Below are 288,358 nucleotides of genomic sequence, written 5' to 3'. Positions count from 1 at the left end.
GTTCATTTTGTCATTCAGATTGGCTAGGTATGCTACATCTCTACTTAAAGTTCAATCTTGTTTCCCAAGGTCTTGTTGACTTTAAGCAAAAATTCGACCAGAGGGTCAAAAAGATCAAAGAAACATTTTAAGCAGCAGTTTTTTGACAGCCAATGCACTTCAGTGTGAAGAAGCAAGCATCTTGGCATAACTGGCAAAATATTCTGCTACTTAATGGATGAGCTTTAATTTTGTTGATAGTAGATATTAGAAGAGTCATGCTTGAAAAAGGTTGCTAGCTGAAGATTTTGGCTGCAAGATGTTGACGATGAATTACACAATGGATTGCAAACAGACTTGGAATTTCTTTTTTCATAAATGCCACTAAACCAATATGGTAGCCTGTCATATACGGTTCTCCATCTGTTGCACAAGAAATCATGTTCCTAATCAGAATACATTAATCCTTAATGTACATTTTGAGCATGTCAGAGATTGATTCTCCATTAATATTTGTTTTTAACTTTTTACAAAAGAGAACCTCTTCATAAACCTTTCCATTTTTGATAAACCATATATATGCGATTACCAATGCCTCATTGTCTCACACAATTGACTCAACCAAATGTATCCCAAATTCTGTTTTTATTTGTAGCTATGTTCCTAGTTGATCCTCAATGTCTTCACTCATTTCGTCAATATGTCACTCTACAGAATTATTACTCAGAGGAATTGATTTTGAGAACAGTGGTGAGCTCTTCTGATTTAGCAGGCATTATTAATCTTTCACCATTGTATGAGATTTTTCACACCTTGCTATCATTTTGGAAATGTTATAATAAGAAATGAGACCAATATCAAGGTCATTTTTAGCTTTTTTTTTGGCAAATGACGAGTGTGCAACTCTTTTCAAATGCTTTTTTTTCATCTCCAGGAATAGAGTAATACCATAAGTAACCTTTTCAGGGTGCCTTTGACGGAAGTGTTTCTGCAATCTTGTGATTTCATGGCTTCTTTAGACAGTACAATATTACAAATAAGACACATGGGGCGTCGCTGATCTGATTGGAATGGAATAAAACCATACTGCATGTATGTAACATTGTATTATCACAGATCCTGCAGTTTCTGTTTTTCAGCAGGATTAGAATTCAAGGCTTCACCACCTTCAGACTCAAAGAGATTGCGCCATACGTATTTATCCATCATTAACGGGGCTAAATTAAAACTAAAAATTAAAACAAACTGGGAATGCCTATCAGATGTGGACGACGGCAGCGAATTGACACGGATGGAACGATGGTAGCGGCACGCAAAGTTGAAGGCGACCAGAGCAGTGAAAAAGATTCAGATTGGAATCTGAATGCAGTCGGGATTGAGTTGGTGTTCCGCATGCTACCTTTATACCATTCCATTTAGCAAGATTGACAAATTATGTAAGGTCTCATAACCCCCAAAGATGGTTCTTGACTGTATATATGAAGCCAAGATCACTCAAGTGGAATCCTTCAGATCAGCAGGTTCATTGATTTGCTCTTTTCACCATTTAGTTCCAGCCAGCGTTGTTATCATTCCACAACCCATTTTCTATAGATCTGTAGAGAAAGCAAGCCTGGGAAGTACAATATGGAGAGCAAGCTGTTGCCCATGTAGCAAGCTCCCCCTCTCCATGCATCTGGTGAACACAAAGGAACTGCAGAGACCGATACAGTTTGGGATCAGCAGCGTTGCAGGAGTTGCCAGTCTGCATTGAATTTAATGTAGGACTCCAGCTCCATTTTTTTTTTACTTTCCCTCGGGGTTTACTCCCAAAGCCTTCTCCATGAGTGGGTATAGCCATGAGGCAGCGGGAATTTGAGATAAGAGTTTTCCGTCTCCTAGATGAGCTGCCAACCACGGCTGATGAGCCCCATTTGCCCGAAGCAACTGATTTTAAGGCACCAGTAACCCTCCTTTGCCCCTTCCCCTGTTAGTAGAAACAGATCCACCACGCTTAGTAGCTAAGCCACGCGTGAAGGCCAGGGGCTGAACTTGGTGGTCAGAAGCTATTTGAGGCGCAAGCCATTGGGGACATTCAGTAGGTAGTGGGAGCTCGTCCCCAGTACCACCCTGGCTATAACGACCTTATGGAACTTTACTTAGTCGACTTACCAACTGTTAAATTGCATGAACTCATTCCACGCTGTGAGTCAAGGGGAACTGTTGGGCACCCTTGTTGCTAATTTATGCATCCCCAATAATGTCTGTTTGGTTGTTACTGTTGGATGAGGTTGCCGAGTTTCAGACAACGAGTGCTCACCACCTGCAGAGCTGTGGTTCTTCATGTGATCCAATGCCACATCTTTTTTTTGGAAGTACCTGCTCTATTAATGGTCTGTCAGGTCTCGTGCCTCAAGTTAGGGTGCCGCTTACTGCCCTCCCAAGAATCTTGAATGCCCTCCCCGACGACTTCTGTTCCCCTAACACCCCCTTGGGACAAACAACAGCCCCGCTGGGAATCAGTGAGTTAGAAGTGCATACTATTGAAAGTTGACTTGCTATTGAAAGTCGGCTTCATCTGGAGTAGGGCAGTTTTGTGCATATGTCTGAGCGACTTGGAGAAGCCCTTCTTAATTTTCAGTAGTAGCCTTTAGCAATTTTATTTCTACTATAAACCTCCACCAAAATGATCTAAACATTGATATTACATCCAAAGTTCATCTGCAGTAAGAGAATATGGTAATAGTTTCAATGGTTGGAATAATGATAGTTCTTACTTTTTCATGGACTGTGGACATAAAGGTCCAACTTTGCTGGATGTTCCTGTGCACACTGAAACTAATACTGCAGGTTTAGATTTGAATTTCAGTAATGATATGTTGCAAGTTCTTGCATTTTCATTATGTAACCCAGCAGATGCAATCTCTACACCCAACTCTTAAAGGGATGTACAACAGGACACTTAAGGCTACAGGAGAGTGTTGCGTTTGAATGATGGATGAAGAGGCCGTACCTTAAGTACTGCATCCATTTATGACCTCAGTACTTGAAGAAAGATATACTGACTTTGGAGGCAGTGTAGAAGAGTTTCACCGGATTAACTCCAGAAATTAAGGGACTAAACATGAGGAGTGGTTGACAATACTAAATGAAATATAGAAGAATGAAAAGGGATCTTATAGAAACAATGGTATGATGAATTAGTAATTAGTAATAGAACAAATTATTGCCCTTGAAGATTATGGAATTGAAAAACTTACTGATTAAATCAATGACATTTATGAGACAGGAATAATACCAGAAAAAATGAAAAATCAGTATTTATCACTCTTCCTAAGAAACCTGGAGCAATAGAATATGAATTACATAGGACCATAAGTTTAATGAGTCAATTCACTAAGATACTTCTAAGAATTTTGATGACAAGAGCTAAAAGTAAGATACAAGCTGAAACAGGTAAAGAAGAATGTGGTTTTGTGAAAGACAAAGGTACAAGAAACAGAATATTGATGTTAAGGATACTATCAGAATGAGCTAATCAAGTGTAAAAAGATTTGTTTGTTTTATCGACTACACAAAAGCATTTGATAAAGTGAAGCACAATAAGTTATTTGAAATATTACAGGAAACTCTAGATCTAGATTCGAAAGACCTCCACCTAATCAGAAATCTACTGAGAACAAACTGCCGCTGTAAGAATAGATGGCGAAGTGAGTCAGTTTATGAAAATCAAGAGAGGCGTTAGACAAGGGTGTGTTTTCTCCCCTGATTTGTTTAATGTGTACAGTGAAACAATATTACAAAAAATAAGAGACATCTTGGGAATCAAAGTTGGCAGTGAAAACATCAAAAATTTCAGATATGCAGATGACATTATGTTAATTGCAAGTATGGAGGAAGAACTACAAAACTTAATTGATATAGTTGTTGAAGAAAGTGCAAAAATGGGTCTATCTATCAATCGCAAAAAGACAGAATGTATGGTGATATCCAAAAAGGAGAATCCTATCTGCAGGCTGAAAATAAATGGGGAAGATATAAAACAAGTAAAGAATTTCTGCTACTTAGGAAGCTGGGTGACATCAGATGGCAGGTGCGACATGGACATCAAAAGAAGAACAGGGATAGCAAAAGATACCCTTACAAGAATGAAGAGTATAATGACCAACACTAAACTAGGCATGACAACCCGCCTCAGAGTACTCAAATGTTACGTTTAACCAGTTATGTTATATGGATCAAAATGTTGGACAATATCTTGTAACATGAGGAAATGAATTGAAGCAGCAGAGATGTGGTTTTTTAGGAGGATGCAAAGAATAACATGGACAAAACAAATATTTAATGAGAATGTCATGAACAGAGGAAGCACAAAAGGAGAAATAATGTATGAGATCATAAAAAGGCAACGTAACTTCATTGGACATGTGATTAGGAAAGAGGAGTTAGAATGCACGGTAATTACGGGAAAGATTGAAGGGAAGAAAGCAAGAGGAAGGCAAAGACAAATGATGATGGATACAGCAGCCAGAGAACTGGAAATGAATACCAATGAATTGATCCACTTGACCCGAAACAGGTGTGTGTGGGCCATGGCAGTCAAAGCTCAATCTGGGCATGGCACCTGATGATAATGATAGAAACAAACACGAGAGAGTTTCTAAGTGCTGGAAATCCAACAGGACACAGAGAGCACACTGGAGGAACTCAGCAGGTCAGGCAGCATTTGTGGAAAAGAATAAACAGGTCGACGTTTTGGGCCGAAACCTTCCTTCAGGACCAAGAAGGAAGGGGGAAGATGCCAGAAATAAAAGGTGTGGGGAGGGATGGTTGAGATAAAAGCAGGAAAGTTGCTTCCACTTGTAAGTGAGACTCGAACTAGGGAATATAGCCTCAAGATTTTGGGGAGTGGATTTAGGAAGGAGATGGGGAGAGAGTAGTAGCATGCCCTTTCCCAGAGAACAGCGAGTCTGGAATTCTCTGTCCAGGATACCTCATTTCATATTTTTATGGCACAGTTAGATTTTTGCAGAGAAGGCGTATTAAGGATTATAGGGAAAGGACAGATAGCTGGAGCTGAATCTATGGTTGGATTAGCCAGGGCCTTACTGAATGGCAGAGCGGGATCAATGGGCCAGATGACCTATTTCTGCTTCTATTTCTTATGCACGCTTCACTGATGGTTAGGAATTTAGAAAGTACCTTAAGGCAGGGGTCTCCAACCTTTCTTGCACTACGGACTGGTTTAATATTGACGATATTCTTGTGGACCGGCTGACGGGGAGGGGGGGTGTTCAAGTTCAACAGTGCATGACAGGGAATGAGGAAGGGTGCAGCTGACTCATATTGTTTCACATCGCCAAATCGTATCGTTTCCTCGCGGCCCGGTGGTTGGGGACCGCTGCCTTAAGGGGTCGGGGGATCTGGACAGGCTGTTGAATAAGACGGATTATTTATGCAAGGGGGACATCTGAACCCTCCAGGAAGAGAGCCAAACACTCCTCACAGGCAATCATCAAGGAAGTCTGTGCAAGGTTATTAGATTAGATTAGATTAGATTAGATTATGAGGACATGCAGTCCTCTTTTATTGTCATTTAGTAATGCATGCATTGAGAAATGATACAATGTTCCTCCAGTGTGATATCACAGAAACACAAGACAGACCAAGACCGAAAAACTGACAAAAACCACATAATGATAACATATAGTTACGACAGTGCAAAGCATTACTGTAATTTGATAGAAGAACAGACCATGGGCATGGTAAAAAAAAGCCTCAAAGTCTCTCGAAAGTCCCATCATCTCACACAGACGGTAGAAGGAAGAAAAACTCTCCCTGCCATGAGCTTCCAGCACCGCAAACTTGCCGATGCAGCATCCTAGAAGCATCCGACCACAGTCCGACTCTGAGTCCGTCTGAAAACTTCGAGCCTCCGACCAACCCTCCGACACCGAGCACTGAGCACCATCTCTGCCGAGCGCTTCGACCCCAACCCCGGCCGCCAGCAACAGGCAGAGCCGAGGATTTGGGGCTTTCTCCTCTGGAGATTCTCGGTCGCACAGTAGCAGCGGCAGCGAACCGGGCATTTCAGAAGTTTCTCCAGATGTTCCTCCGTGCTTCTCACGTCTGTCTCCATCAAATCAGAATTGTGCACGGCACCCTACTTACAAGTACTGATATCATTCACCGGAGAGGCCGCGCGTGCTGCGTCGCGTCGCCATCTTCTCCTCCCTCTATGACAGCACTCTATGAATGCCTGGATGATGGTTCAGTCTGTAATGTCAACTGCCTACACCTGCTCTGTTGGACTGAAGGAGGATTGGTGTGGAGTTTAGGTGATCTCCCTACTGCAGATATGAACAGCAAAATGTGTGTTGTGCTAAAACTCAGCAGCAGCAGCCTGGAATGGTCCTGAAGTTTGAAAGCTGAGCATGATATTGAACTTTGTGGACAAAACGATCAGGGACAAATGAGGTGGTACTTGAGAATGAAGGCTGCACGCTGCATCTGACACTCCTTCTCAGAATATCAGTGCCCTTTAGCAGGCCAGTGTAGAGTGGAAGGTTAGATGAGCTCGCATCTGACTGCAAGCTCACCTCAGACTTCTGGGTTTGATGCTTCTTACGTGAAAGTTCGAAATGTCAAATTACAATAGCGGGTAGCCTACGGTTCACTGTGGAACTGTTGAGAGAAGGTAAGTTTAATCCTGGCCATTGGTTCTTCCTGAAGGCATTTACTGTTGATGAAAGAGAATGTCAATCTATTTTCATTATGAATCGATTTGATCAGTGGAGTTGCCTTCCTTATCTCTATTGATCTTTAAAGAGGGATTCTGTTTTTCATATTTATCTGAAAAGGAAGTATTCCTCCTACCCATCACACACTGGAAATCTCCACAGGAGTGTTTTTGTTGCTATTGCCTCTAGGTTGTTTGAATCCTAATCATTTTTTTCCAATTTAAATCAGTCACAATATTAACTTAATAGTATTTATCAAAATCTGGAGGCTTGCCCTTTTAAGATTACAAAGGAATTGCCAGATTTTCTCAGAGTGCCAGCTACACCACCAGAAATTCACATGAAACAAACGTGCTTTATTCAGAAAATGGCTTTTAAAGGATCAAGTGGAGGAGAATAGGAACGCTTTATAAAAGGTGATGTGCCTGGTTCATCTCACCGGATTTCACTCAATGAACATGAGCACTGTTTAAAAAGTGCTAGACATGTTTATTCTTCAGTTGTTCTGGAAAAAACTGGTAAACCATTATAAGCACCATATCGTACTTAACTAGAATACGCAATCAACTAAATACCTAATTGTTGTAGCTCGATTCCCATCAAAGCCTTCATGGATGGTGTCTTGTGGAACATTTCCTGCAACTTTTAGTAAACCTACTATGGCAGGGGTTTTATTTGTCAGCACCGGCTTTTGAAAAAGCCCGTACTAAGGTGTATATTTAATAGTTTCACCACTTGGGTAGTTGTGTATTGCAATGAGAAAACAAGCATCTAACACAAGGCTTTGTAATGGATTGGCTGCCAGCCATGCCTAATGTAAGAAATAATGCCTGAAATAATTTCTTGTCCATACTTGTTTGAATGGACCAAAAGGAGAAAAACAATGTCAGGAAAACAGGGTTTGTTCAGAATAATAACACAAAACACTGATCACCCTGCAAGTCCATGGTTATTAATAGATTGTACATTGAAGTGGCATTTAACATGATATAAAAGCAGTTCTGAAAATGTCAAGAAGAAAATAATTGAAGTATTAAAATTTATTTTATCAATCAAAACTTTGCAGATAATTAAAAGTGAACAACACCTTAGTGGTAAAATAATGTATTCTGGAGTACTTACTTTTATGATGAAGGATGACCCTGTAGATTTTATTTTAATTTTATTGAGAGATGCTGTACGGTAACAGAGCCTTGTGGCCCGATGAGCCTACATAACCCAACTAAACCCATGTAACCAATTAACCTGCTAACCCACACATCTTTGGAATGTGTGGGGAAACACACACAATCACATGGAGATCCTTAGTCCTTACAGAGAGTGGTGGAAAGGCTCATGCAGGATTTGCAAAATTTGCCAGAGGTTGGATAGGAGTCACTTGATGGAGCGGTAGATGGGTTGTTTGGGAGGTTAACATCTCCTTCTCCCACTCTTCATCCTCCTATCATAGAGGCTGAAAGGGCTCAGCCTTCCAAGATGCCCTTCACCATTTTCAGCAATGATGCATCAAGGATTCCCATGAACAAGAGTGAATAACTTCACTCACCCCAACACTGAACAGATTCTACAACCTGTGGACTGAACTTTCAAGGATTCTACAACTCATGTTCTCAATATTTATTACTTATTTATGATTACTAATTTGCTTTTTTTGTATTTGCACAACTTGTCTTGTGCACATTGATTGTTTGTCCATCTTTGTGTGCAGCTTTTCATTGTTTGTACTGAGTTCTTTATACTTACTGTGAATGTTTGTAAGAAAATGAATCGCAGGGTAGAATATGCTGACATATAATGTACTTTGATATTGAATTTACTTTGAACTTGAATCTAAAGAAGATGCTTCTCTATGGAGACGCTAAGGGCATCCTTGAAGTTTCCTTTGTCCTCCAGGATGTCTCTTGCTGTACCTAGTTCAGATGTCTAATGTTAACCATGTGGACAATGTGATCCATTGTTGGGGATGTCTGAGTGTATATAGAGCCTCTCACTGGCCAGAGAGAGAGGACTAAAGTTAGCCTATTGAAGATAATAAAATATTTTACAGAGAGAATGCAGAGACGTGCCTGATTTAGGTTGTTTTTGTTTCCAAAGCAAAAAGGAGCACAGGGACCACAGAGTGTGTTAAAGTTCAAACAAAAATTATATCTGGTAGCTGGGCAAATCTGCCAGTCTGTATTCTCAGGAGTGAAGAATGTTAAGATATTTTGATCTTGGTGTTAGGATTTTAAGAAGGCATAGAGATAGATAGGGCAAAACATTTTCCATTGGTCAGTGATTTGAATATGGAGGATTCCAGATTCAAGGTGGTTAGGGAAGAAATCTTGCCTTACAAGCCGGTGGGTGTGGAACCTTAATGAAAGAAACTGATTCTAGTTCAGTCAATGCGTTTACATTGAGAGATTTTTGACTATTCAAGGTAGGACAAGGCAACTGAATAAAGTCAAGGCCAGGATCAGCCCTGATGTGGCAAACTGCAGCTGAACGGCCCACTCTGGTCCCCAGGAGTGTTCAATAGAACACACGGTGAGATTGGTTTGTTACTGTTTGTCTGAGTTTTGTTAGAGTGGGACTTGGCTGCATCATTTAAGCTCCGACTAAACACATGTTTATGTTGATGGCATTGTGAGGCAGTATTGGGCAAGTCCATGTTCCTAACAGTCCGACTAAAATGGAATCCTGAGCAACATTTCAACCCAAAACATGGACAGTTCTCTTCCTCCATAGATGCTGCTTGATCTGCTGAGTTCAAAGTGCATAGTAAATTTTATTATCAAATGACATATCTGTCGCCATATACAGCCCTGAGATTCATTTAACAGGATCAATGAAAGATCATACAGCGTATAGAAGACAACAAACTGTGCAAATGCTAATATAAATAAATAGCAATAAGATTTGAGAATATAAGATAACAAAATGAAGAGTGCTTAAAGTGAGATCATTGGTGTGGGAACATCTCAATGGATGGGCAAGTGAGTGTGTTGCTCAAGAGCGGATGGTTGTGGTGTAGTAACTGTTCTTGAACCTGGTGGTGCTAGTCCGGAGGCTCTTGTACTTTCTACCTGATGACAGCAGCAAGAAAAGAGTATGACCTGGGTGGTGGGGATCTCCGGTGATGCATGCTGCTTTCCTATCACAGGGTTTCAAGTAGATAATCTCAGTGGTTGGCAAGGCTTTAGCCATGATGTACTGCGCCAAATCCATTACCGTTTGTAGGATTTTCCATTCAGGAGCAGTGGTGCTCCCAAACCAGGTTGTCACACAGCCAGTCAATATACTCCCCACTACACATCTATGGAAGTTTGTCAAACTTTTAGATGTCATGCCCAATCTCTGCAGACTCCTAAGGAATTCCTATATGAGACTTGATTTTTCTTTAACTTCTTGTGACCTGATGAAGGGTCTGGACCCAAAATATCGACTGTTAATCCCCCCTCCATCCATGATGCCTGACTTGCTGAAACCCTCCAGCGTTTTGTGTGTGCTCAGGATTTCCAGTAGCTGCAGAATCTTTTGTCATTGTTGCCAAGATAATGTTCACTGCTGAGGTGTAAAAAAACACTTATTCTGACACTTGGTAAACTAAAAATCCTTACGAAAGGCACGACATTCAGGGCGTTTTGAATATACTCGTAGCACACATCCACCCTCCCCAGAAGGACTTGCCCATCGTCACATCTGGTACAGCGCTAAATGCATAGGGGTGGAAACTGTTGTAGGTGTAGGTGAGAGCTCGGTACATTAGCTATCTGAAGAAAGAGATACCTAATTGCAGTGTCCGGCAAAGGGCGTTGGTCCCGAGACTCCACAATTGCCCTCATTAGCAGAGAACATACGCTCTCAACCCCACCCGTAATGGCATCTCGAATGATTAAAGTGGCCGTGACTGCGGGCGGAGGAGCGGAGCAGTCATTCTAAACTGGCGTGACCACAGAGCACGCAGCAAGTTCAACCCGACTGCGAACAGCGAGAGGTGTTCTGCGCTGTCAGCGACGCCGGCGCGGAGCTCCCCGATCCCCGGGTACGCTATTACTCGTAACTTTCTCCCGAAGACTGGGAACTTGAAAAAGTTGTTGGTCCATCAGCAATAAACCAAAGGGAGTCCGACCCCTGGGTTAAGTCCACGATTAGAACAAACAAGTTTTCCAATTTTAGGTAAGAATCCTTCCGGCAGTCAGTTAAAAGGACCACACATCAAAGTTGCTGGTGAACGCAGCAGGCCAGGCAGCATCTGCAGGAAGAGGTTACAGTCGACGTTTCAGGCCGAGACCCTTCATACATAGTTTCAGGCCGAGACCCTTCGGCCTGAAACGTCCACTGCACCTCTTCCTACAGATGCTGCCTGGCCTGCTGCGTTCACCAGCAACTTTGATGTGTGTTGCTTGAATTTCCAGCATCTGCAGAATTCCTGTTGTTTGCAGTTAAAAGGACTGCAGGTTCATTCGGATTAACTGCTCACCCTGTGTTTTCTCCCCTATAGCCGAGAGAAGCTGGCCCTTTTCCACCAGCAGATCCGCGCAGTTTCCGACCATGATCTGTGTGAGCACTATGAGGAACTGATTTACGGGTTGATTAAAGACAGTAGGATCCAAACCCTGGAGACCGATAATTTGGAACTGGCACTCAAAAGGTAAGGGGCAGGGAATGGGTTAACTCTACTTTTGTGAGTTTGAACGTCAGCACTAAATAATTTTCCAAGAATATGAGCAGGTGGTTTGGTTTAACTTGAGCTGGAATTACAGTTGCAGTGATTACAACGTGATTTTAAAATACTGTATTTATGGGTCAGACAGCATCTGTAGAGGGCAATAGCCCGCTTTTCAGGTGGAGACTCCTAGAGTGATGAAGGGTTCTGTCCCAAAATGTCCACTGTCCATTTGTGCCCGTGGACGCTGGTCACCCCTCTGAACTCCAAAACTTCCCTTTTGCAGTGGCTTGTGTCTTTAGTCAATTCTCCCTCAGCTTGTAAACTATGTGTATGTACATTAGGTTATGTTAGTATGTGTGTGGCTTCCTAACAAACAAAGCCCCTATGACATTGAATGTACCAAGTTACAAAACAGATAAAGAAACAGGCAGGGGGTAGGTAGCCATGTGTTCTCTTCACTCTGGCCTCTGTTCATCAAGGTCATTGTGATTTTTCAGCTTCACTGTCATTCATGCACTCATGGAGAAAATATAATTGCTCTGGCATGGAAGCTTCACGACATGGTGAAGGTCTCCCAGTGGCGAGCTTCTTTGAGTGTTGCTCACCCAAAGTTGTTGAGGATGATGGTGAATACAGGTAGCTTGGGTTGAGGCTTCTGATGTTGCAGTGTTCACTGAGCTTGGTAATTAACTTGTAGATGTTTCATCACCAGCCGAGGTGACATCCTCAGTGCACAGTTGTTCAGTGTCATTTCCGAGCTTTAACCCCAAATCGCTTGGCTTCCTTTTACTAAATTTGGCAACAACCTACTTATATAATATTAATTGTATGACTCTAGGCAGTGTGGAGGATCTGAGAGATCCTGGGTCCGTGTCCATAGGACACTCAAAGCTGCTGCGCAGGTTGACAGTGTTGTTAAGAAGGCATTTGGTGCGTTGACCTTCGTCAACCGTGGGATTGAGTTCAAGAGTCATGAGGTAATGTTACAGCTACAAAAGACCGTAGTCAGACCCCAATCGGAGTACTGTGTTTGGAAAGACTGGGTGACAACCGCGAAAAGAGTGGTGACGACTGGAGAGTCAGTGACAGCCCAGAGAGACGGTAACCAGGGCAGAACGGGCTGGCAACCCAATCTGTGTCCTCTGAGAGGAGGACCCCCCACAAAAGCTACAAAGAATCTAAGGAAAAGATACCCCCAGGGGTGCCCGAGAAGGGGGGAGGATGAGCACCCCAGTCGGATGGACACAACGACATCAGACCCAGGCAATGAACAAATGACGATGAGGAAGCAGTGTGGATGTGGCAAGATCTGCAAGAACGATCGTGGCTTGAAGATCCACCAAGCAAGGATGAAGTGTTTGGCGGGAGCAGGAGCAGCACAACGCGCAGGTGTCCAACCTGGTGAGACGAAGGAGGGGCCAGGCCAGGAGTCACCCCATAGTGTCCGAAACCTCCAAGTGTTGCAAACTAATCCCTTTAACATGAAGTCTAACAGGAGGTGGATCAAATGGCCTGTAGCTAACATGACTTCACTGTGGAAGCAGTTTAATGAAGATGTTAACCAAATTCTGGAGGCAACAGCGAAGGGTGGGGTTGATAGGAAACTGCAAGCCATGACAACGATTATTGTCAGTATCGCAGCTGAACGGTTCGGAGAAGAGGAGAAGGAAGGCTCCAAAACATCTTACTCAAAGAACCAAAGAGCATTGCGGATCCACAACCTCAGGCAGGAGATGAAAGCGCTGAAGTCCCAATACAAGGAGGCAGGAGAAGAGGAGCATATTAGCTTGGCCCAGCTGATGTGCATACTACAAAAGAAGATCAGGGTCCTCCGCCGGGCAGAGTGGCATCGGAGGCGGGGTCGTGAAAGGGCCCGAAAACATGCTGCCTTTATCGCCAACCCCTTCAAGTTCACCAAGGAGTTGCTGGGGGAGAAGTGCAGTGGGAAACTGACCTGCTCGCAGGAAGAAATAGACCAACATCTGAAGAAGATATATAATGATCCTGAAAGAGAGCAGGAGTTGGGAGAGTGCGACGTCCTAATAGACCCACCTAAACTGGATGTGCAGTTGGACATGTCAGAGCTGCAACTAAAGGAAGTCAGAGAGGTCGTCCGCAAAGCAAGGGCAAGCTTGGCTCCAGGACCAAGCAACACCTCGTACAAAGTGTACAAGAATTGCCTCAAACTCCTGCTGCATCTGTGCAAGATCCTGAGAACCTTTTGGAGAAGGGGGAAAATCCCAGAACAGTGGAGAGTGGCTGAAGGGGTGTGGATCCCGAAGGAGGAAAATGCCACCCAGATAGATCAGTCTTGCATCATCTCCCTGCTGTGTGTCGAGGCAAAGATCTTCTTCAGTGCACTTACTAACTGGCTGTGCACCTACCTAGCAAAGAACACCTATATTGACACATCAGTCCAGAAGGGTGGCATTTCAGGGATGCCGGGCTGTCTGGAGCACATCGGTGTGGTGACACAGCTCATCAGGGAGGCTAGAGAGAACAAGGGCAACCTGTCAGTGTTGTGGCTCGACCTGGCAAATGCATATGGCTCCATTCCGCACAAGCTGGTGCAGCTCAGACTGACCAAATATCACGTCCCCAGCAGAATCAGAGACCTTATCGCTGACTATTACAGCAACTTCAGGATGAGGGTCTCTTCAGGAGCAATTATATCAACCTGGCACAAGGTGGAGATCGGCATCATCACAGGGTGCACTATCTCAGTGACACTGTTCTCCCTAGCCATGAACATGCTCACTAAGTCTGCTGAACCAGAGTGCAGAGGGCCCAGAATGAATTCCGCTCAATGGCAACCACCTATCAGGGCATTCAGGGACGACCTCACAGTCACAACAGAATCAGTCCCAGGCTTCCGGGGGATACCATAAGGGCTCGAAAAGCTGGAGGAGTGGGCCCGGATGCGTTTCAAACCCGCCAGATCAAGATCGATGGTGCTGAAGAAAGGGAAGGTGGAGAACAAGTTCTGGTTCAGCACCACAGGCACAGCCATCCCAACCATCACAGAAAAGCCAGTCAAGAGCTTAGGCAAAGTTTTTGACAGCTCTTTAAGGGACACAACATCCATTCAGGCAACCTTCACCGAGTTGGATGGCTGGCTGAAATCTGTGGACAAGTCTGGCCTACCTGGGAAGTTTAAAGCCTGGGCTTATCAGCATGGCATTCTTCCCAGAATCCTGTGGCCCCTCCTCATCTATGCAGTTCCAATCTCGACAGTTGAAAACTTAGAGAGGAGGGTTAGCAACCACCTCAGAAGATGGCTGGGGCTGCCAAAGAGCCTGAGCAGCATCACACTCTATGGACACCACAACAAACTGCAACTGCCCTTCAAATCCTTGGAGGAAGAATTCAAGGTAACAAGAGCCAGAGAAGTGCTACAGTATAGGGACTCAAGTGACCCGAAGGTGGCTAGAGCAGGGATCCAAGTAAGTACTGGCAGGAAGTGGAGGGCAGAGGAAGCTGTTCAGGAGGCAGAGGCGAGGCTGCGTCACAGGAGGCTGGTGGGAGTGGTCACACGAGGCCGAGTTGGGCTAGGATCCTTTCCAACTCCCCAAATGGACACCAGAGGGAAGGAAAGGCGTTGTCTAGTTCAGGAGGAGGGGAGAGCAGTAGTGGAGGAGATGAGAGCCTGCAAGGTGGTGGAAATGAAGCAACAGGGAGCTTGGACAAGATGGGAGAATGCGGTTGAGAGGAAAGTGACCTGGGCTGATCTTTGGAAAGCCGAACCACACCACATCCAATTTCTCATCCAGGCAGTGTACGATGTGCTTCCAAGTCCATCAAACCTGCACACATGGGGCAAGGCAGAGTCATCTGCGTGCCCACTGTGCTCCAAGCGAGGAACCCTGGAGCACATCCTCAGCAGCTGTGCAAGGGCACTTGGTGAGGGACAGTACAGGTGGAGACATGATCAGGTCCTGAAGACCATCGCTGAAGCCGTCAGCGCAGGAGTTGAGTGGGCGAAGCGGTCCCAACCCTCCAAGCAGTCCATTGCCTTTGTCAGAGCTGGGGAGCAGCCAATACCTGCCAAAAGAACATCTGCAGGCATTCTGACCTCTGCAAGGGACTGGCAGCTGTTGGTGGACCTCGAAGGGCAGATGAAGTTCCCCAACCATATCGCAGCCACCACCCTGCAACCAGACATTGTCCTAGTGTCTGAGTCAACTAAGCAAGTGGTGCTGCTGGAGCTGACAGTCCCATGGGAAGATAGCTTGGAAGAGGCCTTTGAAAGGAAGCTCTCCAAGTACGCAGGACTGGTCAGCAACTGTCAGCAGGCTGGATGGAGAGTGAGGTGTCTCCCAGTGGAGGTTGGTTGTAGGGGATTCGTAGCCCGTTCCTTAGTTAGAGCCTTCAACATTTTGGGCATCGAGGGAGAGAGGAAGAGGAGAGCCATCCGCAGTACCACCGATGTGGTAGAGAGGGCCTCAAGATGGCTGTGGCTCAAAAGAGGGGAGCCATGGAGTCATAAGTAGCTAGCCATCTGGACACAAGCTGGGGTCTGATCAGCCCCGGCTGGGTCACCTGGAGGAGGTTTTATGATGTTGAAAGACCCAAAACACCTGATGATTCCAGGAACATCACTGAAGATGTGTCCAGAAGCATCAACAGACGTATGTACACAGCTTCAGTTCTGGTCACCTTACCACAGGAAGGATGTGGATACTATGGAGAGAGTGTAGAGGAGATTTACAAGGATGATGCCTGGATTGGTGAGCATGACTTATGAGAAAAGGTTGAGCGACAGAGAGTGAGAGGTGACCTGATAGAAGTGTGTAAGATGATGAGAGGCATTGATCATGTTTTTTCCCAGGGCTGAAATGTCTAACACTAGGGAACACAGTTTTAAGGTGCTTGGAAATAGGTACAAGGGGGTTGTCAGAGGTAAGTTTTTCACACAGCAGTGGTGGATACGTGGAATGCACTGCCAGCAATGGCAGATACAATAGGGTCTTTTAAGAGGTTCTTAGATGGGTACATGGAGCTTAGAAAAATAGAGGGCTGCACAGTCGGGAAATTCTAGGCAGTTTCTAGAGTAGGTTACATGGTCGGCACAACATTGTTGGCTGAAGGGCCTGTAATGTGCTGTAGATTTCTATGTTCTATGTTCATGTAACACTAGACATTATGTTAACCAGGTGTCTTGTAGGACAGCAGCTCCATCAAAGCTTGATACTTTGTTGAAGAAATGTTTACCAGCTCTTTGATAAAACAAGTAACTGGACTAATGATGGGTGACCAAGTTGGCCAAGGTATTTGGAGCAAAGTATAAGGGGGTATGTCAGAGGCAAGTGTTTTTTACATAGAGAATGGTGGGTGAATGGAATGCCCTGTCAGGGATGGTGCTAGAGGCAGATACGTTAAAAAAACTCTGAGATAGGCATATGGATGGTAGAAAAATGGAAGGATATGTAGGAGGGAAGAATTAGGTTGATCTTAGAGTAGGTTAAGAGGTCAGCACAATTTTGTGGGCTGAATAAGGCCTGTGGTGTTATGTTCTACAGTGGAAATGTTTCAATTTGTCAAGTCAAGTCAAGTTTATTGTCATTTTGACCATAAGCTATTGGTACAGTACTGTTCACTGAGTTGCTACTTTTTCTGTTCTGTTAAAATCTGATTACCTGTCGGATCCTTTGTAGAAAACCAAAGTTGTGAAGATCAGACATGCCCAGTGTGGTATGGGATAGTAAATTAATAACAGGGAATGGTGAATTCTTGGTTCTGTAGCAGAGTGAGAGAGAGGGGGTGGATGAGCATGTCGTAGTGAGATAAAAGGGGCCCCTACAGTGTTGGTATCAGGCAGTGAAGGGTTTACTGTCCTCCAGTACAACCAGTGTGTGTTCATGGGTTGTATTGCGCATCATGTGCAAAACGGAAATGATGTCATTAATTACATGAATTTTAAACTATCACCAAGTCTCATGAGACGGTATTGGGTGAGAGAATGTTTTAAAGAGCTTGTAGATATATTAACCGGACTGATTTTCTATATAACATTTAGATCTCAGTGGGCCAAATTCTGTTGCCAAAGTCAAATGCTGGAGACACTCAGCATCTGGGGTGCAACTGTGGAAAGGGAAACAGAGCCAGCCCTTTAGATCTGCACCACATCTGCACTCTACGCACAGTAGCTGCTGACCTACTGAGTGCTTACACCAGCATCTGCATTGTTTTTAATATTTGCTTCCATAACATACTAGGAAATAATAATAATACAGTACACTAGAAATAATCAGCAGGGCAAGCAGCTTCTTTGGTGGGAGAAACAGAATTAATGTTTTGGGTCAATAACTTTTCTTTTACTGAGTAAGTTCCTTCCTTTGAACCTATGCTACGCAGAGTGGTGCATCAACCCAGTTGTTTCAATGATTATTCTCCACCTGGAGAATATGGAAGAGAAGCTTAAATGTTATTACTTTAATAATTTTATTGATTTATACATTATAATTTTGGGTAAAAATTAATGAAAAAATATTTTAAATGGCTGTAATATTGAAAGAGTTTTAAAAACCATGGTGAGATGATGTTTGGCTGCTTTTTGCTAAGAGATTAAGCTCTTTTTCCAGCTTGGCTTTCTGCCATGAGCTGTTAGGGCCAGTACTCAGTCATATATTATCTGACTTGTTTGTGTCTTGCTGCTTGCCCACCAGGTGTGAGGGAAAGTGGGGAGTCTGGGCAATTTTTGCTCCAAGACCCTGGATCAAACAAAGTAAATGTTTGTGGAAAGTTATCTTTTTTAAAAAAAAATATTTGAGGTTTTCTCTCATAATGCTATTAGAGGGCCAGTGACCCAGCTTCAATTCTGCCGCTGTCTGTTAGAAGATTTTACATCCTCTCCATAATTGTGTGGGATTCCTCGGAGTGCTCTGGCTTCATCCCTGTCTAAAGAGGTTGATAGGTTAATTGGTTACTGTAAATTGTCCCATGATTAGGCTAAGATTAAATTGGTGGATTACTGGGTGGCTCGGCTCAAAAGGCCACCTCTGTGCTGTGTGTCAACAAATAAATAAATAATTTCCCTTCTGATCTTTTTTCTTCTCATTCGCATCAACTCTTCCAGCTTTACCACTCATCTTTACCTCGGCCAATTTGCAGTGTGATTAACTACCCAAAGTGCATATCTCAGGGTATGTGAGAGGACACCAGACCACTCAAGGGGAAACACACACAACTCTGCAGAGATTGTGCAAATTCCACACCGATGGAATTGCAGATTGCTGCCATTGCAAGAAAGCAACTCTAAAAGTTCACTTCTTTATACTAGCTATCTCCCCTGCTGCCATTTCAGTCCAGGTGATGGGTCGCAACTTGGAATATTGGACTGTCCATTTCCCTCCACAGATGCTGCCTGACTTGCTGAGTTCCTCTAGCAGCTCTCCTGTTGCTCCAGATTCCTGCCTCTGCAGTTGCTTGTGTCTTTGAATGCTACTAGCTGCTCGGCTGTAGTCACCCAAATCAATTAGAATAGATCTGTTCTGTAAATTACATTGTCTGTAAGTAGGTGCTTGATGGACAGTGTGGATTTAGCCGGCTGAAGGACTTTCTTGCTCATACTGTATGATTCTATGAAGTATGTCTAGTAGTTCTGACTATATCTATTTCCTGTGATAGAGCAATTTGAAAGGTTTTACAAGGTCCTTGTATGTACTTTTTCATTAATTCTATTGTATTTCTTTGTTCTACAACAAATGCCTGCAAGAAAATGAATCTCAGGATTGTATATGGTGACATATAGGTACTTGGATAATAAACTTTCTTTGAAATGTTAGGATAGGTCTTGGCAATGTTGATTATGGAGGGGATATTTAACTTTGTTGGAGAATATAGAATTATGAATTACAAACAAATTTTAAAGGGCTGTTCAGTTAAGATTGAGGTGATGTAACATCTTTTTTCTGAGGATTGAGAGATTTTGGAACTTGGTTCCTCAAAGGGTGGTGGAAGAATCGTCTTGAAGATTAAGTCAGTGGTAAATAGACTGACAAAAACAGTTGTATGCAAAAGTTCAGTGGTGGGCAGAAAAGTGGGTTTGAGATTACATTCAGTTGAATTTGATCTGACTGAATGGTAAAACTGATTTATTGGGCCAAGAGACCTGTTCGTCTCCTAATTGGTTTATGACTGACTGCAATAACTGTATTAAGCTGGAAGCTTTGTCTTATAGTCCTGATTTTATATAGTCTTCAATTTAAAGATCAATTGTGAAGAACAGTGATAACTACTTTGAGAGTGACACTGCCCATCCCTATTTGTTTATTCACTTTCCTGTGTTGGAGCAGCTTGAAAAGTTTTGCAAGTTCCTTGCGGGGAAAAGAAACTTGAAATCTGGTGAAGTGGTTGACAGCTGCAAATCACCATGTCAAGGTCACCCACAATGATCTCCAGTTAGAAATGGCTTGAAGCCAAAAATAGTCACCAACTCCAAGAGCTGCACGTGGTGACCTGTATGTATCTGATAATTTTTACTTTAAACGTTTCTGATGCCAACATAGCATGCCCACAATTTACAAAACCTGATTCTAATCATGAATGTGTGCATACAAAATCCTTACAGAAAGCAGCAGGAATCGAACCTCGATCAGTGATCACTGGCACTGTAAAGCATGTGTGTTAACCGCTACATCACAGCACTGCCTGCATGAGGAGCACCTGAGATTACAGTTACAATACTGTGTCTAGGCACTCAAGATTTTTAAAATTTATATTTGTTCTAGGCATTAGTATGTCAGTAGAAAAGAGCACATTTTATATTTATAAACGTTAATTTTCCAAAAAATTAAATGCTAGAGAAATGTTTGTACTTCGTTAAAGAAAGTAACATGATAAGTAATAGACCCCTTTTCAAATAAAATCTTCATTACTTTGTAGGGATCAAGCCTAGTGCATGATTAAACAAAGATAACAAACTGGATGCTAATTATCAATGACATATAATGAGTTGAATGAACTAGTCTGATTACCTAAAACAAAAACAGGTGTGAAAGGAATCAAACTGGGTGAAGGACAAACAAACAAAGCGAGAGTGTGGCAGATGTGACAGCTTAACCCTCAAATCATCAATTCCTACTCAATGCCAAGACAGTATAGCAGCAAGATACAAGGTGGTCATCCTGCATCAGCAAGGTTGCTCCCAAGCAGAACTTTTGAGGCAGACAGGAGTTTCAAGCTGTGCTGTCCAAGCTCTTCTAAAGAAACACAAAGAAACAGGCAAGGTTGATGAGGAGAAACACAGTGGTCGGCCGCAGAAACTGAATGCAGAGATGAGAGGTACATCAAACTGATGTTCCTTTTAAATTGGAAGTCGTCTGGCACTGAACTCACAGATAACCATTGTACCCAAGTGCACTCTTCAACAGTCCTGAGAGGTCTTGTCAGGAGTGGTCTTCATGGAAGCGTTCCTCCAAACTGGAAACAGAGACTCACCTATGCACGCAAACACAGGACAGGGGAGCTGAACAATGGCAGCAAGTGCTCTGGACTAACGATGCAAAATTTGAAATTTATGGCTTAAGTAGGAAACAGTTTGTCCATTGAAGAGCTGGAAAATGCTACATCGATGTGTGTCTGCAGTCAACAATGAAGTATGGCAGAGGCTCCCTGCAGGTTTGGGGCTGCCTTTCTGCAAATGGAGTTGGTGATCTGGTCAGAATTAATGGAATCCTCAATGTTGAGAGGTACAAGCAGATTCTCATCCATCACATAATACCATCAGGCAGCCGACTGGTCCCAACTTCAATCTGCAGTAGGACAATGACCCCAAACACACAACCAAGCTCATAAAGAACTATTTTCAGTGAAATGAAGAACAAGGTAGTATGAAACAGATAGTATGCAAAGTATAGTATGGCCTCTACAGAGCCCTGATCTCAACATCAAGGATTTCTGGCATTGCCTACCAAGACTGTCAAAATCTGCAGAAGAACTGTGGCAAGTTGTCAGAGGTGCCTGGATCAACCTACCAGTGGATTTTCTTATAAAACTGCACGACAGTGTGCCTAAGAGAACTGATGCAGTTTTGAAGGTGAAGAGCGGTCACACCAAATATTGATTTGATTTCATTTTTTTAAACTGTTTTGTAGTAAATTTTTTGATATTTAGAAACTTTTCATTATTTTTGAAGGCATCTTCGCTGTACAAAACGTTTTAACACGTGACTAAAGCTTTTGCTGGGTACTGTACAGCAGTGAAATAACCATTTTGGCCATTACATCCATACTGATAACAATGCCTATCTAGGCTAATGCCATTTGCCAGCATTAGGCCTGTATCTTTTTCTCTGCCAGCTCATTCCAGATTTAGTCATTTATCCCCTCTCATTTTAACCCTGTACCCCCTCATTCTAGATTCACTTTTCCTGGGAATAAGATTATTTATCTCTATTTTATACATTTCTAAGGTTATCCCTCAGCCTCCTCCCTCCCAGTGAGAATAAACCTAGCCTATCCAGTATCGCTTTACAATTAAAGCCTTCCATTCCAAGCAAAGTCCTGGTCAACCTCTTCCACATGCTGTCTTGCTTCCTGTAGTATGGCGGCCAGTACCATACACAAAACTCCAAATAGAGGTCTTTCCAATGATTTGTGTCGCTGACGTCCAGCTCCACAGTGCTGTGCAAAAATAGACCTTTTAGTTACTCTTCTAATAACCAGAAGCGAATTTGAGAATGCTTCCCACATAAAGGGAGAGGAGGTGTTTAAATTAATTGCTTTGACCATTCAGGAGATTGACTGGACTCTCTGAGGGGATTAAAGGAAGCACAAACAAGATGGGTAGGGTATGAATTGCTGGAGTGAACAGTTGCCCTCACCTGTTTAAGTGCAGAGATTGGATTTAGCTACGTGCAGGGGATTTGTTAGTTTCCTCTATTATTAAGAGGACAACAATTAAGTTGAGGATGAAGTCTACTGTAAACGATATTTTAGTCGTTTATTGATTAAAATAGCTCAGCGGATTGATTTATTTTCACTGCAGTACTGATGCATCTGCATGAAAGACTGGGAGAGTGTGTATGAGTTTACAATATCAGGTTTGTGTAACTGAGCAGTTTTTTTTTATTTCAAAATATACTTTATTCAAAAATAAATATATGCAATAAACCATTCAATAACTTTTCATCCTTTACATATGTTTCCATTAGACTCAGTACATATCCGTATTTATAGCCACCCACGTGGCACTCCAGTAGTTCAGCTTACCATATCATTGTTGAGGGGTATATTCCCCGCCCACCGACCCCTCCCACTCCCACGGGTGGAGAAACCTATACTGTGGTCCTTCCCCACCGGGCCCTTGCGGTGGCTGCACCGAGTTTCAGTGCATCCCTCGGCACGTACTCCTGCAGCCGAGAATGTGCCAGTCGGCAGCATTCTCCCACGGACATCTCCATGTGCTGGTAGATCATCAAGTTTCGGGCTGCCCAAAGAGCGTCTTTCACCGAGTTGATGATCTGCCAGCAGCACCGGATGTTGGTCTCCGTGTGCGTCCCCGGGAACAGCCCATAGATCAGAGAGTCCTCTGTTACGCAGCTGCTGGGGATAAAACGTGACACTAGCCCGCCCATCCTCCTCCACACCCTCTTTGCGAACTGGCAGTGTGTGAAGAGGTGGGTCACAGACTCCTCCTCACTGCAGTCCTCCCGTGGTTTGTTACAGTCTTTTGGATTAAGCTACTACATAGCCACACTCAACTGTAAAGGTAAACTTCTAATTACATTACCAGGGATCCACTTTCAAGTTGATGTTGAAGCCATAAAGTTGTCTTGAACAAAACTGAGATTTGTAACATGCCGTGGTGATACCCTGCTGCACCTATACCTTTGTCACCAGAACAATGAGACTTTGTAGGGAAAGAAAATTTTTACCGTGGGTTGACACACCTGTCTGTGTGGGCGTAGGCATCCTGAAAATTTTATGAATGCATTTATTCTTGCGAGTGAGCATGTTGAAGTCTCCTGAATCAGCTGTGTTTAAAGGGTGTAAGGGAGTGGAAGGGAGAGGTTCCTGAGCTGCCACTTGAATACTGCCAAGCCATGCAGTAATTTTCTGTTGGAGCTGGAGGGTAATGTTCAAAGTGCATTTATTATCAAAGTATGTATACATTATACAACCTTGAGATTCATCTCCTAACAGGCAGCCACAAAACAAACTCCTACGTAAAAAAGACTGTCAAACACCCAATGTGCAGAGAGAGAGAAAAAGACAAGTCATACAAACAATAGAAGGAAGCAAATAGCATTCAGAACAAAAGTAAGTCTACAGACACGAAACCTGGAGCAGGCTTGGCTTTGTTTCTTTGGACTCACTTTTGTCAGGTTGGTGTTACATTTCACTGCTGTAGCTATAGCCTCAATGATAATGCATTTCATGGTGGTTTGAGGAGCTATCTCACACAATAATTAAGCAATTCTTTAAACATGGCCACCACTTCTATCATCCAAATAACTTCTCAATGAAAGATAGAATTTGCAATACTAAAGAGTGGCACAGATGTTTGAAATTTCCTGTAAGCAATGGCAGATGCCAATCGACTGTCTCATTTTAGGACTGAAGCAATGGCTGAAGTTCGCCTGTCAGAAATGGAGGAAGATCTACAACAACAGACTGCAAAAGTGGAGCAGAAAATCCGGGAGGAGGTGAGATTCATGTGCTGGGAATCGTGCATTTTGTGTTAATTTGTGGCTAGGCAAAGGATTGAGGTAATCATTAATTACTGCCTCACTGCCTGAAAATGGACAAGACTGATGTTGCATTAACACTCTTGGTGCTCCAATTATATTTTGTGGGAGAACAGTTCCAAGGAAGAGTATGATACCTTTTTAGCCAATTCATCTTTTTCCTGAATTTTGGCCTTGTTGACTCTTGATTGTGCTAACATCAGCTTTCTACGGACTGTAAATAAGTAACTAAATATTCCTTTGCACACCTAACCATGTACATTATTGAATTCTAAGGGGAATCGAAGATGAATCTGATGCATAATATCCATGACCTGCACTGGGACAAGATGGATGAATCATTGTAGAACAACACAGCACAGGCCCTTTGTCTCATGATGTTGTGTCGAACCAGTGAATCCCAATTAATCCCTTTTCCCTGAGCACTCTCCCTTCTCTGCATATCTGGTCCTTATTATTGTGCCAACCTCTTAACCTCCTCTTAGATCAATCGAACCCTTTCCTCCTACATAGTCCTTCATTTCTCTTTCATTCATGTGCCTATCAAAGACACTAATACATCGTTAATATGTCTCCACCACCACCCCTGACAATGTGTTTCATGCATCTGCCACTCTGTGTAAAAAGACAACTACCTCTGATGTGCCCCCCCCTTAGACTGTCTTCCAAGCACTCTAACATTATGCCACTCACCTGTATTATGTTAAAACTGAACAAGCGTGAAGTGACTTTGATTTCTAGTTTATTATGGGGTAATTTGAAATATAAAAAAAACGTGTAAATACTTAAAACATACTTCCTGTGTAATTAAACAATTTGAGGTTGGAAAATAGTAGGGTGAGTCATATCACGAGCATTTATTGACCTTTGTGAAACTTGGCCTTGCAACATGCCCATTTTGAAGTCACTCTTGTGTTGATTCCATCGCTTTGTAGTTTTTAAAAGTCTTCGTTTACTGGTGAAATGTGACCTCTGGTTGTGCTCTTCCTGATTGCAGAAGCTCACGGTTTGAGTCTTGTCAATTTTCAGGAGCAACAGAAACTTGAAGCCAAAGCAGCAGAAATGCAGAAGCATCATGAAACTGAAGTTGCTGATCTACAGGCAGTCATTGACCGGATGAAAAAGGTACTTCAACACATTGGGCTTCGAATAATGTCATATATCAATTAGTGTCCATCTGTTCTTTACAATAAACTTTGTTTCGAAGTTTAAAATAAATTTATTATCAATGTACATCTATGCCACCATATACAACCCGGAGATTCAATTTCTTGTGGGCATGCTCAAATCCAATTACCAGAACAGAATCAATGAAAGAGCACACTAGCTGGGCATGCAAAGACAACAAACAGTGCCAATACAAAAAGTAATAATAATAAATAAATAAGCAATAAATATAGAGAACACAAGATGAAGAGACCTTAGAAGTACATTCATAGGTCGTGGGAACATTCCAGTGATGGGGAAGGTGAAATTGAATGAAGTTATCCCCTTCGGTTCAAGAGCCTGATGTTTGAGGGGTAATGATTGTTCCTTAACCTGGTGATGTGAATCCTGAGGCTCCTGTATCACCTTCCTGATGGCAGCAGCGGGAAGAGAGCATGACCTGCGTGCTGGGGGTCTCTGATGATGGATACTGACTGCTTTTGTGTGATAACGCTCTGTGTAGATGTCTGACTCCAGCTTGAAAACAACATTTTCAAATTTCATTAATTTTTAAAACTGCTATTCTTAGTTTTAGCATTTGAATCTAGGAATGCAGGCTTAAGGCAAGAAGGAGGAAAAATTATCTACTTTCTGAGCAGTTTAATGTTAAAGTACTCCACCTTTAAAGGTAGCACAAATAATGCAGTATAAGGATACAGAGAGAGTGGAATGGACATTCATTAAAAGCCAAAAGGTATAAAGCATGAAAGACTAATATGTGGAGACCAAAGAAGCTGAGATTTTAGAGCAGAGATGGTAAGGGGAATCTAACAGGTGACTAAAACTCTTGAGAGTCCTTTTGATAAAGTAATGGAGATTTGTTTGGGCTGATGGGAGGTTTGTTAACTATATGATGGCTTTCAGTGCCAGCAAATTTAAACCTAGTAGTAGTGATGAAAGTCTTGTTTTTCTAACTTTGTAGTTAATCATTTGGAAGGCCCTAACTGAAAAGGCAGTAAAATAAGATTAAGTAATAACCATGGGTGTACACTGTAAAGGGAGAAGAAAATGCTGGGAGGGTTCGGGGAAAGAGCAATAGAGTGTGACTAATTGGATGCCTTTTGGCTGACTGACAGCTTTGTTATTCCAGGGATTTTCCCACCTCCATTGCTTCACCACTAAAAATGCATTTGTTGGAAATAATTTAAACCCAGCAGGGAAGCACAGAATTTAAAGTGTGAAATTTTGTAGCTTGTTCAATTTTATACCTATGAGTAATTGACAGATTGTTAGACAGTAAAGTTCTTTGTTACCATTTTCCTTAGCTCAATGAAGAGCTGTGGAATTCTAATGCTAAAGGGGACGTCTCCGCACTGAAATTACAGTTGGACGAATTAACTCGGGTATGTACGTGTGTCTTGGTTTTGCAATAATTAATCTATTTACCACATTCTATGGAATACAAACAATACTTTTTTGCAGTCTACAGTTGTTGAATCCTCACAGTTGATGGAAATTGAAAATTGTTTTATTGTGGTTGTATTGATATTCGGTTGTCCTGGAAACCCTGTGGATTTCTGAAATTCCTTAATGTTAAGGAAATACGAGTGGTAAGTTGTGCAAGAAAGCAGAGGTGTGCCTTGAACTGTTGCTGTTTGTTATTCCTGAGGAAGGTTTTCACCCAGGTCAAAACAAACCAATATTTGATAAGCTGTACAAATATGAATAGCTTGTATTTGAGTGCGAATCAAGAAAAGAAACTAAATCCAAAATAAGCAACACACCCAAAATGCTGGTGGAACGCAGCAGGCCTGGCAGCATCTATAGGAACAAGTACAGTTGACGTTTCGGGCCGAGACCCATCGTCAGGACTAACTGAAGAAGAGATAGTAAGAGATTTCAAAGTGTTCGCTGAACACCTACACTCTGTCCGCCAGAGAAAGCAGGATCTCCCAGTGGCCACACATTTTAATTCCACGTCCCATTCCCATTCTGATATGTCTATCCATCGCCTCCTCTACTGTCAAGATGAAGCCACACTCAGATTGGAGGAACAACACCTTATATTCCATCTGGGTAGCCTCCAACCTGATGGCATGAATATTGACTTCTCTAATTTCTGTTAATGCCCCTCCTCCCCTTCTTACCCCATCCCTTATTTATTTATTTCCCTTTTTTTTCTCTCTTCTCTCTGTCCCTCTCACAATAACTCCTTGCCTTCTCTCCATCTTCCTCTGGTGCTCCCTTCCCCCTTTCTTTCTCCCTAGGCCTCCTGTCCCATGATCCTCTCCCTTCTCCAGTCTTGTATCCCTTTTGCAAATCAACTTTCCAGCTCTTAGCTCCATCCCTCCCCCTCCTGTCTTCTCCTATCATTTTGGATCTCCCCCTCCCCCTCCCCTTTCAAATCTCTTACTATCTCTTATTTCAGTTAGCCCTGACGAAGGGTCTCGGCCCGAAAAGTCGACTGTACTTTTTCCTATAGATGCTGCCTGGCCTGCTGCGTTCCACCAGCATTTTGTGTGTGTTGCTTGAATTTTCAGCATCTGCAGAATTCCTCGTGTTTGCGTTTTTAAATCCAAAATAAGTTTAGTTTCTCCTGCTTCACAATTTGTGGTGAAGCTGAATGGACAGATTGAATCAGATTTGTGATTGAATCAGATGCTAGCAGATTTTAAGATCACTTTTAAAACTGAATTAGACACGTGCCTGGAAAGGATGTGGTGGAAGATCAGTCAGTGGCTCTAATTGGAATCTTTTCAGAGGGCCAACATGAGAGGGGTGGGCTGAATGTGCTTCTATTTAAATACCAACTTTGCATACTGCTAAAGCCCATCACAAAAATTGAGTGGGTTGAGCAAACTGTTTATCTTGTAGACTAAGGGTTTGCTACTTTTTTTAATGCCATGAACCAATACCATTAAGCAAGGGGTCCATGAACCCTAGGTGGGAACCTCTGTTCTATTGATATAAAGGGATAAATTGATCTTGCTCTCATCTTGTTGGAGTAAAGTCCAGGAATTTAATGGCCTCTCTTTGACATGATGAGGCCTTTGTATTTAGTACTTTGGGGTTAGCAATGAAATCAGTATTTTAGCTAGCCAACTATGATGGAAAATTGCAGTCTGACCGTACTTGTATTGTCTGAAATACGCAATCATGTAGTACAATTTGTGGAACAGTGATACATTAGACCAACCTTATTGGATTCAAATTTTCTTACCAGTCCATCATTGTTTGATTAGTTGTCTCCAAGTTCTATAAATCCAAGAATTCTGCATTGCAGTTAGGTTGTCTACTGTATAACCAATTGGTTAATTATAATTTTGATCAAAATGTTAAATTAGCACAATCTCCTGTTGGAGCATTTTTTTTTAAACTGAGATGGTGCTGAGATGGAATTTCATTCTCTCTCAAATGTAAATGCTTCAACTTCTACAAGAGCTATGGCTTGAATGTCTCTTCGGCCCCGTGGGCAGATTTTCAATATAGGAGAGAGAAGGGTTATCAAGAACAGTGAAGTTGAAGTCAAGAAATGGACTGACATTTCCATTTGATGATAGATGAGGTTTGAAGAGGCCAAGGCCTATTCTGTTTCCATTTGTCCTCTAGATGCCAAAATATTTGTATTCTAAAAGATTTTGATTTATTATTATTTTTCTTTTTTGTTTTTGAAAAAGTCCTTCCAACCACAGAAGGAAGACATTCATACTCTATCTAGGTGATCCAAGCTGCCACCTGTTGGCTACCCAACTCAAGTAACCCAACCCCGTAATTTTTTGCAGACCTTCTTGTTTATTGAGTGACTTATTTGAAGTTAGTAAGACTGCTGGTTTAGAAAAAACTTGCTTCTTTGTAAATCCATGAGCTAAGGAGTATCAGATTTTGTGATTTGGAGTACCAATACAAATTTAATGTGTCAAGCAGAAAGTTTAAAGTGCATACACATACTCTAATAATCCTTGTTCTGCATTAAGTTTTCCGCACAAAGTTATTCTAAAGAAAACCTTGAAATATTCTTACAAATTAGTAATAAAGTAATTGTGAGAAGCAACATTGTGCACTGCAATATAGCATAGCTGGATGATCTGGCATTGTGATGTTGGCCAAGGTATAATTACTAAGGAAGATGCTGCCTCTTCAGATGCTATTAGAAGGGAGTCCATCCTCCTCATCTAGAAAGTGGCACATTCAACAGGGCAACACGTCCTTAGCGTGGTATAGAAATGTTAGTCTTGATTTGGAGCTTGATTTCACCTCCAAATGACTTGAACTGTTACTAGTAGTGGAGTGTTGTTCTATAATTGAATGTTTGCTTGTTGCAGGAAAATGAGCACTTGAGAAGTTCCCTTCTGAAGAGCCAAACTGATATTTCTATTCTGGAAGCTACAGTGGACAAAATGAAAAATGAAGTTTCTGATCATCAGCAAGATCACGTTCGGTAAATAGCCATCAGATACACACTGCAGCTTCAGTTTTTGTTAGGAGTATGTTTTACTTTAATATGTTAATTACATTTGTTGTTCAAGCTGTTGTAATTATAATGTGGCAGATCTGCCACTTGGACAGGTACATGAATAGAAAAGGTTTACGTAGAACGGTACAGCATTGAAACAGGCCCTTCGGCACACAGTGTGGCGCCAAACCAAATAAATTAGCAATCAGATGGCCAACTAACCTAATCTCTTCTGTCTGCACAATGTCCATATCCTTTCATTTCCCACACATTCATGTGCTGGTCTAAACATCTCTTAAAAATCCCTATTTATCTGCCTCCACCACCACTCCAGGCAGCACATTCCAGGCCACCCGGCAACCTTTGTATAGAGAAAAAGAATCAAGGCGCTCACATCTCATTTGAAATTACCCCCTCTTACCTTACATGCTTGCCCTCTGGTATGAGATATTTCAACCTTGGGGGCTGGGGGGGGGGGTTGGGGGAGATACCGTCTCTCTACTCTATCTTTGTTTCTCATAATCTTATAAACCTCCATCAGGTCTCCCCTCAGCTTCCGCCAGACCAGTGGAAACAGAAGTTTGTCTGTTCTCTCGTTACAGGACATGTCCTCTAATTCAGGCAGCCTCCTGGTAAACCTCTTCTGCACCCTCTCCAAAGCCTTGACATCCTTCCTATAATAATGTGACCTGAACTGTATGCCATATTCCAGATGTGGCCCAAATAGAATTTTATAACGCTGAAACACAACTTCCTGACATTTGAACTAAATGCTTTTAATGATAAAGGCAAACATGCCATATGCCTTCTAAGCCACCCTATCAACCTGTGTAGCCATTTTTGGGGAGCTCTGAACATGGACCTCAAGATCACTGTTCATCAACACTGTTAAGGGTCTTGCCCACAACAGTGTATTGCCTCTTCACTTTCGACCTTCCAAGGTGCAACCTTTCATATTTGGCCAGCTTAAATGGCAGATGGCGCCGATCTAGATCCCGCTGTATTCTTTGCCAGTCTTCTACACTATCCACAACTCCACCAATCTTTGCATCATCTGTAAACTAACCTGTCCATCTATATTTTCATCCAGGTCAGATATCTACATCACGAACAATAGAGGTCCTGGTACAGAACACCACTAATCACAGACCTCCAGCTAGAATAAGTCCCTTCAATAACCATCCTCTATCTTCTATGGGAAGCTAGATATGAATCCAAAAGCCCAATTCACCATTGATTCCATGCATCTTAATCTTCTGGATGAGCCTCGCATGGGGAACTTGTCAAATGCCTTACTAAAATCCATGTAGACAACATCCATAGCTCTATCTTCATCAAACACCTTTGTCACCTCTTCAAAAAACTCAAGTTAGTAAGACACGATTTGCCCCACACAAAACCATGCTGGCCATCCCTAATTAGACCATGGTTTACCAAATGCTTATAAATCCTATCCTTAAGAATTCTCTCCAGTAATTTCCCTATCACTGATGCAAGACTTATTAGTCTATGGTTTCTGGGATTATTCCTGGTTCCCTCCTTGAATAATGGAATAACATTAGCTACTTGCTAGTCCTCTGGTACATTGCCTGTGGTTAGAGAGGACACAAAGATATTGGTCAAGACTCCAGAGAGAGACTCCTCTTGCCTCTCTCAATATCCCATCAGGCCCTGGGGACTCAGCTACCTTAATGCTCTTTAAGAGACCCAACACAATCTCCTGCTCTACTTCAAACTGCCCTTGTATATCCTCTCAGCACTGATCTTCCTATCCTTCATCTTTCTCCTTGGTAAATACTGATATAAAGCACTCATTAAAGACCTTGCCCACATCCTCTATATCCTAACAAATGTTCCCCCTTTTATCCTTGAGTGGTCCTACCTTCTCCCTAGTTATCCTCTTGTTCTTGGTGTCTGTAAAGAATGCATTGGGATTCTTCTTAATCCTACTTGCCAAGAATTTTTCATGGCCTCTCCTGCCTTTCCTAATTCCCACCTTGCATTCTTTTTTTTTGGCTTCTTCATAATCCTGAAGGGTTCTGTTTCATTCTAGCTTCCAAAGCATTACATACTTTTCCTTTCTTCTTGATTATATTCATCACCTCTCTCAACGTACAAGCTTCTCTTACCTTGTCCTTCCTTCATATGCCCTGTACTCTGTGTAGTTGGTTTTTAAATGCACTCCACATGTCAGATGTGGATTTACCCAAAAACAGCTGGTCTCAATTAACTCTCCCTCGTTCCTGCCAAATGATTTTATAATTTGCCCTGCTCCAATTTGATACTGCAAGCTCCATGCTTATCCTTATCGAAAGCTGTCTTAAAAGTTAAGGAGTTGTGATTAGTATTCCTTAATTGATCACCCATTGAAAGATTGGTCACCTTGCCAGGTTCAGTACCCAACAGCAGGTCCTCTTGTTGGAATATCTACATATTGATTTAAGAAACCCTCCTGGATGCACCTCACAAATTCTGCCCCATCTAAACCATTTGCACTCAGAAGGTTCCAGTTTATGTTAGGGAAGCTGAAGTCCCCCATAACAACAACCCCATTGTTTTAACAACTTTCCTTAATCTGCCTGCATTTTTGTTCCTCCATGTCCCAGAAGCTACCAGAGGGTCTGTAGTACAATCCTGTAAGAGTGATTGCACCCTTCCTATTGAGTTCTACCCATATAGAATCAGCCTTCCATTATGTCTGCTCTGAGCGCAGCTGTGATATTGTCCCTGATTTGTAGCGTAAATCACCTCCTCCCTCTTTTTAACTCCCTCTCTATCCTTTCTAAAACAATGAAATCCTGGGGGCATTAAGCACCTATTCCTGTGCCTCTTTAAACCAAGCCTTTAATGGCCACAATATCATGGTTTCATGTGCTGATCCATGCTCTAAGTTCATCACCTTTACCATAATATTCCTGGCATTCAAATACGCACACTTCAAACTATCTGTCCCATTATATCTATTGTTCCTGTCTGATTTTTACTGGCTCTGACATGGACTTTCCTGTCCACCCCTCCACTTTCTGACCTGGTTCCCATTCCCCTGCCATACTAGTTTAAACCCTCCTGAGGAGTACTCAGAAACTTCTTCACAAATATATTGGTTCCCCTCCAGTTTAGGTTCCAACCCACCCCTCTTGTACAGATCAGGTCACCCCTGTCTCAGGAGAGGTTCTAAAGATCCAAGAACCTGAACCACTGCCCCCTACATCAATTCCTAATAGTAGTCATCCATTGCTACTATTATGCCATTCCTGCTCTGACTAGAATGTGGCACTAGGAGTAATCCAGAGATTATTACCTTGGAAGCCCTGCTCTTCAGCCTAACTTCCTATACTCACTTTACAGGACCTCTTCCCCATTTCTACCAAAGTCATTGGTGTTAATGTGCACCATGATATCTGGCTGCTCACATTCCCCCTTGAGAACATTTTGTAGCCACTCTGAAATATCCTGCACCTGGGAGGCAACATACAATCCTGGCGTCTCTTTTGCAGATACAGTATCTCTTGCATTCCCCCTAACTATTGAGTGCCCTATTACTATTGCTCTGCTTGACTTTACCCTTCCCTGCTGAGCTTCAGTCCAGGCCACAGTGCCACTAGCTTGGCTCCTGGTGGTCACTATCCGAAACTTGCACTCAGTCAAAGTCTCATCAATGAAGTTTTCAGCCTCCTGGATGGTCCTGAGTATATCCAGCTCCAGTTCCTTGACCTTGTCAGTCAGGAGCTGAAGTTGGGTGTACTTTCTGCAGATGTCGTCATCAGGGAGTCTGTTAGGAATCCTGCAATCCCATATCTTATTCCACTGCCTGAACTGTCATATTGCCTGCACTGAATTAAGGACTAAGGACTTACAGACAGTACAAAAAGTCTTACCTGTTCTTACCTGTGGCTTCTCTCTGAAACATTTGAGCTTCACACTCACCTAGGTCACTTACTCATCTTCTTCTACCAAGCTTTTTATACCTTTGGCTCTAACTTCTTAAACTTAATTTCTGCAATCAAACAAATGATTCCTAACGACTCAGCACCCTTAGCCTGCACCTGTTCCTGCTGAAGCCTGTTGAACCAAAGCTTTCCACTCTAGTCTTGGTCCACTCCGACGATGTCCACTCTGCTTAAACCTCACTTATTTTTATTACTAACCCAAGTAATCTCCCAACTCTGACAGTCCCGGCAGTTTGGGATATGGACCAAACACAGGTAATTGGGACTAACTTGGATGGGGATCTTGGTCAGCATGAACCAGTTGGGGCAAAGGGCTCTTTTAACAATAACTGATGCCAGTGTTTATAATGGAACTTGTGCCATTATCCTTATAGATGTCCATTTACAAGACTGGCCTTGAGCTAATCTGGCATTGGCTTTTCTTTCCCTGTGGTTGCCAGCTGCATGTAGTTCTGCTACACTTCTTTTGGAGTCCAATTTTAATCCAGATTCATTAAGGGCTGTATATCTGGACCAAGAAAGATCCTGCTTTCTTCAGGAAAGATCCAGGATCTTCCTTGTTCCAGAAAACCTGACCCTTAGTGAACCTGGATTAAAATTGAAGGAATTGTGCAACTGGCCTCTTCAGATCAATGGGAGAAGTCTGGTTCTGGGAGGAAGAAAAGTAGTTACTTATGTTACCTCCTATGTTCTTCAAATTTAGTGCTATGAATGTTCAGCCCTCCACTATTCAATAAGATGCATGAATGTGTCCCAAGTATTACTGAATCTTTGAACATCAAAGATATTCACAAATATCTAGTAGTCCAGATCACACCAGCCTCTTGTAATACTGAAAGAAGACCCCTGGTAGCAATTAAAGTCGTTCTGCCTAGCAACTGTTGCAAGGTTCTTGCTAGGACCATATAGAATTGGCATGTCCTAAGAAAAGGTGACAGGTTATTTTGGAGTAATTTAAGATCTGTGATTCATTTGTCTGCCGTCTTTGAGGGAATTCATAATTCTACATGTATGTGAATTCTCCTGAAATTGTCACCAGTGTCCTTAACTCTCCTTGTTCAATTTACCCTTCATCCTGTATTTGGTCCTAGTTCTACAGTGTGTCCACTTTAAAGTTCCTCTGCAATTCTTCTCTGTGATATTTGGCTGCTTTCTGATTCTGCCCTTCTGTGCACTTCCAACTTCCTTTGCCTGCAGTGCAGTGGCAGAGTTGGGGAAACTGCTGCCTCACATCTCCAGCAAAACGGATTCAACCCTGTCCTCCCATGCTGTCAATGTGGAGCTTCCCTGTTCCTTAATTGTGTGAATTTCCTCTGGTATTCCCCCAGTGATGTTGGGGTTGGCAGAATAATTAACCACTGTAAATTTCTCACTGTATAGATAAGCGGTAGACTTGGGTGAGTGAATAGAGTGGGTTTTAGTGTAATTAGTTGCTTAATGAATGTACTTGCTTATTTGAAGGGCTTTTTCCTGTTCTGTGATTGTTGGATGCAAAATCTGCTGTCACCTGAACGCTCATGTCTCACTGCTCCTTGTCAAATCTGTTTCTTGTCCCTTTGTACTTCTTTTAACAAAGCCATTGGTTGCCTTTCCAGATGTTGTCGTCTGTGCCTCAGTGCCAGTACTTTCTGATTGGCTTGTTTGAGGCAGTTTACTATATTAGGGATGATTTAAAATTGTTGTACAGTATTTTGTTTTAGCTGTATTTGCCTTCCACATGTCCTTTTGGAAAAAAGGATGTGTTTTTGATGCCAAGTTAAAAGCAATTTAAACAATGCATTTTGTTTGCATGAGTATTTAGAAAGTCACTGGCAAGATTCCTGGAAAACTCTTTTAGGAATTTAATTGATTTGTCACACAACAGAAGTTGTGACAATAGAGCAGAAGTGAATGTATTTACAGGGTAAAGATGCACAAGCTTTTAATAATCCCATGTTTCCCAACCAGGGCAAAAGAAGTTATAAAGAAACTAACAGAAGAGAATGAAGTCTCCACAAATCAGATACAGATGCTTCAGTATGTTATTTTTGCTTGTATTGAAGGATTAAACTATAATTTTATTATAGAGATGTGCACAGGGTATCAATTCAAGACTCAAGGGTAATTAGAAAAACTCCAATAATCTGCTGTCTGACAATTCAGAGATCCTGATGGTGCCACATCTGGCTTGGTTAATATCGACTGTTTTTCCATCCCACACATGGGATAACAGTTCCTGCCTCTATTCCCACACTCCCTTTAAGCTTGCATGGTTCACTGGAAAATTGGCTGTGATTATTTACAACATCTTAAATGTGAGTTAAAAGTGTGTTTAGGTACATCCTGACTGACTGTCCGTTGTGCCATTGGCAGCACTATCTCTGTCTGTCTATACTGCTACACACAGATACAGAAGGATTTTTCATTGCTGTTTCCAAGACAGTTTTGATTTACCAGTCACGTTTGTTAATGTTGAGGTGAACCACTGAACCTGGAGGACCAGTGGACCACTCTTAGTCAGGCCTCTGCCCTTTGACCTGTCAGCATGGGTGGCCCTGCCAAGCACTAAAGCATAAGGCCTTGACTCCAGCCAACATGGCTCTCCGGGCCATTGAAGCACGCAAGCACTTAACCCTATGACATAGTTGAGGTCCTCTTGGAGGAAAATAGCATCCAGTATTTTGGAAAATCTAGTCATTCGATATTATCAATGTCCCGTCCATCATCATTGGAGCTTTTACTAAATTTAAAATTGAAGAATATTTTTAATTATATAAACAGATTTGTGATCTGTGTTTGTCCAGTCCATTTCTCTCTCCTGCTTATGCTGCCTGACCTACTGAGTTCCTTAAAGTTTTTTTTCTTTTGCTCCGGATTCCATCAGTATCTGTAGGTTTCCTATGTCACAGTTCTCCTGGTGTTCGCTGCCAAGTATTATTTGGTAATAAATGAATTGAAATTGTTGCATGCAGTACTGTGCAAGAGTATTTGACACGTTAAAAAAACCTGCAAAATGAAGATGCTTTCAAAAATAATGGCAAGTTTCTAAATGTAAAAAAAACTATAAAGAGCAGTAAACAGCAAAAAAATTAAATCAATATTTGGTGTGACTACCCTTTGTCTTTAAAACTGCAGCAATTCACTTTGGTACACTGTTGTACTGTTTTATAAGAAAATCAGCTGGTAGGTTGTTCTAAGCATCTTGGAGAGCTTGCCACAGTTCTTCTGCAGACTTCGGCTCTCTCGCTTGCTTCTGTCTCTCCAGGTAATCCCAGGTGGCGTCAGTGATGTCGAGGTCAGAGCTTGATGAAGGCCATGCTATCTGAAACCATATAAGAAATCTAAAGTGCCTAAGACTTTTGCACAGTACTGTACACGCAAAATAAAAATAGAAAATGCTGTAAGAACTTGGTGGGTCAGTTTGGAATTTGGAGCCAATGATATTTAGAATTTGCATAAATGTAAGTTGCAGCTATAGGCTGTTTTACAAAGGGTTTTTGTTTTGAATAAGTTAGTTTGTTTTTGATGTTCCATCACTATTCTTGCATTATCTTCTTCAGAGAAGCGAACAAGGCCCTTTACGATAGCAATAATTCATTAAGAAGTGCTTTGGAAAAGAGTCTCAGCGCAAGTAAAAAGAAAGTAAGTTTAAAAAAAATGTTCCAGAAAATTGGGTGTTTCCAGGTTGTGAAGATCACAAATCACTGCAGCAAGTGACTTGTTTCCTGTTGCCTTAAAGCTTTTCCACTAAAGTGATGGTTGGGAATGTCATGACAACCTATCTACTTGCCTGACAAGTGTCACTGAAGAAACTGAACTATACTAATTTTGCTTCTGTTATAATCAATATAAACTTCACTTCAGGACAGAAATGTTTAGAATTCTCCAAGACGAGGGAGTTAGAAACTAGAGAAACATTGACAGTATGACCTTTAAAGTATCCACTTTTCCCAATGGAATGAAGTCTGTAATGATGGGATCATGTACCCAACGGGCAAATGTGTTTTGTTGCCTAGGAGGAGTTTGGAGGATGTCTTCTAATGCTTGCTACTTCTGTAATGTTATATTACAGTCAGTTACATTAAATATCCTGTAATTAAGTAGAAACTTTGGTTAAATGTACCAGAATCCGTATAGTATTTTAAAAAAATATTTTCTTGTAATATGACCATTGCTAGCAAAGATAGCATTATTTACTCATGTACTTGCCTTGGTGCTGCTGCACCAGGATTTGGGGCTTTTTGTGCCCTGCAGCTGACCAAAACAATAGATGGCCATTGCAAAAACAAAAAAGGAATCAGTAGTTACGAAGGTTCAATTTCTTGTAAATTGTTGGAAGTGATTAAAACCGAGCCAGATGGTTACCAAACATTCATCTGTTTATTGGTTAGAACTATAGAGCTAAATCTGGGTAAAGATGTGCACCAGATCAGGCAGGAGTAATGCACTGATTGGAGTCTTCATTTTGGATGGTAAATTGTACTGAACCACTGTCAGGGTTTTTGCCAGATTTTGACCTATTCACTCATCTGATCCTTGATGAAAGGAGGTCTATGAAGCCTGAGATTGAAGAATAATTGTTATTGCCTATGGTTTTGGAAACCTATATTTGCAATATTTTCTTATGGATCTACTTGTCTTGTACCTAGCATTCCTTAATTGAACCAGATGGGACAGAAGAACAAAATAGATTGCATACCATTAACTACAACAGGTAGGCAAAATAAAACATTTTTTGACAGATGTTGCACTTCCCGAATTGCAAGTGGACTGATTCATCAGTAGCTTATAAAGGTATTAATGATGAAAATAAACCCCACAAAGTAATGAACCAGGATTGTGTATGCAGGACTGGAAATGTTTAGTAGGCCTAGGGTGGAGTGGAGGAAGTAGAATGGTAGACAGGAGGTGAGTTGGTCTCCTTTGATGTAGATGGCACAGTGAAAAGACTTAAAAATGTGGAACTGAGGTTGATTTTAAATTTATGTTGAGCTAGATTCACTTGTATTAGAATCATTGGTAAACCCCTTAACAGAGTTGAACTGTAAACTTCTCACATCAAACAGCAGACTTCATTGAGGTACCACATTAGACCATAAGGCATAGGAGCAGAATTAGGCTACTTGGCCCATCAGGTCTGTTACAGCATTCAATCATGGCTGATCTTTTTCTCCCCTCCTCAGCCCTACTGCCCAGCCTTCTCCCCGTAACCTTTAATGCTGTGTTCAATCAAGAACCAATCAAAATTTGTCTGAAATACACCCAATGACCTGGTCTCCACAGCTGCCTGTGGTAATAAGTTCCACAAGTTCACCACCCTCTGGCTGAAGAAATTTCACAACATCTTTGTTTTAAGTGGATACCCCTCTATCCTGAGGCTGTGCCCTCTTGTCCTAGACTCCCTCACCATGGGAAATATCCTTTCCATATCTACTCTGTCTAGGCTTTCAATCTACTGTGCATCCCGCTCTGTGATTATAAGAAAACCCTAATGTCACTTGTTACACATGGAGCGAACATTTCTGAAACTAATATAATCCCGCATTAGTTTAGGGAATAAGTCAGGTAGTAATGGGGAGAGAATCAATGTATTCTGCAGCAATGTTATCAACATGAAACATTAACATGTTCTCTTCCTGGATTTTGATTTTTGGATTTTCTGCTTCTGAAATTTTTGTTTGCTTTTCTGGATTGGGAGTGTGGAGGAGACAACACCTTCCTTAAAGTGCTCCACATGGTTCTGGGCTCCATCCTACAAGGGGCAATGAAAGCCTTGGAGAGAGTGCAAAAAATAATATTCCCTGTAATGTCCTGTGAATGAGTTCAACAGGTTACACGTAAAGTGGTCCATGTGGGAAATGAGGAGACACTTCCTCAGTGGTTTGATTGAAAACCTTATTACAACATGGTGCTACTTTAAAATAAATCTAGACCTGAAAACGTAGTGATGTAAGGAATGTAAGAACTCCAGACTAATTGAACTGAATAACCAGTTTATGTTGTGCATTCTGTATAATCCTTTGTAGTATTTCCAATGGAGATGTTGACGCTGTGATTTTGAACAACGATGAATCCAGGCACAGAATATCTGCCGTAGCAAACTGGGCAGATCGATACTTGGATAGTGGTGTGTCCACGTCTCAGGATGTGGCAGATTATTCTTCTGATGACTATGACAGTGATCGCAGTAATGATTCCCATGAAACAATGCACTATAGTTACTCGTATGTGGCTTCAGATGCAGAGGTGAGCTAACCTGCTTGGAGGCTTTCATTTCTGGTTTGAAATTGCTTGCAGTGATTCGTGTGATAAATGCTTTTGTTTTACCATCAGCTGTCTGTTTCCACGTCCTACTAGTGTAAACCTGCTATTCCACATTCCTTTCATATAAGCTATACAATAGAGATCTGACCTCAAAGCCTAGCAACCCAGACTTAAAATGAATAGTGCAAGAACAGGTATGTGGATTGGTTCTGCAAAGCAGTCAGCAATGCAAGGTGTTGTCACAATTAATCTTGAGTTTTGATTGCAGAATATTCCAGCAATGAGGAGTATTATTTCCACATCGATTAAATAAATGACGAGGGACAGGAAAGTAACATGAACTACCAATTTCTAAATTGGACTCATTACTTTGAATGTAATTCTCACTGCTGCCATTGGGTGGAAGGTACAGGAGCCTCAGGACTCACACCACCAGGTTCCAGAACAGTTACTACCCCTCAACCATCAGGCTTTTGAATAAAAGGGGATAAATACACACATTTTCCCCATCATTCAGATGCTCCCACAACCAATAATCTCACTTTAAGGACTCTTTATCTCATTATCTCATGTTCTCGTTATTTATTGCTATTTATTTAAATTTGCATTTGCACGGTTTGTTGTCTTCTGCACTCTGGTTGATCTTTCATTGATCCTGTTACAGTTACTATTCTATAGATTTGCTGAGTATGGCTATAGGAAATTGAATCTCTGGGTTGTATATAATGACATATATGTACTTCGATAATAAAATTTACTTTGAAATTTGAATATTCATGTAGATTCTTCTTGCGGTTCTCAAGTCTTGAAACTATTGCTGTGTTTGGCATCTGGTACAAACCCCATTGCTTACTCGCTGATCATTAATCTTCTTGCTGTAGTTTGGTTTAAGATGGATATTTACAACTTCATATCCCATTTGACCTCTCCTGCAGCTTTCAAACTACTGGTCAGTTCATCAACTTTACAGTCTAGTTTGGCTTCAAAGTCAATTCTTACCCTTGCCTCAGCTGTTCTGATCCTGAAAACTGAGTCTGTGTTTGTATTACCTCCAGACTTGATTATCCAAATGTTCTCTGGGATTTCATCCTTGACAAACTCCAGCCTATTCAAAATTTGGCTTGTGTCCCAGCTCCTAGTTTCCACCTATCCTGTTCTTCTGTCAGCTTTCCACTTGCTGATGTCCATCTTCAGCTCCCAGTTAAACAATTTTAAGAATTACCCTTACTTTCAAATACAAGAAAACCTGCAGATGCTGGAAATCCAAGCAAAACACACAAAATGTTGGAGGAACTCAAAAGGTCAGGAAGCATCTATGGAAAAGAGTAAACAGTTGCGTTTCAGGCCGAGAGTCCCGATGAAGGGTCTTGGCCTGAAACATTGACTGGTTACTCTTTTCCATAAATCCTGCCTGGCCTGCTGAGTTCCTCCAGCATTTTGTGTCCCTCCATTGCCTGTCACTCCTCATTTTTGTGAAGATCCTCCAGTCCAATTAACTCTTCTCAGGCTTCCAGCAGGATACAGTCGATTATAACCGACGTCTTGAATACAAACTCTGCCATCTTTTTCATTCATCCCTGAAGAAGGTGGCAGGGTTTGTCATTGAAACGTCGGTTATAATCGATCCCTGTTCCCGGCTGGAAGTCCGAAAAGAATTTATTTGTACTATATACTGGGAAAGCACCAGATCCTTTTCACTCTAGTCCTGTTATTCTTCATTGTTTCTCCGTTGATTCAATTCTGGCTACAACTGGAATCAAATTTTCATTATACCACTGTTGCTACCTGTGCTTTTAAGCTCTGAAACGCCCCTGCTAAATCAATCTGACATGGAGAGATGGAGACACACTTGTTTTGATGTATTAAGATCTTGTGCCTTACACAAGACTCACTTCTACCAGCCTCAATGTTTCTTTATGCATAATGACATTTGAAAGTACTGTTTGGAAGTGCTTTGTGATATTTTACTAGATTAGGAATGCAACATAAATGTTTGATAAATTATGGAAGTATTTGTATTTAAATAGATAAGAAAATGATGCATTAGGAAATTAGAAATTAATTCAAGGCTAGTGGCGCAGTGAGATCAGCGCCGGGCTCGAGAATGGAGGTTCCCGAGTTCGATCCAGTGACAGACCACTCCTGAGCGTGCTCTCCATCCATGCCGGGTTGATGTCGAGCTCGCAACTTGACCTCATTAAAAAAAACCACTGCCACCTCCAGTTTAAATTCCCACGCGGAATATTGCGGAGGATCAAATACCCAAACCCAAAGCTTGTCAAAAGTGATCATTTTGAGAAATTTCAATTATTTCCTTTTATTTACAATGTGTACACAAATGCACATCGTGCACTTGCTGTGGGCTTGGCGAACAGTGGTGAATTTATCATTTGGCTGTGTTTCTATTAGATGCCGGAGGTGAGGACGGAGGTGGACGGAGTAGTTGGAGGCTGGAAACCCTTGCGGCCGGTTAGTCGCTGTAGCTCCACGGCATCTTCCCGGAGGCGTTTACCAGCATTTTCACCCAAGGTAACATCCAAACAATAACTATCGGGAAAATGTTCTCTGGATCATCCAGGCTTTGCCTTTGGCTAGTGCAATTATATTGCTTTCAATTTTGAAGATATTAAAGATGCTGTGCTTTCATTAATATCGTTGGAAATGCATGAAAAGAACAATAAGCAGTTTTAATGTCTAGATTACCAATTCCGATTACTTTTTTTCTAGAATTCCTAATTGATTTAGGTAGGGCCATTTGCTAGCTAAATTGAGTACAGTTAATTGTGGCTTAACAATTTTTTTTTTAAGTAAACCAGATGTCCTCTCCCAGTAAAGAACTGGCTTAACTTTTGCTGCTTCCTCAAAGACCGAAAACAATTAATACTCAGAATCAGATTTTATATCACTGGCATATGGCACGAAATTTGTAAACTTTCAGGCAGTGGGACAATGAAATACATGGTAAATATAGGGGGAAAAACTGAATCACAGTAAGAATATCAAATCGTTAAGTTAAAATAAGTACTGCAAAAAAACAGTAGTGAGGTCGTGTTCATGGGTTCAATAACCATTTAGAAATTGGATGGCCGAGGGGAAGAAGCTGTTCCTGAATCACTGAGTGTGTGCCTTCAGGCTTCTGTATCTCAATGTAAAAATTTTGTTTCCCAATGGTAAAAATGAGAGAAGGGCATGTCCTGGGTGGTGGGGATCCTAAATGATGGATGCTGCCTTCCTAAGGCACCACTCCTTGAAGATGTCTTGGATACTGTGGAGGCTAGTACCAATGATGGAGCTGATTACAAGTTTCTGCAACTTATTTCGATCTTGTCCACTCCCCCCCCCCCCCCAATGCTAGACGGCAATGCTGCCAGTCAGAATGCTCTCCACAGTACATCTGTGGAAATTTTCAGTTGTTTACATTGACAAACCAAATCTCCTCATACTCCTAATGAAATATAGCCCCTGTCTTGCCTCTCTTATAGCTGTATCTATTTGTTGTGTCCTGGTTAGGTCCTCAGAGATATTGACACCCAGGAACTTGAAACTGCTCACTTTCTCCACTTCTGATCCCTCTGAGGATTGGTTTGTGTTTCCTTGTCTTACCCTTCCTGAAGTCCACAATCAGCTCTTTGGTCTTGAGTGCAAGGTTGTTGCTGTGACAATTAAGTGGTATATCTTGTGCCTGTATGCCCTTGTGTGCAATGCTGTACAGATTCTCCCAGTGGTGATTAATTTGCCAGATCTGTGGATGGGGCTGAGATGCTTTTTGTAAATTAGTGCAAGAATCCTTGACAACATTATCTCAGCAACCTTGACTAGTTCCCTCCCTTTATCTGATAGCAAAGGATTTGCTTTTAAAATCAGACTTTCACCTACTGTCTACAACAGTATGACAGTGGCACATCAAATCTGTGAATATTTCAAATTAAAATAAAGCTACGGGAAAATATTAAGTATGTTCATGAAAAATTGCCATGGCATTTCAGTTATTTGTAAATGTATCAAAAGCAGACATAATAGGTTTCTGACAGCACTTCTCAGCTAGTGTAGCACGATAGTAAAGGAATATGTTGTCATATATCAAATCTCCAAGCAGCTGTTAACTGGTTCATTCTGCACTAGCTTGTGTTCCAATTACTCACCTTCTGGTGATACACATAGTGAATTGGAAAGGAAGGTGCTGTTATTTGAAACATTTTCACAAAATGACAGTATTTGGACTAAAAAGATGCAGCATAGTGGTGCAGGTAGTAGAGCTTTGCAGCTCCATTCGTCTGGCTTGAACGTGACCACTCTCTGGTTTCCTTCCTCATCCCAAAGATGTGTAGGTTGGTGGGCTAATAGCCACCATAGGCTACCCCTACAGCAGGATAGCAGGAGAATCTCATAAACATGAGGAAGTCTGCAGGTACTGGAAATCCAAAGCGTGTGTGTATATGTATACATCTTTTACAGTTTCAAAATAACAAAAAAGGAAAAAGGCCCAAAGCAAAAGTTTGGGCACCCTGCATGGTCAATACTTAGTAACACCCCCTTTGGCAAGTATCACAGCTTGTAAGTGCTTTCTGTAGCCAGGTAAGAGTCTTTCAATTCTTCTTTGGAGGATTTTCGCCCATTCTTCCTTGCAAAAGGCTTCTAGTTCTGTGAGATTCTTGGGCTGTCTTTCATGCACTGCTCTTCTGAGGTCTATCCACAGATTTTCGATGATGTTTAGGTCAGGAGTCTATGAGGGGAGGGCCATGGCAAAACCCTCAGCCTGCACCTCTTGAGGTAGTCCATTGTGGATTTTGAGGTGTGTTTAGGATCATTATCCTGTTGTAGAAGCCATCCTCTTTTCATCTTCAGCTTTTTTACAGACAGTGTGATGTTTGCTTCCAGAATTTGATGGTATTTAATTAAATTCATTCTTCCCTCTACCAGTGAAATGTTCCCCGTGCCACTGGCTGTAACACAAGCCCAAAGCATGATCGATCCACCCCTGTGCTTAACAGTTGGAGAGCTGTTCTTTTCATGAAATTCTGCACCCTTTTTTTCTCCAAACATTCCTTTGCTCATTGCGGCCAAAAAGGTCTATTTTAACTTCATCAGTCCACAGGACTTGTTTCCAAAATGCATCAGGCTTGTTTAGGTGTTCCTTTGCAAACTTCTGACGCTGAATTTTGTGGTGAGGATGCAGGAAAGGTTTTATTCTGATGATCTTACATGAAGGTCATATTTGTGCAGGTGTCGCTGCACAGTAGAACAGTGTACCACCACTCCAGAGTCCGCTAAATCTTCCTGAAGGTCTTTTGCAGTCAAATGGGGGATCTGATTTGCCTTTCTAGCAATCCTATGAGCAGTTCTCTTGGAAAGTTTTCTTGGTCCTCCAGACCTCAACTTGACCTCCACCGTTCCTGTTAACTGCCATTTCTTAATTACATTACGAACTGAGGAAATGGCTACCTGAAAACGCTTTGCTATCTTCTTATAGCCTTCTCTTGCTTTTTGGGCGTTGTTTTTTTTAAATTTTCAGAGAGCTAGGCAGCTGCCTAGAGAAGCCCATGGCTGCTGATTGTTGGGACAAGGTTTGAGGAGTCAGGGTATTTATAAAGCTTTGAAATTTGCATCACCTGGCCTTTCCTAATGATGACTGTGAACAAGCCATAGCCCTAACAAGCTGATTGAGGTCTGAGAACTTGGTAAAAGTTATCTGAGAGCTCAAATCTCTTGGGGTGCCCAAACTTTTGCATGGTGCTCCTTTCCTATTTTTCGCTCTAAAATTGTACAAAACAAAAATAATACACTAATCTTGCTTAAAATGTTGAAAAGACTTTTGGAGATCAGTTCATCTTCTACTCACTTAACTATTCACGGTAACAGAAATTTTGACCGAGGTGCCCAAACTGTTGCATACCACTGCATATGTCTCTGTCTCTCTCTGCCTGTGTCTCTCAATGCTGGAGGGATTCAACAGGTCAAGCAGCAGCAATGGAAATTAATAGATAGTCAACGTTTCGGGCTGAGGCCCTTCTGCAGGACTGGATGGTTTGAGTGCCGGGCGGGGTGGTTTGAGTATCTCAGAAACTGCTGATCTCCTGGGATTTTCATGCATAACAGTTTCTAGAGTTTACAGAGAATGGTGTGGGGGTGGGGGGAAGAAATCCAGTGAGTGGCAGTTCTCTGGACAAAAAAACCTTGTTAATGAGAGAGGTCAGAGGAGAATGGCTGGACTGTTTCACGCTGACAGGAAGGCGACAGCAACTCAAATATGATCACACATTACAACAGTGGTGTGAGTGGTGTGCCGAAGATAATTTCTGAACGCAAATTACATCAAATCATAAAGTGGATGGACTACTGCAGCAGAAGACCACACCGGGCTTCATACTTGTACCTAATAAAGTGGCCCATGAGTGTATGTGAGCTTCTTGCAGTATATATTTACAAACTTTTCTCCTCACTTTGTTAACTGTCAAGTTATTTATTTTGTCTTTGTGTATCATGGCCCTATGACTCCTGAAGAATACTTTCAGTATGTTTTTTGCCTTTGAAACTCTACCTGGTGCTAATGCTGCTGTCTACTTTTGAAGAGATTACACTCCCATTCACTGCCTTGCTGCTTTACTACACTCTTTGGTTTTTGGCCTCATACCCTCTTTTCAGTCTTCAACTCCATGCTTTGGCCAATGCACTATTGTATCTATGCTAATCACCTTCTCTTATTCTACCATATTTATAGTACCTCAATGGGACCACATGATAAACTCTTGCATTATTGGCTGGTACATAAAAAGAAAAAAGCATGAAGAATAAATGGATGACAGATGAAATAAAAAATCTAATGGAAGAAAGGAGAGAGAAGAAAGCAGATCCTATAGATCATAAGTCCTTAGATAAAAAAGTTAAAAGCTTATGTCAAAAAGCTGAAGAAGAATGGTTAAACCAGGAATGTGAGCGAATAGAAAGAATCCCTCTTACTGACCCAAAAAGGTTACATCAACAAATCAAGAATATCACTGGTAAAAAGCTCCTCTGTTCTTTAGGTAGATGTTTGAAAGCAAAGGACAGTACCATTATCAAGGAAAAAGATGAGATTATGAACAGATGAACTGAGTATATTCAGGAATTGTTTGAAGACGATTGAGGCGAAAAACCAGAAATTAAGAAGAACATTGAAGGTCCAAGTATTTTAAAATCTGAAGTTTGTAATGCAATAACTAAGATGAAGAAAGGAAAGGCAGCAGGTCCTGATGAATTAGTAATAGAACAAATTATCGCTCTTGACGATTATGGAGTTGAAAAAGTTACTGATTTAATCAATGACATTTATGAGACTGGAATAATACCAGAAGAGATGAAAAAATCAGTAGTTATCCCTCCTCCTAAGAAACTTGGAGCAATAGAATGTGAATTACATAGGACCATATGTTTAATGAGTCATATCACCAAGATACTTCTAAGAATTTTGATGACGAGCTAAAAGTAAGATACAAGCTGAAATAGGCAAAGAAGAATGTGGTTTTGTGAAAGACAAAGGTACAAGAAACTCAATCTTGATGTCAAGGATACTATCAGAACCGAGCTATTCAAGTGTAAAAAGATTTGTTTGTTTTATCGACTACACAAAAGCATTTGATAAAGTGAAACACAGTACGTTATTTGAACTATTACAGAAAACTCTAGATCTGGATTCGAAAGACCTCCACCTAATCAGAAATCTGTACTGGGAACAAACTACCGCTGTAAGAATAGATGGAGAAGTGAGTCAGTTTACAAAAATCAAGAGAGGCGTTAGACAAGGGTGTGTTTTCTCCCCTGATTTATTTAATGTGTATAGTGAAACAATATTACAAAAAATAAGAGACATCTTGGGGATCAATGTTGGTGGTGAAAACATCAATAATTTCAGATATGCAGATGACACTGTGTTAGTTGCAAGTACGGAAGAAGAACTACAAAACTTAATTGATATAAGTGTTGAAGAAAGTGCAAAAATGTGCTATCTATCAAGTGCAAAAAGACAGAATGTATGGTGATATCCAAAAAGGAGAATCCTATCTGCAGGCTGAGAATAAACCAGGAAGGCATAAAGCAAGTACAGAATTTCTGCTACTTAGGAAGCTGGGTGACATCAGATGGCAGGTGCAACTTGGACATCAAAAGAAGAATAGGGATGGCAAAAGACACCTTTATGAGAATGAAGAGTATACTGACCAACACTAAACTAGGCATGACAACCTGCCTCAGAGTACTCAAATGTTACGTTTATCCAGTTATGTTATATGACTCAATGTTGGACAATATCTAGTAACAGGAGGAAACAAATTGTAGCAGCAGAGATGTGGTTTTTGAGGAGGATGCAAAGAATATCATGGACGAAACGAATATCTAATGAGGATGTGATGAACAGAGCAAACACAAAAAGAGAAATAATGTATGAGATCATGAAAAGGCAACATAACTTCATTGGACATGTGATTAGGAAAGAGGAGTTGGAATACACGATAATTATGGGAAAGATTGAAGGGAAGAAAGCAAGAGGAAGTCAAAGACAAATGATGATGGATACAGCAGCCAGAGAACTGGAAATGAATACCAATGAATTGATCCACTTGACCCAAAACAGGTGTGTGTGGGCCATGGCAGTCGAAGCTCAAACTGGGCATGGCACCTGATGATGATGATGATGATGATGATGACGATGACATTTAGGTATTTGCATAACAAAGCAAGTTGGCCTATTCTGTGCGTATGGAATGAGCTGCCAGAGGAAGTGGTTGAGGCAGGTATATTAGCAACATTGAAAAGGTACTTGGACAATTACATGGCTAGGAAAGGAGGGATGCAGGACAAACGTGGGCAAATGGGACTAGATGGATGGTTATTTTAATCATCATGGGCCAGTTGGCTCAAAGGGCCTGTTTCCATGCTGTATGACTCTGACTCTAATTGTAACACTGGGCCATCCTTAGGCGGAGTAACTCCCTCAACCTGCCTTTTGCAAACACATAACCTCCCACCTTTTCACTTGTAGTTTCCAGTAAATCCATTGGTAAAGTGTCTTGGCCAAGGAAAAGAACTCTGCTATCTGTACACATCTTTCCTGCCTGCCCAATAGAATTGTACTCCATAATGCCACATTTTTATGAAGCAATGTCATATAAGATATAATTCTCTCCTTTCCTTAAAATATTAAATTCATCCTGTAAAACGGTTTCGTCTGAATTAACTTATTTCTGTGAGTTAGCAAGCTATGAAAATTGTACTCTTTTGCCTTTTGAAATTTGTAGTGAGATGTTTGTGGGGGAGAGTTCCTTACTGGCTGAAGGAGTGCCAACTGTAGGATTGTGCGAGACAGCTCTTTGGCCAGGAGAATCACTGGTCTTCTGAAAATGCCAGGGTATTTTAAATGGCAAATTCTATAACTGTGCTGTCAGTTGTTCTGTTAGGGACACACCTAGACGTTGTACCAATGCATTCTGAACACATTACAATTTATTCTGCCTACATAGTTTCAGATTTACTAACACAAGAGATTTTGCAGATGCTGAAAATCTTAAGCAACACATGCAAAATGCTGGAGGAACACAGCAATTGTATATTGCTGCTGATTTACTGATGTCATGTGTCCAAAGACTTCAATGCACCCTGTCATCTCAAGGATTGTATGGGTTTTAACTAATTGGCAATTGGAAAAGGATCAGAAGGGAGATGAGAAATGTGCTCAATATGTGAGTCATTGAGAACATATCACTTGAATGGCAGCAGAGGCTGGTTCAGTAATAACTTTAAAAAATCTCTATTGGGTTACTTATTTGAAAGAAATTTAAACTGAAGGAAATGTGGGAAAACTGGGGTAAATTGAAAAGCTTGTTCAAAGATTCTGATTATGTGATTGGTCAGATAAGCTCTATGACATGCGTCTGGTTGTGTTGTCTTTTGCACATACTAATTCAACAGCCTCTGGAGTCCTTGGCTCAGACTAGAAAAGAAGCTGAGAAATAAGATTCCATGCATTAGTAATGGGCTTCTGAAATGTATCTTCTCAAGCTTGTGGATTTTGAAATAATCAGCAGTTCCAAGGCTATGAACCACAGATTTTTATTAAGTGACAATTGTGGAGCGTTGTCTAATGAAAATTGAAGTGAGACACCAATCTAACTGTGATTGGGTGATAGAAGCTCACGGGCAGATTGTTTCAAAAGACCTACAGTATATCATGGTGTCAATGCTCTCTTTGTGGGATTGACCAGTTTTTCATATGGTCACAAAGGAGGGGATTGAGACTAACCTTCAGTCTCTAGTTAATCTCTGGACTGCAGTGCATAGCAAGGTTTATCTCTTGAGTGTCTAAGATCTTTGTACCTATATTGAACAGAAAGTGGCACAAAAAAGGGAGGATATTTGTTATTTTTATAAAATATGTACTTTCTCAATTAGGTTTGGTTTTGATTTTCAGACAAACACCTTTAAAGGGCTTGACTTCCGGGGAGATGGACCCCTCTACAGACTTGTTCTCGCAGGGGATGCAGGTTCAGGGAAATCAAGCTTTTTGCTGCGGCTGTGCATGAACGAGTTCAAAGGACACATTCCTACCACACTGGGTGAGCTGACTGTTCTGCAGCCTGGCCCTGTGCCTTTAATGGGTGCGGTACCATGGGTGCCTTTAGTCTATTTATTTGAAATAATTTGATATAACATTTCATGACCTGGCGCTATCTCTAAAGCATTCTTCAATAGATGAATTGCTTTGACAGTATAGGAAATAAAGCAGTTTTACCCAGCAAGATCTCAATTCTCCATGAATGAGACTGTATTGTTTTGGTGAAGTTCACTAAGAGCAAAATGGTGCGGAATAATGGAGGAAACTGTTCTTGGGATGCTGCATGAAATGTTGACCTAAGAAGGGAGAGGAGGTTACTGGTTAACATTTAATTTGAAGAGTGGCATCTCCAACAGTGTGGTCTTCCCTTTGTAGAGCACTAGCTAATCTTTTGCGTGCAAGTCTCTGAATTACGGGAGCTGAATTTCCAACCTGGCTGCAAAATTGGGTGGCACGGTAGCATAGTTGTTAGCACAGTGCTTTACAGTACAGGCAGCCTGGGTTCGATTCCTGACGATGCCTGGAATTGGCACATTCTCCACGCGACTTCCGGGGTGGCTTTCCTCCGGGTGCTCTGGTTTGCTCCCACAGTTCAAAGGTGTACCATTGGTAGGTTAGTTGGTCATTATAAGTTGTTCCCTGATCAGGATAGGAGTCAATTGAGGATTGCTGGGCGGCTTAGCCCCAAAGAGCCAGATGTGCCTACTCCACACTGTAACTCAATTAAAAAAAAAAGATGAGATACCATTGAGAAATAAGGTCAATCTTCTTTACCTTGCTCTTCCACCCTTGCCTGGCCTCCACAGTAACAAGTCTACACAACCATAGTATACTGTCCTAATGAGTCCAGAAACTAGCCTGGCACTCTGTAATCATCAAGGGTGCAGGAGAAACTCTTGTAATAACATTGAACAACTTTGGGACCAGTTTTGCTATTGATGAAAAAGAGTTTGGACTGTTTTGATTTCTCATTCAGCGAGGGAGGTGCATTTGAATCTAACAGGGGCAATGTGAGAAGTTAAATTTACTTTTCAAATGGTAAAAGTTCTGATCCTAGTGGAGCGTGTGATTTCAATGTAATTTATTTGTTTCTAGGAGTTGATTTCCAAATGAAGAAGCTATTGGTTGATGGTGAAAGTGCCACATTACAGATCTGGGACACAGCAGGACAGGAGAGGTAATGAAGACTGAAACTAGGAAATATTTCTTTCTCTGAGTTTAAGACCATAAGACATAGGAGCAGAATTAGATCATTCAACCCATCAAGTTTGCTCCGCCATTCTATCATGTCTGATTTATTATTACCCATGAAATCGTGCCTGACAAATCTGTTGAAATTCCTTGAGGAGATACCAGGCAGGATGGACAGAGAGTCAGTGGATGTTGCTTTCTTGGATTTTCAGAAGGTCTCTGACAAAGTGACACACTTTGTGCTTAACAAGACAAGAGTCCATGATAATACAGGAAAAATACTAACATGGATAGAAAATTGGCCGAATGGCAGGAGGCAAAGAAGGGTCTTTTTCTGATCGGCTGTCAATGACTAGTGGTGTACCGCAGGGGTCTGTGTTGGGACCGCTCTTTTCATGCTGAATGTCAATGATTTGGATGAAGAAATTGATGCCTTTTGCAGATGATTGGGCTCCTTGCAACTCAGATTTTTTTGAATTTAATTCCCATTTAGAAAATAGTCTATAGCTTTATTCCTTCTACCAACATGCTCAGACATGATAGAATGGCGGAGCAAACTTGATGGGTTGAAGGAAATCATGCTGACTTTGGCCTATATTATCGTGTGCCTCCAAGTGCCCCAAAACCTCAGCTGCTGCTTTTCCACCAGCCCAATCAAATCGGGAGGGGAGAGAGGAGGCAACTCACAGGTCCATGAGAGAGAATTTAAAAAGGAGCGCTTGCCGACCTTTGGCATTTCCCAGTGGCCCAATCAAATAGCAATTCATTAGCAAGGCGATTTAAAAAAAAATATGGCAGGGACAAGCGGAGCAGCCATTGTTGGAATGCACTAGTGTTAGAGTAGGGAGGCTTTGGTTCATCGGGCTTGGGTGAAGCACATAGCTGGTAAGTACCTTCTTCTTCTTCATTCTTTGTCTGTTGGTACGTAGTTAGAGCATGAGGATGGCTCTAGGGTCTGTGTTGTGTTCTTTGTGTGAGATCTGGGAGATCTCCGGCCTCCTGGATGACCACATCCGCACCAGATGCACCGAGCTGCAGCTCTTTAGAGAATGTGTTCAGGAACTAAGCTGACCTTACTCATACGGGAAACTGAGGACATAAAACATAGGAACTACAGGGAGGTAGCTACCCCTAAGTTGCAGGAGGCAGGCACCTGGGTGACTTCCAGAAAAGGTAAAAGAAATGGGCAGCTAGTACAGAGTACCTCTGTGGCCGTTCCCCTCAATAATAAGTATACAGTTTTGGATGCTATTTGGTGGGGGTGGGGGGGGGAGCTACCTTTTCTCTGGCACTGAGTCTGGCTGTGTAGCTCAGTGGGAAGTGGTGGTGGGGGGGGGGGGAAGAAGAAGTATGTGATAGTGATAGGGGATTCCATAGTTAGATAATCTGGACATAGACGTGATTAGAGACACCCAGATGGTGTGTTGCCTCACAGGTACCAGAATCAGGGGTGACTCGGGTTGGGTCCACAGATTGTAGTTGGGAACTTAACATCAAAGGATACACATTGTATCGGAAAGCTAGACAGAGGGGGTGGCGTGGCACTGATGGCAAAAAATGAAATCAAATCCTTGGAAAGAGGTGCATAGATCTAGAAGATGTAGAATCTTTGTGAGTAGAGTTAAGAAACTGCAAGAGTAAAAAGAGCCTGATGGGAGTTATGTACGTGCCTCCAAACAGAAGCCAGGATGTGGTTTACAAATTACAGCAGGAGATAGAAAATGCAGGTCAAATGGGCAATATTATGATAGTCCCGGGGGATTTCAATATACAGGTAGATGGAGGGAGAATCAGATTGGTGCTGATTTTGGACCCCAAGAGAGAGGGTTTGTTGAATGCCTATGAGATGGCTTTTTAGAACACCTAGTCATTGAGCCCACTAGGGGATCAGCTATTCTGGATTGGGTGTTATGTAATGAACTGGATTTGACTAGTGAGCTTAAGGTAAGGGAGAATCTAAAGTCAAATCTATCATTATTACAGTGGAGTAAAGGGAGTTACAGAAGCATGAAAAAGGAGCTGGCCAAAGTTGATTGGAAGAGAACACTAGAAGCGATGACAGCAGAGTTTCTGTAACTTGGAGTTTCTGGGAGCAATTTGGAAAGGTGCAGGATAGATACATCTCGAAGAAGTATTCTAATGGCAGGATGACACAACCGTGAGTCAAAGCCAACATAAAAACAAAAGAGAGAGCATAAAATAGAACAAAAATTAGTGGGAAGGTAGAGGATTGGGAAGCTTTTAAAAACCATCAGAAGGCAACTGATAAAGCCATGGGGGAGGAGGAAGATGAATTATGAAGGTGAGCTAGCCAATAATATCAAAGAAATACTGAAAGTTTTATCAGATGTATAAAGAGTCAGAGAGGTGAGAGTAGACATTGGACCACTGGAAAAGGATGCTGGGGAGTTAGTAATGGGGGACATGGAAATGGCAGACAAATTGATTAAGTATTTTGCATCAGTCTTCACCGTGGAAGACACTAGCAATGTGCTGGGGGTTTGAGAGTGTCAAAGGCAGAGGTGTGCAGTGACTATTACTAGGGAGAAGGTGCTTGGAAGCCTGAGAGGTCTGAAGGTAGATAAGTCACCTGGATCAGATGGATCGCCTCTGATCTGGGCCGGCATTTATGGGCTGGATGGCACCTAAGTAATTAGTTTGTTTATTTTGGCTTTTTTCTTAAAGATGTGCTGGGTGCTTTCCTACCACCGCTGTACCGCTGCATTCTTTGCGGCAATGTATCGGTCCGCGGCCCAGAGGTTGGGGACCACTGGATTACAGTGTATGGTCATGCACTTTGGAGGAAGGAATAAAACCATAGACTATTTTCTAAATGTAGAGAGAGTTCAAGAATCCAAGGTCCAAAGGTACTTGGGAGTCCTCATGCAGGATTCCCAATATTTAACTTGCATGGCGAATCGGTGGTATAGAAGGCAAATACAATGTTAGCATTCTTTTGAAGCGAACTAGAATATAAGAGCAAGAATATAATGCTGAAGCTTTATAAGACATTGCTCAGACTGCACCTGGCGTACTGTGAGCAGTTTTGGGCCACTTATCTAAGAAAAACTGTGCTGCATTGGAGAGGGTTTAGAGGAGGTTCATGAGAATGATTCTGGGAACGAAAGGGTTAATGTGTGAGGAGCATTTGATGGCTCTGGGCCTGTACTCGCTGGAATTTAGAATAATGAGGGCGATCTCACTGAAGGCTGTTGAAAGGCCTGGATAGAGTGGATGTGGATAGGATATTCCTGTGGTGGGTGAGTTTAGGATTGGGGGAACAACTTCTCAATAGAGGGTCGTCCATTTTGAATAGAGATGAGGAGAAATTTCTTTGGCCAAAGGTTGGTGAATCTGTGGAATCTGTTGCTACAGGTGGCTGTGGAGGCCAGGTCATTATTTGTATTTAAGGGGGAAGTTGATAGATTCTTAGTAGGTCAGGGCATGAAAGATTATGGGGAGAGGGCAGAAGAATTGAGTTGAGAGGGAAATGGCGGAGCAGACTCGACAGGCCGAATGACCTAATTCTGCTCCTACGTCTTATGACCTTAATAATAGAGAACAGATCTTTCCAATCACAAGTCAAGCTAACTAGCCTATAGTTTCCTTTCTCCTCCCTCCTTCCTTTCTTGAAGAGTGAAGCTTGCAGTTTTCCATTCTTCTGGAACCATTCCATAATCTACTGGTTCTTGAAAGATCATTACTAATACCTCCACAATCTCTTCAGCTACCTCTTTCAGAACTCTGGGGTGTAGTCCATCTGGTCCAGGTGACTTATCTACGTTCTGTTATTTCAGCTTCCCAAGCACTTTCTCCTTAGTTATAGCAACGACACCCATTTCTGCCTCTGACACTCTCATGTCTTTCAATCTGCTAGTGTCATCCAGGGTGAACACTGACGCAAAATACTTCATCTGCCATTCCTTTGTCCCCCGTTACTACCTTTCCAGCATCATTTTCCAGTGGTACGATATCCATTCTCGTCTCTCTTTTGTTAGGTGGCTCTCAATTGGTCAAGGTCAACCATGAATGTTGTGTCCTGGCTATCTACGTTTTGGGTCCAGCACTGTCTGTGGCTGATGAGACCAATATGAGCGTGGCAGACTCTGTTGCAAAGGTTGCATCTACAAGTGGTTTCAGCTCTGCTGCAGATGCAGTATTTCTTTCTATGGGCCCATTTGTCTTCTGCAGTGTTCAGGAAATCTTCGTCACCTGACTTAAGTTGTTGTTTCAGGCTGTTCTCCATTTGGTGCAGTCAGCTGCAGGTTTCTCCCACGACTCAATGTTGAAGTCCAGTGCTTTCATGTCCTGCTTTCAGACATCCGTGTGCTGCAGTTGCAGGTGCCCAGCTGTTCTCTTGCTTGAAGCGAGCTGATTACTTTCAGATGTGGCCATCCTGCATGCAGCAGATGTACCCAGCCAGTGCAGCCTACACTGCCTGAGGAGGGGGTATACGCTAGGGAGGCAGGCATGAGAAAGAACCTCAGCATTGGATAGCCTGTCTCTCTAGGAGATGCCCTAGATGCAATGAAGGCACCTTCAGTGGAATACATTGAGCCTTCTCTCCTGCTTGAGAATATGTTGTCCAGGTCTTGCAGCCATACAGCAGCAGTGTGCTTGTGACACAAATGTTGTGCAAAGCCATCTTTGTTTTGACTGAGAGTTTGGCATTCTCCAAGACTCATGTGGTGAGGCTTTCCCAATGCACATGCTGATTCTTGCATCCAAGGAGAGGTTGCCACTGATGATGGACCCCAGGTATGTGAATTGAACAACAGGCGGGAGGAGAAGATGGCGGCACAACGCAGCTAGCAGCGGCCACTCTGGTGGTGATGTCTGTTATTTGTCAAGTAGGGTGCCGTGCACAATCCTGATTTGATGGAGACGGACATGAGAACACGGAGGAACATCTGATGAAACTTTTGAAATGCCTGCTTCGCTGCTGCTGCTACTGTGTGGTCCAGAATCTCCGGAGGGGAAGGCCCCAAGTCCTCGGATTTGCTTGTTGCTCAGCGGCCGGAGTGGGGTTGAAGTGCTCGGCAGAGGATGGTGCTCGGAGAGGCTGTGTCGGAGGGGCTGGTTGGAGGCTTGAAGTTTTTGGACGGACTCAGAGTCCGCTGCGGTCAGGTGCTTCCAATGGTGCTGCGTTGGCAAGTTGGTGCTTGGAGGTTCATGGCAGGGAGAGTTTCTCCCTTCTGCCGCCTGTGTTAGATGATGAGTCTATCGGGACTTTGAGACTTTTTTTTACCGTGCCCATAGTCTGCTCTTTATCAAATTATGGTATTGCTTTGCACTGTTGTAACTATATGTTATAATTATGTGGTTTTGTCAGTTTTAGTCTTGGTTTGTCCTGTGTTTTCTTGTGATGTCATTCTGGAGGAATGTTGTATCATTTTAAAATGCATGCATTTCTAAATGACAATAAATGAGGACTGAGTGTCCTCATAATCTAATCTAATCTAATTCAGTTTGCAGTTATCTATAGTAATGATTGGTGGTGCCAAAACATCTGTCTTATTCAGGCTTATAGGCAGACCAAATTCCATGCAGGGCTGGGAGAAGTGATCATCGAGCCTGGGAGGCAGTGCAGAGTGTGGGAGTGACTGCTGCATCATCTGCAAACAGCGAATCACTGATCATAGCCTTGCGCACTTTGGTTTTGGCACTTAGGCGAACGAGGTTAAAACCCTGCTTTATGATCTATTGTGGAGGTAGATCCCCTTTGCTGCAGTGCCAAATGTGAGACTCAGGAGAAGGGCAAAGAAGATTCTGAAGAGTAGTGGGAACACAACCTTGCTTAGTGCTGCTGCTGTGTGAAAGCACTGTGAAGAGCTGCCGTTCTACCGCACAGTCCCCTTCATGTTGGGAAGATTTGATCGTGCTCTGTAGCCATGGTGAGCAGCCTACCTTAGAGAGGATTTGAAAGAGCTAGGTGAGATCAATAAATGCCATGTAGGGTTTTTTTTTGCTCTGCACTTCCCCTGGAGCTGGCAGAGAGAGAAAATCATGTCCACAGTTGACCTTCCAGCACGGAATCCACTCTGTGACTCTGGGTGGGCACATTCAGCCAACATCTGGCAAGAAGTTTTGGGCAAAGACTTTTCCAACAGCATTCAGAAGGGTGATGCCCCTGTAGTTGTTACAGTCATTTCCCACCTTTGCTTTTGTAGAGGGTAATGATCTCGTATCCAGTGGTACCCCACTGACAGAGGAATTTGTGCAATAGGTGCAGTAGGGTAGTCATGCAGTGTTTGATCAGGCCTGGGGAATCCCATTATTGCCTGGTGCCTTCCCTGAGGCCAAGCTGCTGATGCCCTTGTTGAGCTCCTCTAGGACTGGCTGTGCATCTAGTTCTTCCATTGTCGGCTGGAACTCAATAGATTCCGGGGCTGAGAAGGTGACAGTGTTCACTCTGGAGTAGAGGTCAGAGTAATGTTCTATCCTTCTCTCCATCGGTTTGCCCCTGAGTGTGATTACTTCCCCATTGACGGATTTGAGGGGAGCCATCTTGCACTAAGAGAGGCTGAGTTCTTTTTTGATGCCATCGTGCCTAACTCTGATATTGCCTGTAATTGCTGCGATCTGGATATCTTCACTGAGATGTATCTAGTACTTGTTGGCACAGAGCCTGGTAGTCTGCTGAACTTTACTTCCAGCAGTCATGAAGGTCTGTAGGTTCCTCTCAGTTGGTGAATGTTTCAGCGATGGGGGTCATCTTGTTGGATTTGGCCTTGAACCAGTCATTTGTTTTTGAAGTCTTCTTTCCAAAGGTAGCTAAGGCTGTGTGTAGATGGTATTCTGCAGAAGTTTCTATTTCTCTGTGACAGTGTTTCTGGGTGCTGGGTGATCAGCTCTTGAAGAACTTAACAAACTACTCCAACAGATCGGACATCTTGCTGAGATCAGTGCGAGGGTTCCCTTGTTTAGCACGATGGAATTTCTTTGACTGCAGTCTGATCTTGCACCAGTGGTCTGTGTCGAAGTCTGTGCTATGGTACGAATGTGTGAGAAGCACACTGCCGAGGAAGGAGCGCCTAACCAGGATCCAGTCCTGCTGGTGCCAGTGTCTGTAGTGAGGGTGTCTCCAGGAAACCTTATGTTGAAACTTGGTCTCGAAATGTGAGTTGGTGATACATAGATCAAGATAGGTGCAGAACTCCAGCAATTGCTGTCTGTTCTCGTTCATCTTGCCCATGCCAAAGTGACCTAGCCAGGAGGGCAAGGAATCGTGATCTGCACCCACTCTGGTATTGAAGTCACCCAGGAGAACAAGATGTTCCTTGCTGGGGGCATTCCTGGCTGCAAGGTTACCTTCCTATTTCATATTTTATCTCTCTTATGGCTTTTAAGTTGCCTTCTGTTCATTTTTAAAAGCTTTCCAATCCTTTACCTATATTATACACCCTCTCTTTTGGTTTGATGCTATCTTAGACCTGCCTTGCCAGCTATGGTTGCCTCATCCTCCCTTTAGAATACTACTTTATCTTTGGGATGTAGCACTGCATCTATCTATACTTCTTGGCACTTGACAGAAAGTTCACCTTGCAAGTGGAGAGTTGTGATTTCAAGCCCCACTCTGGAGACAGAAGCATGAAAACTTCAGCAGATTGTCCAGTACAGAGGAAAGATGAAACTACTTTCCAGGTGCATGTTAATTATAAACAAAGGCAGATCTTCTGAAGAGAGTGGTAGGTTGGCTATAGGAGGCAACCAATGGCTGTAAAACCGCTAAGCATATGTCAGGCTTAGGTGAGATCAGGCTTGGGTGAGGTAAATTGAATACAGTGTCAGGAAGTGTATGGTCATGCACTTTGGTAGAAGAAATGAAAGGGATGACTATTTTCTAAATAAGAGAAAATACAAAAATCTGAGGGGCAAAAGGACTTGGGAGTCATTGTACAGCATTCCCTAAATGTTAGTTTGCAGGTTGAGTCTGTGGTGAGAAAGGCAAATGTGATGTTAGCATTCATTTCAAGAGGACTAGAATATAAAAGCAAGGATGTAATGTTGAGACTTTATAAAGCATTGGTGAAGCCTCAGTTGGAGCATTGTGAGCAATTTTGAGCCCCTTATCTTAGAAAGGATGTGCTGAAACTGGAGAGGGTTCAAAGGAGGTTCACGAAAATGATTCCAGGATTGAATGGCTTGTCGTATGAAGAGCAATTGATGGCTTTGAGCCTGTATTCGCTACAATTCAGACGACACAGTCTCAGAATATCGGGCCGTCCTTTTAGAACGGAGATGAAGAGGAATTTCTTCAGCCAGAGAGTGGCGAATCCATGGAATTCGTTGCCACAGGCAGCTGTGAAGGCCAAGTCTTTATGTATATTTAAGGCAGAGGGTGATAGATTCTTGATTGGTCAAGGCATGAAGGGATATGGAGAAAGGCAAGAGAATGGGGCTGAAAGGAACAATGAATCAGTCATGATGAAATGATGGAGCAGACTTGATGGGCCAAATGGCCTAATTCTACTCCTATAACTCATGGTCTTATTGCCTTAAAACAATAAGTGCTAACAAGTCCGTGGTGCGCTTCTAATTGCCAGCCCCAAGTTGTCCTTTATTTTTGCAAAGAAATTTGTCTTCCTTGGAAATTGTACTTTAGAAATAAATAACAAGCTTTACAGTGTGGAATAGTTTGCCATGGATATAATTTGAGATCCAAATGCATATGTTTTGAGAAGCATATTTTAAAGCCAGTCTTATTAAATTATTAGTATGTCATAGGATATAAAATGTTCTGTGAAACAGCCTATTTGACAGCATCTTAAAGTACTTTTCTTGAAAAACCAAGTTGTTTTAAGATGTGTTTCATAGCATATTTAGAGTAGCAATTTGGTACAGTTTGAATAAGGTAGCTCATTTGCATTACTCTTGATAATTTAAAAAATGCTAAAGGTTTTAAATGTACTTACTAGTGTCCAGGTATCTAACAATAGCCCCATTTAAATGCAGTTCATGGAAACTACATTGGTTTCTCATTTGACCTGAGGCCCCACCTATTATGTGAATATTTCGTTTTGCATTGCCATGTCTTTTTAAACTAATGCGAGGTCAGATCACATCAATGTAGTTTTTACTTGATATTTCTCAAATCTCTCTGGTTGATTTAATCTTCCAGTACTGAGATTGAAATCTGGCACTAATTTTATAAAAGAATTCCACTACAAATGTTTGTCAGTGATGTATACTCTTCTCTCTCCCCACCCCAAGGTTTCGTAGTATTGCAAAGTCTTACTTCCGAAAAGCTCATGGCGTGTTGTTGCTATACGATGTGACCTCGGAGACTAGTTTCTTGAATGTCCGTGAATGGATTGACGAAATTAAGGTATAATTTAAACTGCTCAGCGTCGCACCTCATTCTGTTTCAAATATCTTTGCACTTTGACCATGCCGGTTTTTTTGAAACCCATCTACTCTTGGTGAAGACATGTATTATGTGAAGAATACTATAGCTTGTCCTGTCCAGCTCAGCTCTCCATTAACACCTTCCTTGGCTGTGCCCCCTCTGTAGGGAGTTCAAGATTAAATGCTCATTAATGACAGAGTTTTTGTGCAACCCCGAAGGTTTTGCAGTATTGCAAACTCTTGATTCAGGATTGGCAATGTACACATCCAGGTCCAAGTTCAGGAATGTTCCCTTAATCTGGCATGCTTGTGACCTTGGTGCCACTATGGCACTTTCCTCAACAGGCTCAGTTTCCTCACTGAATTCAGCTTTTTATATAAAAAAATACACAGCTGGATCATAAATTTTCCAGTAAACCTGGTGTGTTTCAAGGGATCTTGGGCAATGGAATCTCATTGAGTTTCAAGGGAGCATTGTAAACAGCTAAATTACGCCAACCATTGGGATTTCTGAAGGATAGTAGATTATCAGTTTTACTTTACATAATCTTATATTTGAATTATATTGGTGGTGATCTGTCTAGGTTTGGTGGCTTGCTCTCTGACTCCTGCTGTTATATTAGGGAGATTTATCTTCTTTCCTATAATGTCTTCTCTTGGCCTTTTGTCATCAGATGCTGCTAATAAGACTGTTTCACAATGTCGTTTAGCTAAAATATTTTGAGTGGATGTGCAATAAATGTTGGCCTAGTTGAAGAAACTCAGATCCCCCAAAATGAATGAATTGAAAGAATTTCTCTTGTCTTGCTTTGCTTGCATAGTTCTGGCTAATAAATACATTTGAGGTTATGGAGTGGGATACCAATAAATAACTTCTTACTTTATTCCCCTTTAAGAACAAAGAAACCATGTGTAGCACTAATCAGAGTGAAAGAACTTGCAGTGTCCACAGTGTCTTTCAGAGCTTCAGTATGTCTCTAAGACATGGGAGCATAATTAGGCCTTTCAGCCCATTGTTGCTTTACTGTCTATCCTGGACTATTTTGGAAATAATTTTGAAGGAAAGTAGGTTTACATTTGCCATGCAGTCAAGTTTATGAATATTGGTCCTGAAGAATAACAAAATGAGCAGTTTTCAGTAATGTTGATTGAGTGTCGGCGAGGCACCGAGAATGCTGCTCTACAAATAGTCTGAGGCACTTTGTCTTCACCAATAGGCAGATGTGGTTTGGCGTCATGCTAAATCCCCTGGTGCCTCTCCTCCTTCCCTTTAATGATCTGTATCATGGGCAAGGAACCTCTGCAGCACCAGATTACTTTTTTTTTGCATTAACCTGGTGTGGCTCTTGAATTAGCAGACTTTTGACTCTCAGGCCTCTTGCTGCTGATCCAAGGTCAATGCTAAATAAACAGATTAATTTTATTGTTTGTGGTACCTGTCCCATGCAGATTGACTGTCAGGTTGGTTGACATAACAAACCTACTTGGGTGCAAAATGTCCTGATGATTTAAAAGGTGCTTCATAAAATTAAAAGCAAGATGCTGGAAATGATCAATAGTTAAGGCAGGGTAGGTAATATTCTCCCCACCCACCACTGTTCTCCCAACCAACAACACCATAGATGTGCACCAGCTGCTGAGTATTTTCAGCTTTTATTTCAGATCCAGTTTTTGTACATTGACAGCAGGAGGCTCGCTGTGGAGCACTTGCCTGTTACCTAGGGTTTGGCTGCTTACTTGAATATGTCACCAGCACAAGCCTTATGCCAAAATGAAGAAAGGAGAACAGGAAATATTTAGCTGGTCAGGCATCAATGAGGGAGGGAAATGGTTATTCCTTAATGGAAATGATATAGCTTATCATGAAATATAAGTACCCAAAATATTAACTGTTTCTCTCACTACAGCTGATGCTCGATCTGCTTAGTATTTCCAGCATCTGCAATTTTTTTGTTTCAGAATGGTTAGAAATCTGTTTTATTTAAAATTGATTAGATTTTATCAGTATGAGAGGAAATTTCCATGAGGAGTTTTATATTGACAGTAACGCTGTTTGGCAATAAAGCCAAATAACTACCATGTTGATATTTGTTCGTAAGATGGGTAAGCTGATGGCTCACAGAATTTAATCCTGAGAAGTATACAGTCCTGCACTTTGTGAGGATTGAAACATTGAAGTGTCAGTCCAAGGATTGCTGAAGATGACAGCTTGGGTAGATAACGGTGATGAAGGCATCATATTGAATAGCCTTTGTTAGTCAGGGCACTGGGAGGTGAAAGTAAGACTGTTTAAGCATTGGTGAGGCTGAAGCTGGAGTAGAAATCTGGTTGTCCCATCAGAGGAAGGATGTGACTGTTCTGAAGTGGGTGCAGTGGAAGATTTGCTGGAATGTCATTTGGAATGCAGTGCTACTGTTATGAAAAGAGAATGGATAGAGTGGGTTTTTTTTTGTCCTTGGAGTGGAAGAGGATGAGGGAGAAGTCAGCAATGGAAAAATCATGATGGGAATAGGGTACACAGCAGAAGAATCTAGGAACAAGATACGGTAAGGGCAACATGGTAGTGTAGTAGTTAATGTAACACCATTAGAGCACCAGTAACCTGGGTTCAGTTCCTGACACTGCCTGTAAGGAGCTTGAACATTTTCCCCCGAGATCGTGTGAATTTCTTCCAGGTGCTCTGGTTTCCTCCCACATACCTACGTTTTTCCTATCATATGGGTCGGTAGGTTAACTGGCCACATGGTGTAACTAAGCAGCACAGACTTGATGGGCTGAAGGAACTGTTAACATGCTGTACCTCTAAGTAAGAAGCCATAGCTTTGAAGCAGGCAGTGAGAGATTTGAGGGGACATCTGAGGAAGAACACTTATTTGGAGTAATTGCATTCTGGAAACCCTGCCTGAATGGGTAGAGGAGTTAGGTACCATTCAAGTAGTAGTTAGGTGAGTACAGTACTTGAACTGTAAAGACTGTGAACCAAGTGCTGGTGCATGGGATTAGTATGGACAATATTTGATGGACAGAATGAACATAGATTCACAGTGCAGAAACAGCCCTTCAGCCTATCTAGTTTGTGTCAACCTGCTTTCCTGCCTAGTCCTGTCTACCTGCACCTAGACCATCGTCTTCCAAACCTCCCCTCTCCATGTGCCTGTCCACATCTCTCTCAAAATGCTGCAATTGAACCAGCATCCAACACTTCCCGCTGACAGATTGTTCCACACTCATGCCACCCTCCGAGTGAACTTCCCTCCCCAGATCCCCTTAACTACTTTACCCTTCACCTGAACGTATGATCCCTAGTTCTAGTCTCACACAACCTCGGCGGAAAAAACCTGCTTGTATTCATCAAATTTTATACCTCTAAAGATGGTGGGCGTATTGTGTAATTCTGACACTAATTGTATGAAATATATAGAAGACGCTTTGAAATTAAATGCACATTATGAAATTTGAGAAGTTCTAATTACTTTTTACAGTTAGACTAGATCAGTGCAAGCCTCAATACTTTTAATGAAGCACTTTGTGGAATCAGGAGCTCTTTATTCAGCTTGCATGTATGCAAGTTTTCTTGTTTTATGTTGTTCTACCTCCTGTAAGCTTTCTCTTGTCAATGCTGGTGAAGAACTTCTTTCTCTATTGATTTTCCAGTAAATCTGCAATGAATAGACGTTTAATGCCAATCACCAACATGTATGTAATTTGTATATCAATGTACATTATTGCTAAAACACCCTACGGTATAATAATGAATAATATACTTTTCAGAATTCTACTGATGACCCGATACCAATCATCCTAATTGGTAATAAAATAGATCTAAGGAAGGAAATGCCGCAGGCACAGTGTAACGCTGTATTGACTGCCCATGGAGAGAAGCTAGCTATGGTATGAATTTCTTTTCTACACTTCATTAATGCACTCAATTTCTCATTGTTTCCATAACTATGTAGTGTTAAATGTCACCATTTCTCATTAATACAGATTAGCAAACACTACAGATAAACACTATTCCTAAGAGAAGTTACCATCATAGAGTTGATATATTTTATAGTTTTTATGCTTTCACAATGAATGATTATTCTTGTATCAGACATTGTTTCACAATTGCTTGAGTTAATTAATTAAATGTATTGATTCAGATCAGCCTTTATATAGATCATTGTAAATCATGTGCTTTGCTTTTCTCTATAGACGTATGGTGCTTTGTTTTGTGAAACAAGTGCAAAGGATGGGACCAATGTGGTGGAAGCAGTTCTGCATTTGGCCAGGTAAGGTTTCTGCTAACTATACACACATCTGCAGTGTATAAACAGCAGTACTTACTGTAACTGCTGTAAATATGTGCACAGTGAATCACGTTTCTTTCGAAAACTTTGTACTGTATTAGTATCCTAACAATGGCACAAGACTCCCCAGAACACATACGCATACATTGGCTTTTAGAGATGGAGCCAACATTAATTGGATAACTGTGTTATAACAATGCTTAAACTGGTGAGGGATGAGAGGAATGCTGATCTGAGTATTAAGAGAGTTTATTGATCCTCAGTGCTGTAATGATCTGGGCACTGGGATCATATCGAGCTATGCTTTCCCAGAAGTAACTGAATTAGCCCAAAAGTATTGAATCACTGGTAAAATGTTAATATTGGTACTTTGGCTAAGAAGCAATAATGATTCTTTGTTATAGTTTTGCAATATTCCCATTCCCTAAATGCTATATGTGGATAGATATATATGGAAGAAATTGGAGTCAGAAGTGGCTCCCAATTTGCTGAAAAAATATTTTACACAGCTCCTTCATGAGACGCAGATAGCTTTGTTGTGAGGCAAGACTGGAGACTTTTGCCAATAAAAGTAGTAACAGATTTATACATTCTTCCAAGTGATAGTAATACAAATTTCAATCCAGATCTCAATGCCAAACTAAAATGGTTTGGGTGAAGTATCTGCCTCAGCCCTACCGGAATTTCTAATTGCACAGTTTCGCAGATGAAGTGCCAGTCCACCACAGCAGGCACTATCACACTGCAATCTGACTGTCTCCATTGATATGTCTGCACAATGTGTTACATAATTTTTTTCTCCCTCTGCAGAGAGGCCAAAAAGATGGCAAGCATCAAAAAAAGTGAACCACTGATGAAACTACTGCCAGCAGATGGAAAAAAAACAAACAATTGCTGTAAAACTTAGGTGTACATGTAGAAGTGGATTGCAGTCGTTCACTGAGCTATCTTGGGTTACCTTTGGGATTTGTGATGAGTGTTCACAAAATATTATCACCTTTTTTAAAATCCTTTACTCTCATTTGAGAGCATCTCTATCTGCCAATATATTGGCCGTAACAATGTATATTTTTGAGGGTACACAGATATAGATATTTAAGCAGAGGCACACTTATTTTCTATTTTGTGATGGTATTGTATCAATATAAAACTTGACACTTTAAACAGATGTAAAAAGTAAAATAAATGTTTTGTAAAATGAAGGAATGTTTGCAATGGCAAGGTCTGTTCAAAATATTGATTAGAATCTGAAATAAAACTGATTGTAATAAATCTAAATTTAATATTGAAATCATCTTGTAAACTGTTTTAATCTCCAGCTTCACTTCCAGCAGCAGGGGAATGAAATGGATTTTGGAGTCTGCTCGCTGCTGGTGCTCATGGGGCAGCACCTAGTTTGTGAACCATAATTTTTAAGCATCACTTCCAAGAAATCAGTAACTCCCAGCCAAGTATTCCCTTTGAACTGTAACATTGTGCTGAACATTCAGCTCAGTTTTTACCTGTACCCCAATGACTTTAACTGTAATGTCATTCTTCTCTGCCCCATATCTTCCAACAAGACATTAACAAAAGTTTGTATGTAGGATAAGGCTCCTGATGCTTCTTGTTTGATCTTATTGACTGCAAGTTACATGTATGGGTTCTCTAAGCCTCTAACCATAACAAAGCACAAGAGCTTTTTGGTAACAGACAGCTGACTTAGCTGATCCGGCACAGAGAGTTTATTGATGGATTTTGATTGAAAAACAACATGGAATAGGCCCCTTCGAGTGGGTAATTTTACATATTTGTGATGCCTCAGCAACTCAAATAACCAAAGCCTGCATGTAGGAAGCACAGAGTATTTGAGCACAAGAGCCAGGCAATTGCATATTACTACTGTGGTAATGACAACATCCCCTATGAACTAGAGAATCTTAGCCACCTACCCTTGATATTCAAATGTTATCATTGCTGAGTTCCCCCATTAGTAAAGGCCTGGGGGGGGGGGTCAGAACAGATCATAATCTGATCAGCTGCAAATACCAGAGCTATAGAAGCAAGTCAGAGACTGGGTAACTGGCAGTGAGTGACGTCACCCAAAGGCTACTTTGACACACAACCCAGTCTACTGACCTCTCACCAAAACAAAGGGCAGCAGGCATATTGGAACACCACCTTCTACAGGATGCCCTCAAACCATACTGATTTGGAATAATATTCCCATTTCTTCTTCATCTCTAGGTCTAAACATAAACACCATATCCAACAGCACTTTAGGACAGGAAGAATTTAGGGAGGTAATTTTATTGCTACCATATGATAAATGGACAATAAATGATCACTAACACCCATGTCAGGAAATATGAAGGAAAATAGGCTGATTTGGTTCCGCCTACTGGCACAAAAGGGTCACTGCACCTAGTATGTTCTGGAGCTTTACGAACAAAGCATGTAGACTTAGGAATAGGAAGAACCCAGGTGAATCTTTGATATTAGATGCAAAGGAAATGCAACCTATCAGCTAATAAAAGGAAGCTGGATAATTACTACAAGGACTAAAGCAAATCCTCTGAATATAGAAAATAGTTAGCTATAGTGAAATGTTTACTTTTTTCCATTTTATTCAAGTACACCAGAGATAAAGAAACAGAAGGTCACAATAATGGGCTAGGGTTAACAGGCTCCAACTAAGTGGAAGGATTTGTTTCTGTATTATACATCTTGTGTGACTGTGAGGAACCATTTTGTTCAGACCAAATAGATTAAGAAAATCAAAATAACCACGGTGTTACTTGAATAGATAAATCACCCCAAAATATTGGGCAGCATACATTCAAAAAGATGGACAGAAAATAAGTAATAAGTTTCTGGAGACTTGATACAGGATTTCATATGAAAATTCTTCTAACAGTTAATTTATTGAACTGGACCCAGCAGGGATTAGCTCAGTGCTAGGTCATAACCATTTTTGAATACATAATATTAAGCCAATACAAGACTAATACAAATCAAATTCAAATGAGAGAATTAGTATTAATAATGCCATCTTAATAGTAAAATTGAGATTTATCTATTTAAGAGTGAGGAGGACATGAAATATGTTGATTATACATTGGGTTGAGTATATGCGATTCTTTGCAATTGGAGGGAGGGAGAACGGGAAGGAGGGAGGAAGGATGGGAGGAAGATGGAAGATTGAAGAGATCAGAATGAGGTTCATCATCACTGTCCTAAAATTTGTTGTGGCAGCAATACAATGCAAAGACAAAATTACTAAATGAATAAGTAGTGCAAGAACAAGGAATGATGAGGTAGCATTCATGGACTGTTTGGAAATCTGACTGAGGAAGAAGCTGTTTCTGAATTAGAGTCTTCAGGCTCTTGTATCTTCTTCACAAAGGTAGTAATGAGAAGTGGGCATGTCCCAGATGGGGAGGGTGCTTTGTGATGGATGCTACCTTCTTGAACCACTGCCTCCAAGATGTCCTTAATGGTGGGGTGGGAGCTTGGAGGCCCATGAATGAGCTAGCTGAGTCCACAACCTTCTGCAGCCCCTTGTAATCCTGTGCAATGGAACCTCCATACCAGGTTGCGGTGCAATCACTGTACATATGGACATTTACAGGAGTCTTTGGTGACATCTCAAATCTCATCAAACGCCTTATGAAGTAGGCATTTCATGCCTCTTTCATGATTGCATCAACGTATTGGTTGAGAGCCTTCAGTGCTGGTCCAGCCATGTTAATGCTACAACCAAGAGAGCCACTAATGCTCTGCCTTCCTCAGAAGGGTGCAGAAATTCAGCAATTCCCAATTTTTACAGATTTACTTTGAAAGCATTATATCCAGATGCTTCACAGCTTGGTATGTCAGCTGCTTTGCCCAAGATCACACAAATTCTAATGAGATATGAAGCAATCCAGTCCAGCACGTGGAAACTTACCTCCCCTCTGTTGAGTAGCCAACATTGGATCCCTCCCATGCTGATCATTTTCTCTTCTCCCCTCTCCCACCTGGTAGAAGATGTACTGTAAAAACCCAAGGCCTACCAACAGACTCAAGGACAGCTTCAATCCCACTGTTAGCAGGGTCTTGAACAGTCCTCTCCTACATTTAAAGAACAATTATATTTTAAGTATTGCTGCTCTTGCACTTTGTCTTCAACATGCTCTGTACTTTAAAAAAATGTCCTCAGTGTAATTACACAGAGCACAATCCACCTTGATGGCTTTAAAAATCAAAAGCTTTTCACTGTATCACAGTACATGTGACGATAGTAAACCAATACATGAGAACTGACAAAAGGTGAACTATTAAGAATTTTTTTTTAACATAAAGGGAATCACAGAATTCAAGTCTTCAGCATCTAAAGGCAGGTAGGTGGAACTGTAGAAAACAGGATGAGTACCCCGAGATATGAGAGTTTGCTATGGGGCCAACAGAGAACAGGAATGAACAAGACAATTTTAAAGCAAGTATGAAAACTTTAAAATAAAATAGTCGCTAAATTGTGGTCCAGTTTGGTCAGCAAGCATACAAGTACAGGTTGAAAGACACTTGTGCAGTGAAGCTGAATGATCGCATGTTTACAGAATGAACAAGAGTGCAGTAGAATAACTGAATCTAGAGGTAACTAAAATGTGACAGGATTTTACCAACAAGTGAACGGAAGTTACATTACAGGAATGGACATCGATGGTCTCTGTTGCACAGATTATACCTGAAACTCAACTCACAATCAATGCGATGCCAAGTCTGTGAATTGCCATGATTAGCTTGCAATGAGACAGGTGTAAAATTTTTGAATATCCAAAACCACACAGTGACAGAAAGGTAATTTAATAAAATTGCAAATATCAATAATTGATTGACTAAATACAGGTGGTGATCCCCAGTTGTGCTGTTTTGGTAGTCCCTTACATCCATTCCCCTCTCAGACAGGTGTACGTTTTGGGTACTGTTGAGGGACTGGACTTTCAGAGAGCAATTACAGTAATTGACCTCAGATGCACAGCAGGAGGAGGATAAGTAAAGAGAGCAGTAGTGGTGGCAGATTCATAGCTAAGGGTATAGAAAGGTACTTCTGCAACTGAGAGCAAGACTCAGAATGGCATTTTGTCTCCGTGGAACCAGGACCACAGATGTCTTAGATTAAGTACAGAACACTCAGAAAGGAGAAGAGCAGCCAGAAGCCAAAGCACGTGTTGTACTCACAACACAAGTAGAAAGAGGGACAAGGTCCTGCAAAGTGAGTTTGGGGACTTAAGCAGAAAGTTAAAAAAGCAGGACTTCTCAGGTATAATCTCAGGCTTACACCCTATGCTAAAGAGGTGAGAAAATGGATAGACAAACATATAATAAGAGGTAATGCACAGGGACTTTAAATACCTAGATCATTGGCATCACTTTTAGGCTAAATAAAACCTGCCTAATGATCTAAATTGGAGACCAATTGTTGTTAGGAAGTTGATACCCATTACTCAAGGTGGTAAAAACAACTTTGGCAGAGTGGGAAACATGGTAGCAGTGCAGCAAATGGGGAGAAAAATGCGAGAGGATAAATCAAGCAAGTCCTGTGGGCAAAGCAGACCAAATCAGGTCAGGGAGCATGGGAGGGATGACAGGCTCAACTGCACTTAATTTATGCAAAGAGCCTCATAGGTAAATGAGATGTGCTTAGATCATGGATTGGTATTCCGAAGTTTGATGTTGTTGCATTCACAGAAACATGGCTGAGGGAAGGGTAGTTTTAGTAGCTTAATGTTCTGGGATATACAAGTTTCAGACATGACAAAGAGGAATGTAAAAATGAGGTGTGTTGTACTACTGATCAAGGAGAACATAACAAAACTTAGGATAACATAGAGGGTTGCCCAAAGAGGCCATACAAGTAGAAATTTGGAATAAGACATGGGCAATTATTTTGCTGGAATTATACTCTGGACCTCCCAACAGTCAGCAGGAATTAGAGGAACAGATATGTGAGCAGAATGCAGAAAGAGGCAAAAAAATTCTGGTTATTATATCCAGGGATTTTAACTTTCTCAGATTCACAGGAATTATCCTGGTGCAAAGGCTTTGATACAGCAGAATTTGTTCAGTGCATCCAAGGAGGATTTGAGACAAAAGAGAGTCCTACTTGGAGACAGGACTCAATTCTGATTTAGAACATTAAATAGGATATGGAAGTGTCAGTGGGGTGGGGGAAGAAACACTGGAACTAACCATAATTCTGAAACTTTCTAGATCGTTATGTCAGGAGACAAGATGAATTGGGAGAAAACTGATTTCAATAGCTTGAGGGGACCTGGTGAAAGGAGAACGGAAGCAAATGTGTGTAGATAAAACTACAGCTGAACAGAGGACCTGGACAAAATATTCTGGTTGTAATGAAAGACAGTGATGGCAAGATTAAAAAACATGTGGCACATACAAACAAGTGGGATCAAGGGAGTTTCTTGAAGAATGTCAGAATCAGATTTATTATCACCGGCATGTGATGTGAAATTTGTTAACTTAGCAGCAGCAGTTCAATGCAGTACATAATCTAGAAGAGAGAAAAATAAATAAATAAAAACATAATAAACAAGCAAATCAATTACGTATATTGAACAGATTATTTTTTTTAAAAATGTGCAAAAAACAGAAATACTGCATATTAAAAAAGTGAGGTAGTGTCCAAAGCTTCAAATTCCATTTAGGAATCAGATGGCAGAGGGGAAGAAGCTGTTCCTGAATCGCTGAGTGTGTGCCCTTTCAGGATTCTGTACCTCCTACCTGATGGTAACAGTGAGAAAAGGGTATGCCCTGGGTGCTGGAGGTCCTTAACAATAGACGCTGCCTTTGAGACACTGCTCCTTAGAGATATCCTGGATACCTTGTAGGCTAGTACCCAAGATGGAGCTGATTGGATTTACAACCTTCTGCAGCTTCTTTCGGTCTTGTGCAGTAGCCTCTCCATACCAGACAGTGATGCAGCCTGTCAGAACGCTCTCCACAGAGCAACTATAGAAGTTTTTGAGCGTATTTGTTAACATGCCAAATCGCTTCAAACTCTAATAAAGTATAGCCGCTGTCTTGCCTTCTTTATGACTACATCAATATGCTAGGACCCAGTTAGATCCTCGGAGATCTTGATACCCAGGAATGTAGTGCAAAAGAACAAATTAGGAGGGCAAAAAAAGAGAGCTATGGAAAATCCTTTCTAAGCAAATTTAAATATCAGGAACATTAGGTAGCCAGGGCAAGTGTAGTACTCTTAGAAACCATTCTTAGCAATCTCAGGGACACACCCTTAGGAGCACACAGGCAATCTAGTGTGGAGCTCAGCAATGTTAAGTCCAAAACGAATACTGCAATGAAATTCACCTAAATGGAAGACCTGGAAAATTATGTTCATAGACTGGTACTTAGATAATCTGGAGCTAGTTAGCATTGAGGAGAAAACATATTTGATGTTATGGAGCAATAAAACAGGAATTCTGCAGGTCAGGCAACATCTATGGAGGGAAGCTAAAGGTTGACACTTTGGGCCAAGACCCTATCAGGACTGGAAAGAAAGAGGGCAGATCCCTGTACAAAAAGAGGGGAGGAACAAACTACTGGGCAACAGGTAAATCCAGGTGAGGGGAGAAGGTAAGGTTGGGGGGGCGAAATGATGTGAGAGGTGGGAGGTCATAGGTAGAAGAGGCAAAAGGCCCAAGGAAGAATCTGACAGGACAGACCATGGGATAAAGGGAAGGTGGGGAACCAGTACTCTAGATAGTGGGCAGGGCAGGGGAAAGAGACAAATGAAAGGGCTAGAAGGGAGTGGTTAATAGGTGGTTAGTACAAGTTACAGAAATTGATGTTGATGCCATCAGGTTGGAGGCCATCAAGAGTTGCTCCTCCTCCAATCCTTACCTGGCCATAGGGAGGATGGATGAGAGGGAGGGAGGGAGCGAGTAAATTTTGCCATAAACAGAATTCAACTTGGGAATGAGAAGTAGAATTAAAATAGCTGCCTGTTCAAAGATCTGACACTTTTTGATCTATTGAGTTCCTCCACTTTTTTTTGTGTGTGTTGTTCCAGATTTCCAACACCTGAAGTCTCTCATTTGTGATAGATATTAATAAATCCCAGAGCCAGCCAAGATCTATTCCAGGTTGCTAAAGAAGCAAGGGAACCTACAGATTTTTTTTGTAACATTGTCATGAGCACAGGTGAGGTGACAAGACTAGATAATTAATATTTCTTTTAGAGAAGCTGGGATAAAGCAGATAACTACAGGATGGTGAGACTTTCATCTTTTGTAGGATTTTCTCCAATAATTTACCTTAAGTACATTTGGAAAGGAAGAAGCTGAACAAGGATTATCAATATGCTTTTATGCAAGGGAACCCTTGCCTGATTTGTATGTTTTCTTTTGAGTTAACTTTAAAAAAATCAAGGACAGGCCAATAGACAATATATGGGAACTTTGTCAAGTACCTTGCCAAGGTCCTAAATGGTAGCTGATCCAAAAGATTAAAGCACATGGGATCAAAGATGAACTAATTAGATCCAACATTAGCTAGGTGATAGTAATGATTCTTTTGATGATTATATTTTATCCCACCATGAGTCGAACTGGGGTCAGATATCGAGAAAGTGGTAAGGCACAAAGGAAAGTTAATGAACTAAGGGGTCTTGGGATTGAAGTCTATGTTTTCCTGAAAGTAGCAACAGGATGAAGACTACATATGGATGTTTTCTTTCATAGGTCAGGTACAGAATTAAGCTGGAATGTTGCATATTTACACAAGACTGTTTGGGCTACATTTGGAGTAGTTGCTTGTAGTTCTGGTACTTGTGCTGGAGAGTGCAAAGGAGAGTTAAAAAGATGTTGCCAGGATTGGAGGACTAGAATTATGGGGTAAGTGGATTAACTGGGCTTGTTTTCCCAGGAGTAAAAGATGGCTATGTGGCAACCTGAAAGGCAAACAAAATAATAGTCATAGTCATACTTTATTGATCCCGGGGGAATTGGTTTTTGTTACAGTTACACCATAAATAATTAAATAGTAATAAAACTATAAATAATTAAATAGTAATATGTAAATTATGCCAGGAAATAAGTCCAGGACCAGTCTATTGGCTCAGGGTGACTGACCCTCCAAGGGAGGAGTTGTAAAGTTTGATGGCCACAGGCAAGAATAACTTCCTATGACGCTCAGTGTTGTATTTCGGTGGAATGAGTCTCTGGCTGAATGTACTCCTGTATCCAACCAGTCCATTATGTAGTGGATGGGAGACATTGTCCAAGATGGCATGCAACTTGGACAGCATCCTCTTTTCAGACACCACCATCAGATAGTCCAGTTCCATCCCCACAACATCACTGGCCTTACGAATGAGTTTGTTGATCCTGTTGGTATCTGCTACCCCAGCACACAACAGCAAACATGATCGCACTGGCCACCTCAGACTCGTAGAACATCCTCAGCATCGTCGGACAGAGTTAAAGGACCTCAGTCTCAGGAAATAGAGACGGCTCTGACCCTTCTTGTAGACAGCCTCAGTGTTCTTTGACCAGTCCAGTTTATTGTCAATTCGTATCCTCCGGTATTTGTAATCCTCCACCATGTCCACACGGACTCCCTGGATGGAAACAGGGGTCACCGGTACCTTAGCCCTCCTCAGGTCTACCACCAGCTCCTTAGTCTTTTTCATATTAAGCTGCAGATAATTCTGCTCACACCATGTGACAAAGTTTCCTACCGTAGCCCTGTACTCAGCCTCATCTCCCTTGCTGATGCATCCAACTATGGCAGAGTCATCAGAAAACTTCTGAAGATGACAAGACTCTGTGCAGTAGTTGAAATCCGAGGTGTAATAGGAGTACAGGTAGAAAATTTTCCCCAATGGCTAGGATATCAAAACAGGACATACAGTTACAAGAAAAAGTTTGTGAAACCTTTGCAACCAACTGTTTTTTTGCATTAATTACTCAAAATGTGGTCTGATCTTCATCTAAGTCACAAAAACAGATAAACAATCTGCCAAAACTAATAACAATTATATTTTTCATGTCTTTATTGAATACATTGTTTAATCATTCAGTCCAGGCTGAAAAAAAGTATGTGAATCCTTGTATTTAATAACTGGTAGAACTTCCTTTAGCAACAATAAACGCTGATCAGACTTGCACAACTGAGGAGGAATTTTAGACCATGCCTTCATACAAAAGTTTCAGTTCATCAATATTTCCGGGATACCTTGCATGAACAACCCTCCTCAGGTCAGGCCACAGCATCTCAATTGAGTTAAGGTCTGGATTCTGACTTGATCATTCCAAACCACAAATTTTCTTCATTTTTTAAAAAAACATTGTGTTGTTGATTTACTCGTGTTTTGGATCATTCTTTTTGTATCATCCAACTTCTATTAAGCTTCAGGTGACGGACCACTACCCTGACATTCTTCTGTAAAATGTCTTGATACAATTTTGAATTCATTGTTTCCTCAACACTGCAGGCTGTCCAGGCCGAGGCAGCAAAACAGCCCCAAAGCATGATGCTCCTTCCACCATACTTTAACAGTTGGGATGAGGTCTTAGTGTGGGTGTGCAGTGCCCCTTTCCCTCCAAACATATTGGTGTGCATTTTTGCCAAAAAGTTCCAACTTTTGTCCCATCCGTGCAAACTTGAGACTTGCAGCAATGGGTTTTTTTCGGATAACAGTGGTTTCCTCTGTGGCACCCTTCCATGAACTCCATTCTTGTTCAGTGTTTTTCTTTAAGTGGGCACATGAACAGAGACTTTAGCAAGTTCTAGAGATTCTGGCAGGTCTTTTGCTACTATTACCCTTGGGGTTCTTCTTCACCTTCAGCTTTGCCCATTGTGCTCTTGATGTGATTTTGCAGGATGCCTGCTCCTATGGAGTACTAAATTTCCTCCATTTGTAGACAATTTCTTTTACTGTGAACTGATGAAGTTTGCTCTTTAGAAGTGCTTTTGTAGCCTTTTCCACCTTCATGCACCTCTCCAAATTTCCTTCTAAGGTCTTCTGAAAGTTGTTTTGATCAAGGACTGGTGCATGTAAACTGATCCTTCTTGAGAAGAGCAGGCTTTGTCAGTAACCTGACGTTGTGTCTTTTCACAGGGCAGGGCACCTCTCTAACCCACGCCTCCAATTTCACCTTATTGTTTGGAACACCTGACACAAAATAGCTTTTGTGGAAGGCATTACCCTAGAGGTTCACACGTCTTTTTTGAACCTAGACTGATTATTTAAATAGTGTACTGAGAAGTACAATTGCATGTGTGTCACCAGATTAGGCAGATTGTGTTTGTCTATTATTGTGACTTAGATGAAGATCTGACCACATTTTGTAAATAATTAATGCAGAAAACCAGGTAATTTCAAAGGGCTCATGAACTTTTTCTTCTAACTATAATGTTTACAGGCAAGAGGATTTTTAAGATAATCACTTTATACAAGATAATTGATACCTAGCATTTGGTGATGGTGGAATCAGATAGAATCACTATATTTGACAGACATTTAGATAGGCACTTAAATAGACAAGAAAGGAGGATACAGCTCTAGACCAAAGATGGTGCAGGTGGCTAAAGATCAAAATGGTCATGGACCGAAGAACATTTCTGTTTTATAAGTATGACTCTTAATTACACACTATCACTTGCAATTTTGTACATTTACTTTCTCCTGCCTGCTCAATACTTTGCCCAAGTCTCAGTGATAACAGTAGCTCAGTTTCCGCAAGCAACTGTGCTCCAGCAAGTCCCTTGAGAAGCTTGAGCTCCTTCCCATTAGTTAAAATGTCTGAAGCCCCTTACCTTCTTGGCTTTCCCACCATAGCTTTTCCAGATGACTAACTTCTTGGCCACTTCATCTTCCAAGTAATTCAGCAGCCAGTTAGAACTGCTTAACTGAAGTCTGGCATTTTATGTATTAAAGCTCTTTGGCTCCAACTAGAAGTATCCTGCAAGTGCAGAGTATTGACTTGGTGAAGACAGGGTAAAGGTGGCAGTTTAAAAAGACTAAATAAATTTTAATAAGCACAGCAGGTAATGTGTCACAACTCTAACATGTCACTTCAGCATAGTCAGAATCCAGGATAGGAACAGTGCAATGTAGTGAGGAGAAAATGTTGATATGAAAAATTATAGAAAATTATGATGCATCTTAAATCATGATTTTTTTTTAATGTAGAGCTGTGTCTAAATAATTACTTTTGTAGGAATGGGAACAAGTCCTACACTGAAAATCTCTTCAGTCATTTTACTCTTAACTGTGAACTACAGATTGAGTTATCCAATGGCAAAATTATATTAAATGCAAGATCAAGTGACATATCTGCCAAGCATTGAAGTAAGCATACCCATACACCAGTACCAACCTGGCCAGAACATGTATGCTATTGTAAAAGTCCAATTCTAGCACAAATTAAATTGTTTGCAAGTATGTGTCCAGTCAGGTTTTATCCTCAAATTTTCAGTTCACATAATAATTAGAATGGATTTATTTCATTAGACTGTAGCTATGAGTTAGGATCAACATCAAGGGTGATAAGATTAATACTTTTCATACTTGATTGATGCCAATTTATTTTTATTCATGGTAAAATGTCTTATGATCTTTTCCTTAGTTAGCTGTAATACAAGTGACTGGGTCCAACTCCCATTTAGGATTGCAGCACTAAAATCCATGCCTTATGTTCCAGTGGTATATAGATGATTTGAACAGTGGCTCTCAAATGACCTGAGACAAGCAGGTCAAAAGATGTTGAATAAATGGAAGTTTCTACTTTTAAAAACTCACCAGAATGGAAAAAGTATTCTACATAACAGAAGATGGGTATTATCCTGGACAGCTTAAATCAAACTCCAATAGCAACTTATTTCTAGTGTTTGTTTTTGATTTAGTACTTGCATCACATGAAATCACAGCAGTAGTGCTATTTCTAGACCAAGCTTGTTTAAAACCAAGTAGTACAAATATCCAGCAGGTCAAACAATTTGGGATGCCAGATGAACATTAAATTTCTGTTATTCAAAAACAACTGAATGGGGAGAATGAGCAAACCAAAATTAATGCAGTAATTGAAATTTTAGGATTTACAAAACAGTAAAAGAACCTTTTTTGTTTAGCACTTTATGCTGTGAAAAATATCCCATGGTGGAATGTAGAAGATGGGATGTTTCAACAATTGACAAATTAACCATTTAAAACTCAGGCTTCAATTTTAAAGCTTGTTTCAATAAAAAAAATTATCCTTCTAATATTCTGCAGATCAGTAAGCTGCCATGTCTTGCTCTCAGAAAAGACAAACTTAGAAGGTTCAGTAAAGTGTGTTGAAAGTTCAAAGTATATTTATTATCAAAGTACATGTGTCACCATATGGAACCCTGAGATTAGTTTTCATGCCAGCATACACAGTAAATCCAGGAAACAGTAGAATCAATGAAAGATCACATCCAACAGGATGGACAAACAATGTGCAAAGAACATCAACTGTGCAAGTACAAAAGAGAAAAAACAATAATAAATAAGCAATAAATATTGAGAACATGAGATGAAGAGTCCTTGAAAGCAAGTCCAAAGATTGTGGGAACAGTTCAGTGATGAGGGCAGTGAGGTTGAATGAAGTTATTCCTTCTGATTCCTTGATGGCTGAGGGGTAATAACTGTTCTTTGTACTTGGTGCTGCAAGCTCCGAGGCTCCTGTACCTTCTTGATGGCAGCGGAGAATATGGCCTGGGTGGTGAGAGTCCCTGATGATGCATTCCTGTGACAGCACTCTGCATACCTGTGACAGCACTCTGCATACATGTGCACAGTGGTAGGGAGGGCTTTACCCATGATTGGCTGTGTTGTATCCATTACATTTTGTGCAATCTTCCATTCAACAGCATTGGTGTTTCCATACCAGGCCATGATGCAACCAGTCAATACCAGTTCAACACAAATTTATAGAAGTTTGTCGAAGTTTTAGATGTCATGCCAAATTGTCGCAAACTTCTAAGTACAAACATCATTGTGCTTTCTTTGTAATTGCACTTTATGTGCTGGGCCCCAGGGTAGGTCGTCTGAAATAACATTGAAGAATTTAAAGTTGTTGACCCTTGCCACCTCTGATCCTCCAATGAGGTCTTGCTCATGGACCTCTGGATTCCTCCTCTTGAAATCAATAATCAGCTCCTTGGTCACGCTGCCATCGAGTAAGAGGTTGTTGTGGCACCACTCAGCCAGATTTTCAATCTTCCTCCTATCTGCTGATTCGTCATCTCTGATTCAGCTTACAAGAGCAGTGTCATCAGCAAGCTTTATATATGGCATTGCAGCTGTGCTTAATCACAAAGTCAAAAGTATAAAGTGAGTAGAGCAGGTGGCTAAGCACATAGCCTTGTGGTATACTTGTACTGATGGAGCTTATGGAAGAGATATTGTTGCCAATTCAAACTGACTGGGGTCTGCAAGCGAGAAAATAGAGGGTCCAACTGCACAAGGTATTTTTCTTGAAGCTTATTGATCAGGGATGATGGTGTTAAATGCTGAGTTGCAGTTGATTAAAAAGTCTTATGTCCAGAAGTTTTGTTATCCAGATATTTTGGGGTTGAGTGAAGAGCCAATGAAATGGCAACGGCTGTGGACCTGTTGTCCAAGTAGGCAAATGTTAGCAGATCCAAGTCACTTTTCAGGAAGGAGTTGATATGTTTCATCACCAGCCTCTGAAAGCTCTTCATCACAGTGGATGTCTGTGTTCTTCCAAGGTACCAGTATAATTGAAACCTGTTTGAAGCAGGTGAGTACCCCAGACTGCCAAAGTGAGAGTTTAAAAATATTGGTGAACACTACAGCCAGTTGATCAGCACTGGTCTTTAGTATCAGCCACGTACCACAATCAGGTGTTTGGAATATTTGCCAAAACTCTTGTTATTCACTGGCAGATTAAAATAACTGGTCAGAAGCAAAGTGATAAGTAATCATCCAACCAATTGCTTTCAGCTGTTTCTTCTTTCGGCATTGACACTTCACTAGAACCAACAAGAGGTTTTGCTAATAGGGATGTATGGTCTGTTTTAATCAGAGAACATACTCCATTTGTTTTTGAGAAGGAAGATACACTTCAACTCTATTTTTAGTCAGTCAGCTAGACACGCTGCAGAAACACTTCTTGGCACAGAACGAAAAGTTGTTCCGTACCATTTTATGAGCAATGTCTAATAATCCTTTGAAGATCGTTTATCCAGCAATTCATTAACAGTCACTGAACATGTGACACTCATCAACATCCAGGTTTCAAAAATGATTAGGACACTATACAAAGACAATTTTCAAGTATGTCATGAGGCTATTTAGCCAATTCCAGCAGGCTGCTAGTCTGACCTTGTACCTCTCAGTCCAAAGGGTGACAGTACCTTGAATTAAAGTCAGCAAATGCATAAAATATAGAAAAGTTTTTTTTAATATACACTTATAAATAAGTAAAGTTTGTCAGGTAACAATAAAACAGAGCAGCAAGGAAAACAAGTTAAACCCAAATCTCCCGTTCACCCTTTTCATCCTCTTCCCCTAAACCCCCTCCCCCCCTTCAGTTTGATCAAAAGATTGATGTGTGATTGAACTGCACAACTTACTTACTTGATGTGCTTCACATTTCAGTGCAGAGCCATTTACTCACTCTGCATTAAGAATCAAGGAGCAATAGTACTGCTCAATTTTAAGTCAACAGCCACATTTAGAGGCAAAGAAAAGAACAACCACAGTTTCCTATCCCATGATGGACCCAGTTCAGTTGATGTGACAATACAGAACAAAACTATTGGTCATATCCAGCAGCATTCACTTTTATAATTTTAGCATACACAGGGCACTGAGCGACTGATTTACCTCAAGGGGAAGGGGCAGAGGATTAAATTTGCAAACTCAACTGCAGCTAAATCTAAAATCAGCAGAGTGCAAGAAATTTGCAAGTAACTGCCAAGCTGTTTACTGTTGCTAGAGTAAAGCAAGTGTATCACAATAGTAGGCAAAAATAAAAAAAGGGAGATCAATCCCAGAACAGTGTTTTGTAAAATCTATTCAATCCAAGTTCATCCATTGAGATCCCCCCCACCCACTTTGCATTAACGTTTTAGTGCAGGATCCAAACTAATTTACAAGTTATTTCTAATGTACCTGACCTAACTGTAGTTCAGATCAGTGAGATGTTATCTGAATCAATTTATCTCACCCAGCTGCTTCATTTCCAGGTTACAGATCTTCTTTGGACTTAAATATATTACATTTGGATAAATTGGAGACCATAAATAATCCCATATAATAAATCAGTCAATCCGTTCTACTGATGTAGTGAATTGTATAATGTAGCAATAGCTCACACTAAATACCCAATGCCAAAAGCAGTTTAGATGAAAAGGCAAATCTCCCATTACTAATAATTTTGCCCATTACAACCTTCACTACTCCAATCCTATTCACTAAAGATAACCCCCCCCCAGCTAAAGATCTGAGTTCCAAGCAAAACATATAAAACATTTCTTCGTACCATCTAACATATGAATACCAATCATACCACATAACCTGAAACCTGAACTGCTTTCCTTTCATCTTTGGATCACTGAGGCAGAATAAAGATGCTTCAAGAATGGCAAAGCTTTAAAGGCAACTTAAAGACAAGCAGCTTAAACCCAGCTTTGTCAACTTAAATGCTGTCTTTATTAAAACAGAATTTAAAGGGTTAGCATTGATACAAAAATACAAGGCTGGTCACAAATCGAAATGCAAGCACCTTTTCTGCTTAAACTGGAAATACCCCTAGTGAATTATGCTCATGAAGAAAATGCTCCTCTACAGCGTAGGGTCTAACACTGCATCAAGTAACAACTCTGTAAGCAAGATACTTTCCTTCAGCATTAAACATGGCATAACCCAATAGTAAAGATACAACAATGCAATTTTCTGAAGTACTGGAACCCAATGTTTTAACTATGTTCAATATTTGAAGACAAAGCCGCATTGCTCGTTAGATGCGCCCATCCTTGAAAGTTGGGCAGGGTATCACAGATGCAGGTTAGTTTGAAGTTCCTGCTTCAGCTCTGGCAGCTTTTCCATCATTTCCTTTTTGCTTTTGCTGCATTATTTGGGCATCCCTGCAAGAATACAAATCATAAGAAATTCTTCAGATACATTGAGAATGCTAGAATAATCTTTTACTGTGCCAGTGCAATTGTACAGATTAAGACAATGAGCTATAAACAGTGCCTTAATGAGAAAGTCCAACACTGATAATAGGCTCCCATTTAGACCTGTCTCTGAATGCACAAAAATTTGACTGACAGTTCAATTCAAACTCCAATTCAACTAAGCCATAACAGCAAATGCTGCACACGTGATGAACACATCCAGACATTTTAAACAGTAGATACCATTCACATGCTAGTAAGTATTTCCACTGGTTCCTTAAATTAGCCCAATATACAATCTTCCCATAAAATCAGTATAATGTTTAATTCATATTTAAAATGTTAAGCTGGCTAAAACCAGCAGACTTGCTATACATTTGCAGCAATTTTACTCAATTGTTCTGTTCTTGTGAACAGCCTCCAACTTATGAAAGCCAGAAAGAACATCCCTCTCTAGTTCAGATGATTGACTCTTTAACAAATTTATGTTTGGTTTACCTCTGTTTTCTAGCTGCAGCAGATAAACCATCGTCCTTTCTTTTCCGCTTATTTTGCTCACTTGCTTTCTTTGCATTTTTCTGGCGAGCAAGTTCGCGTTGATTACCACCTAAGGAAAGGAAAAGTCCTAGGTGAATGCCCAAGTTTGATCATCTTAGGTATTTTAAAAAATAGCAGTTGCACATTAAGATTTTAATTAAGATCACAAAAGCTCTGCTGAAGGATGGACAACAAATAGAAAAGTTTCTTCCCCATGCTTTCAGAGACACAATGACCCAATATGATGAAAACATTTAGAACATTTATAAACTGTGCACAGAAACCAGAACTGACATTAGTTTGGTATATGGATCAAAATCCCACCTTGTCCTTTTCCCTCATCCATACACCAACACAAAATTTGCATTGTGATTCTAACACTGCAGCAATAATTCAAATTCACATGTCAATTTTAGAAGGATTAGACTATGTATTTTTAGAGACTGAGATGTTTAGAGGGATGTTTGTGTCCTTGTATAAAAATTACAAGTTAACATACAAGTACAATTAGGAAGCCAAACAAATAAAACATTGTCCTTGTGACTATGTGGTAGTTATTCTAAAGTGCTCTAGTTCCCTCCTATATCCCAGAGATACCCTGCGGGGGAGGCGGGGTTAAGGGAACTAATGGGGCGTGCTCCAAAAGAGCCAACATATGCTAAATTGGCTGAAGGAGGACCTCTGCCTTGTCAGGAACTGTAGGGAAATATTATTACAAAAAAATTTGAATACAAGAGCAAGGAATCTTACTGTAATTACATAGGCATCCAAAACCACACCTGTGGTATTATGTACAGCTCTGGTATTCCTACCCAAGGGAGGATTTATTTGCAATACAGTAAAATCAAGGTTCCCTGGATTGATCCTCAAGTGGGGGGGGGGGGAGGGGGGGGCGCGCTTTAAAAATAAACTGACTGGGCCACCCCCATTCGTCAAAAATGACTTAAAAGTTGGGGTGGCAACATTTCTGGAACATACAAGAACTTTATGGAGCCGACAGGGTGGATGCAACTATGATGCTGCCTCTCGTGTGGAGTACCTAGATCAAAGATTTTCATCTTAGCATATGCAGGAGGGCAGAGAGAGAGAAAGTTTCAAATGCTTTTCCATGGAAGGTTGTGGACACAGTTGCCAAGTATATTCAAGAAAGCCAATATTATTTTTTTATAGATAAAAAGGTACCAAACAATTAAGGTTAGTTCTGAGAAGTGGAGGCAAATTAAATGATCAGTCCTATATTGAAAGGCAGACCAGGCACAGGGAATGAATAGCCTTCATCTGCTTCTGTTTTTATATATATATACACACACACATATATATATATATAAAATGGATGTTACATTAAGTGACGATTAATGTTAGAAAACCAGAAGACAGTCACTGATTCAAAGACAGCTTCTTAAAACAACCAAAGGAGGCCAGTAGTTCTGAATGTTTTTTTTTTACTATTTTAAAGTTTCTATCATAAGCAGGTTTTGTTCATTTTTGTCCCAGCTTTAGCTCAGAAGAACCCAGATAGTGGAAGCAGATCAGCTCCACTCTGATTTACTGCACACTTTTACTTCATATATTGCCCAAAGTAAAACAGCTGGTTTGACCAAGATGCCTCTCATCAGAAACAAGCAATGTTTAAATAAAATTTCTTACCTATGATAAAGTATTATTTTTCTGGCAAAGGCTAATGTAGTAATTTCTTGCTATGAGCTTGTGTTGAACAGTCAAATGAGGTCAGGTAACTATTAGAAACAGATTTGTCTTTTAAAATTAATTGTAAGTATTATGCATGATCAAGGATGAACACAAGCTAACTTTGATTCTCTCAACATACCCAAGAAATTCAGTTAAACCTTATGTAGCTTAAAAGATTTTTAAAATTGGTAGTAACTGAATTAAGTTCAAATCTTTAGTTCCTTCTGTACTTACTGCAATCCCCTCCGACTCATCACTTTCCCATTTTCCTTTCCCCTCCTCCTATAGCCATCCCAAAAATTATGGCTGTGTGTGGAACGAGCTGCCAGAGGAAGAAGTAGATATGGGTATTATATTTAAATGACATTTGGACAGGTACAGGGATAGAAAGGGCTTAGAGATGTGGGCCAAACACAGACAAATGTGACTGGACTAACACACTCAAAATGCTGGAGGCTCAGGTCAGGCTAAATCTATGGAAAAGAATAAAGAGTTGACATTTCAGGCCCAGGCCACTCACCAGCACTGGAAAGGAAAGGGAAGAAGCCCTCTGATTAGCTCAGCTAGGCAACTTGGCAGCGTGAATGAGTTGGAATGAACAGTCCCTCTATAAGCCTAATACTAAAAGTAATAGATCTAAAAGTGGAGCCACAAAGTTCGATATCAAGGAAAACAGGGCATATTGTTTCTACTAAATCTCATTGATTTATTGTACACCAGGAGTCAGTGGAAGCCCACAGTACATTCAAGGGTAAGATCTATGGATTACTGGAAGCAAGATTTATTGGGATCTGGCAGGGAAACAGAACTGAGGCATGCAATCAATGATTTTAGCTGAATTATCGTGCATACTCAAGACAGATTATGACCCAATGCTGGTATATTTTATGCACAGATTTTTGAATGTAGTTTTCAAGTTGACAATTTGTACAAAATTCCATATGCCAAGTATGCACCTCAAACTACTGAACTTAGTAACAAAAAAAGTAATAGTTATCAAGAGAACTTCTCAAAAAGCACACTGAAGCCCAGAAGTAGTGGACATAGTTTGAGAGATGAACCATTGCAGGGATCATAATAAACATAGATTTAGCATAGGATATGGAAAAGATCAGAAAACTAACCAAGTACTCCAAATGCAGAAATAGGATTCAATGGAAGTAAACTAGAATGCATCGGTGTAGAAGGTTCAAGATGAATTTAAGGCAATTAGGAACAAGTTCTTAGAATAGCAAGATTGACTCAATTTAATATTCAATGTACCCATCATCTACTATTTCAATCCTCCTTACATTGACTTAAGCTGCTAATTGAGGAATATTGAATGCAAAAATCATCAAAACTTCTGAAACTGAAATAAAGCTTAACACTAACAACAGGAATTCTGTAGATGCTGGAAATTCAAGCAACACACATCAAAGTTGCTGGTGAACGCAGCATCTGTAGGAAGAGGTGCAGTCGACGTTTCAGGTCGAGACCCTTCGTCAGGACTAACTGAAGGAAGAGTGAGTAAGGGATTTGAAAGTTGGAGGGGGAGGGGGAGATCCAAAATGATAGGAGAAGACAGGAGGGGGAGGGATAGAGCCAAGAGCTGGACAGGTGATTGGCAAAAGGGGATACGAGAGGATCGTGGAACAGGAGGTCCGGGAAGAAAGACCGGGGGGGGGGGGAACCCAGAGGATGGGCAAGAGGTATATTCAGAGGGACAGAGGGAGAAAAAGGAGAGTGAGAGAAAGAATGTGTGCATAAAAATAAGTAACAGATGGGGTACGGGGGTTGAGACCACACATTTTAATTCCACATCCCATTCCCATTCTGACATGTCTATCCATGGCCTCCTCTACTGTAAAGATGAAGCCACACTCAGGTTGGAGGAACAACACCTTATATTCCGTCTGGGTAGCCTCCAACCTGATGGCATGAACATCGACTTCTCTAACTTCCGCTAGGCCCCACCTCCCCCTCGTACCCCATCTGTTACTTATTTTTATGCACACATTCTTTCTCTCACTCTCCTTTTTCTCCCTCTGTCCCTCTGAATATACCTCTTGACCATCCTCTGGGTCCCCCCCCCCCCCGTCTTTCTTCCCGGACCTCCTGTCCCATGATCCTCTCGTATCCCCTTTTGCCTATCACCTGTCCAGCTCTTGGCTCTATCCCTCCCCCTCCTGTCTTCTCCTATCATTTTGGATCTCCCCCTCCAACTTTCAAATCCCTTACTCACTCTTCCTTCAGTTCGTCCTGACGAAGGGTCTCGGCCTGAAACGTCGACTGCACCTCTTCCTAGAGATGCTGCCTGGCCTGCTGCGTTCACCAGCAACTTTGATGTGTGTTGCTAAAGCTTAACACTAGAGCTTTAAATGAATCAGATTAAAACTGTGACAATATTTTCATCCCAGAATTAAACAATTTATAGTGTATACACCACTTATGTTTTCAAAATGCCCCAAATGGTCAACCATTGAGTAATGAATACAGCCTACATTTAATGCTTGAAGTTATAATGGCCTAGAGCTGAGCATACATTCAAACATTTCAGCAGGCAAGGGACCCTGAAATCAGCTTACTGGCTGCATATAGACCATTCTACAATTATTTCAAATTGTTAACGATTGAAAACAGAACTCATTTATATTCAAGAACAGAGTGACAGAAAGTTCTTTCCCTCCGCGGAAAATGGATCATTCAAGTGGCTTCAGAGTAAGCATGGACAAGCTTTTCTCGTAAGTGCTGGGGACCTTAGTCACTTGAAATTGACTGTCCTGATATCAAATAGCAAATAAAATAAATATTGCACAAAACTGAATCAGGTAGCAGATAAAGTGAAATTCTAACTGCAACACTGCTTTTTATTTTACATTTGGTGTTATTTGAATAGGTGCAGATTCAGATTCATGAACAAAATCATATAGTTCAACTTTCAACTGTTATCCTACACAAAGAAAGATGCTCCTTTTATACTTTCACTATCAGTAATTCCATTTGGAATCACTGTATTCACCACTTTTGAGATAAGTTATACACAAAGTCCACTGATTGCTTTGTTTAGAAAAGCACAATACAATATTTCAAGTACTTCATCACTATAAAACTGCTTCGCTTTATTTTTTTTTATTTTGGAGATGCAGTGCAGAGCAGGCCTTCTCACCCAGCAACCCACTGATTTAACCCTAGCCTAACCACCAGACTATTTACAACCAATTAACCTACTATCCCATATGCCTTTGGAAATTGGAGCACCCACATGCTCACGGGAAGAATGTATAAACTTTCTTAGAGGTTGCCAGAATTTGAGCCGTAATAGCATTGTGTTAAACGTGATGCTACCGTGGCTTATGTTGGAATTAAACTAAGCACTGTCTGTGCTTGAAGTGGTTAATTTACATTTATCTAGTATTTTTACAGAAGGATAGGCATCTGACAATTTAATTCAGCACTAGTAAATTTAACTCTATCAATATAAACACCATTAACAATCTACAGTAAAATTTGAAATGTTTATCAATACTGGATAAGAAGCAAGATGTAAATTATAAAATTGTATCTCCCAACTGATCTGTTACAGGTTATATATTTACAACAAACCTCATTTCCATTCCAAAGTCCATAGTTTTTTTTAAAAAAACGCTAAGTGACTTAAATTTTACAATGACCAATTAACCTACTAACCAATAAGAATTCAGAGTGTGGAAGATTCATCCACTAGTCTACCCCTGAGCAAAAGGCAGCAGCTATGGCAAAAGAAACCACCCAAACAGAATCCAGCTTTCAAATGTAAATAGTGTGTTTGAAATTTAGGAGCACAAATTATAGTTGAGAACATTTTAACAGCTGGATTTATATTCTATATTTATTTGATCTACTCACAGGGTTTACAATGATGAGGGTTGCAACTTTGCCTCTCTGGGTCAACAAACTTTAAGAGTTGGGCAACTTCAGGCAAGGGGGCATGGAAGAAAAGGAATCCACCATACCAGGACAATTGTAGGTAACCCAAACCAAGACCAATAGACAATACATAGTGATGCAACTGCAATTGAGCATTACTGTGCTATAATGCTCTGTTGTAGGAACGGTCATCATCAACTTGGTGCAAGCTAATTACGTCCCACACTGACAGTGTGACAGCTTAACTGAGTCCAGGCCCAGCCACAGGTAAACGATTGGCTTTTGGAAGGACAGTGAGCTCCATCTGACCTACAGCCTTCAGGAGCACAGTCCCTCTTCTTTACTTAGCTCCCACCCCTCTTCCCTCCTAATGAGCCACTGTATGCTCTTCGGTGGGTTCGAGTTGTGTTTACGTGGCAGCAGGAGGCGCCAAAGGCCGACGTCGAAACGGCACTCGGCAAGGCCTCCTCTACTCCATCCCGCGGAAGCCCGTTAATCATCACCCCCGGTCTCGGCCCTGCAGAATCAGCTGTTCCACCGGGGCCAACGCCTAGCAAGGAGACCATGGCCATAACTGAATACCCAGGACTGCCGCTGCCGCTGCCCGCCCCCCACCACCCGTCGAGAGCCTTTCTTCCGCCACTCACGGGTCATCGTTCACTCCTTCGCCCGACCGCCGGTTCGGCTCGGCTCCGCTCGGCACACGCCCTGAGCACCCAGCTCCCCGCAAGCTAGCGGACACAAACTACCCGCCTCTTCCGCCGCATTCTAATTGGGTGCCGCTGCCGCTATCGCCGTTCTCTGTGGCCCAGTTCGACGTCAATCAAATGATGTCACGCGACGTCGGTGGAGTGCGGAGGGACGTCGGGAATGGATTCCTGTTTTGGTCGTTCGGCCCCTTTGCGTCTGCTTATCGTGGCATATTCTCTCTATTCCCTAAACATCGTAAATCAATGCATCTCTGTGTGTAATATTCTCAGCGATTGCCAATCACTGCCCTCTGGATGAAGGGAAATGTCCCCATTTCTCTCTAAATAGCTGCTCTCTCTTTATTTAGAGACTAACTATTGGTTCTAGACATTTGGGAAACATCCTTGCATCTATCCTGGAAGGAAGGGAGAAGGAGGAGGGTAAAAGGAAATGGAAAGAAAGGGGAAGGGTAGAAGAGCAAGGGAATGGGATGAGAGAGGTTAAGAATGCAGACATCCCACCTCTCCTGGAAGTTCCAGGAGTCTCTCACATATTGATAGTGGCTCCCTAACGCCCAGAAATCGATTTTTTTTGAGAGGGAGAGTGAGCATCCAGATTGGTCTTTCTTTGTGCTAAGAGTGGTCCCCAACCACTGGGCCGCGAGGAAACTATATGATTTGGCGGTGATATAAAACAATATGAGTCAGCTGCACCTTTCCTCATTCCCTGTCACGCCCACTGTTGAAATTGAACGCATGTGAGGTCATTACGCACGCATCATCCATGTCAGCATAGGAAGATCAACTCCTCGAGCTTGCAAATAATGGGCTGAAAGGTATGTTTGACATAACATCTCTGCTGGCATTCTGGATCAAAGTCAAGGCTGAATATCCTGAGATAGCCACAGAAGCACTGAAAACGTTGCTTCCATTTCCAACATATCTCTGTGAAGCGGAATTTTCTGCAATGAATGCAACGAAAACTAAATTGCGGAATGGACTGGACGCAAGGAACCCCCTTCAAGTATCGCTGTCTCCCATCACCCATCGCCCATCGATGGCACCGTCTTGTTGCAGGAAAACAAGCCCAGGGCTCCCACTGATTCAGCAATACTGGTGTGTTGCAATGATTTTATATGTTCATACAAAGAAAATATGCGCTGTGTGTTTAATATTAAATTCATTAGATAAACCCTTTTAGAAACAAAATTGAGTGTATTAACTACTTATAACTGACTTATAGTTGACTTATCACCTATATTCCAGTCGTGATTTACACCCCCGCCCCCAGTTGGCTGGTCCACAAGAATTTTGTTAATATTAAACTGGTCCGCGGTGCAAAAAAGTTTGGGGACCCCTGCTAAGTAGACCTATCAGTTTTCTCTGTGGGCGGGTTTTACAGTCGACCTCAAAAATAATGACAGTGTTGCTCGCTGCACTGTTTGCAACAGGGACTTTTCTATTGCCCATGGTGGGTTAAAACGTAAAAGATATGTTGAGGTGAGTTTAACAGGTGTCATTTGTTCATTAGCATAGCTAACGATATTTAAACTAGCTGGCTGGCTGCTAAGGAGCTACGCTATTGATGTCCTACTTGATGAGGCCAAACTCCCTGTAGACTTGCTTAAAGTTGTAATAGAATAAACATGATAATATAGTATAATATAAGTACATATTTTAATGTCACATTTTCTGCATATACTCAATTTGGTTTATAGATTAGACAAAATCACTAAACAAAGTATTACACCCTTGGAGGTCGACGGGGGTGGGGGTGGGATATGGGGTTGCGGGGGGCGGGGGTGTTACCTCCTTGAAATGAGATTTTACAAGGTGGGATATCTGAGAATGTTCTTGTGCTCCAATCTTATAAAGGGCAGTACAGGAACTCTACAGCTAAATTTGATTTAGTAGAATAGGAACCTAATGTTCTTAAAGTTGGATGGAAACATTTCATGGGTACTGAAACCTATTTGTCCACAAATTTAAATGTGTGCAGCTGTGCTTGGATATTAATTGATAGTAATTTGAATCTATTATTAAATGCTTTTGTATAGATTCAGGGAATATTGTATTTGAATGTCCAGGTATGCTTTAAATGTGCTAGGACCATCTGACTTCAGCAACATGTCACAAAGTGTGCTTAGACCATGCATAAATCAATGTGTTAAGTGCAGGAGATTGGATCACAAACAAAAGAAACTCTACAGATGCTGGAAATCAGAACAACACACACAAAATGCTGGAGGAACTCAACAGGCTAGGCAGCATCTAGGAAAAAAGAGTTCTGCCGAAAGGTTTCAGCCTGAAACGTCAACTGTACTCTTTTCCTAGATGCTGCCTGGCTTGCTGAGTTCCTCCAGCATTTTGCTGGAGATGGGATGTTATTCTGAAGTTGTACAAGATGTTGGTGAGGCTTAATTTGGAGTATTGTTTGCAGCTTTGGTCACCTACCTACAGGGAAGATGTAAAGTATGTTGAAAGAGTAGAGAGAAAATTTACACAGATATTGCCAGGTCTGGAAGGCCTGAGCAATAAGGAAAGATTGAGTAGGTTAGGACTTTATTCCTCAGTACTTAGAAGATTGAGAGGAGATTTTATAGAGGTATACAAAATTATGAGGGATATAGATAAGGTAAATGCAAGCAGACTCTGTCCACTGAGGTTGGGTTGGGATCATGGGTTAAGAATGAAAGTGAAAAGTTTGAGGAGAACATGGGGGGAAACTTCTTCATTCAGAGGGTTGTGAGATTGTGGAATGAGCTTCTGCATAGTAGTGCATGCAAGCTCAATTTCAACGTTTAAGCAAAGTTTGGATAGGTGCATGGATGGTAGGGGCATGGAGGTCTATGGTCCCAGTGCAGGTCAATGGGAGTAGGCAGTTTAAATGGTTTTGGCATGGATTAGATGGGACAAAGGGTCTGTCTCTGTGCTGTACTTTTCAATAACTATGACTAGGTCTACAGCGGATGCGATCTCATTGATGCTTCACACAGCCTTGGGTCACCTGGATAATACTGGTACTTATATCAGACGACTGTTTATCGACTACAGCTCAGCACTTAACATCATCATTCCTACAGGTCTGATCAAAAAGCTCCGAAACCTGGGCCGCTGCACCTTCTTCTGCAACTGGATCCTCGACGTCCTCACCGGAAGACCACAGTCTACGCGGATCGCAAATAACATCTCTACCTCGCTGATAATCAACACTGGCACACCTCAAGATCTATGTTTAGCCTGCTGCTCTACTCCCTCCTCATCTATAACTGTATGGATGGGCACATCTCAAGTGCCATCTGTAAATTTGCTGATGACAACTATTGTTGGCAGAATTTTAGATGCTGATGAGCTGCCATACAGGAGTGAGGTACATTAGCTGGTTGAATGGGATCACACACCAGTCCTCGTTGGAGGATCAGAAGTGGAAAAGGTGAGCAATTTCAAGTTCCTGGGTGTCAACATCTCTGAGGATCTATCCTGGGCCACAATATTACGATGCAGTTTCAAAGAATGCATGACAGTGGCTATATTTCATTAGGAGTTCGAGGAGATTTGGTATGTCACCAAAAACACAAATTTCTACAGATGTACCGTGGAAAGCATTCCAACTGGCTGCATCACCATCTGGTATGGGTGTGGGGGTACTGCACAGAGTCAAAATAAGCTTGAGAAAGTTGTAAACTCAGTCAGCTCCAGCATGGGAACCAGCCTCCCTAGCATCCTGGGCATCTTCAAGGAGTGATGTCTCAAAAAGTGGCGTCCATCATTAAGAACTTCCATCTCCCAGAACATGCCCTCTTCTCTTTACTACCAACATACAGGAGGTACAAAAGCCTAAAGGCACACACTCAATGATTCAGGAATAGTTAGCTCCCCTCTGCCATTAGATTTCTGACATTGAACTCATGAAAACTACCTCATGACTGTTTTCTATTTTTGTATTTATATTTGACATTTTAACTCTATATAAAGTGTCTATAAAATGTATTCACCTTCCTTGGAAATTTTCATGTTTTATTGTTTTACAACATTGAATCACAATGGATTTAATTTGACTTTCTTAACACTGATCAACAGAGACTCTTTCCTGTCAAAGTGAAAACAAATTAGTTTAAATTTATTACAATTATTAAACACAATGTAATTAGATTATGAGGACACTCAGTCCTCGTTTATTGTCATTTAGAAATGCATGCATTAAAAAATGATACAATGTTCCTCCAGAAGAATATCACAGAAACACAGGACAAACCAAGACTAAAATTGACAAAACTCCATAATTATAATATATAGTTACAACAGTGCAAAGCAATACCGTAATTTGATAAAGAGCAGACCATGGGCATGGTAGAAAAAAGTCTCAAGTCCCGATAGCCCCATCATCTCACGCAGACGGAAGCGCCACAAACTTGCCGATGCATTGGAAGCACCCAACCGCAGTGGACTCTGAGTCTGTCCAAAAACTTCGAGTCTCCGACCAGCTCCTCCGACACAGCCTTTCCGAGCACCATCTCTGCCGAGCGCTTTGACCTCGTCCCGGCCGCCGAGCAGCAAGCAAAGCGAGGACTCGGGACCTTCCCCTCCGGAGATTTTGGATCACACAGTAGCAATGGCAGCGAAACAGGCATTTCAGAAGTTTCACTAGATGTTCCTCCGTTCTCTCACGTCTGTCTCCATCAGGTCAGGATTGTGCACGGCACCCTACTTGACAGATAACAGATATCATTCACCAGAGTGGCCGCTGCGAGCTGCATCGCGCCGCCATCTTCTCCTCCCTGTTAATTGATTGCGTAATTACTCACCCTCTTCAAGTCAGTATTTAGTAGATGCACCTTTGGCAGCAATTACAGCTTTAAGTCTGTGTGGATAGGTCCCTATGAGCTTTACACATCTAGACACTCCACAATTGTTTCTCCATCCTTCTTTACAAAACTGCTCAAGCTCCAGCACATTGCATGGGGATCATGAGTAAACAGCTCTTTTCAACTCCATCTACAAATACTCCATTGGATTGAGGTCTGGACTTTGAATTGGCCACTCCAGGACATTAACTTTGTTGTTTTTAAGCTATTCCTGTGCTTTATGCTTAGGGTCATTGTCTTGCTGGAAAACAAATCTTCTCCCAAGTCACTGTTCTCTTGGAGACTGCATCAGGTTTTCCTCCAGGATTTCTCTGTATTTTGCTCCATTCATTTACCCTCTACCTTCACAAGCCTTCCAGGGCCTGCTGCAGTGAGGCATCCCCACAGCATGATGCAGCCACCACCATGCTTCACATGCTTCTAATCCTGCTCCTCACCTTTTTTGTCCTGTCCTGCTGAAGGGTCTTGGCCCAAAATATTGACTGTACTCCTTACTCACTCTTCCTTCAGTTAGTCCTGACGAAGGGTCTCGGCCTGAAACGTCGACTGTACCTCTTCCTACAGATGCTGCCTGGCCTGCTGCGTTCACCAGCAACTTTGATGTGTGTTGCTTGAATTTCCAGCATCTGCAGAATTCCTGTTGTTTGTGAATAAAAATTGACTGTTGCACTCAGTGTGATGACTGGGGCTGAATACTTTCCGCTAGTTCCCTGAAATTTGGCTCATAACTACAGACAGCCAGTCTGAGACAGTCTGTGAAGTGCCTGTACTTAGATTTCATAATTTTCATCTGTTACAGCACAGCGCCCTTGCAAACCTCCTGACAGACTGAATATTTGAATGGACAGTTTCCTTTGTTAGACTGAATGTTGAATCTCCTACGTTTTTCAGGTGTTTTGTATTGGTAAGCTATTACCAATAGACACTAGTATAAGTTTCAGAGGTACTCAAGATAATGACACACTGTTTTTTGTTTCCGAGTTCTTTTACATTTGGGGAATGTTGGAATTTAAAGGGGGAGAAGTGTTGTAATGTGAGCATTATAAAGATAAGTTAATAGCAATTAGGATAACGGTAATATAACAATACTCCCGCCATGGAAAGCTGTTTGTAAACAGAGGTTGTTTCCAGGGTTGCGGGGTTTTACTTTCGTTCTTTTCTGCGCATGTATGTATAAGCCCTTCCACCGCATTGGTTTTGCCGTCCCAGATAAAGTTGTTCCTTTGGACATGAAGTTGCCGAGTGGTCCTTTTTCGAAGTAGAAGTTACTACAAAAGGTATGAAGTATTGTAATATTCTTAAAGAAAGACACCTATGGCCTGTTTGATATGCTAGTTACAGTGTTTTCTTGGTTGAATTAATTTGAAAGTTTGACAAAAGCATTTTATGTAATTCAAATACAATTAGCTCAAATAAAAGGCCTCAAGTTGGAAATACAATCTGAGTTGTTTTTTTCTCTAAACGATTTAGTGGGTAGATCTTGCCTTTCACTAAGGCCGAGGTAGGGGATCTTAGGCTTAAAAAGGTTGGCGACCACTAATCTACAGTATATTCCTCTCATAGCCAGGGGTCGATTTAAAAAAAGATTTTTATGTCAGTTACTACGAGGTCTGTATTTACTCAATGTCAACTCGTGGATATGTGCTGTCCTTGGATTGTTTATCTTTTGTGTCTGATTGTTTGACTTTGCACTAGCCCTGATTTCTCACTTTGTTTTGCAAGTGTCTCATTTGAGATGATGGGGATTGTTAAATTCTTCGTATTTATCACTTTTCTTTAATTTGGGATAATTTAATTAGCACATTATTTTCAATGTCTGACGTGCTCCAGGATGTATATCAGGGGAGCATGCCAACCTCTCCCTGTTGACCCATTGCGGTTCCTTGTCAGGTGAAACTCAGATCAAGTTCTTCTGTGTATCAGGAGTGATTTCTATTCATGAAGATTCTGTACAGTTTGTCTGAGCTCCTGTTAGTTTTTTTTGTTAATTTATGTGAAAAATCTTTGGCTTTGTTTGAATTGACAAATGAGAAGACATCTGAAACGTCTCAGCCCAAGCAAGGCTACAGGACCGGATGGTGTCAGTACCAGGGTGCTCAAAGCCTGTGCCCCTCAGCTATGTGGAGTACTTCGCCCTGTATTCAACCTGAGCCTGAGGCTCCAGAGGGTTCCTGTACTGTGGAAGACGTCCTGCCTCGTCCCTGTGCTGAAGACGCCGCGCCCCAGCGGCCTCAATGACTACAGACCGGTGGCATTGACCTCCCACATCATGAAGACCCTGGAGAGACTTGTTCTGGAGCTGCTCCGGCCTATGGTCAGGCCACACTTAGATCCCGTCCAGTTCGCCTACCAGCCCCGACTAGGAGTTGAGGATGCCATCATCTACCTGCTGAACCGTGTCTACGCCCACCTGGACAAGCCAGCGAGCACTGTGAGGGTCATGTTTTTTGACTTCTCCAGTGTGTTCAACACCATCCGCCCTGCTCTGCTGGGGGAGAAGCTGACAGCGATGCAGGTGGATGCTTCCCTGGTATCATGGATTCTTGGTTACCTGACTGGCAGACCACAGTACGTGTGCTTGCTACACTGTGTGTCCGACAGAGTGATCAGCAGCAGTGGGGCTCCACAGGGGACTGTCTTGTCTCCCTTTCTCTTCACCATTTACACCTCGAACTTCAACTACTGCACAGTCTTGTGATCTTCAGAAGTTTTCTGATGACTCTGCCATAGTTGGATACATCAGCAAGGGAGATGAGGTTGAGTACAGGGCTAAGGTAGGAAACTTTGTCACATGATGTTAGCAGAATTATCTGCAGCTTAATGTGAAAAAGACTAAGGAGCTGGTGGTAGACCTGAGGAGAGCTAAGGTACCGGTGACCCCTGTTTCCATCCAGGGGGTCAGTGTGGACATGGTGGAGGATTACAGATACCTGGGGATACAAATTGACAATAAACTGGATTGGTCTAAGAACACTGAGGCTGTCTACAAGAAGGGTCAGAGCCGTCTCTATTTCCTGAGGAGACTGAGGTCCTTTAACATCTGCTGGACAATGCTGAGGATGTTCTACGAGTCTGTGGTGGCCAGTGCTATCATGTTTGCTGTTGTGTGCTGGGGCAGCAGGCTGAGGGTAGCAGACACCAACAGAATCAACAAACTCATTCGTAAGGCCAGTGATGTTGTGGGGATGGAACTGGACTCTCTCACGGTGGTGTCTGAAAAGAGGATGCTGTCTAAATTGCATGCCATCTTGGTCAATGTCTCCCATCCACTACATAATGTCCTGGGTGGGCACAGGAGTACATTCAGCCAGAGACTGATTCCTCTGAGATGTAGCACAGAGCGTCATAGGAAGTCATTCCTGCCTGTGGCCATCAAACTTTACAACTCCTTCCTTGGAGGGTCAGACACCCTGAGCCGATAGGCTGGTCCTGGACTTATTTCATAATTTACTGGCATAAGTTACATATTACTATTTAACTATTTATGGTTCTATTACTATTTATTATTTATGGTGCAACTGTAACGAAAACCAATTTCCCCCGGGATCAATAAAGTATGACTATGACTAATTGCCCAATGATTCCTGCACTTGAGTTTACTAGTGATCCTTTCTATCCCAGATCAGATGTGATTGATTAGCACTCATATGACTGTTTATTTCATTTTATGTAGAGGTACAGTGTGGAGCAAGCCCTTCTGACCCGAGGAGCCACACCACCCAGCAACCCACATATTTAACTCTTGCCTCATCACAGGACAATTTACAATGACCAATTAACCTACTAACTGGTATGTCTTTGGACTGTGGGAGGAAACCAGAGCACCTGGAGGAAACTATGTGCTCACGACAAGGATGTGCACACTTTCTTACAGGGGACTCTGGAATTGAACTCCAAGCTCCAACACCCTGAGGTCTGATAGGATCACACTAATTGCTATGTATCAGAAGCACTTGTGTAACCTGTACAATCTTGGCCTGCACCTTATCTCTCTCCATTCATCTCCATTCAGCTATCCCCCCTCCCACCTCCTTTGCAACCTAAAACATATTTGCTTTCTCATTTTTTCCATTTCAGGTCTGAAATGTTAATTCATTGATCTGAAATGTTAATTCAGTTTTTCTCTCAACAGATGCTGCTTAATCTGTTACTATGCTTAACACTTTCTAATTTTCACAGATTTATGGCACTTCCAGAGTTGTTTGCAATACTCAGTTTAAATGAATCATGATTACGGCCTCTAAAATGCCCTCCCACTGTCATCCTTTCCACTTCAATGCATTAATTGCTTTAAACTGCTCTTCCTCTAGCATTTATTGGTTTATTGTTTTTATTTAGAGATGTAGTACGGTAAAAGGTCCTATCTGCCCAACAAACCAATGTCGTAGAACTACACCTATGTGACCAATTTACCTGCTAACTCACTTAAAACATTATTTTCAATTAGTTCAATAAGTCTGTTCCATTATTAAGCTTAATACAGGTGCTGTCTAAGGGTAGCTGAAATCCCCGACTATTTTAGTATTTTGACTACTGAATACTTCTCTCCGGGTAACTTCACTCACCTCAACACTGATTCCACAACGTATGGGCTCACTTTCGAGAGCTCTACAACTCGTCCTTAATATTATTTATTAATTCAATCGTATATCTATCTATTTTATTATTATTAGTTTTCTCTTTTTTTGTATTTGCACAGTTTGTCGTCTTTTGCACGTTGGTTATTTCACAGTCTTCCTTTGTGTGTAATTCTTCATTGGTTCTATTGTGTTTCTTTGAATCAACTGTGAATGCCTGAATCTCAGGGTGACATGTACATACTTGATAATAAATTTATTTAAACTACACTTACTTATTGAGATACAGCATGGAATAATAGGCCCTTCTGGCCCTTTGAGCCATGCTGCCCGGCAATCCCCCCATTTAACCCTAGCCGAATCACGGGACAATTTACAATGGCCCAATTAACTTACCAACTGTTTCATCTTTGGAGAAACCGGAGGACCTGGAGTGAACTCACGCAGTCATGGGGGAGAATGTACAAACACCTTATAGGCCGCGGTGGGAATTGAACTCAGGTCACTGGTACAGCAGAGCACTGTGCTGACCACTACACTACCATGGTGCCCATTTTGAACTTTGAATAACTCAGATTTTGTTCTTGATACTTGCGATTATGTGGTCCTCATTGGAATCACATATAAATGACAGTTGTTACTATTAATCATTATCCTTGTTCGATAGCCATTTGGTTCCACTCGACTCTTGTGAGCTCTAAGTGGGTGATGAGTCCAATGAGGGAGCTACATGTCCTCCTAAGACCACAGAAGGTGCTTGACATGGTTGTGGATGGGTGGTTCTGGAGGTGGTTCATTTATACCACCATTTAAATTGGGTCTCTGTGTTCCCCCCCCCACCAAAAAAAAGAGACTTGAAGATCCTAACATCATTCTGAGTATTCTTCTCTATTTCATACCATCATGGGGAAGCTTTGAGAACATCTTGAATCTTTTCCTCTTCCCATGACAATGTTTGGAGTAGAATGCCTGTGTTGCGTGACCTATGTATTACAAAATGTAATTCAATTAGCATTTCAGTGCTAGAGATATTTACTTGGGCAAGGATGCTGATATTGTTTGCTTATCCTGCTAATGTCTTTGGAGGATTCAAAAACATATCATTGGTGTTATCTCACCAGTGCTTTGAGGTGTCTGTTATAGGTGGTCTATATCTTTGAAATGTGCAGAAGGGCAGGGATCACCACTGCCCTATGGACCATCAATTTTATATTGAGTTAGCACACTCATTTTAAAATATCCTTTTCCGCAGATGTCCAACGTGCTGGAACATTCATGAATTTCATCATCGATACCTGCCTTATTTGGGAGGTGACTCTTGACCTATGGGAAGTCCTCTACTGAATATTTTCCTGGGTTTCTGTGTAGACATTTATCATGGGGTTGATGGTCTACTGTGGGCCAGGTTGATAGAGGGCTTTTGTTTTCAGCATATTTTGTGTAAAGCCAACCCTTTGTAAACTTTAGTGAGTGAGTTGAAGTCGAATTAGAGCTGGGTCTTCAAATGTGCAAATATGCAAGTATCTCTCTATACTGAACCTTTATGTCTGGGATTGGTGTTCCGATCCCCATGCCTGTTCCAATGTGTCTATCCATGGTCTCCTCTTGTACTATGATGAGGCCACTGTCAGGGTGGAGGAGCAGCACCTTGTATTCTGTCTGGGTAGCCTCCAACCTGATAGTATGAATATTGATTTTTCCTTCTGGTAAACAAATTGCCCACTCCCCACTCTGACCTTTTACCTCTTCTCACTTACCTATCACTTCCACCTGGGCCCCCTCCTCCTTCCCTTTCTCCTATGGTGTACTATCCTCTCCTATCAGATTTCTTCTTCTCCAGCCCTTGACACCTTATCCTCTCACCTGGCTTCACCTATCACCTTCCAGGTAGCCTCCTTTCCTCTCCCCCAATCTTTTTATTCTGGCATCTTCCCCCTTCCTTCTCAGTCCTGATGAAGGGTCACGGTGTGAAGCGTCGACTGTCTATCCACTTCCATAGGTGCTGCCTGACCTGCTGTGTTCCTCCAGCATTTTGTGTGTTGCTTTGGCGTTACCTTGGTTCAGGTGCAGGGACATCGTAGGCTGAGGCATTTCTCATTTGTTCTGTTGATTAACACCACCCTGCAGGGAAACTCAGTGGAAATGAGGTGCAACACTGTGGCATTAACCATTGAGTAAAGGGTTGAGGTAATGGCACAGCCTAATGTGACACTAGTTCCCCAATCATATTAAACTAGAGAAAACCTGCGGGAGGAGAAGATGGCGGCGCGACACAGCTCGCAGCGGCCACTCCGATGGTGATGTCTGTTATTTGTCAAGTAGGGTGCCGTGCACAATCCTGATTTGATGGAGATGGACGTGAGAGCACGGAGGAACATCTGGTGAAACTTCTGAAATGCCTGCTTCGCTGCTGCTGCTACTGTGTGGTCCAGAATCTCTGGAGGGGAAAGCCCCGAGTCCTCAGCTTTGCTTGTTGCTTGGTGGCCGGGGCGGGGTGTTTGGCAGAGGATGGTGCTCGGATTGGCTGTGTCGGAGGGGCTGGTCAGAGGCTCAAAGTTTTCGGATGGACTCAGAGTCCGCTGCAGTCGGGTACTTCCAGTGGTGCTGCATTGACAAGTTTGCGGAATTTGGAGGTTCATGGCAGGGAGAGTTTCTCCCTTCTGCCACCTGCGTGAGATGATGAGTCTATTGGGACTTTGAGACTTTTCTTTACCGTGCCCATGGTCTGCTCTTTATCAAATTATGGTATTGCTTTGCACTGTTGTAACTCTATGTTATAATTATGTGGTTTTGTCAGTTTTAATCTTGGTTTGTCCTGTGTTTTCTTGTGATATCATACTGGAGGAACGTTGTATCATTTTTTAATGCATGCATTTCTAAATTACATTAAATGAGGACTGAGAGTCCTCATAATCTAATCTAAAAAAAACTAGTGTGTTAACCCAGAATGTTGATATTAAACCAGTGACAATATAAACACAGTCCAGTGAATATTTTCACTGCAGATATTAAAACTGTGGGTGACCAACTAAATTGGAGTGACCAAACTTCTGAAACTCAAGAAGTGGAAAGAACATGAGTGCCAGCCAGCACAATGTACACTCAGTGGCCACTTTATTAGATACACCTGTACACCTGCTCAATATTGCAAATAATCAGCCAATTAATTGGCAGCAACTCAATGCATAAAAGCATGCAAACGTGGTCAAGAGGGTCTGTTTGGTTAGTGGAGCATCAAGTGTGGAGTTGGAGAGAGGATTCCAGTCAGGGATTATGGGGTAGAGATGTCTGGAAGTTGATGAAGAAAACTGAAGTAGCGAACGGTAGATGGCATGGATGATAGGAGTTGTATGGAGGAAGGCGAATGGCATGTTTCTGGGGAAAGGAAAATTAGGCAAATTGAGGATTGTAGTGGCTTATTGACCAGTGATGAATGCAGTAGACAGGATTTAAATATAAGAAGACAGGAAGAGTTTAAAGCATACTGAGTTTTGAATATGGACCTGTCTCTGATTAGATTAGATTGGGTACTTGGGAAAAAAAAGCATTAGGCGATACTGTGGGCACAAGAACTTTAAGAGATGAAGTGCTCTTGGTGTTTTGTAAAGGTAATAAGCAACATGAGAAAACTTTAGGGTTAAAAGTTGTGGGAGGAAGGAAAGCAACACCAAGGAATTATATTGAATGACAGTGGCTTTGGGGAGTTATTGCAGGAGTGCCTTTAGATGTAACCATGGATCAAGTTAAAATAATTTTGTTGAGGGATAAGTTGTTGACGCTAAACATTTAAAAGGGTTTTTTGGTGGAATGAGAACAGATAGCATATCAGTGTTGATTAAATTTGATGGAAAAAAGTTGCTATATAAAGTTAGTTTAGACTATATGATTTATATGTTTCAAGTCTATGTACCACTCCCTCTGAGATGTTTTCAGTGCCAGAAGTTTGATCATGTGGCATTGGTGTGCAGGGGTAAAAAGCAGTATTGTAGATGTGGTGGAGAACATGATTATGGTAATTATGGAGAGGGCATTAGGCCAACATTTAGCAACTGTGGAGGGGAACATCGTTCTGCTTATGCAGGTTGTCCTGTATATAAGAAAGCTTTGGAAGTTCAGTGTGTTTGGGTAGAAATTGGCATATCATACACAGAGACACTTCAGAAAATCCAGAATACAGATAGATTAAAGTCAGTGTGTAAAGGCTATGATTTTATAACAAAGGATTTGTTAATTGTTGATAAACTAACATTTGTTAGTTTCATGGCAGATGTGGTAAATAGTACAGCACAAGCTAAAAGTAGGACAGAAAAAAATAAAATTATGTTAAAAGCATCAGAAAAACATCTAGAGATAAAAGACTTTACTCAGAAAGTTATTGAAGGTGCTTTATGGGGGGGGGGCGGGTAAATAACATTCAGACTTCAAAGAAAGGTTGTTCATGTTTTTTATTTTTTTTCTTTGCTTTCTTAGTTTTCCTTCTTTTTCTTTTTTTACAAGGGAATGCTAGAAGTTTGTTAGCTAATGGTCAGGGGATTTTAATGTTCATAGTACTATGTGGGGTTTTAGTGACACAAATGAGAAAGGGATGGTGGAGGAAGACTTTCTGGAAGAAAAATATTTGGTGTGCTTGAATGATTTGCTGTCCCGCTTGGTGGCACGATAATGTCAGCACCGGACTCCGGAGCAAAGGTTCCTGAGTTCGAATCCAAGTCGAGTTGAGCGTCGAGCTAGCAACTCAGCCTTGTAAAAACAAGAATGGCCATTGAACATTACTAGAAGAAGAAGAAGAGGTTCATTTGTTGTTGAAACCAAATATCAGAATGGGGAAGAAACGTGATTCAATTGACTTTGACCATGGAATGATTGTTGGTGCCAGACAGGGTGGTTTGGGCATCTTAGAAACTGCTGGTCTCCTGGTATTTTCATGCACACCAGTCGCTAGAGTTTACAAAGGATGGAGAGAAAAGCAAAACACATCCAGTGTTTACAGATCTGTGGGCAAAAATGCCTTGTTAATGAGAGAAGTCAGAGGAGGATAGCCAGATTGATTCAAGCTGTCTGGAAAACAACAGTAACTCAAATAACCATGTGTCCTGAATGCACAACATGTTGACCTTCTACGTGGATGGGAAACAGCAGCAGAAGACCACACATGTACGTTCAACGGCACTTTATTCCAATTCATTAAATCTGGATCTCCCATTCCCTTTGTTTCTCTGAACTGTTCTTCACATTTATGTTCCTTTTTCTTATAATCTGCCCACTCCTGCAGTTTCCCTCTTTCTATCTCTTGGGTTTCTTTAACATCTCCCTTCCTTTCATTATCTCCCACTCTTGTGTTACATACCTCAAGGAGATCTTGTGATCTTTTTTGTGAGAATGATGTAATGGTCTATTGGAGGTCACCTGATGTAATTTTCCTGCCGATGTGAGGTCACGTGAGGACATGTTCACCACGGGTATAAAGGGAAGATCTCAGGCAACGCAGTTAGGTTTTTAGTTTTTAGTTTTCCAGCTCGAACGTTAGTGTGTCTCTGTTTCTGTTGCGTATTTATTTTATGATGCAGTTTCATTTTTAAAACAGAGTGTTACGTTCTGTTGCAAGGTACAATAGTGCTGGGTTGGCAATTTTTGCTAGATATGTTGATGTACCTTTTTCCAGCAGTACTGGAGAGTGAAGACTTTTTCAAAGTACAGGACCCGAAGGATTAAGAGAAGTTGGTATCGTTCGGCAGTTTAATAAAGGATTGACCTTATTGAGTCTTCGTTGAAGAAGTAGCGACCTGCTTCGGAGATAACTCTTGCCAAAAGAGAAAGGAAGTTCATGCAAGGTTTGCTCTCTAGAAATTAAAGTCAGTTGTTTTAAGCCATTTATTTCCTGCATCATGAATCCTTTGGACAGAACCAACAGGAAAGTCGCGTTTATGAAGGAATCCTTCTCCAGAGAAGTCTCTCCCAATTGAATGTATAAATCTGTTGGACTTCAAATTTACCATTTTAAGAACTGTATCTGACTTTACCACTTTAAGAACTGTTTTCACATTTAACGCTTTAAGAACCAGTAGCAAGTGATGGTTTGTTGAACGGCCGTATAGCAGTTAACTCCCGGTTAAAGTTTTTGTTTTTTATTGTTTATCCGTGTTTAATAAATGTTTGGTTGTTTTTGTATAACTTGTCTCGATTGATATTCATTGTTGCCGGTTACGTAACACTTGTCTCCTCCATCGTTTTTTTTTGACATTTCTTATCTGATCTTTCTCATTCATGATTTAATTCCCTTCTTCTTAAAACTCTCTTTAATCCCTTACTTCATTCACTGTCTGAAATCTCTAATCTCCCATTCTTTGCTTCACACCTCTCTCTAATTCCTGTTTCTATTTTTGATTCCATCTTTCCATCAATCACTGACGGGTTGATGATGGGTCTTTACCTACCTAACACAAACTTTCTCTATTGTAAGTTTTGATAATCTAAGAATTTAAGAAAAATATTCACTATTATGAATATTTTTCGAGGATGTCCTTCAAGGCCAAGAAGTCCAGGTGCATGGTGATCAGAAAGGGCAAAGTTTCTAGCAAGTTTAGCCTCCAAGTTCAGGGTGAGGTCATCCCTCCCATCGAAGATAACTGGATAAGATGCTTGAGGAAGTGGTTTAATGTGTCACTGACAGATGGGGCCAATGTCACCAATGCTGTGAAGCAGACAGACGAATGGCTGAAGAAGATTGACAAATCTGGACTTCCGGGTAAATTCAAGACCTGGCTGTACCAATACGGCATTCTGCCCAGGCTTCTCTGGCTCTTCACACTTTATGAGTTCCCCATGACTGCCTTAGAGGGCATCGAGAGGAAAGCCAACAAGCACCTGCGGAGATGGTTGGGAGTTGCCCCAAGCTTCTCTTCAGTGGGCCTCTACATTCGTTCTGGGCAACTGCAGCTTCCCCTGTCATCTGTTGTGGAGGAATTCAAGGTGGCAAAATGCAGAACTTTATTAAGCTTGAGAGATTCCAATGATGTCTTGGTAAAGCAAGCAGGCGTTACAACCAGATCTGGGCACAAGTGGGCAGCCAATGCAGCTGTGGAGGAGGCAGTGTGTTCTCTGAAGCTGCGAGATATCATCGGCAACCCCTGCGTCGGGTGGCAAGGCCTCGGCTCAGTTCACTTCCAGAAGTGGGGAAACGCAAGCATAAGGAACAGGCAGAAGTACGGATCTGTGAGGAAGAGAAGCGGATTTCAAAGGCAGTGGAACAAGTGTCCCAAATAAAGTGTGAGAACAATTATGAGGTAGATTGAGAGATCAAGAATCCATCGTCAGCAAATGAGTGGTCCATTCAAGAATCTGAAAACAGTGAGATAGAAGCTGTCAACACACATCAAAGTTGCTGGTGAACGCAGCAGGCCAGGCAGCATCTCTAGGAAGAGGTACAGTCGACGTTTCAGGCCGAGACCCTTCGTCAGGCTCGGCCCGAAACGTAGACTGTACCCCTTCCTAGAGATGCTGCCTGGCCTGCTGCATTCACCAGCAACTTTGATGTGTGTTGCTTGAATTTCCAGCATCTGCAGAATTCCTCGTGTTTAAGATCGAAGCTGTCCTTGGGTCTGGTAGTCTGTAGTCTTAAGCTTTTATATCTGCCTGATGGGAGAGAGGATTCGGATTCATAGTGATAGAGACCCACAGCACAGAAACAGGCCCATCGGCCCATCTAGTCTCCTGCCTAGTCTTATCTACCTACACCTGGACCATATTCCTCTATACTTCTCTCATCCATGTACCTATCCAAATTTCTCTTAAATATTACAGTTGAACCCACATTCCACACTTGCACTACACTTTGAGTGAAGAAGCTCCCCCACAGGTTCCTCCTAAATATTTCATCTTTCACCCTAAACTTATGAACTTTATTTCGAGGTTCACCCAACTTGAGGGGAAAAGCCTACAAGCACTTATCCTATCTATACTCCTCATAATGTTGTACACCTCTATATGATCTCTCCTCATTTTCCTGCTCCAGTGAATAAGGTCGTAACCTATTCAACCTTTCCTATAACTCAGGTCCTCAAGTCCCGGCAAAATCCTTCTAAATTTTCCCTGCACTCTTTCAATCTTATTGATATCTTTCCTGTAAGCAGGTGACCAGTACTTCACATGATACTCCAAATCTGGCTTCATCAACGGCTTGTAAAACCTCTAAATAACATCCCAACTTGTGGACTCAGTGCCCTGATTTATAAAGGCCAATATGTCAAAGGCCTTCTTTACGACTCTATCTACCTGTGGTGCCACTTTCAAGGAGTTATGGTTCTATATTCTCAAGTTCCTTTGTTCTACCATTGGTGCCACAGTGCCTTAGCATTCATTGTGCAAGTGTTACCCTGGTTTGAACTCCTAAGCTGCAATACCTCACTGCAAGTTTTACCCTGGTTTGAACTCCTAACCTCGCACTTGACTTCATTAAATCCCAAATACTATTTTTAGTCTATTTTCCCAGTTGGAGAAGACTGAATAACCAGGGTGAGAGGAGTTCTTGATTGTGTTGGCTTCTTCCCTGAAATACCATAGCTGGAAGCTGAGGGGGAGTCAATGGAGCCAAGACTTGTTTACGAAATAGACTGGGTTAGATTAGATTAGATTATGAGGACACTCAGTTCTCGTTTATTGTCATTTAGAAATGCATGCATTAAAAAATGATACAATGTTCCTGCAGTATGATATCACAGAAACGCAAGACAGACCAGGACTAAAACTGACAAAAACCACATAATTATAACATATAGTTACAACAGTGCAAAGCAATACCATAATTTGATAAGAGCAGACCATGGGCACGGTAAAAAAAAGTCTCAAAGTCCCGATAGCCCCAATATCTCACACAGATGGTTGAAGGGAGAAACTCTCCCTGCCATGAGTTTCCAGCGCCGCAAACTTACCGATGCAGCATCCTGGAAGCACCCGACCACAGTCCAACTCTGAGTCCGTCCGAAAACTTCGCGCCTCCGACCAGACCTCCGACACCGAGCACCGAGCATCATTTCTGCCGAGCGCTTCAACCCCGCCCCGACCGCCGAGCAACAAGCAAAGCCGAGGATTCGGGGCCTTGCCCTCCGGAGATTTCGGATTACACAGTAGCGGCGGCAGCAAAGCAGGCATTTCAGAAGTTTCACTAGATGTTCCTCCGTGCTCTCACGTCTGCCTCCATCAAATCAGAATTGTGCACGACATCCTACTTGACGGATAACAGATATCGTCACTGGACAGGCCGCGCGTGCTGCGTCGCGCCACCATCTTCTCCTCCTCCTCCTTCTCCTTATGTTCATAACTCTGCAATTTTCTTTTAGTCTTGAGCAGAGCTGCTGCCATACCAAGCTGTGATGCATCTGGACAGGGTGCTTTTTATGATGCATCGGTACTCATCCAATTTCCATACCTTCTCCATCACTGGTTCCAAGTCTTGGAACTCCAACTGAACAACACTGCAGGAGTACGTTCATAAGAAGGACTACTATTTTTCTCATGACATGAAGGATTACCATTCAGTCCATGAATCTAAAATGGATTGAAGTGCACTCCCTGTAACTTTCTTTCCCCTGCAAACATACTCAAAATGCTGGGGGGACTCAGCAGGTCAGGCAGGTCCTGAAGACGGGCCTCAGCCCAAAACTTTGACTATTTGTTCATTTCCATAGATGCTGCCTGACCTGCTGAGTTCCTCCAGCATTTTGTGTGTTGCTGCTTTGGGTCTCTAGCATCTGCCGAATTTCTTGTGTTTATTATTTTCTTTCCCCAGCTTATTTCCTAACTCCCCTCATGTATGCTTCAGCTTCTCCCCCACTTAGATACATTGGGAATAATTTACAGTATCCGATTAGCTTACCAACATGTCCTGTTTTCTTGGGGAAAATGTGCAAATTCAACACTGACAGCATCAGAGGTCAGGATCAATCCAGGTCTGGGGCTATGGGACAGTGGCACATCTGTCGTGCCTACATGCCAACGAAGGCAGCGAACCACCACCATCTCCGGCTTAATTAGGTAATTGCTGACCTTATCAACAAGGCCCACATAGAGTTATACAACATGGAAACAGGACCTTCAGCTCCTCTGGCCCAACATGAAAAATAATTTTGAAATGACCATTGAAGTCATAGAGCCAGACAGGATCTCATTCTTACTGCAACTTTTGGGAATTAGGGCATTTTGATGAAGGACTTGGTGAAATATGGTCACAGATCTACCTGTAGGTCAGAAAGGTAGCTGTGGGGTTTGAAATAACAAGCTTCTGTTTTGATTGAGACAAATTCCTCCATTTAAAATTTGATGCAGTGCCTCAGAATCATTTCTGCATCTCGTGAGACTATATAGGGCCTCAGGTTTACAGCTGACGGATAGTGGGCTGGAAATGTATGATACTCGTCCACTGCCTCTGCCCTCCATTCCCATCCCTCCCCCCTCCTCTATCTTGCTCGATTTTCTAGTCGTCCTTCCCCTCTCCACATTGGTCCTCCAGTTACCCCGGCCCCTGTCCCACCACTCCCTCACTTCTGTTTATACTGACTACTTCCCCTCTCCACTCTTAGTCCCGAAGCAGGGCTTGGACCTGAAATGTTGACAAGTTCTTTCCCTACAGTTGCTGCTCAACCTGCTGAGTTCCCCATCCGGTTGTTTGATAGGCTAGAAATGAATGGTTTTAAAACAGTGTGTTTAAATCTTAAACACTGAGAACTTTAATGGGAGGTTGGAAGATTAGTTTTGTTGGTTCCTTCAAGAAGTCATACCACAGGGGAACAGGCACTTTTACCCACCCCATTTCTGCCAACTGTTGCACCCATCTATGCTAATTCCACCTACCGCATTTGGTTCATAACCCGCCATGCCTTTCACGTGTAACACCCAAGAAGTTACACCAATAACAAGGTGCTCGGGCAACAAAGTTTTAGCTGAAATGTCATGACCTTACTCACCCGGAAAGGGATGCAGAATTTCTCCAGTCTAGGTTAAAACAATTTTTAACCACTCTGCACTGTTTTGCAGTTGAGCAAAGGAATTTCTAGCCATTACTTGCAATAGTAGCACTCCCTCAGAATGTTTTCTGACAGTTGCAACAATATTCAATTGCAAATAAACCAACCTCATTCAATTTGCAACAAGGTACAGACAACATTCAGGCATGGGCTGATAAAAGGCAAGTACCATTTGCGCCATAAAACCGCAGGGTAAGATGGGGTCATCAGAATGTGAGTGGGATGGAGAATTCAAATTTGACTGATTTTTGCTGAAGGGTAAATACTGGCCAGCAAACCCAGTGTAATTCACCCCATTTCTCTTCAAAGGTTTTGTGACTCTTCCGTTGAAAAAGGCATCTGAGGGTCCACATTACCTCCAACAATGTAGAATATTGTGCTTAAGCTCAGAGGTACAGAGCACAGAATCCATGCCCAACCATCAAGCATATTTATGCTAATCCAACATTAATCTCCCTGTAAATACATTATCTCCTCCAAGATTCCACTGCTCAACTACACACTAGAGTAACTTACAGTGTCCAATTAACTACTGACCCACAAGTCTGAAGGATGAAACTGGAAGATCTAGAAGACATTCACACAGTCACAGGAAGAACATGCAAACTCCCCATGGACAGCACCTAAAGTCAGAAATGTATCTGGACTGCTGGAGCCTGGAGGTAAGTGTTTTACCAGCTGCATCACTTGAGAGTGATTAGAATCTGTAGACTTCAAGGAGGCAAGAGTATCATCATTAAAGCTACAGCTGAAAAATTTGGCAGGCATGTGTTTAAATATGGAAATGATTTTGAAAATATTTACATAGATGTTTTTTAATTGCAATCATTGATGCTAAAAGGATTGTTCAAACAATTGACAGAAATATAAGCTTCATGAAATTAAATCAGAAAAGGTAGACCACTAATGATGCCAACCAAGTTTTAATAACAGCAGTTTCTCAGTTGTGTTAGGAAATCACGAGTACAACTCTCTCTTTCCACAACTCTCTATCACTGATGTTGCTTTGGAAAATGGGGGATAGGAACTGAAATAGATCTTGTACATTGAATATTTCCTGTTGCAACCTTGGTGTCTTTGCAAAATTGTGAATACGTACCCAAAGGTTGTCTCATATGTTTGTATGATTAATATTCTAATTTTGTTTGTTAATATTAATCAAAACTCTATGGAATCATTAAGCCATACAGAGCAGAAACAAGCCTCTTGGCCCACCGTGCCTTTGCTTATCATCAAGCATCCATCTATATTAATCCAGTACTTGGTCCAGAGCCTTCTGTGCCTTTGTGTTTCAAGTGCTTGACTAGATAATTCTTAAATGCTGAGAGAGAATCTGCCTCCGCTGCGCACTCACACACCTTATTTAGTCATCCTTACTTACTTAATCTCATCTAGCTGTGCATTTAATGAAAATAAACAAAACATACTTGCCCAAATAAAATAGGTTTCTGAAACCCTGATATTAAATGCAATTACACAAATTAGATAAAAGCTCTTTTATTTTCCGCTGTTTAATGGATACATCAATTATGTGTAAAGTGTCCAGTGGAAAGAAGGTCTGCAGGGGGACTGATTATCTCCTTGTCTGCCTACTCTACCACAGTTTAAAATTGCAGAGTGCCAATTATTACATTAACATTTGGCCTTCTGTACCTGAAAACATGAAATAGGCGCAGAGAACAAGCATGAGATTCATGAATAAATGGTTCCTTTACACAATTCCTCCTCCACCCCCACCGACTGCAGAATAAAATGCTACAATTGCCCAAGATTATTGGCATGTGACTTTCTTGTTTGAACAAGGATAACATTGAAAACATCTCAACAAAATGTGCTCATGGAATCTTACATTCTAAAAGAGCCTTTCTAGCCTACAGCATTAGAAAATAACTCTAAGGTTTCTTAACTGTAAGTCCTATTAAATGTAGAATGATTGGGACCTCTCAAAGCAATCACACACTGTACGCTTGAAAATTTCCAGTGGCTCTAAATACCTATTTTAATAGACAGGTATCCAATAGAGGTCATTGTTAAAATTGACTCTTGGTGTTTTTTAAACATTTGTGTAATTTGACTTGCGCTATGCAGAATGCAGTAATCTAATAAATAATTTCTGTTTAATATCATTGACGTTTTAATAGATTGTACTGATTGCTGATAGGTAAACAAAACACATGAAGTAGCCTCACCATTGTAGTTAGGAGCTATTTACAAACCCTTGCTCTAATCAATCATAATCTGCATTGAGATTTGAAAATGTAGTTTTACCATTGCTGAACCCCACCATTCCTCAACTCCATTTCTTGACATATTTTACCTCTTTCTGTCAAGAAAACTGCATACACGTTGGTATGTCCTGAAACAAGCTCATCAGAATTGGACACTTATAGTTCTCTGGCCATTGTGTGTCTTGTCCATCTGCTGTTGATTAGTTTCTTGCTGCCAGCACAACCGTGGTGACCACGCATCCAATGGCTACCATCACAGATCCAAAAAGCCATTTCCATGGGACAGCCTGAAACACAATGTGGACATTAGTGCCAGAAAGCAGGGATGTTATAAAATGCTCTTTTTATTTTTATTTAGTCAGACTCCATACCGAGGAAGACTCTCGTGCAGTAAGAAGAGATGTGAAGGGCTTCGCCGCTCTTTTCTGCCAATTACTGACTTTTTCCTTTGGGGATTGTGTCTGGGCAGTCCGTTTCTTAACTAGTTTGGAAAGTTCTGCATGAATGGCCTGGTAATGAATAGACATCTATTATCATTGTTAGAATATTACATGGAACATGTTTCACCAATCATTCTGAACAAAAATAAACTTTCTGAAGTGATCAGAGAAATAGACATTTGTACTTATTCTCAGAGACTATTAACCATAATTGGCTAAAGAGGTTTGTAATTACCAACTAGATTCTGTTCAGTTCTCAAACAGCTTCAAATTTAGAAAGATCCAGTTCTATCTCTCAGTCTTTCCCGATAGTCCTTGCCAACCTATGCTGACAACTCTTACTTACTTACTGCCTGTTATGCCACTGGTGTTTAGGACAGTAATGAAGGTCCTCCATTACTGGTGGTGTTCAGAGTTTCCTTCATCGTGTCAGTAGCTTCCTCTCAGTTTTCACTACTGTCAGTTGTGTAAGTCCCAGGTGGAGACTTCGGAACACCATCGCACTCAGATGTAGAAGGGTTATTCTTTGCTGTTTCCATAACAATGTTGTTTTACCAGTCGGGGTTGTTGGCCCTGCTGAACCCCTGAACCAGGAGGACTATTGGACAATGGGTGTTGATAGGGTTGACAGTAGAAAACTTTCCCCCAGGGCTGGTGTATCTATAACCAGAGGACGTAAGTGTAAGGAGTAAGTGGTTTGGAGAGGATAGTAGGAAGATTTTACTTCACCCAGAGGCTTGGAATTTGGGTGGTGGAGGAATTTAAGAAACATCTAGGAGAGCATTTGAATTGTCAAGGCGTACAAAGCTATAAATGAAAATCAAGACTGAAATGAGGCAAAGTTTCTGTAATCAGAGAGTAGTGAACCTTTGGGACTGTGGAAGCTGTTATGTTCATTCAGAAAAACAGACATTGAGGGAATCAAGTGACATACAACATGGTGCAAAAGCTTTAGGCAGCCTCGATTTTTAAGGATTATTTTGTTTTAGATATTTATTTTTTGTCTTCGGCATCAATGTGTCAGTAGAAAAGAGCAAATTTTAGATTTCCAAGCACTCATTTTCCAAAAAAATGTTACAGAGAATTTTTCTATTTCATTATAGTAAATTGCATATCAAGTAATCGACCATTTTTTAAAAAGAAAGTGATTACTTTGTAGGTATAAATCCCAGTGCATGATTAAACAAAGATAACAAAGAGATCACTGACAGAATGAGTTGAATGAACACAACTGTTTAGCTGAGACAGAAACGGGTGTACATGGAATCAAAGTGAGTGAAGGACAGTCAGACTAAAAGGTGAGGGTGTGGTAGATGTGAAAGTTTAACCTTCAAATCATTAATTCTTACACCATGGCAAGAGTGAGCATAGCAACAAGACACGAGGTAGTCCTCCTGCTTCAGCAAAGTCTCTCCCAAACAAACATTTTGCAGCAGACAGGAGTTTCAAGATATGCTGTCCAAGCTTTTCTGTAGATACACAAAGAAATGGGCAAGGTTGAGGACCAGGATTGCAATGGTTGGGCACAGAAGCTGAGTGCAGCTGACGAGAAATACATCAAACTCATGTCCCTTCTCAATCAGAAGAAGTCCAGCACTCTATCAGGTCTGAGCTCACAGAAACCACTGGAGCACAAGTACACTGCTCTACAGTGCGGAGAAGTCTTGTCAGAAGCGGTCTTCATGGAAGAATTGCTGCCAAAAAGCCATTCTTCTGAAATGGAAACGAAGCCAAGAGACTCACCTACGCACATAAACACAAGGGCTGAGGTGATGAACAAGGGCAGTAAGTACTCTGGACTGACATTTTTGGCTCAAATAGGAGGCAGTTTGGCCAGAAGAGCTGGAGAGTTCTACACAGATCAGCATCCGTAGCCAGCAATGACGTATGGCAGAGGTTTCCTGCAGGTTTTGGGCTGCATTACTGCCAGTAGAGTTGGTGATCTGGTCAGAGATAATGGAATTCTCAATGGAGGTTCTCATCCAACACACAATACCATCAGGGAGGTGTCTGGTGGTTCCCAGCTTCATTCTGCAGCAGGACAATGACCCCAACGTGCGACCAAGATCATAAAAAACTATCACCAGTGAAAAGAAGAACAATTAATTCTGCCACAGATGGTATGACCTCCACAGAGCCTTGATCTCAACATCATTGCTGCTGTTTGGGATTACCTGGAGAGATAGAATCAAGTGAGACAACCAGAGTTAGCAGGAGAACTGTGGCAAGTTCTCTACGATGCTTGGAACAACCTACTAGCCAATTTTCAGATAAAACTGCATAACAGTACACCTAAGAGAATTGATGCTGTTTTAAAGACAAAGGGTTGTCACACCAAATATTGATTTGATTTAGGTTTTTACTGTTTACTGCTCTTCATAACTTTTTTTTTGATATTTAGAAACTTTTCTTTTCATTATTTTTGAAAGCTTCTTTGCTTTACAGAATTTTTTTACACGTGCACAGTACTATAGGCATAATGAGGGATAATGATGTTGAGGTGAAAGATCAGCGATGATCTTAAACAAGAGTGCAGTAAGCTCAAAGGGCTAGATTGCAGTCTACCCTTGCATTCATTTCTTATGTTCTTATATTGTTGAATAGGAAATCATACAGAAATGAACCACAGCAATATTAATGCGGTGATCTATTTTCCAGCTCAGGGTATTGTGTAACCTAAGAGAAGGGTCTGCAAGTGGTGGTGTTCCCATGTTCCTGCTGCCCATATATTTAGTGGAGTGCGTTGGGAGTTCCTCATAAAGTAGATATGATGAATAACTGGATATATTACTACCTTGTAAAAGTATTCAGCCCCCTAACCCTTTGTTCACATAAGTAAGTATTACAACCAGGAACTTTGATCACTTTAACAAAGACTTTTTATTTATGAGGCACATGCTCTTTTTTCACATTTTAGCCCCAAAAAACAGGGAAAAATTTAAAGCATGAAAAATAAAAAAAGCCTGAAATGTCAGCGGTTCAAATGTATTCACCCTCCCCTTGCTCAGTACTTAGTTGAGCCACCCCTCACAGCTATTACAGCCAGTAGTCATTTTGGATAAGTCTCTATTAGCTTTGCACAACGTGATGGAGCAAGATTCCTCCTTGCAAAATTGCTCAAGCTGTGCCAGGTTAGTTAGGGAGTGGCGGTGGACAGCAAACTTGAGGTCTTGCCAGAGATGTTTGATCAGGTCAAGGTCAGGACTCCGATTGTGGGCCACTCAAGGACATCAAATTTCTTCATTTGAAGCCACTCCATGGTTGCTCTGACAGTGTGCTTTGGGTCATTGTCCTGCTGTAAGACAATCTTCCTCCACAGTTTAAGCTTTGTGGCAGAGGAGAGCAGGTTTTTATCCAGTATCTTGGATTTAGATTATGAGAACACTCAGTCCTCTTTTATTGTCATTTAGAAATGCATACATGCATTAAGAAATGATACAATGTTTCTCCGGCGTGATATCACAGAAACAAGACAGACCAAAGGCTAACACTGACAGAACCACATAATTATAATATATAGTTACAGCAGTGCAAAGCAATACCATAATTTGATAAAGAACAGACCATAGGCACAGTAAAAAAAAGCTCTAAAAGTCCCGAGTTGATCGACTGCCAAGTCCTCGATAGCAGGCAGCAAAAGGGAGAAACTCCCTGCCATAAACCTCCAGGCACCGTCAACTTGCCGATACCTTGGAAGCAGCCGACCCCAGCCCACCCTGAGTCCATCCGTCCGAAAACTCCGAGCTTCCGACCAGCCTCTCCGATACAGCCTCCCGAGTGCCATCCTCTGCTGAGCGCCTTCGACCTCTCCCTGGCCGCTGAAACATACAAAGCCAAGGATTTTGAGGCCTTCAGCTCCGGAGATTCCGGTTACCACACAGTAGCAGCGGTACTAAAGCAGTCATTTCAGAAGTTTTCCAGATGTTCTGCTGTGCTCTCACGCCTGTCAAAATCAGGATTTTGCATGGTCCCCTACTTGGCAGATAACAGATATTCATCAGCGAAGTGGCCGCGGGCGCTGCCGTCGCGCTGCCATCTTCTCCCCCCTCCTGGGGGAGAATCTCTTGGTATTCAGCAGCATTCATCTTCTCATCAATCCTGACCAGGTTTCCAGTCTCTCCTGCTGAAAAGCATCCCTCTAGCATGATGCTAACTCCACCATACTTTACAGTAGGGATAGTGTTACTTGGCTGATGCACAATATTAAATTTACGCCTCATGTACCACTTTAGGCAAAAAAGCTCCACTTTGGTCTCACTGACCACAAGACCTATCCACATCCTTCTTGCAGAGTCTTCATGGGAAAAGATATGCTTTTCTTGTTGGTATGTGCACACTTGTATATCACTATTTAAGAGATCTTTCTTTTGTAGATGATGTCCTCTTCCATATGGATGTGCTGGTGGATGAAGGAGAAAATAGTAGATTGGTCAGACCACATTTCACAGGGTGATCTGAAAGAAAGAATGAGGCCTTGCAGGGGGTTCAAGATAAAAGAGAAAATTAATTTTCATCATATTTGCCTGGCATCATTGATTGCAACATAAGGTTCCTTTGTATTTACTGTGAATTCCTGCAAGAAAGTGAATCTCAGGGTCGTATATGGTAACATATATGTACTTCGATAATAACTTTACTTTGAGCTTTGATCTATTCTCTTCATGCGGTTTCCACGATGTGCTTTAACTTGCACATTACTTAGCCTAGGGTACAACCTTGTTAAAATTGACACTGATTTTTGTTAAATTATCTTTTTGTAATATTCACATCCACCTCAAACAGAGATGACATCTAATTGTCTTGTTATGAAGATTCCAGTTGCTAATATCTTCATGCAGAACGAAGGATGGACAAGCCTGGACACATCAATGAGCCATGAAAAAATAGAATGGGAGATCAGTTTCAAGTGGTTGAAAAGTCTCTTCATATTCATTGGACTCCTTTGAGTGTTCAATATCACATTTATTGCACAAACATTGGACAAATATATTAATTGCAATGTTTATTGCTTGATGATTTGGTAGCTGAAAGTAATATAAGGTTCTTGCTTTGAGACATCCCGTGTAATGTAGTGCTTAGATAAACTATGGTTACTGCAAGAGCAAGGTGCAGTTTTTAGAACTTCCACTAGGGGTCAGTGTCGACCAATAATTTTCAGCAGATGTCAGACAGCGAAAGATCTCAAACCAAGAGATTCTGTTGACTATGACTGTTCTTGGTAAATTTTTCTACAGAGGTGGTTTTCTATTGCCTTTTTCTGGGCAGCGTCTTTACAAGACAGGTGACCCCAGCCATTATCAATACTCTTCAGAGATTCATTGGTCATATAACCAGGACTTGTGATATGCACCAGCATACAACCATCCACCACCTTCTTTCCTAGCTTCATGTGATCCTGATAGGAGGCAAGCAGGTGCTACACCTTGCCCAAGGGTGAACTGTAGGCCAGCAGAGGGAAGGAGTACCTTGAACCTCCTTTGGCATAGACGTATATAGACACTGCGTCCCTGTTTCACCCAATGCATTAAACAAAACTGGCACTCGGTTTTTCATTTGCTTCAAAATACAGCTCAATTCACTCTGTATACAACATCCAGTTATCTCTTGTGCAGTTGATTGTGTCTGTCTTTCCAATGTAGTCAGTAATATCTGCTTTTTCAAACTTATGATTATTATCACCCTGTACTCACTGTTCATAAACCTATGAATTTCATATGTGTTCTGCCTTTATTTTAATTCAGTCTTCTTTCTTTTTCTGGGGCAAAAAAAAGACGCTGCGTTTTTTTTTAAACTCACAAACATCCCTTTTCCCTTTGCAAAGAAAACTACGTGCTGCACTTCAACAGGCAGGTAGTCACCTTGGGTTCATTTTAAATCTTACTCGTCACCACTGTGCTGTTCCGTAACTTCAAAGCATAAAACTGATCAAAGGAAAAATAGGAATCCAGGAATAACGTGTGTATTCTTCATTTTCACTTTTAGCAAGGTGTGCATATATAATATGGTGGAATAATGATGCACACATATGATGTGGTGGCATTCATGTATTTTTATATATAATCCATAATGAATTATTTAAACAACAAAGAATGCTTAATCAAACAACCCATTTACAATATTACTGAAATATTGAATACACAACTTGGTGGTTGGGTTGAATAGCCTGCTTTCCTAAGGTATGGCACCGTGATTCTGAGCACATTCCTATCACTCTCTAGTCTTCCAAGTTGAACCTAAACATGGTCGGTTCAATTCCACACCCTATTCTCCACCTACTTTCCCTTTCTTTCAAGAGCTTGATCGCCATTTGCTATTAATGGTCAGCCCTTGCTCAGAGGGCAGCGTGCTGGACATTGAGTCCCTAGGCTATAGGTTCAATTCATTCTGCAGAGACCTGAGCCTGGCTCTTTACAGCATTACTGCAGAAAGCCTTCCTTTGTTAGAAGTACCTACATTCAGGCAAGCCTTTAAAAGGAGGCGTTATCTTTGTTCCCTTGTGGGCTGGGGAAAATTGGCCAATATTTTATTCCTTACCTAATATCATTCCAAGTAGATTATTTGGTTTTTGTTCTGAGATTGTGGGTTCTTGCTTTGTGCAAAGCACTTGCTGTGCTTCCAATGTTAAAATTGACTACAGTCCATTATAATGAAATTATAATTAATTATTGTTCATATATCTAGATATAGATTCGAAAGACCTCTGCCTAATCAGAAATCTGCACTGGGAACAAACTGCCAATGTAAGAATAGATGGAGAAGTGAGTCAGTTTACGAAAATCATGAGAGGCATTAGACAAGGGTGTGTTTTCTCCCCTGATTTGTTTAATGTGTACAGTGAAACAATATTACAAAAAATAAGAGACATCTTGGGAATCAAAGTTGGCAGTGAAAATATCAATAATTTCAGATATGCGGATGACACTGTGTTAATTACAAGTACGGAGGAGGAACTACAAAACTTAATTGATATAGTTGTTGAAGAAAGTGCAAAAATGGGTCTACCTATCAATTGCAAAAAGACAGAATGTATGGTGATATCCAAAAAGAAGGAGGATCCTATCTGCAGGCTGAGAATAAACAGGGAAGACATAAAACAAGTACAGAACTTTGCTACTTAGGAAGCTGGGTGATACCAGATGGCAGGTGTGACATGGACATCAAAAGAAGAACAGGGATGGCAAAAGACACCTTTACAAGAATGAAGAGTATACTGACCAATACTAAACTAGGCATGACAACCTGCCTCAGAGTACTGAAATGTTATGTTTATCCAGTTATGTTATATGGATCAGAATGTTGGACAATATCTTGTAACGTGAGGAAACAAATTGAAGCAGCAGAGATGTGGTTTTTGAGGAGGATGCAAAGAATATCATGGATGAAATGAATATCTAACAAGGATGTCATGAACAGAGCAAACACAAAAAGAGAAATAATGTATGAGATCATGAAAAGGCAATGTGACTTCATTGGACATGTGATTAGGAAAGAGGAGTTAGAATGCATGGTAATTATGGGAAAGATTGAAGGGAAGAAAGCAAGAGGAAGGCAAAGACAAATGATGATGGAGACAGCAGTTAGAGAACTGGAAATGAATACCAATGAATTGATCCACTTGACCCGAAACAGGAGTGTGTGGGCCATGGCAGTCAAAGCTCAAACTGGGCATGGCACCTGATGATGATGATGATAAAGTCCATTGAGATTATTCTTTCTTTCCTCATTCCCCTGTTCAATTTATGCATAGAAACACTGTCTATTCACAAACCGAAGCATACATTTTTACCAATCCATTTTACAATGTTGCTTCATAATCTGGATGTCTTTTTGATGTTTATTCTCAAAATGAAAACCTGCACCCTTCCTCTTTGCAAAAGCAGAAAAGAGGTGTGAAGATCCTTTTTTTTTTATTCTATCCTTATGCATAAAGGACTTCCCTTTAGAACAGAGATGAGGAGAAATTTCCTCAGGTCAGAAGGCGGTGAATATGTAGAATTAATTGCCACAGATGTCTGGAGGCCAGGTCATTGGGTATATCTAAAGTGGAGGTTGATAGGTTCTTGATTAGTGAAGGAGGAATGGGAATTAAAATGTTTGGCCACCAGGAAATCCCGCTCCTGACGCAACCTCCTCTACATTAGTGTGATCCATTCTAAATTGGGGGACCGCTTCATCGAGCACCTAAGCACCATCCACCACCTTCTCCCAAAGCAGGCTCCTCTACATTGGCGAGACCTGTCGTAAATTGGGGGATTGCTGCGTCAAGAAATTCCGCACCATCTGCCACAAGCAGTGGCTAAACATTTTAATTCTGATTCCTATTCCCTTTCCAACATGTCAATCCATGGCCTCCTTTTGTGTCAAAATGAGGTGACCCTCAGGGTGGAGGAGCAACACCTTATATCCCGTCTATGTATCGTCCAACCTGATGGTGTGAATATTCATTTCGCTTTCCGGTAACAAATTTCACTCCCTCCTTCCTCTGTTCCCCACTCTGACCTTTTACTTCTTCTCATCTGCCTATTACTTGCCCCTGGGTCTCCTCCTCCTTCAGGCTATTGACTACTCTCCTTTCCTATTAGATTCTTTCTTCTCCAGCCCTTGACCTTTCCCACCCACCCGTCTTCACCTATCACTTTCCAGCTAGCCTCTTACCCCGCTCCCTCAGCTTTTAAATTCAGGAATATTCGCCCTTCCCTCTCAGTCCTGAAGAAGGGTCTTGGCTGGAAAAAGTAGACTGCTAAATCTTTCCCATAGAAGCTGCCTGACCTGCTAAGTTCCTCCAGCATTTTATACGTTATACTTTATTGTCGCCAAACAATTGATACTAGAACGTACAATCATCACAGCGATATTTGATTCTGCGCTTCCCACTCCCTGGATTACAAATCGATAGTAAATATTAAAAATGTAAATTATAAATCATAAATAGAAAATAGAAAAATGGAAAGTAAGGTAGTGCAAAAAGACCGAGAGGCAGGTCCGGATATTTGGAGGATCTGGGTCAGGATCCGTTCAGCAGTCTTATTGCAGATGGAAAGAAGCTGTTCCCAAATCTGGCCAAATTTGAGTGTGTTACTTCAGATTTCCAGCATCTGCAGATTTTCTCAGCATCATGAATTTTACGCAGCTAATGAATGGTGTGGAAATTATTATAAGCACAGTCACAATTTTTAACCATACCTACAGAAACACTGTCTCAAAGATATAAGCATGCATTAGAAGAAATACTTCTGTTTGCACATCTGTAATAATTAGAAATCTTCAGGCTAATGATTATTCTTAGAATTTTGATACCTGGTATAGATTCAAATATGGCACCTCTGGGTAACCAGTCTATTTGGGCTGATAGAAGATAGCTGTATTTAATATTATCAAGGATAGTGTGTTATCTGCATCCTATAACCTAAGCAGGCTGCATCCCAGTGTTTGAAATTGCAAAATGTATGTGTTTTTTAAAGAAAGTTTCCTGATGAGTTTCCAGCTCTACTTCCTATTCCCTGTGTTGCGAATGTTCACTACTGAGTTTTAGGGACTTGTGACGTGGAAGATTGAACCGGCTTATAGCAAAAGTTAGCTTGTGGTTCCAGGAAGAACAAATGCTCCACTGCAGTGTGCCTCTCAATGTGTTCCACACTGATATGCTGCAGTGCAGAGGTCAGGAATGAGATGTTGATGTAAATACTTGAGAGTAAGCTTCAAGGAAAAAGTTTGCACCCTCCAGAGAGAGTGAACTGGAATAGATAATAACGTCAGATTATCTCGCAATTACCTCACATCAAAAAAGCACAAATGTAAAAATTGCTGCTCTTTCTTGTGGAAGGAGCAGTATGGATTTTCTTTACAGTCCTTTCTTTGCGGTTCTGTGGGATTAGGACCTTCCTGTGTTCCAGGTAAAGATAAAGTTGGGATGCAATTGGCATCCTGAAGCATTACAAATCCTGGTGATGCTTTGCAGCCCACTGGACTTGAAGGTGTGGAGAAGAGGGACTGAGGAACAAAGCTCCATAAATTCTACAGAAATGAGATGATCATGAAGCCTTATGCAGGAGAAGAATATTCTCACAATTGTCACCAAAATCAATATTTTTTCATTTAATCTCTGCTTTGTGCTTCACAATGACATAGCAGGAGGCTATTCAGCCTGTCAGTTTTATCCTGGTTGACAGCTGAAACTATTTTTCATAGATTGTCCCTGCAATTTGTTTTCTCTGCAGTTCCATCAACTCCCAGTGATTCCCACTACTGATCTACACACAAGGGCAATTTATAGAGGTCAATTAACCAATCAATCTGCACATCCTTGGGATGTGGGAAGGAAATGGAGCACCAGGAGGAAACCTACATAGTGATTGGACGAACGTGCAAACTCCACACAGAAAGCACTGGCCGTCAGGAGTGAGTAGCTGTGACATTGGATAGTGCCTTACTGTCAAACCTGACGTTTACTATAGGCTGATGTCCAATGAGCCTCCCATTTTCCTCTGGTGACCAGAACATGTTCTGTGTCCCTGTGCAGGTATCGTTCCTGAAAGCATCTCCATTTTTCAAGACGTGGAGCTATCAGGAATATTCTCAGAACTCTTCAGGTTTGACCCAGAGCCAGTAAATTGAGAAGACCCCTGGGCTCCAACCCAAGTCAAGCCTTTTATACTGAAAAGTTGTTTTGAGTCCTGAGCATGTGACTGTCTAGCCCAACCATCTAACCCTCCCTGTTTTCAGATGCTTGAGGTGATGGCTGTATTTATGAGGACTATAAATTGGGTAAATAGATGCAGGCTTTTTTTCCTCCTCAGGTTGGGTCAGATTAGAACTAGAGGTCATAGGTTTAGGGTGAAAGGTGAAATACCTAAGCGGAAGCTGAGGGGGAAATTCTAAACTCAGAGGGTGATGCGGGTGTGGAGTGAGCTGCCAGTGGAAGAGGTAGGTGCAGGTTCAGCCATGACATTTAAGAGGGGTTTGGATAGGTACATTGCTGGGAAAGGTTTGGAGGGATATGGCCTGACTGCAGGTAGATGGGATTAGGCAGAAGATCAGGTTAGCATGGACTGAAGGAGCTGCTTCTGTCTGTAGTACTTTGATTCTCTGATGGTGTTGGGTGGTTATTGGGGGATTGGTTGAGGAGGAGATTACAGCAGGAGAGGAAGGAGGAGGACTCCTCAAATTACATACACCACATGGACGACTGCTCGGTGCACTGTGTCCCATTGAAGCAGTATCAGAAACTATGCTCCTGCATTATTTATAACTCACATCTGATCACACTTTATTATTGACTCTTCTTCCTGAGTTTCCACTATCCTTATTGGAAGAAATTCCTGCAATGCTTTTGGGCAGGGATCTGCAGGACTTTGACTTAGCACCACAGAGGAAACAACTGGTATACTCGTTGGTGTGCTATGAGATGGCATTTCCATGCACTTTCATGAACCAAGATAGACTTTATTTTTTAATGAAAAAATGTTTACAAGAATAAAGTGCAATGCCTTTTCATTATTATTCATAGATAATCCATTAAGTAGTGTTCTATTACATTTCTTAAAACCAGTAGCACTGTTGCAACCAGTAGCCCCCTGGGGTAGGATGTTACTACAATAATTAAGGGGCTTCCTCATTCACAGTGGACCCTAACTGACCAGTAGTGGAAGAATCCTATATTGTGGTCCTTCCCAGCTGCTCCCTTGCATTGGCTGTGCCAGATTGAAGTGCTTCCCTTCAGCGCGTGCTCCTGCAGCCTGGAATGTGCCAGTGTGCACGGACATCGGGATGTGCTGGCATACCAAAGGGCCTCTATCACCAAGCTGATGATCTGCCAGCAGCACTTGATGTCCGTGTGTGTGTGTGTGTGTGTGTGTGTGTGTGTGTGTGTGTGTGACTAGAAAAAGCGCATTCCTTTACAGCTGCTTCCTTTGCCCCTCCAGTTGCCGGTGGTTGTCAGCCTGGAAGGTTCGGCTCAGGAAGCCAAATGCCAGTCACCGCATTATACACGAAGAATATCACAAGCGGCCATATTGCCAGTTGGTGGCTGGGATCTAGGCTTGTGGGTGAAATGCAGATCAATCGATATACTTTGACCAAGGTGATGTCAAATGTTCAGCCACACAAATGGAAAGCATTCCATCACATTCCTGGGAGGGAAGTGTAAATGGTGAGATTACTTGACTGATCGCAGGTAGCAAATGCAGGGAGTGTAAACAGAGAGGCAATTTGATTTTGGACATTCCATAAGCAATGGGAGTGTCTGAATGCTGTTGAGTACACCCAGAGTGTGTAAGTGATCAGGACTGCTTATCAATATGGTGGGCAAGGGGAGTGTGTAGATAGCAAGGAATGTGTATGTAATGGGTGTGTGATCGGGACTGTGTAGGTGATAGGAAGTCTGCAAATGGCAAGTAGTGTATAAGTGATGGGTGTGTAAGTGACAGTTAGTATAAATGATGGGTAATAAGTATTTGTAACGGTGGCCACACCCCAGGCAACAGCTTCGACAAGCCGGCTAAACCAGGTAAGAGTAGCCGACGGGTCTCAAACCCTCGGTGAGGTAGGGAGTTGTCTATCCCAGCATGGGAAGACAGACTCCGGCGGATTGAGCGGACGAGACCAATGGAAGGTCCAAAGGTCAAGAAGGCGGTCTCTGCAAGCGTCGTGGAATGTGTAGAGCAGGACAAGACACAGAAGACATCCTGGTCATCCACTGCGCCTAGTCCCATCTCCAGCCATCTCAACTCTGTCTTGCCACTGGATCCAGGTGGGAATTGGGAAGAGAGAGTGAGGCTGACGCTGCGCAACTCTTCCTCACTTAAATCCAAATCACGTGCTAGTCTCGACGCCATCAATGGTGTCGAGGTCTTCATCGACAACGACGATGGACAAACAAGTGATGGGTGTGCAAGTTTCTGGTTGTGTGCAAGTGGCAGGTATTGTGTAAGCAATGGGTGTGCAAGTGACAGGTTGTTTATAAGTGGTGAGTTTGCAAGTGATAGATAGTGTGTAAGTGGTTGGTGGGCAAGCGGGAGAGAGTCTGAATGAGATCATCTGAGAAGTATAGGGAGGAGTTCTTGACAAGCCAGTGACATCCAGAGGACATACAGCTAAGCTATAGCTCAACCAAACCACAACCTGCCATTTACCGGCTGCATTAGGAGCAGAGCAGGAGAAGCAGGAATAGAGGGAGGAAATGAGGAAGGAGGGAAAAAAGATCAGAAGCAGAATGGAATGGAACAAGAAAAGTGAAGATGGAACGGAGGAGGAGAAGAGGAAAGAACACAGGAGAGGTGAGAAGAAGAAAGGGAAGCCAAGGAGAGGAGGATTAAAACATTGAATCGTTCCATATCAGATGGGACACCCAGTATTTCAATATGAAATTTTCTACCCTGTACAATATCATATGGCACCCTATGCAACATCTCTACTCAAGAACCACTTTAGGTACAGAGGAGATGTCAGGGGTAAGTTTCTTTATGCAGAGAGTGGTAAGTGCATGGAATGGGCTGCTGGCGACGTTGGTGGAGGCGGATACGAGAGGGTGTTTTAAGAGACTCCTGGACAGGTACATGGAGCTTAGAAAAATAGAGGGCTGTGGGTTACCCCAGGTAATTTCTAAGGTAAGGACATGTTTGGCACAACTTTGTGCGCCAAAGGGCCTATATTGTGTTGTAGGTTTTCTACGTTTGTAAAGTTTAAGTCCTAATCAGGTTCCATGCTGAATAATTTAGGCCAGAAAGGCTTGAGACTTTGAGGTCAGAAGAAAGCAGCTGGTTACTGACCTCTGAGATAAACTGAGACAATTCTCAGCATGATTCCCCCGTGAGAACTTACAGGAACTGTGGAGGGAAGCCTTTCTGTTGAAGCCAGGAAGCCCACTCCCACAATGTGTGCCTTATTTTTGAAGGCAACAGTAATATAGAGAGTTGGGTGTGAGAAACCAGTGGGGAGTGCATACTTTCTAACAAAATCTGATTGGGAGAAGTGAGGATAAAATAAGCAACATGCTTATTTCCTGCTTCAGGCAGACGTTTTTGGTCTGAACTCAGTGCCTGAAACAGTCTGGTGAGCACAGCAGGCCTGATGCCAGACTGTCTACACAATAAGCCTAGAGGTATTATTGCCTGAAAATGCAGGGGCTTTCATAAGATCTGCGATGACTGGTAAGAGTTTGTCTGACAACAACCACTGCACCTATTGTCACAATGCTTTCAAACTGATCCAATATGAATGTGGAATAATTGATTCATGATTCATATTCTCTTTGCTCTCTGGTTCTTGAGCAGAGATGTTGCACAGGGTGCCATGTGATACTTGTAGTAACACGCCTCAGAGTATATTAAAGTGCTCAGTAAAATTGATGTGGATAATCTTGAATCATCTTGTATACTCTCTATTTAAGAGTGCTGTGTGTGCATCATAATACAGCAGTTCAGTGTATTTAGTTTGTTCATAGATTGCTTGAAGCCGAACCATTCTGTATTTGCAAATCCTGAATAGGGATATAAGGTGTCTTTTGTAAGCTGCAAAGAATATTTGACACTCAAAGGTCACAAAGGTTCACAAAATGAGAAGAGGGTTACTTTTCTTACAGTAATGTTTTGGTACAGTTTAGGTTCTTCAGCTCCGATGGCTAAATAAGTTTTGTTCCCTACTCTGGAGAGACGAGGATTTGGGTCAGTGGATCATTACCCAGAGTAATGGGAGTCTTGACGTAATTAAATCTGACTATACTAATATACGGTACTTTCTCAATCATTGCTCAAGATCATGTTTGCATTAGAACTGTACCCTGAAAAAATGCCATCTCTAATCCCCTGTGAATGTGCACACTGATTTCTCACGCATCTGAGTAAAGATTAAAATGAAGATTAAACATTTCTTTACCTTGGTGCCGGGTTCAAGTTTCAGCGCTCTCTTGAGTGTCTCCATTGCTCCCTCGTAGTCACCCTGTTCTGATAATAACTACAATACAACGCAAAAAGAGAAGAAGTTCACATGAAGAACCAAACCTGAATAGAATTGCCTTTCCTTTTATTTTGTGATGGTTAAACAAATTGTCTGTTTAAGAATCTGTGGAAATTTAACTGGAGAAGTAATTTTAATAGTTCCACAAGATACCCTGAAGCACAATGATGTGTAATACAACCATGATTAGGGTTAGCTAAAGGTTAGCTTGAGTTATTTTCTGGTTCGTTGGCTATTCAAATTATGAGGCAAGTCACTGCAATCCTCTCTTTTCCTTTAAATGTGTATCATTATTTATGATTAATACAGAAACTGCTTAAAGAGCAAGTTAAGGGGAAGTGGAAAGCAACAGGAGGCAGTTCAGAATTGGGATCAGAGGTTGTCATTGATACCAGTAGCGTGCACTGGAAAACCAAAGTGTGGACTATAGGCATGGCCCAATGGTGGGTGGGAGACACCAGTGAAATATTGATGAATTTATTATTTACTTAAAAATAAAATCACCTGAAGCTGACTAAGTGGATTACACTGAGGAAGAAAATGCTTCATTATCTGAATGAAGTTCTTTGAGGAGTCGGCAGTTATGGGAAGGAGAAAAGCGGGTAGGAGTGGTGTACATACATTTTCAATGACCTTAACAAGAGACTATTGGAGAACATTAAGTGGCACGGCTTTGGGCACCAATGTAGGAAGCAGGATACCACTGGTGGCTCTTTCAGTGATTGGAAATGGGGAATTGTTGCTAATCACCGTGGCATCAGTGACTGGAATTACAGATCTGGATACAGAATTGAAGAGGAAGAGGTGTTGCCATTTAGCAGAGAACAACACACACAATGTGCTGGAAGAACGCAGCAGGTTAGGCAGAATCTGTGGAGGGAATTGAATAGTGTCGATGAAGGGTCTTGGCCCGAAATGATGACTATTTATTTTACTCCATCGACGTTGCCTGACCTGACAGGTGGAGGGGTAGATAATGTTGTGGAAGCAGGTAGTCTGCAGAAGGATTTAGAACAGGGGTTTCCAATCATTTTACGCTACAGACTCCTACCATTAACTGAGTGGTCCGTGGACCCCAAGTTGGGAACCCCTGAATAGTCAAAGAAATGGCAGATGGCATATAGAGCAGGGAAGTGTGTGGTCATGCTTTTTGGTAGAAGGGTAAAAAGAAAATACTATTTTCTAAATGGGGAGAAAACTCAGAAATCAGACTTCGGAGTCCTCGTGCACAATTTCCTAAAGGTTAACTTGCAGGTTGAGTTGGTGGTAAGGAAGACAAATGCAATGTTAGCATTCATTTCAAGGAAGAAAAGCAAGGAAGAAATGCTGAAGCTTTATAATTCACTGGTGAGGCCTCACTTGGAGTATTGTGAGCATTTTTAAGCCTCTTACCTAAGAAATAATGTACTGGTATTGGAAAGGATCCAGAGGAGGTTCACAAGAACAATCCTGGAAATGAAAGGATTAATATTTGAGGTGTGTTTGATGACTCTGGGCTTATACTCGCTGGAGTTTAGAAGAATGAGGGGGATCTCACTGAAATCTATCGAATATTGAATTGCTTAGATAGAGTGGACATGGAGAGGATATTTCCTATAGTGGGGGAGTCTAGGATTACAGAGCAAAGCCTCAGGATAGAAATACATCCTTTCAGAACAGAGATGAGGAGAAATTTCTTATCAGAGGGTGGTAAATCTGTGTAATTTATTGCGGCATTTGGCTGTGGGGCAAAATCATTTGGTCTATTAAAAGCGGAGGTTGACAAGTTCTTGATTTGTAAGATTGTCAGATGTTACAGGGAGAAGGCAGGAGAATGGGGTTGAGAGAGATAGTAAATCCGCCATGATGGAATGGTGAAGCAGACTCGATAGGCTGACTAGCCTAATTGCTGCTCCTACTGTATGTTTTATGGTCTTATGACCTGCTGAGCAAGGCAAACAAGGCAAGGCATGGTGCTTTGCTACTGGTACCACGTAGCCCAGTACCACCTGTATCGGGTTGGGCTGTCGGTGACTCATCCGGCGCGTCCCTGGTGCACTTTGGTTAATCAGGGAGGAGGGTGTGTAGGCACCCAGCAGGACTAAAAACAAAACCTGTCAAAAGGCGGATGAACTCTTTGTGAGTCAACGGCCACCTACTGTCTGTGTGAGGAGTGGCGCGCCACACGGCCTTTCATTTCGTGCCTTGTAAGGCATTATGATGACAGACAAGCCAACAAACCCTATACTTCCAGAGCCGGGAGTGCTCAGGAACTCTGTGGAATGCCCAGACCCTGGCCGAGACAAGCAGTATGAAGATGCAATTTCAAACCCCACCGGGAGGGTTGAGTCCGACAAGGGGGCTGAGCGAACTGCGCCTCTTTTATGTTGTAAGGTAAAAAGGATCATCTCAACCTTCAACGCAAACACCATCTGCCTCTTGCGTCGATGCACAGAGTTGGCTTTACAGGCAAGCAGCTACGAGATCTCCACCCTGGGGATCCAAGAACACCGTCATGTACACCCTGACGAAGAGATAAGGTTCACAGAGGTAGAGGGGATGCACCTCATCACCTTGTCTGCATGGAGAGAGCTGACGACGATGTCAGCACAAGGTGGAGTAGGGCTGATGTTGAACAGCAAGGCGAAGAAGGCACTGAGGGGTGTAGTCTCAGTCAGTGACAGAATCCTTACTGTGGAATTTGACGGAAACCCGGTGACCTCTGTCATCACCTGTTACTCCCCGCACAACTGCAGCGAAGAGAAGGAGGCGAAGGCCTTCTACAGTAAACTTCACAAACCTGTCACTTCAATACCAGCACATAACTTCCTGGCTGTGCTCTGCGATTTTAATGCCCAGGTCAGACTGGAAGATATTCCATACTCATACCAAGACTTTACCAACAGAAATGGACAATATCTAGTTGATTTCATCCAGGAACACAGTCTCATTGACGCCAACACACAATTCAAGAAGCGAGCTGGTAAACTGTGGACGTACGAAAACAGAGCCTCCATCTACAGGAAACAGCTCAACTACATCCTCGTAAGAACAAAATGGCGTAATTGAGTGATCAACACAGAAGCCTACAGCACCTTCAACTCAGTCAGTTCTGACCACAGAGTAGTGTCAATGCAGGTGAGACTGAGCCTGAGGCAACCCAAAGCCACAGGTTGCAAGGAGAAGGTAGACTGGAAGGCATTCTGCTCACAACCTATTCTTCAAGCCCAGTGCACAATGGAGGTGAGAAATCGCTTCGGCCCACTGGAAAGGGAGGAGGAAGAGGCTGCCACCGACTGCTATCAACGGCTCATAGACCACACACAGATGCAACAAAGAGTTTGCCTACTGTGAAGCGAATCAAGAAGAGTCAGATCTCGAAACGTCCTGAGGTCGTCGCAGCAAGAAGTGTGGTCAATGCTTGTCATGTCGACCTTAGAAGGAGCAAAACAGAAGAGCTAAGGGACAAGTTCAAGACAGCAAAGAAGAATCTCTTTGCCACCTACGACCGACTGAAGGAAGAGGAACTAGCTGAGAGGATTAGAGAGGTAGAGGCTGCTAATGAAGACAAGCAGCATGGAGAAGCATGGCGCCTAGTCAATGAGATCAGTAGACAGAAGAAGTCCCCATCAGGTCAAATAAGTGGTAAAACAGCAGAGGATCATGTCCTGACATGGTTTACCCACTTTAAGAGCCTGCTGGGAAGCCCTCAACGATTATGGAAGAAGAAGAGGACATACCCACGAAACTAACGCAAGTTGACATCGATGACGGCCCATTCTCCATTGAGGAACTGAAGAAGGCCAAATATGCACTCAAACAGGGCAGGAGCGTTGGACCAGATGGGATACCACCAGATGTCCTGAAGAACTGCGACCTGGACGACATCTTGCTGGACATATGTAATACGGCACTGATGAAAGGCAACAAACCAGAACAGTGGTCACTCTCAAACATTATCCCAGTCCCCAAGTCGGGATCCCTCATAAGGACAGATAACTACTGCGGTATCAGCTTGACCTGCATCTTAGCAAAGTTATACAATCGGATGATCTTGAACAGGATTTGCACCGCCATTGACCCTAAGCTAAGATTCAATTAGAATGGTTTTCGGCAGAAGCGCACAACAGTAATGCAAATACTTGCTTTCCGTAGGACCATCGAGGAAGTTAAGAAGAACAACCTACCAGCTGTGCTTACTTACATTGATTTTCGCAAAGCTTTTGACTCCATTCACCGAGGTAAAATGCTGAAGATCCTGAAAGCTTGCGGAGTGCTAGACCATCTACTGAGAGCAATAGAGTCCAGCTGTACCAAAACCATGGCGAAAGTTGTATCACCAGATGGAGAAACAGCAGTGTTCGAGCTCCTAGCTGGTGTGCTGCAAGGAGACACTCTGGCACCCTACATCTTTATAATTGTCCATGATTACGCTCTACATCAAGCTACCAAAGATCATGACAAGCTTGGTTTTACCACAAAACCAGGGCGACCCAAAAGGGTCAGACCAGTTACGCTCACAGATCTCGATTTTGCAGATGACATAGTCCTGCTCTCTGACCAGACGGAGGAAGCACAGGAGCTACTGACAAAAGTGGAAATTTAGTGCAATAAAGTTGGACTTCACCTAAACACTAAAAGGACAGAGTACATGGCGTTTAACTGCGATGAAGGTACTCTCAAGACTGTACAGAATGATACCATTAAGAAAGTCTTTGACTACAAGTACCTCGGGTCAAGAATGATGAGTTCGGAAAAGGACATAAAGATACGGAAGGTGCTGGCGTGGAGGGCTATGAACGACATGAAGGAAATCTGGAAGTCGAACCTGACCAGAGGGCTTAAAAAGGGGATTTTCATCGCAGTCATAGAGTCCATTCTCACGTACGGATGCAAGACGTGGACACTCACCAAGACGATGCGAAAGTTTCTAGATGGTTGCTATACGTGAATGCTCCGGATGGCTCTTGACATGAGTTGGCAACAGCACATGATGAACGTCGAGCTCTATAACAATCTACCGATGCTCTCCACTAAAATCGAGGTGAGAAGACTGCAACTAGCAGGGCACTGTATACGCCACCCCGAGCTACCTGCTAGCCTAGTCATCATATGGGAGCCCAAGCACAGGAGGATGAACCCTGGGCGCCCTCCCAAGACTATGGTCAACACGCTCCTAGAAGACAGCTCCTAGAATGTAGATGAACTGAACACACTGATGAGGGAGAGGGAGAAGTGGAGAGTCCGTCATCGTGCCCGATGCCGGCTCCCTAGGCCTGAATCGACGTAGTAGTAGTAGACCTGCTGAGATCCTTCAGCATTTTGTGTGAGACTCCCAGCATCTGCAGAATTGTGTCTTTTATTTACCTGTGAAATTAAGATTGGAAGATTAATAAATAATGCTGAAATTTAAAGAAGGTATGAAGGGGATATTAATTAGGCGATGAAATGGAGAAAAAACCCTTTTTCTTTTTATCGAGGAGTTTAGTGAATGTGCAATGCTATACACTGGGTAAACTAAATACTTCTATGGTGAATATTGTGAAGTTGAATGTCAGATCAGTTTCAAAGAGATGGATGAAGCCAGGAGAAAGCTAATGGAATCTATGATTTCTTGACCTGAGCATGGACCTGGATCTTGGGTGCTGCTCCAGTTTGCATCTGAAACAACAGCTGAAGCATTATGCAATATACCATCCGGCTCATATCAGTTTCTGGGCCAATGAATCCAAAAATCAGAGGATCCAGAAAGAGGTACACACAGAGTGAAAAGGGATTTAAACAATGGACAGGAAAAACGTCTACATGCGGTTGCATGTGATGTTTTGAAATACTCTCCCAGAGTTTGTGGTTGCCTGGCTTTTTTAAATAATGCCCTTCCTTCCACTGGAAGAGAGACAGCAATATATTAAGAAGTAGTTCATGTAACCAGCAACCAGACTTTTCCACTCACCTCAAAACCTCCTGTATAAACACACGGTACAAAACCTCTTTTATACCATGAATTCAGCTCCTTCCTTCTCCATAGCACAGGCGAATCCTGGGGAAAGTTTGGGGAGACCATACCGTGACAAATCTTGTGACCAACCCAACAACTCAACTACCAGACTCCAAAACACTGCAGAATATGTGGACAACTCTATGTAGTTTAAGGATTCGTCGTGACCACTTGATGTAGTTGTTTCCTTAATGCTTAGCCTGGCTAACATAGTGCTAGGTCAGTGAGTTGGGGTTTGAGAGCCTTATGGGCAAAAGTCACCAGAGCTGATGACACCAGCGGTGGAGGTTTGTGAGGGTCCAGCAATTAAGGTCTGAAGGTCAAACCCATAATCAGAGGCCCAAAGGTCAAACCTCTGAATGGCAAGTCCTGGGGTCGAGGCCTGAAGGTCAAACATGAGATCAGTAAATTCTGGGGTCCATACCCAGAAGTCTGGAGGACAAAGCTGATGGTCGAAATCCGGAGTCTGGTGGTAGAAGCCCAAATGTCGAAGAGTGAAGCCAGCAAGCCCAGAGGGCAAAGCTCTGATGTCTGTGAGTCTGCAAGTCCAGGCCAGGGTCTGGAAGTTGGAGGCCTGACATCTGCCAGTCCAGAGGCGGCCTGTCCTGGATTTGGAGGCTTGTCTATGTGTGTGAGTTAGGGCTGAGAAAGGGGCTTGTTTTGCTGTTGTTGTTGCTGCTTGTGTTCTGCTGAACGTTGAGGAAGTATTATCTCGGCACCGGAATATGTCGTGACACATATGGTCTGCCCCAGCACATCTTTGGGTGTGTTGATTGTTAGTGCAAATGACATGTTTCACTGTATATTTCGATGTACATATGAAAGATAAATCAGAATCTGAATTGAACCACAGGGCATATAATGAAACTGGACAGCATAGCGTGGAGGCTGGTACTCTCGCAACATTTAACAACATTTTTACTAAACAACATTTACCAAACACTTGAATCATCAATGTGTGGAAGGCCATGTCCCAAGTGCTGGTAATGGAATTGGCAAGGATAGGTAATTGATGGTCAGCAGTCACGAAGTTCCAAAGAAATGGCTAAGAAAAACTCACCAATGTCCCTACTTCCTCAAGAGGCAAAAAAATTGGCATGTTCCTGTCAACCCTTACAAATTTTTATTGATGCAACATAGAAAGTATCCTACTTGGATGAAGAACAACTTGATATGGCAACTGCTCTGCATGTGACCTCAAGAAACTGTAGAGAATTGTGGACACGACACATCACAGTACTTCTTACTACCTTAGTAAAGCAGTCACCTACCTCTTCCATTGGCAAAACATACAAAAGCCTGAAAGCGCATTCCAGCAGGCTTAAGGATAGTTTCTACTCCACTGATATAAGATTATTAATAAATAGTTCCCCAGTATAATAATATAGAACATAGAAGAGTACAGCACAGTACAGGCCCTTCAGCCCATAATGTTGTGCTCTCTTTTTAACCTACTCCAAGACCAATCTAATCCTTCCCTCCCACATAGTCCTGGGTGGCAGGGTGGAGATACATCCCTGCCAAAGCAGGTGAAAGGCGCTTCTTCCCTTCGCTACCCTGCAGGTCATCTTTGGGAAAAGTGTCGTACCTGCTTAGCCACACTCCACCCCCCCACTCCCATCCAATCAGGGTCATGTGAAGCCATGCGAGCAGGTTGTGGATGGTCTTAGGAGCAGCTGGTGCAGATCACTAGTCCTGGTTATGTGACCACTGACGTCAGGCAGACAATCTCCGTAGAGTATTGGTAATGGCTGTGGTCACTGTACCTCAGAGTTCAAAGTTCAAAGTAAATTTAATGTCAAAGTACTGGGGCTCATGTACCTTCTACCTGGTGGCAGCAGCGAGAAGAGAGGTGGTGGGATCTCCAAGGATGGACGCTACTTTCCTATGACAGCGTTTCATGTAGATGTGCTCAGTGGTTGGGAGGGCTTTACCTGCGATGAAAAGGGCCGAATCTATTTCATCCATTACTGTTTTGTAAGATTTTCCAGTCAAAGGCATTGGTGTTTCCTACCAGGCTATGACGCAGCCAGTCAATATACTCTGTTGAAGTTTGTCAAAGTTTTAGATGTCGTGCCAAATCTCCGCAAACTTCTGAGAAAGTAGAGGTGCTGCCGTGCTTTCTCCACAATTGCTCTTATGTGTCAATATCTATTCTGATTCAGGTTCCAAAGGGCTTGTTTCAATGACTCCAATTGAAACAGTCCATGAGTGAAGGGGTATGCAGGTTCATTTGGATAAATGTGTTGAATCATCTTCAATTATTATTATTTTGTAATCCTCTGAGTTCCTGTCTACCACACACCACTGGAAATGTGAGATGGAAATTGTCGGTTTCTTACAGGACTGCAATCATTGTCCTTGATCAGTTCTGCTTATTTTCCATGACTGTTCATTTTGATGACATCACATGCATTGGAGGTCATGATCTTTCTCCGTCACCGCACGGTTGACGCCATTGCGTGTTGTACTATATGCGACTTAAACACACTTTCATAAAATTATATTGAATCTATGGTGCCCTTTTGCCATCAACTAGCTGTGACTGCAAATCTGTAAATTATTAAAGAACTGTCAATGCAGTTAGATCAGCACCAGAAAGGCATCTGTTTCTGATTAACATAGAAGATAAGTACTCATCAAAAGCAAATCAATTTGTCAGAGTGCTCGTATAAGTCAGAGATAAGAAATCAAGATTGAGGGATAAGCAGTTCAATAAGCTGCAATTTGCCTCACAACCATATGTCATTTTAAGCTGATGTGTACTGGCAGAAAATCCACATGGCAACTAGCTCCAAGCAACCGAGAATTATGAATGGTTAATATGTAGGCTAATGTGCACTTTATAGAGCGTGAGCATCTGTCCTATCTAATTTAAGTTTGTACATGGGGCTTATTACCCTGACCCAGTTGTGTTGTGCAAGGATTTGAGATAAATGTTTTGGCAATATCTGTTAGAAGCTATTATTCTTTAAGGTGTGTTCACAGGATGGGGAAAGAGGGCTTTTTGTGTTTTAGGATAATTGTGCTTATTGGTGCATGCCTGGTATTTAGTCACAGTGAGAGGCCAAGTTATTTATTCTGGGAAGCATTGTACTGGTAATCCCACCACCCCAGGCAAACTCTTTATTAACCTTCACTATTAAACATCCCATTCTTAAAGCTTCTTGGACTCTGTGAAATACAAACTGTTAGGCAGGGAATGCTGAGAGAGAAATAGATAAACTCAATGTAGGAGATTGCATATATTCTCATATCAAATAAAAAAGATGAATGTAATAACACCTTAAGACATAGGAGCAGAATTAGGCCATTCAGCCCATTGAGTCTGCTCCACCATTTCATCATGGCTGATCCCAGATCCCATTCAACACCATACTCTTGCCCTCTTACCATATCCCTTGGTGCCCCGACCAATCAGGAATCTTACCAACTTTCGCTTTAAATGTGCCCATGGAATTGGCCTACACCACAGTCATCGGCAGAGCATTCCACAGATTCACCACTCTTTGGCTGAAAAAATTCCGCCTTACTTCTGTTCTAAAAGGTTGCCCCTCAGTTTTGAGGCTGTACCCTGTAGTTCTGGAGACCCCCACCAGAGGAAGCATCCTCTCCACATCCACCTTATTTAGTCCTTTCAACATTCGGTAGGTTTCAATGAGATCTCCACGCATTCTTCTAAATTCCAGTGGGAACAGGCCCAAAGCTGCCAAATGCTCCTCACATGTTAACCCCTTCATTCCCAGAATAATCCACGTGAACCTCCTCTTTAATGACAAAACATCCTTTCTGAGATAAGAGGCCCAAAATTGTTGACAATACTGCAAGTGTGGCCTGACGAGAGTCTTATAAAGCTTCAGCGTTATCTCCTTGCTTTTATATTCTATTCCCCTTGAAATAAATGCCAACATTGCATTTGTCTTCTTTATCACAGACTCAACCTGTGAATTAACCTTCTGGAAGTCTTGCACGAGAACTCCTAAGTCTCTTTGCACCTTTGATGTTTGAATTTTCTCCCCATTTAGATAATAGTCTGCACTATTTTTCCTTTTTCCAAAATGGATTATCATACATTTCCCAACACTGCATTCCATTTGTCAATTTTTTTGCCCATTTCTTCCGATCTGTCAAAGTCCTGCTGCAATTGCATTGATTCCTCAGCACTACCTACATTTCCACCAATCTTCGTATTATCCGCAGACTTTGCCACAAAGCCATCAACTCCACTATCTAAATCACTGACAAACAATGTGAAAAGTAGTTGTTCCAATACTGACCCCCGAGGAACACCACTAGTCACAGGCAGCCAACCAGAAAGGGCCCCTTTCATTCCCACTCACTGCCTCCTGCCTGTCAGCCATTCCTCTATCCATGCCAATATATTTCCTGTAACACCATAGGATTTTATCTTGTTCAGCAGTCTCATGTGAGGCACCTTATTAAATACCCTCTGAAAATCTAAGTAAATGGCATCCATGCCTCTCCTTTGTCCACCCTGCTTGTTACTTCCTTGAAGAACTCTAACAGATTTCTCAGGCAAGGTTTCCCTCTACAGAAACCATGCTGACTTTGCCATATTTTATCATAAGTCTCCAAGTACCCTGAAACCTCATCCTTAATAATGGACTCCAACACTTTCCCAACCACTGAGTTTAGGCTAACTGGCCTATAATTTCCTTTCTTTTGTCTTCTTCTCTTCTTAAAGAGTGGAGTGCATTTGCACTTTTCCAGTCCTCCAGGATCATGCCAGAATCAAGTGATTTTTGAAAAATCATGACCAATGCTTCTGTTATCCCTTCAGCAACCCCTTTCAGGATTCTGGGATGTAGTCCATCCGGCCCAGGTGACTTATCCAGCTTATGATCTTTCAGTTTGCCTAGCAATTTTTCCTTTGTAATAGCAATGACACTCACTCCTGCTCCCTGATACTCACGGACCTCTGGCATACAGCGAGAGTCTTCCACAGTAAAGATTGAAGCAAAGTACTTACTAGGTTCATCTGCCAGTTCTTTGTCCCCCATTGCTACCTCGCCAGCATCATTTTCCAGTGGTCCAGTATCAACTCCCACATCCCTTTTATTCTTTATATAACTGAAAAACCTTCTGGCATTCTACTTTATATTATCGGCTAGTTTGCCCTCATAGTTCATCTTTTCCTTTCTTATAGTTTTTTTTAGTTGCCTTTTGTTGGATTTTAAGAGCTTCCCAATCATCCAACTTCCCATTGCTATGACCTGATAGGCCCTTTCCTTGGCTTTTATGCAGTCCTTAACTTCCCTTGTCAGCCATGGTTGCCCAGCCCTGTCATTCGAGAACTTTGCCTGTAACGTGCAGCGATAGAATATTAGTTGGGATATTATTCCAAGTAGGAAATAAAAAAAATTACAGGATCAGACTCTCCACTCCTGTTGCTTGTAATTCATTTTGAAATGGAGTGGAGTTTGTTATATGGGCTGAGAAGACAGCACAATAGCAAATTTCATGGAGTATTCTGAAACCATGGAGGTCAATCCAAGGTAAAAATAATTTTCCATGCTAACACCCTCTTTAAGAAAAGCCTGCGAGATTTTAAAGACATAAGAGACTACTGATGCTGGAATCTGGAGCAAAAAAAATATTAGAAAAGGGAACATTGGCTGTCCATTTCCATTCACAGAAGCTGCCTGACCCTGACTAAGTTCATTTCATCATCATCATCATCATCAGGTACCGTGCCCAGTTTGAGCTTTGACTGCCATGGCCCACACACTTCTGTTTCGGGTCAAGTGGATCAATTCATTGGTATTCATTTCCAGTTCTCTGGCTGCTGTCTCCATCATCATTTGTCTTTGCCTTCCTTTTGCTTTCTTCCCTTCAATCGTTCCCATAAGTTCATTTAGTAGTTTTTCAACATGTGAGACATTCATTCTGAATGCTATTGTTCTTAACATCTTGCAAAGGCATTATTCTCATATGCATAAATTCCTCATTGGTTACTGGCATGAGCTTTTAAACAAAGTAAAAGATGTTAAGGGTCAATTTTTAAGTAGTCTTTGTCTCATTTTGACAATGTATTCAACACATGTGTAATCCAGAGATCTTGAGGATGGTATAAAATTGGGCTTTCTGTTCGCAATTATCTAAGGAGTCTCCATTGTCAGCTTTCTTTTTATGAAGCAATACATTCAAGATAATGGAGATGTTGAGAGTAGGTACTTTTTTGGACCAGAGAAGATATGCTTCTGAGATGGGATGTAGGGTGTGTAGATCCAAGAACTGTTAAAATGTGGTGGATGTGAATTCAATTTGTAACATTTAAGAGAAATTTGGCTAGGTACATGGATATGACGGGTATGGAACATTGCAGCCCTTGTACAAGTAGATAGGACTAGGCAGAAGATCAGGTTAGAATGGACTGGATGGGCCGAAGGACCTGTGTCTGTGCTGTAGTACTTTATGACTCTATGACTCTGCCCTGACCCAATTTATAGGCTTGTATTGTTTCAGTAGTAAGGGCAGACAGTGGTGTCGCTGGTAGAATTGCCATCTCACAGCTCCAGCAATCTGGATTTAACACTAACTTGAGAAAATATGCATGTGCTGATATCCAAAGCAACACACACAAAATGCTGGAGGAACTCAGCAGGCCAGGCGGCAAAAGAGGAAAGAGTCAATGTTTTAGGCCAAGACCCATCATCAGGCCTAGAAAGAAAGAGGAGAAGTCAGAGTAAGAAGGTGGGGGGAGGGGAGGGGAGGAAGAAGTACAAGGGAGCAGGTGATAGGTGAAACCAGGAGAGGGGCAGGGGTTGGAGTTTGGTGAAAGAGATAAAGGGCTGGAGAAGGAGGAATCTGTTAAGTGAGGATAGAATACTATGGAAGAAAGGGAAGGAGGAGGGGAGCACCAAATGGAGGGGATGGGCAGGTAAGGAGGTAAGATGAGAGAGGGAAACAGGAATGGGGAATAGTGATGGGTGGGGAGCCATTACCAGAAGTATGAGAAATTGATGTTCATGCTATCGTTGGAGGATATCCAGATGGAATATAAGGTGTTGCTCCTCCAACCTGATCTCTGGAGATAGTCTATCTACCGATATCTTTTATAAACTCACTGATTCTCACAGGTACCTGGACTATACCTCTTCCCACCCTGTCACTTGTAAAAATGCCATCACCTTCTGATGGAGACAGAGAGACCAAGCAAGGGGGAGGAAGGTGTTGGAAATGGACCAAGTACATTTGAGGGCAAGATGGAAGTTGGAGTCACAGTTAATGACATTGATGAGCTCAGTGTGGGTGCAGGAAACAGCACCAGTGCAGTCATTAATGTAGCGTAGGAAGAGTTGGGAAGTGATACTAGTGTCGGCTTGGAACATGGACTGTTCCACATAGCCAACAAAAAGGTAGGCATAGCTGGGACCCATGAAAGTGCCCATGGTTACACTTTTGGTTTGCAGGAAGTGGGAGGAGCCGTACCTTCTTACTTTGACTTCTCCTCATTCTTTTCAGTCCTGATGAAAGATCTCGGCCTGAAATGTCAGCTGTTTACTCTTTTCCATAGATGCTGCCTACTGCCTGTACTAACATCAGGTACTGTCTGTGTGGAGTTTGCATGTTCTTCCTTCAATTGTGTGGATTATCTCTGGGTGCTCTAACTTACTCCCATTTCAAGTTATCTCTGTGTGTAGGTAAGTGGTAGAATCAGGGAGAGATGTTGGTAACATGAACAGAAAAATAGTAGAATTAGTGTAAATGGCTACTTGACATAATGTGCAAATTTGATGTACTGAAGGACCTGTTTCTATGCTCATTGATTCTATGAGAACATTGCAGTATCCATTTTGTCCCAGTATGATAGTCAATGTAGAACCAGCTTCTCTTCCACGTATAAATTAACTGCAGTCTGATTCACAGACTGTAATTGTTATTTGTAAACATGCTCAATAGCTTAATTTGATCTAAAGACATGGTTGTCCAATCCCACCAGTCTTGCCTAAACACCAGAACTCTTCAGTGTGAGCCCTGGTTTGGATCAGGAAAAGTGAGGTTTTAGGATCTTAAGGAGAAAAAAAATTGACCAGTAGAATAAATTCCATTCAATTGCCCTTTTGTGATATGAAATTGGGTATAATTTTACAACCAAAAGAAAACAATTAAACTTGAGTAAGATGTTATCTCCGTGGGCTTGAAAATGTTTGATTGATTTTGTATCCAAACTAAAAATAAACCTGAGTAATTAAATATTTTCTCAAAACATTTCTAACCCTTGAAGCGGGAATATTTCTGGATGAATATTAGTGACAATATTTCAAATGTATTAAGTGTGATTTCCCATTCTGCTGTCCAGGAGAAATAAACCCATTTAAAGTTAATGGGTTAATGTTTTCATTACATTAAAGACAAAAAAGCAATTCTTACAGTCATCTTTTTCTGGCACAAGCGCCGAGTTAAGGAGAATTCTGTTTATGAAATACTGAACCTTTCCTTTCCTGAACAATGCTTTCACGTTGTTGGGATCTAGGTGCAGCACAGCATTGCTGGAAGCAATCACCTCTTCATGGAGATTCAACTTAAGTTGGGCAGCTGCCAAGTTATTGAGACACTTTAGCCCATCTTCCTGGAGCTCTTCTGCTTCCTGAGCACTGGGTTTAACTGGAACATGAAACAAACACAGATATTAAGAACATATTCAAAATTTAAACTTGTCCAGCATTAAAACTTCATTTGATCTTTATCCATTTCCTGCTGAATAAGTTGCATTTCCTTGCTGTTGCCATGTCTTTGTCAAATTTTTATGTTCACATTTCCCAGCATAAATTCCTGTTTCATATTTAAACTGAAAGCTGCCGATGTTAATGTCACACTTCCTTCTGATAGATGTGGAGATTTGATTTATCTGTCAATTTCTCAGTCTCAAAGACAGTGAAACCAAGTTGTTTCCCAATGTGCAGTAAGTTCTACCATTCAGGTTTAAATATTAACATTCAATTCATCCATTATGTAGAAGTACGAAGGTAATGTTAAAATAGAAAACAGTCAGTGTTATATTTGCATTTTTCCTCTGCTTCACTTGGTTTTAGTTTCCACGTACAAGACCACAGATCCAAAGAAGGAAGAAAATAGTCAATACTTAATAGTCAATAGTCAATTAAGTACATCATACCTAAAATACTTCAAACAATATTTCTGCTAATTATGTTCAATGCAAAGTCAGTAACAGTTGGCTTTACAAATTGCGATTAGGATGAAATGGGAAGTGTCATATAAAGAAATTTCTTCAAGTCTTAAGGTTTTAGATTCATAGGGAGATACAGCATAGGAACACACCTGTACCGGGTCCACACCAACCATCACCACACACTTGCACTAGTCCTACACTAATACCAATCTCCTTACATTCCACAAACTCTCCCAGATTTTACCATTCATCTACACACCAGTGGCGATTTACAGGAATCAATTAACCTACGTCTTTGTGCTGGGGGAGGAAACCTAAGTGCTCACAGGGAAGATGTACAAACTTCACACGGACAGTATCTGAGGTCAGGGTTGGGCCGAGGTCTCCGACACTGGACTTGTGAAGAAGTGTGAGGAGGGATCTCCAGAGTGCAAGGCTGAGATATGAAGGCAGGTCAGTCAGTAGATGAGAGAGCCCTGTGGAGATGAAGCAGGGAATATGGTAGAAATGGAGGAGGTTACAACAATGGTAGCATTGTGATCAGGTGACTTCTGAATATCCCACTCCTACCTTATCCTCTTGCTCATTCTGTACATTGATCTCTAGGAAATGATGTTCGTAGACAGGACGTTGCTTGACATAATAGTACCACTCTTCCTCAGTTAGATGGTTGTGGGCTCTTGCCCCAGTGCAGGATTTAAGTAAATACTTGTGGTTGATGTTTTGATGTGGTATCTAAAGAGGGCTGTGTAATCTAAGCTGCTAAATCTGTGTCCTTGTTTGGAAGATGTTAAGAACTGCATGCATTGCTCAAAGAGCCACAGAGTTTACAGACTGTTCTGATAAATATTTATCATTTTGTCAAGACACCAGAAATAGTCATTTGTCTCATAATAGTGTGCAGATTTCTGTCATGCTTTCCTACACAACAATTCTAATAGCACAAGATGATCTGTTCAGTGAACATGAAGTGCTTTAAACTATTGTGGGGACACAAAGGGTTCTATGTGTATTATGCCCTGAACCTGCCTACTACCAGTTCATGCCCGTGACCTTTTGTTCTGCAGTCCTATTTAAGTGCCCAGAATTTACTTCTCTATTCCACATATGAGTCGAAAAGATTCTGTTCATTCACTCATTTCAATGATCAAGACGTCAAATCCAAGGGACTAAGACTGTTACCTCCCCACATTGCTTCCAAGCTTCAAAAGTTCCATACGTGCCTGGTAGATCAGAACTGGAAACATATTCGACCTAAGCACCTTTCAGGGTGGCAGAGGGGCTTATTACTATTCCTCTTTTGCTCAATTTATTTATTTACACTTTCTTACATTCATAGTAATTTTTTGTCTTGCACAATACTGCTGCCACCAAACAATAAATTCCGTGGCATATGTCAGGGAAAATAAACTTGATTCTGGTAGAACCTTTGATGTATAGCATTAGTGAGCAGTTTCAATGGTGGAGCTGGAGTGTTAGCCCTGTGACCATGTGGGCTCCTCCAGGGAGCCACAAATTGGAAGAATAACACCTTATATTCTTTCTGGTAGCCTCCAACCTGATGGCATGAACATTGATTTCTCGAACTTCCGGCAATTGCCGTTTCCACCCACCCTCCCATTTCTGCTTCACTATTCACGATTCCCATTTCCCTCTCTCACCTTATCTCCTTACCTGCCTAATACCTCTCGCTGGTTGCTGGTGCTCCTCCACCTCCCCTTTCTTCTATGGTCTTCTACCCTCTCCTATCAGATTCCCCTTTCTCCAGTCCTCTATCTCTTTCACCACTCAGCTTCCCTGCTCTTTACTTCACCCCTTCCCCCTTCCAGTTTCACCTATCACCTACTATCTCGTCTTCTTCCTCTTCTACCCCCTTCTTATTCTGACTTCTAATCTCTTTTTCTTTCCAGTCCCGATGAAGGATCTCGGCCGGAAATGCTGACTGTTTACTCTTTTTCATAGAATCTGCCTGGCCTGCTGAGTTCCTCCAGCATTTTGTGTGCATTACTGTGATTTGCAGCATCTATAGATTTTCTCTTGTTTGTGATTCTCCTGGGAACACCAGTTACCCCTGACATTCGTAAAACACATGGATACTTGGATTAGAAGGTCAAGAGACCACTGTAGCCCCTGGTGTGCAGGTGAATGGATTAATCTGGGGAGAGGTGTGTTGGGGGAAGGGTTTGATGGGAAAATTGGGAGAATAAAATGGGTAGGGTGGAAGGAGGTTTGCTTTACGGGCAGACTTAGTGGACAGAATGGCTTCTTACTGGGCTGTATGACTCAAAGACACAGACAGATGAACATACATTCAGTGGGTCACTTTATTAGGCACACCTGTACACCTGCTCGTTAATACAAATGTATGAAAGCAGCTGAATGCATAAAAGCATGCAGGCATGATCAAGAGGTTCAGTTGTTGTTCAGGCCTAACATTAGAATGGGGAGGAATTGTGATCTGAGTGACTTTGACCGTGAAATGATTGTTGGTGCCAGACAGGGTGGTTTGAGTATCTCCGAAACTGCTGACCTCTGGGATTTTCATGCACAATATTCATGAGCAGGGGTTCCCAACCTGGGGTCTATGGACCTCTTACTTTGTGGTATTGGTCCATGCCATAAAAAAAGGTAGGGAACCCCTGCTCTAAAGGAAAATGGCATGAAAACAAAATAAAAACATCCAGTGAGCAGCAGTCCAGTAGGTGAAAATACCTTGTCAGAGGAGAATGGCCAGACTGATTCAAGTTGACTAGAAAGTAACTCAAATAAACGCATATTACAACAGTGGTGTGCAGAAGAGCATCTCTGAATGCACAACATGTTGAACAATAAAGTGGAGAGGCCACAGCAGCAGAAGACATTGGTGGCCACTTTATTAGGTGCAGGAGGTACCTAATAAAGTTATCACTGAAACTGTTGCCCTGCTGAAGTGGTTCAACAATGAGCAGCACAATCTAAAGCAAAGTTATCAGCTAATGGTTCCATTGGCATAAAATTTGTGCTCAGATGAATATGATGATTGTTAGTTTTACATTACTCTCTTCCAACCTCTTCCCTTTTGACATTATTTCTTATTTCTATTCAAAGATATAGGTTACAGGTAGGTAGAAGGTGGGCTACCAGTAGTAGGGCTGTCCGGAGACCATGAATCATTATGTCAAGGATCATTGGTTACTCTTGATAATTGAGTTGAGATAGGATCTAGCAGCTGCAAGTCTTCAAGTCACACACTGATAGGAAACCTGGCAGGATCTGTGGTGGCCCATATGAGTGAAGCCCCAGATGGATCCTGGGTGTTTATTTTCTGATTGTAGCTGGCCGTACAGGAGCCACACAACAGCAGCCTGTCATCACCAACATTTGACATTGGTGCAGAATGAAAGCAACTATTCAAATCAACCTTTCCAACGTTTTAGATTTTTGTAGGCCTCGTTTTTCATTTGTTTTTATCCATTAAAGTTTAAACTATGGGTAAGCTCCCTGTAGTAGAAGCAACACAGGTTAATTACACATGATAATAGATACATGGGAGTATCAGAAAATATAATTGACATTGTGAGATTACCAGGCCAGTTAGCAGGGGGTCCATACTGTTAAGTAGTCAATCTGTGGAATTTGTCGCCACAGATGGCTGTGGAGGCCAAGTCATTGGGTATATTTAAGGCAGATGTTGATAGATTCTTGTTTAGTCGAGGCAAGAAGGGATATGGCGAGAAGGCAGGAGATTGGGGCTGAGAGGAAAAATGGATCGGCCATGATGAAATAGCGGAGCAAACTCAATGGGCCAAATAGCCTAATCCTGCTCCTATATCTTATGATTTTATTGAATAATAGCTTCTCAGGAATCAGAAAGGCAAGAAAATTGCAGGCATTGGAAAGCTGTGAAACTGATGAAGGATAATTGACCCAAAGCATCAATTCTCCTTCTCTCTCCACAACTATTGCATGACTTGCTGAGTATTTCCAGTATGTTGTGTTTTAAAGTTGCTTCTCAAGAATAATTGCTGCAGTGATGTGCTGAGTTTGGTGAACTATATGCAATGGTGAGGGCAAAGTAAAATTGAAGGGGAGGAGGTTCCATTTGAAGCTTTTATTGGGTATAAGATGTGAATGATGACTGTGTCAGGTACATTGCGGACCTTTAAATGTTGTGAATATTAGATCCTCCCAGCTGACATGTCAGACGCACTGGGGAAGTGGAAGAAATATCATGGGCTTCATGGAAATAGACCTAATCTCACAATTTTCCTTTGCACATGAATTTTAAAAAAATGAAATTAAGTGGAAAAGTACACAAACTTGGAGCGATTAAATCCATTAATTTGGTTATGTGCTTTAACATTCAGACCCTTTGGATGCTAAAGAGTAAACGCATGGTATTGCTTTCATTTCCATTAACGGAATGTGGGTCCCTTCCTACAATATTCAAATATCTGAATTTAGGAATTCAAGTGGGCTAGGGTTCTTTCTACACCTACAACCCCTTTTCCAGTACAGATGAAGGCTTGCAACTCAAAGTGTTGACTGTTTATTCCCCTCCATAGATGCTGCCTAGCTTGCTGATTTCCTCCAGCATTTCGTGTGTGTGTGTTCAAGGCATTTCAAAGGTTTGCACATAATTGGGGGATTATCCTGTTCTCCTGCTGTAGCTGTGGCAAGACTCCTGGCAGACAGGATAATTGAAATAGGGGACCGAGGGTTGATTTGATCAAAGGCTATAGGAAGTGCTGGAAGGCCTGGTGTAGCATAGGATATTTCTCCCAATTTTTCATTGACATCCGGAGTGCAACAAACAAGTGTAAAATCTTGTTTTGTATAACACTCAGCTCCATTAGTCCTACACCTGTGGTTTTCTTCTCAGACGGAGAGAGATCTTAAAATAGCAGTCAGCACAAAGTGAAAAATACTTTTCCCACACAAAATACAATAGCAATTTGGACTCCCTGTTGCAGAAGACCATAGGTGATGTGGCAATTAGAACTTCCAGGGCTGATATTGTTAGATTTTGTTTCAGTTAAACTTATTAAGGGGTGGACAGGAAAAGCAGATATAGTTTACCCAAGGTTTAGTTCATCCACAAATTGAATAGTGGAGCAAGCTCAAGCAATTTAATAGCTTACACCCATTCTTAATATTCTTCCATTAGGGCACCCTGTTTCTTTTTGGGTTTTGGCAAAAGCCATGAGACCCACCTGGAAAATTTTTCCTTTGTAACTCGGCACCCTAAGAACACAGCATTGTCAGAGAAGATTGGCTAAATTTCAGTCTATTTATTTTAATAACCTGCATTACTGCAATAACCTTATGTTTTCTTGTCAGTGAATGAGATTTGATTGCATGAATATACAATATGTGATGGCCATGTCATTTATTCTGTAACAGGTCAGTGTATGAATTATGCTTTCTAATTTTTAAGTCACTTTTACAACATGGGTGTGACTAGGAAACGCAGTATTTATATTTACTCCCTAAATGCTGTTGAAGTTTTAAATTTCCTGCCACTGTCTCAAAAAGCCAACAGTTCCGGGCAGGTACGTGCTCACAGCCTCTCCTATAATGCTTTTTCATTGTGAAATTAAATCTTGCTATTCTTGACTTTGTTGCATAGGGTTAGAGTTTGTGAAGTTCTAGATTGACAGTATCAATGTGTCCGGTTTGATTCAGGTCCATGTCTAAACATGCCTTGAAAGTGCCTGATTCCTTCCTGACCTCAGAAGCTAACGTAATCTTCTCATTGGGCTCATATGCAATCTTGGCTCAATAGCTAACTCTGCTAACAGCTCTGTGCCTCAGTGGTGAGAAGGCCACTCTTATAACAATACACCTCTAGGGTCAGTATGATCTGGGTTTCAACCAAACAGGAAAGTTGGGATGTTCCGATTAATGCTGTGTAAATACTACCCATGCAGAATTACCGGCTACAGGAAATGACAAATCATACACCAGCATAAATTTATAAAGTATATTTATCAATTTTGGCTTTATCTAACAGCTATTAAGAGAAAGAAAAGAAAGAAAGAAAATAAAAGGGCCCATTACAGTTAGACCAGTCAAAATGTGCACATGCAAACATGAGAAAATCTGCAGATGCTGGAAATTCAAGCAACACACACAAAATGCTGGTGGAATACAGCAGACCAGGCAGCATCGATAGGATTAGTCACGGTTAGTCTTGACGAAGGGTCTCGGCCCGATACGTCGACTGTACTTCTTCCTACAGATGCTGCCTGGCCTGCTGCGTTCCACCAGCATTTAAAATGTTCATATGACTGTTGAAGCTCATCTCTTCCAAAAGCTGGGTATAGCCGTTATTCACGGCACTGAATTCTCATCACTAATCACTGATAGAACTTCTCATTTTGGACTCCTTAATCTCGCAGAGCATTCTTTGCAATAGCATATTCCTGATCTTCTCTTCTCCGTATCTCCCGCCAAGAGACCACAAACCCCAGCACGCCGGCGACAAATCTCTCTCCGCCCAGCTCTTTCTAGAACCTTCTCCCGATCCCACCATCCTGATTGGCTGACACAACATTCCTAAGTTGAACAACATGGCTCCTTATCTTTATCCAAAACCAAAACATTCTACCAGCAGGACACACTGCTTTTACAGAAAACTACTAAAATGAAATACCTCATAGCATAGCAGTAGAAATCTTAACCAGAACATTACATTGAATTATCTCAGGCCTGCATAATCCTGGATGGGAGATAACCTGAAAATAACATGTACAGTCCTTAGGTTGGCACAGTGATGTGCCTGGCAAAGCAGCTACATCACAAGTTTGGTGATTCAAGTTCAATCCTGACTTCCAGTGCTGTTGGTGAGGAGTCTTACGTTCTCCCCGTGACCTCCCACATCACAAAACAGGTAGTTAGGTAGTTGGCTTCTTTGGAAATTGCCACTAGAGTGTAGGCAAGTGGTGGGATTTTATTTATTTATCGCTGGGTGGTGTAGCACCTACCAATCCCTCGACTTAATCCTAGCCTAATCACGGGACAATTTACAAAGACCAATTCACCTATCAACCAGATACATCTTTGGAATGTGGGAGGAAACCGGAGCACTTGGAGGAAATCCACATGGTCATAGGGAGAATGTATAAACTCCTGGGTCACTGGTACTGCAAAGCATTGTGCTAACTACTATGCTACTGTGTCTATTTTTGAAGAGTTGATGGGAACATGGGGAGAATAAAGTGGGAGTGCAGTAAATAGGTGGTCGAAGTTCAGTGTGGACTCAATGGGTTGAAGAATCTGTTTCCTTGCTGTATGACACTCTGTGACTCTATGATTCTCAGAATTTATCCCACAACTATCAACGTGATAATGAACTGATAACCCATTTCTTAGATGACAAGTATAAGGAACTTATGTGCTTTTCTTTCAAATAGCGTGAAAGAACAGACAGAAAGTAGGTCAAGTCCTCTTCTGAATGAAATTACCTCCAGCCATGTAATATAGCTTCACTACAACACTAGAGTATCAGCCTAAATCTTATACTCAAGTTTCTACAGGGGACTTTGAACTCATGATCTTCTGACTCTGATTCAAGAGTGCTATTGACTGAGTCACCAGTAACACCTGTCAGTAGAGTGGTGGGCAGAAGGCCAGCAGAGGAAGTTTAAACAGGGAAAGGAGAATGAGAACAAAACAATACAAAATATGGTAACAAAAGATTGTTAATGCTTGTGCCTTACGTTCTGTGGAAACATTCAGGATGTCCAGTGCAAGGTTGTATGACTTTACAGCACCATGGTAGTCACCTCTCTGGAAGTGGTAGTTTCCACGCTCTCGTTTCTGCTTACAGATCCGTATGCAGTCTGAAGGTGACAGCTGTTTTAGGTTTGGAGCATTTCTAACATCAAGCAGCTGGATTTCATAGATCACTGTTGCATCCGGAGGGATATCAGGAGCCCTAAAATGAAAGGGAAACAATAGTAATCGTTTTTCACCCAGTGGTCATGTGTTTTGCAGAAAGCTGGAAATCTACTGTCAAGGGGCTAAGCTATGAAGTCAGCAGTGGCTTATATTTACCTAACACCTTGACCAGTATAAAACAGTACGGTGATTCCTAATAGAGTTATCCACCAGAACTGGCCACTGAGACACAGAGAGCGATTTGTGATAACATTTTAAAGACCCTAAAGAAGGAAAGAGAGGTGGAAAAACTTTACGAATGGACTCCAGAATCTAGAACCCATGTAGCTGTCATTAGCCGCAGGAAGATCAAGAACTGGATACTGATTGTGGATGATCAGCCATAATGGTAGTGCTGGCTCAAAGGGCCAAATGGCCTACTCCTGCACTTATTGTCTATTGTCTATTCCAGGATGGAGGGCAGTCACCTTTCACATGCTGGTGTCTATTCTATTTTGGACAACCCAGTAATGAAGAGAAAGTCTGCTGAGGAATGTCCTGAGATACTAAAGGCAATGACAACAGTTTCTTAGCATCTGTGCAATTGTGCACTTTAATAGAAAGTGAAATAGAGGGTCTTAGTAACAGCAAGATATAGAGTAAGAAGGGCATTTCAGCGTCAAGCACTAAGATTATAGCCATTTTGACTCAGCCTTATACAAAAGCCAGGGATAGATCAATGACTTGGGAGCGAGTTAGAGGTAGAAACTGTAGAAAATGGCTTTGGTCTTCTGAATATTCAACTGGAAGTAATTTATGATCAGCTGCTGTGGGACAATTAGAATGACAATTAGAAACATTGAGCAGGAGTCAATATGAACATGAAATGTTTGTTGATGGCATGCTAAAGGACAGGATGTTGATATGAAATAGGATGCTCTAAGGATAGATCCTTGAGGGAAGGCTTTTTCACTACCATGATCAATTAAATTAGAATTGTACACGGGGTCCCATCTAGCTGTTGGATGAGGAAGGTATACTTCGCCACATCAAGGCTGAAGGTAGTTCCAAAGTGGTGGGAAGAGATAAACTGTCTTCTGTTCATAGACTTTGATAAGATCTGTTGTAGCATTATGGCATGATCTGACAGGAGCTTTCAGACATGAATGGCGAGAGACTAAATTTGCATAACACCTTGTTTCTGTGCGTTACGATCTCCATTTCCCATGAAATATTGCAAAAAAAGCCAACTAGAATCACAGGATGTTCTGTGAAGTTAGTGACTCTCATTGCCGGATGCTCCATGTTCCTAATGCATAAACCACAAGAGGATTCTAGACCTGCACAGTCATTTCTAACAACATGCATCACACATCTCGACACCACTTCCAGGATTGATCTGGACTCCACAGGCCACTCCTGCAGAGCATAGGGCTTAATCTTGCATGGTTTATGAGAAATCAGCTCTCAGTCTACAGCTCCAAACTAGATTCAGGTGGGCAGCTATTGACATATTTCTTCACTTGTTCTTCTTCAGATCTCTGACATAGCAACCACAACCTCCTCCCCTCCCTGCCACACCCCCCATCTCTACCATCAAACTCCCATGGTTCCAAAACATTCAAACTCTCAAACATTCAAAGTTCAGTCTATTATAGTGCTACAGCAGATCTTATTAAAGTCTATAACTACAAAGCAACTTTTTCATTTGGTTATCTGAATTTCTCTCAACCAATTAATTATTTGAAACCAAACTCTATCTTCTTCCACACCCAATTCTCCGACCATAACATTTCTTTATCACACTATGTTCACTGGAAGGGGATCCCCACTCAAACCTCTTTTTCAGTTCATGATCTGTAGCCCCTCACTCTCTTGGACTTTTTCCCCTCATGCCTTACCGAGCCAGTTGTAACCCAAACTATTTAATTTAAGTTGGTGTAATGACATTGTGCGCAAAACGAGGGCCTGATTACTTAGGCCACGAGTGGCTCTATTGCTGATAATTTTTTTTTACTTACTTTTATTTTATTGAGATACAGCACAGAACAGGCCCTTCCAGCCCTTCAGGATGCTGTTGGGTGAAAAGTTATGGCATGTTGATAACAACTGCAATTCACCATGTCCTGAAATAAATCATTGTACTTAACCTCAACATAACTCAAAGAGCCTGACACAGAGTACACTAACTGATCCAAACATTTTGGTTAAAGTTTCCAATATTACAACAGCAGCCATACTTCAGGAGTTCTTTCCTGGCTGACACATTCTTCAGAGTATTATGAAGTTGTAGTTTGTGAAAAAACAGCATATTTTTTGAAAGGCTAAAATCCAAATTATAACTCTGATATTCCTTCAATGCAAAATGCAGAAAGGCATAAAGACATTCTGCATCACCCAATATCAGCAAGTGTTTTTGCTTATGTGCACATGTATGTGTATGTGTGTGTGTATATATATGTATAGACACACACATATACATTGATTGTACACGCGCACACACACAAACATATGTGTGTGTGTGTACAATCAATGATAGCAATATCACAGGTTATAAAAAGTTCATTGTAAGTTAACAATCTGTGTCCTATTTGCTTCTACAGAATGTTAACTCTTTACAGTGTTTATTTACGTACTTTGCCTTTGAATGAGGTGTGGGTATTGTTATGAAAGGTTCTCTAAAGTGCAGAAAATAATCCACAAGGGGCAGGCTGCCAAAAAGACTGGAGACAAGCTAATGCTATTGTTCTATTCACTGGACAAGAATAATATTCCGGTCTTTGAAGAGGTGCCTTAAGCTGCCTTTTATTTTCAGTAGATCTGCGGAGCTCTGATACTTTGTCAGGCTTAACCAATCTCCATAGGTGAGGTGGAATGGAATGTCAACAGACTATTCAAAATGGTAGGTCACAGCCAAGTTCATCCATGCCCAGTGAGCAGGGGAACAGACTTATCTGATGCAATGGATAATTAGGTAGTGGCAGTGCATCTGCAAGTCATGATGTTCCCATGCAGGTCCACCTAGGTGCTGGAGGTTTAGGTAATGTTATAAAAGTACAATTTTGAAGTCAATCATGCGGTTCCTTAAGATTGTTATAACCGGGGGGGGGGGCGGGGGGGGAGGTTGTAATGGGGATAATCTCTCTCTACCTATTAAATGCTCCCAATGGTCTGCACCCTAATTAGCTTCTGACACCCAAATCCCGCTCCTGGCCGTCATGTGTGGCTTAGCTATTAAGCTCAGCAGAACGGTTTCTGGCACCTTAAAACTAGTCACTTCGGGCAGGCGGGGGCTCGTCAGCCACGGTTGACAGCTCATCTAGGATGAGGAAAAGTCTGATTTCTAACCTCTTCTGCCTCGTGGCTATACCCACTCATGGGGAAGGCTTTGGGTGTAAATCCTGAGAGAAAATTCCGGAGCCGAATTCCCTCAGACAGCCCAACATTTTCAGCACTGACTGGCAATGCTAGCAATGCTGCTGGTACCAAACTGTATCTGTCTCGGCTGTTCCTTTGGGTTCATCAGATGCATGGAGAGGGGAAGCCTGCTACATGGGACAGCTTGTTCTCCATATTGTACTGCCCAAGCTTGTGTATCTAGACAGTGAGGATGCAACATCCATAGTCAGCTCTGAATGATGGAAGCCTCACTCACTCATGTGGACCACCCCAGAAACATCCATGCTGTGCCAATGGGTACCTAACGTGTTGGATGGATACCAATCAAACTAAGTGCCTTATCAATATAAGTGTGAAGCATTTTGAACGCAGCTATTATGTAATATTACAGAAACAAGGTTGTCTTGATAGAATTATACAGGACTTTGGCAAGAATACTGTGCACGGGTTTGTCTTATTGAAGAAAAGAAAGTTCGCTGGACTGGTTCAATGGGACTATTATCTGAAGAGAGATTGGATTGACAGGGCTCATGTTCACTACAATTTAGGAAAATGAGAGGAAATCTCATTCAAACGTACACAGCTCTGACAGGATTTCACAGGATAGATTTGGAGAGGATGGAGGTCCGGAACAAGGGATCACATTCATGGCATACGGGGAAATAACCATTTGGTCTGAGATGAGGAGCAATTTTTTTACTCAGAGGGTGGTGAACCTGAGGAATACTCCACCATGGAAACTGTAGAGGCCAAGATGCTGAATATATTCAAAAAGAAGATAGACTGATTTGTAGTCACAAAGGCATCAAAGAATATGGGGAGAGAATGGGAATATAATATTGAAAAAAAGGAATGTCAAGGGAGGCTCAGAGGGAAGAACAGCCCACTCCTGCTCCTATTTTTTACCTACTCATCCTGACAATTGGAGAGGATTCCATCACGATCCTGGCTTCTGCCTTGTATGTAGCAAAATGGTTCAGAGATATCATAAAATGAGGATGTGAGTCAAGTTGCAGGATTACCCATTTGATCTTTCGACCTTACCTGGTTTGGAAATTGAAAGTTTCCTGTCTAAACTGCTCAAAGTACCAAAAGTTGTTGATTGTCACATGCACAAGTACATGTGTGCACAGGTGCAGTGAAAAACTTACTTGCTATGTACCTGTGATGCTACTGCAAATAAGATTTGGATTGCATCTCTGTATACATGTTCTTGTGCATATGCCAATAAACGTTGAATTTTGGTTATTGAGCGGTTACTTAGGGCCACATAATCTTGTTAACAGGTCCAGTTGCTCTTCTCAAGGAAGGATATACTTGTGTTAGACAGTGTATCAGATTGTCCCTTGAAATACAGATCTGTTCCTTTAACGAAAGATGAAGTAGACTGGTCATATAGTCTACAATTTAGAATCATGAGAGTTGATTTCATTGAAAGATACAAATTCCTTATGGGACTTGACATGGTTGATAAAGGATGATAAAGACAAAAGCGATGCAGTAGATGTGGTGTACTTGGATTAGACAAAGGAGATGCAGTAGATGTGGTGTACTTGGATTTTCAGAAGGCCTTTGAAAAGATGCCGCACATGAGGCTGCTTAACAAGATAAGAGTGCATGGAATTACAGGGGAGTTACTAGCATCAGTGGAGCATTGGCTGATCAGCAGAAAACAGAGTGGGAATAAAGGGATCCTGTTCTGGCTGGCTGTCAGTTACCAGTGGAGTTCCACAGGGTCGGTGTTGGGACCGCTGTTTTTTACATTGTATGTCAATGATCTGGATTATGGGATTAATGGATTTGTGGCTAAATTTGCCAATGATGCAAAGATAGGTGGAGGAGCGGGTAGTGTTGAGAAAATAGAGAGCCTGCAGAGAGACTTAGATAGTTTAGGGGAATGGGCAAAGAAGTGGCAAATGAAATACAATGTTGGAAAGTGTATGGTCATGCACTTTGGTGGAAGAAATAAACTGGCAGACTATTATTTAGATGGGGAGAGAATTCAAAATGCAGAGATGCAAAGGGACTTGGGAGTCCTTGTGCAAGATACCCTAAAGGTTAACCTCCAGACTGAGTCACTTGTGAAGAAGGTGAATACAATGTTGGCATTCATTTCTAGAGGCATAGAATATAAGAGCAGGGATGTGATGTTTAGGCTCTATAAGGCACTCGTGAGACCACACTTGGAGTATTGCGTGCAGTTTTGGGCTCCTTATTTTAGAAAGAATATACTGACATTGGAGAGGGTTCAGAGAAGATCCATGAGAATGATTCCAGGAATGAAAGGGTTACCATATGAGGAACAGCTGGCAGCTCTTGGGCTGTATTCCCTGGAGTTCAGGAGAATGAGGAGTGATCTCATAGAAACATCCCAAATGTTAAAAGGCCTGAACAGATTAGATATGGCAAAGTTATTTCCCATGGTAGGGGAGTCTAGGACAAGAGGGCACAACTTCAGGATTGAAGGACATCCATTTAGAACAGAGATGCAGAGAAATTACTTTAGTCAGAGGGTGATAAATCTGTGGAATTTGTTTCCATGAGTGGCTGTGGAGGCCAAGTCATTGGGTGCAATTAAGGCAGAGATAGATAGGTTCTTGATTAGCCAGGGCATCAAAGGGTATGGGGAGAAGGCAGGGGAGTGGGGATGACTGGAAGAATTGGATCACCCCATGATTGAATGGTGGAGCAGACTCGATGGGCCAAATAGCTTGCTTCTGCTCCTATATCTTATGGTCTTATAAACTGACATTGTTTCCCCTGCCTAAGGTCTGCAGAACCAGGAGCAACATCAGCCATTCAGGAGATAGAAAAGAAAAAAAATCACCAGTCACATGATACCGAGGCTTTGAAATACTCTCCCCCAGGGTGCTCTGGAGGCTCAGCCACTGAGTATTTTAACAAGAAACTGATATATTTTTACATAAAAAGAGAAGCAAGAAATATGAAGTTATTACTGGAAAGTGGCGCTAAGATAAAAGATCAGCCTCAATAGTAGAAATGGTGGAGGGGGGGGGGGTTGGTTGGTGAATGGCCAAATTGTGCTTCTATTTCATATGTTCTTCTCTGCATAGAAGGTCAAAAGATAAAATCAGAAAATACCGGAAACATTCTTTGGGACAAAACGCACCTGGGGAAAGATTTTTCAGGGCCAATAATTAACACTTAATGCCTGAGCAACTGTACGTTACTGAATGGACTTTACACACAAAAGGCCTGTCCTTTACATGCTTTGCCATTGTAGAAACTGGAAAGGCAGAAGACCAGGAAGCAAGGTTTGAGGTGCTTGTATTGTGCAAAGGTGAGAGAGGCCTGAGGCTGTTGCTAATGTGGAGGAGGTAATGATCTTGTGGGGTAAAGGGAAAGGAACTGTGGTGTTGAATTAGTGGTGGGAAGGAGAATGATCAAGCCAAGAGGTTGGTGAATGGGTGAGGCCAGCAGGTTGGTAGATTGGTGTTGGTGAGAGTAGGTTGTGAGACTGGTTAAACAGTTCATCAATGGTGTGAATAGACTACAATTGTGAACTCATTGGGAGTTATGGAGTACCAAATGGAGTTGAAGAAAGCTGTATTTTTTATTTCAAAGAAACATCATATTCATAATATATACAGTAAATAACCTATTATATATTCCTTAAGGAGGACCTACTTGTCACATTTTCCCAGAGTCAGATCTACCGGCTAGGACCTGCCTAGCTAGTTCCCTTTTAAGTAACACTGAGATGAATCCCACAAAGGCAGTGAAAACCATTCATGGGCATGGGTGAAGATCCATAAAATGCCATCCAGGCCTGAAATGCATACTGTTGAAAACCACCGTATACAAATAATCTGTAGATGCTGAAAATCCAAGCAAGACCCACAAAATGCTGGAGGAACTCAGCAGGCCAGGCAGCATCCACAGATATCCTGCTGAGTTCGTCCGGCATTTAGTGCTTGTTACCACTGTATACACTTATCTTCCTCTGTGCATTAGCAAGCTCATACGTGGTGGAAGATCCAGAAGGAAAATCACCAGCGTTGCTCAACTTACCATGACTCCCAATTTCTTTGTATATTTCATGTATGATTGAAATTGAATTACGTTGCACAGTGAATTGTGGTGTCATGCAATATGGCTCCTTAACATCATATTATCAACACTGGGCCTATCTAGAATGTCTTTAATAGAACTCTATCATGTAAAGTTAGTAGAAGTCAACAACCCTCTGAGTTAAGCTTAATGGCCCCATTTGAACTTGTTTTCTGTATGTGTTATTTTATCTGGTTATTCACATGGTGATATAAATTATTTGATAAAAATCATTTGGCAATCCATTTCTTAAGCATTTACTTATTATATTTCTATATCAGTTATTAATTCAAGTTTTGCAGCACGAAAATCAAGACTAAACTGCAACTTAAACAGATGAAAGGAGTTTCATCACCTAGAATAGATTTCAAGTTTCTAACATCACCAGGGACCAAAACCTTGGTCGACTTTTCAGTGCACTACTGAAGATGAGTCACTAGACCTGTGTGGTTTCTCAGATATGAATAAAGCCAGAGTTCTCTCTGATGCCCTAGCATGGTGATCTAACCAATGGAGTAATGTTGAAGAAAGGTGGCTGGAATTAGGTCACATTAGTGTTGGATAATGTTGAATTTGTGAAGTGTAGACCAGGAAGGCTGGTCAGAAGCACCTTCAGCAATGACCTTCTTTCCACCTTATGAACAGAAAGAGGGATGTTCACTGATGTTTAATTCCATTTGAATCACCCTACTCAACAAAGCACTGCATAGTTGCATGCAGAGAAGCTTAGACAACAGTCAAGCAAACTATTCATTGCATCATAGAAATGCCTTCTCCAACTTGAGAGAATCTAACTAGCTGTTCTTGAGATCCAATGGGATTACTCTTGTTGGATGCCCCACCATAATATTGTGAAAACTTATCGCTGACAGAAACCCAACTGGGCCAAACATAAAATGTCATGGCTACAAGAGCAGGTCAAAGTTACCTGTGGAAGGTTACTCACTTCTTGATATCCCAAGTCCTTCACCAGTTAAAAGGGATAAGTCGGGAGTATGATGGAACACCTTCCACTTATGTGGTTGAGAGCCCTTCCAATCGCTCTCAAGATGCTCAACACCACCCAGGCCAAAGCTGCCCATTTGGTTGCCAGACCATTCACCACCCTAAATGTTCATTTCCTCCACCACCAATGGCTGTAATGTGTATTATTGGCAGAATTAACTCCATCCCAACAAAACTTCCCAAACCAGTGACCTTCACCATAAAGTACAAGGGAAATGGGTGCCTGGAAACACTAGCACCTACATGTTCCCCCTCAAAAAGCACATCATCCCAAACGACACTCAGTGGCCTCCTTATCAAATACACTTGTACACCTGTTCATTTATGTAAATACCCAATCAGCCAATCATGTGGCAGCAGCACGTTGCATGAACGCATGCAAACATAGTCGAGGGGTTCAGTTGTTGTTCAGGCCAAACACCAAAAAGGGGAAGATATGTGATCTAAGTGACTTTGACTGTGGAGATATTGCAGGGTACCAGACGGGGTGGTTTGAGTATCTCAGAAACTGATGATTTCCTGGGATTTTCAAGTGCAAGTCTCAAAAGTTTACAGAGGACATTGAAAATTTTTTTTTAAAAATCTAGTGAGTGGCAGTTCTGTGGGTGAAAATGAGAGAGGCCTTGTTAATGAGAGAGTTCAGAAGAGAATGGCCAGACTGGTTCATGCTGACAGGAAGGTGACAGTAACTCAGATAACCATGCATTACAACAGCAGTGTACACAAGAACATTTCTGAATGCACAGAACATCAAACCTTGAAGTGGATGGGCTACAGCAGCAGAAGACCATGAGGATCCACTCAATGGCCACTTTAATAAGCACCCCCTATATATTATAAGGAAGCCACTGAGTTTTTGTCACCAGTCCTTCACAGCTGTGGGTGCAAATCCTGGAACATTTTCCCCAATCTGTTGGAAGCGCATCTACCAGAAGGATGGCAGTGATTCAAGAAGGTATATCACCATCAATGCATTTATTTATTTTATTGATTCAGAGCTATAGTACGGTAAAAGGCCCTTCTGGCCAAATGAACCCGCACCATCCAAATAAACCCATGTGGCAAATTAACCTACTAACCCATATGTCTTTGGAATGTGGAAGGAAATCTGCACAGTCATAGGGAGAATGTACAAACTCCTTACAGAAAGCGGTACTGCCTCTGATACTGTAATAGCATTATACCAACTGCTATGCTCAAGGACATTTAGGGATACTTTATACTTTATACTTTATTGTCGCCAAACAATTGGTAGTAGAACATACAATCATCACAACGATACTTGATTCTGCGCTTCCCACTCCCTGGATTACAAATGTTAAATATTAAAAATAGTTAAAATTAGTAAATATTAAAAATTTAAATTATAAATCATAAATAGAAAATAGAAAAATGGGAAGTAAGGTAGTGCAAAAAAAAACCGAGAGGCAGGTCCGGATATTTGGAGGGTACGGCCCAGATCCAGGTCAGGATCCGTTCAGCAGTCTTATCACAGTTGGAAAGAATCTGTTCCCAAATCTGGCCATACGAGTCTTCAAGCTCCTGAGCCTTCTCCTGGCGGGAAGAGGGACGAAAAGTGTGTTGGCTGGGTGGGTCGTGTCCTTGATTATCCCGGCAGCACTGCTCCGACAGCGTGCGGTGTAAGGTGAGTCCACAGACGGAAGATTGGTTTGTGTGATGTGCTGTGCCATGTTCATGATCTTCTGCAGCTTCTTTCGGTCTTGGACAGGACAGCTTCCATACCAGGTTGTGATGCACCCTAGAATAATGCTTTCTATGGTGCCTCTTTAAAAATTGGTGAGGGTTTTAGGGGACAGGCCAAATTTCTTCAGTTTTCTCAGGAAGTAAAGGTGCTGGTGGGCCTTCTTGGCAGTGAACTCTGCTTGGTATTGACCCCGAGGAACGCAAAGCTTTTGACCTGTTCCACTTGCGCACCACCGATGTAAATTGGGTCGTGCGGTCTGCTACTCCTTCTGAAGTCAACAGCTAATTCCTTCGTCTTGCTGATGTTGAGGGATAGGTTATTGTCTTCGCACCATGCCACCAGGATCTTAATTTCCTCTCTGTACTCAAACTCATCATTACCCAAGATACGGCCTACAATTGTTGTGTCATCAGCAAACTTATATATTGAGTTTGATGGAAACTTGGCTACACAATCATGGGTGTACAGTGAGTACAGCAGGGGGCTGAGTACACAGCCCTGTGGGGCACCGGTGCTCAGAGTGATTGTAGAGGAGAGCTTGTCCCCTGTTTTTACAGCCTGGGTCCTGTCTGTGAGGAAGTTGAAGATCCAGCTGCAGATCTGAGTGCTAAGGCCCAGGTTCCGGAGCTTAGGAATCAGTTTATTTGGAATGATGGTATTAAAGGCAGAGCTGTAGTCAATGAAAAGGAGCCTTACGTATGCACCTTTATTCTTCAGGTGTTCTAAGGAGGAATGTAGGGCCAGAGAGATGGCATCTGCCGTTGATCTGTTGCTCCGTAGGCAAATTACAAAGCGTCGTTGTTGACCAGTAGGCTGTGGTTGATGTGTGCCATAACCAATCTCTCGAAGCGCTTCATAGCAATTGAAGTCAGAGCCACAGGTCGATAGTCATTCAGGCATGCCACCTTGCTCTTCTTCGGCACTGGGATTATCATTGAGCAATAAATGGTGGCCTTGCCAGTAACATCCAGATCATGAAAATTAAATTAATAAAAAAGTATCATGTAATACTTTTGCCAATAGAGCAGAGTTGGAATCTACTGTTCTGGATGTGTTACAAAGATAGGACTAGACAGCCTAAATGATAGGAAAGATATTGAGATTCATTGGAATGACGCCAGGGAGAAAGATGGAGCTTGTGTCTGCAGAACAAGTTGCTCCACAGAAGTATCTCACTGGTGGGGTCACAAATGGCATTACAGAAATGCAAGTTCTTTCTTCTGTTGATCAGAGGCTTGATTTAAAAACACACAGGCTTTTCTTTTTGTGGACCGGAATTGTCCAGAACAGCTGGGAACTCAACAGGAAATCACAATATCTCACTATCTATTTCTGCCTCTATTTGGAGTTTATTTTGGCATGTTTCTAGACTATTAGCAAACAGTGGAACCAATGGAATCGCTGCTGGGGTAATTAATGCTGCTGGCTGTCTTCAATCTGATAATAGCTGCAATGCTTTGCCATTGTGTTTGCTATGACATGTTTGACCTATCATTGTGGGGCGAACTGATGTACTGTGAGTTGAAACAATCCATCGACCCTAGATATAACTGTTCAAAAAACTGCTAAATAAAACATATTGGTGCCTTTAGATGAATTGTTCATGTACAAAACAATTCCTGGTAAACCATAAAGAAAAATGGAGCAACAAACACAAAGTACTGGAGGAACTCAGCAGGTCAAGTCAAGACAAGTTGATTGTAATTTAACTATATACATGCACATAATGTATATAATCATACAATGTATATAGAAATGAGGCAAAGTTTCTCTGAACCAGGGTGTAAAGCAGAGTAGTACACTCAACACGCAATAACTTACGAAGGTAAGAATAAAATCTACAGATGAATCACACGTAAATAACAAACTAAAGTGCACAAATTAAATATTGTAAGGTGCGGAACAGATTAACCAGTGAGACTTCGAATACGATGTGGCAGGGAGTTCAGAAGCCTAATGGCCTGAGGGAGGAAACTGTTTCCCATCCTAGCTGTTCTTGTTTTTTGCATCGGAGTCTCCTGCTGTTGGTAGAAAGTCAAAGAGGATGCTGAATGGATGGGTGGGATCCTTGATAATACTAAGGGCCCTGTATATGCGGCGCTCCTAACTGTCCCTGATGTATGGTATGGAGGCTCCTATGATCCTATCAGCTGTTCCAGTCCTTTGTAGGGGCTTCAGATTTGATGCTCATCTGCTCCCACACCAGATGGAGATGGAACATGTCAGGATGCCCTCAATGGTGCTCCTGTAAAACACAGTTCAGAGTCATGCTGCATCTATGGGACGGAATCTATGGACTTGGAGGGTCAGAGCAAAGTCAAAATGGCGCTAAACAATGATTTCTTTGCTTGCATCTTCAGAAACAGCTCTATTTCTATCTTTGATATCTCTTTTTTCCTTTTCAAGGTTCTCTTGAAGACCCTGTCCTGGAGTTTCACTCTGACTTTGGTTCATTGCGGGAGTGGGATCCGCTCTCAGGGCCTAACAACCGGCTACTTTTTGATATGCTAAGGACACGGCCTGGAAGACTAGCGTGGCTCCAGGGTGCTGGATTTTCGTGGCTCTGGAGACGTGCTGATTCTAGGCCGGTGCCACTGACTGAGGTGTCGCGGGAGAACACGGAACATCGGGAGCAGCGGGCTGTGGGTCCAGAGAACTGAGCCTTTCTGGGTCCGACTTACTGGGCACGGAGCTCAGAAAAAGTGATGTGACAGACTTTTAACATCATAAATCAGCGAGTTGTTTGTTATGTCTCCCTTCTCACTGTGAAATGGGGAGAGAGTGAGCCTTATTAGGGAGAGATAGCACCTGTGGCATGTCGAATTACCGGGTGATGCAAGTCTGTGTCTTTATTGATGCTTGCTGCACGCTTGAGTGCTCGGTGGAGGGCATTGATGCTATTTTTGCTGGTGGGGGTGAGTTGTTACCTTGCTGCTGCTTGTGTGTGGGAGCTGAGGGGGGCTTTGGGGTTCTAGCTTTTAACTGTCATTCATTCTTTGGGGCACGCTTCCGTTTTATGTGCATGTTTGTGATGAAAAAGAATTTCAGGATGTATATTGTATACATTTCTCTTACATTAAATGTACCTGTTGAAACTTATTGAATAAGCAGTCCATGTTTTGGGTCAAGACCCTTCATTAGGACTCAGTCCTGATATGGAGCATGTTAGTGGTACAATAGTTAAGTTACTACCTATTAATTAACCCAGCTCACACTATTAATTTTATCTCTCTCTGTTATTCTGTTACAGACGGCTTAGCATTTCTTTTTGCACTACTTCAGGTCTGCATTGCCACCTTTGCACCGTTCTCCTGCTCTGTGCTTGTCATTGGGTGGCCGGTAGCGCAGTAGTTAACACATCACTTTACAAGAGCCAATGATCACGATTGGGGTTCAATTCCTACCGCTGACTGCAAGGAGTATGAATGTTCTCCCTGTGGCTGTGTGAGTTTCGTCTGGGTTTGCTGATTTCTTCCCACATTCCAAAGAGGTACAGTGAGGGTTAGTGAGTTGTGGGCATGCTATGTTGGCGTCGAAAGTGCGACGACACTTGTGTGCTGTCCAATCCTCACTGATTTGATTTGAGTCAAATGATGCATTTCACTGTACATTTTGATATACATATGACAAATAAAATTAATCTTTATCTTATATTTATTGTTGTATGTCAGTTCAAGTTCAAATTTAATTGTTGTTTGACCATAGATGAATTCCCATGAATACAGCCAAATGAAACAGCGTTACTCCAGGGCCAAGGTGCAAATTGCTGTACCAGCAATCACACACAGCGCAAGGCATAGATAGCACATATAAAATAGCAAGCACTTATAAGATAGCAGTAAAACAGTCACACAAAAAATATAGTCCAATCCCTGAGTATATGAATGTTGCAGCAGTCTGCAGTCAAACACTGGAGGGCAGCACTGGCTCCAGCAGGATTGCCACGCCACAATTCCTCCAGCACTTTGGTGGAGTGCCCAACTCTGATGCATTCCTCTGGACGGCTGCAAACATGTGGCACTGTGGCTTGGGGCCCAGCCCCTACTATGTCTAAGGCCATGCAGTTTCCCCGCCATCCGCTCTTTCCGTTCACCAATAAATTGGACTTGCAGCATTGCACAACACCGATGTCTATCAGGGTCTTGCAATCACAAGAAAAGCGCTTAAGATTATTGCTCGCTGTTAGACTGCACATCTTCACGCAATGACACCTCTCTGTTGCAAGACAGTATCATAGTTCGCTCCAAGTCCAACTCCTTCAGTTTCTCCACCAAGAAGCAGCTTGCTAATGGCATAAACCTACTGCCATCTTACCAGATTTATTAATACCACTTAATTATCAAGATTTAAGTGTTGCTGGCAATCCACCATTTATTGTCCATCTATAAATGGCCTGTGTATTTTACATTAGAGAGCAAGAAATTTCATTGTACCCTGGGGTATATGACAATTAACTCATCTGAATCTGAGTCAGGGCTGTTTTATAATCTGGAGACCTGAGTCCAAATCCCATCATGGCAGCTAAAGCTAAGGCTAGTTTCTTCAAATAGGGGAAATCGGAATGACTTAGGAATGGTCACAGGTGTAAAAACCTATCTGACTCATCCATGTTCTTTTAGATAGAGATTCTGCCATCGTTACCAGTTTAGTCAATGAGTGACTCCAGACCTAATATGGAATCTAAAATATCCGAGAAAATCATTCAGTTCAAAAGTAATCAGGGATGGGCAATAAACGCTGCCCTTGCCAGCAATGATAGGTCCCAAATGCTGAGTAAATAAAATATAAAACACAATGCTACTAACAGGTGCATTGAGCAGGACATACCTACCTGTGGTTAATACCTGTGATGTTACATCTGAGCTGGAAGCAACTAATCACCATAATGCAGCTCTGGTTAGACATAATACATTAAGAATATGCTTAGATTTCTAGCATCATCAAATTTTCTCTTGTTTGTGTTAAGAATAGCTTAATAATAACTGTGTGCAATCATTTCAGTGAGGATGGTCTAAGCTCTGTTCACTCTTTGAGGAATTAACTGCACGAGAAAATCTAATATATAAGGGACAGTGAGTAAATAGGATAGCAGTGGTTATTCATTCAACGCGTACAAGCATAGAAGGTTGTATTCATGGGGTTGAGATTGTTTTTATTGGTTGAAGACACCACCTGAATGAATAAATGCATTAATTGTTAATTGTTAGTTACAACTGTACCAAGGAATCATTGGCATGGCAACGTAATTCAGGTGTGGGTAAAGGCTCTTGAGATAGATCCTTTACTCCCATTTGAAGGAAGGCCAGCAGGCTCCTGGTAGGCAAGGGAAGTGCTTCAAAGATAATATCAAAAACAGCCTGAAGAAATTCAACATCACATCTAAAACCTGTGAAGACTTTACACTCAATAGATATACCTCGAGGAAATCTGTTCAAGAGGGGGCTGCGCGACATGAGAGTGACTTCTGCTGTGCCACAGAAAAGAAGTGGCAGCTGTGACAGGAGAGATTGAGCAACCAGAACACCCCGTCACTAACTACAGTCACCACGTGTTCTTGCACCCTGAACACCCCGTCACTAACTACAGCCACCACGTGTTCTTGCACCCTGAACACCCCGTCACTAACTACAGTCACCACGTGTTCTTGCACCCTGAACATCCCGTCACTAACTACAGTCACCAGGTGTTCTTGCACCCTGAACACCCCGTCACTAACTACAGTCACCACGTGTTCTTGCACCCTGAACACCCCGTCACTAACTACAGTCACCAGGTGTTCTTGCATCCTGACACCCAGTCACTAACTACAGTCACCACGTGTTCTTGCACCCTGAACACCCCGTCACTAACTACAGTCACCACGTGTTCTTGCACCCTGAACACCCCGTCACTAACTACAGTCACCAGGTGTTCTTGCACCCTGAACACCCCGTCACTAACTACAGCCACCACGTGTTCTTGCACCCTGAACACCTCGTCACTAACTACAGCCACCACGTCGTCTTGCACCCTGAACACCCAGTCACTAACTACAGCCACCACGTGTTCTTGCATCCTGAACACCCAGTCACTAACTACAGTCACCACGTGTTCTTGCACCCAGAACACCCAGTCACTAACTACAGCCACCACGTGTTCTTGCCACCTGAACACCCCGTCACTAACTACAGCCACCACGTGTTCTTGCCAACTGAACACCCCGTCACTAACTACAGCCACCACGTGTTCTTGCCACCTGAACACCCCGTCACTAACTACAGCCACCACGTGTTCTTGCACCCTGAACACCCAGTCACTAACTACAGCCACCACATGTTTTTGCCACCTGAACACCCAATCACTAACTACAGCCACCACGTGTTCTTGCCACCTGAACACCCAGTCACTAACTACAGCCACCACGTGTTCTTGCATCCTGAACACCCAATCACTAACTACAGCCACTACGTGTTCTTGCCACCTGAACACCCAGTCACTAACTACAGCCACCATGTGTTCTTGCACCCAGAACACCCAGTCACTAACTACAGTCACCACGTGTTCTTGCATCCTGAACACCCAGTCACTAACTACAACCACCACGTGTTCTTGCACCCTGAACACCCCGTCACTAACTACAGCCACCGCGTGTTCTTGCACCCTGAACACCCCGTCACTAACTACAGTCACCACGTGTTCTTGCACCCTGAACACCCAGTCACTAACTACAGCCACCACATGTTTTTGCCACCTGAACACCCAATCACTAACTACAGCCACCACGTGTTCTTGCCACCTGAACACCCAGTCACTAACTACAGCCACCACGTGTTCTTGCATCCTGAACACCCAATCACTAACTACAGCCACTACGTGTTCTTGCCACCTGAACACCCAGTCACTAACTACAGCCACCATGTGTTCTTGCACCCAGAACACCCAGTCACTAACTACAGTCACCACGTGTTCTTGCATCCTGAACACCCAGTCACTAACTACAACCACCACGTGTTCTTGCACCCTGAACACCCCGTCACTAACTACAGCCACCGCGTGTTCTTGCACCCTGAACACCCCGTCACTAACTACAGTCACCGCGTGTTCTTGCATCCTGAACACCCAGTCACTAACTACAGTCACCGCGTGTTCTTGCATCCTGAACACCCAGTCACTAACTACAGCCACCACGTGTTCTTGCATCCTGAACACCCAGTCACTAACTACAGCCACCACGTGTTCTTGCATCCTGAACACCCCGTCACTAACTACAGCCACCACGTGTTCTTGCATCCTGAACACCCAGTCACTAACTACAGTCACCACGTGTTCTTGCATCCTGAACACCCAGTCACTAACTACAGCCACCACGTGTTCTTGCATCCTGAACACCCCGTCACTAACTACAGTCACCACGTGTTCTTGCATCCTGAACACCCAGTCACTGACTACAGTCACCAGGTGTTCTTGCATCCTGAACACCCAGTCACTAACTACAGCCACCACGTGTTCTTGCATCCTGAACACCCAGTCACTAACTACAGCCACCACGTGTTCTTGCATCCTGAACACCCAGTCACTAACTACAGTCACCACGTGTTCTTGCACCCTGAACACTCCGTCACTAACTACAGTCACCACGTGTTCTTGCATCCTGAACACCCAGTCACTAACTACAGTCACCACGTGTTCTTGCACCCAGAACACCCAGTCACTAACTACAGCCACCACGTGTTCTTGCATCCTGAACACCCAGTCACTAACTACAGTCACCACGTGTTCTTGCACCCAGAACACCCAGTCACTAATTACAGCCACCACGTGTTCTTGCATCCTGAACACCCAGTCACTAACTACAACCACCACGTGTTCTTGCACCCTGAACACCCAGTCACTAACTACAGCCACCACGTGTTCTTGCACCCAGAACACCCAGTCACTAACTACAGTCACCACGTGTTCTTGCATCCTGAACACCCCGTCACTAACTACAGCCACCACGTGTTCTTGCATCCTGAACACCCCGTCACTAACTACAGCCACCACGTGTTCTTGCATCCTGAACACCCAGTCACTAACTACAGTCACCACGTGTTCTTGCATCCTGAACACCCAATCACTAACTACAGCCACTACGTGTTCTTGCACCCAGAACACCCAGTCACTAACTACAGTCACCAGGTGTTCTTGCACCCTGAACACCCAGTCACTAACTACAACCACCACGTGTTCTTGCATCCTGAACACCCAGTCACTAACTACAGTCACCGCGTGTTCTTGCATCCTGAACACCCAGTCACTAACTACAGTCACCGCGTGTTCTTGCATCCTGAACACCCAGTCACTAACTACAGCCACCACGTGTTCTTGCATCCTGAACACCCAGTCACTAACTACAGCCACCACGTGTTCTTGCATCCTGAACACCCCGTCACTAACTACAGCCACCACGTGTTCTTGCATCCTGAACACCCAGTCACTAACTACAGTCACCACGTGTTCTTGCATCCTGAACACCCAGTCACTAACTACAGCCACCACGTGTTCTTGTATCCTGAACACCCCGTCACTAACTACAGTCACCAGGTGTTCTTGCATCCTGAACACCCAGTCACTGACTACAGTCACCAGGTGTTCTTGCATCCTGAACACCCAGTCACTAACTACAGCCACCACGTGTTCTTGCATCCTGAACACCCAGTCACTAACTACAGCCACCACGTGTTCTTGCATCCTGAACACCCAGTCACTAACTGCAGCCACCACGTGTTCTTGCATCCTGAACACCCAGTCACTAACTACAGTCACCACGTGTTCTTGCATCCTGAACACCCAGTCACTGACTACAGTCACCACGTGTTCTTGCATCCTGAACACCCAGTCACTGACTACAGTCACCACGTGTTCTTGCACCCTGAACACCCCGTCACTAACTACAGTCACCACGTGTTCTTGCATCCTGAACACCCAGTCACTGACTACAGCCACCACGTGTTCTTGCATCCTGAACACCCCGTCACTAACTACAGTCACCACGTGTTCTTGCATCCTGAACACCCAGTCACTGACTACAGTCACCAGGTGTTCTTGCATCCTGAACACCCAGTCACTAACTACAGCCACCACGTGTTCTTGCATCCTGAACACCCAGTCACTAACTACAGCCACCACGTGTTCTTGCATCCTGAACACCCAGTCACTAACTACAGCCACCACGTGTTCTTGCACCCTGAACACCCCGTCACTAACTACAGTCACCACGTGTTCTTGCATCCTGAACACCCCGTCACTAACTACAGTCACCACGTGTTCTTGCACCCTGAACACCCCGTCACTAACTACAGCCACCACGTGTTCTTGCACCCTGAACACCCCGTCACTAACTACAGCCACCACGTGTTCTTGCATCCTGAACACCCCGTCACTAACTACAGCCACCGCGTGTTCTTGCACCCTGAACACCCCGTCACTAACTACAGCCACCACGTGTTCTTGCACCCAGAACACCCAGTCACTAACTACAGTCACCACGTGTTCTTGCATCCTGAACACCCCGTCACTAACTACAGCCACCACGTGTTCTTGCATCCTGAACACCCCGTCACTAACTACAGCCACCACGTGTTCTTGCATCCTGAACACCCAGTCACTAACTACAGTCACCACGTGTTCTTGCATCCTGAACACCCAATCACTAACTACAGCCACTACGTGTTCTTGCACCCAGAACACCCAGTCACTAACTACAGTCACCAGGTGTTCTTGCACCCTGAACACCCAGTCACTAACTACAACCACCACGTGTTCTTGCATCCTGAACACCCAGTCACTAACTACAGTCACCGCGTGTTCTTGCATCCTGAACACCCAGTCACTAACTACAGTCACCGCGTGTTCTTGCATCCTGAACACCCAGTCACTAACTACAGCCACCACGTGTTCTTGCATCCTGAACACCCAGTCACTAACTACAGCCACCACGTGTTCTTGCATCCTGAACACCCCGTCACTAACTACAGCCACCACGTGTTCTTGCATCCTGAACACCCAGTCACTGACTACAGTCACCACGTGTTCTTGCATCCTGAACACCCAGTCACTAACTACAGCCACCACGTGTTCTTGCATCCTGAACACCCCGTCACTAACTACAGTCACCACGTGTTCTTGCATCCTGAACACCCAGTCACTGACTACAGTCACCAGGTGTTCTTGCATCCTGAACACCCAGTCACTAACTACAGCCACCACGTGTTCTTGCATCCTGAACACCCAGTCACTAACTACAGCCACCACGTGTTCTTGCATCCTGAACACCCAGTCACTAACTGCAGCCACCACGTGTTCTTGCATCCTGAACACCCAGTCACTAACTACAGTCACCACGTGTTCTTGCATCCTGAACACCCAGTCACTGACTACAGTCACCACGTGTTCTTGCATCCTGAACACCCAGTCACTGACTACAGTCACCACGTGTTCTTGCACCCTGAACACCCCGTCACTAACTACAGTCACCACGTGTTCTTGCATCCTGAACACCCAGTCACTGACTACAGCCACCACGTGTTCTTGCATCCTGAACACCCCGTCACTAACTACAGTCACCACGTGTTCTTGCATCCTGAACACCCAGTCACTGACTACAGTCACCAGGTGTTCTTGCATCCTGAACACCCAGTCACTAACTACAGCCACCACGTGTTCTTGCATCCTGAACACCCAGTCACTAACTACAGCCACCACGTGTTCTTGCATCCTGAACACCCAGTCACTAACTACAGCCACCACGTGTTCTTGCACCCTGAACACCCCGTCACTAACTACAGTCACCACGTGTTCTTGCATCCTGAACACCCCGTCACTAACTACAGTCACCACGTGTTCTTGCATCCTGAACACCCCGTCACTAACTACAGCCACCACGTGTTCTTGCACCCTGAACACCCCGTCACTAACTACAGCCACCACGTGTTCTTGCATCCTGAACACCCCGTCACTAACTACAGCCACCGCGTGTTCTTGCACCCTGAACACCCCGTCACTAACTACAGCCACCGCGTGTTCTTGCCACCTGAACACCCCGTCACTAACTACAGCCACCACGTGTTCTTGCCACCTGAACACCCAGTCACTAACTACAGCCACCACGTGTTCTTGCACCCAGAACACCCAGTCACTAACTGCAGCCACCACGTGTTCTTGCATCCTGAACACCCTGTCACTAACTACAGCCACCACGTGTTCTTGCATCCTGAACACCCAGTCACTGACTACAGCCACCGCGTGTTCTTGCATCCTGAACACCCAGTCACTAACTACAGTCACCGCGTGTTCTTGCATCCTGAACACCCAGTCACTAACTACAGCCACCACGTGTTCTTGCACCCTGAACACCCAGTCACTAACTACAACCACCACGTGTTCTTGCATCCTGAACACCCAGTCACTAACTACAGTCACCAGGTGTTCTTGCATCCTGAACACCCAGTCACTGACTACAGTCACCAGGTGTTCTTGCATCCTGAACACCCAGTCACTAACTACAGCCACCACGTGTTCTTGCATCCTGAACACCCAGTCACTAACTACAGCCACCACGTGTTCTTGCATCCTGAACACCCAGTCACTAACTGCAGCCACCACGTGTTCTTGCATCCTGAACACCCAGTCACTAACTACAGTCACCACGTGTTCTTGCATCCTGAACACCCAGTCACTGACTACAGTCACCACGTGTTCTTGCATCCTGAACACCCAGTCACTGACTACAGTCACCACGTGTTCTTGCATCCTGAACACCCAGTCACTAACTACAGTCACCACGTGTTCTTGCATCCTGAACACCCAGTCACTGACTACAGTCACCACGTGTTCTTGCACCCTGAACACCCCGTCACTAACTACAGTCACCACGTGTTCTTGCATCCTGAACACCCAGTCACTGACTACAGCCACCACGTGTTCTTGCACCCTGAACACCCCGTCACTAACTACAGTCACCACGTGTTCTTGCATCCTGAACACCCAGTCACTGACTACAGTCACCAGGTGTTCTTGCATCCTGAACACCCAGTCACTAACTACAGCCACCACGTGTTCTTGCATCCTGAACACCCAGTCACTAACTACAGCCACCACGTGTTCTTGCATCCTGAACACCCAGTCACTAACTACAGCCACCACGTGTTCTTGCACCCTGAACACCCCGTCACTAACTACAGTCACCACGTGTTCTTGCATCCTGAACACCCCGTCACTAACTACAGTCACCACGTGTTCTTGCACCCTGAACACCCCGTCACTAACTACAGCCACCACGTGTTCTTGCACCCTGAACACCCCGTCACTAACTACAGCCACCACGTGTTCTTGCATCCTGAACACCCCGTCACTAACTACAGCCACCGCGTGTTCTTGCACCCTGAACACCCCGTCACTAACTACAGCCACCACGTGTTCTTGCACCCAGAACACCCAGTCACTAACTACAGTCACCACGTGTTCTTGCATCCTGAACACCCCGTCACTAACTACAGCTACCACGTGTTCTTGCATCCTGAACACCCAGTCACTAACTACAGTCACCACGTGTTCTTGCATCCTGAACACCCAATCACTAACTACAGCCACTACGTGTTCTTGCACCCAGAACACCCAGTCACTAACTACAGTCACCAGGTGTTCTTGCACCCTGAACACCCAGTCACTAACTACAACCACCACGTGTTCTTGCATCCTGAACACCCAGTCACTAACTACAGTCACCGCTTGTTCTTGCATCCTGAACACCCAGTCACTAACTACAGTCACCGCGTGTTCTTGCATCCTGAACACCCAGTCACTAACTACAGCCACCACGTGTTCTTGCATCCTGAACACCCAGTCACTAACTACAGCCACCACGTGTTCTTGCATCCTGAACACCCCGTCACTAACTACAGCCACCACGTGTTCTTGCATCCTGAACACCCAGTCACTAACTACAGTCACCACGTGTTCTTGCATCCTGAACACCCAGTCACTAACTACAGCCACCACGTGTTCTTGCATCCTGAACACCCCGTCACTAACTACAGTCACCACGTGTTCTTGCATCCTGAACACCCAGTCACTGACTACAGTCACCAGGTGTTCTTGCATCCTGAACACCCAGTCACTAACTACAGCCACCACGTGTTCTTGCACCCTGAACACCCCGTCACTAACTACAGTCACCACGTGTTCTTGCATCCTGAACACCCAGTCACTGACTACAGCCACCACGTGTTCTTGCATCCTGAACACCCCGTCACTAACTACAGTCACCACGTGTTCTTGCATCCTGAACACCCAGTCACTGACTACAGTCACCAGGTGTTCTTGCATCCTGAACACCCAGTCACTAACTACAGCCACCACGTGTTCTTGCATCCTGAACACCCAGTCACTAACTACAGCCACCACGTGTTCTTGCATCCTGAACACCCAGTCACTAACTACAGCCACCACGTGTTCTTGCACCCTGAACACCCCGTCACTAACTACAGTCACCACGTGTTCTTGCATCCTGAACACCCCGTCACTAACTACAGTCACCACGTGTTCTTGCATCCTGAACACCCCGTCACTAACTACAGCCACCACGTGTTCTTGCACCCTGAACACCCCGTCACTAACTACAGCCACCACGTGTTCTTGCATCCTGAACACCCCGTCACTAACTACAGCCACCGCGTGTTCTTGCACCCTGAACACCCCGTCACTAACTACAGCCACCGCGTGTTCTTGCCACCTGAACACCCCGTCACTAACTACAGCCACCACGTGTTCTTGCCACCTGAACACCCAGTCACTAACTACAGCCACCACGTGTTCTTGCACCCAGAACACCCAGTCACTAACTGCAGCCACCACGTGTTCTTGCATCCTGAACACCCCGTCACTAACTACAGCCACCACGTGTTCTTGCATCCTGAACACCCAGTCACTGACTACAGCCACCGCGTGTTCTTGCATCCTGAACACCCAGTCACTAACTACAGTCACCGCGTGTTCTTGCATCCTGAACACCCAGTCACTAACTACAGCCACCACGTGTTCTTGCACCCTGAACACCCAGTCACTAACTACAACCACCACGTGTTCTTGCATCCTGAACACCCAGTCACTAACTACAGCCACCACGTGTTCTTGCATCCTGAACACCCAGTCACTAACTACAGTCACCACGTGTTCTTGCATCCTGAACACCCAGTCACTAACTACAGCCACCACGTGTTCTTGCACCCTGAACACCCCGTCACTAACTACAGCCACTACGTGTTCTTGCACCCTGAACACCCCGTCACTAACTACAGCCACAACGTGTTCTTGCATCCTGAACACCCCGTCACTAACTACAGCCACCGCGTGTTCTTGCACCCAGATCACCCAGTCACTAACTGCAGCCACCACGTGTTCTTGCATTCTGAACACCCAGTCACTAACTACAGCCACCACGTGTTCTTGCATCCTGAACACCCAGTCACTAACTACAGCCACCACGTGTTCTTGCACCCAGAACACCCCGTCACTAACTACAGCCACCACGTGTTCTTGCATCCTGAACACCCCGTCACTAACTACAGTCACCACGTGTTCTTGCACCCAGAACACCCCGTCACTAACTGCAGCCACCACGTGTTCTTACATCCTGAACACCCAGTCACTAACTACAGTCACCACGTGTTCTTGCATCCTGAACACCCAGTCACTAACTACAGTCACCACGTGTTCTTGCACCCAGAACACCCAGTCACTAACTACAGTCACCACGTGTTCTTGCATCCTGAACACCCAGTCACTAACTACAGCCACCACGTGTTCTTGCATCCTGAACACCCAGTCACTAACTACAGCCACCACGTGTTCTTGCATCCTGAACACCCAGTCACTAACTACAACCACCACGTGTTCTTGCACCCTGAACACTCCGTCACTAACTACAGCCACCACGTGTTCTTGCATCCTGAACACCCAGTCACTAACTACAGCCACCACGTGTTCTTGCATCCTGAACACCCAGTCACTAACTACAGCCACTATGTGTTCTTGCCGACATCGTACCAGAATATGTGCATCCCGAATCGGCCTCTACATCCCCCTGAGGTCCTACCAATAGACAACCCCTAAGGAAACATCATAATAAACTCAAGTCATCACACTCGTACTAGCTTCACTGGAGTGGTTAGACTGACTTCAAGTACAAGTAGCTAGGTAGGAAATATGAGACATCCCATTTACCTGTGATTGATCATAATTTATCTAAAGAATTAGCTATACTTGTTGAGACATGGAGCTTCAGTCGAGTGACATCATCCACAATGTAGTGGTAAAACTGAGAATGCTGTCAAGTCTGCGAAGAGGCTTGTCATATTATGAGATGAAGTCTGATTAAGAATAGCCTTTAGATCAGGTGCAACGGACAAAGTAAAGGAAGGGGAATTGGACCTGAGCAGAGACTACTGGATCATAAGGCGCCCCATCCGACTTAAACCTCAGTATTCTGATGAGGAGGACTCTGGTGCATTAATGGGCAGGAAGCAGAGATAAGAGTATGATAACAAAAATGATAAACCACATCAGGGACTGTGCCTGCTGATAGAGTAAGAATGATGTTCCCTGGCCAATGTAACTGGGGTGCAGGAATGTATATTAGAGGGTCTGAGAAGCTATGGTGTACAGCTGATGGCTTTGGTGTACAACTCTAATGTATCACAGGAGCAGCACTGATCAACTTAATGTTGCTGAACTATCTGCAGAAGAACAATTGTGAACTGTACTGAAATGACAAACCCCAGTGGTTCTATGAGCTGTCCAGAATCTCCAAAGAAGTATATAATAACTATAATCATACAGCTGATTTAATGAGTCACTGATTATCGACCTAGATGACAACATTAACCACAAGTCAAATGGAAGTTCCTGGGTGCAGTCTGTAAATGTTTACCTCCTGAATTTAATGCAGCAACTTTACTTTTTTAAAAAAACTAGAGTTGAAATCTCTTTTTAATAAATCTTGATTGCTTATTATTAGAGAGGAATTTATGTAACTTGTTCTGAAAATATTAAGGACTATACAAGAAAAAAAACTTATAAATTCATGAAGAAAACTTAATTGTTGGCTTATTCCAGACCAAGTTGTAATGCACATTGCGGCATTACTTTAATAAATTGTACAAAGATGCATTCAACTTCCCAGCCATTGATCAAATTGATACCCAATGCATGAGCAGCGGAATATTCAAGATGTCCTACAACAGTGGCTAAAGAACATTTCTTAACACCTAATCTACACCTGGCTTTGTTTGTCTAAAAATAAAGGATGCAGCTAACCCTAAGCAGACAGCATGATTAAGCTCGGTTCTCTGGTGCTATGAGGCAGCAGCTGTACTAGCCCTGCCCCTATGCCACCCATTATGTAAACCCCATCTCTAATCCATCCAGCTCTCTCCAGATCATGTTTCTCAGTTTCCCCTGATCCTCAGCCTAACCACAGACCTAATTGGGTTCAGACGCTGCTTTCTGTCTGAGATCCCTCACACTGATTGGCCCGGACTATTTCCACTCTCCTAATCCTGGACATTCGCCTTTCTTTATCTCAGGCTCCAACCACAGCACAACCACATTGACAAGTACAAAAACAGGCAAACAAAATTTGAAACAAAGAAGCCTGTAAATGGAATGAAAACAGGCAATCATTTGAATGATCCAAATAAGCTTTTTTTTTAAAAAAAAACATTACTTAGTCTTACACTACAAAATTTAACAAAACACAAAATACATAGAGATATCAGTGAGAATGAAATGAAAAAAAAAATCCCTCTATAGATTATAATAAATCTGTGCTTCCTGGTGTATGTAAAACTGACTTAATACCAATTTTGAATCACTGTAAATGTGGAAAATTTACTTGTACTTCCAGTACAAAAGAGTACAGGGCAAGTGTGTAGAACTGTTCCTCATATTGTGGGTAGGATCTGTTGAAGAACTATGACATGGCTTCAGGTGATAATAATTCAGGATTTGTCTAACTGAATGCTTCTTATTGAGGAACTCACTGACTTCTCAAAATTTGTGTTTAAAGGGAATGATGTTCTTGGACCAAGGACACAGCTCAATGGCACTGGTACCACAGCTCCAGTAACGGGGGTTTATCCCATCTGTTAGTGTTCTCCCTATGACTGGGTGGGATTCCCCTGGATACTCAGATTTCCTCCCATATCTCAAATATATGGTGGTCAGAATGTTAATTGGCCACTGTTAATTGCCCCTAGTGTCTAGAACCTGGGGGCAGTTGATAGGAATAGGGTGAAAGTTGGTGGGGAATTGATTGTCCTGCTTAAACTTGTGAACTAGTTTACCTCCTTCTCTGTTTTGTGAAAAATAAAAATATTACATTCTTTTCCATATCTTACTCAAAACAACCTCCCTCTAATTAGAGTCATCTGACTCTAATTTATTGATACAAAATAGTTTGTGTTATAATCTGCCTTTAACATAATAGAATGCTGCAGTGCTGTGCAGGAGGAATTATGAAGCAAAGATTAACACATAACCTCATAAGGAGAAAATAGGGCAGAGATATAACCAAATAGTTAGGTTTTAAAATAGCATCTTGAATGAAGGAAAAAGTTTGGCCCTTGTTCCAAAGCTCTTTATCAAAGGAAGTAGATCGTCTCTACCCATCTGATCAGTTGTTTACAAATTGTTGAGAGTCTCAGCCAAAACCTCACAGAACCATTTATTTTTCAATAACTACAGGAATAGTTTATGTATTCACATAATCTAACCCTTACAGTCTTGGTAACTTCCTGTTGGAACTGTCCTGAACTCATTTGAAGGATCTCTAAGAAGCAGTGCCCAGATTTATATGCAGTGCACCAGATACGGCCAGACCAGGGAGTTGTATATCTACAACAGGCTTTGTCCTATTTTATTCTAGCTGTCTACTTTAAAAAGTGTTATTAATTCATTATACTTCTTGATCAATTGTTTACCTCATTATTTTGTGCTGACAAGCTGTACATGGGGATTTCCAAATCCCTCTGTACTTTCACTGACCACAAATTACTTTTTTCAAATATTCTCAGTTGAATCTGCTTGTGAGACATCAACTGGAGACACAAGTAGTGATTTGTAATCCTCTTTAAGAGAGTTATGTTCGAGACAGGTCAGAGAAGGTTCACTGGATTCACTGCAGGGGTGAGAGAGTGATGAGGAGAGAGACCATTGTCCACTCATTGGAGCGACACACAATCTGTCGGGATAACTCAGTGGGTCGAGCAGCATCAGCCAGAGGAAAGAAACGGTCAATGTTCTGAGCTGAATGTGGAGAGGTGAGATGGCCAGCACAGAGAGGAAAAGGGAGTGATAAGAAATGACTCTGAGGTGATTGGTGGACTGAGGAGAAACGTAAGATGACGGTCTAGGAAGTGAGTGGGGTAGAGTTGCAAGACTGTGCCAGGTGACTGATAGATGGGGACAAAGAGGGAGAGGAAATAAACAAAGAAAGGAATAAACAACAGATGGAGCAAGGTGTTGGGGTGAGTGGATGGGAGCATGAAGATTGGGAGAGAGAGAAGCAGAAACCAGTGCTGGTTAGAATGGAAACCATTAGAGGAGAAAGCAGAGGTGAAGAAAAGCCACAGTCTCTTGTGTCTCTATTGGACCACTCATTGGAGTTTTGAAGAGAAGTGTTGATTTCAGTGAAACAATTAAGAATGACAAAGCATAACGAAGGAGACAATGGGAAGAGATATTTTCATTGTCTGGAAACCTAGAACCAAGGTAATTGTTTTTGAATGAGGTGGTTCCATTAAAAAAATGGGGTAGAGAAGAAGGTCACAAATCAATGGAATCCTCTATCCTCGAGAAAAGGCTAAGTCACTGAATATAGTCAAAGCTGAGATACATTTTGGTAATATGGAAGCAAATGGAAATTGGGAATAGGGGAAGAATGGAGCAGAGAATAGGATCAGATCTGCCATGATTTTACTGAATGGTGCAGAAGACTGAAGAAATAATACATAAAACATAGGTACAGTTACCTAATAAAGTGGCCACTGAGTGCATGTTCATGGTCTTCTACTGCTGTAGCCTTTCCACTTCAAGGTTCAACATGATGTGTGTTCAGAGCTGCCCTTCTGCACACCACTGTTCTAATGCATGGTTATTTGAGGTAATGTGGCTTTCCTGGCAGCTTGAGCCAGTCTGGCCATTCCCCTCTGACCTCTCTAATTAGCAGGCATTTTCACCCATAGAAATTCCAGTCACTGGATGTTTTTTCATTATTCGCACCATTCTCTGTAATTGCTAGAGACTGTTGTGTGTGAAAATCCCAGGAGATCGGCAATTTCTGAGATAGTCAAAGCACACTGCCTGGCAACAACAATTAATCCATGGTCAAAATCACTTAAATCACATTTCTTCCCCATTCTGATATCTGGTCTGAACAACAATTGAACCTCTTGACCATATTTGCCTGCTTTAATGCATTGAGCTGCTGCCAAATGATTGACTGATTAGATATTTGCACTAACAGGTGTAACTAATGAGACCATAAGACAGAGGAGCATAATTAGGCCATTCAGCCCATTAAGTCTGCCCCATCATTCCACCATGACTGTCTTATTATCCCTCTGAATGCCATCCTCCTGCCTTCTCCCAGTAACCTTTGACACCCCGACTAATGAAGAATCTATCAACCTCTACTTTAAGTATACTCAATGACTCAGCCTCCACAGTTGTCTGTGGCAATGAATTCCACAGATTCACTAACCCTGCCTAAAGAAATTCCTCCTAATCTCAGTTGCAAGTGGACAGCCCTCTACTCTGAGGCATTTCCCTCTGGTGCTAGACTCTCTCACTATAAGAAATGTCCTCTCCCCATCCACTCTATCCAGACCTTTCAATATTCACTAGGTTTCAATGAAATTCCTCCCTCACTCTTCTAAACTCCAGCGAGTACAAGCCCAGAGCCATCAAATGCTCCTCATATGCCAATTCATTCATTCCTCTCCAATGCAGCACAATTTTTTCTTGATAAGGGGCCCAAAATTGCTCACAATACTCCAAGTGCAGACTGATCAATGCCTTATAAAACCTTAGCATTACATTCTTGTTCTTATATTCTAGACCTCTCGAAATGAATGCTAACATTCGATTTACCTTCCTTACCACTGATTTAACTTGCAAGCTAAACTTTAGGGAATCTTACATGATGACTCTCAAGTTCCCTTGCACCTCTGAATTCTGATTTTTCTCCCCATTTAAAAAATAGTCTACTCCTTTAATCCTTCTACCAAATTGCATGACTAAACACTTCCCTACACTCTATTCCATCTGCTACTTCTTTGCCCATTGTCCCAATCAATCAAAGTTCTTTTGCTGACTCCCTGCTTTCTTAACACTGCCTGTCTCTTCACCTATCTTTACATCATCTGCAAACATGGCCACAAAGCCATCAATTCCATTATCCAAACATGAAAAGAAGTCGTCTTAACACTGACCCCTGCAGAACACCACTAGTCTCCGGCAGCCAACCAGAATAGGCCCCCTTTATCCCCACTCTTTGCCTCCTGACAGTCAGCTAATCTTCTATCCATACTAGTATCTTTCCTGTAACATACCATGGGATCTCATCTTGTTAGGCAGCCTCATTTGTGGCACCTTGTCAAAGGCCTTCTGAAAATTCAAGGATACAACATCCACTAACTCTCCTTTATCTATCCTGCCTCAAAGAATTCCAACAGATTTGTCAGGCAAGATTTCCCCTTAAGGAAACCATGCTGACTTGGCCTACTTTTTCACGTGCCTCCAAGTACTCTGAAACCTCATCCTTAATAGTGGACTCAACATCTACCCAACCACTGAAATCAGGCTAACTGGCCTATAATTTCTTTTCTTGTGCCTGCCTCAATTCTTAAAGAGTGGATTGACATCTTGTCCTCCAGAACTATTTCTGAATCTAGTGGTTCTTGAAGGGTCATTACTAATGCCTCTAGAATCTCTTCAGCTACCTCTTTCAGAACCCTGAGGTGTAGTCCATCTGGTCCAGGTGACTTATCTATCTTCAGACCATTTAGGTTCCCAGGTAATAGCAACTACATTCACTTCTGCCCACTGACACCCTTGCATTTCTGGCCTTCTGCATGTGCCATCCACTTGCAAAATACCTAATAACTTTGTGCGTCATTTCTTTGTCCTCCATTACTACTTCTCCTGTATCATTTTCCCCTGGTCTGATATCCACTCCTGTCTCTCCCTTACTGTTTATATATCTGAGAATACTTTGGTATCCTCTCTTATAAAATGGCCACCGAGCATAGATTTCTAGTATCTGCAGTTTTTTTTTGAATTTTTGTTCTTTTTAGTTTCTGATTGCTAGTTCACATATTTTACCCTTTATACCTTTCTTTTCTAGAATAAAGCAAGAATTGTTTAAATGTGACTCTAAATCAAAATGACATCATTAAAGCTGTTAGCTACAAGTAAACATAAAATATTACTTATAACTCTGAATATATCAGCTTAGACTTTGGAAATACAGGAACTCATTGTCTGCAGGAAGAGATTGTGTAAGAGTACATTTTGAGAATGATTATGCATATAAAGCATTGATGGATAAAGGAACTTTGTTGGCTGGCTTATTACTGTTATTAATGTCAGTATATTACTCTTTAATAAGAAGAAATCAGAGGCAGGTACTGACCTTTACAGCACGATACCTAAACAACACAAAGTGATTTATTGGAAGCCAATGTAAAGTAAGAAGGCATGGACTTTACAATTGATTAAAAAATGCTCGTTTAATAAAATGTCAAAGTAGTTAGATGTAATTGAACAGACCTCACTGTAAAAGGATAACTGCATTAACAACATGTAAAACATCCAAGTTACTTCACAACAATCTTAGTAAAGAAAATTTGGCATGAAGTCACATAAACAGATACTAGGACTGATTAATCAAACAACTATGCAGTTCTAAGAACATTAATTGAGAGGAGAGATAGTAGAAGGCCAAAAGCAAGTTAGACTGGAAGGAAATAAATAATACACATAAAACCTGAACTGGGGATTCAGAAATCTTGAAGGATTGCTAGAATAAATGAATTATAGAGTCAGGGACATTTGAGGAACTTGTATTCAAAGAAGAGAATTTTAAATGTGTAATGGAATCCAGAACAGTTTAAGGAAGAATAGTAAGTAAATATGACTTGGGGTTCATGAAGATCTGGACAAAAGTCTTTGAATAATTGTCCCCTTCTTCTTAAAAGTGACTTGTAAACTTTAAATGAACTTCTTGCCATTGTAATATCATTCAAACATTTTAAGATGGTATTCCTTCAAAATGGAGTTCACTTCTGTTTCATTTCAATCCCGCATCTGAAGTTAATTATTCAATTTGTATAGGATTTTCATAGATTGGAGTAAATTTGGCTACATTTTGTCAGCTACAGTAGTGTTTTGCCCAGGGGCAACGTTAAGGTTTCAAGTTGTAAGGCATGTGTTGCTACTGGTAATAAAAATATAATATAACATCATTGGTTCTTTTCTGGTTTATAGCCTTTATTGTGAGATGAAAGTTCAAACTTGAATAAGTAGATCTGGAAAGGATAAAACTGAGGTAAAGTCATTGATAGCTGTTCGAAGCCTACATTAACAGGTTTCATCAAGAGTTGCATAAGCTCTCTTTTTCATCCATGGTAAATTACTCCGGAATAAAAGCGACTTCATCAGAGACTCACCTTTCTTGTTACAAACCTCTTTTCAGCAATATCCCCTTAATTTCCTTTCTCATATTGCATTTCTCTTCTTTTCAAGTCAGGGATTAATTTGAGGTGGGCTGATTGAAGATTGAAGATTGAAGGATTATTTGATAACACACAACACCACGGAGGGTGTGTGGGTTGTCGTGGTTTGCAGTGTCCTGATTAATCTCCTGCCCTCAAACATTGCTGGTCAATTAGTTACTTAATCTGGAATCAATCAGATCCTCACAGATGGAAAATTGACTGCCACATTGGCTCATCCAGATCAGCTTTTCTTTTGAGATGAAGTATTTTGGGATGCTTTGAGATGACATAACATGCCAAAAGGGAGATGTTATGGATGAATGGGACGTGAAGACTTCAATACGATCGCTATCACAAAAGAGATAATGATAAGCAAACTAGCAGGCCTAAAAGTAGACTGTTGTGTATTCAATATTTCTATAATATTTGAGTAATATTGTAAATATATTGTTTGATTAAGCATTCTTTGCTGTTTACACAAATCGTTGCAGGTTATATGTAAAAGTACGTGAATGACTACATCATCACACCACCACACTATAACTGCTTGCTTGTCTTTTGTAAAGACGAAACTGGGACACGTATCACTGAGCTGCTCTATTTTTCTTTACATTAATTTTATGTTTCGAAATTACAAAACATAACAGTGGTGATGAGGATGGGTTTGGAAAAGTCAAACATATGAATGGTAAATTAGTGTTAAAGGGAAATGCCACATCCAAGTTTTACAAAGCCCATCTACTTACTTATACAATCTGCTATAAGGTAGCCAATGTACTAGATTTCATGGATGCTAAAAGGATTATTTACAAGATTGAGTGGAACCCATTGACAACACCAGTGGTCTCAGTAGCAAGAAGAATTGGACTGTCAGGATCTATGGTGGGGTTAAGGTAGCACTACCTAGCACTAAAGGTAGATCAATACCCTCTGCCCAGGATATTGGATATCTTTGAAAATCTTTCTGGAGGAAAACACTTCAGCAAAGTGGACTTAACTAAGGCCTACCTACAGATGGAGATGGAATAAGGAGATGGAGATGGGTCACCATAAACACTCACAAAGGACTTCATCAATATAATAAGGATATACTTGGAGCAGCTGCACTCTGGCAGAAAGCTATGGATGAGGTGCTGCAAGGCTGCCCAGGTAGTCAGTGTTACCTGGATGATATCATTGTTATCAGTAAGGATCAGAAGGAACATTACCAAAAGCTCAAAGCATCCTTAAAAAGATTTGAAGATTATGGGCTCAGAGCATGATGCAACAAATGTGAATTTGTTAAACCAAGCATCACTTACTGTGGTCACACCATTGACACACAAAGACTGCACAAATCTGCTGAGAAAATTCAAGTAGTGGTAGATACCCCAGGATGAAAACATGTCACAGTTGTAGTCCGTTTTAGGATTTGTCAATTACTATAACAGGTTCCTTTCAAAGCTGGCTATAGTACTTCACCCTTTGAACTTATTGCTACAAATTGGAAAGAAATGGCAATGAACAACGCAGTGTGAGGTGGCTTTCCAAAAGGTAAAGGAAATGGTGATGTTAGACACTTGTATTCACATATTCTGATCCACATCGTCCAGTGAAGCTTGCCCGTGATGCCTCATTTTATGGTATATGTACAGTCATGTCACATGTTATGAGTGACAGAAATGTACACCCCATCACACTCCCTTACCGCTGTAGAGAAAAATTACAAACAGATTGACAGAGAGGCCTTGAGTCTTGTTTGTGGTGTAAAACATTTCAACCAGTACTTGTATGGGAGAGAGTTGACTCTCATTACCGATCATCAACCACTGCAGGTACAGCAGGCAGTGAAGAAAGCTAATGGCATGCTGGCCTTCATAACATGGAGAGTTGAGTATAGGAGCAAAGAGGTCCTTCTGCAGTTGTACAGGGCCCTGGTGAGACCACACCTGGAGTATTGTGTGCAGTTTTGGTCTCCAAATTTGAGGAAGGACATTCTTGCTATTGAGGGAGTGCAGCCTAGGTTCACAAGGTTAATTCCCGGGATGGCGGGACCATCATATGTTGAAAGATTGGAATGACTGGGCTTGTATGCACTGGAATTTAGAAGGATGAGAGGGGATCTGACTGAAACATATAAGATTATTAAGGGATTGGACACGCTAGAGGCAGGAAACATGTTCCCGATGTTGGGGGAGTCCAGAACCAGAGGTCACAGTTTAAGAATAAGGGGTAGGCCATTTAGAGTGGAGTTGCGGAAGAACTTTTTCACCCAGAGAGTTGTGGATCTGTGGAATGCTCAGAAGGCAGTGGAGGCCAATTCTCTGGATGCTTTCAAGAAAGAGTTAGATAGAGCTCTTAAAGATAGTGGTGTCAAGGGATATGGGGAGAAGGCAGGAACGGAGTACTGATTGTGGATGATCAGACATGATCACAGTGAATGGCAGTGCTGGCTCAAAGGGCCAAATGGCCTACTCCTGCATCTATTGTCTGTTGTCTATAGTGTTAATTTTCAATCGACAGAAGGGTGTTCCATCCACACCAACAGCACAAATGCAAAGATGAGCTTTGTTCCTTTAAGAACACAATTACAAGATCAAATTCAAGATTGACATCTAATTATGGAGAAGCTGATGGATTGTCCTATTTACCCTTTGAAAAGGAAATACCTGAAAAATTTACAAAAGAGGACATTCCTCAGAAACACCAGTTCCCTCATTTTTACCAGCACTGGGATGAACTTACCCTTGACGGGGGTTCCTTTATGTGGGGATTGAGGGTTGTTGTACCATCCAAGCTGAGAGCTGAAGTGTTGGATGGTTTCACAGCTACGTCTTAGTTACCAGAGTGACCTCCCACCACCAAACTTTGTCAGAAGAGGTGTTATCCCACAAGAGAAAGAAATCCTCCGCAGTGATTAAATCCTTAGTCCTGGATGGGACAATTTAAAATTTACTGTGGATGTCTATAAAGTAGCTATGTTATATAGAATACGGTGTATATATAGTACTGTGCAAATATCTTTGGCAATGTAAAAATTCTGTAAAACAACGATGCTTTCAGAAATAATGAATTGTAAAGATTCTAAATATCAAAAAGATAAGGAGCAGTAAACAGTAAAAAACTAATCAAATTTGGCGTGACCACCTTTTAGCTTTAAAACTGCATCAATCCCTTGGGTACACTGCCTTCACAGTTTTATAAGAAAATCGGCTGGTAGATTGTTCCAAGCATCTTGGAGACTTGTTACAGTTCTTCTGCAGACATTGGCTGTCTTCCTTGTTTCCGTCTCTTCAGCTAATCCCAGACAGTGTCGATGATGTTGAGATCAGGGCTCCGTGGAGGTCATACCATCTGAAACTATACAAACAATCTGGTGTGCATAAGACTTTTGCACAGTACTGTGTGTGTGTATATATGAAGTAGATGACCAGAGAGTAAAACATTACATATTTGAATTGAGTTGCATTTTAAATTGAGTTGGAGCTTATAGTTAAGCAGGAGGAGCATTGTGCATTTAATATTTCAGTAATATTTGAGTAATGTAAAAATATTGTTTGAATAAATATTCTTTGTGGTTTACATAATTTGTTCTGGGTTTTTATGTAAAAGAACAATAATGGCATATGTCTGTATGGGGTCTTTCTTTTTTTTGTATGTTAAATTTAAAATGGCCTCTTTGTTATGTTAAATGCTGAGAAAGTCTCGAGCTAGACATTTGCTTGGGTTAATACAGACAGCAGGGTGCTATTAGCCAATGGGTGTTCATGTATCATTTTGTTTTCGGATGATAGTGCTGTCTCATATGACTGTGGACGGGGCTTTTGGCAGGGAGTCGGAGGAGAGACGAGGAGGACAGTGGACATGCGGGGGTTTTTGGCGGGGAGTCGGAGGAGAGACGGGGAGGACGGTGGACGGGGGTTTTTGACGGGGAGTCAGAGGAGAGACGAGGAGGATGGTGGACGTGCGGGGGTTTTTGGGGGGGAGTGGGAGGGGAGACGGAGAGGATGGCGGACGTGCAGAAAAGCTCCGGTCTATCACTTCGGGTGGTCCTGAGCTGTGAGTCGACAGGATCCGGGTGGTCGTCAGGAATCGATTGAGCTCCAACGGTTGCGTGCGAAGAACTTGGACTTTGATAAGTCTTGGCGCCTTTTTTTCATTACTTTCTTTTCTGTATCGAATTTATATTAATGTCATAGACTTAGGAATATCTATAAAGTGTACTTGGTAAAACGTACTAGGTGTGCTGGCTGATGATTGATGTTTGAGATTGATTTGGGCAGCAACTGACTCCGTGGGAAGCGTCGAGGCAGGCGCTGGGTGGGATTTCCCCTAGACATATACGAGCCAATATAACTGAGCGTTACATGTCATTACACCACCACACCATAAGTGTGTACCTCACTAAAATAAAGGCGAAGCTGGGACATGCATCTGTGGGCTCCCATCTTTTTCCTTCAATCAGTTCTATATTTTGGAGTTACTAAGCATAGTGTAGACAAGTTCCTTGTCCTGGAGTTAGAGAACTGTGTATGTGCTTGGGTGGTTTGGAGGGAGGAACGGGGTTTGTTTTGCTGTTGTTGCTTTGTCTCTTGGTATGTTCTGTTTTGTTCTGCCAAGCATGGTGATGGAACGTGCGGCAATACTTGCAGTCTGCCCTCAGCACATTGTGAAGTGTGTTGGTTGGTAAAGCAATGGATAAATTTTACTGTATGTTTTGATGTACATGTGTACAGTAAATCTAAAGTTGAATCTGAGTTAGCTAATGTTAGTAGTCAAGAAAATGCTTGAAGCTATCATTAAGAAAGAAATAGTGAGACATCTGGATAGAATGTTTCCATCAGGATTGACCCCTCATGGTTTTGATACACTATGAATATTTATTGTACTCCACTAATGATTATGCTCCAGCCGTCTCCTCATAAGAACAAACTGATAACTAATAAGGCTATTCAAAACATAATAAAACTTTCCACATGCTCTCCAACCACCTTGTGTGCACCATTTCAATGATGAGCTCCAAAGTACGCTGCTTTCAGTTGATTAAAAAGGCAGAAAAATAACAAACCAGCTGAGTAATTATGTGTTTTTCTTTTCATATCAAAGTGATATTTTGCGGATCTGACGTAAAAGTTGCAGATCTTGAGAACAGCAAGGATGGCAATGGAAGCAAGCTTCCTACTAGGCCCAACCCCAAGAATCCTTCTCAGTTGGGCCTAATTGCTCTTAGCAGGCTAAAAATTGTAGGAGGGGTTTGAGTAAATGAAAAATTTTGGGATGGAATGAAAATTCTCACAGATTTATTAATTAATAGGCCAGTGCGTAATTTTAAAATGTACCCCTGCTTTTTCGAGAAGCTTGCACACCTTTTTTTATCCAATGGAACTGTCATCAAGTTTACCAAGAAATCAGAACTTCTGCCTCTGTTCTAGGGCTCAGACAATCAGGCATATGGTGCCACTGAATGTTTCTCACCACTCTCCTCACCAATATGTGGGAAACGTTAGATTAGATTAGATTATGAGGACACGCAGTCCTCTTTTATTGTCATTTAGTAATGCATGCATTAAGAAATGATACAACGTTCCTCCAGTGTGATATCACAGAAACACAAGACAGACCAAGACTGAAAAACTGACAAAAACCACATATTATAACATATAGTTACAACAGTGCAAGCAATACCGTAATTTGATAGAAGAACAGACCATTGGCACGGTAAAAAAAGTCTCAAAGTCTCTCGAAGGTCCCAACATCTCACGCAGACGGTAGAAAGAAGAAAACTCCCTGCCATGAGCTTCCAGCACCGCAAACTTGCCGATGCAGCATCCTGGAAGCACCCGACCACAGTCCGAAAACTTCGAGCCTCTGACTGGCCCTCCGACACCGAGCACCGAACACCATCTCTGCCAAGCGCTTCGATCACATCCCGGGCCACCAGCAACAGGCAAAGCCAAGGATTTGGGGCCTTTCCCTCCGGAGATTCTCGATCGCACAGTAGCAGTGGCAGCGAAGCAGGCATTTCAGAAGTTTCTCCAGATGTTCCTCTGTGCTTCTTCACATCTGTCTCCATCAAATCAGGATTGTGCATGGCCCCTATTTAACAAATACGATATCATTTTACCGGAAAGGCCACGCACGCTGCGTCGTGCCGCCATCTTGTCCTCCCTCCAACCATAACCTTTTAACAACATAGTAGGGGGTCTTGTTGGGTCCACGGGAGAAATCTCATCAGTCCTATTCATCCTCTGCTAGCTCACCTTAGTTATTCTCTCTCACACATGTTCTCCAACTCCCCTTTGATTCTTTATTGCTTACAGTAATTGGCTAATTTACCAGAATGTGTTTGGAACATAAGAATGCCACGAAATAGAGGGTCCCAGGAGAACAAGTATATGATTTGCTGCAAGTGCCATTACAGGTACTATAGATCGGGTGGTGAAGAAGACATTTGACATGCTCACCTTCTGTATAGAACTTGGGACATTATATGGCAGATATTCCAGGCATCAGTAAGACTGCACCTGGAGTATTCAGTATTATTTTGGTCAACATGTTGTGGAAAAGGCATCATTAAACTTGAATAAGTGCAGAGAAGATTGATGAGGATGCCGCCCGGAATCGAGGGACAGAGTTGTGGGAGAGACTGGGCAGGCTAGGATTTTATTTCTTGGAATTTAGGAGACCTTATAGAGATTGTATAAAGTCAGGATAGATATAGATAGGTTGAATTCACATCGTCTTTCTTCCAAGGAAGGGGAACTAAAAACTAGAAGGCATAGGTTTAAGAGGTGAAAGATATATAAGGGATTTGAGGGTGGAATGAGCTGCCAGATGAAATTGCTGAGTCAGGTTCAATAATAGAAGACATTTACATAAGTACATGAATAGAAGAGGTTTAGAGTGATATGGGCCAAAACGCAGGCAAGTAGGTGGGCACCATGGTTGGCAAGGACGAGTTTGGCTGAAGGGCGTGTTTCCATGCTGGATTACTCGACGCCTCAATGGGTGGAAACGGCAGTGGCGGAGGGGCTACCTCCATGGTCACAGAAAGAACGCAGCAAGTTCATCAGCGGTTGGGTTGAATCCAGATCTTTGGAGCTACGGGGCAGCAGCTCTATCTGCTGTGCCATGTTGCCGTACTCATTCGCATTTCCAAATGTTTTCTTTTGTTCCAGTGATTGACGGGCAGAGTATGGACTGTGGAACATGAACAAAGCAGTTGGCATGATACATTTATTAGAGAATGGAGTATGGAGGCAACATGAATAGGATGATTAGAATAAGGCAAATTTGAAAAAGTCAAAGTTGAGTTTATTGTCACGCACAAGTACATATATGCACAGATGCAATGAAAAACTTACTTGCAGTAGCATCACATAGAATCAGATACGTAATGTTCACCAAAAAAAAAACACAAATTAAACACAAATTATACAGGCAAGAACACAATTAGGACAGAATAAGGCAAAGTCCATTGCCGTGCAATATTACCAAAGTGGTCATTGTGTTGCTTTACAGAGGTAGTGATCAGGATTGTGCAGACTGGTTTAAAGAACCAAATGGTTAAAGGGAAGTTACTGTTCTTGAAACAGGTTGCTTGGAACTTGAAGCTTCTGTTAAGTAGGAAATTAGGTAGTATCTAAAGGTAAAACTAAAGCTTCATTTCTGTGCTGAAGGTTCTAGGTAAACAATGTTTGGATCTGCTGTGGACTCAATGGTTAACATCACAGATTGTTTGAACTCATACAACAGATGTAAGTTAAGGGCACATTTCTGCAGGTAGCAAGTATGAGAAACATGGTCCACAGTCCTTCTCAAGTGATGGAACTGAAGATTGTTGGTCTTCAACCTGCAGTGTCCAGATTGCAATTGCAAATGTGCAGAGGCCAAATTCAAGTCGTTGCTGACCCATTCATATGAAAATGGGCCTTATTCTTAACATCCACAAAACTTAATGTACAGGCAGGGTTCACAAGTCAATGGAAAATGTGGATCATTTCCGATTTTACAGGAATGACCTCTGAATATCACTGCCTCATTACTGCTAAAGAAATAGAAAACCTGCAGTCTACTCATTAGGAACACCCGTGAAACAAAAGAATAAGGCAAAAGAAATCCATCACTACCCAAACTATTCATCCTATTAAACACCTCTGCCCTACCTATGGCAGACAGTAGGCTCCCACAGTAGCCTCACCAGCCAATAAGAATCCACAGAATTAAAGAGTGATCCTCAATGTGAAGGTCTACTTAAGAGGTAGCAAGGTTTCTCTCAGTGGATGCCATTTCAAACGGAGAACCAATGAATCTTTGCAAAGATGGTTTGTAGGACTTGATTGAAACAGGTTGGAAATGTGGCGGCATCACAGAGTGTAATGTGTGATGCCATCCCATCCATCATCAGAGATCCCCACCACATAGGTCATGCTCTCTTCTCACTGCTGCCATCAGGGAGAAGGTACAGGAGCATCAGGACTCACACCACTAGGTTCAGGAACAGCTATTAACCCTCAATCATCAGCCTCTTGAACCAAAGGGGAAAATGACACTGAAGTTCACTTGCTCCATCACTGAAATGTTCCCACAACTGATGGACTCACTTTAAAAGACTCTTCATCTCATGTTCTTGATAGTTATTTATTAATTATTGTTATTTCTTTCTTTTTGTATTTGCACAGTTTATTGTCTTTTGCATATTGGTTGTATGCTCAGTTGGTGAGGTCTTTCATTGATTCTATTATGGTTATTGGAATTATTGAGTATGTCCACAAGAAAATGAAACTCAGGGGTTGTATACGGTGATTTATATGTACTTTGATAATAAAATTATTTTGAACTTTGAACTTTTAATGAACGAACAGCCAAGCAATGTCTAGACCCAATTTCTTTTATGCCATGGATAAAATAAATTTATCGGATGGGTCTGTGGACCCTAGGTTGGGAACCCCTGGTCTAGATAAAGGGAACAAAGCAATGTAGAACAAATATGTTATGCAGATAGATGGTGCTCAGTTGGAGAATGAGTAGAATCAATATACTTATGAAGGAGAAGGTAATTTCCTCCTATTGATGAGAGAATTCCATGGAGGATCTCAAAGGACAGTAGCAAGGTATTTGAATATGGCCAAAGGGCCAAGAGAGAGCGACACTGAAGTGAGTCAACAGTTCATAGATTTCAACGCGAACTCTGCAGGATTTTAAGGGAAAGGAAAACAATAAATGCTAGGCTAACAGGGCTGTTGACTAAAACTCTCGAACTGAAAACTGGATGCCAACACTGCGGCTGAATTCAATATCTAAATACTAAATGAATACCGCTCGCCTCCAGCAGCAGTCAATGCGATACTCCTCTTTCTCAGACAAGGGTGAAGGAATGCAGGGAGTGTAATGTTGCTGTGCTTTCTCAAGTTTTCACAAGGCTACAACAAAAAGGGGGGAGTTAAATACCGCCATAATAAAACAGTAATTAGATGGAATATGCATATTCACAAACACCATTAACAAATCTGCTGTGCAGCCCACCTATGGGTCATGTCGACCTTGCAGCAGAATCCGTGGTTGTGAAAGATAGAAACATTCTTTAGAGGTTGGTGTGCTCTCTACTCTCTCTGTATTTAGTTATTTCCAAGTTTCCAAGTTTGCTCCATGAAAAATGACATTGTAAGTTGCCTTACATGTGATCGACAAGGTGTGGACTCTGGTCATTGCTGACACCCCACCCTCCCAGGTACATGGAATTGGGAAACTGTTCAATTCTTGGAAACTGGAAGGGAATTTTTTGTGCAAATAATTTCTGAATAAAGACATGGTGGAAGTTCAAGGTAAGTACAGCAACTACCATGGAGATATGAAATAAATTATTCATTGCAAATATCAGAAATAAGTTTGGGCTTTCTTCTTTTGAATATGTTAGGTGATATTATAGAGATTAAGTAAGATATTAACTTGTAAGCAGTGCTTTCAAATTACTTCACTGATATGGAAAAAATCTATAAAAATTTGTCAGTTTTAAACTTGTAGAGTTCTGTCTCCTCTGCTGAGAAGATTGAAATATTTTTCATAAAGCTGTCATAGTGCTGATTCTCCACTTTGGTTGGTTTTGTGAATTGGACTCATCGTTTACTGGCCATTTTCATTGTCACATTTTTTTGATCTCATTGATATGCTGCTGATAATCTTGTGTGGCTCTGGAAACTTTGGAGAGTTTGATGTCACATTGTAGGTCTGAACTTGCAGTATCTTGTTGATATTCTATAGTTGGATAAAGTTGCGTTGTTAAGCTTTGAGGGAAAGTTTAAAGTTCTTTTGTTGAACCGGTCATGTTAGCATTAAGTTTTTAGATGGATAACTTATCCATGCATAAAAAGTTTGCTTTTCTACCATAAAATCTCCTAGTAATTAAGTATAGAAGGAGAACTTCAAAGATAAAACAGGGTTATATTTCTTGGTAATCTTCAGAAACAGTTAAGCATTTTGTTAGGAGATTATCATTGTTTAATCCTTTTACCTGGTTGGCATCATTCCATTATAACACAGTAGTTGCTACCTGACCTGCTGAGTTTCATCAGCATTTTGTATGAGTCGTTCTGGATTTCCAGCATTTGTAGAATCTCTTGTGCTTACAGTAAACACGGTATTCAAATATCTTTGACCAAATGTATGAATATAAGTCCCAGTGCCAACAGAGTTATCTGGTCTCTCCCCATGGAAGTTTCATGATAAATATTTTCTGCTGTACTTAGTCTACATTCACCATTCAATGAGAGAGAAAATAATTGAATTTATGGTGATCTGGGTTTGGGCAATGGCACCCGAAAGACTGGAAGAATAATCTTTCAAAACTCAATTAACAACAATCTGGAACATTTAAGTTTACACCAAGGATATGATAATCAATCATGTGTTGTCCCATCAACAGCATTGTGTGTTCTCTAGCAGTGTGCTGTAGGGACAACAGGCAAGGTGTCAACTATGTTTGCTTATAATAATGGCACTTAGAATTAATTCAACTTTCATGTGTTTTAATGGGCATGCAAACTCGTCATTACTGCCACAATTAATCTGATGCCAATTTTACTTTGGTTTAGAACAGAGATGCAAGGCAATGTCTCAAAGAGTATTCTGATAACAACAGATTATGTTTGCACACTTTCAGCATATGAATGGTCGTCTCAAGCTGGAAGGGCTTGCTTCAGAGCTCCATTGTTCAAGTCAACTCTAATGTTGTTCTGCCTGCACATATAGCTATCTATTATTGTAGATACAGTTGAGGGAAATTTAAATAAGGATTATTAGTTACGTTATCATGTTCCATACCCAACAGACCCATTAACAGGGAAAAAGGTGCTTAGTTACGCTTCATGCAAAGCATGGGAATGATTCCAAGAACATGACTTTTCAGTACAGAAACATGTTCGAGCTAATCTAGCATTTTTTTCACTGAGTTCTGTATTTAATCATTCATGTTGAGTTATTTTTCAGCAACAAGCAATATAAGGATATTGCACATAAAATCTTAGGCTTGAGTACTCTGGCCAAAGCATATTTAGTAATTCAACAGGGTACTTGAAAGGGAAAAGTTTGCAACAGCTATACAGAAAGAGTCAGGGAGTAAGGCTAATTGGGTCAATCTTTCGAAGAGTTAGAATAGCTTTAAAGGACTGAATAGCCTTCTTCTGTGTTGAGTACTTCAAACCTTTCAGCACTTAAGTTTGAAAATGGAATGGAAGACTCCATTGTTCTATCCAAGATCAAACACACAGTAAAAAAAACTTGCAAACTGCATGTGTTTGAACTTTAACTACTGCACAGTATAAGTCATCTATGACTTTGTAAGTGTCATCACTGAAGCAATTGGCTTTGGGATTGCTCAAATGAAGATAATGAACCAAGAGGTTCAAAACTATTGGAAAAAATTGCCCATCACCAACTCTCCAGATGAACTGTGTACATAACTAATTGCTGTCCATTGATCAAATTAGAACAATGTGATGCTCAGTCCTGGTCTATTGTGGACTAATTGCCAAGGTCCAAGTGTGTCACAGTGCCCCTGATGGATATAGTGAAGCATTTAGCCTGTAAGGTAATGTAGTTAATGGAAACATGCAGAATTCACAACCACTAACACTGGGTTGTGTTCACTTTAAGAGACAGGTCTGATGTGATGAGGTAATTACGTAAAGGACTTTTACAATGCTTGGTCTTCAGTGTTTTAATGTTCAATAAATGAATTGCTACGTTTCTTCTTAATCGTAAAATGCCTTTGTGTTTTCGCAAACAGGATGCTCCAGGATGATTTCAGAGATATTGAACATATCAGCCAATGCAGTCATTTTTTAACTGCTGGAGATTTGGAAGCAAAATGCCATTGCTTGGTTTGTGCAGGCCAAGATCCAATTCGTGCTGTGAGAAATCTCAGCCAACAGCGCCAAATATTTCTATGTGGCAGCTTTGCTTAGCAACTCTATGGCTGTAGGAGTAGCGAGTGTGCTGGAACACCCACCTGAGCACGATAATACCGATAGCTGAAAGCTCACCTTTTACACACTTCTGGACCTTTGGAGTCTGAGAGCGCCAAACAGCTGCTCTCTTTGTTTGGTCTTGGAGTTGCTAGGCCTTTGAAGCTTGGACCATGTGCTGTCTCTCCTGGGAAATCACCATCCTTGTTTTATTCTTAAAGAACTATTCATTCAGCAAATGCCCAATCAAGTTCGCATAGTCCTTGCTAATTCACCCATGCAGGACTATATGGAGCTTGCTAAAATAGCTAATAGTCTATAGTTAGCTAGGCAGTGGTGCATCATTCCTCCTCCTTTCTGTACCTCAATAAGCCTGGTCAGAAAAGCTCCCAACATAAGGATACTTGTGGCAGCAAAACATACGATTCCAGGCCTGTGTTTTTACAATGCTTACTTTGGTATGAACACTAGGAAGTGCTGACCACCTTGCAGCTTTGACAGTGCCAGTGCATCAGGAAATCAGAGGTCTGTGAACACCATGGGTTCCAGCTGCCAAGGTTATCTACTGTTCATTATGGACACCCATTCAGGGTGATGCTTCCTGTGTGACACGGGCGCTCAGGTGACTGTGCTGCCAGCGTCACCTATTGATGAGAAGGCAAAGAACGATGAAACCTCGCCAATGGCAGCTGGATCCAGACTTACAGGGCACGATGGGTGACACTCTGCTTCAGCGGGTGATGTTACACATGGGACTTTGTCCTGGCTGAAGTGGCTAGACCTTTGCTTGGTGCAGATTTTCTGATTGTCCAAGGTCTATTAGCCAATCTTAAGAACTGCCGGCTTGTGGATGTCAAGGACGTTGGGTTGTTACACAACTCCCTCAGTAAGTTCCTCACAACGACTCTGTCAAGTGCATGCACCACCGCATGTGAGTTTACTTGACTGCCAGGTGAATTTCCAGACCTCACCAAGCCCACATCGTCCACTTACAGTCACAAAACATGGGGTCAAGCACCACATTTCTACAACTGGCCCGCCAGTCCATGCCTGTGCACATAGACTGGACCCAGAAAAGCTAGTAACTGCAAAGGCTGAGTTTGCCAGCATGGAAAAACTTGGCATTGTTCGCCAGGGACTTGGCAAATAGCCCCTGAGCTTTGCCCCTCCATATGGTTCCTAAGTCCAATGGTGGTTGCTGCCCATATGGCGATTACCAACACCTCAACAAGGCCACCACGCCCCGACCATTACCCGGTCCCAAACATCCAAGACTAATTGGCAGGTTTAGCTGGAAAATTAATTTTGCTTGCCCTGTATTGGCCTCTTTGAGTTTATGTGCATGCCATTTGGGCTGAAAAATGCAGCACATAGTTTCTAATGGCTGATAGATTCTGTATTAAAAGACAGATTTTCTTTTTGTTTACCCAGATGACATACTTGTCACCAGTGCATCCAAATCTGAACATGACTCTCATCTCCCCATATTTTTTGAGTGCTTAAGCCACCATGGAGTGATTATTAACCCTGCTAAATGCCTGTTTGGGTTATCATCCATTGACTTTCTCTGCATCGCATCTCCGCAGAAGGTGCAAAGCTCCTTCCATCAAAAGGAGCTGCTATTATGGATTTCCCATTGCCCTGCACTACTAAAGAACTAAAGGAGTTTTTAGGCATGGTAAATTTCTATCACCGCTTCATTCCAAGAGCTGCTGAAATAATGCTTCCCCTGTATAGTGTGGTTATAGGTAAGTGCTTGACTGCTTAACGGACATGAGCAGTGCATTTGATGATACCAAACAAACTTTCTCCAATGCGACCCAATGGCGCATCCACTCCCCAACACACCTATAGCCATTACTACTGACGCTTTAGACTATGCTGTGAGTGCTGTGCATGAATAGTTGATCAGAGGCATGTGGCAGCTACTTGCCTTCTTTAGCCGGCAGCTCCATCCCTCAAAAGGAAACACAGCACGTTCAATCATGAGCTTCTTCATCTCTATCTAGCTGTCCACTGTTTTCACTTTCTCCTAGAGGGTCGCCATTTCACATCGTTCCTTGACCACAAGCCCCTCGTGCATGCGATGACCAAAATATCAGACTCTTGGTCTGCACGGCAGCAACACCAAATGGCCTACATAACCTCACAGAAACTGGTTGCACTGCCTAAGAAAGGACGTGCGTGATTGGACTGCAGTTGTGTGGAGTGCTGTTGGGCAAAAATTAACCGTCATGTCCAGATGCCATTGGCACCTTTTGAGGTCCCTGAGCGATGGTTTAACCATGTCAATGTGGACCTTGTTGGTCCTCTTCCCTCCTCCCGTAGTTTCACACACCTCCTTCCCAGGTGGACAGAGGTCGAACCCCTATCATCAAAGATGGCCGCAAAGGTGCCTCGGATATTCATCAGCACCTGGACTGCATGATTCACAACCCCATCTGATATTTCCTCTGAGGGTGGTCCCCAATTCATATCAGACCGCTGGGGTGCGATGGCCTAGAACCTTGGCATTAAGCTACATCACACCACAGCATATCACCTTCAGTCCAATGGCCTATAAGAGTGGTTTAACTGCTTCTTAAAGGCTGCTCTGAAGCTTCCCTGTTGGCATGATCATCTTCTGTGGGTCCTGCTGAGGCTCAGACAGCTCTACATGAGAACCTGCAGTCGCTCATGTCTGAGTAGGTGTATGGACAGCCATTACAAGTGTCGGGTGATTTTATTCCAGATGCCATGGCCGCCTGGCCGGCCTCTCAACAGCGTTCCACCCTCCTCTGTAAATTCAATTCCTTTACACTTACTCCTACCTCACAACGTGGCATACAAAACTCTTGGGTTACTGTTGACCTATATCTTGCCTCATTTGTTTTTGTCCATCATAAAACACACCGACATCCCCTTAGGCTCTCTTACAGTGGCCTGTTCTGTGTTTTGGAATGAAAAGAAAAGGCTTTTATCATACATAAGAGGGGTAAACCTGTATGTGTTTTGGTAGATTGCCTTAAACCAGCCCACCAAGACTTGGAGGATTCCACTACAATGCCCATGCTGTCACGACATGGCCAAGAGCGTGTCAACACTCTTCTAGACAAGCCAGAGGCACCTGTTGTTCCTCCACCCATGGAACATAGGACCTAAGCTGGACGACTGGACTGAGCTCCAGACAGGCTCACAATGCCTGTCTTAGTGAATTCTGGGTGTGGGGGGGGGGGGCTGTGTGGGGCAATGTGATTTGTGGAAATGTACAGAATTCACAATCACCAACATTGAGCTGGGGTTCACTTTAAGAGGCTGCTCTGACGTGATGAGGTAATTATGTGAAGGAATTTTACCACACTTGGTGTTCAGCTTTTTTGGCATTCAATAAATGAGTTGCTATGTTTTTTCTTAACCATAAAACACCTCCGCTGTTTTATTTGTGAAAACCAACAAGCTTACTCAAGCTTACCCACATTGCTGCACTTTGAGCAAGCTTCCCAGTTTTGCAGATCAACTAGATATCATTGCTCCCAGCTGATTTTCATCTCCATTGAATTGAAGCAAAAAATAAATGTTAATTTGTATTTAGGTGGGATCATAAAGGGTAGGAGTGTTCTCCTGGGCCCCTCACGAAACTGATTTATTTGAATACCTATGTGATCAATATCCAGAATTACACTTCTAATCCCTCCCCATCTCAAACCTATCAATGTTTCTCAGCAATCCTACACCTGGCTCTGTTGCTGTAAGCTCAAGGCTGGCTCTGTGTAGAAGACAGACAGTGTCCTGCCCTTTCCGAAGTGGGAATTACCATGGTCCACTAGTCTTGCACAAGAATATTGGTGGCTAGATAAGGTCTTAACCTCAAAATGGCTTGGGCTAGATGGGCAGTAATGTACTCCAAAATGCTGTTCTATCTACTATTGAACCCTAAAGTGTAGTAAAGCAACATGGGCTTTATGCTAATGATTATGATTCCCACAACCACAGAAAAATAAAACTATGACCTCTGGCACGCTTCCTTATCTGAAGCACAATTACCTAAATGTGCCAACTGAGCAATTAAAACATTTATTTTTGAGTACTAAGGCCCATTGGCAATGGAGAGGCTTTAGTTGAGATGTTCAAGATCCTTGAAGGCAGCACCACAAGTAGATAAAGTGGTGAAGGCACATTGGAAACTTGTTTTCATTAACCAAGACTTAGAAGAATTAGAAAGGTTCCTAAAGGTTTTCGTAGCTGGGGAAGGTAGTGAGGATAAACGCTCCCGATGGCTTTTGCCTCAAATAGACTCTGACAACCAAGTTCAACTCCTAGCCTTCACGTGTGGCTTAGCTACTAAGCCTGGTGGAACCATATCTACTGACAGGAGAAGGGGCAAAGGTGGGTTACTGGCACCTTAAAACCAATGACTTCAGGCAGATGGGACTCATCAGCTATAGTTGGCAGCTCATCCAGGAGAAGGAAAACTTTGATCTATAATCTCTGCTGCCTTGCAGCTATACCCACTCATGGAGAAGGCTTTGGGAGTAAACCCCGAAGAAAAATCCAGAGCTGGAATCTCTAAGGCAGTCTTATGTTGAGTTCAACACTCATTGGCAACTCCTTCGACACTGCTGGTGCCAAACTGTATCAGTGTCTGCCGTTCCTTTGGATTCATCATCTGTGTGGAGAGGGGGAGCCTACTGCATAGGCAACAGCTTGCTCTCCACATGGTACTGCTCTGGCTTGCATACCACCTAGACAGCTGGCACGTAACAACTTTTGATTAATAATGGAACTTAATATTTTCAGAACAGCATTGTAATGCGTTGTTTAAAATGTTTATGATTAACTGATTTCAATTTCATACCGCACAGTTTAAAAGGTGGAGTAAGACATGAAAAGTAATTATAAAATCTTTCTACTGAAAACTGCATCCTACGTGATTCATCAAATAAAACAATGTTTTTGAAAACCTGAAGTAATGATTAATTGATGATACACTGAAAAGATTTACGTAATAAAAGAGTCATTACTGTTCAGCAATACTTCTATCTTTCCTAAGTGGATCTGCGCACTAAAGTGTAGGAGAGAGAGAGAGAGTGATTGACAATAGACAATAGACAATAGGTGCAGGAGTAGACCATTCAGCCCTTCGAGCCAGCACCATTCGAGAGAGAGAATGCGAGAGGAACAGACAGAGAGAGAGAGAGAGAGAAAGAGAGAGAGAGAGCGAGAGAGAGAGAGAGAGAGGGAGAGAGAGAATGAGAGAGAATATATTTAATTTTAGTGGAATTAGTTTCCATGCAATGGTGGTGATTAGAATTGTAAATTGCCAATATTGATCCCTGGGTTTGAATATTCAAAATCACCCCAACATCGCACTGTATTTGTCAATGTCAATATTTGCTCAAATTTGCAATCATTGGAATATACCCAAAATTAAAATAGGTATAAATTAGCTTGAAGGATTGAGAAAAGGGGGTTGGGGCAAGTTTGAAACAGGGTTAGGGTGGTTCACATCTAGAATGAAGCACTAATACTTGAATTGTGCATAAAACTTACAGTTCCCTGTGGTGGTGTGACAATTAATGTATGACAATCAAGCAAAAGCACCACCCCTGGAACACACTCTCCTCATTGCAACCAGATGTCAGTATCAAATATGACGGCTGCCAAGGAGGAGAAAGAACCTGCAGGAATGCGGGAGAGACTCTTAGATTTAGATGAAAGACATAAAATTCTTATAACTGAGATGCATGTCAGGAAGGAGGTCCTGTATACCAATGAGTCCATTGTCACCAAATAAAGAGTTAGGCAGGAGGTGGGTTGAATGGTCTCCCATAAGAACAAGAATCCCTGCACAATGAAGCAATGCTGTAACTAATTAATCTCATGAGAAATGTCAAAATAATACTTCTCTCTTCCTTATATACACATCTGTACATACGCACATACACGTGTACTCCATTCGCACTCTACACACCCCACTTTTTCCTACATCACATTTCAGTTCACCCCCCACCCATATAAGTCATGCCCTCAAATGTATAATCTATGCATTAAAAGATGTAAGGAGGTAGGTCACCTGCATGTCAGGGATGAACGGAATGCTGTCTTTGAAGTTGGTTCCTCACTAATTGGACAAGATGAACCTTCTCCTCTTGCATTAAGACATAAACCACCTCATAGCCAAATTAGGTTTTCCAGATATCAAGCATTCATCATGACTGCAACATCTTTTAGTTGATCCAGAGTAGACAACTTCATTACTGCAGACGTTACTGCATTTTTGTATGGATTTTCAGGGCGAGTTTTATGTGCAACTATCTTCTGTTTTGTCTTTGCAGATTCCCTTATCATCTCACCTAAATCCAGGAGGAGAAGGAGGGAAGAAGGGAGGGAGGGAGGGAGAGATGGAAGGCAGATGTATACAGGAAAGGTAAGCATGTTGTTCGTCCTGCCTGGCCAAATAAAGGAGATGACAGAGAGTGTGGAACCAAGAGACCATGATCTTTCCCTGCTCTACAATACTGTTATCTGGAAATAAAGGTCCATGAGTCATACCTCAGGAACCACCTCTCAGTGAAGTCAGGCACTGATGATGAGATTTACTAAAGCTTCAGTACTCCAGCACAACCTGCGGCTGTCTGAAGAGCGGAGTGTTTGAAGACCAAAATCTCAAACCTGGGACAAAATAGATAGTTACCAGCCAGCAGTGAATCCTACCTTCTTGTATGCTTCCGTCACCTGGGCCACTCACAGCAGTCACCCTAAACCACAGGAGGGGTACTGCTTGTGTTGTTTCCATATGAACTTCAAATTCATTGGTAGGCAAAGTGAATCAATACCAGAGACCACACTAGACTAATGTCTGCACCATTGAGGCACTTAGTTGGCTGCAATGGGAGGCCAGTTTGTTTGTCCGCCTGACTCGCGATTCACTAGACAGACACCTTGTTCTGAACTCTGTCATGGGAAAAGATTTCCAAACAATAAGATTCAAAAATCTTCTTAAGGTTCCACAAAGAAGAGAAATATTCAACTTCCAAAAAGACAACCATTGAGGGAGTGCAAATCCTTTAAGTTGATCTAAAGTCTGGACAATTAATGGAATTGCATATTTTTGAGCATTGCTGCTTGCATTGGACAATGTAATCCCAGTGCCCTCACAAAAATCCAAAACAATGTGATTTTTCCTACTTGGAAATTGATATAGGTCTATTATTATTGAGAAAATCTGCAGATGCTGGAAATCCAAGCAAAACACACAAAATGCTGGAGGAACTCAGCAGGCTAGCGAGCATCTATGGAAAAGAGTACAGTCGGCATTTTGGGCTGAGACCCTTCAGCAGTCAACTGTACTCTTTTCTGTAGATGCTGCCTGGCCTGCTGACTTCCTCCAGTGTTTTGTGTGTGTTGCCTAGGTTTGCTATTGACACATTGTCTAAGATATGGTTTTGCGTGCCTCCAGACAGATCACATACGTAAGTAAAATGAAGTGGTAAAAAAACAGAATGCAGAATGTATACTCAGTGGCCACTTTATTAGGTACCTCTTGCTGTGTAGATTATCCACTTCAAGGTTTGGCATGTTGTGTATTCGGAGATTCTCTTCTGCATGTCATTGTTGTAATGCATAGTTACTTGAGTTGCTGTCACCTTCCTATAGGCTTCAAGCAGTTTGAACATTCCCCTCTGACTTCTCAGGGTGTTTTCACCCACACAACTGTTTCTCACTGGATTTTTTTTTGCTTTTGCACCATTCTCTTTAAAATCTGGAGGCTGTGGTGCATGAAAATCCCAGGAGATCAGCAATTTCTGAGACACTCAAACCACCCCATCTGGGACCAATAATCATTCCATGGTCAAAGTTACTTAAATAGCATTCAATAAAGTCACTAAGATGACATTTCTTCTCCTTTCTAATGTTTGGTCTGAATAACAACTGAACCACTTGACAACGTCTGCGTGCTTTTATGCATTGAATTGCTGCCACAGGTCTGGCTGATTAGATTTCTGCATTAACAAGCAGGTGTACCTAAATGGCCACTGAGTGTAATATTGTAACTTCAGTGAAGGTGTGTAGTGCAGCTAGAGAAGTAACATGCAGGGGCCATGATGAAATAGATTAAAAGATCAAGAGTACAGGAATTTATCTTCAGCTCTGGAGTCTAATAATAGTGAGATAGAAGCTGTCCTTGAGTGAAGAGTCTGGATGACCTCTGTGATACAGTAGCGTGTTGAAAATTGAGAGAAATGGAATAGATCTGTTTCTGATAACTGGAATGATCCAAGGGCCAAGGAACTGAGAGTCAGTTTCAGCTTGTCGTCATGGAGACAGCCGTTCATTTGTGGCTGATGGCTGTCCTTTCAGGATGTCACATATCTCTGTGACAGCAGTCTTTGAAAACAAAGCCAGTGAATATATTTTTGGTAAGTTAGATCTGGGTAGGATGTGGCATCTTTTGATTGCATGATAGGCTGTTCACAAATCAACATGTCTTCAGCTCCGAACCCAAGGTCCCAGATCCTGTGAGTGATCTGCCAAGCCTATTCTGAAGCCTCCAGTAATGGGGTGCTGCCAGCATTGTCACACTGAGGCTCCCATTGAATGAGGATCTCAGCATCCAAATGCTGTTAGTTATATCATTAAAACTATAGACTTTGTATGGTGTTTGAGAAGCTTGTAATCACTTCTGAAGCTGTCCTCACGTGTCAGGAGATCAGCAGCAGGGTCTCTTTAAGTAGCATGGAAAGCAAGGATGTAGCTCAATGAGCTCTTCCTTCTAGAGAGACTGTTCCATGAGATTTGTGTGAAGCTCTGAATTCCAATTTATGTTTATATATGTGGATTCATGTGGTGCATGACTTGATGTGAGAGGAATTGTTTTGTCTAAATTTGCAATTGATGCAAATTCACTTGAAATTATTGTTAATTCAATTTACTTTAGATAAAATGACTTTGCCATGTGGTCCAACTTTCTAGCTTCATATATTTTATGGAAGAAAAATTATATCTTTATTTCATGTCTTTTAAGACATAGCAGGCTGTTCATTATGGAATCTATGCTGGCTTTGAGAACAATTCATCCCGTTGCCCCGTTATTTCCCTGTAATTTGTACCCCCTCCATACACCTCCAGTTACCCCCCCCATCCCAATCTCCTGCCACCCGCCTACACCAGGGTCAATTTACAGAATACTCAACTGTTCTGCCTTTGAAATGCGGAGGAAACCAGAGCACCCATAGAAGCCTACATGATCTAATAGAGAACATGCAAACTCTACACAGGTACCACTGAGATCCAGATCAAACTTACATCACTGGAGCTGTGCGGCAGTGGTTTTATCCACCAGTGGGCCACCCCATTCATCTCCCATCTCCGCAAAAAAGAGGCATAAGATGTTTACAAACCTGCAAGTGAGTTTTTCAATTTTAAATTTCATTTAGTTATGCTATTATCATCCATCCGAGGAAATCAAAAACGTCATTGAAGATATATCATTTTGAAAACTAACAAATCATGTTGGTAAAACATCATTGCCTGGAAGTGGAATATGAAGTGTTATTCATTCGCGCATTACGTGATTCAATTTCCATGAAAATTAAACATTAACAATAATAGTGTACATTGATTGTATTAAAGTCGGCAATTGTTCTGGGGTCCTTGATACATCGAACTGATAAAAGATCTTGGATATATACTTGGTTCAATGTTTTGCTGGGTTCTGTTTCTGAGATTTGTTTAGAGTGTTCTTGTGGAATATCTCCATGCACAACGTAAGGAGGACCTTCCTGGGCAAGTCCTAGTCCAATACTCAAAGGTTCAAAAGGTTCCTCATCATTATCAGGTGCCGTGCCCAGTTTGAGCTTTGACTGCCATGGCCCATACACTCCTGTTTCGGGTCAAGTGGATCAATTCATTAGTATTCATTTCCAGTTCTCTGGCTGTTGTCTCCATCATCATTTGTCTTTGTCTTCCTCTTGCTTTCTTCCCTTCAATCTTTCCCATAATTACCGTGCATTCTAACTCCTCTTTCCTAATCACATGTCCAATGAAGTCACATTGCCTTTTCACGATCTCATACATTCTTACTCTTTTTGTGTTTGCTCTGTTCATGACATCCTCATTAGATATTCGTTTTGTACATGATATTCTTTGCATCCTCCTCAAAAACCACATCTCTGCTGCTTCAATTTGTTTCCTCACGTTACAAGATATTGTCCAACATTCTGATCCATATAACATAACTGGATAAACATAACATTTCAGTACTCTGAGGCAGGTTGTCATGCCTAGTTTAGTATTGGTCAGAATACTCTTCATTCTTGTAAAGGTGTCTTTTGCTATCCCTGTTCTTCTTTTGATGTCCATGTCACACCTGCCATCTGATGTCACCCAGCTTCCTAAGTAGCAAAGTTCTGTACTTGTTTTATGTCTTCCCCGTTTATTCTCAGCCTGCAGATAGGATCCTCCTTCTTTTTGGATATCACCATACATTCTGTCTTTTTGCGATTGATAGGTAGACCCATTTTTGCACTTTCTTCAACAACTATATCAATTAAGTTTTGTAGTTCTTCCTCCGTACTTGTAATTAACACAGTGTCATCCGCATATCTGAAATTATTGATATTTTCACTGCCAACTTTGATTCCCAAGATGTCTCTTATTTTTTGTAATATTGTTTCACTGTACACATTAAACAAATCAGGGGAGAAAACACACCCTTGTCTAATGTCTCTCATGATTTTCGTAAACTGACTCACTTCTCCATCTATTCTTACATTGGCAGTTTGTTCCCAGTGCAGATTTCTGATTAGGCGGAGGTCTTTCGAATCTATATCTAGATATATGAACAATAATTAATTATAATTTCATTATAATGGACTGTAGTCAATTTTAACATTGGAAGCACAGCAAGTGCTTTGCACAAAGCAAGAACCCACAATCTCAGAACAAAAACCAAATAATCTACTTGGAATGATATTAGGTAAGGAATAAAATATTGGCCAATTTTCCCCAGCCCACAAGGGATTAGGCGGAAGTCTTTCAAATCTAGATCTAGAGTTTCCTGTAATATTTTGAATAACTTATCGTGCTTCACTTTATTAAATGCTTTTGTGTAGTCGATAAAACAAATAAACAAATCTTTTTGCACTTGACTAGCTCGTTCTGATAGTATCCTTGACATCAATATCGCATTTCTAGTACCTTCGTCTTGCACAATACCACATTGTTCTTTATCTATTTCAGCTTGTATCTTACTTTTAGCTCTTGTCATCAAAATTCTTAGAAGTATCTTAGTGATATGACTCATTAAACTTATGGTCCTATGTAATTCACATTCTATTGCTTCAGGTTTCTTAGGAAGAGTGATAAATACTGATTTCTCATCTCTTCTGGTATTATTCCAGTCTCATGAATGTCATTGATTAAATCAGTAAGATTTTCAATTCCATAATCTTCAAGGGTGATAATTTGTTCTATTACTAATTCATCAAGACCTGCTGCCTTTCCCTTCTTCATCTTATTTATTGCACTACAAACTTCAGATTTTAAAATACTTGGACCTTCAATTTTCTTCTTGATTTCTGGTTTTTCACCTGGATCGTCTTTATACAATTCCTGAATATACTCAGTCCATCTGTTCATAATCTCATCTTTCTCCATGATAATGGTACCATCCTCTGCTTTCAAACATCCACCTGAAGAACAGAGGAGCTTTTTACCAGTGATATTCTTGATTTGTTGATATAACCTTTTTGGATCAGTAATAGGGATTCTTTCGAATTGCTCACATTCCTGGTTTAACCATTCTTCTTTGGCTTTTTCACATAAGCTTTTAACTTTTTTATCTAAGAACTTATATTCTATAGGATTTTCTTTCTTCTGTCTCCTTTCTTCTATTAGATTTTTGATTTCATCTGTCATCCATTTATTCTTTGTGCTTTTTTCTTTTTTAGGAATCACTGACTTTGCTGATTCTACCAAGGCATCCTTTAGAGAGTTAAACTTCTTTTCTACATGATTGCTATCATCTTCAACAGATTCTATTTCTAGACTTTGAAATCTATTCCTTACTTCAATTGTAAATTTTTGTCTTAAGTATTCTTCTTTAATTGATTGCAAGTAGTCAAGGGATTGTTCAGGTTTTTGCTTCTTTAGTTTTTTAAGTTTTACTTTTACATGATATATTATGGGTTATGGTCACCATTACAGTCTGCACCTGGATATGTTTTGCATTGAGTCACTGAGTTTCTAAATCTTTGGTTTATAGTAATAAAGTCAATTTGATTTCTAGTGTTATCAACTGGACTCCTCCAGGTCCACAAGCATCTTGGATGGTTTTTAAAGTAGGTATTCATAATGACCTGATTATTCATCTTGCACCATTCTACCCGTTTCTCACCTCTTTTATTTCTTTCCCCAGTCCAAATTTTCCTCTGGTATTTCCATCAGCACCTTGTCCTACTTTAACATTTAGATCTCCCATGACAATAACAATATCTTGAGATTTGCATCCATTTTTTGCTTGTTCAAGCTCTTCATGGAATTTATCTACATCCTCATTTGTTCCATCTGTTGTTGGTGCATATACCTGTATAATTGCTATACAGAAGATAGCGGTGCGATGCAGCGCACGCGGCCGTTCCGAATGATATCGATATGTGTTAGCTAGGGGGCCGTGCACAATCCTGATTTGATGGAGACAGCTGGGAGAAGCACGGAGGAACACCTGGAGAAACTTCTGAAATGCCCGCTTCGCTGCTGTTGCTACTGTGCGATTGAGAATCTCCGGAGGGGAAGGCCTCAAATCCTCGGCTTTGCCTATTGCCTGTTGCTGGGGCCGGGGTCAAAGCGCTCGGCAGAGATGGTGCTCGGTGCTCGGTGTTGGAGAGCTGGACGGAGGCTTGGAGTTTTCGGACGGACTCGGAGTCAGACTGTGGTCGGATGCTGCATCGGCAAGTTTGCGGTGCTGGAGGTTCACCGTCTGCGTGAGATGTTGGGGCTTTCGAGAGACTTTGAGACTTTTACCATGCCCATGGTCTGTTCTTATCAAATTACGGTATTGCTTTGCACTATGGTAACTATATGTCATAATTATGTGGTTTTTGTCAGTTTTTAAATTGGTTTGTCTTGTGTTTTCGTGATATCATTCTGGAAAAACACTGTATCATTTCTTGATGCATGCATGACTAAATGACAATAAAAGAGGACTGTGTGTCCTCATAATCTAATCAAATGGTTCTCCTCTAAATCTAAAAAGGAGCACTCTTTCTGATATTGCCCAATGTCCTAAAACACTTTGACCATATTTTCATCCATAAGAATTCCTACTCCATTTGTATGGGATGTTCCACAAGAATAAATTAGTGTTTTATTTCTATTCTGACATGTTCGAGCACCTGTCCAATGAACTTCGCTAATTCCCATGATGTTAATCTTTAGCCTTTCCATTTCATTTATCATATTGTCCAATCTTCCTGCTTGATATAGGGTTCTTACATTCCAAGTGGCAATAATTTTCTTTTGTGTTACTTGAATTTTATGAGCAGTAGCTTGATGACGGTTGGGGATCCCCTGCTGTCCAGAATCAACCCTACCGAGCGAAGCATCTTCAGAATTGTCTTGAAGATCCACTTGACGCTGTTGTTGTGCAATACATTTTGTGAGTTTGACCATGGTTTTCTTAGCAAATAGATTCTAGGAAACCTAGTATCTAGCAGCGATGGTTTGCTATTGCCTTCCGTTGGGCGAACTAAAGAAATCACTATTTCTCTTCCCAAATGTTCATCCGCCTGTACTATAGCTGTTGATATTTGAGGTCCTAGCTCATCCGCCTTCTCTGTCATAAGTTCAGTTACTGAACCTTCCGGATCCGCCGTTGGCCTTCGCTCGTATCCTGAGCAGGAACCCTTGTAGGTGCTACCGTTCCGGGTCAGGGTGGCCCTGGGAGCAATGAATGACTAAGGGGTAACTCCACTTTCCCCAAAGCTCTGGAAGTCCCCAATCAGAGCCTCATCACAGGTTGCAGTTTAGAGTCATACCCAGGACTATCAAAAGGTTCAAAGGTTCATTTATTATCAAAGTATACAATTCTGAAATAATTCTTCCCTGGGTAGCCATGAAACCAAGAAAGAAAAGAATAGCAGCAAGATCATCAAACCGCAAAATCCCCCTACCTGCACAAAAATGAACAAAAATGGAACAGGCACATCAACCCCCTCAATCCCTCTTCCCACACAAAAAAGCAAAATGGAGCAAGAACCCCGCCCCCCCAAATCTCTCCTCCTGCACAAAAAAATGAAGAAAATGGAACAGGTACATCAACCACCAAATTCCCCTCCCTGCACAAAAAAGATGAACAAGATGGAACAGGCACATCGTCCCCTACGTTCCTCCTCCTGCATAAAAATACGAACAAATCGGAACAGGCACATCAACCCGCAAATCCCTCTTCCTGCACAAAACAAAAAATCCAAGAAAGAGCAGGCAAAAAACATAGAATATAAAAACTATAAGACTGAAAAAAAAGTCTATAGTCCAAGCCCACATCCAAAACGCGGAAATGCTGGGCAACACTCTTTGGTCCCAGTAGCAGACCTTTCCCTCTCCATAGCAGAGTGATCAAAAGACAGGCAGCCGTCACCCTCCGCACTTGCTTTGATGCCTCAATTTCCCTCACTTTAATAGATGAACCTCGGAAGCTTTGATTGGTGAAAGGGGGTCGAGCAACAGCTTAAACTTCATCCCACAGGCTTCTCACTACGAGTCTCTCATACCTGTCTCTGTTTCTTGGAGACTGCGGAGCACTGAAGCACCCAAATGATTTCCAAGCTTCTGTATTTGCCTCAATGTTTCAATCTTCCTCGTCGCTTTAATCCACGAACAATGGAACATTTAATCAGCGAAATGGAGTCAAATATCAGCTGGCAGCCTGCCTGCTATGAGGTTCCCACATGCTGCCTCTGCCTCCCAGAATCCTCTCCGAGACTGCAGAGAACTGGAACACACAAACGATCTCCAAACAGCAAATCGCACGCTCCAACAGTTCCAGAATCACATCCAAGATGAAAACAAAAGTGAAATACATAAAAAAAGTGAAACATATAGTTCCATGATAAATCCAGGAGATGTGATCGAAGGAGTGTTGAACCATCTTGACCGGATACTGGGAACCAGTTTAAGGTGGGTTCCCTTTAAATAATCTATTTAGTTTTGAGACGCATGCTAACTAACCATTCTCTCTAAACACCTACACATTTGAACCTCATCCACCCTGAACTCACAAGCTACTTAATCCTCCCTAGCTTCTAACTCTCTGATCCATTTTTCATTTTTAAAGTCTTTTTATTGATACATAATCTTCTACAGCTTTAAAATGGTACAAGATTACAGCAAATTAACATATATACAGTTAACAAAGCTGAAGAAAAAACTTATCAAAAAAGAATAATATGATAATGAAAAAATATAAAAGAAGGAAAAAGAGAACCCCAACTACCAAAAGAGAAAAAAAACCCAGTAACTACAAGAGAAAGAAAAGGAAAAAAAAGAAGAAAAAAGAGAGTAGAAAAAACCATTAGGAAACAACTCCCGGAGCAATACGACTTACATTCATCTATATAAATAAAGAAGAAAATCATCTGCTGCCAATTCACATTTATATAAAATAAGATTGGAAGGAAACCATATAAATTAATTCAAATTAAATGATAATATTTGGCAAAAGAGACCCATTTTCTCTCAAAATCAAATCGAGGACCGATCCAATGTACTTACACACCAGTCACCTATCCCCACACATCTCTTGTTGCATCAAACATTTCCTGAACTCTAAAAGCAATTCTTAATATGAAGTTCAGAGTAAGGAAGGTGTAAATACAGTCAACAGTACCAGTGTGTGTGTGTGTGTGTGTGTGTGTGTGCACTTATTTATGTACACTTATATGTAGTATGTTTACTATATAATTATACTCTGCATTTAAATAAAGTGTCTAATTCAATTCAGTGGCGGCACCCTGTAAGCAAGGACAAGCAAGGTTTGGCTTGGGTCTGATCACAAACCATCTGCAGATGCTGAAATCTGAGCAACACACACAAAATGCTGGAGGAACTCAGCAGGCCAGGCAACATCTATGGAAAAGATTACAGTCAACGTTTCAGGCAGAGACCCTTCATTAGTCCTGATTGCTTGGATTGGGTCTTTCTGGGCCAGGGAGCTGAATGTTTTCAGTTCACTGACATTTAAGTAATTTGTGCCCAATTGGTTTTGCGTCCATAGTCAAAAGAATGTCTTATCATTCCTGGAACATATTGCTTTAAAATAGACATATACAGTAATAGTAACTTTCAAAAGGGAACTGTTTAGAACATTTGTGGAGATTAGGAGAAAGAACTGAAAGTGTTGAATTAATTTGGATGTCTTTTTCAAAGGGATGGCACAGGCTTCATCTTGTGTTCATTCTTCTATGTAGACCACAGGCCCATTCTTCTCAAATGCAGACTGCCAAGCTCTACATCTGACTGCCCTCAATTACCCACTTCCCCAAATCGTGGCCTAATCAGCACACCCTAACTCCTCCACTCATTGGCCTGATTCAAGTCCCTCTCTTTTCCACTCTCAGTGACTCTCTATGATGATCACCTGGACATGATCTCAGTTTGGCCCTGGACTCTATGATTTCCATGGTCTATGTTCACTGTTAAACTTCCTGTGAACATTAGTTCACAGTACTGCAGTACTGCGATACCTTCTGCAGGAGCAGCCGTCCTTCTAAGCATGCAGGAATAATTTGTGTCGCAAACTCTGGCTTCATTTTGAGGAGATGCTTGAAGCAACTGCAAGTGCAGAAGATGCGAGCTTTGCTTCTGTATCTGGAAGGGGATGTCTAGATAATATCACCTTCAGGCAACAAAATGAAGCTAGGCGTGCACAGCCCTCCGGTGAAAAATGATATCGTATCTGTTAAATAGGGGCCGTGGACAATTCTGATTTGATGGAGATAGACGTGAAAGCACAGAGGAACATCTGAAGAAATTTCTGAAATGCCAATTCGCTGCTGTTGTTACTGCACGGTCGGGAATCTTCCAGAGGGAAGGCCTCAAAATCCCCGGCTTTGCCTGCCATTGGCGACCGAGATTGAGGTCGAATCTTTCAGACAGAGATGGCACTCAGTACTCGGTGTCGGAGAGCTGATCGGAGGCTCGAAGTTTTCGGATGACTCAGATTCGGACTGTGGTTGGGTATGGCAGGGAGAGTTTTTCTTCCTTCTCCCATCTGCGTGATATTTGGGACATGTGAGAGACTTTGAACTTTTTACTGTGCTCATGGACTTCTTCGTCAAGTTATGGTATTGTTGCACTGTTGTAACTATATGTTATAACTATATGGTTTTGTTAGTTTTTTCAGTCTTGGTTTGTCCTGTGTTTTGTGATATCACACCAGAGGAAACATTGTATCATTTCTTAATGCATGCATTACTAAATGACAACAAAAGAGGACTGCGTGCCTTCATAATCTAATCTATCTAATCTAGGCAGAAGTGCATTCATATGGAGCATGGTACTTGTGTATAAACCCTGCTTACATCCAGAACTCCAGGATCTTTGAGGATATGGATTTGGTGCATGCACTGGTTGGGCCTCAAACGAAATTGACAGTGGATTCTGGGCTGTGTACTCCATCACAAAATAGCTTATGTCAGGATTCCTGTATTTTAAGTGTTGGATTAGCATCTAAATTTCCATTTTCCTTGTAACTTAATAACCTGCTTGTCTGTAAATGTTCTGTGGATTTTCAGTAACTTGTAATATAACTGGTTCTATATTTTTAGTAGTTCCTTTGTAAGCCTGCAGCATGCCAGCATAGCTCGAACTGTCTCCTAAGCTGTTCTTATCGAAAGAATTTTCTTATATGTCCAATGTCAGCTGGTTTTCCGTATAAAGGTGACTACGAGGCAAGGCTCCTTGTTTCTCCTTTGTTCTTTCTTTGTTCCTTTCTTACAGGCGCCTGAGTAGGTTACTGTTATTTCTTAGTTATGAACCTCTAATAAAATGCCTGTAACCACAGAATTTATGTCTCATTCTTGACTACAGAAGAACTTTCTGCATGATATAAGATCCAATGCCAGTTAACCCAGATGTTCTAACTCCCTGCATCTCTGTCCGCATAAGGCTTTGTTGCTGGGCTTTCCTTCAAGTGTCAACCTCGCTGTCCGTCTTGCAGTCTTCACCTCCCAGCACTAGCGCTCTCTCAAAGACTTAACAACTGTCAGTGGCTTATCTGGAGGAGTTTGGAACACAGACACTATGAATCTGTTGCTGAAACAAAATAGTGTCAGTGGAAAAGAGTTTCAGATTCCTATTCTGTAGACTCAAAAAGCAGCCCCAGCATTCCTTCTGCTTAACCATCTGCATCTATCCCTTTTGGGTGGTGACAGAACCCAGATCCATTCTCCCCTTTTGAATGGCATGTAAGCACTCTCTGACAAGGCTCAAATGTGAATCGGGATCAGTTGGCCGAGGCATGTTTCACTGTTTCTCAGCCTGAGTAAATGCCTTCAGGAGAGAGAAGATAGAAGATAGAAAAGCATTCAACTGAAACAAAACAAAATGAAAGAATAGCTGAATCATAATGTATTTTGGAAAGAGCACTGAAGAAGGATAATATGAATATTATGCTTTCGAAAGGGTTCCGGGAACAGAGAAAGTTGGCAGTTTTCATGCAGAAGTCTTTGGCTGCAGTAAGACGCATTGATAACACTGCTAAAGTAATGAATGAGATTCTTAGCTTTATTAAAAAGAAGCATAAAAGCAACAAAGTTATGCTAGCCATATACTGATTAATTCACTAATTAAAACCTCATCTCTAACTTTATGTTACGGCCTTGGAGAAAGTACATGAGCAGCAGGATAAAACCAAGCATGAATGATTTCAATTTGGTGGAGTGACTAGCAGAGCTGTGATTGATAACAGGGCAGAGAAGGTCATGAGGTGATTTTACAAAGTTCAACATGCTGAAAGATTTTGAAAGAGAGAAACTGTTTCTATTAGCAGGAGCCCATAGATTCACCGAACACAGGTAAGTGTTTTCAGCAGGAAGGCAAAGGACTGAGAGGGAGAGATGCCCTTGGCATGAAGGTTGCTTTTTAAGATTATTGCTACATATAGCCCGCAAGGAAAGCAAAGACAATAACATAACTTCTGGGGCTCTCCTATCAGCAGATTTGTGTGTGGACAACCCATGATCACCATTCCAAACAGGTCCTAATGATGTCAAAGTACTGATTTGCATATTTAAACAAGAACCTTTCAAAGAGAAGGTTGGCATTACAAGCCAGAGGAGGGCAGCAGTGGGAGGTGTAAGAGGACATGACTATTTTAACTGCCAATGTTTATTATTGAGTTGGGTTAAAGTTGGCCATATTATACCCTGCTAATCCTGTCATTGCCCAGATATTAAAAATACAGATGTCTGTGGAATTGTAGAACAGAAACCTAAAGCTTATTTCATTGTTTTTGTTCCTCACCTGGATGGGATTCATAGCTAATGTGTGCCAAACCCTCCACGATAACTGATGGTTATTTATTTTAGCTTCACATCAAAGTAAAAACATCCACACACCTAGTCCTAGTACAGATTCAGGCGATGCAGAAGTGGTTTCAACTGAAGTTATTCCATGGAAGAGCCTATCAAATCATGGAAGATGTAATTTATATCTATCCCAGTCCAGATATAAACTAAATGTTTAGCTCTTAATCATTATAATTAGGATTTGTTTTGGTCTCCTGCCCTCTCACTTGATGTAAACAAGTCTTTTTTTTAAATGAAGGCACTTATTCTTAAAATATATAAAATTTCTTTCTGGTTTTGTTAGCTGCCCAGACACAACTCTGCTCTCCACAGTCATTTTTCTGCATCATGCATTCCATCCCCACCACACACTCATTCCAAACACAAGAAATTCTGCAGATGATGTAAATCCAGAGCAACACTCACTAAATGCTGGAGGAGCTCAGCAAGTCAGGTAGCATCTACAGAAAGGAATAAACAGTTGACATTTCGGGCTGCGACCCTTCATCAGGACTGGTAAAGAAGGGAGAAGAGGCATTCCGACACTAGCTCTAAATTTTCCATTTTAGCAAAATGAGCCCAAGTACTCTTGCAATTAAATTGTAAAAAAAATTGCCCCTTCATCTTTTCATTTACTTTAATTATTGTATTCTCTACAAACTTGCCCTTGAGTCATTTTAATCATCTATGAAATGGGAGTGTTTGTGTCTAGGTAGCTGTAAAGATTTAAATAGTACTCAACCCATGCCCAATCCAACTTAAATCTCCATATTTCCACATTTCATGGAGACTGAACAGCAGGTTAATGGATACTATGTTCCCTGAGTTGCTCATTTAAACATTTGAGGCTCTCTAAACCTTTGATTTAATCTCTTTTCCATCTTTACCATTGGCTGGTTGAATATTCTAGTCTTGAAGATCCCAGCAGCTAAATGGGCTTGAGGACAGCAATATGGAAGAGGTAACTTCCTTCATCGATCTTCTTGTGATCAGGAGAAGCTGGGCGTCTCCCCAGATCTACAAACGCTCCAGAATTAACTGCTCCGAACACTCACTCCATAAAATGTAAGGGCCCTCGTTATAATCTCTGCATACACTTCCTGTGACTCATATTTCTAACTTGAATGATCTGTTCTTGTGTTCACCCATTCGTCTCAGCAGAATTCCAGAGGTGGGAGTGACTTCCCCAAACATAAGGCAATATTTGACCAAATGTGACTCACTATTCCGTCACGAGCAAAGGTGTGGGGGGGTGGGTGGATTTTCCACTGAATGATGTCATTCACAGTACCAAGGAAAGTGGCCAATAAAAAAAATTAAGTGGCATGTAAAAACCCTGAAGGGACTTAGTGAGCCAGGCAGCATCTATGGAGGGAAACAGATGGTCAATGCTTCGAGTCAAGATCCTTTAGGTAATTCCAAGTGGAGACATTCACATGCATTCAAACTCTGATAATTTTGATAGCTGGCTCTGCCCGGGGATGTGTCTTAGCTAACTGTCCGATCCTCTGGAGCTTTGGACTGCCAGGTACAGCTCCGCAAGGCAGTGCTGCATAGAATTCCTTTCGGTATCTCCAACCGCCAGTTTCAGAGAGACTCAACATGTCAGGAAGCATCTGAAGTGATTGAGATACTGTGTTAACCTTTTTTGTCCAATACCATTTAATTAGAACCAGATTGGTGCTGGCTTCATTCACGATTTTGCACCAGAAGATCCTCCACTGATATAGTAACTACAAACGTAATGTGGATGGCAATGGCAAATATCTGGGGGCGGCTTGCTACTGACTGGAACTTCCAAACTATTAACTTCAAACATTGTGGACAATATTCTTATCATTCATCTGAGACCAAAGCATGGGGATTCTAGATGTGGTGGCTCAAATTTACATTGACTGTTCCATTAGCACAATATGCTGAACAAGTCGAAAAGCTCCGAAATTCATAATACTTCTATTCTTTCTCTCTAACTGCCCCCCTCTAATAGATTCTGTTCATTTTCTTTCTCCCTCTCTCTCTCACTCTTTCTAAAGTTGCCCATTAAACCTTTGACCAAGTAATCTTCACCTGCTGAGAGTTTCCAGAATTTTCTGCTCTACTTCAAGCTCAAAGAATCTCCATTTTTTAAAATTTTCATTTATATTTGCTGTTCCAGTTTTAAAAAGCATACAAGCTGTGAACATGCAGACTTCCACAGAACTAGAGGTAATTATCTCAGATAAAGGTCCCCCTCCATGATAGCGCTAAGGCCTGAGGCCTTTATCTGTAATTACTGGGTGGAGCCTCTGCATCATGGGGTGACTTCTGTGTTCAGTTCCAACTTGTGGCTGGGATCCAGGTGCTGATGGTAAAACCAGTTCAAATGAACACAGTTTATGACAAGGAAACTGAGCTGAGGATGAAAGAAGTAATTTTACTGACTTTATAATTGCTTCAGAGACACCATATAGTAAGCTGGATGTTGTCCATGTATTTTAGATCCAACAACCACACCCAGCGACAATATAGTTGTTTAATGAAAGCCCAGGGCTAATGTAGTGCAAGTTACAAGGTTTCTGTCTTATTACATTTTCTGCCATACAAGGCACAACATTTCATATTTTATTAAAAAAACATTGCCTGCTTTTATCACAGTATATTCTTCATTGCCCAAAAGACTTTAAAAAAAGTTCAATAGTCTCCTCACAGCAAGCATTACTTGAATCATTCAGTCACTCTTGCTCTCTGTAGACATTTGCTTTTCTCCAGCTCCTGCCCATCTTTGCAACTTAAAATATATTTGATTTCTAACTTTTTCCAGCTCTGGTACATGGTCATCAACTTGAAATATTTGTTTTTTTTCTGCCTGAACAGATGCTACCTGACCTTTTGTGTATTCCCAGCATTTTCTGTGTTTATTTCAGATTTATAACATCTACAGATTTTTGTCCAGTGAACCATGAAAAGTGATATCGATGCTGCCAGGGAATCAACAGATGTGCTCAATTGATTTCTTTATGCCCTTAAAAGAGATGAATTTGCTAATCTTGCCAGGGCTGATTTGAGTATGCCTCTAGACTGCCACCAAATTACAGCCAAAAGAGCCATTCACATGTAAAACTTTCTTAGAGCCAGAACCACAAGAGATAAGTAATAAGGGTGGCCTTGCATATGTTACCCAAATCTAGTAGCAAGTTTTATAAAAATTACCACATAACTTATTTATGATAATTTCAGTACAGCACTAAATTTAGATTATATTTCAAGTCTCCTGAGTGAACCTGCAATCTTCTAAGTTGTAACTGTCGGCTAACTTTTGAATAATGAAAAAGAGGCCTTAAAGACAGCTTGTGTACTCAATCACATCAAACATTGTAGTTGCTGAGGTGGATAAAGGGATCCATTTCACCAAGGTTATAGTGAAAGACTTTGATAGGAGCCTTTTGGTACGTTGATGGGGTGGAAATCTTATTGGTGAGATTAACAAGCATGTGCCCGAATAAAGACCCACTGTAATTATGTACAGTCAATACTTTGGTCAAATAGGGTAATTCCTATAAAACCGTATGCAAAGAATACTGATCAAAAACTGATATGTAAATCTGAAAATATAAATTGAAAGTATTTGTATACATCAAATTATTAGCCCCAACCACCATTTTGTGCTGTAGAAGAGAATTTATTCTCTAACGCAAATGAAGGCATAATTCTTCCAAAAGGTCATAAAAAGCATGTTAGTAAAACCTTGGTTGCAGGGTAGTGAGCTTCCTGGTTGGTGTGATTAGGATTTACTAGATTCACAGAGGCGGTCATAACAAGCTGAGCCCACTGACCTTGCTAGGGAGAACAATTCAGACTGACGCAGGTTTTTATCTTGTGACATTTGTAGTCAGCCCTGTTGCAATGTTCTACCTGGCAACACCATAAATCAGGTCAAAAAAGCAGAGATTCAATTACTGCTGACTCTTAAGCTCTCTCACACAGCACCTGCTGTCTGCTTCTGATTAGTTGACAAGCGGAACAAATGGCAATTTCAGAGTGAGTGTCTTGTGCAATGACGTCACAGAAACCCATTGGAAAGTGTACTGGGGGCATGCACATCTCTGACTAATGCACAGCCCTACTAATGACTGTATTTCAGGTTCTTTTATCCAAGCATGTATACATCAATGAAAGAACTGATTCGGCAATGACAGACACATACCTTTTAAAGTTCATTTACCCAACGTTACAAGGTTGAATGCTTTTGAGGATTTGTGAAACTGGTTCTCATACCATTTATCTATTCATCTTTGAAACAGATGCAAAATATTTTAACATCAGGTATTCAAATACAAGGACCTGAAGACAAATTAAAGACATCAGTAGAGATACTTCAAGTCGGCTATGCACCATGGGTCATCATACCTTTAGCAAGAGGTTCAAATTATGTAATGTGATCAGAACTTTAAGTTACTGATATTGCATTTTTCACCTTACCGACAAAAAGTCATCAAATTGAAATGCAAACACCGTTTCTCTCTTCACAGATGTTATCTCACCTGCTGAGCACATAAGAACACAAGCAAATAGGAGCAGGAAGAGTCAGTTGGCTCCATGAGCCTGTTCTGTCATTCAATACAATCATGTCTGATCTGCCTCAGGCTTCAATCCCTCCTTTTCTGCCGGCCCTTAAATCCTTGCTGTTTCAAAAATTATTATCTACTTCCACGTTAAATAATTCTAATGATCTAGCGTTTACCACCCTCTGGGGTAAGAAGTTTCAGAGACTCACCACCGTTTGTAAGAAGGAATTTCTATGTACCTCAGTTTTAGTTGTAAGACCATAAGACATAGGAACAGAATTAGAACATTCAACCCATTGAGTCTGCTCTACCCTAAGATCAGATCGGATTTATTTTCCCTCCCATCTCCGTCCTCCTACTTTCTCCCTGTGACCTTTGAAATTCCTACTATCAATAACTTGTCAACCTTTGCTTTAAATGTACTTCTATCTACCTGTGCTTTAAATATACCCAATGATTTGGCTTCCAGCCATATGTGGCAATGAAGTCCACATATTCACCACCCTCTGGCTAATGAAATTCCTCCTCATCTCTTTTCTAAAAGGATATCCTGCTGTTCTGAGGCTGTATCCTTTGGTCCTAGACTCTCCCATTACTGGAAACGTCCTCTATTTAGGTCTTTCAATTTTTGGTAGGGTTGAATGAGCACCCTTCTTCCAAACTCCAGAGAGTACAGGCTGAAAGCCATCAAACACAGCTCGTACATTAACCCTTTCATTCCCAGGAACATTCTTGTAAACCTCCCAGTCCTTCCTTTGTCTATCTTGCCTGTTATTTCTTCAATAAAATCCAACAAATATGTCAGGAAACATGTCTCTTTAAGAAGACCGTCCTGACTTTGGCCTATTTTATTGTGTTCCTCCAAGTAACCCAAAACCACATCCAGTTTTAAATGACTACTCCCTTGACTGGTAACTATATCCTTATGTTCGAGGCTCTCCTACTAATAAAAACATCACAATATCTACCCTTTCATGCCTCCTTATGGTCTTATATTCTTACCTAATGATTACCTGCCAGCTATCACCTATCAGTCTTCTAAATTTTAAAGAAAACTGACTACTGACCCAATCTGTCCAATCTCTCTTGATAGGAAAATTCTCTCTTTCCAGGAATTAATCTGTTGAATCTCTACTGGCCTGTTTCCAATGCTCCTTTCTTGAGCAAGGGGATCAGTACTGTGCACACTCCTCCTGTAGAGTATTTCCAGTATATTCTGATTTTATTCCAGAGTTAAAAGTTTAGCATATACAACTCAGGACTGAAGATAATGACTGCCAAATACATGATAATGCTAAGGACTCTGGTTAAGAAGAGAAAAATACTTTTAAAATCTGGTGGTATGGTTCCGGTAATGTCATCGTTCAGAACGGCAGCTTAAATCAACTGCTCCTCCGGAAAAACGCATATTTTGCCCCGTTAATCCATCAAGTATAAGATCTTTCGAAAATATATGAATTGATAAGGGGGGCAAGAATGGAAATAAGAAAGCACCACTGCTGAGCCTGTGGAAGAGAGAGGGGCAACGCGTGGTTCTCCGACACGTGTGCGCGGCTCTCCTACACGTGAGCCTGGCGGCGAGGCTGATGCCGGGCCTCGCACGGGCGAAGCGGCAAATATGATAAGGATTCTGGAAGAGATAAGGGAAGTCCAAAAAGATATAAAACAGCAACTCAATGATATAAAGTCAGAGCTCGCCACCGTCAATCAGAAAATAGCGGTGGCAAAGACTCGAATTGAGAAGGTGGAAGATTGCGTGCAAAACATGGAACAAATACTAAGTAAGACGATAAAAATATTAAATCAACAGGAAAGTAAATTGTTTGACCAGGAGGGAAGATCGTGACGGAAAAATTTCAGGATTTATAATGTTCCCGAAGGAGCAGAGGGACTGTCGATGATGGACTTTGTAGACAAGCTGCTGCGGGAAGCGCTGGAGATTCTCCAGACTACGGAGATTGAAGTTGAGAGGGCATATCGTTAGCTCATCCAGCGGCCTCCCGGAGACGGACAAAGTAAACCACACTCAATAGTACTTAAGTTTCTTTGATTCAAGAGCAAGGTGGAGATTCTATGAGGGGCCTGGGGTAAGAAGAGGGTTTTTTGGAACAGGAAGTTAATATACTTTGATCATGATTACCTCCCCCCACCACCCCCCCGGTGGTCCTACAGAAACGGAAGGAATATTCCGAAGCGAAACGAATATTAAAGCAAGAAAAGATTAAATTCCAGACCCCGTACCCTGCTAAACTGAGGGTATTTTACCAAGAAGGGATGTGACTGTACAAGATGGTGGAGGAGGGGACTACAGACATGAACAACAGAGGACTGTCCATTAGTGTGGTCAAACCAAGGGAAAGTCTGGCTGAGCAGTTGTCCCGAGCTGCTTGGGAAATAGTAAGAGAACCTAGAAGCAGGGGACGGGAGCAGGGCAAGAGGAGGATATTAGGAAGAGACTGTCAGTTCTCCGAGGGCAGCCCTCACCTCCTCCAGAAGAGCCATAAGATTTGGCTAACTTTAAAAGTGCTGATAAACTAAACGGAAGCAAAAATAGACGGTGATATACCTATCTCGAGAAATACGTGTTATAATGTGGATTTTATATTACTCAATTTTTAAAAATTCATTTATTCATTCCTTTTTCCCCACCTAAGTGAGAATATATACATGGGAGGAATACATAGAAATAATTTCTGTGTAATGGACATTGTTTCTTTTACTTACTTTTATAGGTACTGCAATGGGGGCCCTCAACCCACAGGTAGGAGGGGCTATCCCCCACGGCTAGACTTTTCTTCTAGCCCATCCCAGGATCATCTAGAGACCCCAGCCTTGGAATTACACCTTCATTACCTTTTTTTTTTATTATTCGCATTTCTTGGCTCTTATTTGTTCAGGGAGTAGATCAATTAAGTTATATTCTGCAAATTTCAATGATATACTAACAGATAAATACACATGGCGAAGGACAAAGTAAAATTAATTTCTTTTAATATCAATGAGCTGTTGAATCCAGTCAAGCGCAGTAAAATTCTATCAAAAATGAAAAAAGAACAAGCCCAAGTAGTGTATTTACAGGAAACTCACTTAAGTGATAATGAGCATGGAAAATTAAAGAGAATGGACTTCACTAATCTGTTTTTCTCCTCATATAAATCAGGACATAGAAGAGGAGTTGTTATTCTCATCTCAAGTAAGCTAAATTTTGAAAAAGTATTCGAAATGGGAGATAAGGAGGGCAGATATATTCTGGTAAGGTGAAATATAGATGGAAATCCAGTTACTTTATTAAATATATATGCACACCCAGGAGGTGATATTAGTTTCCTCCAAAAAATTACTAATATTATGGTAACAGAAACTGAAGGTCTCTTGATATGTGGGAGAAAGTTAAATTTACAATTACAACCAAGGTTAGACTCTTCCAATAGAAAAACTTATGAAACAAAATCCTTACATAAGAAAGTTAACGCTCTTTTTGAGGATGTTTTTGCATGACATATGGAGGGACCTTTTCCCTGACAGAAGGGATTACACTCATTATTCTGCCCCCCATTCCGTATATACAAGAATAGACTATTTCATAACATTTGGAAAAGCTAGAGACAAGATAATCACCTTTGGAATTGGGACGATAGATGTAAGTGACTATGCAACTATATATTTATCTGTTGATTTTGACCTACAGCCAAAGAATACTACTTGGGAACTAAATTCAAGTCGACTCAATGATCCCTATTTTAAGGAACAAATTAAAAAAGAAATTGATCTTTACTTAGAACTCAATGATAATGGAGAGGTTTCACCTCCCATTCTATGGGATACTCTGAAAGCTGCCTTAAGAGGGAAAATCATAGTGATATCTTCATATAAGAAAAAAATAAGGAATAGAACATTAGAGGAATTACAAAATAAGCTGAAGGGACTAGAAAAAAGACACAAATTGAGTTTGGCACAGGATACACTAGAGGAAATTTTAAAAAATAGGAATGAAATTAATAGTTTGGCTACACAAGAAATTAGAAAAAAATTAATGTTTCTGAAACAGAGACACTATGAAAGTGGATCTAAATCTATGAAAATACTGGCGTGGAAACTAAAAAAAAAGATAGCAGAAAATACAATTCATAGAGTAAGGGATCCAAGAACAGAAGTGATAAAAAATAAGCTAAGTGAAATTCAAGAAGGTTTTGAAATGTTTCACAAAACTTTATATTCCAAAGTTCCAAGGGGAAGCATAACCCAAATTGACACCTTCCTGAATTCTTTAGAGTTACCCACTTTAAACAAGGAACAAAATAGAACAATGACTGCTGACATAACTGAAGCTGAACTAAGAACTGCAATTAGTAGTCTTAAGTTAAGCAAGTCACCAAGATCAGATGGATATACGGCAGAGTGGTATAAAGAGTTTAGAAGTGAGTTAATTCCTGTTTTACTCCCCACACTGAACTGGGCCCTAAGAAAGGCGCAAATGCCACCCAGCTGGAAGGAGGTGATAATCTCAGCTGTACCAAAAAGAAGGCAAAGATAAAATGGAATGTGGGTCATTTAGACCAATATCTGTTCTTAATGTGGATTACAAAATATTTACTTCCATCATGACCAAACGATTAGAAGGGTTTCTACCCACACTGATACATAATGATCACAAACAACAGGAATTCTGCAGATGCTGGAAGTTCAAGCAGCACACATCAAAGTTGCTGGTGAACGCAGCAGGCCAGGCAGCATCTCTAGGAAGAGGTACAGTCGACGTTTCAGGCCGAGACCCTTCGTCAGGACTAACTGAAGGAAGAGTTAGTAAGAGATTTGAAAGCTCTGTCCACCAGAGAAAGCAGGATCTCCCAGTGGCCACATATTTTAATTCTACATCCCATTCCCATTCTGACATGTCTATCCACAGCCTCCTCTACTGTAAAGATGAAGCCACACTCAGGTTGGAGGAACAACACCTTATATTCCATCTGGGTAGCCTCCAACCTGATGGCATGAACATCGACTTCTCTAACTTCCGCTAATGCCCCACCTCCCCCTCGTACCCCATCCGTTATTTATTTTTATACGCACATTCTTTCTCTCACTCTCCTTTTTCTCCCTCTGACCCTCTGACTATACCCCTTGCCCATCCTCTGGGTCCCCCCCCCCTTGTCTTTCTCCCCGGACCTCCTGTCCCATGATCCTCTCATATCCCCTTTGCCAATCACCTGTCCAGCTCTTGGCTCCATCCCTCCCCCTCCTGTCTTCTCCTATCATTTTGGATCTCCCCCTCCCCCTCCCACTTTCAAATCTCTTACTATCTCTTCCTTCAGTTAGTCCTGACGAAGGGTCTCGGCCTGAAACTTCAACTGTACCTCTTCCTAGAGATACTGCCTGGCCTGCTGCGTTCACCAGCAACTTTGATGTGTGTTACATAATGATCAGGCAGGTTTTACACAACAACGCCAAACACGAGACAATATACGAAGGACACTTCACATTATGGATCATATTAAAAAAATGAAATTGAAGCAATAATGATAAGCGTGGACGCTGAAAAGGCATTTGGTTCAGTTAACTGGAATTTTCTTGACAGAGTTTTATATAGGTTTGGTCTACATGACACAATTATTAAAACTATACAGGCACTATATGACAATCCTACTGCCAAGATTAATATCAATGGATATTTATCTAATAGTTTTACCCTAGAAAGGGGCACGAGACAGGGCTGTGCATGGCCACTGCTACTCTTCGCATTATATCTGGAACCATTAGCTCAATACATCAGACAAAATGAAAATATCAGGGGAATTACTATTAAAGGGACAGAGCATAAATTGGCCTGTTACGTGGATGACACTTTGATCTGTCTAGGGCAACCAGCATACTGTTTACCTAAATTGATGCAACCCTTTGAACAATATGGCCAATTATCAGGATACAAGATCAACATAGATAAAACCCAACTACTTTCATATAACTATAGCCCACCAAAAGAAATTGAAAGTAGATATCCTTGGGCATGGCAAACAGAATCCGTCAAATATTGGGGCGTCATGATGCCAAAAGATTTGGCAAAATTATCAGAATGCAATTATCAGCATATATATAAAAAAATTAAGGAAGATATAACAAGATGGAACCTAATTCCTTTTCTTGGTCTCAGTTCAAGGATTGAATCTATTAAAATGAATATACTGCCCAGACTACTATATCTCTTTCAGACCCTACCAATAGAGATTAACCAAAATCAATTCAATGAATGGAATAAGATGCTATCAAGCTATATATGGCAAGGTAAAAGGCCTAGGGTTTGTCTCAAAACTTTGCAATTAGCCAAGGAAAAGGGGGGGATGGGGCCTACCTTCTCTTAGAGATTATTATTTTTCAGCACAGTTGAGAGCCGTGACATGCTGGTGCAATCCATCATGTGGTACTCAATGGAAAAACATTGAGGAGAGGATACTTTCCATCCCCATACAGGCAATTTTGGCTGATAACAACCTACAACATAAATAATATTGACAACCCGTGGGTGAAATGGACTCTTAAAATATGGAAAACTATTACAAAAGAATATAAACGAGAGAGAGACATTGCAATTCTTAAATGGTGTGCATATGACTCAGATTTTACGTCGAATAAACTGGATGCTAGATTTAAGGACTGGACAGCTAAAGGAATAACAGCTATTTGCAATATAATGAAAGAAGGAACACTGTTCAGTTTTGAAATGCTCAAAGAGAAACACTTATTAGAAAAACAAGACTTTTACCGTTATTTGCAGATGTAATGGTATGTTAATAGAAGGGTTAAAAATGTAACCAAGGCAAGTACATGCCTGATAGAGCTATTTAGAAAATAATAGCTCTATAATTCAGACAACGGTAGTAGAGTAATTTCAAGTGTTTATAAGGGTTTGTCAAATCTTAAAACACATTCGACTTCATACATTAAAACAAAATGGGAGAAGGAAGGAAGGGATAATAATATCTGAGGAAGACTGGACAATAATATGGAGGTATCAATGGAGTTAACCAGTTCACGGAAATGGAGGGAGTTTAGGTGGAAAAACTTAATAAGATATTTTATTACACCCTCTCAGAAATCCCATTATAATAGTAACTCCCCTGCTTGCGGGAGAAATTGTGGAAATCAAAATGCAAACCATTATCATATTTTCTGGGAATGCCCCGTTATCAAAGATTATTGGAGTGGGATACATAATGCCCTACAAGACACCTTTAAATGTGAAATACCCTTAGAGAGTAAGACCATATATTTTGGGTGTATACCTCAAAAATGGTTGAAAATAGATAAATATTTAATGGATGTACTGCTGATGGCTGGTAAAAAGACCCTTACCAGGAAATGGTTATCTCAGGAGAACCCAACTTTAAATGTATGGATGGAAATTACAATGGACATCTACAAAATGGAGAAGATAACAGCATCTGTTAATCATAAGTTGGAACAATTTTATTCATACTGGAAAAATGGTTTAACTATATAACACCTCATAGGCCTGATTTTATTCTCACAAGTCAACGAATATGTTGTAAAAAAAAATCACTTCCTACTCTTGTTACGTACCCCGTAAGTGGGTTGCCAAACCAGCAGAAATGGATCACTCAGTTGGAGTCTGGATTACTAGAACTAAGAAAGTTTTATTAAAGAAACAAGCAACACAGTAATCGAAAGGATAATAAATGCAACAGTTCAGCAATGATAAACACACATGTGCACAGAATTAAGATAACAGCATCAATCAAGCTCTATCGTTGTCTAGGGGTAAATGACAAATTTCAAAGTGACACAAAGTTCAGTCCAATTTAGTTCAGTTCGCAGTAATTGTTGCCATGGCGATGGACAACGTGGGGGGGAGGGAGAGAGAGAACGAGAACGACTGATCATTCAGAACGGCTTCCACTCACAGACCGGCGATATTGCTCACAAGCAGCTTTCGGGCGGGTCCTTTGTGATGTCACCTGAGGTCACTGACTGTGACCCCTCCTCCAGATGCGGTCGATCCTCTGCAGTGAACCCGGCACCCAAGCGAGGGTGGACACACACCGGGTTCCCGCTGATCGTACCTTTCCACCCTGTGCGTTTATGGTCCGGTACTTCCCACCGACTCGTGAGAGGTGCACCGCTTCCAGGGTCTCGTTACTTCGGGTGTCGTGTGTGTCCTGCCTTAGTGAACCTGTCCCTTTTTATCCCCCTGCTGGGGTATCGGCTGTCCATCACTTCAAACAGTTCAGGGTTCAAAGGAGGAGCCGCTCCAGACAGCTCTCTCTCCTGTCCCTTCATTACACATCTCCAGATGCTGTTTCATTGTTCCTTATCTCTCCTTCCCCTGAGGACAGGTGGCAGACCAACTGCTGATGCCACTGATGCTAGCCCAGGCCAGCAAACATCTTAATTTATGTGTAATCTCGTCACACTCTGTACATAGTTTTCTTCTTCCAATTATTCTTTCTTTCCTCTCCTTTCTATAAGTGTACACCTCAGATAAATATTATGTGATTTGTGACAAATATGATTATGTGATATATATGTACAGTATCTGAAATACATATGGAAATTTTTGTTTGATGATGAAATTCAATAAAAAATAAATTACAAAAAAAATCTGGTGGTATGGTTTATATTCACTTATGCACATTTTTTTCATGAGTTTAAACATAAAGTCAATAGATTTAATTTCTGTGACTTTAGGAAGCACGAAATAAGCTGGTTTCTGACTGTGATCACAAACAAGCATATACATATTTGGGAAGTTGACAGACTGATCAGCAAATTAAATGCTATATTGGTTTATAATAGTCATATTAGAATCGGATTCATTATAACTGACATATGATGTGAAATGTGTTACTTTGTGCACACAAGTACAGTGCAAAGATCATTAATTACAATAACTTATAAAAATAAATGACTAAACCGTGAAATTAAAAATAAAGAATAACAGGGTAGTGTCCATGGGTTCATGGAACGTTCAGAAATTTAGGGGTAGAGTTAAGACAAATGGAGATTTGTAGGAATCAGTGTATCAAGCAATTGGAGAGCATGGGTGTGAGTTGGGTAGGGTGAAGGGGATAAATACCATTATATAGTTTTTTTTAATTTATTGAGATACAGCATGGAATAGGTACTTCAGGTGCCACCAAGCAACCCCTGATTTAACCCTAGCCAAAACATGGGACAATTTACAATGACTAATTAACCTACCAACTGGTGGGTCTTTGCACTGTGGACTGAAATGGGAGCACCCGTAGGAAACCCACACTGTCACGGGGAGAACGTACAAACCCCTTGCAAGCAGTGGCGGGAATTGAACCTGGGTCGCCTGTACTTGTAGGGCTTTGTACTAATCACTGTGCTACCATGATGCCAATGTAGGGGAAAGGAGAAAAATTATTAAAAAAACCTGCCTTAGTGCATGTCAGGCCTTTTGTTGTGAAATTGCCCAATGACATATGCACTGTAGATCATTTCCTAATACCCACAGTAATATTCTGAATGAGAAGCTTAAGAGTCTACACATATTTGACACAGAAAGTGCATCATCCCTGCAAGAGTATTTTGTGATTGAAGGTGCTCTTATCAATTTCTGGAATAGTGAGATCTGATTTGAATGTCATTGCATTGCAGTCCAGTCTCCAAACAGGCAATTTTAAGAGCAGGAAGCTGAACTCTGCTCCAGGGTCTTTGGCTCATATGTCTTAGCTTTCTGACAGCACTCTGGTAGTGCAGCAGTTAGCAGAATGCTCTATTACAGTGCCAGAGTCCCGGGTTCAATTCCACGGTTGTCTGTAAGGAGTTTGTACATCCTCCCCATGACCACATGTATTTCCTCAGGGTGCTCTGACCAAAAACTATTAAATCAGTAATTTTTAATGGCTATGTCATGACTAGGAGAGTTAGAGCTTGAAATGTAGAAATCACTACAAGATAGTTTATAGATATATTAAAAAATTAAAGTGGTCCAGAATGCAAAGGGACTAAAGTTTTGACAAAGACTATACATTGTACTCCAGGTACAGTCATATCAAAGCCCAAAGGCAAAACTACCTTACTTTTTTATTTCCATTCCTCTTATAATAAAAGCCAACGTGGTGATTGTCCTCATTCTATCTGCATGCTAACTTCCAATGTTTTTGTACAAGGACATCAGACATTCTATAAACACCATAATTCAATATTATAGGTTATTTAAATGCTGTTATCTTTATTCTTCCTAGCAAGGTAGACAAAACAGTTATTCACACTATACTCCATCTGCTATAATTTTGCCTGCTTAGTTAACCTGTCTATATCCCTTTGTAGACCATATGTGTCCTTACAACTTTCCCACCTATCAGTGTGTCATCAGAAAGCTTTAATATTTTTTCATCTAAAAGATAATATTAGATTGTAAAATGTTGAAGCCCTGAAATGACCTGTATGACAGTTCACAGGTTTATTTTTGCTAAGCTTAAATTTACCTCTTAATTCATAATCTCTGCTTTCCATCATGTTAATATAAGAGGCTCAATAATATGTGCCCCTGTGTAACAGTGACCTATGTAATAGCTTATTAAATAGATTTTGGAAATTTAAGTCCACTATATCTACTGGTTTTCCATTATTGATAATGTACATCCAGTTACATATTCAATAAACTCAACTGAATGTATGCCAAATTCAATTTTGCTTTCAAAAGGCCATATCAAGTTCACCTGACTCCTATTGACTATTTCTTAATTAAGGATTCCAACATCAACCTCATGGTGGATGTTAGGAAACTTCACCTATAGTTCCCTGTTTCCTCTTGGAAAATCAAACAGTAATATTAATTAAGCACTGTTATTTTTAGAAAAAAAAGTTACAGGAAATGGGTAGTGCTGGCAAGACCAGCATTTATCATTCATCTCTATTTGCTCTCAAGAATTTGGTGATGACCTGTCTTGAACTGTTGAATCAATAGGCAGCTAAAGTATTAATTTTTTCATCACTAGCTTTCATCTGGTACTTTGCCAATGGCAAAATTTATGAATTTGGGCCAAGGTAATGTTTGTCACTGCCGTTGTTAAAGTAGGTGAATCAATGTGCAGGATTTATTTTGGTCCTGCTGCGAATAGTCTCTGGCAGAATGAGCCTTCTTGACTATTGCACCAAGTGTAATGATGTTTTACTTGGCTCTGTAATGCAGTGTAGGTGCTGGCAACCACAGGCCCCATTGAAAACAGATTGGTCACAGCTGTAACAGGCTGTGATTTAAGCTCAGAAATTGGAACACAGGCACATGATATTTAGGCTTGATGAACTCGTGAATCAGTTCAGCGGGAATCACTATAGAATTTGATGGAATTAACTTTTAAATATGCGTTAGAACATTTATCTCCTTGCTACCTTTAAAACATTTCTTTCCATTTCCAATAGACGCCCATTGAGACAACTGACTACAGTGGAATTACCCTAACAAATGTCATTGGGAAGATATTAGAATCTGTCACTGAAGATGACATTATTAAAGAGAAATTGAACTGACAAATTAATTTGAAAATGTTACTACAATTGTGAACCATAGGAACCAGATGATGTAATATCTTTGAATTCCAAGTATTTTTATAGCCATCAATAATTACTGCACTTGATCTTAGCCGAAAGGCCAAGAAGCAAGATGCTGGCTGGTGGTGTAGTGGCATCAGCACCAGACTTTGAGGTGAGTTATCATGGGTTCGAATCTGGCCAGCTCCTTTGTACACGTTCCATCTGTGCTGGGCTGAGTGTCGAGCTAGCAACACAGCCTTGTTAAAAACAGAAAGATGCTAAAGAAAAGGCAAGGTTGCCACCTGATGCGCCCCCAGGCACAGAAAAGAACAACAAATAATTAAAAAGAACATAGAACCAGTAGTATATTCAACCCTTGATGATCATTTACATTCAATGGTCTATTCTAGCATTCTCCCTCAATCCTTTGATCCCTCTCATCTTTAAAAAAATCTAACTCCTTCCTGACGATATTTAATGATTTGCTTCAATTACTTTCCGTGGTAGAGAATTCCATAGCTTCAACACCTTCTGGGAGAAGAAGTTTCTCCTCTGGCTTACATCACTTAGCCAATATCCTTAGATGTTAACCCTTACCTGGACTTTGCACCACCAGGAACATTCTTCCTACATTTTGATTAGCTTGTTCGTATTAGAATGTTGTAGGCTTACTCGAGATCCCCTCTAATTCGAGTTAACTTGATCGAACACAAGCCTAAATGACCCAATTTCTTTTCATATGTACACCCTGCCATCCCTGGAGTCAGTCTGGTAAACCTCTGCTGCACTCTCAATAGTGAGAACATTATTCCTCATATAAGGCAAGCAAAACTCTCCATGATACTCACAGTGTGGTCTCACTAAAGCCCTTTATAAGTGCACCAGGACACAATTGCTCCTCTATTCAAACCTTCTCGCTATGAAGGCCAAAGTACAATTTGCCTTTTTAGTTGCCCACTATACATACTTACTTCCAGCAACAGGTAGATGAAAGCTCCCAGGTCTCATTGCAGTCCCCCTTTTTTAAACTGTTACCATTCAGTTGATAATCTTCCTTCCTGCCATTACTATCAAAATGAAATACCCCACATCATACTACATATACTGTGTAACTAACCACTCCCTCAACCTCTGTCCTAATTTATTCTTTCTCCTCAAACTCACTCTGCTGTCCTGTTCTATGTCATTTACAAAATTGCATCCGTATTGTACTGTCTCAGTACTTTTATATTTGTGTGCTGTAGCACTTTTTTTATTCGCAGTTATTTTGTAAATAACACTAGTCTTTGCAGTTCTGGTCAGATGCTAAATGCATTTCATTAGCTTTGTATCTGTACTCGGCACAATGACAATCAAGTTGAATCTAATCTAATCGAATCTAAAATTGGATACATTCCACTTGACTCCCTTGTCAAGTCATTAATATACTCTATATCATGAATAGTTGGGGTTCTATATCTGTTGTACCCCACTAGTCACTGCTAGCCACTCAGTAAAGGATCTATTTATTCCTACTGTTTGGATCCTTTTGACCAACCAAGATTCTGTCCACGTCAGCACCTTGTCCCCAGACTCCTACACTTTAATTTTACATGGTAAACTCTGATGTATTTGCTGCAATTAGCTAATAACTGAGAGAGGAAGAGATACATAGGCAGTAGTAGGTGGACAATCATGGAAGGAGGCATAGGATTAGAATAGACACTGCTGTAGAACAATTGACCAATTGTCTCTTTCTGTACTGCAAGCTTCTCAGCAATTCCATCCATCTTGACTGAAAGACATCCAGTACATATCAAGATCATTGGTCACAACAGTGGACATTTATCTTATGGGTCAGTAAATATTGCAATCAAATAACAATACATCCTTCACAAAAACAAGTAGTATTGTACATGTAAGGTTCACTTATTCAATGCTTCCAGGGCACATGGCTTGTTAATTGTAGAAAAAAACATGTTAATTTTACTTTCTGCAAGAATTTGTTAGTTTCAATGTTATTTCATCAAATGAATTCGAATGGTTCCATTTTAATATCAGGGAATCTATATAGTATACAACCAGAACTTTTTACTCTTTGCAGACATCCATGAAAACAGAAGAAATTCCCAAAGAATGAACCACAGAAAAATATTGGAACTCCAAAGCCCCTCTTCCCCCGCCCCACACACAAGCAACTGATTACATCAACCTCCCTCTCTCCCTCTTACCAATTACAGCAGAAAACATCAGAGCCCACTACCCACCAAGCAAAAGCAAAGCCCCCAAAGACAGACCATGATCTGCAGTTAACAAAAACTATTGTTTACCCGACAGTTCGACGTGCCACAGGCTCTCCCTCCCTAACAAGTAACAGGGAGGAGTCATCCATTTCACAGCAAAAGAGAAGACTAACAAACAGTCGCTATTATGATGTTACATTTTAATCTGTCACAACGCTTTTTATTCCGAGATTCTCCAACTCAAGAATCAGTAGCAAACTCTTCCCACCATCGAGAGAAAGACCACTCTATGGTCTTATCTATTCATTTGAAGAAAATTTGTGGAATAAGAATAGTAAAACCACCGAAGAATGCACACAAGCAAATTTTAGCCAGTACAATAAAGAAAATGCAGCCACATCAAACTCCAGTAAGATGTCCTTGTGAAATTAATATTGCTTGAATGCTTGAACACAAAGCCCTCAGTCTGCAACATTTTCTTCTACACCAGTGTACCAGCATAGGAGGAGTTCAAGAGCATAACTTGAAAAGTAAGTCATACTTACAATTGGTTACCACAAAAGGGTTATTCACTGGGGCTTTGGAAATCATACATATGTGTACATTTATAACCGGAATAATTAAGGCACTGAAACTTTGATTTTTTTTGTTCTGATATTGATTTTACAGAGCCCTATTTTTCTAATGTTTTACTTACTCATAAGGAATTAACAGCCATGGTTGAAGCCCACAGCTAAATCATTTTACCAGTTCCAATAGATTTAGATTTAGATTTTCCCCCAGTATAGAGACCATAAGCATAAGATCATCACTAATAAATCTAGAAAGGAATTCAGTAGATTTGGAATTCACCACCACATGAAGTAATTTAAACACATGTTGGCTCCATTAAACAATAAAGGGAATGTGAAGAAGGGAGAATGGAATGAAGGGTATATTGATACTGTTGGATAAAAAAAAAGAATGAACAAAGACTCATGTGAAGCTTAAACATAAGCTGGTGTGAATTGAAATTGGAATTAGAATTGGGTTATTATTGTCACATGTACCAAAATACAGTGTAAAGTTTGTCTCGCATACCACTCATACACATCAGGTTGCATTGAGGTTGTTATGTACCCCGTAACTGGGTTGCCAAACCAGCAGAAATGGACCACTTGGTTGGAGTCTGGTTCACTAGAAACTAATGAAGTTTTATTAAAGAAATAAGTAACACAGTACTCTAATCGTAAGGATATAAATGCAACAGGTTAGCAATAATAAAACATACATGTACACAGAACTAGGGTAATAGGAATCAATCAAGCTCTTTCACAGTCTAGGGGTAAAATGATCAGTCTCAAGTGATGCAGAGTTCAGTTCAGCTTAGTACAGTTCGCAGTAATCGCTGTTGTGCCGTTGGAGAGAGAGAGAAAACGCAAATTTTGATTCAAACAGACCTTTGACGTTCTTCGCAGTTAGCTTTCGGGCGAACCCTCTTATCACTTCTGTGGTCACCGATTGTGACCCCTCCGTTCCGGATACGACCGTTCTTCCGCGGTGAACCCGGCACCCAGGCAAGGGCGGACACACACATCAGGTTCCCGCCGATCGTCCCTTTCCACCCTGTGCGTCTATGGTCGGTTCCCACGATCAGCCCTCCAAACTCCCACCAACTTGTGGGGGCACACCGCTCTTCCAGGGTCTCGTTATCTCGTGATCTCGTGGTGTGTGTCGTGCCTTAGTGAACCTGTTCTTTTTATCCCCCTGCTGGGGTATCGCCTGTCCATCAAACTTCAAACAGTTCAGGTTCAAAGCAACCAGTCTGTCAATACTCAGAAATGTGTTTCTTTCTTGTTAAACTCTCTCCTCTCTCTTATTAGCATTTTGAATGTTTCTCCATTGTCTCCCTTATCTCTCTCATCAGCACCAATCTTCTGATAACTTGGCTTGTCGTCACAAGGTAGATCAAGGTAAAACAATAACAATGCAGAATAAAGTGTAAACTTTTAGAAGAGGAAGTGTAGTGCTGGTAAACAATAAAGTATCGGATCATAACGAGGTGGATTGCAAAATCAAAGTCCAGTTGTGATCTGTTGCTTTTACACTTTATTCAAAGATTATCTTTGAATAGAGTGCAAAAGCAACAGAGAAAGTGCCAGATCATAATGAGGTAGATTGTGAGGTCAAGAAAACATTTTATCATACTAGGGAACCATTTAATAGTCCTTTAACAGTTCTTTGAGCCTGGTGATACTTGCTTTCAGGCTTTTGTTTCTTCTGCTCAACAGAAGAGAAGAGAAGAGAGAATGTCCGAGATGGGAGGGGTCTTTGATTATGCTGGCTGCTGTACAGCGGCAGTGGAAAGTACTTCCAGAGTCCATGGGGAGAAGCTCATTTCCGTGGTATGCTGAGCTGGGTCCACAACTCTCTGCAATTTCTTGTGATCATTGACAACAATGTAAAGTCTATAGCCTACAATAAGCTCTCTCATGCCACTTTTTTTTCCGGTGAATTTTATCAAAAACACCAAGCCTCCTAGCAATAGGATTAGACACCTACTGACAGTGGAGAGTCCACCCATGATGGCCAGCAGCACCCACTAGACTGAACCCTTGCCAACTACTCTGTTCTACTCTAATTACACTCATTGCCATTTATTTTTGTGCACAAATTCCACCTAAATACTATTCCCTTGAGTTAGATTGTAACCCAATTTGAAGATGAACCCATGTTACATCTGTGTATATTTCATGTTAGTACTAACGTTTTCCTGGAATCCTTCATAATCCAATGACATTGACGGTTTCACACTACATGATTCCACCTTGCTATTATAAAGTGGGACTTTTGATTGTAATTTGTTGCTTTCTTTAAACACTCACTGTGTGACTAGGGCTTTCTTGTAATGGTGTATATGAAAGCAATGCTCAGATTCAGATTTATTTATCATGTACATCAAAACATTCAGTGATATGCATCATTTGTATTAACAAGCATCACAATCTAGGGATATGCTGGGGGCAGCCCACAAGTGTAGCCACACAATTTGGCACCAATATTGTATGCCAAAAATACTTGGTAGAACAAGGCAGCACATGGCAAAACAGAACACAACAAGCAACAAAACAACAACAGCAAAATAAGACCCTGTCCTCTCTCCCAGCCACCCACACACGCAGATAGTCCTTCATCTCTAGGAAAAGCCTCCAGCCATTGAGTATCCACTTCCAGACTTCCGATCAACTTCCGGGATCTGATCTTCAGTATTGACTCCTGGACGAACCAGTGATGAGATCCTGAAATCCAGGCTCAAACTTTAGGCGTACCAACTGACTGCCTCTTGTGCCTCCTCAAACCTGACCTCTAATTCCTCCATATCCCTGTCCCTATACTTTAATCTGACCTCTAACATCCCCAATTCTGCTGTCTCTGAACTCTAACCTGACTGCCAACTCCCCTCTCTGGCCCCAAGATCAACTAAGCCTGAGCCACAGTCTCGATGGAGACGGCAGCTTGGCGCCATGTTGAAATTATTGGGAAATCTGACAGGTCACCTCTAAGACTAACACAATGCTCAGGCATCTTTCAGATTTTGCAGAGTGTGCTGAAACTGACAGTGAATGCTTTCTTCTACATTTAGTCGCAATACCCATTCCATAGAAGTCACAGTTGTGATACCACTGGCAGCCCTCCCTCAGCATCATGTGCAGTCAAGGCAGGTGAGAGATGCATGAGCTTGTGCTGTACTGTTCCTCTCTTTCTGTAGGACTGTGTTCTGCTTGCAAGTGGCATCACTCTGCTTGTGCAAGGCAACATATTCCTCATGAATTCCTTTGCTTCTGTGGCACCACAAGCTGCTCAATGGAAACAATTCTTTGCACATTGAGGCACCATCTGCTTGCTGGTGGCATATTGCTCCTGAACTTCAAGTTCTGTGGTAAAGGGCAGACTTCAATCTGGTTGCATCTATCAGGTGAGACTGCATAAAAGCAGCAAGATCATATGACTTCCTGGGTCTTATTAGATCCTGGAAGAGCTTGGAAATGGATTCCCTCACCTCCTCACCTAGACCGAACTGTGTTCATGATCCGTGTGTGCATCCACACTAGTCTTGTCATAAAGATTTCATCTTCAGACTCCTCATGGTCATTCTCTGGCCAGTGTGGCTGGGTGGAGCTTGGAAAAAGGGACCCAACAGACTTTTAACATCGTAAATCAGCGAGTTGTTTTTTTATGTCTCCCCCCCCCCCCATTGTGAAACGAGGACACCCTTTTATCAGGGAGAGAAGGAGAGCCTGTGGCATGTCGTATTATCAGGTGAACGAGTAGTCTTTGGGGTACTGCAAGTCTGTCTCTTTATTGATGCTTTGTTGCATGTTTGAGTGCTCAGTGGAAGGTGCTGTTGCTTTTTTGCTGTTAAACTCCAAGTGGATGCGTTGAGGGACATTGAGTATTTTTTGTCAATATCCTATCTTAGGACACTTCAGTCTTCTTGAGGGATGAATGTCACATGTGTGTATGTGTATACATTTCTCTGACACTAAATGCACCTATTGAAACCTATTGGATCTCCTGCATCATATTTCCCAGTGTTAAAGTTGTATCTCCCTGTGAAATGTATCTCACTAACTTTATCTGCCCATCCCTTACAGTTCCATTTCCAGAGGAGGTTCTCTGGATTATCAGATGTAATGTGCACTGTGAACTTTATCAACATCACTTTCACCACATTCCTGGCCTCCCGCCTTTTCCATCTTCTCTTCTGGGAAGGGCTTATCCCAACACAGTGTAAAGACAAAACAGAAAATAAAGGTGAAATTAACTTTCACTCCTAAGTTTTAAGATAGTCAAAGCAGATATGATCAAAATGCTCATAAGCTTTTTGCCCTCAATGCAGAGGTAGTTGGGACTTAATGGTCCTTCTGCTCATAAGATGTGGGACAGTCTCCTGCAGATGTAGGGGCACCACATGTGCAAGATGACCTCGCTTCTACCACTTGCTGTTAAACTCCAAGTGGATGCATTGAGAGGCGTTGAGTATTTTTTGTCAATATCCTATCTTAGGACACTTCAGTTTTCTTGAGGGATGAATGTCACATGTGAGGTAGTGTATAATGATGCAGTATGGACCATTAGTGACAGAATGATAGTACATTATTTGCATTGATAATAAGCTCGCTTTGATATATCCTGAGAGATCATAAAATTTCCTCTGATCTGCTACATTACTGGGAGGATTCTCACCCATGTAGACTCCTTGTGTCATCCCTGGCCATGTTATTTCATTGGTGGCCTCTCTTGGACCCCCACTGCATTCAGAGCCCCTTCAGGTTGGGTTACTTATTGTCTCAGTTACCGAGACTCCGATGTCCCTCTGAATTAAACATGGAGGCCTCTCTCTCTCTCCTGGAGCCTTTCCCTCCTCCACAAGCATTCCACTATGCTGCATCTGTGAGCATACACCTTAAGGAGATGACAACCATCTTTGATTGCCGCATCAGTAAAAGCTTCCAGCCACACTACTCGAGCTGCAGAAACTTGCAAGTCCCTTTCTCGCATATGGTTCTTGCTCTAAACCATCATAGCATATTTTCTGAAATATTTTAGTCCAAGTTTCATAATTATTTTCAAGGCATTCATTTAGGCATATGTAGAAAGAAGTGTGGAGTCAAGCAATGAAAATTTTTGCAGCTTTGGGTTCTAAATTCCTAATTTCCTCAGACATTGCAATATTATTATGAGCATTTGCAGTCAAGTTTAATATATTGATTGTAACATTTCAGCTTTCAGTCAGGATGAAAAATGCATCAATTACATTTGAAGTTCTAATGATATGCTGTAACAAGGAAGTAAAACAATATGGAAACTGTTAAAGAAGAATTTTTGGTTAAACTGATGCCGTATGGATCTGGATCACCTCACACGGACAACTTCACTGAGTTCCTTTTCATTATAAAGGCCCCACTTCTCTGAAGGAAGGTTCTGCATGACTTAAGGATGTCTTCCTAAGATGCTTGAACCACTGACAAATTGGTCTGTTTGATTGCCTACCAACCCTGCCTGCATTCCACTGCTTGTACCCCCTGGCAACAGATCATGTGTCTTGAAGAAGGTATGGAAAAGGTCCAGGTAAAATGTTAATGCAAGAAAATCTGCATATGCTGGAAATCCAAGGCAAAATACAAAATACTGAAGGAACCCAGCAGGCCAGGTAGCATCTATGGAAAAGAGTAAACAGTTGACATTTTGGGCTGAGACCCTTCAGGCAGTCCTGATGAAGGGTTTTGACTAGAAACGTTGACTGTTTACTCTTTTCCATAGATGCTGCCTGGCCTGCTGAGTTTTTCCAGCATTTTGTGTGCTTTGCCCAGGTAAAATGCTGGTCAAAAATTGTTGAAGGAGGAAGCCATCCTAGTGACACAAAAGAGAAATATGGTCATCACTGGAGGCCAATATTTCTAGTCCTGAACTGCAGGAGATCATCAGGACAACGTCCACCTTCACTATGTTTTCCCTTTCCTCTTTCACAACGCCAGGAATTACTTTGTCAAATCCAATCTACATACAAGTCCCCCCGCTTTTTGAACGTTCGCTTTACGAAACCTCACTGTTACGAAAGACCTACATTAGTACCCTATTTTCGCCTTCAGAAGGTGTTTTCACTGTTACGAAAAAAAAATTCAGCGCGTGATAAAAGGCAGCGCTCTCCCCCGGATTCGGAACGGCATTGCTTTAACACGTGCTTGTAAGCAGCCGTTTGCAAGATGAGTTCTATGGTATTGGAAAATCCTGAAAGAGCTTGTAAGGGTGTTACACTTAGCATAAAACTAGACATAATTAAGCGTTTTGATCGTGGTGAACGAAGTAAGGACAATGTGAGTTTGGCTTGTGGAAGCTGACGAAGATGATGTTGAAGAGGTTTTGGCATCCCATGACCAAGAACTGACAGATGAAGAGCTGATGCAATTGGAAGAAAAAAGGATAACAATCAAAACCGAATAAGTAATGATAAAGTACGACTTTAATTTTGAAAGAGTACATCGGTTTAGGGGATATTTGCAGGATGGTTTGAGTTCTTATTAAAGAACTGTGTGATAGAAAAATGCAGGAGGCTCAGCAGTCAAGCAAACCTTCCACATCAGCCACAGCAGACAACGAACCTCGACCTTCGACATCGAGGCAGGCAGAGATAGAAGAAGATGAGCTGCCTGCTCTAATGGAAGTAGGCGACGAGATGACACCCCAGTGTCCCACCACCCCAACACCCAGGCCACGGAGAGATACTGTACCGATTCGCGGAGAATGCAAAGGTAGCCGGGAGGCACACAGCACATCTTTAAGAAAAAAGCCGAAATAAACATGCTAATTAATTAGGTGCCGCCAACACGTAATTGTCGGCCCAGATCAGAGACGATTTCCGATTGTGTCGTCTCTGATCTGGGCCGACAATTACATGTTGGCGGCACCTAATTAATTAGCATGTTTGTTTTGGCTTTTTTCTTAAAGATGTGCTGTGTACCTCCTGGCTACCGCTGGACCCCTGCGTGCTTCACGGCAATGTATCGGTCGGCGGCCTGGAGGGTGGGGGCCACTGCACCAGCCAACCTGCGACGACTCAGTCTGACACACCATCATCAGTGTGCTCGGCGCTGTTTCACAATTCCAGTAAGTGATACTACACTGTACATACATTATTTCTACTTTATATCGGCTGTGTATTTTTACGTGTTATTTCCTATGATTTGGCAGCTTCCTAGCTTCAAGGTTACTGGAGAGCGCTTGTACCGTGTTTTTGCCAACAGCGCTTGCGTGAGATTTTCTGCCAACGGCGCTTGTGCGAGATTTTCTGCTGACGGCGCTTGTGTGCGATTTTCGCTACGGAGAACAGTGCAGTAAGGATTGTGGAAAAGTATTTCTACTTTAAATAGGCTATGTATTTATCATATCATTCCTGCTTTTACTATGTGTTACTGTTATTTTAGGTTTTATGTGCTGTTTGGCATGATTTGGTAGGTTATTTTTGGGTCTGCGAATGCTCACAAAATTTTCCCATATAAATAAATGGTAATTGTTTCTTCGCTTTACGACATTTCGGCTTACGAACCGTTTCATAGGAACACTCTACCTTCGGATGGCGGAGGAAACCTGTACTACTAAAACTCTCATGCTCTGTCTGTCTGTTTGTGACCTCCAATTAGCGCAAACGGTGCATTACAGCGGCACCTTTTTCGCTAAATCAATTTAAAATGCGCTAACTTACAGAATGCAGGCAAAGTTCAGGGTTATATATTCGTATAAAATTGCTCATTCACTAAAATCAACAAGTCCGCTTTCACCCGAGAGCTGATCCACCATCATGGAAATTGGGACACGACAGCCCGACGCATGCACACGGCCAGCCTCTGCAGCGACACCTACCGGAGCAAAAGGGCAGGGCAGCTCGATTTCGAGGGGTCACATTCTGCTAATCACCATCAGCATGTGTAGGATTGGGACAGATCTAACTGCCACCCATCAATAAGAGATAATTAAATCTTATTGTAATGACATACTTTGAGACACCCATAAAACCCTTTGCTGCAGTCAAAGGACACCGGTGACTATATCACATCCATTTAGGAGAGTGCCAACCACGTCATCAAGGATAATCAGCATCCTTTGGTGTTACTGCTTCATATCTTCTATTCAGCATTAGGGTAAAAAAATGGTCAGCCTAATTATGCCGCATGGAAAGGGAAGGGGGACATTATGGTCAAGAGATGACGCCAAATGTCGTCGGGAAGCGGCATGGAGAGGGAGAGAACAAGAATCGGATGAGGCCAGGGCCGCACGACTCCAGGATCAAATAGTCAGGACAAAAAAAGATGAGAGAAGAAGAGACAGAGGAGGAGAGTCATGCACGTCTCCAGGATCAGAGACAAACAACAAACAGCAGAAGAGATGAAGAGGTGGGGGATGAAAGGGCTGCACGTCTCCAGAATGACAAAGACAGGCACAGAAGGAGGAGAGAGGAAGAGACAAAGGAGCTGAGAAATGCACGTCTCCAGGATCAGAGACAAAGAACAAGCAGTGGAAGAGACGAAGAGACGGGGGATGAAAGGACTGCACATCTCCAGAATGACAACGAGAGGCACAAGGCTGGCAGATAAACCAGAAATGATGCCATCAAAAGTGTCCTTCATTAAATGAAGAGGAACTATATTTGCTTTGCTATGCGTCATTCTTCTTTAATAAACTAAAGTTTTCTAATTCAGTTTCCAAAGCAAAGCAATACCAATAGCATTCAGGAAAATTTAATGTTCATTCTGGTCACATCAGACTGCACTACCCTTCTCTCAAAGGGTGCCCCAACTGGTCAGCCCATTGTCAAGTTTGAATTACAACTCTGAAGTAAAGCAAAGAAGTGCTTAAAGCACTCAGCAGGTCAGGCAGTGGAAAGATAAAACAGTTCACATTCAGGTCAAAGAAGCTCTTTATAATGCAGATTTCAACCTGAAACATTAACGCCGTTTCTCTTTCCACAGATACTGCCCACTCTGCTGAGTGTCTTGAGCATTTTCTGGGTTTACTTCAGATTTCCTGCATCTGCAATGCTTTTGATTTGATTTTCTTTCACAAATTGACTGATATTGAAGCCAACCATTTCAATCTGTAACACAGCTTGATATCAAGATAACAGAAGGCATAGTTAATGCCTTATTACTGGTCGGCAATGACAAGAACTTATGTAATCAGCTCATCCATTAAGAGGTCTTAAGAGACTGCAGATGCTGGAACCTAGAGCAATAAACAATCTGCTCGAGGAAATCATCAGGTCGAACAACATCCATGAGAAGAAAAGAATTATTCACATTTTGGGTCGTTTAGGAAGATTGCGAAAACTTTAAAAAGCAACGAAGAACCATTGAGCAAGCAATAAAGAAAGGGATGCTAGGTTATGAAAATAAACTAGCACAAAATATAAAATGGATAGTAAAAGTTTTTAATAATGATATAAAGTGGAAAAGGGTGGCTAAAGTGAATGTAGGTCCCTTAGAGGATGAGAAGGGGGAATTGATATTGGGTAATGAGAAAATGGCAGAAGTTTTGAATGATTATTTTGTGTCAGTCATGTTGGAGGACATGTCTAACATGCCAAAGAGAGATGTAACGGATATGAAGGGAGGTGAGGATCTCGATACAATAGCTGTCAATAAAGAGGTAGTGCTGAGCAAATTTGTGGGCCTGAAGATAGATAAGTCCCCTGGTCCTGATGGAATGCTTCCCAGGGTATTGAAAGAAGTGGCAGAAGTTATAGTAGAGGCTTTGGTGATAATTTAGCAAAATTCTCTGGGCTCTGGGCAGGTCCCAGCGGATTGGCAGACAGAGAATATCACGCCACTGTTCAAAAAAGGATGTAGGCAAAAGCCAGGTAACTATAGGCCAGTTAGTTTAACATTTGTAGTTTGGAAAATGCTTGAAGCTATCATTAAAGAAGAAATAGTGAGGCATCTGGAAAGAAATGGATACATTAGGCAGACGCAGCATGCATTCAGCAAAGGCAGGTCCTGTTTGACAAACACTAGCGTTCTTTGAGGATATAACGAGCTCAGTGGATAGAGGGGAAAAGATGGATATTGGTTACTTGGATTTCCAGAAAGTGTTCGATAAGGTGCCACATAAAAGGCTTATCCATAAGATAAATAGAAAGCAGAGGGTTGGGATACATGGGTTTTACTCTGGTTGGCAATCAGTGGTGAGCGGTGTGCCACATGGGGTCAGTGCTGGGTCCACAACTATTCACGAAATAAATTAATGATCTGGAAGAAGGGAGTGTAGTGTATCTAAGTTTGCTGTTGATACTAAATTGAGTGGAAAAGCAAATTGTGCAGAAGATGCGGAGAGACTGCAGAGAGATATAGATAGGTTAAATGAGTGGGCAAGTGTCTCGCAGATGGAGTACAATGTTGGTAAATGTGAGGTCATCCACTTTGGAAGGAAAAATGAAAGAGCAGATTATTATTTAAATGGTAAAAAAAATTGCAGCATGATGCTGTGCGGAGGGGTTTGGGAGTGCTTGTGCATAAATCACAAAAGGTTGGTTTGCAGGTGCAGTAGGGTATCAAAAAAGCTAATAGGATGTTTGGCCTTCATTGCTAGAAGGATTGAATTCAAGAGCAGGGAGGTCATGCTGCAACTGTACAGGGTACTGGTGAGGCCGCACCTGGAGTACTGTGTGCAGTCTAGTCTCCTTACTTGAGGAAGGATATACTGGCTTTGGAGGCAGTGCAGAGGAGTTTCACCAGGTAGATTCCAGAGATGAGGGGATTAGATTATGAGGAGTGATTGAGTCACCTGGGACTGTACTCACTGGAATTCAGAAGAATGAAAGGAGATCTTATAGAAACATATAAAATTATGAAAGGGGTAGATAAGATAGAGGCAGGAAAGTTGTTTCCACTGGTAGGTGGGACTAGAACTAGGGGATGTAGCCTCAAGATTCAGCAGAGTAGGTTTAGGATGGAGATGAGGTGGAACAGCTTTTCCAAGATGGTGGTGAATCCATAGAATTCTCTGCCAAAAGATGCAGTGGAGACTACCTCAATAAATATATTTAACACAAGGTTAGATAGGTTTTAGCATAGTAGGGGAATTAAGGGTTATGGGGCAAAGGCAGGTAGGTAGGGATGAGTATATGGCCAGACCAGCCATGATCTTATTGAATGGCAGAGCAGGCTCGACAGGCCAGATGGCCTACTCCTGCTCATGTTTCTTATTTTCTTATGAACTCCTGCATCAGAACTGAGAGTGGTGCAGAGAAAAGGCCAGTATAAAGGAGAAAGTGGAAGTGGTGAGAAAGTGCATACATTGTCCTTCATATGATGGACTTCCACATGCACTGCAAGATCAAAGCTGCGATTGACTCTTAACCCATCCATCATGTTTGAAGATACTTGCTTGATGCAAATCTCACCATTTTCATGGATGTAGCTGTGAGAATATTGAGGTATCTCAATGCATTCTGTTCAGAGAAACCAGCGTGAGCCTGCTGTAAATGATTTCCTTAAATCCATTTGCTTGTCTACATTAGCTGCAGGATTCATTACCTACAGGATTTCACGGAATCACCGAGCATAGTAATAGGCCCTCCTGTCCAACAAGCCCATTCCATGTCATCAATTATAATGCCTTTAGCCTATTTCTCTGGGTTCATGTTCAATCTGTTACATTTAAGGCTCATCTATTAAACTAAGCCTTCAATCTTGTCGCTGGCTATAAGGAGTTTGTACGTTCTCCCTGTGACTATGAAGGTTTACTCCCACAGCCCAAAGATGCACCAGCTGGTCAGTTAATTGGTCATTGTAAATTGATCTGTGATTTGGCTAGGGTTAAAATGAGGGAATTGCTAGGCAGCGTGCCTCGAGGGGCCAATTCCACGCTGCATCTCAATAAATAAATAAATAAATAAATAAACGTAACTGAATGAACATGATCAATTATTTATGTGACACTAATTCCTTTCTATATTCACCACATTCCTCCCAGATTTGCCCCTCATCTATACACCAGAGGCAATTTACAGCAGCCAACTAACCCACCGAATGGCATGCTTTTGGGATGTTGGCAGTCCCACACGGCAACAGAACTCATGCAGGCAATTAAAATTAGCACAGTTGAGTATAAAGGTCTGCATGAACATGATGGACCGAAGGGCCTGTTTCTATGCTGTACAACTCTATGAAACCAGAGTATCTGGGGGAAAGACACACGTTCTCAGGGGAAACTCCATGCATGGACATTTCTAGAAAAATGAGATGAGAAACTGGAGTGCTAGGCAGTTCAGCTGACAGTTGCTCCACCATGCTGGCATGTGACAGCAACTCAGTAGGAATTATTCAAAGAGCACTTTCCACCATAAGGAAAGGTGAAAGCCACAATGTTATCAGAGCAACACCACCTCCAAGTTGCTGGCTCAGATGTGGAGCTTTTTCGTGTGTCTCTCATTGTTTCTGTCTGAACAATTCAGAACTACTGACCTAATAAGACAGCAGAAGCAATTACATTGTGTTCATATTCTACTACCTTTTTCTCAAGGCTCCTATCCAGGGATCAGTAGTCTTTCAAAGGCAAAATCAAAATCTAGTTTATTGTCATATGCACAAATACATTTATGCAAAGGTGACACTAAAAACTTCTTGCAGCGGTATCACAGACACATAGCATCGAAGCACAAACAAGAGAAGATCTGCAGATGCTGGAAATCCAAGCATTCAGGCATGTTTGTGTTACAAAGCGTTAAAGGTTCAGTTTTATTGTCAAAGTATGCATGTACGTATACATATACATCATATCAGCAGCATTCACAAGAAAGCATAAATTAAGCAGAAATTATACAGACTTTTTACAAGAAAGAACACCATTAAAACAAAAAAAAAGCAAAATGATTAAAGTGGTTATAGTGATAAGGTTATGCAGGGTTAGTTCAGGAACCGAATGGTTGAAGGGAAATAGCTGTCCTCAAATCTGTGACCTCAGGCCTCTGTATCCCCTGCCTGTTGATAGCTGTGAGAAGATGGCATAGCCCAGATGGTGGGGATATTTGATGATGGATGCATCAGTGACAAAAAAATACAAACAAAGAATCAAAAATACATTAGTGTGTTCTGCAAAGTCTCTCTGTTAACACAGCATGTCTGAGAAAAATAGCCTTGTGTCTTTTCTTCACTCCAATGTGATGAGATCAGGTTTTCAGGCAATAACCTACTTGCCTTTTTCAAATCACTAAACTTTTGTTTAGATGAAGGAGGCTCTGTGATTCATAGAAAATCTCAGGGTTGTGGTGCTTTTCAAATAAAACTATAATTTTTCAATTAAATTTATTTAAAATACTTAATATAACCCAGCTGTAATCGGTAGAAACTACACAAGTTTGGAATCAAGGCATTCTCAGTCAATAAACAGAGTGATGTTTACACAACAGAACCTCAGATGAATTTCAATCTTTTCAGCATGTTTTATGCTTATTTTTTATTATAAAATGGAGCAAACTGAAATACCTTCTCCAATTATTTCCTTTGAGAGGTTGATTTGAGACCCTGAGCAGAGTGCTGAGATAATAATTTGAAACAAAGAATGTAGGATTTTTGTGGTGTAGTTTCTCACTTGATACCTTGCCCCCAATGCCATTCTATAAGCCTCTTGAAAAGTAACTCAACTATTCAATACCGATTATAGCAACAGAGCTGGGTCTGTGGACCAAACCAGATGTGAGTAAGGCTGACTTTTCAAGGGGGGTCTTGGTTTCACTGTTCATATAATAGATGGACTGTGTGGTAGTTTCACACGTCAGGTCAGTTTAATTTGTTCCACAGTGGGTGAATGCTGACGTTCGTAAGGAACAGACAATTATTTAAGATTGCAATACTGACATATTTGCTGTGGTTAATGACCCCAATAGAAATACTAAAGGGAGAGGAATGTCAGAGTTGAGCACTTGATTCTGGTTTACCACATGATATGGTCAAGTCCACTTAAATTACATTGAAAAATTCTTTGGCAATTTGTGCAAACTCTTGTCAACCAATCAAATGGCTCAAAATGTCATTAGCAATTTACCAAAGCTTGGAACCTTATGCTTTCACTCTGCTATGGACAGGGCAATAGTGCAGTAGGTAGAGCTGCTGTCTCACAACACCAGTATCCTAGGTTAGTTCCTAACCTTAAGCACTGTCTGCGAGATGTTTCCATATTGTGTGTGCATGAGTGTACGTGCGTGCGCATGTGTGCGCGTGTGTGTGTTTCCTTGGGAGCAGGCATGTTGGTATTAGTCATCGGTTTATTATTTAATAAACTGGGGTGACACAGTAGCGTAAACAAGAGAAATATCTGCAGATGCTAGAAATCCGAGCGACATACACAAAATGCTGGAGGGACTCAGCAGGCCAGGCAGCATTTATGGAGAAAAGTACAGTCGACGTTTCAGCCCCACGTTTGCACATTTAGATGGAGACAAAGATTTTTACTCCTCATGTATGTGAAGGATATAAGAAATAAAGTCAATTCAATTCAATTCAGTACCTGCGACCTGGGCTCAATTCTTGCCACTGCCTGCAAGGAGTTTGTGTGTTTTCCCTTTGACCACATGGGTTTCCTCCCACAATTCAAAGACGTACTGGTTGGTAGATTAATTGGTCATTGTAAATGGTCCCGTGATGAGGCTAGATTAAACTGGGGGTTTGCTGAGCGGCACAGCTTGAAGTGCCATAAGGCCCTATTCTGCTCTGTCGCTCAGTAAATAAATAAATAATCGTCACATGTACCGAGATACAGTGAAAAGATGTTGTTTGCATGCCATCCAGACAGATCATGACATACATATAGTAATTACAACAAGGTAGTAAAAAGAAAACAAATGCAAAATATAGTGTTGCTGTTGCAGAGAAAGTGCAGTGCAGGTAGAAAAAAAATAAAATGCAATGGGCACAGCATGATTGGAAGATCAAGAGTTTAAAGTTTCATCTTTTGCTGCATGAGATTCCATTCAACAATTTGATATCTTCAGGAAAGAAGCTCTCCTTGAGTCTGTTTTCAGGCTTTTGTACCTTTTGCTTGATGGGAGAGAGAAGAGGGAATGTCTTGGATGAGAGGGCTCCTTTCTTATGTTGGCTTCTTTCCCGAAGCAGCAGGAAATATAGACAGGATCCATGGAGGGGAGGCTGGTTTGCATTATGTGCTGGATTGCGTTCACAGCTTTTAAATTTCTTGCAGTCGGGGGCAGAGCAGTTGCCTTAGCAAGCTGTGATGCATCCAGATAGGATGCTTTCTACGGTGCATCGGTATAAATCAGTGAGGGACATCAGGGGAAATGTATGCACCAAAACTAACAGAGCCGCCAGTGCACTGAAATCAAACTTGACTACATCATTGCTTGAGAACAACAGCAGGATCTGCCCAACAATATGGAAATTAAATGAGTGTGACAAAGTGCTGTAGTAAAACTAAGAGGAGTGAAATCAGGAGGAAAAAATTCAAATGGCTGGATCACAGCTGAGCATAATATGGAAACCAACCTCCTCTCCATGGGCTCTCTCTTCACATGTTCTACCAGTCTGTTGTCACCAGTACATTCTTCTATGCGGTGGTGTGCTGGGGCAATGGCATCAACATGGGTGATGCCAACAGGCTCAATAAACTGATTAGAAAGGCTGGCTCCGTCCCAGGAATCATACTGGACACACTAGAGGTTGTGGAGGACCCTACGGAAAATCCAGGCAATTCTGGACCATGTTTCTCACCCTCTGCATGCCACTTTGGCTGAACAGAGGAGCACTTACAGTAATAGGGTAAGACAACTGCGCTGCTCCAAAGAGCACTATATGAGGTTATTCTTACTCTCGGTCTATAATGAGTCAACCTATAGCCAGGGAAGTGATGACTCCGCCCCCCCCCCCCCTTACTATTAGACCATTATAAGCCTCTGTTTACCACATGTACCACAGAGGTGCTAGGCAATGGCCATCACTAAGGAGAGAGAACCTAACAACCTGCCCTTTACATTCAACTGCATTACCATCAATGAGTTTCCCACGGTAAGGATCCTGGGGCCTCCACTGACCTGAAGCTGCTAAGTGTTTCTGGCATTATCTACTTTCTTTTCAGGCTTCCAGCATCAGCAGGTATTTGCTTTAAGTACAGGGACCGAGGGAAGTGTTCTGTGAGGGTGACTCACCTCCTTAGAACTCAAGGATCAAGTCAGGAGTTTGAAGGAATTTCCTCCGCTTGCCTGATGAATGCACTCACATACTTCAGCACCATCCAGGACAAAGCAATCCATTTGACTGGTGCTTCATCTGTCACCCTAATCTTCTCCCCACATATTGTCTGTAAAATTAACTTTTATACTTGCTTACTCCAGAATCAAAATCAGCTTTATTGTCATTGACATTAGTCATTAAATTTTTGCCCTTCCCCCTTCCCTCTTTTTGCATTCCCCATTCTGGCTCTTTTACCCTTTCTCCTGCCCTTCCTCCTCCTCTTTCTCCCATGATCCACTGTCCTCTCCTATCAGGTTCTTTTCTTGTCAGCCCTTTACCTCTTCCACCTATCGCATCCCAGCTTCTCATTTCATCTCACCTCCGTCAACCTATCCGCCTGCTTGTACTCTTCCCCCCCCCCCCCCAACATTCTGGCCTCTTCCCCCTTCCTTTCTAGTCCTGATGAAAAGTATTGGCCCAAAATGTCCATGGTCTATTCCTCCTCCCTAGAGCCTGGCTTGCTGAGCTCTTCTAGTATTCTGTGTGTGTTACTCTGGATTTCCAGCATCTGCAGAATTTTTTGTTTTTATGTAGTCATTTGTTATTTTGGGGTGGCAGTACAGGGCAGGCAGAACAAATTAATATAAATTACCATAAAATAATAAATAAGAAGTGCCACTGTGAGACAGCAAGGTAGTGTTCATGGCATATTCCAAACCATTAAGAAGGTCAATAGCTTCACGCATCTGACATCATCATCTGCAGGTTCCCTTACAAGTCCAGCCCTATCCTGAGTTTGAAATATGTCACCATTGCCTCATCGTGTTTGAAGTTAAATCTTGGATCTTTGTGCACAGCACAGTGTGGGGGCACCTTTATCTGAAAGCTTTGAGAAGGTGCCTCACCACCACCATCTCAAAGGCAATTAACAATGGACAGTAAATGCCAGAGATGCTAAAAAGCTGATAAATGAACAAACTGAATACTGATCAGTGGGTAAGGCCATGGTTCCTTCAATCTGTGCTCAAGACCCGTGTCACCTGCATGTGAGTTACCACAGGAAGCCAAAGTCTTCTGGCAAACGTGGTCTATCTCCTGATTGCTAAATGCATAACCCACATACATCACAACAACTGCATAGAACGAAAGCAATGGTGGCAGATGAAGTGTGGAAGGCCCAAACACAAAATATATTATTATTTATTGATGAACTAAGCCCTAACATCTCAGTTCTCCACCCAGCTCCCATTCTGCCCTCCCTGTCCTGTTTCCGTGCTCTGTCCTATGATTCCATGATTTCAACTGGGAAGGCTACCTAGTTCTGGACTCATGGACCATGGACCTCCTCCTTGATGGTAGATTCAGAGTTTCATTCTCCTACTAATCACAGACAATCATTCATCTCACCCTATTTAATCTCCTCCATCCATTTCTATTTTCTTCACTTATGTCTTATCATTCTTTCACCTGGCATTTCACCTTTAAGTTAATTCATCTCTTATTCCCTCCGTGCTATTTATGACCTTTCTATAAAGTCCTTTTCCATTTTTCTGCCATCTTAAAATTTGTTGATATTTGAGGCAAGTTTTCCCAGTACTAATTAAAGGTCATCATTGACTTTTGAAAAGCCACTTGTTTAAAAATCTAAGGTGTCAAGTGTTCTTCTTTTCCTCTGCAGTTGTTGCTTGACCTGGTGAGTACACCCTGCACGTTCTGCAGAGTGGGCATCCTGCTATATCCTCTACAGCCTGCGATCAAGAGTTTCCTCATGTGGAGCCGGAGAACGAGAAGTAAAGAACATGAAAACTAGAGAGGCAAGCACTCTGTACCTCGTCTGTTTGTGAACACCTCAACTGTTATGTTTCCAGTAAATGGAGCGCCAATTCCCCTTTCACTCACATATCCAGAGGTTATCCTCTCACCACTGACTATCACAGCCTCCACAACCACAAAGCAAAGCTAAAAGCCATCATAAAACAAACATGTCAAAGCAAACACAGAAAAGCAAAATATGCCAAACTGCACTAAAGTGTCAACAGAGGGCTTTGCCTCCTACCTCTTGACACCATCTGCAAAGATCTGGTCTGGCTGGCTGAGAGGTAGCAGCAGAGACATTGGTAATTTGAAGAGGTTAGACTGCATTTTCTGTCAGTGTGAGAAATTACAGCAGATCCATGGAGCTACTGTCTCTCAGACAGGCCATATGCAACTCAGAATACTGAATGCGATGATTTCAATTATTATTGTCACGTGTACAGCAAGAAAGCTTTTCTTGCATACTATTTATATACAATCAGTGGCCACTTTATTAGGTACACCTGTACACCTGTTCGTTAATGCAAATATCCAATCAACCAATCGTGTCGCAGCAACTCAATGCATAAAGACATGCAGACGTGGTCAAGTGATTCAGTTGCTGTTCAGACCTAACATAAGAATGACAAAGAAATGAGATCTAAGTGACCTTAACTGTGGAAAGATTGGCACTGCCAGTCAGCGGGGTGGTTTGAGTCTCTCAGAAACTGCTGATCTGGTATTTTCATGCACAACAGAATCTAGAGTTTACAAAGAATGGTGGAAAAACAAAAGAAAGCACCTCGTGAGTGGCAGTTCTGTGTGCAAAAACTGCCTGTTTGAATGAGAGAGGTCAGAGGAAAATGGCCAGATAGGGTCAAGCTGACAGGAAGGTGACAGTAAATCAGATAATCACGCATTACAACAGTAGTGTGCAGGATAGCATCTCTGAATGTACAACACACCAAACCTCGAAGTGGATGACCTACAGCAGCAGATCACAAACATTTTGTACCTAATAAAGTGGCCACTGAGAGTAGCTCAAATCAACAAACAGTTACACAATGCAAACAATAACAATACAGAATAAAGTGTAAAAGCTACGGAGAACGTGATTTGCAGATAAACGATACACTGCAAGATCATAACTAGGCAAACTGTGAGGTTAGAAGTCCATTTTATCACATAAGAAGTTCGTTAACAGCATGGTAACAGTGGGTTAGAAGTTGTCCTTGAGCCTGATGGTACGTGCTTTCAGGCTTTTTTATCTTATGCCCAGTGTGAGAGAGGAGAAAAGAGAATGTCTGGGTGGCTGGGGTCTTTGATTATGCTGGCTGCTTTAATGAGGCAGCAAGATGTATAGACAGAGTCCATAGAGAGGAGGCTGGTGTTCAACTGCTTCTGTAGACACAGCTATGTAATCTGGGTTTATATGATAAGTATCTGAGCTCGCCTTTAGCACCCAGATGTTGGGAGGCTCCTGCTCATGCTGCAATGGAAACTCAGATATCAGCCATTTGACACAACTTTATTGTTAATTCCATGAGTGTTAGCAGAGTTGTCAATCAATCATAAGTTGGAAACAATGTCTTCAAAGTTCCATGTAAAGCCTGGAGCAAGATTGTTGCTGGTCTCCTACATGTTCTTTGACAATGTACCTTTCTGTTGTACTAGGGAGCCTTTCCAATTCACTGTGCACCCCTACCTTCCTTTCTACTAACAATATCCTCCTTTGCAGAAGAACATGGGTCAAATCTTGCCCTCCAGGGAGCGTACATATCCACTATCCCTTTCCACAAGCTCAGATCTCCTTCCAAAGTGACCCTTAATCATTTTGACTGTCTGCATCTGTTCAGCCATGTTAAGAAGAATGACTCTCTGAGTCCTTCTTCCTGGCTAGATTGTAATTCCTAGCTCTTTGAAAGGGTTGGATTGTGGTAATGCGAAGATGGTGAGGGAAGCGAGGCGTCTGCAAAAGATATGTACTCACACAGCTTGCTGCTTGTGAGCTGGAAGGAAATATTAGAGCAGGATGGAAGTGGAACATGAGGGAAGGAATCAGTTTGAGGAGACTATCATTCTTTAACGACCATTGGCCACAGTCCCAGTAATTTCTCACTCCACTGTGCTGATCATAGTCTCTGTGGGGTATGGTGGTGAAGCCATCTTGTACTGTGCGGGAAAGCTGTCTATATACTGTATAAACATTGTAAAAATCATTTACTTCTGGCAGTGCAACACCAGGAATGGTTCAAGCTGTGCTGAGTGAATCTGAGGCTTACAGAAATATAAAACGAAGACGCAGTGGTGCGTGCGAAGGTCAAGCACAAGTCCTGATTTATGGAGGTTGTTGGGAGGCCTTTGCTGAAGAAACTGCTGAAGAACTGGTGTTGTAGTTGGACAGACATGGCGTTGAGAGATCCATTCACTCTCGGCAATGGTCTGAGTTCAATGAATATTGCAGCTCTATACCCAGGTACTTGGAGCTTGACTGCTGACAGAGACTACTGTTTATGCCTGCTCCCACTGTTTTTCTCAAGCAACAATCCTGGCCATCTCTTGTGTAGTGCATCACATCAACTGAGGTTTCCAGTGCAGTGCCCATAAACCATGAGGCCTACCCCCTGCTATGTTTGTGTTACACTCAAGAATGTCGCAGCGTAGCATCTGCTTGAGCTATAGTGTACCGGACTTGATGCACTTATTAATCATGCTGAGTAAGCAGTAGAAACTGATCAAACTCTCTGTACTGCTATTGACAGATGTAAGGGAACAGTACATTGGCATCTCAAACCCCGTTTTAGGGGTTAAGACATAGCAGCATAGTTCCCTCAAGGTTAACTTGCAGGTTGAGTCGGTGGTAAGGAAGGGAAACACAATGTTAACATTCATTTTAAGAGGTCTAGACTATAAAACCAAGGATATAATTCTATGGCCTTGTAAGGCATTGGTCAGGCTGCACTTGGAGTATTGTGAGCAGTTTTGAGCCCCTTAGCTAAGAAAAAATGAGCTGGCATTGGAGAGGGTCCAAATGATATTCACTAAAATGTATCTGGGAATGAAAGGGTTAATGCATGAAGAACATTTGATAGCTCTGAGCCTGTACTCACTGGCGTTTAGAAAAATGAGGGGAGATCTCATTGAATCCTATAGAATATTGAAAGGCTTTGATAGAATGGATATAGAGTGTTTCATACAGTGGGGGAGTCCAGGACTAGAGGCCAACTAGCAGAACAGAAATACGTTCCTTCAGAACAGAGGAGACGAGGAATTTCTCTAACCAGAGGGTGGTGAATCTGTGGAATTCATTGCCATACAGCTGTAGGTCCAAGTTATTGGCATATTTAAGGCAGAGGTGGATAGGGTCTTGATTAGTCAGAATGTCAAACGTTACAGGGAAAAGGCAGGAGAATGAGGTGGAGAGGGATAATAAATCAGCCATGATGGAAGGGCAGAGCAGACACGATGGGCTGAATGCACTCAATCTTCATGGTCACTACACTAGGCAAGAGCTCTGTGACATTTACCCGCTCTGCGCTGAACTAAGGCTGTGGCCTACTCCGTCTGCTCAGGGCTCCATGTCTGAGGGCTCTGCGGTGTTTGCTTGGCTCTGCACTGAACTGAGGCTGAGGCTGTGGCCTGCTCTGTCTGCTCAGGGCTCCATGTCTGAGGGCTCTGTGTTTGCTCGGCTCTGCACTGAACTGAGGCTGAGCCTGTGGCCTGCTCTATCCGCTTAGGGCTTTGTACCTATGGACTCACTTTCGCTCTGAATTCTGTTCGCTTACTTGTATTGTTTGTATGATTTGTTTGTTTTCTCTCTCTGCACGTTGGGTGTTTCATGATCTTCTTTATTTCATGGATTCTTTTGGGTTTCTTTGTTTTGTGGCTGCCTGTGCAGAGACAAATTTCAAGGTTGTATAATGTATACATACTTCGATAATAAATGTACTTTGAACTTTGAACTCTATTACAACTATACTTTCAGTGAGCAAAGAATGCTGCGTCCATCCTATCCTAGACTGACCTTCTAGGTTCATGTTATACAACTATGGGCAAAAGTAATTGATAAAGGCAAGAACTTTAATTCTCATGGGTCTTTTGTGACCTCAGAAACTTCCAAAGTGCTTCAGGTTCTGCTTAATGCTTTTAAAACATCGCACCACTTGTAACCTTCAAAACACTGAAAACATTTTACAAGGTGTCACAACAGGATAATGACCAGATCATCTGTTTTCAGTTCAGTTAGTCAATGGTCATGTTTTTATTTCAAAAGGGCCTAGCAAGCAAAAATATAGTGTCTTCTTTACATGAACAGAGCGATCTGAAGTTGCAGTAAGATATGTTATTTCCATGAGAGTAGTGAAGAGAAAAAATTCCCCTGAGATCAAAGGATTGTATTATTATTTGGAAATAAATCAGTACAAATTGTGATTATAAACAGAATAAGGCATATCGAGAAGGGTTCCTATGAGGTATTTATCTCGTGTCAGCATACCATTGATTACTCATGACTGATCTAGTAGCCTTTCAGTAACTCCAGCCTTACTGCCTTTGAATTACCAATGAAGTAAAACTCTGATAGTTTGGAAATCCTGATGATTCAGCATTGGATTCACTCAGTTGGTTGGTGTGTGAATGGGAAGTCTGGAGGGCTGCCAGGGTCTGGGGAGTGGCTGGGGATGGGGGTTAGTTGTGCTGCTAGAGCTACACTTGGAGATCTGGAACAGCAGGAATATACGTAAGTCTTTGAGCAGAGCTGAGATATAAAATGTGAAATAAAACCTGAAATAAAAGTGTGTTTAGGTGTCAATATGAGTAATGTTTAATAGTCCTGGAAACGTGCACTACTAAAGCCCCAAGAGTGCCAGATTTTTAGAGTTTTACTGCATTCAAAGAATTGAGGTCTGAAAAAAGAATAGTTGGAACAAACTGGTATCTGTCTCTGCCTCCCATCAATCAACCTTAGAAATTCTGACAGTAATTCACAATATGCAGAGACCTGCACATTAAAATCAATGTCTAGCTGCTAATGAATAGGTCTATGACTGTTCCAGGTCAAGTGAATTTATGTGAGAGAAATTTATGTTATTTTCATCTTGATTGTATTCAGTGAAGACTGGAAACACATTGATAGCTCAGCTCGGGTAAAATAATTAAAGTAATAGATCACAGATTCAACAAATAGCTAGCATTCAAACAACCATGACATAAAACCTTCAAGAACTAGATATACATCAAAGTATCCAAATGACCACCGGACAAAATTGTTCTTAATTTTGCATTTCAACACTGGTGAGACACTTGCTTGGTGGTGGTTATCGTAATTTTTTTTTGATGTAGAAACTGTTGCTTCTACATTTCAAAAACTATTATACCACAACTTGATAATGTCATTGTGCTCTTTGCTGTGTACAAACAGTGAGGATAGTTGACAGATTGCCGAATGAACTATTCCAAAGTGATGTTTTTATAGAAGCATAGCATCATACAGCACCACCTTCAGAAAGCTTGCAGACTACCTAGCTTTCACACTTCAAAAAAACATATCCCTCTGGTGACAAACAAACATAAAGAGGAACTCTCAATATTAAAGGGAGTATCTGCACTTCTTGTGGAAGGATGGACTCCCCTGCTTTATATGATACTACCGATTAACCTCATATTCAAAAGCAGGAATGTTGCTGGATGTACTCATTCTTGGACTACCAATGTGTGCATATCTTCCAGAGCTTCTCTGTAGTACAGATGATCCACGTTTATGTAAGCATGACCAAAGCCAAGAAAATTCAGCATGTAAGCCAACAGACACTCTTGAAATTCAGATCAATGCCACATCGACCATGGGGTAACAAACCTTGCACAATACAGCATCCACTTAGGCGAGGAAATCTGCAGATGCTGGAATTTCAAGCAACACACATAAAAGTTGCTGGTGAACGCAGCAGGCCAGGCAACATCTCTAGGAAGAGGTACAGTTGACGTTTCGGGCCGAGACCCTTCGTCAGGACTAACTAAAAGAAGAGTGGGAGGAGAGAGAGCAGTGCGCTGTGCGTGCACAGCCCTCCAGTGAAAAATGATATTGTACCTGTTAAATAGGGGCCGTGGACAATACTGATTTGATAGAGATGGATGTGAAAGCACAGAGGAACATCTGGAGAAACTTCTGAAACGCAAGTTCGCTGCTGTTGTTAATGCACGGTCGGGAATCTTCCGGAGGGAAGGCCTCAAAATCCCTGGCTTTGCCTGCTGTTGGCGACCGAGATTGAGGCCGAATCGTTTGGACAGAGATGGCGCTCAAGTACTCGGTGTCGGAGAGCTGATCGGAGGCTCGAAGTTTTTGGATGACTCAGATTCGGACTGTGGTCGGGCATGGCAGGGAGAGTTTTCTTCCTTCTCCCATCTGCGTGAGATGTGGGACATTTGAGAGACTTTGAACTTTTTACTGTGCTCATGGACTTCTTCATCAAGTTATGGTATTGTTGCACTGTTATAACTATATGTTATAATTATGTGGTTTTGTTAGTTTTTTCAGTCTTGGTCTGTCCTGTGTTTTGTGATATCACACCAGAGGAAATATTGTATCATTTCTTAATGCATGCATTACTAAATGACAATAAAAGAGGACTGCGTGTCTTCATAATCTAAAAATAGAGAGTAGGCATTTCCGATTGAAGTCTTCCAAACATGATTTTTTAAGGAAATGGTGAACCATGGGCAGGGAAAGAAGTTGTCCCATGTCAGTCTATTGCCTTAGTATAGTCAGGTAAGTGGCCAGGCCTTCTTCAGAAACTCCTTCCAAACCAGTACTAACAAGGGTGAGGGCAACTAGGGCACAGGAACACATCATTCCAGGTTCCTCTCCAAATCACCATCAGGGCATATTTAACTGGTCATCTGGTGTTTCCTGTTAACATCCTGGGATTATCACCTGACGGCAGTGTATACAATAGGCTGAAATGCCTTCGGGAAAAGTTGCTCATCTTCATGCCATACTGGACAGCATGTACCAATGTTGCATTTTGGTGTACAGATCCCAAGAAGAGAGAAGTAAATCGACTTCTGCAAATAACGGTTGCAGTCTTTCCTCATTGGTACAAATAACTCCAACATAGACAGCTATTTATCTGTTTTAATTTGGACTTTACAATTCCTTCAGTGTAGATTGATTTTTTTTCAGAACTGGATTAAGAGGAAAAGGCTGCATATCTCATTGAGGGCATTACAAACCAATCCCTTTGTAACTTGCTTTGAGTAATGTTGCAGGCTAGATTGGATAGTGAATACAGCTTTCCTTCCCTGCAGCAAGCAAATCATTTGGGATCTTAAACAGCTTCTATGTTATTTATAGTGTGATTGTTCAGACTTATTTAATATGACTGCAAAACAGACTGCAGATGAATATTGGACATATAATAATTGCCCTGTCATTACAATGACTTGCATTTATATGTTCTCGAACTACATTTCCAAACATCCCAAAGCATTTCATACAAAATTAATTATATTTTCATTGAATTATTGCCATCACCATTAGGAGTACAGCAGCTAATTAAAATCATTAAAGCTTAAAAATAATTAGTATGATTTCATTTAAGTTTAAAAACAGACTGGGGAACAATTCTCCTGTTGTGTGACAGTTAGTGTGTTCATTGTTCTATCCCACTGGAATGGATATTTTCACAGTGACAGAAATTAATCGGTAAAATTCAGTCCAGTCAGGTATGATTTTACTGAATATCCTTCTTATTGCACAAAAAATACTTAGAAAATACAGATGCAGGTTAAGTCATGGTCATTAAAAGGAGACTTTGTTCCTAAATGGGACAGAGGTAGTCTCTGTAATCATGTTCCTCATCTTGTTCAATGACCATGCATTCTCAATTTAGTGGAATGGACTGTTTGTGAATTTGCTGGGTGGACTGAGTTCCCTGGAAGCAGTCTGGAGTCTGATATGATACAATAGTTGGCACATCATGATACATATACTGATACACACTAGATAGGCCTGACTAGGCCAGGTGAGAAATCCTATAACTCCATCAACATTTCTGGCTTCTGCATGCATGGTTAGCAAATTTACACCTTTGACTGAAGGGTCATCATTGTGTGTCCCTGGACCTAAACGTGAACCTGACTCTGGGTCTGGATCTAGGCTTGACCTGAACATGGATCTAGATCTAGTTCTGGTTCTGCTCCTGGTCCTAGATCCGGACCTGAACCTTTGCTTGGACTTGAACTGAATTTAGACCTGGAAAGCCAGAATTAGCTCCAGAAAGAAAAGAGGCCTCCTTTTTATGCTGTGCCATGTTTATTTTCTGTCCTGTATTGTTCCAGTTAGAGACGCAAATAGAAATAAGCCCCATCACACTGGGTAATGAATGCTAATCCCTGAAAGCAATGCAATGCACTTATTAAAGGAAAAGTAGGAAATACTTGTAGGGGCAGAAGGAGTTAAGAGTAGAGGGGTGGTGTTACTTTTGACACTGGTAATATAATGGTCAAAGTTACTATCTTAGTGAGAGCCACGTTAAACTCATTAACTTTACTACTTCTTCACTACTACAAATTTAAACAAAAAAAATCTAGAAATGCCATTGCCTACTCTGCTGACAGATTAATTTGGTGAAATGCCAACTCAAAAAAAGATGGGTTGATGAAGAGCAATAATTATTTCCATACTTGGGGACAGGTGATTATGTCTCTTCAGGTGTAATAGAAGTTTCTACCTGGTCAAAAGCTCACGGCAGTATCAGGTTGCTCTAACAACAATACTCAACTCACTCCATGGGCTTTAGTAAAATTCTCATTTCTCATCTCCTCTGATGGAAAACTCAGTGAAGAATCTGAAAGTTATTAATCTGTTATTAGTTTTCACAGATCTTTGACAGCAAGTACTACAGGTCTAATGTAGAACCATCCAAGCCTTCAGTAGCTACAGTGTCTATTGATCCTATAACTGGTGTAGTGAGAGAACTATTCAAAGGACTCAAATACCTCAGCATTGTTGTGACTGTGATCGATGTCACCAGAGAGAAATACTGAAGCTGGTGATATGGAAGTCTTTATTTGTAACAACAAGCAGGCATTTTCATGGAGACACTTTGGGTAGAGGTTCACTATCCCAAAACAACATCACATTGTAATACCTTTAAGTTCACAGGTAACACCAGGTGATTCAGAACTATCTCAGTATTTCTGATGACATCGTTTACTTCAATATTTTGGGTTGATAATGCTTTCTCTGAATTATGTATTTACAGTGGGAGACACCCCTGAATGTTTAAACACCCCCGTTGACAAAGATATTCTAAAAGCTTCTGAAGGCAGAGAGCCAGATGCCAGAGTGAACAATAGATCTGCGATTGTCTGCAAATATACTTGTGATTGTATCTGATATGCTAAGTGGTCTGTTTGCTTGAAATCAGTCACAGTAGCGCAAAAAACTTAACCATGTTGCCTGGTTTGATGTAAACCGATTGACATAACCCCATTGTCTTAATGTTTGGCCAATATGTATGTGATCTCTTAGTCTGTGGGCTAGTTTAACTTCAAATTTCTGCTTCCAATTTACAATGAGAATTTAAGGCTAATTGCAAGCTTCCTGAACTTACTTACATTTACAGTAAGAACAGGAGACTGCTGTTGCTTGAATTAATATCTGCCATATTCACATCTCTCCAGGATACACCCTAACTATCATGACCACCAAATCAGGGAACACTAAAGGCACCTCACCCTCTCCTCCACCTAAAATTGTAGATACCCACTCCAGATCGCACACTTTTTCCCATTCATCACAGTCTAATTCCACTAGAATTTCAGGTCCTTGTAAAAGTTACCAGGAATATATAAACAGAGCTTGAATGCATTTTTTTTCCTGTAAACTTCTTCTTAAATATTTAACTTACTTATTTTTTGCTGAACCAATGTGAAATATCATCTTAATGAAAGTTCTGTTTGATAGTTGGTGGAGGAACTGATGGAGGCAGGAAACAGATGTCTCCATTATTCTAAGTCAAAGCCCTGTTATGAATTAAGTTTGTGCAAAATTTCTATTTGCGCATTCACTGTGCTTTAGAAAAAAGGAACCACAGATCCCTTTTGGAGCGTCTATTATAGATGAGAAAAAGTGATTAAACTCGCATTTGAGCATCTGCTGTTCATCCAAAGTTATGTTATTTTTGGCACTGGTCATAACGTGCTGTTTAGAGGAGGCTCGTAGTTCACTGAGAGAGTTGTAACTAACTCATTAATTTTTCTATTTAACTTTTGTTTCTTCACTCCCAGTATAACAAAAAGTAGCCTAGAAATCTTATTTTGTCTTTTCTGCTGACAGATTCAGGTTCCCTTTTGCCAACATTTTTACTTTTATTTAAAATTCCCAGCATATTTATTCTATTTCTTTCTAATAGTTAGCCATTTTATACTTGACATAGAACAGCGTATGTTTTGTCAATAGACCTTTAACATTAACTGCCTTCTGTAAATGTTTTCAATTGTTCAGCTGTTGAATACTCTTGAAGGTAAAGTATCAAATCAAGTTTAACTATATATGTGTATATAACGTATATAACCATATAATGTATATAGAAACAAGGTAATGTTTCTTCAAAGCAGAGTGAAAAAAAAGTAGTAAATATAACACACAATAACTTATGAGGGTAAGGATAAAATCTACAGATGAATCACACATAAATAACAAACTAAAGTGCATTAATATTAAATATTATACTGGAACAGATTAACCAGTGACTCTTTGATAAGATGCAGCAGGGAGTTCAGAAACCTGATAGCCTGGGGGTAGAAACTGTTTCTCATCCTGACCATTCTTGTTTTCATTCACCACAGTCTGTCAAAAAGGATGCTGGGTGGATGGGTGGGATCCTTAATAACACTAAGTGCCTTGCATAATAAGTGCACTGGGTATAAGATTAAGCTCAAAATTATGCTGGCACAAATAAATGTATTTTCATCTAATTCATCCTTCTGTACAAATTAAAAATTTGCTTTGAAACAATGCGATTAGGTTTAGGCCTCAGGTACTTTCAAATGTAACTCGCACAAGAAGAATTTTTAGTGTATTTTCTGAAGTGATTACTTGCTGAATTTTGATGAATGTGGCTGAGAATGTGTTGGATTAGTCAATACCTTGTGGAGCAAATGGCAGAACAAGTAAGCAAGACCTCTACGCAGAATTTCAACATTCTCTCTATGTAGGTTTCCTCCCATGTCCCAAAAACATGGGCTGGATTTTATTGAAGATCAACCCAATTGGTCTCCCTTGACTGAGAACATTAAAGTTTAGTTGAAATTTAGAGGTGAAGATATGATGCTAATTCCTGACACAACAGCAGACTTCTGGAACTGTGACAAGTTCCGCATAAGTTTTCTTGCTGGGAATGTCTCTCAAAAAGACATCAATCAACTACAAACTGACCAATTGCAGATAATCCACTACCAGTGCTCCTACCAATCACCTATTCGCAGAGCAATTTACAGCAGCCAGTTCATCTACCTGCCAGCATGTTTGTGGTGCGGGTGAGAACTGGAGCACACAGTTTGAAAGAACCTGCAAACTCCACGTGGACACCTCCCAAATCCATATGGAACCTGTGTTACTGAAGGTATGTGGCAACAGGGTGAAGTGCTGTGCCACCTTCCCACCTATTACAGAAACAGCCATGTCCTTGCTGCAGAAATATCTTCGGTAGGTCCTTTCAACCTTGAACAAAGGCTAATCTGTTTCAGGTGATGAGCTCTGTAAAACTCTAGTTAGGCCACACTTGGAGGACTGTGTCCAGTTCTGGTCACCTCACTGTAGGAAAGATGTGGAAGCATTGGAAAGGGTACAGAGGAGATTTACCAGGATGCTGCCTGGTTTAGAGAGTATGGATTATGATCAGAGATTAAGGGAGCTAGGGCTTTACTCTTTGGAGAGAAGGAGGATGAGAGGAGACATGATAGAGGTGTACAAGGTATTAAGAGGAATAGATAGAGTGGATAGCCAGCACCTCTTCCCCAGGGCACCACTGCTCAATACAAGAGGACATGGCTTTAAGGTAAGGGGTGGGAAGTTCAAGGAGGATATTAGAGGAAGGTTTTTTACTCAGAGAGTGGTTGGTGCGTGGAATGCACTGCCTGAGTCAGTGGTGGAGGCAGATACAGTAGTGAAGTTTAAGAGACTACTAGACAAGTATATGGAGGAATTTAAGGTGGGGGCTTATATGGGAGGCAGGGTTTGAGGGTCGGCATGACGTTGTGGGCCGAAGGGCCTGTAATGTGCTGTACTATTCTATGTGATTAAATGGATAGGAAAAGTACAGAGAACCTTGCTTAGAAGTTCATTCCTCATCAGATCATACAAAGTAACAAAAGTGCATTGTATGTTGCCTCTGTAATAGTTATACTGAAGTCAATGGAACAGAGTTCAAAGCATAACAAAATGCAGCGTCATTACAATCAAATGTGTTTAGATCTATTGACCAGGGAGGATTTTCAAGGCAATCATGTCTTCCAATGCTGACAAATGAAATCAAAGGAAATAATCTTAAAAACAGAGCCATATCATTCAGGAGTGAGTGGAACTTGGCTGCACAGGTACATGCGTAGGCCTACTGCCAATACCTTTCTTAGATAGTGCTGGTCACAGAGTCTGGGGAATGTGCTGAAGAAGCATGGTGAATTACTGCAGTGTATTCTGGAAGTACTACATGTTACAGCCACGGCAATAGAATATATGGATAATTTACAATTGACACCAATAGAACAATGTACAAATAATGACCCAATGTGGTTGATCTTATACTTGGTATCTGGTCAGTTTTCTTGTTCTGAAGCATTTAGCCAATTTAGAAACCTTTCAAATTTTATTGCAATCAGTTCCTTGAAATCATACTTCAATAGATGAATGGTTCAATTTAATATCAGAGAATGTATACAGTATACAACCTGAAATTGTTACTTTTTGTAAACATCCACGACACAGAAAACCCCAAAGAATGAATGACAGAATATGTTAGAACCCCAAAGCCCCTCCTCTCCCTCCCGCCACTTTCTCCAGCAAAAGCACTGACCCCTCCACCCCCCACTTTGCAATAGCATATCCCCCCAAAGAGACCTTGATCTAGAGTTCATCAAAAACTACAGTTCATCCCAACACCTCAACATCTCAGACAGGCTCTCAATCACTAGCGAAGGAGAGGAGATTTTGCTCCTGCAACAAACGAGAGTGGGGACCAGCGGCTCACCGTTTCAATGTCATAATCTGCAGCATCACTTCTCTAAGTCTCTGTCTCGAGGACCGATAGGTTCTCACCCACCACCAAAGAGGGAGAAAGAGAGAGGGATTACTCGAGTGCAAGGGCGTTCTTCCAACAGCAGCGTACACTGCCTGCTGTCTCGGTTTCTTTCAGTCTCCTGCAATGCTTCAGTCGACGACATCAACGAGAAGCCAGGTCACGCGTGGGGCCGCACCCTGAAAGCTCACACTGTTTAGGCCGCACCAGAAGACATCAAAATGCCAGGCCACGCGATGAGTCTGTGCAGTTTATGTACGTGGATTCAGCTCCAACACTTGTTTTGCCCCAGAACAGCTAGTTCAAAGTATTCTCCAACCTGAACAGGGCATTAGAGAGGACGAAGTTCCAAGTGGTAGAATTGATAGAAAGGGAACAGAAAGAATGATGCCGCTTGGAACTATGCTGAAGAACCAAATCTGTGATCTATGTCTAATACCTGATTCATACTTAGAGGCAATTTATCACTGTTTAAACTTGTGGCTTTGCAGAAACCCATTGTCTGGGCAACAGTCTTGATGCATTTGGATTGAGGACAAATTCTGCATTAGAAAGAGTCAACAGAAACATATTTGTCTGAAAATGGATAAAACAACTTAATCTGTTCGACTGATATTTTAGCTTAAATAGCGTGGCTTGAACATTCTCAGAAACATACCCTACCCATGGTAATAAACACTATGCGATTGCCTGAAGTTTGCACAACTTGTTGAGCAATTTTAAGTAACACACACAAAACGCTTGAACAACACACATCAAAGTTGCTGGTGAACGCAGCAGGCCAGGCAGCATCTCTAGGAAGAGGTACAGTCAATGTTTCAGGCCGAAACCCTTCGTCAGGACTAACTGAAGGAAGAGTGAGTAAGGGATTTGAAAGTGGGAGGGGGAGGGGGAGATCCAAAATGATAGGAGAAGACAGGAGGGGGAGGGATGGAGCCAAGAGCTGGACAGGTGATTGGCAAAAGGAGATACGAGAGGATCATGGGACAGGAGGCCCAGGGAGAAGGAAAAGGGGAAGGGGGGTGAAAACCCAGAGGATGGGCAAGGGGTATAGTCAGAGGGACAGAGGGAGAAAAAGGAGAGTGCGAGAAAGAATGTGTGTACATAAATAAATAACGGATGGGGTACAAGGGGGAGGTGGGGCATTAGCAGAAGTTAGAGAAGTCAATGTTCATGCCATCAGGTTGGAGGCTACACAGGAGGAATATAAGGTGTTGTTCCTCCAACCTGAGTGTGGCTTCATCTTTACAGTAGAGGAGGCTGTGGATAGGCGTATCAGAATGGGAATGGAATGTGGAATTAAAGTGTGTGGCCACTGGGAGATCCTGCTTTCTCTGGCGGACAGAGCGTAGGTGTTCAGCCAAACGATCTCCCAGTCTGCGTCGGGTCTCGCCAATATATAGAAGGCCACATCGGACGCAGTATATCACCCCAGCCGACTCACAGGTGAAGCGTCGCCTCACCTGGAAGGACTATCTGGGACCCTGAATGGTGGTAAGGGAGGAAGTGTAAGGGCATGTGTAGCACTTGTTCTGCTTACACGGGTAAGTGCCAGGAGGGAGATCAGTGGGGAGGGATGGGGGGGATGAATGGACAAGGGAGTCACATAGGGAGCGATCCCTGCAGAAAGCAGCGGGGGGGGGAAGCGAACGATGTGCTTAGTGGTGGGATCCCGTTGGAGGTGGCGGAAGTTATGGAGAATAATACGTTGGACCCAGAGGCTGGTGGGGTGGTAGGTGAGGACCAGGGGAACCCTATTCCTAGTGGGGTGGTGGGAGGATGGAGCGAGAGCAGATGTGCGTGAAATGGGAGAGATGCGTTTGGGAGCAGAGTTGATGGTGGAGGAAGGGAAGCCCTTTTCTTTAAAAAAGGAGGGCATCTGCCTCGTCCTGGAATGAAAAGCCTCATCCTGAGAGCAGATGTGGCGGAGATGGAGGAATTGCGAGAAGGGGATGGCATTTTTGCAAGAGACAGGATGAGAAGAGGAATAGTCCAGATAGCTGTGAGTCAGTAGGCTTATAGTAGACATCAGTAGGTAAGCTGTCTCCAGAGATAGAGATAGAAAGATCTAGAAAGGGAAGGGAGGTGTCAGAAATGGACCAGGTAAACTTGAGGGTAGGGTGAAAGTTGGAGGCAAAGTTAACAAAGTCAAGGAGCTCAGCATGCGCGCAGGAAGCAGCGCCAATGCAGTCATTGATGTAGCGAAGGAAAAGTGGGGGACAGATACCAGAATAGGTTTGGAACATAGATTGTTCCACAAAGCCAACAAAAAGGCAGGCATAGCTAGGACCACCAACACTAAGCACATCTTTCCCTCCCCCCTCTCTCTGCTTTCTGCAGGGATTTCTCCATACGCGACTTCCTTGTCCATTCGTCCCCCCCCATCCCTCCCCACTGATCTCCCTCCTGGCACTTACCCTTGTAAGCGGAACAGGTGCTACACATGCCCTTACACTTCCTCCCTTACCACCATTCAGGGCACCAGACAGTCCTTCCAGGTGAGGCGACACTTCACCTGTGAGCCGGCTGGGGTGATATACTGCGTCCAGTTCTCCCAATGTGGCCTTCTATATATTGGTGAGACCCGACGCAGACTGGGAGATCGTTTTGCTGAACACCTATGCTCTGTCTGCCAGAGAAAGCAGGATCTCCCAGTGGCCACACACTTTAATTCCACATCCCATTCCCATTCTGACACGTCTATCCACGGCCTCCTCTACTGTAAAGATGAAGCCACACTCAGGTTGGAGGAACAACACCTTATATTCCGCCTGGGTAGCCTCCAACCTGATGGCATGAACATTGATTTCTCTAACTTCTGCTAATGTCCCACCTCCCCCTTGTACCCCATCTGTTATTTATTTATGTACACACATTCTTTCTCGCACTCTCCTTTTTCTCCCTCTGTCCCTCTGACTATACCCCTTGCCCATCCTTTGGGTCCCCCCCCCCTTTTTCTTCTCCCTTGGCCTCCTGTCCCATGATCCTCTCATATCCCTTTTGCCAATCACCTGTCCAGCTCTCGGCTCCATCCCTCCCCCTCCTGTCTTCTCCTATCATTTTGGACCTCCCCCTCTGCCTCCCACTTTCAAATCTCTTACTAGCTCTTCCTTCAGTTAGTCCTGACGAAGGGTCTCGGCCCGAAACGTCGACTGTACCTCTTCCTAGAGATGCTGCCTGGCCTGCTGCGTTCACCAGCAAATTTGATGTGTGTTGCTTGAATTTCCAGCACCTGCAGAATTCCTCGTGTTTGCGTTTTCAAAATGCTTGAACAGCTCAGCAGGTCAGGTAGCATCTATGAAGGGAAAAGAACAGTCAAAATTTTAGGCCAAGATCCTTCATGGGGGCTGATTGACGATTACTGGATGTAATTGCATAAGCATCAATTACATCCAGTGAAAATTGAGAAGCAGTAAACTTCTGCATAATTTTTAAGAAAGCATTTGTTGGAGGCCAGCTGCAACCTGCCATGGTGATTCGCCAATTAAATTAATTAATGCAGTCATATTGTGCTAAATGCTTTCATTTGTCAGTCATCAAACAAATGATTCTTAACATGTTTCTAAAGGTAAAGGTACCAATAATCTTCGTTCAGTAATTCTCAGCTATGAAGCTACTGCTAAGATACTAAGGTTTTTGATTTAGCACAAATTTTAATGCAGTATACCCATGAACACATACACATTCGCATCAATGGAGCTGCTGTGGAGATAGTTAACAACTTCTTGGCATCCATATCAAAAACAACCTCTCCTGGTTGCTCTATTCTGCTGTGATGATTAAGAAACAGCATCAATGTATTTAATTTCTGAGGCATCTCAAAAAAATTAGGGATGCTCATGAGAACTCTTTTGAACTTCTACAGATTTGCTATAGAAAGTATTCAGACAGGTTGTACCTCAGTCTGGTATGTCTACTGCCCTGCTCTTGTCCATCCGAAACTGCGGAGAGTGAAAGCACAGCCTGCCCATCACAGGTTCATCTCTTCCTACCATCCACCTTCATGGCATGTTGCCTCATGAAGCCTAATGTTACAGTCAAGCATGTGAACCATTGTGGCCACTCCCTATTTCTTTCTGCTATCTTCCAGGAGAAGACGTAGGAGCTTCAAAGTCAGATGTCTAGACATAAGAACAGTTTATTCCTCAGACTCTGAGACGATCACCTCTTTCACGCATACCTCTCAACTATTCTGCTATTGTCATTTCAGATTTGTTCATTGTGGCACTAATTCAGATTGCAGTGTGACGTTTACACCATTCTGCTGTTTTTTGCACTCAATTCTGTAGATACTATTACCATGCACACTCTTTTCTCGGTGAGATTCATAGACTATAGAACATAAAGCATTACAGCACAGGAACAGGCCTTTGGCCCACAGTGTTGTGCTGAACCAATTAAATGAGTAATCAAATGGCCAAGTAAACTAATTCCTTCTGCTACACAATGTTTGCATCCATTCATTTCATGAGCCTATCAAAATGTCCCTTAAAAGTCCCTAATGTATCTGTCTCTACAACCATCCCAGGCAGTGCATTCCAGACATCAACCACGGTCTGTGTAAAAAACATGCCTCTCACATCTCATTTGAAATTACCCCCTCTCAGCTTAAATGAATGCCTCTTCTATTAGATCTTTCAACCCTAGGAAAAAGATACTGTCTGTCTACTTTGTCTCTGCTGCTCATAATCTTATGAACCTCTATCAGATCTCCCCTCAGCCTCCATCACTCCAGAGGAAACAACACAAGTGTATCCAGCCTCTTATTATAGCACATGCCCTCTAATCCAAGCAACATCCAGGTAAACCTCTTATGCATTCTCTCCAAAGCCTCAACATCCTTCCTATAATAAGGCAACCAGAACTGTATGCCATATCCTGATATGACCTACTTATTTATAAAGCTGCAATGTAACTTCTTGACTTTTGGCGTAATTTCAAATGTCTTACTAAAATCCATATGTACAACATCCACAGCTCCATTTAGTCAGTCATCGTCACTACCTTGTCAAAAAGCTCAATCAACTTAGTAAGACATGACTTGTCCACACAATGCTATCTGTCGGGCGGGAGGAGAAGATGGCGGCGCGATGCAGCGCGTGCAGCTCTCCGGTGAAATATCGTTTCTGTTAAATAGGGGCCGTGGACAATTCTGATTTGATGGAGACAGACGTGAAAGCACAGAGGAACATCTGGAAACATTTCTGAAACGCCAGTTCGCTGCTGTTGTTACTGCGCAATTGAGAATCTTCCGGAGGGAAGGCCCCAAAGTCCCCAGCTTTGCCTGCTGCTGGCAACCGAGGCTGAGGTTGAACCGTTCAGCAGAGATGGCGCTCAGTACTCGGTGTCGGATGGCTGATTGGAGTTCGAAGTTTTCAGACGACTCAGAGTCGGACTGTGGTCGGGCATGGTAGGGAGAGTTTTCTTCCTTCTCCCGTCTGCGTGAGATGTGGGACATTCGAGAGACTTTGAACTTTTTTACTGTGCCATGGCCTGTTCTTCATCAAGTTATGATATTGTTGCACTGTTGTAACTATATGTTATAATTATGTGGTTTTTGTTAGTTTTTCAGTCTTGATCTGTCCTGTGTTTCTGTGATATCACACCAGAGGAATATTGTATCATTTCTTAATGCATGCATTACTAAGTGACAATAAAAGAGGACTGCATGTCCTCATAATCTAATCTAATCTAATCTTCCTAATTAGGCAATGGTTTTCCAAATGTACATAAATCCAATCCCCAAGAATTCTCTCCAATAAATTCCATAGAACATAGAACATGGAATAGTACAGCCCAGTACAGGCCCTTCGGCCCACAATGTTGTGCCAACCCTCAAACCCTGCCTCCCATATAACTCCCCACCTTAAATTCCTCCATATACCTGTCTAGTAGTCTCTTAAACTTCACTAGTGTATCTGCCTCCACCACTGACTCAGGCAGTGCATTCCACGCACTGACCACTCTCTGAGTAAAAAACCTTCCTCTAATATCCCCCTTGAACTTCCCACCCCTTACCTTAAAGCCATGTCCTCTTGTATTGAGCATTGGTGCCCTGGGGAAGAGTCGATGGGGGTCCACGCTATCTATTCCTGCCACTGACACGAGACTTGCCAGTCTATAGTTTCCAGGATTATCCCTAGTTCCCTTCTTGAGCAAGAATTTTCATTACATCCTACATACAAACAAGAATTAATCTAAACTGGGGTCTACATTTCTTGAGGATTTCAAACTGGCTGTCACAGTAAGAAGAGTGGGAACACCATTTTGACACACCAGAACTATTCAGCATTGTCAATTCATCTGTCATAGTGCTGAGATCAATCAATGACCCAACTCTGTTTGGACACCAGTCTGGACCTCAGTTATTGGTAATGGAGTCAAACCACATATTTGCCACCCTTTGAAAACCCTGTGTTCAACAACAGGAATCCACCACCACCATAATTGGTGAGAAATAAGCAATAAAACAATTCAGAACTGTTTTGCTCACTGAGTTTCCAAGCATTCAGGCTTGGAGATGCTAGAAACGACCAGGAGTGAAAATGAAACAATTTCACAATTTCAACAAGTTAGTGACTTTGAAGAATTTGAAGGTGTCTGCATTCATCTTGAACATTGCAATGAAAATGAAGATTTGGAGGATGCAATCGTTGACAGCATCGCTTGAAGGCCGTTCATTATCTGCACTGTGTTTGTGCTGGTATTGTTCATTTACAGTCAAAAGAATGCAATCCTCCAATGCTGCCTGGCCTGCTGCGTTCACCAGCAACTTTGATGTGTGTTGCTTGAATTTCCAGCATCTGCAGAATTCCTGTTGTTTACATAGTTTTATAGTACTGCCGCTGTATTGGTAGTGTTTTAATTTGCTCTGCATTTTATTAAGTTCCAGTTCCAACCTCTGGTTCAAGGTGGCATTACCAAATGAATGCAACAGTTCACTGGTAGTTCAAAATACAAAAAAATTCAACTAAAAACACCTTTTCTGAAGTAAATTGTAGTAAATTATCACTGCAAACAATGACGAGGCGAACGACTTTGAGGAATGAACCGTGCTGGTATGTTGCAGAATTGACACAGATGGAGTGAGCCATTTGGAGAGTAGAAGTCGAAGCAGAGGCAGAAAATTTTCGATGCCCATTCAACCGGCCCAGGATTACTCTGGGCACTGAACCGATTTGGAGAATTCGAGAGTGGCTTCGGACTGGACTGGGCCTGGAGAGAGTCACTGGGTGGCATGGTCAAAGCCGGGAGCCTTTTGCTGCAATGGTGCCCAAGTCCTAGTGTGAGGTATGATATGCCATTTGGACAATTTAAACGATAAACTGGAAAGACAGGGCATTGGGATTGGAGACGAGAGCTGATTTCTCTCATTCTCCCGTGAAGTTCACGCCTCTCTCCATGGCTATGAAGATTGCCCACAGCTGCTGTGGTCCATGCCAGGTAACATAATGGATTGATACCGAGGTTTGGGCTTGCTCTGGGTTTCTCCGGAGTATGGATCCAAGGACTCATTTTGATTCAGAATGTTGTTGCTCATTTATAATGTCTGCATAATTTGTGTAGTTTTCCCCTTTCTCGGCACATTGGACTTGCATTTTCTTTAAAGTTGGTTCTTTTGAGTTTCTTGCTTTGTGGCTGCCTGTTGGCAACCAAATCTCAAGGCTGTGTAATTTATACATTCTTTGATAATAAGTATACTTTGAAATCCTTTGAAATACATAATTTGTTTCTCAGTTTGTCTTTTTTACACAGTATGTTTTTGAGTGTTTCCATTAAACTTTGGCTAATTGGGGCAGCCGCTTAACTGGGCCAAAATGTAATGGTTCCAATGTCTCCCAATTAATTAGAATCCACTGTACTTAGCTGAGCTGATGTGGAGGGGACAGCTGTCATTCAGAGAAAACATACTGATGGCATAAGACTGATGGTTAGTAGTAAATGTTAAAACTTTCACAAGTAAACAGTTACCTCTTCCTAGAGATGCTGCCTGGCCTGCTGCGTTCACCAGCAACTTTGATATGTGTAGCTATCTGATATGTTTTGTTGCAACTAAGTGTTTCAGAATCAGAATCAGAATCTGGTTCATTATCACCGGTACGTGTTGTGAAATTTGTTAACTTAGCTGCTGCAGTTCAATGCAATACATAATATAGAAGAGAAAAAAAATAAACTAAATAAATCTATATTGAATAGGTTTTTAAAAGTGCAAAAAACAGAAATACTGTATATTAAAAAAAGTGAGGTAGTATCCAAGGGTTCAATGTCCATTTAGGAATCCGATGGCAGAGGGGAAGAAGCTGTTCTTGAATCGCTGAGTGTGTGCCTTCAGGCTTCTGTACCTCCTACCTGATGGTAAAAGTGAGAAAAGATCATGCCCTGGGTGCTGGAAGTCCTTAATAATGGACGCTGCCTTTCTGAGGCACTGCTCCCCAAAGATGTCCTGGGTACTTTGTAGGCTTGTACCCAAGATGGAGCTGACTAGATTTACAATACCCTGCAGCTTCTTTCAGTCCTGTGCTGTAGCCCCTCCGTACCAGACAGTGATGCAGCCTGTCAGAATGCTCTCCACGGTACAACTATAGAAGTTTTTGAGTGTATTTGTTGACATGCCAAATATCTTCAAATTCCTAATAAAGTATAGGAGGACCTCCTAATAAAGTAAGAAAGCTGTCTTGCTTTCTTTATAACTATATCGATATGTTGGGACCAGGTTAGATCGTCAGAGATCTTGACACCCAAGAACTTGAAACTGCTCACTCTCTCCACTTCTGATCCCTCTATGAGGATTGGTATGTGTTCCTTCATCTCACCCTTCCTGAACTCCACAATCAGCTCTTCTGTCTTACTGACGTTGAGTGCCAGGTTGTTGCTGTGGCACCAGTCCACTAGTTGACATATCTCACTCCTGTATACCCTCTTGTCACCACCTGAGATTCTACTAACACTGGTTGTATCATCAGCAAATTTATAGATGGTATTTGAGCTATGCCTAGCCACACTCATGTGTATACAGAGAGTAGAGCAGTGGGCTAAGCACACACCCCTGAGGTGAGCCAGTGTTGATTATCAGCAAGGAGGATATGTTATCACCGATCCGCACAGCTATTACTATTAATCTTGATTGATTTAAAGGGTCATCATAATGTACCATTGAAGTTCTCATTGTTTAAAGAATCATTTCAGGCATTTTTGTTCAAATGGCTATCTCCTGTGCTAAGTGAGTGTGAAATTGTGCAAAGTAGCAGTCAAATCCCATTTGTGTAAGCATTTTAAGATTTAATATTCAGGAAACATTGACTGTCCTATTGACTCTGACCTACTGAGTTCCTCCAGCAGTTTGTTTTACCTCCAGATTCCAGCATCTGCATTTTCTTGTGTCTCTGTTTGAAGATTATCTTTGAGCTTTCTCTTTATGTAAATCAAATACCTCTTTCAGTGCATTATCTGTTTTTAACAGTTTCTTTGTTATGCAGTGTAACTTTAAAAGACATTTTTGTAACCTTTAATTACTGCCAAGCTTTCAAGGAAAGGCTGCCAAAAGCAGAATGAAGATTCCCAGACAGCACTCCCGTGAACTCACCGGCTGTCCGAACCCACTTTGTGATCCTGACCTCCCATGAACTAACGTCATGTACAGTGTAAAGTTATACTTCTAGTGCAGCGCATCTCCCAGCTCATTGGCATCAACCTGACCTTGTGACACAAAGGCCTACCCTTTCCTACAAAGTTCGTCAACTTAACTCCAGCCAGTGTACTTACAATAGGACTGCCTCGATAGAAAAGAGCCAAGAAAGAGAAAAGGTCAAATGGCTCAGCGGTCAGGTAAAAGTGCTACGAAATAGCTCGGAGTGAATGTATTGGAGCATGAAAGTAGGCGACTTCATAAAAATATTTATTACCTTTGAGTGGATTGGGAAATGAAAAGATGTATTAATATCAGTATAGAGTCATCAACATGAAGAGAATTTCAACATCATTGGCACAATTGGAATTCAGAATAGTGCTGAGCTTTCCACAGCAATGCAGACTTCCTGTTATTGATTGTCTCTTTGCATTGTCACCCTCATCGGCCATACACTGCCATTATCTTTCTGAGTACTAGAGCAACAAGAAGGAGCTGAATCCTCCCCCCCACCTCCCACTTATAACATTCTTCTCACAATAAATCACTCTTTGCCTATGATGTTAGCCAATTACTAGTTGTTCCACTGTTGAGGATAGGCAGCACAAGCCAAAAAGCATTGAATTAAGATTTTTACTGGAAGTAGTCAAATGAGACAATTATTGTTTGCTTCTTTCCAGTTGTCTGCCTGTTATGTAGAAAGACTCATTTCTTTGTTCTTTAATATTGGCCTTGCTTCAAGTCTAACACATTCGCCAGTACAAAGTTTACTTTCAGCTTTGAAGGAATGTTTTTGGGTCAGTGGTAATCGACTGTACGTTTTCCTCTGAAATGCCACCTTCAACATTTATTTAAGAACTGTTTAAAATTTCTTTAAATGAAATAGATTTAACTTGAGAGCATTAACAAAATGGTATAATGATCAAAGATTAGCTAACCAGCACCTGGAAATCATATACAGGTCTGAAAGGTTCCAAAGGGTCACGGTCACTCAGCAAGAATGTTAACCCCATCACGGCAGAATCTCACTTACAAATCCGAACAAAGTGCAGTAAATTTAAATCAAGATCCTTTACTAGCTGTTGGCAGTGTTGCTAAGATCAATACTTTTCCACATCCGCTGGGAAATAGATGAAGCACTACCCTCGTGAACCACTACATGCCATCTGGTGAAGGTGCCCCTGTGCAGAGTGGGACCCAAGCTCCAGGTATTTATCCCAGCTGCATACTGGGGATTTTCAAGAGAGTTTGCAGAAGATGCTCCCCTCATTTGCTTGCTCCTCTTTTTCTTGTTGGTGGTCAAGATTGAGAGTTTGGGAGGTGTTGCTATAATAACCCTAGGTGAGCTGTGACACATCTTGTAAATAGTACAAGCTGCAGCTGCATCATCCAGGCAACACAGAAGGAGTTATAGAGAGGTATGGTAACAGGCCCTTCAACCCATCATGTTCATGCTGGCCATCAGTTCCCCATTTGCACTAACCCTGCATTCATCCCATTTCTTATTCTCCCACATTCTCGTCAACTCCTTCCAGGTTCTACCGATCACAGGCACACTGGAACCAAGTTACCATGACTCATTAACCTACAATGTGGGATGAAACCAGGGGGCCCAGAGGAAACCCACAAGGTCTTGGAGAAAATGTGTAAGCTCCCCACAGACGATTCCTAAAGGAAAGAATGGGTGCTAATGAAATATGCTGCTTTTCGGTATCAAGGATCCTGAGTAATGTTAGAGCTCCATTCATCTAGACAGTTCCAACTTTTGCCTTGCTGTTCAGGTGGACTTTGTGAGTTAGGAGGTGAGTCACTGGCCACAGAATAACCATCCTTGACTTACCCATGTAGCATAAGTATTTATCCATAAATATAACTTTCCATTCAGTGATGACCCATTCCTTAACCCTTTCTACTCCCCACAGTGCTGATGGGAAATCAGAAGAAGATAATGTCATTGAACGTTAATGGGAGCTGATTAGACTTTTTCTTGTTGAACATTGTCAATGATTATCAGTTTTTGGCTGACTGATATCCTGGCCTTGCGATCTGGGTGGCTTCATTATCTGTTGAGTTGCAAATAAAACTGAACACTGTGAACATCAGAAAACATTCCTGTTTCTGTCTTTATGATAGTAGGAAGGTCATTAGTAGTCATAGTCATGGTCATGGTCATACTTCATTGATCCCGGGGGAAATTGGTTTTCATTACAGTTGCACCATAAATAATTAAATAGTAATAAAACCATAAATAGCTAAATAGTGATATACAAATTACACCAGGAAATAAGTCCAGGACCAGCCTATCGGCTCAGGGTGTCTGACCCTCCAAGGGAGGAGTTGTAAAGTTTGATGGCCACAGGCAGGAATGACTTCCTGTGACGCTCTGTGTTGCATCTTGGTGGAATGAGTCTCTGGCTGAATGTACTCCTGTGCCCAACCAGTACATTATGTAGTGGATGGGAGACATTGTCCTAGATGGCATGCAACTTGGACAGCATCCTCTTTTCAGACACCACCGTCAGAGAGTCCAGTTCCATCCCCACAACATCTCTGGCCTTACGAATGAGTTTGTTGATTCTGTTGGTGTCTGCTACCCTCAGCCTGCTGCCCCAACACACAACAGCAAACATGATCACACTGGCCACCACAGACTCATAGAACATCCTCAGCATATCTGGCTCAGCATATCATTGACGATATAGCCAGAAGCGTTTGAGCAAGGGATTACATTCTGTAGAAAGGGTTGCTCAAAGGAATGATTATAAGTGAAGTTAAATATGGGGATCTAGTAAGTAGCACTGGAATAGCATCAGTCCTTGAAGGCAGCGAAACAACAATACAGGGACAAGATTCAGACACAACTTTCCACCAACAACGCACGCAGCCTATGGCAAGGTCTGCACACCATCGCAGACTTCAAAGCTAAACACAGTGGAGTTTCCAACATCGCTGCCTCTCTCCCAGATGAGCTAAATCTTTTTTACGCTCGATTCGATGTCACCAGTACTGAGCCCCTGAGGAGACTTGTAGATAATGCGACTGGCAACTTAGTCATCTCTGAGGCGGAAGTGCACAGGTGTTTCCGACGAGTGGACAGTCGCAAGGCTGCGGGACTGGACGGCATCCCAGGATGGGGACTCAGGATGTGCACGGTGCAAATGGCAGGTATGCTTACAGACATTTTTAACCTTTCCCTCTCCCAGTGTAGAGTGCCCTCCTACTTCAAAACATCCACCATTGGTACTTAAAAAGACCAAGCTAATATGTCTGAATGACTGGCATCCTGTTGCACTCACCTCAATAATGAGCAAATACTTTGTGAGATTGGTCAAGAACTGCATCTGCAGCATGCTGCCACCCACGTTGGACCCCCTACAGTTCGCCTATCGACACAACCAACTGACAGATGACGCAATAGCCAGGGCTCTACATACCATTCTTACACATCTGAAGAAGAAGGATGCTTATGTGAGAATGCTGTTCTTGGACTACAGTTCAGCATTCAACACCACAATTCCCTCCAGGGTCAACAAGAAGCTCAGAGACATCAACCTTCACCCTGCCTTGTGTGGCTGGATCCTGGATTTCCTGTCAGATCGCCTGCAGGTGGTAAGAGTGGGCTCCCTCACCTCTGCCCATCTGACTCTCAACACAGGTGCCCGTCAGGGCTGTGTACTAAGCCCCCTCCTTTACTCTCTGTACACCCATGACTGTGTCACCACTCACAGCTCCAATTTGCTAATTAAATTTGCTGATGACACTACACTGATTGGCCTAATCTCAAACAATAATGAGGCAGCCTACAAAGAAGAAGTCCTCACCCTGACACAGTGGTGTCAAGAAACAACCTCTCCCTCAATGTCGCAGAAACAAAGGAGCTGGTTGTGGACTACGGGAGGAATGGAGACAGACTAACCCCTATAGACATCAGTGGATTTGGGGTTGAGAGGGTGAACAACTTTAAGTTCCTCGGCATAAACATCACCGAGTATCTCACGTGACCTGTACATACCGGCTGTGTGTTGAAAAAGGCACAACCACGCCTTTCACCTCAGACAGTTGAAGAAGTTGGGTGTGGGTCCCCAGATCCTAAGAACTTACTACAGGGGCACAATTAAGAACATCCTGACTGGCTGCAAGACTGCCTGGTATGGGAACTTTACTTCCCTCAATCGCAGGACTCTGCAGAGAGTGGTGCGGACAGCCCAGCGCATCTGTAAATGTGCACTTCTCACTATTGAGGAAATTGACAAAGACAGGTGCGTAAAAAGGGCCCGAAGGATCATTGGGGACCCAAGTCACCCCAACCACAAACTGCTCCAGCTGCTACCATTCAGGAAATGGTACAGCAGCATAAAAGCCAGGACCAACAGGCTCCGGGACAACTTCTTCCACCAGGTCATCAGACTGACACAACTATATTTCCATGTTATATTGACTATCCTGTTGTACCTACTATTTATTATAAATTACTATAATTTTCACATTGCACATTCAGACAGAGACGTTGTGTAAAGATTTTTACTCCTCATGTCTATGAAGGATGTAAGTAATAAAGACAATTCAATTTAATTCAATAAGATTAGACAGTTGAATATGTGGCTCAAAGATTTGTGGAATGGGGTTTATTCAAGGGGCACTGGCACCAGTACTAGGGAAAGAGGAAGTTGTTCTATTGGAAGGGACCTTTCTGAATTGGGCTTGGACCTGTGACCTGATGAATTTAATAATTTGGACTATATGTTATAGTTTCATCTAAATAGTGAAGAGATGTGGAGTTGAAAACTGATTCTGGTTGAGGGAAATTTAGCAAGTTAAAGAGAAATGGCATAATTACATTTAGTCAAAAGTATAATGATAACAGTGTATGTCACTCAAGGGATGGTGCATACACGACCCACCCAGCCAACACACTTTTCGTCCCAGTTTGCTCCAGGAGAAGGCTCAGGAGCTTGAAGACTCGTACGACCAGATTTGGGAACAGCTTCTTTCCAGCTGTGATAAGACTGCTGAACGGATCCTGACCTGGATCTGGACCGTATCCTCCAAATATCCGGACCTGCCTCTCGGTTTTTTTGCACTACCTTACTTCCCATTTTTCTATTTTCTATTTATGATTTATAATTAAAATGTTTAATATGTACTAATTTTAACTATTTTTAATATTTAATATTTGTAATCCAGGGAGTGTGAAGCGCAGAGTCAAATATCGCTGTGATGATTGTACGTTCTAGTACCAATTGTCTGGTGACGATAAAGTATAAAGTATGGTGAGAAATAAACTAGTCTGAATAGTTATGGGAGAGATAGGAAAGAGGTGGGCAAAAACTTATTATTAAAGAGTAGGATAAAGGAAGTGCAAAGGGCCTCAGCGATGAAAATCAAACAGAGGATTCAATTTGAAAGCTCCCCAAGGAATAAGGATGATTTAGGGCATGGTGCTACGGTGGCATTGTGGTTAACACGACGCCACTACAGCTCAGCATGCTCCAGAGTTCAGAGTTCAATCCCAGTGCCATCCTGTAAAGAGCCTCTGTGCCCCCTCCTCGTGGAATGCGTGGGTTTTTCCCAGGTCATCCAATTTCCTCTCGTAATCCGAAGACGTACCGGGTGGGTTTGTAAATTGTCCTGTGGTTAGGTTAGAGTTAATCAGGTTTGTCAGGGCTTGCTGCGGCAGCGTAGCTCGAAGGGCAGGAAGGGCCATCTCCGCAATGTGTCACTAAATAAATAAAGATTCAGAAATTGGAGGAGCATGATGACATGGTACCATCTAGAAAGGGTTATGTATCCAGAATTACACAACCGTCCAGCCTCAAAGAGTGCTGCTGAAAGATCTGCATGGACTCTTACTTTATACTTTATTGTCGCCAAACAATTGATACTAGAACGTAAATCATCACAGCAATATTTGATTCTGCACTTTCCGCTCCCTGATTACCAAATATTAAATATTAAAAATATTAAAAATAGTAAAAATTAGTAAATATTAAAAATTTAAACTATAAATCATAAGTAGAAAATAGAAAAATGGGAAGTAAGGTAGTGCAAAAAAACAGAGAGGCAGGACCGGATATTTGGAGGATACGGCCCAGATCCGGGTCAGGATCTGTTCAGCAGTCTTATCACAGTTGGAAAGAAGCTGTTCCCAAATCTGGCCGTACGAGTCTTCAAGCTCCTGAGCCTTCTCCCGGAGGGAAGAGGGACGAAAAGTGTGTTGGCTGGGTGGGTCGTGTCCTTGATTATCCTGGCAGCACTGCTCCGACAGCGTGCGGTGTAAAGTGAGTCCAAGGACAGAAGATTGGAGCTTTAAACCAACTGTTTTTCCAAGGTTGGTGAAGTCTAAGCATAAATTATCATTTAGATCATTTTCTATTCTAGAATTCACTGTGCACAAACCTATGCTTCAGAGCTACTTATGTGCTGCAGACTTCAAAATTTCCCCGGTTTGCCACAGCACAAGAGGAGAGAGTGGAGGGAGGCTGGTGAAACAAAAGCAAGATCATTATTTGTATCCTTTAGAACTCATTAGGAGGAAGAAAAGGGAAGCGGGTTAAGCAACAGAGAAAAATGGGAGTACTGAGACTGATGAACAAATACAGCACATGGAAATGAGATGGTGGTGACACTGGTAAGTCTGCAGTACGAAATGAAACCAGGTTCATGCAGGGGAGAAGGCTCAAGTATCGGAGAAAAGCAATTAATAGACAGAATTGGTAATTGCTCCATAGTGTGACACACTCTGTCAAGGAGGAAAGCAGTATGACAAATCTTGATGTGAATTTGTAAATAAATCACTTGTGCATGTGAGGTAATGACACATGGGTTAACACATATTCCGAAGCTGATTTTGTCCTTGGAGAATTTAAATGCAGTACTCATTTGCTCTGTGATAGTGACTCACAGATCATCTCCAATACAATGTAATGACCTTATTTCATGGTGACATCAGAGACCTGAGATTAGAGATGATAATGGAATATAATTCTGCAACTGCTACTGCCTCACAGTGCCTCACCAAAAGACAGTTTGGAGTTGCTGGATTGCATCCAAAACAATCCCACTTGGCTCAGTAGAAAACAGAGAATATCAGTGCAAAGATGAAATTTTGGATTTGTATGTTGGTCGCTCTACTCAGTGCTACCGAGCAGGGACGAATCTGTAATATGCTGATTGGTGATGGCCGACCAGCCTGTTATTCTTCCCTGGTGGTGATTTTCTTTCACCAACCCCCATTAACCAGCTGTAACATCATAATATATTGGGGCAGAATTAGGCCAATTGGCCAATTGTATGTGTACCAACAGTCCATCATGGCTGATTTATTATCCCTCTCCAATCTATTCTCCTGCCTTCTCCCCACAAAGTAGAACAACATAAAACATAGAACAATACAGCACAGGAACCGATTAAATTGTGCTGAACCAATTAAATTAGTATTCAACTGACTAACTAATCTATTCCTTTCTGCCTATATTCTTCCATTATCTTCACATTCATGTGTCTATCTAAAAGTCTCTTAAAATATTCTGATGTTTGTGCCTTTAGCATCATCCCATGCTGTGCATTCCCTGTGTAAGAAACTTGTCCCTCACATCTCCTTTGAAATTACCCTCTTGCACCTCAAATGCATGCCCTCTTGTATTAGACATTTCAACCCGGGGGTGCGGGGGGGTGGGGGAAGATACTGTCTCCTTACTCTATCTATGCCTTGCATAATCTTATAAACCTCTATCAGATTTTCGTCAGCCTCCAACACTGCAAAAAAAACATCCTAAGTTTGTCCAACCTCTTGTTATAGCACATACCTTCTAATCCAGGGAACATCCTGGTAAACTTCTTCTACGCCCTCTCCAAAACCTCAACATCTTTCCTATAAGGAGGCGACCAGAACTGTATGCAATATTCCAGATGCAGCTTAACTAGAGTTTAAAAAGATGCTGCATAACTTCCTGACTTTTGAACTCAATGTCTTGAATAATAAAACCAAGAATATCATATGCCTTCTTAACTACCCACTTTCAGGGAGCTATGACTTGGATCCCAGGATCCCTCTGCTCATCAATACTGTTAAGGATCTTACACTAAGCAGTGCATTGACTCTTTGCATTTGAACTACCAAGGTGAAACACATTTGGCTGGATTAAGCTCTATCTATCATTTCTCTACCCTTATCTGCAACTGATCTATAATCCTGCTATATTCTTTGCCAGGCTGCTATGCTATCCACAACACCACCAATCTTGATATCATCTGCAAAGTTACTAACACACCATCTACATTTTAGACCATAAAACTAAAAGACATGGAAGCAGAATTAGGCCATTCCGCCCATCGAGTCTGCTCTGTAATTTCATCATGGCTGATCCATTTCCCTCTCAACCCCATTCTCCTGCTTTCTCTCCATAACCCTTCACACCCTGACTAATCAAGAAACTGACAACCTCTGCCTTAAATTCCCCCAATGACTTGGCTTCCACAGACGCCTGTGGCATTGACTTCCACCGGCTCACCACTCACTGGCTAAATCAATTCCTCCTTATCTCTGTTCTAAATGGGTGTCCCTCTATTTTGAGGCTGTGCCCTTTGGATCTAAACTCCCTCACCAAAAGAAACATCCTGTTCACATTTTCATCCACGTCATTTATATACGTACATCACAAGCAGCATGGGTCTCAGTACAAATCTCAAAGAAACATTACTAATCACAGACAGACCTCCATCTAGAATAGGTCTCATCAACCACTATCCTCGGTCTTCTATGGGCAAGCCAGTTCAGAATCCAAATGGTCTATTCCCCATGGACCCCATGCATCTTCACCTTCTGTATGAGCTTCCTGTAGGAACTTTATCAAACTCCTTACTAAAGTCCATATGGACAACATCCATAGCTTTACCTTCATCAATCACCCTTGTCATGTCATCAAAAAAACTCAATCAAGTTAATAAAACATGACTTGCCCAGCACAAAGCCATGCTGGCTCTCCCTAATATGGTTTTCCAGACACTCATAAATCCTATCCCTATGAATTCTTTTCAGTAACTTCCCAACCAATGGCATGAGACTCACCAGTCTATAGTTTCCAGGATTATCCCCGGTTCCCTTCTTAAATAATGGACCAACATTAACCACTCACCAGTCCTCTGGGACTTCATCTATAGCTAGAGAGGACACAAAGATATTGATCAAGGCCCCAGCAATCACTTCTCTTGCCTCTCTCAATAACCCGGGGTATATCCCATCAGGTCCTGGGGACTTATCCACCCCAATGCTCTTTAAGAGACCCAACAGTACCTTCTCCGTTACCACAAAATGTCCCAGTGTATCAATACCGTCTGCACTGATCTCTCTATTCTGCACATGCTTCTCCTTGGTAAATAGTGATCTAAAGTACTCATTAAGGACCTCACCCACATCCTCCACCTCCAAGCAAATGTTCCCCCCTTTATACTTGAGTGGAGCCCCCCCCGCCCCCGCCGTTATCCTCTTGCTCATGATTTATGCATAGAATGCCTTGGGATTTTCTTTAATCCTACTTGCCAAGGACTTTTCATGGCCCCTCCCGGATCTCCTAATTTCCTTCTTGAGTTCTTTTTTGGCCTCTTTATAAGTCCTCAAGGGCTCTGTTTGAGTCTAGCTTCTAAGCTTTACATACTTTTTCTTTTTTCTTCTAGACTAAATTCATCACCCCTGTCAACATTCAAGGTACTCTTACCGTTGACAGCTGTACTAAACAAGAACCTATCAACCTCCGCATTAAATACTTTCAATGACTTGGCCTCCACAGCAGTCTGTAGCAATGAATTCCACAGATTCACCACCCTGTGGCTAAAGAAATTCCTCCTCATCCTTGGCTAACTTGGCACTCTGGAATGGGACATGAGGGGACATGTGAGTTCTATTTTGCCCACGTTTGAGCTGGTACTATGTGACTTTAGTGATTTTGGAGCCAATGATGTTGCGCCCGGATCCTCACCATCCCACCAGTATATGAACTTTCTGCTGCGCTCTCTGGAAAGTCCGTTCTACTGGCGAGATTGAACCTACCCGTGAATGATAATGGCCAAGTCTGAGACACTGGCTTGGAGATTTGACACTTTGAGTATGACAAATGACATTGCCAACCAATCTGTGGGACAGTTCTCACAATTTAAACCTAAGTCCTAAAATATTAGTGTTGAGAGTTTTTCTGAAGTGTGTACATCTCTGCCATGATTGAGTTTGATGGCTATGTTCATATCTGGAATGATGCCAGTTATATTTTTCCATGTATTGTCTTGCTGGCTATTTCAAAAGTCAACCAGGAGACTACTGCATCGCTCTATTACACCATTAAACAGATTGGAGTTCGATCAATGGTTGTAACAACAACTAAATTTTATGGAGCACACTATTTCACAAACCTTCTCAGGAGTGTAATCAAACAGAATTTAACTCAGAGCTAGAAAAGCAGATATTAAGGGCAAACGTTTTTGGAACCTCCTTAAGAAGTGGGAAATCAGGAGTTAACTTCCTGGGTTTAGTGCACAGTTGACTAAATTTATTGCTTGGTTGATTGGTTTACTGTGGAGATCACTGGTGTAATGCCCCTTGTCACTGGTTTCATGTCTGGATAGCTGGCTTGGTGTTCAGGTTGCTAGTTTAGCACCTGGGTGGCTGGTTTTGCGCCCAGGTTACTGGTTTAGTGTCTGGGTAGATGCTTTGTTACCTGGGTAGTTGAAGGCACTGTACTGTCTGGTTGAGTTCTGGAAATCAGAGATGTACATGAAAAATAGAATAGGAAATTCACAAAAGATCTTGGTGGAACAGACAGAGGCAGTCAGAGACTTAGAAATATAGAACACGAGATGAGGAACAGGCCATTTAGCACATCCAGTCTTTTCCATGCAGTGATTAACCTCAATATCATGTTCACACTCCCTTTCCATATCTTGTGATGCCTTTTGTATACAGAAATACATCCTTTTGCTTTCTTAAATATATTCAGGGATTAGGCCTCTACACCTTCTATGCAGAGATCATCCCCTATTCATCATCTACCAAGTGCAGTAATTTCCCATTATCTCAGTTTTAAGGCTCTTGCATTGTAATCTGAGATTGTGTTTTCTCATTCTAGACACTCTGCCTGGGGTGGGGGAGCACCTTCCCCACACCCAGTCTCTCTTGCATTGTCGGGATTTTTGTTTTAACATGATCTCCTCTCATTTTTGTAAACTGCAGCAAATAATCACTTGGCTGTTCCAACCTTTCCTCATATAGCAATCCCATCTTCCCAGAAACCAGTCTGGTAAGCCTCCAGGCAAAGGCTTTGAAGGAATAAAAGCAAAATTGGAAGTCCTTGATGGGCAGCAAGCACAGGGGTACAATAAACAGTCAGCAAAGTCACAAATGCAAACACATACTGCATGTAATCAGTTATGAACAGTCTTTATGTATAAGATTAGCTCCGAACCACAAACTTAATCTATTTCCACATTACGCATGCATTGCAAAAGATTTCCTTGTAGTTTATGTAAAATATCTCATCTGATAGAACCAGGAATGCTGATCAACTGGAAGATACATCTGCAGCTTCCTGTTGGTGGATGACTATTTAACATTAATAAATGAAGTATTTCTAAACTGCATTAACCGAAGTTTTAGAAATAGCAGCACTTCGTTGCATTTGTCAATGAACAGCTACTTACCCAGTAAGCGGTCAATTTATTTAAATAATAAGCTACCTCTGCTATCTATATAAGCAATTTACCTGCTCCCTTTTTTCTCAAAGTTTTAATACAATAAAACACATGTTGCAAGAAAGGGTTCCTTCCCATATCTGAGGCATATTACATTCAACTGCAGATGAGCAATTTAATCTTCGTTCACAATTTCTTCTCCATAACTTTTACTTGTCCAGATATCCAGTTCCCTTTTGCTCTCAGAGCACAGATCTAGGAATGAAACTTAATCTTACCTCCCAATGTGACCATAGGCATACATTCCATCAGAAATCACAAGAGCAACTTCATCCAATTGCATTGAGAATGCACAGTATTCAAGTGCCTGCGGATAATGTGAAAATATAAATGTGTTATTTGATTGAACAAGCTACAATCAATTCCAAGTGTTATAATATTGATTCTTGGACAACATATTAATTGGCTTTTGAATGTCAAGATATTCTTTAAATAACGAGTATGAATTTGGTGTAAATTACAAAAGGAATTTGCCCTATTATCTTTGACATGACTGCCCTCAGTTCTTGCTCATTGTCAAGCAAAGAATCATTAAGTGCGTTTTCCAAATTGGCTGAATCAGTCTTGCTCAACTGTTTCATATGCCACAGAACGATCTCCGAAGAACCTGAACCATAGCAACTCATTTCATTTACGTTTACGATTGCTCATTTGGGCTGAGTTTAACAATCCTTAACTTCAATATTTGTTTTAATACTCAAGCGTGCAATCCTATCCATTTCCACCCTTTCTACTTTTGAAATATATCCTGGCTCCCTAAGTTCATGGCACTGTCATTCAGCACTCATCGCTGTCTTTGTTATTGCCAGATCTGATCTTACCAATAGTCTCTCCCTCAGCCTCCTAAATGCCACCGTGCATAAATTCAAATTTGCCCATCTTTGCTATCATTGTACTTTTGGTCTGGTACTGCTACTGTACATATCAATCTGCCATTTCTCAGCACATTCTCACAATCAAATGCATCTCCTGTAATAATGCCTTCTGTCTCCCATGCTTGGCAATGTGCCTCCACTTACCACTCTTACCACTCTTACCACACTGACCTCCTTCAATGTGAGATGCTGGTGTCTCATTCCCACAGTCTTGGACTGTCCACCACAATCAGAATCAGGCTTATTATCACTGGCATACAGTACATCATGAAGTTTATTATTTTGTGGCAGCAGTACAGTGCAAGACATAAGTAGCACTCTAAGTTACAATAAGAAATAAAATAAATAAATATTGCAAAAGGTGAATAATGAGATAGTATTCACAGGTTCGGGGACCATTCAGAAATCTGATGGCAGTGGAAGATGGTGCTTCTTCAGGTTCCTGTACCTCGACCCTGATGGTACTAATGAGCATGTTCCAGATATTGCTGATCCTTAATGATGAATCTTGAGGCAACACATCTTGAAGCATGTTCTCAACAGTGGAGACATGCCCCTGGAGTTGGCTGAGTCTAGAAACTTCTGTAGTCAATTTCGATCCTGTGTAGCGGAGCCTCCATTCCTGGTGGTGATGCAACCAGTCAGAATGCTCTCCATGGTGCATGTGTGGAAATTTGCTAGGATCTTTGCTGATGTAGTAAATCTCCTCAAATCTTTGATGAAGCATAGCCACATGTATCTGTGCCTTCTTTCGGATTGCAATACAAAGATGCTGGTCCTCAGCAGTATGAAGCTGCTCACTCTT

The 288,358-nt window shown here is 41.9% G+C and overlaps 3 protein-coding genes across 5 annotated transcripts in view; 1 reads left to right on the top strand and 2 right to left on the bottom strand.

Moving 5' to 3' along the window:
- Positions 1–66,518, top strand: part of rasef2 (RAS and EF-hand domain containing 2) — a 91,109-nt gene extending 24,591 nt beyond the window's left edge. The window contains exons 2-17 of one of the 3 annotated variants that reach the window (XM_072278304.1): positions 11,182–11,331; positions 23,905–23,995; positions 25,067–25,162; positions 26,509–26,586; positions 29,506–29,621; positions 35,534–35,602; positions 37,126–37,207; positions 38,215–38,279; positions 39,592–39,811; positions 42,239–42,358; positions 50,268–50,412; positions 51,507–51,588; positions 60,816–60,930; positions 64,722–64,841; positions 65,148–65,224; positions 66,053–66,518. In XM_072278304.1, the coding sequence (XP_072134405.1) occupies positions 11,182–11,331; positions 23,905–23,995; positions 25,067–25,162; positions 26,509–26,586; positions 29,506–29,621; positions 35,534–35,602; positions 37,126–37,207; positions 38,215–38,279; positions 39,592–39,811; positions 42,239–42,358; positions 50,268–50,412; positions 51,507–51,588; positions 60,816–60,930; positions 64,722–64,841; positions 65,148–65,224; positions 66,053–66,149 (1,723 nt within the window). In that variant the 3' untranslated portion in view covers positions 66,150–66,518. The remainder of the gene's footprint in view (positions 1–11,181; positions 11,332–23,904; positions 23,996–25,066; positions 25,163–26,508; positions 26,587–29,505; positions 29,622–35,533; positions 35,603–37,125; positions 37,208–38,214; positions 38,280–39,591; positions 39,812–42,238; positions 42,359–50,267; positions 50,413–51,506; positions 51,589–60,815; positions 60,931–64,721; positions 64,842–65,147; positions 65,225–66,052) is intronic. The other 2 variants (XM_072278307.1, XM_072278306.1) reach the window with 2 other exon arrangements.
- Positions 66,519–81,909: 15,391 nt separating this feature from the next.
- Positions 81,910–89,267, bottom strand: LOC140209800 (small EDRK-rich factor 2-like). Its single transcript, XM_072278292.1, has 3 exons — positions 89,161–89,267; positions 82,898–83,006; positions 81,910–82,366 (listed from the first exon to the last, which is right to left on the bottom strand). Exons 1-3 carry the CDS (start codon positions 89,165–89,167, stop codon positions 82,288–82,290), a joined length of 195 nt encoding a protein of 64 aa, XP_072134393.1. The 5' UTR covers positions 89,168–89,267; the 3' UTR covers positions 81,910–82,287.
- A 21,643-nt stretch (positions 89,268–110,910) lies between these two features.
- Positions 110,911–286,961, bottom strand: fkbp16 (FKBP prolyl isomerase 16). Its single transcript, XM_072277716.1, has 6 exons — positions 286,897–286,961; positions 150,114–150,331; positions 141,715–141,887; positions 127,202–127,279; positions 112,262–112,399; positions 110,911–112,177 (listed from the first exon to the last, which is right to left on the bottom strand). Exons 1-6 carry the CDS (start codon positions 286,959–286,961, stop codon positions 112,091–112,093), a joined length of 759 nt encoding a protein of 252 aa, XP_072133817.1. The 3' UTR covers positions 110,911–112,090.
- Positions 286,962–288,358: the final 1,397 nt, after the last annotated feature.

Source organism: Mobula birostris, chromosome 14, assembly GCF_030028105.1.
Source record: "Mobula birostris isolate sMobBir1 chromosome 14, sMobBir1.hap1, whole genome shotgun sequence".
Lineage (NCBI taxonomy): Eukaryota > Metazoa > Chordata > Chondrichthyes > Myliobatiformes > Myliobatidae > Mobula > Mobula birostris.
This window is presented reverse-complemented; position numbering and strand designations above follow the sequence as displayed.

What these genes read in the sequence shown, in the direction of transcription:
- fkbp16 (XM_072277716.1), bottom strand. Translation starts at nt 286,961, where the DNA reads ATGCAATTGGATGAAGTTGCTCTTGTGATTTCTGATGGAATGTATGCC. An exon ending in CCTGAATGTTTCCACAGAAC is followed by an intron (nt 141,888 to 150,113) that starts GTAAGGCACAAG and finishes TTCATGTTCCAG; the next exon opens with TTAAACCCAGTGCTCAGGAA. An exon ending in AACTTGAACCCGGCACCAAG is followed by an intron (nt 112,400 to 127,201) that starts GTAAAGAAATGT and finishes ATTCATTACCAG; the next exon opens with GCCATTCATGCAGAACTTTC.
- LOC140209800 (XM_072278292.1), bottom strand. An exon ending in GCTGCAGCTAGAAAACAGAG is followed by an intron (nt 82,367 to 82,897) that starts GTAAACCAAACA and finishes GTATTCTTGCAG; the next exon opens with GGATGCCCAAATAATGCAGC.